At 39.9% G+C, this 215,894-nt stretch overlaps 22 protein-coding genes and 1 long non-coding RNA gene across 39 annotated transcripts; 16 read left to right on the forward strand and 7 right to left on the reverse strand.

The window, feature by feature from the left end:
* Nucleotides 1-22,912: 22,912 nt before the first annotated feature.
* LOC108597945 lies at nt 22,913-23,355 on the forward strand. Its single transcript, XM_017984561.1, has one exon. It carries the CDS (start codon nt 23,032-23,034, stop codon nt 23,353-23,355), a length of 324 nt encoding a protein of 107 aa, XP_017840050.1. The 5' UTR covers nt 22,913-23,031.
* Nucleotides 23,356-32,603: 9,248 nt separating this feature from the next.
* On the reverse strand, nt 32,604-32,843 carry LOC108597944 (the record flags this gene model as incomplete). The annotated part of the gene is made up of 1 exon (XM_017984560.1): nt 32,604-32,843. A coding segment is annotated over exon 1 (240 nt), but the record flags the coding sequence as incomplete, so codon positions are not given.
* Nucleotides 32,844-34,686: 1,843 nt separating this feature from the next.
* LOC108601174 lies at nt 34,687-36,273 on the forward strand. Of its 7 annotated transcripts, none has more exons than XM_017989109.2 (2): nt 34,687-34,861; nt 34,917-36,273. In XM_017989109.2, the coding sequence occupies exon 2, from the start codon at nt 35,014-35,016 to the stop codon at nt 35,377-35,379; it is 366 nt and encodes a 121-aa protein (XP_017844598.1). In that variant the 5' UTR covers nt 34,687-34,861; nt 34,917-35,013; the 3' UTR covers nt 35,380-36,273. The 7 variants fall into 7 exon arrangements, with proteins under 7 accessions (XP_017844598.1, XP_017844596.1, XP_017844597.1 ...); XM_017989107.2 differs by having other exon boundaries at nt 34,931-36,273; XM_017989108.2 differs by having other exon boundaries at nt 34,934-36,273.
* Nucleotides 36,274-38,932: 2,659 nt separating this feature from the next.
* Nucleotides 38,933-39,987, forward strand: LOC108598918 (mitochondrial 2-oxoglutarate/malate carrier protein-like). Its single transcript, XM_033293619.1, has one exon. It carries the CDS (start codon nt 38,991-38,993, stop codon nt 39,918-39,920), a length of 930 nt encoding a protein of 309 aa, XP_033149510.1. The 5' UTR covers nt 38,933-38,990; the 3' UTR covers nt 39,921-39,987.
* Nucleotides 39,988-40,112: 125 nt separating this feature from the next.
* Nucleotides 40,113-56,333, forward strand: LOC117134775. The gene is made up of 6 exons (XM_033293462.1): nt 40,113-40,427; nt 50,492-51,126; nt 51,199-51,502; nt 52,607-52,826; nt 53,937-54,072; nt 56,041-56,333. Exons 2-6 carry the CDS (start codon nt 50,508-50,510, stop codon nt 56,331-56,333), a joined length of 1,572 nt encoding a protein of 523 aa, XP_033149353.1. The 5' UTR covers nt 40,113-40,427; nt 50,492-50,507.
* On the reverse strand, nt 48,539-48,908 carry LOC108597942. Its single transcript, XM_017984558.1, has one exon. It carries the CDS (start codon nt 48,836-48,838, stop codon nt 48,539-48,541), a length of 300 nt encoding a protein of 99 aa, XP_017840047.1. The 5' UTR covers nt 48,839-48,908.
* A 1,759-nt stretch (nt 56,334-58,092) lies between the features above and the next one.
* Nucleotides 58,093-59,596, forward strand: LOC108600088. The gene has a single exon (XM_017987447.2). It carries the CDS (start codon nt 58,366-58,368, stop codon nt 59,536-59,538), a length of 1,173 nt encoding a protein of 390 aa, XP_017842936.1. The 5' UTR covers nt 58,093-58,365; the 3' UTR covers nt 59,539-59,596.
* Nucleotides 59,597-67,692: 8,096 nt separating this feature from the next.
* On the forward strand, nt 67,693-97,929 carry LOC108600233 (CG13716). Its single transcript, XM_033293463.1, has 14 exons — nt 67,693-67,743; nt 68,187-68,284; nt 70,670-70,884; nt 70,935-71,181; nt 72,071-72,223; nt 76,413-76,660; nt 76,724-77,179; nt 80,455-80,661; nt 81,119-81,739; nt 83,178-83,359; nt 83,850-84,161; nt 84,231-84,519; nt 84,574-84,671; nt 97,341-97,929. Exons 1-14 carry the CDS (start codon nt 67,693-67,695, stop codon nt 97,644-97,646), a joined length of 3,483 nt encoding a protein of 1,160 aa, XP_033149354.1. The 3' UTR covers nt 97,647-97,929.
* LOC108600087 (probable tubulin polyglutamylase TTLL1) lies at nt 77,728-79,612 on the reverse strand. The gene has a single exon (XM_017987446.2). It carries the CDS (start codon nt 79,345-79,347, stop codon nt 77,833-77,835), a length of 1,515 nt encoding a protein of 504 aa, XP_017842935.1. The 5' UTR covers nt 79,348-79,612; the 3' UTR covers nt 77,728-77,832.
* LOC108597890 lies at nt 92,913-93,752 on the forward strand. Its single transcript, XM_017984509.1, has one exon. The coding sequence runs from the start codon at nt 93,363-93,365 to the stop codon at nt 93,750-93,752; it is 390 nt and encodes a 129-aa protein (XP_017839998.1). The 5' UTR covers nt 92,913-93,362.
* Nucleotides 97,930-97,971: 42 nt separating the features above from the next.
* On the reverse strand, nt 97,972-100,599 carry LOC108600232 (histone deacetylase HDAC1). The gene is made up of 4 exons (XM_017987660.2): nt 100,412-100,599; nt 99,892-100,004; nt 98,577-99,837; nt 97,972-98,521 (listed from the first exon to the last, which is right to left on the reverse strand). The coding sequence occupies exons 1-4, from the start codon at nt 100,452-100,454 to the stop codon at nt 98,349-98,351; spliced, it is 1,590 nt and encodes a 529-aa protein (XP_017843149.1). The 5' UTR covers nt 100,455-100,599; the 3' UTR covers nt 97,972-98,348.
* A 76-nt stretch (nt 100,600-100,675) lies between these two features.
* On the forward strand, nt 100,676-120,794 carry LOC108600235. Its single transcript, XR_001915183.2, has 3 exons — nt 100,676-101,280; nt 109,164-109,218; nt 120,528-120,794. It is a non-coding gene; the product is annotated as an uncharacterized LOC108600235 (long non-coding RNA).
* A 150-nt stretch (nt 120,795-120,944) lies between these two features.
* On the forward strand, nt 120,945-125,131 carry LOC108598478 (tyrosine-protein kinase Src64B). Its single transcript, XM_017985128.2, has 5 exons — nt 120,945-121,265; nt 123,311-123,530; nt 123,591-123,844; nt 123,905-124,212; nt 124,277-125,131. Exons 1-5 carry the CDS (start codon nt 120,992-120,994, stop codon nt 124,889-124,891), a joined length of 1,671 nt encoding a protein of 556 aa, XP_017840617.1. The 5' UTR covers nt 120,945-120,991; the 3' UTR covers nt 124,892-125,131.
* Nucleotides 125,132-128,531: 3,400 nt separating this feature from the next.
* Nucleotides 128,532-157,334, reverse strand: LOC108600032 (band 7 protein AGAP004871). Of its 7 annotated transcripts, none has more exons than XM_017987360.1 (11): nt 156,001-156,408; nt 150,067-150,172; nt 146,658-146,664; nt 145,797-146,065; nt 137,097-137,206; nt 136,750-136,822; nt 136,419-136,501; nt 131,535-131,738; nt 130,552-130,607; nt 129,174-129,354; nt 128,532-129,104 (listed from the first exon to the last, which is right to left on the reverse strand). In XM_017987360.1, exons 1-11 carry the CDS (start codon nt 156,049-156,051, stop codon nt 128,763-128,765), a joined length of 1,482 nt encoding a protein of 493 aa, XP_017842849.1. In that variant the 5' UTR covers nt 156,052-156,408; the 3' UTR covers nt 128,532-128,762. The 7 variants fall into 7 exon arrangements, with proteins under 7 accessions (XP_017842849.1, XP_017842842.1, XP_017842848.1 ...); XM_017987359.2 differs by lacking the exons at nt 145,797-146,065; nt 146,658-146,664; nt 156,001-156,408 and adding exons at nt 137,553-137,588; nt 149,371-149,382; nt 157,311-157,334 and having other exon boundaries at nt 128,763-129,104; nt 150,073-150,172; XM_017987355.2 differs by lacking the exons at nt 145,797-146,065; nt 146,658-146,664 and adding exons at nt 137,553-137,588; nt 149,371-149,382 and having other exon boundaries at nt 128,763-129,104; nt 150,073-150,172; nt 156,001-156,405.
* Nucleotides 157,335-158,038: 704 nt separating this feature from the next.
* On the reverse strand, nt 158,039-167,393 carry LOC108600752 (beta-1,3-galactosyltransferase 1). Of its 4 annotated transcripts, XM_017988507.2 has the most exons (4): nt 167,306-167,345; nt 166,987-167,218; nt 159,251-160,241; nt 158,039-159,190 (listed from the first exon to the last, which is right to left on the reverse strand). In XM_017988507.2, the coding sequence occupies exons 3-4, from the start codon at nt 160,139-160,141 to the stop codon at nt 158,789-158,791; spliced, it is 1,293 nt and encodes a 430-aa protein (XP_017843996.1). In that variant the 5' UTR covers nt 160,142-160,241; nt 166,987-167,218; nt 167,306-167,345; the 3' UTR covers nt 158,039-158,788. The 4 variants fall into 4 exon arrangements, with proteins under 4 accessions (XP_017843996.1, XP_017843997.1, XP_017843995.1 ...); XM_017988508.1 differs by lacking the exon at nt 166,987-167,218 and having other exon boundaries at nt 167,306-167,393; XM_017988506.2 differs by lacking the exon at nt 167,306-167,345 and having other exon boundaries at nt 166,987-167,279.
* Nucleotides 167,394-173,936: 6,543 nt separating this feature from the next.
* On the forward strand, nt 173,937-175,077 carry LOC108598001 (CG7194). Its single transcript, XM_033293685.1, has 2 exons — nt 173,937-174,099; nt 174,158-175,077. Exons 1-2 carry the CDS (start codon nt 174,057-174,059, stop codon nt 174,718-174,720), a joined length of 606 nt encoding a protein of 201 aa, XP_033149576.1. The 5' UTR covers nt 173,937-174,056; the 3' UTR covers nt 174,721-175,077.
* An 854-nt stretch (nt 175,078-175,931) lies between these two features.
* LOC117134651 lies at nt 175,932-177,126 on the forward strand. Its single transcript, XM_033293654.1, has 2 exons — nt 175,932-176,113; nt 176,167-177,126. Exons 1-2 carry the CDS (start codon nt 175,945-175,947, stop codon nt 177,045-177,047), a joined length of 1,050 nt encoding a protein of 349 aa, XP_033149545.1. The 5' UTR covers nt 175,932-175,944; the 3' UTR covers nt 177,048-177,126.
* Nucleotides 177,127-177,254: 128 nt separating this feature from the next.
* On the forward strand, nt 177,255-178,031 carry LOC108600753. 2 transcript variants are annotated; one of them, XM_017988510.2, is made up of 2 exons: nt 177,255-177,489; nt 177,547-178,031. In XM_017988510.2, the coding sequence occupies exon 2, from the start codon at nt 177,586-177,588 to the stop codon at nt 177,919-177,921; it is 336 nt and encodes a 111-aa protein (XP_017843999.1). In that variant the 5' UTR covers nt 177,255-177,489; nt 177,547-177,585; the 3' UTR covers nt 177,922-178,031. Both variants share the same exon structure in this region, with proteins under 2 accessions (XP_017843999.1, XP_033149554.1).
* Nucleotides 178,032-178,186: 155 nt separating this feature from the next.
* On the reverse strand, nt 178,187-180,751 carry LOC108598000 (nose resistant to fluoxetine protein 6). The gene is made up of 5 exons (XM_017984616.1): nt 180,509-180,751; nt 179,384-180,258; nt 178,964-179,329; nt 178,364-178,907; nt 178,187-178,312 (listed from the first exon to the last, which is right to left on the reverse strand). Exons 1-5 carry the CDS (start codon nt 180,749-180,751, stop codon nt 178,187-178,189), a joined length of 2,154 nt encoding a protein of 717 aa, XP_017840105.1.
* Nucleotides 180,752-189,835: 9,084 nt separating this feature from the next.
* Nucleotides 189,836-200,331, forward strand: LOC108597999 (the record flags this gene model as incomplete). The annotated part of the gene is made up of 6 exons (XM_017984615.1): nt 189,836-189,852; nt 189,884-190,239; nt 196,586-198,739; nt 198,801-198,994; nt 199,049-199,472; nt 199,531-200,331. Coding segments are annotated over 6 exons (3,456 nt in total), but the record flags the coding sequence as incomplete, so codon positions are not given.
* A 4,784-nt stretch (nt 200,332-205,115) lies between these two features.
* Nucleotides 205,116-209,414, forward strand: LOC108598706 (neurotrophin 1). The gene is made up of 5 exons (XM_017985431.1): nt 205,116-205,565; nt 205,620-206,467; nt 206,663-206,794; nt 206,852-206,998; nt 207,761-209,414. The coding sequence occupies exons 1-5, from the start codon at nt 205,116-205,118 to the stop codon at nt 209,208-209,210; spliced, it is 3,027 nt and encodes a 1,008-aa protein (XP_017840920.1). The 3' UTR covers nt 209,211-209,414.
* A 1,066-nt stretch (nt 209,415-210,480) lies between these two features.
* On the forward strand, nt 210,481-211,884 carry LOC108597998. Its single transcript, XM_017984614.1, has one exon. It carries the CDS (start codon nt 210,481-210,483, stop codon nt 211,882-211,884), a length of 1,404 nt encoding a protein of 467 aa, XP_017840103.1.
* Nucleotides 211,885-213,377: 1,493 nt separating this feature from the next.
* Nucleotides 213,378-213,843, forward strand: LOC108597997 (pupal cuticle protein Edg-91). The gene is made up of 2 exons (XM_017984612.1): nt 213,378-213,624; nt 213,691-213,843. The coding sequence occupies exons 1-2, from the start codon at nt 213,378-213,380 to the stop codon at nt 213,756-213,758; spliced, it is 315 nt and encodes a 104-aa protein (XP_017840101.1). The 3' UTR covers nt 213,759-213,843.
* The last annotated feature ends 2,051 nt before the right edge of the window (nt 213,844-215,894 follow it).

Below are 215,894 nucleotides of genomic sequence, written 5' to 3' on the forward strand. Positions count from 1 at the left end.
TTTCGATCTTGGCGCCCACACTTTCGTATTGGCCACAGCATTGACACACTTTAGTCATTGAAAATTTGAAATGTTGTCGTCATGAAAATTCGCTTAATTTCGTTTTTTTTGCATTGTCCGTCGTCGTCAGTGTCATTGTCGCTGTTGCTGTCAGCAACTTTTTTTTTATTGTCATATAGTTTGTTTGCTTTTTTATGAGCATTAGATAAGCGCTTTGTTTGCCCTTCAAAACGCATGAACTTTGGCATGGCAAACTTCATAAAAAACACACACACACACACTCAACTTCACTTGATGTCTGTAGCGTAATAAGCGTAATGTTTGTTAATAAGCAACACAACGTGCAACAGCAGCAGCAGCAACAGCAACAACCTCATTTGCAATTTCCGTGCGATTGTCTCAAGTTGTTTGGCTTGTGATAGCAATCGGCAGCAAAATGTTGCAATGCCAGCCAGCAGCAGCAGCAGCAACAACAACAACTGAATAAAGTTATTAGCGCATTTAACTGAGCCACAGCAGCGACGGCGGCAACATCCTCAGCATTCGTTATGCGCATATTCGTACGTATTGTTCGTTTGGCTCAACTGCGAATGCAATTTCCATTTTAATTACTTCCAATATGGCAACAACGATCCGGCTATATAGTTGGGCAGACGTGCGGCAGACACAACCAACAGCAGCAGCAGCAACAACAATTGCAATTGCTGGCTGCGGCGCATGCGTTGTAATCCACAACAACAACAACAAGAGCAGCAGCATAAAAAACTAAACTAAAGGTGAAAATTAGTCACACAATTCGTGCAACGTTTAAAATACAAATGCAGAGAGTGCACAGCAAAGTTCTAGAGCAAAGTTTGAATCTTTACTGCAACTCTTTGAGCTGCCCTCGCACATACGCGCATTGGCTTTGGCTGCTATTAAAAATGCGAATTAAAATTCGACTTGTTGTAGTTGCGGCGCTGCTTGTTTGGTCTGCATATCTATAGTCCAAGCTTTTTGCTCTGCTCTTGTTATAAAAAAAAACAAAGCGCGTTGTTGTTGTTTTCACTTTGAGGTTGTTGGTGACACTCGCGCTCTTGTAGTTTGTGCATTTTCTGCATAAATATTTCAACACTTTCGCTTTTGTTTTGTGTCACAAAATTCGAAAAAAAAAAAACAAAAATAAAAATAAAAAATTGCTTTTAATTATTCCTCACGTGAGCGTAGACCCCTCTACACCCCCTTTGCGCTCTTCGTTGTGCATTTTAATTGCATTTTTATTTAATTTTCTGCATGTGCTGCATCTAATTTGTTGTCAACGTTGTTATTGTCATTTGTTGTTATTGTTATTGTTGTTGAGGTTGTTGTATTACTTTTATACAATTTTTTATGTGTTATGCGCTTTGCTTGTTGCTTCCCACGCACTTTGACGTTGTCTACACGTATTTGCGGCAATTGTGGGCCATTGTTTCCATATAAATATAAAACTCTGCGGATTTGTTTGCGTAATAATAATAATTTCGTCACTGCGGATGATCAACTGTCTTGTCAGTTGATTAGCACGCTTTGTTTATGTTGCCAGAGAGCTGCGACTTGACCGGGCTAAGTGTAATTCCCGTTGGCGTTGCGTCTGCGCAATTCTTTTGACCCAAATTCGCAAATTGATTTCGGCTATTTGGCTTCATTTATTTGTTTGCGGTTTAAGGTCGCCGTGTTCGCCTTTTTGGCTCGTTATGTGGGCGTTGGTTATTGCATATTTATATACATGTGTCAATGGTTCAATAGACTCATTTATATTGATTTCATTGAGAGCATTTTGTAGTGCAAACATTTGCATAAGTCAATTTAAATTGTTGTCGTATGATAAACGCGGGCACAAAAATGAATTAAGGTTGAGCTCTTGCATAAGAGTAAGAGCCAAGTGGCAAATTAATATGCAAAACATGAAGACGAGGCGTTATTAGTAGAGACATCAAAAGCTAACAAGCAAATCATAAATTAATTAAAATGATATCAAAGCAAGCGCCCAGCCAAGCCAATTGGGGGACTTTTTTTCGTCGTCGTCGTCGTCGTCGTCGAAGGCAACTCAAAGTTCTCGCTCAATGTGGCCGCGAGCATTGAACGCCAAGAGTAACAGTAACAAATAATTAGCTTGTAAACTAAAAGTCATCATTAATAATGATTACCGTTGGTTGTGGCGCGCTGAGCTTGCTCGGCTTGCTTTTCACCCACAAGCTCTCGTCGCTGGCATAAACGTCAACATAATTAAGTGAGCGACTGTGCTGCTGCTGGTGGTGGCTGCTGCTGCTTCTTCTAGTCTTTTATATTCTATACTTTAGCTGCTGAGATTTATTTCGCATTAACGCTCAATATTGCCTGCTAATTAACCACCAAGCCAGCCAAGTTGCCAAAAACTGACACATGCAAACATGAGCGGGGGCTGTGGAGGGGAAGGGGGGGGCGTGGCTGTATACACAACAGTGGCGTTTTAATGACGACCAATATGAAAGACTATATATCTGTATATATTTTAGCCTTGATGAGCAGCAGCATGATGCGCCAATTTTTGGCATTCGCTAATTAGTTGCGGGCAGAAAAGTTTTCTTCTAGCTAAACCGCTTACGCTAACGTTACGTTAACGTTAACAGTTAGTCCAAAAAGTTTGTTGCTCTAGTATTTGGCGGCGGCGGCGGCCTAACTACAATTTGGCGTGATGATGAATTACCGCAGCTCTCGCATCTGACCCAAAATTTCACGCGAATTTCGCATTTAAGCATCGAAAATGTATTTAACTGTGGCCATAGCTGAGCCTAGAGTTGTTACCAATTACACACACACACACACACACACAGAGACACGGCTCATTACAGCTTAAAGGCAGCAGGCGACAATTTTTCACTTTGATGTCAGAGAGACTTTGCGGTGTAATTTGCATGTGCATACAGGCATAAGTTGAATATATATAGCATATAGTCATGGACTGACATAAATATGCGTACAAAGTATTGCCAGTCATAAATATTTAAGCCCACTGGGGGCGACGACAACGTTGAGGATGCCAAAAAGATGCAAGATGCAAGTTGCAAGTTGCAACTGTAGCATACGCTGCTGCTGCTGCTGCTGCTGAGTTCACACAATTCGCAAGGCAGGCAACAATAAAGACTGCAATAATAAAGGCAGCAGCAGCAGCAGCAGCAATGTTGCAAACAAAAAGCAGCAGCAGCAGCAGCAGAAAAAAACAAAAATACAAACAATAAACAAGGCGCGCAATTTCACTGACTACTGAGAACTTTACGTACTGTGACGAAGCACGGGGCGCATATATATTGCAGTCTGAGAATTTGCAGCTAACAGTTTGCGCTTGCACTGCCCAAAAAGGTCATTAAAGTTGAAATTGAATTGAAGTTACCCAACAGACTAGTGCTAGTCAGCAAATGAAGCTTACCTGCAAATAGAAAAGACAGAAAGTATTTATTAATAAAAATTTAAGATACAAATGGTAATTGAATTAGAGAGTCAGAGTTACGCGCAGTGCTGATGACTGCATTATGAGTTGCTAAGTAATCGCCAAGTTGAGTGGGTTGCTAAGCAGTCGCGTTGTAATAAAGTGAAGTCAAATCAAATTTCACATAATTAATATAACATATAACACTTGAAGTATCACTTGTCAGCAAACAATACACATTAGTAATAAATGCATATTATAAACAAGTTCAATTAGTAACTTAAATAGCAATTCAAATTAAAGAAAATTTTGCTCATATATTTATATTTATATTTATATTTATATTTATATTCTATACTAAATTTATATATTAATATTTATATAATATTATATTTATATTTTATATTTTATTTATTTATTTATATGATAAATATATAATATTTATTATATATTTATATTTATATTTATATTTATATTTATATTTTTATTATATTATACTACACACATAAACAGCCAAAGCTACAAATATTTATCTTTTGCTGCCGCCTAAAAAAAATCTTTCGTTCATTACGCATACGCACTGTGCGCTTCATGGCTTTTATGCACGCGCCTTTTCAACGTTTTTCTTACAGTGTTTGTGTGTGCGTTGTTTACAGCCATTGTTGCTGCTGCTGCTGCTCCTGTTGCTTTCATTGGGCCCATCTTAGCGCCCGCGCAACATTTTCATTCATGCGCCTCACGCTGTGCACTCGTTTACCCTTTAACCAAACGTTCAACTGTTTGCTTGCTTGCCCCAACGTCGTCGTCGTCAACGAACAACAGCAGCAACTTTTGCATATCATTTGCGCGCATCTTTTGTGCCCCTCCCCCACCCTTTTGGCTTGGCCTGCTTAAGTGCATTACAATGAACTACGTAGGCAGGCAGGCTGGTGGAGCAAGCCCTGCCGTGACTCGTAAATAAGTTTTATTGTATTTTGTTGCTAGCACCACGCCCACGAGCCGCTGTCCAGCCTTTGCCTCTGCTGCTGCCTCTGCTGCTGCTCCTGCTGCGCTGTTGCAAGTTATCGTTTCCTTTTGTTTTGGTAATTTAGCGAGGCGCACAGCAAACGACATCGTCTAAATTGCTAGCATACATTTGCACTCTGCTCTGGCCCCACTGTGCACAGTGCTGCTGTTGCTCTGGCAAATGACTACAAAGTGGGCTTAACGGGGCAAGCAGGAGAAACTCTTGCAGCGCTTTTCGGCTGCTGCTGCTGCCGTCGCCTGAATTATGGCGCTTCTAATGTGAGCAAGTTGTTGTTGTTGTTGTTGCTGCTGCTGCTGAATATTTTAAGCTGCGAATGGGCGCAATTGTTGCGCGTTTTATTGTTTTGGGAATAAGTGCGGATTTATAGAAATTTTTGTTTTTTTTTACAGGCAACTGCACTGCGCTAAGCTTAACTCCCATTCGTTCGCTCTCTCTCTCCAGAGATTCGTTGCAATATTTTAAGTGCTCAGGCACACACACAATCTTTGCCTGATAATGAACATAAGAGCCATGAACTCAATTATAGCAATGGGCCCACAGCTGTGGGCGTGCCCCAAATGCTGCAACACACATTAGGCAACAAAAGTCTGCACAAATTATAGCAAAAGGGCCAAAGCGCTAGCATGTAAATGTGCAGTTTGCTCTTGGCCAGCAGCAACATCAAATTAATATGCAGCAAACTTACTCAAGAAGCAGCAACCAGAACTTGCAACAGCTTGAAAGCGGCACAATAATAACAATGAAAGCTGCTGTAGAGAGAGAACGACAACAAATTGCCCATTTGGCATAGCAGCTGATGAGACAGTTTAAAAAGGCAACACAGATAAATAAATTTAAAGCAAGAAGACGCGTCGCTGGCAAGGGCAGGGACCTTGACATGAAGCGACATTAATTGGCTGCCATGTCATTTTGTTTATGCGGCGCACTCGCCTCGGCTGTCAACGCCAGACAATTGGGTTGAGAGCAGAAATTTTAGAAATGGACCGACCGACCGACCGACCCACGACGACAATGTCAACGTTATTGTTAATGCAAATAAAATATTGCAAACAAATACAAAATAGAGTGAGATAAAATAAAATGTGATTGCAAGTTAATGACACTTGGCGGGCTACTAAATGTAAAAACGAGCGAGAGCTGCAAAATTGAATATTGATGATGAGCCCAAGCTAAGTAATTATTTCAGAGAGAGCAGTGTGTGGGATGAGATTAACAAAAGCAGCAGCTTAACATAGTCTAGTGAGAATTAAACACGAGAAGTTGCAGCAGAGAAAATATGAATTTGGCATAAAGATTGTTAAAGTTGTAAACAAAACAGTTTGCTTTGATTAAGAAGCTAGAATTGAATTGCTTGGAATTTTCTTTAAATTTATTATAAATTTATTGTTATATAGAAAATAAGAAATATCAATGGTTTTGTATATGAGCAGAAGTTAGCAAAGTAAGCGCTGGGCTAAAATTATTGGAGTCTGCTCTATGGATAAATGAAAATAAACTAATTGTTGATTATAATATAAGTATAGATAGAGCTTATTTTAATATAAGTATAAGTACATCAATCGGAGTCTGTTCTATGGATTTATAACAGCTAAAGTTATTCTTTAAAAAGCTTAAAGTCAATAGAGTTTATTTTAATATAGTAATGAACACATCAATCAAGTATAATAAATAATATTTGTAGTAACCAAACCCAACAATTGTTGACATAGTTTAATGCTGTTAGTTATTAAAGTTAGAGCTGCCTAACTTGAAAGTTAAACTGTTGATTCTAAGTGCAGTTTGAACGTAGCTGACAGTCCTTAAAGTTAGCTGGCCAGGCGGCTTAGCTCAAAAGTTGAGTTACGCATACGCCACATAGGCTGCTGCTGCAGCTGCTGCTAAAGTTGAAAGTCAAGCACATCAGCGCATAACTGACGCTGATTCTGACGCTGACTCTTGTGCTCTGACTGGCTAGACAGGCGTATCATTAACGCAACAGCAGTGGCAGCTACTGCTGCTGCTACCTTTAGTTGGAATTTTATGGCGCGCGCATGTGCCACTTATTTGAGTGCAACTTTGCCAGCTATCATGTTCAAGAGCTTGGCAGCAACCACAACAACAACAACAGCAACAGCAGCAATGTGTGTAGGGCTTCCAGCTAGCCAGCCAAGTTGCAACTGGCATTTACACTTGAGCTAACCTGGTCGGGTGTCGCATTCGCATTCGTCGTCAACTTCATTTGCAGTTGCCATTGCCGTTGCCGCCGCCACTGTTGCAATACTTGTGGCATAAAATTTGCAAATAAAACGAAATGAGCTGCACAACAACAACAAGAACAACATTGCATCCATTTTGGCTGCACAATGCGCAGAAAAAAAAACAGAAAACTCATTCTCGCGTATTGAAAGCCAAACCGCAAACACCTTGAGGTGTTCATTTTCATGCCGAAAGAAGAAAATGCGCGTAATTATGCACAGTTGTTCGTTTGTTCGCTGTTCGTTGTTCTTGTTGGCAAATGTCGTATTGCATTTTGTTTTGGGCTGCTGAATGGTGGCAGGCTGAAGGCCATTTACAAGATGTCTTCAGTAACAGTAACTAGAGCATGCGGCGAGGCCATGTTGCACTTATTGTTGCATTAACGCTGCTTCAAGCTGACAGCAGCAACAGCCAACAACAATAAATTGCTATAAATATACTATATGAATACTTTATTGAATATTTTTGATGCTCCCAAATGGCAGCTGGGCTGGCTGGCTGCTGCTGCCTGGTTAACCATATACCACGAACTGACAGGAAACCATTTAAACTGACCTCAAATGACAGCGAGAACGAGTCGAGAGCGTGCGGGGTGTGTGGTGGGGAACTCCCAGCGCATGCATGCCAAATGTAAAGTTGCACAAACACAAAAAAGTTGCAGGAGGCAGCGAAAAAATTGTATATGCGAGCGCGTACCCTAGATGGACATGGGTTGGAAAAAAGGCAAACAAACAGCAGCAAAGAAAATGCGCTAGCCACAAACAAATTGGCAGCAATTGGAAGCAGTCAAAAGGCGACAAAAGCGCAGCCGACCGACGGACCAAACGCAGCAGCAGCAGCAGCAGCAGCGCATTGAATGGCAGCCCCACAATCCAAATAAATGGACGCTAGGCAGGCAGCAGCTACAGCTTCACATAGCCATGAGACTTCTATGTAAAAATGTGCAAAACGCGAAATCAATAAACAAGAGACGGCCCTTTTAGAGAAAGAGAGAGGGAGAGAGAGAGAGCTGAGTGGATAAACATGAGAGACTAAGGGCTGACTAAAACGACAGACTGTTCAAAAATAAGCAAAGCCCTCAGCATCAGCTAAACTTATTACATATATATGGACTATGTCTGACTATAATGACGAACTGATCAAAAATGTACAGCCCGTTGCAACTCTAATCAAAGGCCTGACTATAACGAAGGACTTATCCAAAATATATAGCCCATGATAGCTCAAACTAAAGGCCTTACCGTAAAGCTAAATTGATTACACTATATGTCTGACTATAATGACGAACTGATCAAAAATATATAGCCCGTTGCAACTCTAATCAAAGGCCTCACTTTAACGACCGACTAGTTGGAAATATATAGCCCATGGTAACTCTAACCATAGGACAAAGTATCAAAAATGTATAGCCCAATCCCTGACTATAAGTACGGACTAATAAACAATATATAGTCTATGGTAAAGTTGTTCATTGCAGCTCAATTGAAGTATTAAGTTCCGTTCTTGGTAATCGAACTAATTAGCTGCATAGTTTAGCTGTCAACTGTTCAGTGCCCATCCCCATTGATCGTTATATTAAAAAAGAAGAAAGAATTAAGCACTAATTTAAATAAAAATCAATTGATATTATATACGCTAACTTATAATGCAACTAAACAATAATCAGTTACATAGTTCGTTGCTTCACTTTGAGCAGTAACTAGTTCAATTGACGATTCCATACGAACTCTAGCCCATCTTAACTCTTATTGTGCTACTTAAGCTTATGTAACAACAAGTTGAACACTCAAAGTAAAGATTTTTTAACAGTCTGCGCTTAGAATGAGTTCGGCTTAACAAATTGCTTGCCTTAGTTAGTTTTGAGCGTAAATGTGGCAAGGGCAAGCAACTAGCAGGCAATGCATCATGTACTATGGGTCAATATGCAACATTTTTGTGCAGTAACTGCAAGTTTGGCCTATTTTCTTAGCAATCAATTTGGCTAGCATAAAGTACATGCATTATATGTAATAGCCATGAATAAAAAAAAGAGTGTAAGCAGCCCAGAGTGCCCAAAGGGGAGCAGCTAAAGTGGCAGCAAAGTTGTTGCTATTGCCATTGCTTTTTGGTCATTTTCGTAGCAGCAGCAGCAGCAGCAGCAGCAGCAGTTGCTGCCACACAATGGCCACGATAACTTTGCATTACATTAGTTTATTTCTCTCGCTCTCACTCACTCTCTCTCGCTCTCTTTCTATGTGGGAAAACTACAGTTCTGTGCAGTCAAGAGTGCAACTGAAAAAAACCAGTTACGGACAACAGTTGCTGCTGCTGCTGCTGTTGGCTATTTTTATTTATTATATTTCATAGCCAAAAGACAATATCAATACATTTAGTTTTTATGTGAGCGCGACTCGCTCGCTCTCTACCAATTTTTTGGTCGCATATGCAACAGCGCACAAACTTTACATTTAGCTGTCAGCTCTGGCTGCAAGCAAACTGCTGCCAATGCAAATCAATGCAGCAAAAGTTTGTGCGCCCCAACCCAACCCAAGCCCACCCACTTCGACTTAGCAGCTGTTGTCGCTTTTATTATCAAATTGTCATGAGCTTGGCCATTTGGGGTCAGCTGTACACGTGGCCGTCTGATTTCAAGTAAATAAATCACTTTTGCCGCAAGTATCAATCTTTAGCTGCTGCCTTGACTTTGGCTAACAAATCCAAATCCGGAGCATTCTATGGGTGACACTGAAATGCGTATACAATAAAAGTTGATTTTTCTTGCTGCGCGCTTGCCAAAGTGCACCCCGTGGAGCAATCACTCGACAGCAGCAGCAGCAACTGAGTGAGCAACAACAATTTTGTATAGAGTGGGCGGCAAAGTCAAGATGCTGGGCAGGGCAGGGCAGGGCATTAATGGCAGCTGCTCTTTGTGTGTGTGCGTGTGTGTGCGCTTTTGTCAACGTTGTCGACCCAACACACACACACACACACGCGCGCAACTATAAAAGTTTATTAAATTTACAAGCAACTTTTATGCAGTTACTTTTTGACATGCTCAGAGCCATAAAATTGACAACGACTATGTAAATATGGCAACACCAAACGAAAGTGCTGCAGCATTTCAATTTAAATGAAGCCCCAGACCCAAACCCAGACTCAGACCCAGACCGAGCGCCAGCAGTTTTATTTTTCTTACGCATTCAATAATTTTCTTTGCCTTTTTTCGCTCAGTCTTTGCCTTTCTGTCTGTCTGGCAATATAACCGCTTGAAAAGGTATGCAAATAAAAGAGGAAGCAAAGCAAAGAAAAAAGCCAACAGCCCATATGACATTGAAATACAATGCGCCACTTGTCACATGTCGCATTTTGCGGCTGAGATTATATTTTTGAGAAATTCTCTGTAGCTGCTTGGGTGAGCGGTAAGCGGCTGTTATCGACGCCAACACACACTGTGCACAGTGAAAGGAAGTTGACCTCTAAAGTTTAATGCATTTAAATAAATCTCCAGCAGTCGCAGCAACCGAAAACTGAAAGCGAAAACAGCTGTTGTTGTTGCTGATTTTTTGCTTTTAGTCAACGGCAATTAAATTGGCAAAGCGTGCCAGCCTAGTCATAAAATATATCAAGACTATAAAACTGACTAAAATTTCAATTGGCAACATCTGCCTTAAACTACGTCCGCTGACCTTGTGTGAAGCTTTTGGCAGCGCAAGCTACAAAAACAAACTTCCTGTCAAAAGTTCTTGCAACTGCAACTGCAGCTATCAGCTTACGGTACACAGCTGTCTTTCGTTCAAAGCCCGCTCAACTGTAATGCCTCAATAGCTGTATCAAAACTTATTAACAATTATGCGCGCAATTAACTTCAATAAAGTCCGAGCTGGCCACAAAAGCAAATGCGCATTTGGTTTGTCAAACTGAATTTCTGAAACTGTCATTTTGTGCTTTAATTGTCGTTAATGGCAAAAATTATTGCCAACTGACCATATAAGTGTGTGTATAATGTTACACACACACTCACACACACACACAAATTTGCTTAATAGAGCAAAAGACCAAAAAATATACAAAAACCACTCGACATGTCAATCAAAAATTTGATCAATGAGCTTCAGCCCAGAGCCAGAGTCGTAAACATACTTTTTGCACGCAGTATTAAAGGCACAGCGGTTTGTTAGTTTGTATTGCTTTTGTATATAAAACATTACAGCGTTCCAGCCTGTCGTTTAAGACTGACTGCTGCTTTTCGAACTTCAAATTTGCTATTGGATTTCACATTTATCTTGCTGTATGTGTGTGTGTGTGTGTGTGTGTGTGTGTGTGTGTGTGTGGTACAAGGTTATTAAGCTTTGCTTGGGCATGATGTAATGCAAATTACTTTCAATTTTCATTTTAAATTATTGCTTCTCTCTCTTTCTGTTTTTTGCACTATATATTAGTTAGTTAAAGCCTTGCAGTTAGTATTTAACATCAAAGCTGCTGCATTTTTATTTTTCGTTTCAAATTGTTTTTAAATTGCAAACATGATTTATGACTGCGGCAGCTATAAAAGTGGCACACATGTCGTATGATTAATATGCACAGGCTTTATGTAAAAGTATTTTATTTATTTGCAGCAAAAGTTTTGCGTAAATGGCTGTCAGCTCTATAAACACAAAATTGTTTTGCATTTATTTTGCATTATATAGAATATAGAATATTTAAAAGCTTTTGAAGCTTCAAATATTTGTCAGTTGCGAACTTTGCTCTCGTTTTGTGTGTGTTAACGACCCAAAAGTAATATAAATATAATTTTTTTGTCGCCGCCGCTTTTATGATTTTCTTGTTTTGCTTTTGTCAGCTACTGCTAATTTTATATTTGCATAAATTAAAATGTAATTATAAAAATTGCTGCACTTTAAACAAAAAGGCACAACAACAAAGATAACAAACGTAAATGATTTATGCATGGAATAAGCCCAAAGATACGGCTACAATAAACAAAATGTCGCCCACTCTCCACTTGTTTTATATAAAAATAATATATATTGTTTGCATTAATAATTGCTGCAAATAATAAAAAATAACATACAAACTGTAACTGGCATAAATTTCAACGTGCAGTTGTTGCCTTTTTAATTTTCAATATTTAACTTTTAATTGTTGGCAATCAATTTTGCGTGCGCACGCCTTTGGTGTAAAATATATCATATATAGCAGCTACGCTTCTTTTTTTTATAGATAACACTAAAGCCAAACGCTAAATCATTTATCACAAAATTAAAGCGAGTGTCAAACAATTTTTATTCGTATGTGTGTGTGTGTGTGTGTTGTTGTTGTCGCTGAACTCATTTTAGAAAGTGAGTTATAGCCAAAGTTGTAGCTGAAGCTACTGTGCAAAATAAAGCTTCAAATTGTGTTTCAAGAACGCTCAATGTTTATGTTTGTTTAAAAACAATGCTTGCTGTTTATTTTTAGCTTAAATATGCGCAATCATGGCCGCAGCATTTTGGCTTTGTCATAGGCCAAAAAACCTACGCATATGAAGTTTTTACTTTCATTTCCAATTATTGCTGCGAAGTGATCTCGAACGCATGGCCGACGCCAGAGCTCGAGGCTAAGTTCGCACAGCTTAAGACAAAAGACACTCTTACCATAACAACTGACTGACTGACTGACTGACTGTGTGTTAAGTCAACAATTTCACACAGCTAAATCGGCAATTAGAAACAATTAAAGTCACAAGAGTCAAGTCATATGTTGTGACAGTTTTTCAAACCTACTAACCTCTTTACTATATTTCGTGCTGACTTGAAAGAGAAAATCTTGTTTAGCATGTGGGCGCAAACGTTAAATGTTTAACACAAATATGCGAATTCGTATAGTCGGCCTACTAGGCGCATGAGTAATGCGTTATATCAGTTATCAGTCACAGTTCAATGACACACAAGTGGCACACACACACACACACACATTAAATGCTAATTTTATTAATGATTTGTAATGGCTTTGCAACACTTTTGCCAACTGTCAACTGGAGTACATTGGCCAACAATTGACGCTTTTAATTGGCTACAAAAGGCATTTCGCAAAAGCATTCTCATCCGGTTCGGGCACCCTGTTGTGTGTGTCTGTATGTGTGTGTGTGTGTGTGTTCATTAACGCTACAGTTACACATACATATTTGTGTTAAAAATAAAATTCAGCTCAGAGCTTAAAGAAAAAGTTGCTGTGCCAGTTTCCAGCTCAGCTTGCAACTAACCACAACGAGTACTCGACTCGTTTACAGCTCATACTCGGCCACTCGAGCAGCCACACACACACACAGATATATAGTTAAGCGTCTGATCACACAGACTCTAGTCGATTTAATTATTTAATGCTGCAGCCATTTGCATCGAAGCTGTGGTCCATGCCATTTTATGTGTGCATTGAGGCATTGCACCCACACCCTAAAAACCAAAAACCAAAAACTCTTAAGCTGCATGCACGAAGCGTTAAGCAAAAGTTGCAGCACGTTGTAACTTGCTTAAAGCTATATCTGAGCCATATCAACTACCATGGATATATCTTATGGCATGACAAGCAATCTTTGATGTGTGTGTGTGTGGGTTAGATAGCTTGCTTTATGCATAAGCTCAAGTCACGTTTAGCTCAAGCATAAATATGAATATAAAGCACAGTGGATAGATATGGCTTAACACTGCTGATAATATGTCAAATATATGCCCAAGTATATGTAATAAATTCAATATTAAAAAACATAATCCAAAGATTGCTGAAGGGTCAAATACAGAAAATATTATCATTTTGAATATATTGAATTTAAATTAATATTTTTTAATTCATCAGATTTAGGGGAAGAGTGCATATAAGACTAATAATTAATTGAACAAAATAAAATAAAAATTATAGAGAATATAAAAAAAGAAATAATCATCTAATGGGTGCTATTTGTGGAATTAAAAAATATTAAAAATTTAATAATTTTAGTTTGACATACATACTAAAATTCACAAATAACTATGTATAAAAATTATATTATTTATTCTTATTGTGCTATGAATTATCATTTTTATTATTTGGTGTTATTCAAACTGATGTTTCAAACTTTACTACTTTAAATTCTATTCATCGATTTAATGTAACCTATATCTGCCTTAAGCTTTACTTTAAGTTTTTGTAACTGCAACTAGCTGGGGCTAAGACCTGTCAAAACATCTTTAAATAATACATGCGTGGGCGGCGCTTACTAAAAGCCGATGACAAAGAGCGTCTCGGTCGAAAAGCTGCTGACGTTGACCACGACACACTGACACACACACACACACACAGCAAAAGCTGCTGAAAAATTAATGAAAATGCTGTACCAAATTGAAAACAATAACGAACAGAGAGCGACAAAGTGGGAGAGAGGGAGAGCGAAGCTGTGCACATCAAAAGAGCTACGAGCAGCAGAAAAAATTGCAGCTGACCAAATATGCGCAAATGTTGTGGTTTGTAGCAGAAGAAGAAGCAGCAGCAGCAGCAGCAGCAGCAGAAACAGGCTCAAGCCGGCAACAAACCAAAAACGTAAAGCAGAGAAAAAAATAAAAGCCAGTTGATGATCATTAGCCAAGATGCTAAAGAAGCGACTCAGACACAGTTTAAGCTTTAGCTAAAAAAGAAACAAAAACAAAATGAAAAGAAATACAAAACAAGCAACTTGAAAACTTGATGTAGGTCAAATATGTTTTTTTTTCTGCTGCTGCCAGTTAGCGTCAATGTTGCTGGGCCGGCTATGCGGCTGAGGCTTGCGTCGTCTTGCTGTGTGTGCGTTTAAGTGTTACTTTTAGAGTTTATAGGCCAATGCAAGACAGCAAAGTTTATAAAAAGAAGCAGCAGCAGCAGCAACTGCACCCCCATTTGGTGGCCAACTTGATGAAGTTGCCTGCTGACGTTGATGAGGCGGCTGTGTGCAGCTGTTGAAGCGTCTCAAGTCTCAAGTTGTTGTGCATTTAATTGCCGCAGCTGAAGCGAAAGCGGCCAAGTTCTTGCAACCTTAAGCCAAACTATTACGCAGCCTGTGGTGCTGGGGTGGGTAGGCAATCAAATTGGACCATGAACGTGATCAATTATATAGCATTGTGCGCTCATTCGCATTTTTTCAAAATCAATAACAACCCAACACAATAAGGCGCATTAAAGCCAAAGAGTCAAGGCTAGCAAAATCAACTTGTGGAGTTCAGTTCAGTTGAAAGACATAAATAATAACTGTGTGGCAACGCAATTACAAATACAAAATGTGCATACAAAATCCCATCAATATCAATGTCGCCTACAGTTTTATGCTTCGGTTTCGGTTTCGGTTGCTGTTTGCTTTTGATCATTCAATTTATTTTTGGTTTGTTGCAAGCAAGCACAGACAATAAAGCCCCACAAACTGTTAAGTAAACCAATTGTTTGACTTTTTTTTTTTGGCTTCCGCTTTTGAAATACTGCTAGACAATGCCAGAGTCATTGATTCGTTTTGGCCAAACAAAGTCTTGGCCTTTGCGAACTCTTTAAGCAAAGCATTGACTATAAATCTCAACTAGCGCATTAAGACTTAATGCACAGTCCGTCTACATTTTTTAATTTTGTTAATGGCAGCGCCGCGCAGTTCTGCCATAAAAATAATCATAATAAAAAGCTTTATATTTGCGCATATTTCCTAATGTTCTGAGCATTACTCTTGAACGATTTAATAGATTGAAAGCAGCGCCAATTGCAAAAGACCAAATTTCCCCGCTCAACTAATTGATGGCTACAAATTGTTTCGGCCCCTGCTATGTAATTAGGCTGCTCTTAAAACAAAAGCAAATTGCCTTAAAAAATAAAAATATACGCGCTGTGGCTGTGGCTGTGTCTGCTTTACAAATGACCCCTCCACAATATGAAAGCAGTGCCACATTATGTTACATACAAATTGCACGCCCAGACAAAACTAATTTCGTAAGCGCGCGCTACAAGTGCCAAAAAAAAAGGGGGAGAGGAGGGGCGAGAAAAAGAAAACATAGTCAAGGGGGGTTGCTTATATGTTATGTATAAGTCTGCATAAGTGCTGCGAACATATGCAGCGTACTCTACAACAAGTTAATAGAGTAAAGTAAGTAATAGACGCAGGTTAGATGCGCTTTGAAATTTGAAAGCGTTAGAAGCAGGCTGCAGAATATTTATCGCTACATTACTAGCAGAAATAGAAAATATTAAACCTTCCTTTTGAAAAGAAAGATTAATTAATGCCCGAGAGCTCGACCAGAGACTAACATAAGATTAAAAATAAATTGAGCTTCTATTGATTAAGTCAAACATCAAAATTATAGCAATAGTTAATAATAGCAATGAGTTTTAAGCTGCTGAATATAAAAGACTCTACTTTTAAATTGAGCCAAGACCTAAAACAATTGTCATACATTTACTAAATAATATTAGTTAAGTAATTAGCTTTAGCTAGTCTTTAAAGTAGCTTGTATATTAGCTTATAAATTTAATTTGATAGCAGCATAATTAAATTTCTATCATTTCAGGTACTTCGCAGTGTTTTATTAAAGAAAAGTTTGACATTTGTTGCTGGCAAGAGTTGAAAGCAGACACAAAAAATTAGAACAAATGATACGACAGCTTAAGCGAAACAGAGACAGCAATATATATAAAAATTAAAACAATGAGCACAGCTACTAAGATTCTGTTTAAAACTATGCTGTACTCAGTAATTGCTATGAAGATAAACTAACATGAACTGCTTAGTAAATAATTTACTCTTTACCTTTTTTATAAGCCACCAATGGTTACAAGTGCATTTAAAATATTGTTATACCCTTCCGCGGCTCGTCAGCCAGTTGCACATTTAGCTTTTAAAAGTTATTAGCGTGTACATTTTTTTCTTTTGTGTATTTTATTACTCACTGATTTTGCTCGTTTTCATGTTTCATTAAAAGACATAAATTGTGCAGCAAAATGTTGGCTTGGCGCATATTGTATATCTATGTAGGATGAGGGGTGATGCGGAGCGTACCCTTTTGAGGCTGCTGTGTGTGGACCGCGTCCTTGCCAACACAAGCCCAAGTCGCATGCAGTGCTCTATGCGCTTTTTATTTACGATTCTTTCTTTTATTTAGCACATATATCAACCCCAGCCCTAAACTGGCTAGCGGCCTGCCCCTGGGGCAGACACACACACATATGCATAGCATTGGGGCGCATGAATGAAAGTTGCACTGAGTGCAACTGAATGAGTGGGTGAATGAATGAATGAGTGCCACCCACACCCCTCCCTCCCCCCTACGCAATAAGAATGTTGCCAATGGCTTAACAAACGTTAAAACATTTGCGTAGTGTGCGGGGTGGGGGCGTGACCGTGGCTGGCAAAACAAGCTAATGCAATGCAAATGAGACAACGTGTCGTATGCTTAACATTTTGCAATTTCAACAAATACAACATTTTCCATTACAGAAAAGCGTAAAAAGAGCGTGGGCGGGGGGGAAGCGTTAAGCGAACAGTCAATCAAAAGCAATTTGTACGTTAAATGCAGCTGCTTGAAGAACGCGAGCGAAAAGGAAAATTGAGAGTTCTTGGGGCTTGAAAAAAATCTAAGAGCCAAAAAGTTTCGCTTTTTAGTTAAAAGATAATAAAAAAAATAACACAAACTTTTGGCTACGTAAAACTTTCATGTGCCGCCTGCAACATTGTCGTTAAGTGTTGTTGTTGTTGTTGTTGTTAGCTGGCAAGTTGTTGCTGTTTTTCGGTCGTGATCTTTCACTCGCTGCTGGGCTGGGCGAACCCACACGAAAACAAAATAACGAACAAACTGAAACTGTCTGTCTGTCTGTCTGGTCTGGTCTGGCATTTAAATTAGCTGTCGTTGTGGGCGCCGTTGTCTACCTGCCACTTGTTGTTGCTGCCACAGCTGCCGCTGCCGCTGCTGTTGCTGTTTTCTAATTGCGTAGGGCCTGCCTAGGCTAGTTGCCACGCATAAATCTCTATGTCAATCGCATCAAAGTCACGTAATCTGTGTGACATTTTCACTGAAACGTTAAAATTGTTCAGAATTTATTGCCACCCCAACTCGACCGACTAGTGCGACATATTTATTTAGTCAACCATTGCACAGTTAGTTGCCAAAAAATGTGTTGTCTGCCACTCACTCACTCACTATATAGCTGTGGCCCCATCATTAACACATTTTCATGGCCATATGCCAACAAAATGTGGCATGATTAATGTCAAAGTCAAAAAGCTGCTGGCGCCCCAAGCTTAGCTTAGCTTTATGCAATTTGTAATTAATTTTGATGTCTAGCTGTCATTATGTGTAAAAGCAAATTAAGAGCTGCATTAAAGCACAGTAGAAGCTCGCTAAGTAAGCCACAAGCATAACAAAAGTTCAAAAATTCAGAACTTGCACACATAACGTTTAATCAATAAACTCTTAAGCTTAGTCTAAGCCAATAGTTATTAACAAACAACAGTTTTGTGTAAAGTTTGGCTTGAGTTTTGCAAAAAGTTTCTTTCACAGTTTCGCATTGTTTAATACACATTTGATACATTATTTATGTGCTTTGTTTATCATAAATATACGCACAAAACTTTTAGCCAGACAAGACGATTGTCAGCAAGTAAGCAAAGAACTTTGCATTCAAGCAAAAAACAAGCGATAATATTCAAAAAATTTAAGTACATTTATTTATAGACTTAAGCCTTAAAGCGCTAAATTATATAGCTGTAGCTTTTGTTATTTCAATATCAATATTAAATAAATGCGCAAATTTGTTAGCTTAAGCTAAAGTAAATTAAATAAACAGCAGCCAACACTTGACGTTGTTGTTGCTTTTTTTTGTTGCTCAAATTGTGCGAAACTGGAAATTAAAAACGCTTAATGCGCACTTCCGTTTGTGTGTGTGTGTGTGTGTGAGAGCAGCGCTGACAATAGCAATGGCGACTGCGTCTGCAAAACTTATCAGCAACAGCATCAGCAGTGGCAGTGGCAACAATAACAAGACTAAGACTAAAGCAACATTTTAAGTTGATATGTTTGTTTAGTTTGTCTTTTGTTAGTTTGTATTTTGGCGACTATTGTTGCTATGCTCTGCGTGTGTGTGTGTGTGTGTGTGTCTAACCCTTTTGCACGTTTTTCTGCTTTTATTTTATATTTTCTTTACGCTAAATGTTGTTGTTGTTTACTCTGCGTCATTGTTGTTGGCGTTTTTCTTTTGTTTTCCCAGCATTGTTGTTGTTGTTGCTGCTTAACATTCACCTACTTTTCACCTCGTTGTTGCTGCTGCCACTTTTGAAAGCAAAATTCAACGCTTTGGCCATGGCATCAAAGCGGACGCAAAAGGCTTCAAAATGAAATTAGAAGTTGACGCGGCGGCAACAACAGCAGCCAAGCAAAGCAAACAATGCAAAATGCACACACACACACACACACACACACACACACACACTCAAGAGATTTCATTTACTGCTGGACGGAACGCTAAGTAGAAAGTTAATTAGGCTTAAATGTGTTGACGGCGGCACAGACTTGAAGCAAAGCCAATTAAAAATTCTGCTGTATTTTATTTGATTTTATACTTATTGCAAATAATTCTTCAAAGTCAGCAACAGCAGCAGCTGTCGCTGCCGCTTAATTAATTTTTATGCAATTCAAGCAAAGCGAAAAAAAAACTTTTGCCTTTTTGCTTGCTGTGCAACGAAGCGCAGCAATCAATTGCCAAAAGTTTTAGTTTGTTTTGGGCAGTTGACATTAATTGTGCCTATTAGAACAGCACGCTAATAAGTTGGACAGTTTGAGTCAAGTTGGCAACATGCTTAGCCAACTGATGTTAAACAAGCTGCCCAGGCTTTGGCTTTGAACCTTGCAGAGTTAAACTAAAATTCTTTGTTCGACCGTGAACTTGTATTATTAATAAATTATAAATAAATTGCTTTAATTAGAACATTTCCTGCTAAACAGCTATGCAGACGTTTTCCGCTTTTAAATCAAATCAACGCCACATGCTAATTAACGAACGAACGTTAGAACAACTACTACAAGCTGATAATAGCTATAGCTTAGCTATAGTACGTTAGACTTCATGACTTTATTATTAAGCCACTCAATATAGCAGCGCCAAGGCCCAAAGGTTGCCCCACAGTCGCTGCAAACAGCAGCGTCAACTAATTTAGGGCTTAACTCTAATCAAAGTCAAGCGCTACACACACACACACATATGAGTATGCATGTGTGTGTGCTTAGTGGACAACGGCATGCGTGCGCCACAATTTAATGGCGCTATGGACGTGTTGGGGCTGTGAAACAGCGTTTTGGGTAACGCTCAAAAAAGCGTAACCACCCAAAAAAAAAAAAACAAAGATAAGCAATATCAACAGTCCAACTTCCAAATACACTTTGTGTATTAAAAATTCTTTAAAATTCAAAGCGCATTGTACAAATCTTTAACCAATTATTAAGCAGCAAAGTCTTAAACCAAAAGCATGATCAGCTCAACTGCTAAATACACTTTGCTATAAATTCAAAGCAAATTTGAATTTGTTTACATAGCTAGCAATTAACTTTATCCAAGTACTAATAACTAAGTGTATAAAATTCTGAAACTAAAACCAGTCCAACTGCTAAATACACTTTGTGTATATATTTCTGGTAAATTTCTTTAAAAATGCTAAACAAATTTTGACAAACCTTTGCCTAAACATTAAACAGCAAAGTGTTAAGCAAAAAGCATGACCAGCTCAACTACTAAATACACTTTTTGTATATACATGTTATAAAATTCTTTACAATTTTAGTGTATCAAATTGAGCTTAACTTTACGCAAAGCAAAGTGTATGAAAAGTCTAAAACCAATAGTAGCTCAACTGCTAAATTCACTTTGTGCTTACACTTGCTATAAATTTCATTCAAGTGTGAACAACTTGAGCTTCACTTTATGCAAAGCAAAGTGTATAAAAAGTCTAAAACCAAAAGCATGACCAGAGCACAGACATGCTGACAATCTAAGTCGCACGTATGTGTGTGTGTGTGTAATCCACAAAACTGAGAACTGTGTGCTCCAAACTCAGAACAACTTTTAGTTGTTGTTGTTGTTGCTATTGTTGAAGCTGCCGCTCAATTTACATGTTGCAAGCACAAGCCACTGTTGCATAATTAAAATTTGAAATTAATTTCATAATTTTGCGCTACGCTTTTATTATTAACAGTTTTCGAGAGTTGTCGCAACAAAAGCTTTTTATGCATAGAATCGCTCGCTCTCTCTCTCTCTCGCTCAGCTATAGTTTGGCCATTTTGTTGGCCATTGCACATTTGGTTTGCAGCATTTTGTTTACATTGTTGTTGTTGTTGCTGCTGCTGTTTCCTGTCGCTCTTGTTGGGCTATTTATTATTTATGTGCATTTTGATGTGGCCAGAGAGCGTTTTTGGGTGTACTGAGAAAAACAATGCGATGCAAAAATTATATGCAGCGCCAAAAGTTTTCAATTTTTTGTGTTGTTTCAACTTTTAAGCTGACTGCAATTACAGCCATAGATGAGTGTATATGTGTATGTGTGTGTGTGTGTTTGTTAATTAGACAAAGATGTGCTTTGAAATCAGTCAGCATGCAAATTAGCAGCTTGCAGTTACATTCGTATCTAAGTAACTTGAACAAAACCCATTAACAGCAACTGAATTTCCGCATAAAGCAGAAAAAAACTATCAGCGCTACGTGTACAGTTCCGATTTGCGTTACAGCTTTGAGACTGTTAATGAGCCAGCAGCAGCTGATGTAATGCACGCACCGCTAGCAGGCCTAAACCCCACCCCTCCCCTACCTCGCGCTAGCCTTTGGCAGAGCCAGCCCTAATGTTAGCCAAGTCTTTGCATTGTGTGTAAATTTGTTACCATTTTCGTTGTGTGTGTTTGTGTGTGTGTGTGTGTATTGCACACATAAAAGGTAATTTCTAATTTGCTGGTGTTTTATTGTTTCTTGTGCACAGTTTTATGGCGGTACATGCGGCTTGCCCGGCTTATGCAACATGTTGGCCTCAGCAGCGACGCATGCGCTCAATTACATGCCAGCTGTGTCTGTGTCTGTGTGTGTGTGTGTGTGTTGAAGAGCGCTGCTCGTAAAAGCATAACGGCGTTCATTAATCATGCCAAGCCAAGCCATGGAACTGCCACTGTTAGAATCAAAGCGCTGCACAGCTTCAGCTCCAGCTCTCCACATGGGCAGCAAAAGAGTAAAAAACTGTTTCATCGACAACTGTTGCCAATTAGCAGCAACATGCAAAGCGCATTTACAAATGCTCTGCCGCCGCTTCCTCACTTAGCCCGCTGCCTAGCTTAACAACGACAACAAAAAAAAACATGCAAGAAAAATCAGGCAGGAAACTATCAAAGCGTTAGTTTTTTCCGCGAGCTATAGATTTGTCTACACACGCTAATGGCTTAGAGTGCGCTTTTTATGCTATTTTGATTGATATATGGCGGTCTATTTAAGAATTTGCGACTTTATGCTGCAATTTATTGTAAAAGTTCAGTGAAGCTGCAGCGCGATCTTTAATCAAAGTATAGTAGAACGCTAATCTCAACATTAAAATATTTATGAAACGACTAAACTTATGTATATTGAAATCTTTATTGTTCAGCTTTTTGCTCGGGTTCTTTTTTGTTTATATCTATGAATTAAAGATCGCCAACTATTCGAATTTGAATTGACAATCATTTTTTCAGTTCAAAAGTTGACAACTAAATTTTTTCTCATTTCTATGTGTGTTTTTGTTCATATGTATTAGTGAATGCCCTGCCGTAAGCAGCGTTTGGGCACCACTGGTCTAAGCTATGAATCTGCTTATTACAAATATTCAAATAGCTGCCAATAGACTACAGATAAAATTAGAGACAAAAATATAGATATATACATAGATATAAATTCTATGCATATTAAAATCCACGAGTCAATTAATCTACTTAACATTCTACTAATAATTCATGAAGCTGTTGAATTGAATGACTGCCAAAAATTTAGTACAAGCGAAGTAGTAAAACTAACTTAAATTCTTATGAATATTTCAAATATTACAGCTTCAGCTGAACTGCAGCAAACGCTGCTCAAAGTACAGTAGAGCTCTTTAAACTCTAATGAGTTATACAAATTTCTTTAGGTAATAAAATCAAAATTGCATAAGGCAAAGCTGCTCATTAAATATTTAAATTCTTTTTTAGGTACAGCATTTTTACCTGTCTGGATACCTAAAACAAGGGCAACTCCTTTTTTGTTGTGCTTTTGCCTGCTGCGCTGATTTATTTTTACCTGTGCGCAATTTAAAACCTCAAGTCAGTCGCTGCAGCAGCAACAGTTGAGCATCGACGACAGACAGACAAGCAGCAACATGTCCAAGCAGAGCAAATGGCACTGGAGCAACGTCAGTGAATCTTTGAGCTATGCATTGTATTTGCATCGCCAGGAGCTGCGGCGTGCGCTGCGCTATCGCCGACTGATGCGCGTGGCCAGCACCAAGTTGCAGCTGACAAATGAGCTCATTGAGCAGGCGCGGCGCCAATGGCTATTCGAAGTGCCCAGCGATCAGCAGGAGCAGGCAATGCAGCGTGAGCGTCAATACCGCGATGCACTGAAGCAGAATATGCAACGGGAGTTGGAGCGACGTGCAAAGCAGCCGCGCAAACGAAAAGTCCAAGACAATAAAGAAGCATAAGTCAACAAAAAAAAAGTGCAGTTTTCATACAGCGAGGGGGGGGGGGGTTAGGGGTTTTGCTTATTTTCAATTTTCCTGCAGTCAACGCATAGTTCGCAGTTAGCCTGGCCAGCTGGCCATTGACTTTCGTTTGCGGCTTCAGTGCGCTGTTCTTTACTTTTCTTGCATTTTGTTTAGTTGTTTTTGCTGTTGCGCTTGATTTGTCACACAGCATAGAGAGCTGTGCTTACCCCAGCGGAAGCGTAAACCTGTACACAAGCATCCCAACTGTCCGTCCGTCCGTCCGTCCATCTGTCTGTCTGATTGTCTAGCTGTCTGCTTGAGAACCGGCTGTAGCAAGCGGCGCTTTCTTTTTGCCACACTGTGCTTTTGTCTCTGGCAATTCCCACTTGGCTTTAAGCCTGGCCAGCTTGTTTACTATTCTAAGTGCTGTACGCGTGTGTGTGTGTGTGTGTGTTGCTTAGTTCCTGCTGCTTGTTATTTATGCGTCTCGCTGTCCCAATTCTTGCCACACTAACTTGCCGCCTGGCGGTTTTTCAATTTCAAAAGTGCCGCACTTACCTTGCAATCGATTGAAGTAACTGCAATGCAAAAGAAAAAATAATTAAAGCTTTAGTTTTAAAATCAATATGCTAAATGATAGCAGCAGCTTAAAAAAATTTACATTTGCTGCAACAGCAGTTAAAACATAAAAGCAAACAATAGTTTTTTATATATTGCTAAATAAATAGCAGCAACAAACAGTGAACAGTTTGACAGCAACTGCAATTTGCATTGTCTGCTATTGTTGCTGTCTGCAGAGTGTTTACTGTAGCTTTCACACCTGTCTCGCGCCCCCTTATGACAGCAGCAACTCTAGCGCTATCTCGCTCTTTTGATAGGCACACATTTATGTATTTTTCGCACTTGAGTTTTTCTGTGAAAAATATTGTTGCAGCCACTAAACAACAACAACTGTAATAATAGCAACAATAACGACCAAACAAAAACAAACAACAAGAACAATACAGCAATTTTATTGCTAGCAAAAACAAGCACTAAACTGTATAAAGAGCAACCCCCACTACACCCCTCCGCAACACATTTGTTGAAACACAAATAAACAATTGCAATTGCCAGAGCTCGAGTTGTAATACATAGAGAACTCGACCAAATCGTCTGTAAATACTTTTGTACAAGTTAACTGTTATAAATGGGCATTTTATGAGTTGTGTGTGTGTGTGTTGTAATATCAAATAAGCGTATTTTGTTTATTTTTTGGTAGTCGCATTGATAACGCGCGGCAGCAGCTCCGCATTTCTCATGTTGCAACAATTGGAATTTTGTAAATGGAAGCTGCTGCTGCTGCTGCTTAGAAAGTCACTTGAGAGAAATGCGCACAGACAGACAAACAAACAGAAAGAGTGAGAGAAGGCAAATAGACAGACAGACAGACAAACCAAGTTAAAGCCAACATACTTTGCTTATGTCGCTTTGTGGTTGCTGCTGCTGTCAAGTGAAATCGCATGTCCAACTGCTGCTGCTGCTGCTGCAATGAACTGTCTGGCCATGTGGCAAGTGGCAGTGGCAGTGGCAAGTTGCTTGTGGCAGTTATTGTTACGATTTATGGCATACGCACATAGATCACCCACCATAGCTAAGCGCTGCGCGTGAATTTTCTATTGATTGGCATGTTTTCTATTGCTGCTTGTTGTTGATTTTCCACATGTCCATATGCCAAGTCAACAGCAACAGCAACAGCTTTGGTTATGACCGGATTCATTAGGAAAATCGTTGATGAGCTTGAAGCATCATTTGTTGGCAGTTGGAAAGATGCCAGCTCCCAGCCCTGTGGGTGGGCCGCACTTTTGTCTATTAAAAACATTTGTAGCCGCTTTAACGAGCAGTGAAAGTCAACAGCAAACAACAAAAACCGTTTGCATGCATAAACAAATGAGCGCAAACTAAAGCCCTAGAAATCAAAACTGCCAACAACGAAAACGTAAAGTAATGCAGAAATTACAAACGGCAAAAACAATTGTACACAAGCATCAACAAATGTCGACAGCCGCAGAGAATGCAACAAGCGTATTTTGCAAAAACAATTGTTAAGAGGGCCAACAAATATTTATTATTACATTTAAATGCGCTGGAGTCTGAGCTGCTGCTCTATGCTCTCTCTCTCTCTCTCTATGCCAAGTTTGGCTTGGAATTCTTCAAAAGTTTTTTAGCCAATTTAAAATTGCTTAACGGCAGCATAAAATACGCGCGGCTAATTAATAGAACCTGTTTTGGCTTAATTAAAATTTGGCAAATAAATTAAAATTCATTCGAAGCAACACCTACACACCCAAAGAAACTTCAAAAAGTAAGCTCAAGCGCAAGGCGAGCAGATTAAGCGAATTCTTGAGAATTTTATAGCCAAAGCAATGCAATTGATTAAGTTAAGTGCTGCTCAAGTGAGCTAAAGACAAACAAAGTGAAAGAGGCAGCAGCTGAGATTGGGCAGCATTAAAATAAATCTTAAGCGCACTAAATTCTGCAAATAAATTGCAAAAATGAAATAAAGTGAATATTACTTAAATCGATACTTTGCATAAATTAAACTTCTTATAAATAAATTATGAACTAAATCGATACTTTGCATAAATTAAACGATTTGTAAACATTTAACGCATTTAACATTTAAGTTCTTTATAGTATTAAGCCATATGTATATCGATACTATCGATAAATAACTAAGCAATAGTTAGAGCATTCAACTATTGACCTGCCTGCACTTTATTTGATTTAAAAAAAAATGTTGTCTGCTTGTTGCCTTTTCAATTTGTTGTTAAATTGCAATAAAAGTGCATTTTGCATTTTGTCTGCTATTTATTGATTGAATACATTCGGGGCGTGGCACATACACAATTCAATCTTTTTATTGCATATATATTTTTTGCTGCTGTTGTGTTGTTTGTTCGCATTGACATGAGCAATTTTAATTATATTTTACGTCAATTGTTGAACTGTAAATTGCATAAAAGCGCGCGCGCAACATGAAAACCCATTTTATATTTAATTAATCGAAAAATGCGTTTGTCTCTCAATCGACTGTGTGTGGCGCCACTTAAACGCCGCATAGTCAATTTTCAAGGCATGGCCAAAAGATAGCGCCGCAACATAAAACATACAAAAGGCAAATCAAAAAGCTTTGGGTTTTTTTTTTCACTGCGCCAAAGTTCATTACGCTCATCACAATTGTCGTCGCAATTTTGAGTCGCAGAGTCAACGCCCATGAAGTAATTTGGCGCTGAGATTTTGCAAGACAAAATGCGGCTACTTGCCATGCAAATGAGCTGAAAAAATCTCATTGCATTGTTGCAATGGCAAATAATCTCAGGCAGCTGTAATTGCAATCTATTGAACTTGCAACACACACACAGACTCAGTTATATATACTTATATGAAGAGTTATAGCTACGCTGACACTTTGGCCACTGGCGCGTTACATTCTTGAGTGCATTTCATTTCGTAAGCTATATCGAGATCTCGAGCAGCAAGCGTTACAAGTTAATAAAACTTTTGAGCAGGGCAGGCAAGCTAACTAACTTGTAGAGTGTAGCCCTTGCCAACTGTCCAAGCAGCTGAGCTGCCTGAGCTGTCCGTCTATGTCCGTGCTCATTGCTCTAGTGGCCAAGGGTCTGTACTGGGGCTTCTCATAAATTCGTACTTGAGCGCCCAAGTGTGACGAACGAGATTACTGAAATCTTCTGAAGCAGATCCATTTTTCATAGCCGACAACTTTGCGCCAAAAGCAGCTAGCATAGAGTTGTTTGTTTCTATGTGTGTGTATCTGTGTGTGCAACAAATTGCTCTTGCTTTAGTTGTTTGCTGTCATAATAATAGTTTGCCTTTGTACCTTTTGCCAGCTGCTGCTGTTTTGCTGCTCTAGTTAATGTCTGCCTTCATCAAAATGCGAAAATGATATTCTTGCTGCCCATTGTTGACCAATAACCACAACAACAACAACAGCAGCAGCAGCAGCAACAATGCTATTAAATTATGCCATCTACTATACAACAATGCGTAGCAACAAAATAAAACAACTAAGAATTATGTAAAAAAAAAATGTGTAAGCTATGCAAGTTTTTTTTTCTAACTCAACCAAGTTGAGTTTACAGTGAACTTCTTATGCTTGAATTCCACAGTAAGTTCTATAAAAGAGTATTAAATTTTATATTGGTTCTATTTGCAATCTATAAATAATAATTATATAAGCACTAGCATGAAAGCTTAAACCTATTTAAATTATATACAGCGCTAATTCTTTTTTTCAATTATAAATCTGCTTCAAGCATCTTTGGCTATTATTATATTTTATATTATAAAAATATATTTTATATTTATATTTTATATATTTTATATTATATACAAAAACTTAATTTTAAATAATTTCTAAATTTAATTTTAAATATTTTTTGTACTCCTTTTCTTTTATTGTCGACTGTTCATAGTTGACATTAAATAAATAAATATCAAATTGTCTTTTTTTAACAATTTCATCATTTGCCAGCAGCTACTGTATTTGATTTTTTTAGTGCTGCCGCAATTAATTAACTACGCGCACTTGTTTGGCTTCTGAGCAGCGTGACTCAGTTCTATGGCCGCCCCTGGGCCGCCACCACATGAGCACGTAAAAAATGCGCTAATAAATGTTTTTGCAAAATTTCTTGCACAATTTAAAGGCATAAATTACAAAAGGCGCGCACAATCGAAAAAATTATAACGACAAGAGCGAAAAGCGAAGCAAAGTAAAGTAAAGTAAAGTGAAGTCAAGTAATATAAATTCAAGACAAACAAAACAAAAACAACAACAAAAAGTCAATTGTCGCATAAACAAAGTCTCACGTAACGGCTATAAATACAGCAGAGAGCGTGTGCAGCAACAACAGCAACAAGAAAGCGAGCGCGAGGTTAACGCTGCGTATGAGTTATATACATATTTATATGTGCGCGAGAGAAAAGCGACAAACAAACAATAAATAAAGTGTAACATATGCAAATGATGATGAGAAGCAGCGGTATGCCCAATGCTCTTCCTCTTGCTCTTCCTCTTGCTGTTGATGACGCGTTCGATGATGTCCTTGGTTATAGTTGATGCATATGCAAAGCGGTTGCAGGTAAACTGTGTGTGTGTGTGTGTGCAGCGATGACAGGCAAACGATAACGATAGGCGATAAACCAACAAGCCGCAAACGTTGTCAATGGCTGGCAACAAGAAGAAGAAGCAGCAAACGTAATTGTTGAAACTGAAACAGAACTTCGAGGAGTGCTAGACACCCGCAATGGCAAAAGTAAAAAGCAGCAACAGTCATTGAAGTAGCAGCAACATACACGTCACCAACATGCGGCGGCGGCGGCAGCAGCAGCAGCAGCAGCATGCCGCAGCAATTCGCTCATGTTGTCAATGCTACAATTCCCAGACTACACACACACACACGTGTGTGTGGTTGCAAAAAGTTTTTTAATAAAATTAAATTTAATGCTGCCAAATGCTCAGCGCTTGCTACGTTCGGTTTCATTTTGCAGCAAATTGCATTACAGACAACAGCAGCAACAGCAACAACAACAACAACAGCAATGTTGCTGCTGCTGCTGCTGACGACGACGACAACAGCCACAAATGCAAATGAGCTACAAATGCAATGCACATGCATAAAAAATGAAAAACGCTTAAATTGCAGGCTGCTTGAATTGCTGCCAGGGCAACAACGAAGACACGCTAGCAACCATAAGTTGCACTTGCTGCTGTCTATGTGTGTGTGTGTGTGGTGCTTTGCCCTGCTCCATGAAATATGATTAAATATTGTAAATGCCAAAGTTATGAACAAGCTGCTGTCGCTCATACTGAAGTTTCACTTTAGAATGTACGGGGCTGCAAACAATGCTGCCTACGCCAAAGCAGCAGCAGCAAGAGTAGGCGTGCCACACCTTTGAAGCCTTTTTGTCGTTTTGACTTTTTGCTGCAACAACAGGTTGGCAACCACAGCAACTGCAACTTTAAATAGCAAAGCAACAACAAGAGCAATTCTTATATTTAATAGTTATATTAACTAGCTGCAGCTTAAATGTAAGAAATTTAGGCATTGTTAAAGTTAAAATTGCATTAATTTAATTTTACTTACTGCATTTTGTTTGCAAGAAATTAGAGACTAGTTTAGATATTTAAATATTAAAAGAATTTCCAATAAAATGTCATTCAACTCTTGTTGCCTTTGCTGCTCTTGCTTAAAGTAAACTTTAGATTTAATTAGCTTTCAATACATATTTAAATTAAAGATATGCTTATAGTTTAATTTTGAACCATTTAATTTTACATTATTATTATATTTAATAGCTTCAATAGTTTCAGTAGCATTTTGATTGCAAGAAATTAGAGACTAGTTTACATATTTAAATATTAAAAGAATTCAACTCTTGTTGATATTCAATATATATTTGAATTAAAGTTATGCTTATAGTTTAATTTGCATCAATTTAATTTTATATTATTATTATATTTAATAGTTTAAGTAGCTGCAAATGCCATTCAACTCTTTTTGCCTTTGCTTAAAGTAAAGCTAATATTTAATTTGCATTCAATATATATTTAAATATAAGGTATGCTTGTACCTTTTTCAAAATGCCAATCAACTGTTTTATGCTTTTCACTCTACTCTTTGCTTACTTCTTTCAATTAACTGCAACTTAGCTATGCCTTCACCTTTGGCAGCAGCAATTTTCATGCCTGTCGCAGTTCGAGTATAAAAATTAATTCTATTTTGCATTTTATGCGTAATTTGCCATTGAATTGCAGCTCTATAGGTATTTCCTGGGAATTAATGACTTTCTAAAAATAGTTTAATTGCCTGCCAACACCTTGAAAATAAAAAAGTGTATTTACTTTACAATATAATTATAACAAGTTTCATTTCAGGCAGCAGCTAACCAAAAGAGCAACAACAACAACGAGTACGAAAGACCACTAAAAAGTAATTGTAGCTAAATGTCAAAGCGACAATTGTCGTTTGTTGTTGTTGCTGTTGTTGCTCTGCTGTTTATAAAGTGAATGGTAAAGCGAGCGTCGACATTTAGCTATGGGTTGGAAGTTGGGTGGGCGGTCTGCGACTGCGACTGCGACTGGTCATTGGTTCAAGTAATATAGTGCTGCACTAAATGAGGCTTAACTCGAAATGACCACGAACGGTGTTGGACTCAGAGTTAGAGACTGTTGCCAATTGTGTGACAAATCGACAAATCGCAGACCAAACCAAACGAGGCGGCAACACAGCTTGTGTGTGTCTATGTGTGTGTGCATGTGACAAGCAATCTTGTGGCCAGACTAAATATGCTAATTATGCGTTAATAAGCATTGCTGCTTTGCGGCCCGTAACCAAAACCAAAGCCAAAAGCTCTGAGCGCACATAATGTAAAATAGCCATGTAACTGGTCTACATACATACAGCTGTAACTGTATATGCCATGTGTGTATGTGTGTGTGTGTACTGTTAGCACTGTACTTGGCAGCATTTTTGCTGCGCTGTCACTTTGTAGTTGAAGGCAGCAGCTTCAGTTCAGCATCTATATCTATATATTCATTTTTTTTTTCTTTTGCTTGTGCCTTGCGCATTTTTAGCTTTAATTATGAACAATCAGCTATTGCTATTACTTTGTCTCTTTTGCTTTGGCTGTCAATCAATGTAGCTCAAGTCGTGATTTGATGATTTTGTTTCAACAACCCAAATAAAGCGAAATTCTCATTTATCATAGACATAAAGCGTCTGTTGTGCTGTTGCTGTGGCTGGCGCTAAGCTTGGCCTGTCCTTCAAAACTGGCCCAGACGGCTTACAAAACAATCGACAATAAATCGTTTAATAATATATCTAAGCTCATTGTTGCAAAAAATCAATCAGCATCAAGCATAAGCATTAATTAAAGCTTTGCGTCTTGTTTACGAGTTCAACAATAAAACTAACAGCTTGTTTCAAAACTCATTATTGTTATATAGTACAGCTCATGCATAAATAATGCCAACAATTAATGTATAGGCTATGATATTTGCAATTATTATAAGCACTGGCGCCCTGAGTTCCCAAAAGACGCAAAGAGTTTTGTAAATTTTGTGGGCCGAAAAGTTTTATTACAACACTTTTGGCCACATAAATTTAACAATGTCACGTTATAAATTTAACAGCGCCAAGTAGGCAAAGAACAAGTAAAACAACTAGAGGAAGTGCAGTTGCTCTTACATGAAAAGTTAGCAACAAATTTTAACTATCTATGCGTTTTAAAAAGATATCAAATTTATTTAAATATTTTTACATATTTTTTAAGCTATGAAGTTTTAAACATAATGCATTTATTTAATATTTTTGAATTAATATTTCCTATAACAAATTCTTTTATTTAACATTTAACAAGCAATATGTTAATTTTTTCACTATTATTATTTTTTATTTATGTGTTACAAATTTCTTTACAAGCAACTTAAAACTTCGATTTAAAGCAGCGCTTTGAAAACATTTTTTATACAACTACAGTATACGAAAAAAGAATTGTTACGCTGTTAGCGTTGACTGCTCTTTATTTATTTCGTGACTGCGCTTTGTTGTTGCTGTTGTTGTTGCAGTTGCTTGTGTATTTGATTTTGGGCTTGAATCAACTTTGATCTTTGCTCTGGCGTTTGTGTTTTGGTTAATTTATGCAGCGAACTTGTTTCGACAACTAAAAATATATTTAAAAAACTTTATGAAAAACACAATATTGCGTCGCGTTTTTATAATTGCAATTTGCAATTTCTAATTAAGATGCTGAGCAACAAAAAATAAATAATATAACCAAAAGTATTTTAAAATAAAATAAAGCTTGGCAACTGGTTTTGCAGCTACTACAGTTTCAGTTTTTTTTTGTCAATGCCTCTGGTTTATTTTTTTATTGAGCTTCGCTTGGGCCGTTAACATGAAACTCATTTTGCTTAGCTCTTTTTTTTAGCCATTTACTTTTGTTCAATGCAAACGACTTTTTTTTTTGTTTTAAACGCTGAGAAGTTTACAGTTTGCTGAATCAGCAGCTAGCTAAGTTTTTTTATAGACCATAAAGTTTAACAAGTTTGCGCATACAATAAACTAAAATAATAAGCATGCAATTGAGTGTGTGTGTTTAAAAATTTAAATATTTATTTACAAAAGACAGTTATGTACAATAATAAAATGCAATGTTCAATTGCTGCTGCTGCTGTTCGCGAGCTTGGCAATTTTTTTAAGCTTGGACACATTGCGGCGCAGCTTGCGCTTGAAGACGAGCTCACGATTAACAGCCTTAAGATCCTCGATGCTGCAGGTTTTAAGATTCCGCACTGTGCTGGAGATGAGCTCATCGGTTATTTCGATCTTGGTGCGCGATAGTCGCAGCTGACGCGCATTGCGTCGCGCCAGCTCCTCGCGATAGAGAAACAAATGATAAGAGACTGTGGGCTTGTGCTCCATTTTGCTTAGAGAGTTGAGAGAGTTGTTGTTTGGCTGGCGTTAGTTGCAACACTGTGTGGCAAGCAGCGGCAGCAGCGCGTATTTAAATCAGAGCAGCGCTACCTGCTGGAGCTGCTACCTGCTGAACTGTAAATATTTGTGCCAAAATATTTCGTAGCTTAATCCAGGCAACGGCTTAATCCATTTAACAGGCTAACCGATTAACCGTTTTTGGCCACAAAATTTTAAATACACAGCTGCGTGGTTTGGGTAGCATAATTCATAAGTGAAAGAGTTGCTCTCTCTCTCTCTCTCTCTCTTTGCTCAGCTGTGCATACGTCAATATGTCAATATATACTTGCAATGCCGGCCTACGCTGCTGCCTCTGCCTCTGCCGTTAGCTCATTAGCATAGTTTGTCAGTTTAACGCGAAGTTTGCGCTTGTGGCTTTGCATATGTAAAAATTCCGCTTTTAGCAATTTCCAGCTAATTCATTAAAGTGCAACATAATTATATATATATATATATATGTATATATATATTGCTAGCCATAATCCTTTTATAATTGCAAGTAGCTAACAAAACAAAAGGCACAGCCAGGCAGCGCGGCTTAAGAACTTTGGGAAAGACCACGCGCCGGATTAAGCAAATGCAACGCATCTCATGAGCGTTTTATGGCCAATGGGAGCGACACTCACACACACACACACACAGGTAACAAGTAGACAAAAGGTCAAAGGCAAACAGCTAAGAGAGCGAGAGCGAGAGCGAAACCTTTGTTGACTGCATTTGACAGCTTGCAGACAGCTTATAATTCCGATTCAACGCGTCGCCACTAAACTCAATGAACAAGACAAGACTTGTGCGTGTCCAAGCATAAGCATAAACAAATATATACACATATATGTATGTATATATGTTGTTCAGTTTGTTGTAACATCATCAACAGCATTTTTCAATTTTTTGTTTGCTCAGCCTGCGGGCTGCGCTGCATTTAGCACCACAAACTTAACCCTAATTTATTATAAATACTTTTATATTTACTTTTGACTCACGTCTATCTATATCTATATGGGCATTATGCACGCAGTCGGCACGCAGTTGAAAATTTATAAAAAAGCGCATTAACATATAACAAAAAAAATACGTATACGACTTCCAACTTTCACTGCATATGCCCATTGGTTGTTATAATTATTATTATTGTTGTTGCGTTTTTTATAAAGAATTTTTGACAAGTCGCTGCGCTTAGCCTCAAGTGCTGACAGACAATAGAGCTTTGGTATTTTCTCTTTAACATAAATAGCTACAAAATTAAATTAAGTGAAATTACAATTTAAGTAATTTAATTTTTACATATTTGTGAACCGTACGCATTGCTAACGTAGCTTTTTTTTCAAGTGTAAGGCAAGTTCAAAGCGAAGCGCATAAATATTTGTTAACTCAAATGTCATTAAGTTTTGAAGGGCATTTGAAATTAAAAACATGAGCATTTTAACTAAGCTAAGTAACTTTTGTTTTAACTTTGTATGTTTAAAAATGAGTTTTAGATTATAAATAAATTTATTGCAGCATAAAAAGCCATTAATGTATTTCTATTAAATTCGCTGTATATTTCTTATTTTAAAAATATGCAGTTTAATTTTAGCTGTGCGCCAAATTAAAACTTACGCATTCATAATTAAAATAGACTGGACCAGACTGAAATTTCAGCTGAATCTTAATTTTAGCATTGCATAAATAATTTCCATACAATTTCGGTAAGTTTTCCAGAATTTTCTAAAGGTTGCAGGCAGCAACACAACAACAAGTAGCATTTGCATATTTATGCAAAGGTTGACTAATAAATTTTTAAAGTGCACAAGCAAATCAAAGGTCAGCCTAAGCTAAAACCCAAGCAAGCGAAGCGGCAGCAGTCAAACATATTTTTGAAGCGAGAGAACGAAACTGAGACGGGATTTTGGTTTTACCCATTGCACTTTCACACCCAGGTAATTACGCCAGCAGCCAGAACAGGTCGCAGGTCAAGAGGTTAGCAGGTAAAGCCTTAGCGCCTCCTACGCCCAGATATAAATAATCCTGGTAAATTACAAGCCTGCATCATTCAGCAGCAGCAGTCGCAACGATCAACGACCAGACGCGCTCCAAAGAACTTTTGCTTTTCAATTTTTGTTGCTCGATCGCATTTGGAATGGAAAGTCAGCGTAGTAACAATCGCCGTGGCGCTCGTCCCAGCGTGGGCTATCTGCTGTTTCAATATCAGTGCGAGCTCACACGCCGCCATGCGGAACCCACACGCCTCTCACGCACCAAGATGCACATAATCGATGGCCTCGTATCTCGCACCATACGCCAGCTGAAGCAATGCAGCGTGGAGGAGCTGCAGGCCTGCAAGCGTGAGCTGGTCTACAAGGAGCAGCTGCGCGATGAGCTGCGCGCTCAGCGGCGACGCAAGCAGACGCCAGCAGCAGCAGCTGCAGCGCCAGTGAAGGCGCCCAGCACGCCGCCCAAGCCAAGCCACAAGGTGCGCATCTTTGGTCCCGAAATTTTTGTTTAACTTTTACTTAAGCTTAGCTTGCAGTTGTATATTATATATTTGTAACTTAATTGTTGACGATTAAAAATCAATACCAAATATTCAGTTTTTCTCAATTACTTGTAGTTGTTGTGGTTGTTGTTGTAGGAGTGGAAATTCCTGTTCTGAGCAGCAAGTTTTCAAAATGCCAGCGCACAAGAGTTAAGAGTCAAGAGTTCCCACGATAACCCGCGCCACTGACATCAAATTGGCCAGGCCAGTTACTAAAGCTGCAACTACAACAAACTGCGCGCAGACTGAACTCAAAACTCAGGCGGTTAGACGCGTTCAAGACGGCCAAGAATGCGGCTTAAAGTTCAATCGTGCAGCAAGTCGCTCTTGCCTGTTTGACTATTTTTTTTTTTTTATTTTTGGGGGGCTGCTGCATTGACGAGTTTATTTTTGTTAAGCCAGTCAATCGACTGTGGCTTAAATTATGAGGCCTGAATGAATGCGATATGCAAATTGAACAGTCAAGAGAAATGTTTAAGTTGGAAAACGAACAATTTGACTCATTAGCAGAGTTCAACAAACAAAAGCTGATGTGACCAAATTAACAGTTAGCCGGCCAACGTGTTCTACATGTTAAATGTTTAAATTTATTTATGCAACTTACACTTAATAGTTTGTTTATATATTCCGTATGTTTGTTGTGTTGCTGTTTGCACATGTATTTAACTCTTTTTTTTTTTGGTATTTGTTAATAACTTGGCAAAACAGAACTTGCGCTGTTATTACATTTTTTTTTGCTTTGCACTTTTTTCTTTCTCTTTGAGCACTTTGCAGTGAAATTTTTATACGTGCAGCTGCTGCACTTTTGCTTGCAACACTTGGGCTGTGTAATTATTTTTAAAGACTTTTTTTCTCTTGCTTTACTTTTAACGTAACAACACAACAAACTGCAAGCTTAAATTGCAGCACACACACACAGACAGACACACACAAATACAAATACACTTTTGGAAAAACACGCGCAAGAAGCAGAGGCTACGCTTCAAATCGAGTTAAAGTCGAGCTCAGGTTCTTTCAACAGTTGAGAGTGAGGCCCCCACACCGACGACGTTTCGCTGACGAATGATCCACAAAAAGTCTTTTGGCACTGCAAGCTCTTGCAGCTTAACAGCGCTATGTTAAGCAGCTGTTAATGTTAGCAGCGCGCGCAGCGACTCAGAGAGTGAGCGCCTCTCTCAGTCGCGTTTGTTGCTTGTGTCTTTCGTTTAAGAATATTTGTTGCTCTCTCTCGCTCGCTCTCTCGCCTCTATTGATTTATTGTCTAACTATAACTGTTAATTACATTGTGCGTTGAACTTGCTTGACAGCTTTAACTGTTTTTGGCAAACTACAAATGAGTTTGACATACTTTGAGAACGCTTTTGTTTAGATCTCAAACTGATATCAATTTAATATATAACTTAATATGCAAATGTTTTCAAATTTATATGCTACTGCTCGAGTTTAACTTTCGCTGCGTTGCGCTCGCTCTGGTGTTGCCAACTTTTACTCTCTTTAGCAGCGTGGGCAATTACGCGCTTCAGCTCTCACTGCTCTTGTTACTCTCTCTCGCTCTGTTTATTGTGTTGTGGCCTAAAGTTTTGTTTCGTCAACACTCATTTCAGGTTTTTTTCTTCTTTTTTTGTTGGCCCAACCAATGACTTCTTAACGGTTCGCCACTTAATGCTGCGTTTTTTTCGTTTGCTGTCGCTCACTGCTGTCTGCGCTGCTCTCTCCCTCTCGCTCTCGCTCTCCCTCTCTCTTTCACTACCTTTTCAATTGCAGCTGTTATTGTCATTTTGCTTTTAGCTACAGCTACACAACACTGAGGCTTTGAAGCTGAGCCCCGGCTTTTGCCAGCGCAGCGCGTCAATTTCTTGCGGTTTCCATTGCGCGATTCTTCTCGCTCCCTTTTTGCCCTTATCAACCCAAATGCTATCTACGCTCGACTAGTTTAGACTGTGGGGAGTGGAGCAACCACAGCAAGTCTGCTGCTGCTGCTGCTGCTGCTGATATGATCTGATTTACATTCGCAAATTCGCTTTGCCGGCTCTTGTTGTCATTTTCTGCAATATTTATTTACAATTTTCACAATTGCCATTTTGCAGTGCAATGTTCGCTTTGTTGTGCGCTGTAATTGATTCAATTGCAGCTCATGCTCTACTTTTACTTTGTGGCAAAGATTTAGAGCGGCCCTCTTATAGATACATACTAAGTATTTATTGCATTTATATAAACATTTAATACCAGAATCAAGTATTAGCTTGCACAAACAAGTTTGCTTTCTAGCCGAGTGCTAAAAATAAATTCAAACAATATAATATTTGCGTGTGGGGGAATTATTATTTGATAATTTGTTCATATTTCACGCATGACCTTTAAGTTTTATTTACCGTTCAATATGCAAAATATATGAGAAAATAAGATAGAAAACTAGCTTGAAATTGATATGCAAAATGCAGTGGTGCGAAATTTTAATGCACAAATTAAAATTTCAAAGTCTAAAACGTTTGAGTTTGAGAGTTACATAAAATTTAGTTGAGTTTAGCTCATAAGTATGGGAATATTAGAGATAAGAATGTTCGTTCTATCGTTTAAAATAAAAATGCAAACTTCAGGCTTGACAATGTATTGGCATCCAAATATTTTGTAGTACATACAAAAAAAGCAAAATAATTGAATAAATTAGTTGAGCTGAGTTATAAGAAAGCAACAAAAAGTATGCAACAGCAAAAGACTTATACTTTAGCCAAGACACAAACCAAGCGCTGAGCGCTACGCAATTGAGCAACGTTCGCTCTCTTCAAATAGCTCAAAAGAGAGTGCGTGTGTGTGTTTGTGTGTGTGAAAAATAATTTTCCTTTTGATCAGATATGCAAGCCAAAGTGAAAAACTGCTTGTTTGCTAACACTGCATGCGATTTTCTCATTAGGCACACGCATAAATCAGACAACAAGCGTTTTTTTTAGTAAAATTCGCGTTGTTGTGCTGTTTGCTTTCTTAATTAGCCCGCAATGAGTTGCCAATAAGCTGCCAGGCTATGAGTACATATTTTATGCGGTGCTGGTATTTTTTCTTTGGAGCTGACATAACAATTTTGGGGCCTGTCTAATTGCACAGCAACCACCCACAACCCACCCACACTGCTACTAATTGCAGTTCGAACTGCGGCCAAACAATTTAGTGCGTGTGTGTGTGTGGACTCAGCTAATGATGACAGGCGTAGAGTTAGTGCAAACTAGGCTCTGAGCCCCATGATAGATAATGAGCCGTTTGGCAGCGCTGCGTTAATTTGTGGGTGGCTGACTGGGCGGGTGGTTGGTACTTGACTTGTACAATTAACCCACATGTGCAGAAAATTATATAGTCATGTTAATTGTAGCCATGTTATGTAGGTGTTAAATGGCACAATTAAAAGCCAATGCCAGCATATGAAAATATTACGTATACGCAGCAGCATAGCCAAAGCTGTCAAACACACACACACACACAGTATTAGTGTAAGACTAAGCATATTTATTGCCAACACACTAAACCTTTTTAATTTTAAATTTATTTTAAACATACAAAAAAAAATTAAAAAGCATTGCTGCTGCCTCAAAATGGTTTTCCTGATTGCAATTGATCGCAAGACGATACCGAATTACATGAAGTACGTCATTGGCGGCACCGCCGGCATGTTGGGCACGTGCATAGTGCAGCCACTGGACTTGGTCAAGACGCGCATGCAGGTGGGCAAGGGCGAATACAAAAGCAGCTTCGATGCCATATCGAAGGTGTTCAAAAATGAAGGCCTGCTGGCCTTCTACAATGGCCTGAGCGCAGGACTGCTGCGTCAGGCGACTTACACGACGGCGCGCATGGGCGTGTATCAGACCGAAATTGAATCGTATCGTAATTACTTCAACAAGGCGCCCAATGTGTTTGCCAGCATGGGCATGGGCATCTTTGCCGGCGCCTGCGGTGCCATGGTCGGCAATCCCGCCGAGGTGGCGCTCATTCGCATGACGGCGGACAACATGCTGCCGGTGGATCAGCGACGTAACTACAAGAACGCTGGTGAGGCGCTGGTGCGCATTGTGCGCGAGGAGGGCGTGCTGGCGCTCTGGCGCGGCAGCATGCCCACTGTGGGACGCGCCATGATTGTCAACATGGTGCAGCTCGCGTCCTATTCGCAGTTCAAAACTCTCTTCAAGCAGAGCTTTGAGATGGCCGATGGCTTGGGGCTGCACATATGCTCCAGCATGATGTCCGGGCTGCTGACGACCATTGCCTCAATGCCGCTGGACATGGCCAAGACGCGCATACAACAGATGAAGGTTATCGATGGCAAGCCAGAGTACAAGGGCACCACAGATGTGCTGCTCAAGGTGGTGCGCAACGAGGGCGTCACTCATCTGTGGAAGGGCTTTGTGCCCTATCTCTGCCGCCTCGGACCGCATACGGTGTTTGCTTTTGTGTTCCTCGAGCAGCTGAACAACGCATACTACAAGTATGTCCTGGGCGAGGATAACAAAGGATCGAGTATCTAAACAGCAGCTTTAGTATAGTTAGAGATTTTTTTCTTGTGCAAAGTAAATATATTCAGAGCAAATCAAACTCGCATGCGATTTCGCAGTCTCTCTCTCTCTCTGTCTCTCTCTCTGTCAGTCGCTAACTCGCTCGCTTATCAATTCGCTTTAGCTGCACTTGGGGATTCAGTTTCAGTTGGCTTTGCGCAGCTCGATCGTGCGGTTCGTTTTCTATCTGATGGCTGCTGCTCTGAGTTGTGTTCTCGTCTCAAGTCTCAAGCCGGCGCTAAATTGAAGCCACTTAACTAGGCGTAAGAAAATATATCAAAGCAACGACGGCGCGGAAGTGTTAATTTAATTTTGTATGCGTATACACAAGTTTTTTTTCGGTACAACGCAAGTGTATTGTAAATTTTGCTGTGTACAGCTCATAAATAAATCAATAATCAAGTGATAATTGCAGCTTGTGCAATCAACGATATAAAGACAACGCTGTAAATTTTTGTTTGACGCTAAAAATCTTGCAAGGTAAGTTACTACTTATCTATGATTTATAGCGAACGCTCCCGATTGCTTTATGTGCTATAAACTTGAATGGAATTGTAAAACTTTCGCTTATATAAAGACAAAGCCTAGAATATTTGTCTATCGCTTGCGCAACACTCTGACACTAAACTGAGAAAATCTCATGCGATGATTAGCGCGCTAGTCTGACCTTTTGCAGCTAATTGAATTGAGTTGTGTGCCCTTCTATTCAAAAAAGGTGCGAGGTGTCTGACAACAATTACACAGTTATTTGTTCATATTTATTTGCTCTGATAACGACAATGACGCCTAATTATGAGCGAGATTAGCTCAGGCAGCAAACAGCAACAAAACGTGAACTTACCTTATTGTTGAGATTCCAGTTTCGAATTCATTAGAATCTGTAAAGCAAGCAAATAATTAAATTAAATTCATTTAATTCAAGCATTCATTTTATATTGCTCTATAGTGTATGCCATAGTCTACTACATTTTGTTTTTACTCTAATTATATTTACTTTGGTTTAAAAAGAAACAAATTTCGGCCAAGTTTAGTATTAAAATTTATTTGCTTATTTTTCGTGTTATCAGCTGACTTGATTAAAAAATGTGTGGGCGAGCGGGAAAATTTGCTTAGCGTGTGTATAAAATTTAATTGCATAAAGTGCCTACAAATATATTTGCATGTGTGTGCGTGTGTGTGTGTGTGGTAGCTCATTTAATTTGGCAAATTCAAATACAATTTTAATTCAATTAAAGCAAACGCACTCACCATGCAAATAATGCTGTAATTGCATTTTGCTGTCAGGCCTATGCAAAATTATTCATTATATCATTTTGCTAATTTACAGCGGCTAAATACTGACACAGTTTACAAACGCTATAGTGTAGTATGTGTGTGTTGTGTGTGTGCTGTCAACTCAAGTGCTGCTAATTTACTTAGCTGTTTAAAAATAAACAATGACAGTGGCTCTGCTTCAATATAATAACAATAACAATAACAATAACATAATAGCCATGCCGCTTTTGAATATTTTAACATGTTTAATTGCAAATCAAGCAAGAAAAAACAAAAACAAATCCAATTAAATTACAATTTCCATAATATGCGCACTCTACTATATAATTCAATACAATAATTGTGTAAATATTTGCTTAGAGTGCCAAATGAAATGTCAACTAACTCAAATTTATGACAAACATGTCAAAACATATTAAATGACAAAACCGAGTGCTAATAAATATAAATATTACTTCACTCAATCGTTTAACTCAATTGTTAGGCAAGTCTTTATGCAAAGTCATAGCTTGAACTACAGTGGAGCACAAAAGTTAGCGCACGAGTAACAAATCGAGGCATAAGCGGCTCACAGTCCCAAGCTTAACCCTTAGCTTATATTTAAAAAATAATTTCAAACTGTAACTGTAACATTTTTAACAAATATATAAAAAGTCTCTGACACACACACACATTCAATTACACGCTCTATCAAACTATTTTCGTTTTTTTTTTTTATGAACCTCTGACAATGCTCAGTTGTCTAGCCAAGCAAACCGCACGTGATTCAAGCTTAGCTGATTGCTGTTATTGTTATTGTTGTTGTTAATATTGTTGTACACCCACACAAATGCAGCCGCAGCTAGCTTAGTTTATAGATGCTGCTGCGCTTGACGCGTCAATTTCAGCTTTCGTTTGTCGATCTGCGGTTCCATTCACATGACAATTCAGCTGCTAAATCGTTTGCCGCACGAGTGTGTGTTTCCATATAAAATGCAATTAACTATTATGCTATGGCAAAGAATTTCAAATTTTAGCTCTAGTTAATTGAAAGGCCAAGGCGGCTGAGAAGCTTGCGCTGAATTATGCAAAAGTGTTTATTAGTCCAACGCACGCAAACTGTGACAGGTTAAAGGTCAAGCCGCAAGCCTCGCTCGCTCGCATGTCATAGAAAAATTTACGAGCTTTGCTTTTTGTCAAACCGCAATGAGCAGAGACAGAGACCGAGACAGAGACAGATAAGCAGCTCCGTTGTCAAAGTCAACGTCGGCGTCGGCGTCAACGTTGCGTCTTATATCGTCGTTATCAATGCTCTCTCATCGCTTGGCTACAATTTGTCTACAGCTGTGCGAATGGCTGCAATTTTCAAATTAAGACAATTGCGACATGAATTACAAAAGTTTGCCACAAAGTAAAATAAAACCCAAGCCGGGTAAAATCAATTCCATTTTTATTTTTTTAATTTTCTTTACATTCGCCGCCGTTATTGTTGTTGCTGTTATGCCTTGCCAAAAATAAATTGAATTTTATATGAGCACGAAAGAGTGCAAGCAACCCGAAAAGCTAGCAAACAGTTCGCAGTTCTCAGTCTCCAACAAATGTCATCAAATATTTACATAAAAAGAAGAACAGCAGCCAGCCGTCAAAAACAAATCGCAAAAGATAAAAATAAAAGCGGGTTAGGCTAGCAGCGACAATGTCATGCTCTATCATAAGTATAGAGTATAGAATTTATTCAGATTTAATGCGTAGCAAAAGCGGCTACTTATCTAAAAAGTGAGCGCTAATCAGTAAGTAAGAGAGCTTGTCTGAACTTGACCTTAAGCTCAGCTCTTCTCTTAAGCTTAAGCATTCGATTTGCTTAGCAACAGCTGGTCCTTATCTTAAAACTGAGAGTACGAGAGAGACTGAACTTGACTTGCAGCTCAGCTCCTATCTTGAGCTAAGCCACTAGATTTGCTGAGTTCCTAATTTATTCAAGTTTTCGCTTCAAACGTGTGCAGTTCATTAAAATTATTCTTAACAGCGCTTGCTTTAAAATGAAGTGGAATCGATACAACTACTATACGCTATTGATCCCACTTGTACTAGGAATAAACACAATCGTTGAGGTGTCTGCCGGCATCGAGATTGAGGTAAGCAGCAATTGAAATCCACTTTGTGATTATGTCAAATTTAATTTCAATTGTGTTAGCAAGGGAATCTGAGCTCTAATGGAAATGAAACTCAAGAGCTTAACAAATCAAGGGCTACAAGTTGTAAAGCCTTTGATAAGCCAGGAGTACATTTAATCGAAGTGCCCGGTATGGAACCCTTTGAAGTACTTTGTTCCGATAACATCATGGGTTCGGGCTGGACAATTATTCAGCAACGAATAAACTTCACAGAGGATTTTAATAGGGACTGGAACAGTTATCGCGATGGTTTCGGATCCTTTGAAGGAGACTTTTGGTTAGGCTTAAACAAGATCCACCAGATCACACAATCACAGCGACATGAACTCTTAATATTAAGATACATGGTATTTTTCATGCCAATTTTATTAGACTCTCGCTATAACAATTTCAAAGTTGGAAGCGAGGACGAAAGATTTGCATTAACGTTGGGTGAATTTAATAGAACTACTTATAAACGCAATGAAATGGAGACGAATGAGCATAAAAAGTTTACAACTTATGACTCGGACAATGATGAATGGGAATCAGGAAATTGTGCAGAAAAGTACAGGAGTGGTTGGTGGTACAGTTCCTGTGGAGTTAGGTATGATACCAAATGCTTCTTATGTTCAAATTATTAATGAATAACCATTTATCTTTAGCAATTTAAATGGAAGGTACCAACCGTTTATAGATAATTCCATCTTTGTAACAATGGACACGGAATCTATTCACTGGGTGAATATTATTTATCAAAAGGTTCAAATGCTGATTCGCCCTATCAACTAAAGAGAAATATGATTAAATTTTAATTGCTTTTCAAAATACATTTTTAAACTGTTTATAACTTTTTATTTCAATAAAGTACATTTTGATTTAACTAAATTTTTAGACTCAATTGACGCTATGAATAAATATTTTATAATATATAAATATCTGTAAATTGTACGATTTGAAAAGAGCAAAACGTTGTACGAAAATAAATTGTTTGGAGACTCGAAGCTTGCACTTGAATAAGCCCATTTAAACAAGTAGCTGGAGGCACTTTAGCCTTGCAGCAAGCACAGCGTTTCACACCAGACAAACAACTGCGAGTGTGTGTGTGTTTCTTAGTGAACGCCTTAGCTTTTGGCGTGGCAATTTTCCAATTGACGCCTATTACGTTTAATCGTAGCAGTGACCCAAAGTCCAGACGAACTTAAACTAATAATGTGCATCGTTTAATGGCTAAGCCGCAACGAAATCGCCTGGCCAATCCCCTTAACATACATGTGTGTGTGTGTGTGTGTGTGTGTGTCACCACGACAAAACCAAACTAAAGACCGCATGACAGTGTTGTCTGCTCAATGACGCAAGTGTGGGCAGCGGGTGGGGGTGCGTGTGTGTTATTGCTAATGCTTGCGGCACGCTAACTAGACGCAGCCGACGCTGGCAGCGCTGCTAGCACACGCAGTGGCTTTAAGTTAAATATTAGCATTAGCTTTAGTCGCGCCGCGTATTTCGAAGCAAGTGGTTTAAGTGCAGGCTGCTCACAAAAACGAAAAACGAAAAACGCAAAAGAAGTGAATGAACACTTGAGTTAAAGCACATATTGCGCATACGGCACGTTGACCAGACTATATGCTGTAATCAAGCAATGCACAGCACAGTTCAATTGTAGCTGCGCATATATAATGCTCAACTTTGTGTCTGTTCGTGGTGGTTGCGGTTACGCTGTGATTTCGTTACGTTTGTGTTTCGTGACTTGAGTAAAGCCAAAAGTTGTTTCATCAGCCGCAGGACATACAGTGCACATACATGTGTGTGTGCGCTGTGTCAGCGAAAAAAACGAAAAAAACCAAATCATATAAAAATCCTTGAAGCTCAACACAAATGTGTGTGTGTGACCTCATTTGGCCAAAGCATTTTTGCCTGCCTACCTCAAGCTTAACACACGCAACAATTTTTGGTGTTTCACCTTTTTTTTCAACATTTACATTTAAAGTGCACAATTAAAGCATTTAACAGTCAAGTTAATAAAACTAATTAAATATTTTATTGAATTATGTGTGTGCAGAGAGTGTCATAAAATAAATTGCAATTTAATGGCAAAAAATATGCAAATACTTTGTATTGTTTAAAAATGCTAATTTTTAGCTAATAACAAAAAAGAGCGACAAATTAAATAAATATTTTATTTAAAAGCCTAGTGCGTGTAAAATAATTTGCTAATATAATTTATGTGCAAAAGTCAAGCTGCTTATGTTGTAAATAAATAAACGTAAATACAAGCGACAGTGTTTAGTGCATAAATCTCTGCTCTAACTATATATAAATATTTAAACAAACAACTCAGCTCAGCTCAGCTCAGCTCAGCTCTTGGCCAAATTATGTTATGACACATGCTGCTAGCCAGGGTAAGATTGCTTACGAGCATTTAATGCCACATAACCATTATAAGGGCTGCAGGCTCAATTAAAATGCCTGGCACGCTAGCAATATTAAAAAGTGCTTCACTTGAATTTGCATAATTTGTGGGTTGCTGTTGCTGCTGCACTCGGCGTCAGCAACTGTCAGCAACAGCAAATGTGCAATAACAAACAACTTCATTACATACTCGCTGCACTGCAAGCAAATTAAACAATAATTATTTAAACAAGAGCACAGACAATTTATAATGCATATACATACACGTATGTGTGTGTGCGCAACTTCTGTTCAGCCAGGCGTGTAAATTTCGTTTAATATTCTAAGCGCCGCATGCTTAGCGTGTATATGAGTTAAACTTGCAACAACTTTTGCCAAATACAAGCACTTATTGTTTAATTTAATGGAATAGCTACTGAATTGCTGCCAAGCAACATTAAATTATTTTTAAAGTGCTTTGCATGTAATTTCATTATAGTACATGCAACATAACTATATATGGAGAGCTAACTATATAAAAGAGTTCTGTTTGCATAATATTAGAGCTCGGCTAGTAGCAAATTGAAGACTGAATAAACTTTAAAATTAGTTAATCTTTAAACTTTATTTTTTAGAGCTCTGCCAATTATAAAATATATTTAATTTAATACTATTCAACTTATTATTTTAGCTTTTTAATATTTATATTTTAGTTTGATACTATTTAACTTATTATTTTTGCTTATTAATATTCAACATTTTTGGCAAACAGGCGCATTGAATATTGTATTTAGATATATATTATATTTAGATAATATTAGAGCTCTGCTAGTATCAAATTAAATATCTATGCGACTGAATAAACTTTAAAATTAGTTAGTCGTCATTGGTGGTAACTTTACTTACATTAGAGCTCTGCCAAGTATCAAATATATTTAATTTAATACTATTCAACCTTATTAATATTTATATTTTAGTTTGATACTTGTTAGCTTATTATTTTTGCTTATTTGTATTAATATTTTATACTTGAATACACATACTTAATTTGATACTATTCAACTTATTATTTTTGCTTGTTAATATTTATATTTTAGCTAACTTAAATACTTTAATTTGTTACTATTCAATTTAATATTTTTGCTTATTAAAATTCATATTTTTAGTCAACATTTTTGGTAAACAGGCTCATTTAGTATTGTATTTACTTATTAGAGCTGCAAGTATTAATATTAAATATGTATTCCATTATATTTTATAGTTTAATAATCGTTTTTTATTGTTAGTTAACATTTTTGGTACAGAGTGCATTTAAATTTATATTTACTATAAGATTCTCTCTCTCTCTCTTCGCTGTCGCACACTCGATTGTTTCAATAAACCAAATTCACTCTCATTCGGTTTACAAATCCACACAACACATTCCAATGCGTTTTAGCAGTTCAACTGAATCGAATCGAACATGGTTAGCAATCTCAATTGATGATCTATTAACGAGCGACCATAAAAATTATGCAACTTTCCAACACACACACACACACACACGCAACACACGTACACACATGCACGTTTGAGTCGCTGCAATTTCCGTTAGCTGCATGCCACACGCAGTGTCAACCAAGCCAAGATGCTGCTGCAACTTTTACCACGCCCTCGCCCTCGCCCTCCCCCTACCCCACTCTATTGCTAGCCACCCACAACAATTCGTTCAATTTCAAGCAATCAAGTTATTTTAATTCATTACGCAGGCAACACTTGAGAGTCATGCCACAGCATCAGCAGCAGCAGCAGCAACAATGTGAGCTGCCACGCCCTTTTTGGGGCTGGCAAGTGCATGTGCATTTCGCCTTTGCGACGCCTCTGACATTTTATACAAACGTTTCTCGCGCGCAAGCTGCATGTGTGTGTGTGTGTGTGTAGTTATTTGCATGTGTTTATATTATACACACACACACACACACACACCCACACATATCAAAACGTCAGACATCTGTCATTTAATTTAATTTGACTTCACTTGCATTCATTTGTTCGCCTGACTTTTACTTTGACTTTTTCTACACTTTCGCTGCCGCCGCGCTTCAACTTATGCTATAGCATATGTGTGTGTGTGTGTGCGTGCGTGTGTGTGTGTGCGTTTTTTCTCTGCAGCCAAGGCGTTGACGTCTGGCACAAAACGTGTAATTTAATGCTGCGGAATGCGGGGCAAAGCATCAGTTGCTGCTGTTGTTGTTGTTGTTATAGCTGTTATTACTAAGAGGGGTGTGCGTGTGTGTGTGTGTGCAGCATACATGCGCATAATTTAAAACGCTTTTCGCTGCCAGCGCTGGGTAAAGTTTTTTACTAAATATTTATGACAACATTTGCATACACTTTGGTCAGAAACTGAGCAACTAATGAAAAAAATAATGCTCAATGCTAATTTTATATTTTATATGTAATTTAAAAAATGTTCACAAGCTCATTCTATATTATATTCTATATTAATATAGTTTTGCATTGTCAAATTCAATTTTGCTTATAGCTGATTTTTCTATATAAAAATTTAAAAAAATATTTTCATAGTCAAATTTGTTTGGTTTGAGTCAAATTTGATTAGAAATTTAAAAAAATTGTTTACTATTGTTTAAGAAAAAGTTATAAGTTTTAATATTAATATAGTTTATTTTGCTTAAAATGATTATTTACATATTTAAAGTACATTTGTGTTATTTTAAGCAGCTTAAAGCTGCATTAAGTCATTAATCTCTTGAAGCAGCTGAAATTTGTTCCATTGCTTTTAAGTCAAACTAAAAATTATTGCAGTCGCTTCAGCTGCTTGGACTTCTTGGCAATTGCTTTGAGCTGCTTCTGTCTATGCCTGAGCTTCTCCTCCAGATTGCGCTTGAACTTTGTCTCTCTGACAAGTATCTGTAGATCCTCGTAGGTGCAGCTTTCCATGCGCTGTCGCAGCTTGTCTATGAGCTGATTAGTCAAACGTATTTTCGTTTGCGATACTTTGGCGTAGTGCGTGCGGCGTCGCTGCAATTCGGCGCGATGCAAGTAGAGCGCATAGGCTGCTGATGCGGAGGCGGAAGAGGAGGTTGTTGCTGCCATGACGTACACTAAGTGAATGTATGCCAAATCCCAGATGTGCGCTGCTTTTTATACGCTGCGTCCGTATGGGTTGTGACCTGGCTCTTATCCAGGTAAAACATTTTTATGCATGCACGCGCAGGTCTGCGCTGTGATTTTTCATGCCCCCAATGCGCTGGGGTGCCGTTAAACGAACGCTACCTAGGCAAAGGGAGAGATTCAGGCAGCGCTCCTGGCTTATCAGCAACTACCTGTTATCTATGTGGGCAGGCAGCATGTTGTGACATTAATGCACGCGTGCCACTTGCCACTGCAGGTTTAAAAACCCACAAAAAAGGCAAACACTTGGGCTTAAAGCAAATGCCATCAGCAAAAGTTGCAGCTCTCTCTCTCTCTCTCTCTCTTGCTACACTTCACTGCATGTTTTATTAATTTGCATACACATCAGCGTCATTTTTCAAGGCTGTAATTAAAAATGGCTTACGACTTTACCAAAAAAAAAAAATAACTAAAGTTAGCAAGCTTATCAACAAAACCAAGACTACCCATGCAAAGTTGGCAAAGTTTTTAGCTAGCAAAACTTAATTTCCTTTTTCCCTTAGCCAGTTTGACATCAATCCCGTTGGCGCTAGTTACGCCCATCTGAGCATTTAGTGTAAACTGTGTGCATCATTATTTTTGAATTTTTGACACTTTTTTCCATGACGCTAAGCTACTTGTAAATCAACTCAAGCTCACGCGTCTTTACACCAAACTTGTGTGCATGTTTGTCTTCGCTCCAACCCCTGCTTTATATGTGTGTGTGTGTGTGTGGGTGTCACATTTCCGGCGGAAGTGTAAGCACAAAAGTTCGTTTTCGTTAAATGCCAGCAAGAAATGCAGCGTCGCTTCATTTTGAGCGAGAGAGACATAGACATTGACTGATGATGATGAGCATGATGATGTAAATGGGATTTTAGTGCGCCCTGACAATAGTAAACTGCTTCAGCTCACACACACACACACACATACGCATTACAAGTAGCTGAAATCATAAGCTGTGTTAGCTGCTGGCTGCGGCTTGTGACGAGCCAGCAAATTGCCTTAGTGAATTTATAGTGCAATTACAACAAATCTAATGAACAAAAGGCATAAACGTCTTGGGCGGCAATAAACCAGCCACAAATAGCTGCATTATTTATTTCGCAAAACGTAGCATACTTTTGTCTGTCTGTCTGTCTTTCTATCCCTGCAGCGCGCTAAAACTTATTAAAGTCATTAAGGCAGTGCAGTCGCTTTTCAAACATTTTGCTTAATCTGCATAATCAAAAATTAAGTTCATTTATTACTTTACTTATTTTTTATTTCTGTTGATTCTAATAATTTTAATGTTTTGGGGCACGTTCAGTATGTCCACAGGCAGTTTGTTAACAAAATAGTTAAGTGGCTATATCAGCTCTTATTTGAATCAAATAAGTGGCCAGTGCCAGATTTCAATATTCAGTTGAGTACTTTACTCCAGTCGTCTCTGTGCTCACTTGGCGCTATAGTGCGGCATGCCCTTCTATATAGCAATCTCTCTCTCTCTCTCTGTTTCTTTCACTTTGGGCAGCGCTTGTCGCTCTTACTTTTGGCCTCATAACTCTTAACTGCTCACAGATCTAAACTCACTGCTTTGCTTTCTTGTTTTTGCAGTAACGCGTGCCACTTGATGCACAACATGAAGCGGCAGCTTCACTGCCAACGCTCGCTATTGTTGCTGCGGCTGCTGCTGTTGTGTTTGCTGCTCTGCACGAGATTGACAGTTTGTCTGCCCAATGGCACGCTGGTGGCAAGTCTCGGTCTCGGTCTCGGTCTCGATGCTGCGGGCAATGTCAATTTGCCGACGTTAGGCGCAGGCATTGGCTCGATGGGTAATAATGGCAGCAGCAGCAGCAGCAGCGCTGCTAGCGGCGGCGCCAACTCGCCAGTGGGCAGCGGCAATCAGCAGCAAACAAACAGCGATGCCAGCAATGGCATTGGCAGCAACTCAACGGGCAGCGGTGCTGGCGGTAGCGGCGGAGGCAGCGGCCTTGGTTCGGCTGGCAACAATAACGCGGCATTGTTGCAGCTGCAGCAGCAGCAGCAGCAGCAGCTGGGGAAAGAGAAACAGTACGATAAGTGCACCGGGCCCGGAGATCCGGGACCATGCAAGCAATATATATACAAGTGGCGCTATGAGCCAACCACTGGCGAGTGCACCACCTTCATTTGGGGCGGCTGCGATGGCAATCCACAAAATCGTTTTAGCACCGAGGCCGAGTGTCTCTTTCACTGCATTGGCGCGCCACGTAAGCGAGTTGTTGATGTTACGTTGCTGTTGTTGTTACGTCACTCAAAAAATTGCACATTGTCCATTGCAGATACGCTGCCGCCATTTCTACAGTCGACCACACGCGAACCGAGCACCACAGAATCCTCGCTGGCAAGCTACACGCAAAGTCCGGCCCAAGCGGCAGCAACGGGCTACAACAACATGGGCAACATGGGCGGCATGGGCGGCGTTGGGCTGGGTGGTGTTGCAAGTGGCACCACGCCCGTGCCCATCGAACAGCGCGGTCCGGAGCTAACGTTCGCCGAGACGGGACAGGGCAAGACCTTCGTGTTTGCCAAAAACAACACGTTCATCCAAATGGACGGCGACATCATACAGACATTTCAATTAAGGTGAGTGGGCGAGTCACATCGGCGGCGACACACTTGCCTCAATTTGCTGCAGCAGTTTTTGAAGTCTTTTGCATATTTCATGCCACGCTGGCCACGGATTGCGCGTCATTTGCCAGATTGTTTGCCTTGCTTAGCTGCAGCTCACAAGCTCAAGTGCACTTTGTAGCCACAGCAAAATAATTACAAAAATTTAGGGACAGCAGCTTTTTAAATTATATTCTTCTATATAAGAATTATTTATATTAGTTTTTTATTTTATTTAAATTTATTACTCCACGTCAAAAACTGCATTCAATTTAAATTACAAATTAAAGTTTGTTGCAATGCAATCAATTAAAAATTTAGTCACAGCAAAATAATTACAAAAATTTAGGGACAGCAGTTTTTTAAATTATATTCTTTTATATAAGAATTATTTATATTAGTTTTTTAGTTTTATTTAAATTTATTTAGAAATCAATTTAAATTAGAAATCAAAGTTTGTTGCAATTCCAAATCAGATGAATGCAATGAATTAAAAATTCAATTGTATTTAAAAACAGCAATTGGCTGAACTGAACTGCATTCTTTTAGTTATATTTAATATTTTAGCGTTATAATTTTATTTAAATACAGCACTTGGCCTCTTCAAATTAATTTTCTGAAGAACTTTTAGCCCAGTGCTGTGACCTGTAAAATTTAAAATTCAATTTGTTCCAACATTTCTTTGGTCATTTGCATATTAAATTAAGATAAAAAATATTATTTAAATGCTAAAGCACACACACAGCGAGCTCGAGCAAGAGAGAGAGAAAGCTGTAGACAGGCTGACATAGTTGAAGACATTTTCGTACATGTGGACAGTCGAATGAAATTAAACATAACTTTGTTGTGCAGCAGAGTTTTGGTCGCTTGTTATCGTTGCTGTTGCTGTTGCTTGGTTCTTGGCCAGGCTGTAGTTTTAATTGTAACTCATGTTGTCGCCAGCGGTGGGCGCCAGCGGTGGAGAAAGTGAAGTCCAAGCCAAGGCAGACAAAACTCGAGCAGAAATAAATTTAAAACTCTGTCAGGCGCACAGCTTGCATATTCTCTTTAACTTTCTCTCTCTCGCTCGCTCGCTCACAGACTTTGCCGTGAGATTTCATTTCAGTTTCGCACTCGACTACCGCACGGCCTGCTCGTCTATCACAACGTTAAGAATCCGGATCGCATTAATTTAGAGCCCTATGCACTCTATGTGATTGTCGAAAAGGGTCAACTAAAGGTGGTACATGTCTTTGGCAAGCATTCAACGAGTGTCACAGTGGGTGAGAGTTTAAACCGAGATGAATGGCACAGTGTTATGGTAAGTGCAATCCACAGCCTCCCAGACCCTTCCAAGTGCCTCTGACTTTGGCTGTGGCTAAAGTTTTTGTGCATCTGCAGTTGAAGTTTCAAGTGCACAATGTTGTTACTATAATTGCTGTTGTTGTTCATTTTGTGGCTGTGTTGCTGCCCAAATTGATGGCAATGAGCTGCTTAAAGTGAAAAGCTTATCGAACTCCCGAGAGCGAGAGCAGGATCGTTTAACTCTTTTGATTTAATTTGCATTTTACTTTATTCACTTTCGTTTCCCACTGTGTTAATATTTTACTAAATCTTATCTGCAGCATGTTTATTTATTAGCACACACATACACAGAAAAAAAAATAATATGCGCTTCAATTTAATTTAAATTTTCATGGCATTTGCATAAATAAATTTTTGCTTGCTGCTAATTTCTTACTTCTTGCACATGCTTTTCGCTCTGTGTACTTGCCTGCAATTAGCAATATTGCATTGCGTATACGTAATATGTGTGCATTGCATGCAAAACGCTTTATCAAAGTTTTATAAGCAGAGAAACGAGAGCAAGTTGATTTATTTGGGCGCTCAACATTGTTAACTCAACTACAAACGCCCCCACCCCACCCCACCCCTTTCAACTACTCATCATCATCATCATCAATAACAGGCAGCCAAGCGTTTAGATTGTTGCGTGTTTTCATATTTAAAGCAAACATATCTACTACTAATCACACACACACACACAGACAGAGACAGAGACACCTACACTCATAAATAACACGCAAATTCCTAATGAATTTCAGCTGATCCCTGCAATGTGCGCACAGCAGTTGCAGCAATACATTCTCATAGATTTTTCATGCAACAACAAACAAGAGAGTTGCAACAACAGCAACAGCAACAATTTATCGTTCAACGTTGGCTCTACTTGCAACTTCAACTCTGTGCCAAAACGCATAAATTCATAAATTTTTATCATTTGTCTCGCTGTGTGAGTGTAGCTCAGCCAGCTGGGTTTATTGGTTTTATGCTCCATATCGCTTTGCTACCAAACCACCCACTCTAACTCATTTACGCTCCATCTCTCTCACTCACTCACTCACGCGCTCTCTCTTTGTCTGCTGCACAGGTGCGCATCGATGTCCATGGCGCAAGATTAATTGCACGCGTCGACAATAGTCAGGAGGAGGTCTATCTAAAAGGTCTGAATCATGAGTACAACTATGGCGTCTCCACGAATCTGCCATCGGTGGTGCTGGTTGGAGGTGAGTGTGCCAAATCAATTGTGTTTGCCTCTAAATTTCACACACACACACACACACACAAATATATATATCTCCATGGCAGCTTTAAAGCCAAATCCTTTTGCGGCCATTGCACCAAAAATTGAAAACATTCACATGCGAAAATAAAAATAAACGAACATTTTGCAATTTTTTGCTGTAGCTGTAGCTGAAAATCGAATTTGACACACACACACACATACACATCAGGCGCTCATTTGTGTGTGTGTGTATGACTTTGAAAGCTGCTTTTGTACGCTATTTGAAAATTTAATTATTCGACTTGCGATAAACGCATAGAAAAGGGGTCTGCGCTCATTGAGAGAATATGAAGAGCTCGCATTAGAATCGCTCACTGATTGCAAACAAACTGCGTTTGCCTTAGCAAAGGCTTTAACTTGGCTTGGAGTGCATTCAATGCAACTTAACCACAATAAAATATTCCATATAATTTGTATACATGTTTGTTGTCTGCTATATAACAGAGTTTTGCACATTAACTTCTTTCATTACAAAACAAACTTGATATAATTTTTCTCCTTAATTGGGGCGAATCAGCATTTGAACCATTTTAAGATTGATAACCCACCAGCGAATATATGGCTCTTGAGTGAGTCCAGCCGAACGGTACCTTCCATTTAAATTGCTAAAGATAAATGGTTATTCATTATTAATTTGAACGTAAGAAGCTTTTGGAATCATACCTATATCCACAGAGTGAATACCACCAACCACCCGTTTTAGATCTTAAACAATGATTGTCCGAGTTATCAGTTACAAATTTTTTATGCTCATGCCTACGCAATCCATAGTGTACAGCAGTACCTTTAAATTCACCCAACGTTTGTATTGCAAATTTATCGCTCTCGCTTCCAACTTTGAAATTGTCATAGCGAGCGTAGAATATAGTTCCATTTAATGCTTGCATGTAAATAAAGAGTTCATGTCGCTGTGATTGTGTGATCTGGTGAATCCTGTTTAGGCCTAACCAAAAGTCTCCTTCGAAGGATCCGAAACCATCGCGATAAGAATTCCAGCCCCTAATAAAATCCTCCGTACCATTTATTCTTTGTTGAATCACGGTCCAACCCGGGCCCGCAATGCTATTATTGGTGCAAAGTACTTCAAAGGGTTCCATACCGGGCACTTCGATTAAATGTACTCCTGGCTTATCAAAGGCTTTACAACTTGTAGCCCTTGATTTGTTAAGCTCTTGAGTTTCATTTCCATTAGAGTTCAGATTCTCTTGCTAACACAATTGAAATTAAATTTGACATAAGCACAAAGTGGATTTCAATTGCTGCTTACCTCAATCTCGATGCCGGCAGACACCTTAACGATTGTGTTTATTCCTAGTACAAGTGGGATCAATAGCGTATAGTAGTTGTATCGATTCCACTTCATTTTAAAGCAAGCGCTGTTAAGAATAATTTTAATGAACTGCACACGTTTGAAGCGAAAACTTGAATAAATTAAGAACTCAGCAAGCCACTAGAGCTTAGTTCAAGATAGGAGCTGAGCTGGAAGTCAAGTTCCGTTGTTTCTGATAAGTCTCTCCCGTACTCTCAGCTGTTGCTAAGCATAGTTTAGGTTACGCATAGCTCGTTGCTACTAGAATAACTTAAGAATTCACTAAATCGAATGCTTCAGCTTAAGATAAGAGCTGAGCTTAAGGTCAAGTTCAGACAAGCTCTCAGCTTTCTTTCTGATTAGTCTCTCTGTCACGCTCACTTTTTAGATAAGGGGCAGCTGTTGCTAATGCAACTTAGCGTATGTTAAGCACTCAAATAATGTATATAAAACTGATAAACATAAAAATATATAAAGCTCGCACAATTAGAGCGCAAAGAGTAGTTTTATTATATTTTAGTCAATACTTGTTTATTGTAAAGTTTTGGCAATTTGTTTGTGATTCTTTTTTCTATATTATAATTACAATTTCGTTCGTAGGTCTCTCATCGGAGGAGAAGCTTCATGGCGTTAAGTACATCACCGAATCGTTTGTGGGCTGCATACGCAATGTGGTGCTGAGTTCGGGCAAGGCGGCTTCTGATTTGCTGCCCATAGCACCGCTGGTGGCCACCAAGCATGAGAACGTTAAAGAGGGCTGCTTCGATATGTGCGATTCGCGACACAATCTCTGCTTTGTGGGCTCGCGTTGCATTAACCATTTTTCCGGGATCTCCTGCGATTGCTTTGGCACTCACTATGAGGGCGAGCACTGCGATATTTACAGTGAGTAAACTAAATATGTGTATCTGTGGCTGTGGCCACCACAGCATCGTAGCTAGCTGGAGGTGCTGGGTGCGCCATTTTGTTTTAATTATAAACTATGTTTGTTTGCTTGCGGTTAGCCACTACCCCCTATGGGCAATGCCCTGCGCAGTTTTTAAAACTCGCACTAATGACCTGACCATAAATTATGCAAAATAGTGTTTGACTTTTTGACTCGTTGCGGCGCTGAAAATTGTGCACTAAATTAGTTTGTTGAGCTCAAAAATATACTAAACTAAACTAAACGTTTAGCCAACACACACACACACACACACACACATACTAATCGCTGTACGCCTATTTGGCAGGCATTTAGTTAATGACATAAAGCCAATTCCGTGCCACCATAATCCCAATTAAGCCAACGCGAGACCATTAAAAATGCCGTGCCATTAAAAATTGAGCAGCTCGTTTACATTTTTTGACATTGTACAATTAGTTTGTGTAGCGGGGCAGCAAAGAAAATGACGAAAATTAGTTACACTTTGTATAATTTTGAAACTTAATTGAAGTTAGCTCAAAACTTATGTCAAATACTTATTAAATTTAAACAAAAACTCAGCAATGCTTCGCTTACAAATTATAGTGTATATAGCTACTATATATTTGACAATGTTGGCTCATGGCAAATCAAATTTGTATGCAAAAAGCAGCAACAACAAATGCAAACTCGCCGTTTGAATTGATGCAATGGACAGCTGCAAATTGTACAATGGCAGCACTAACAGTTGCTTGGCGGCCATTTTGTAAAATGCGCGCACTAAATGGCGTCTGTCAAGGACAAATGGCAACGTGACGTGCGAGTTTGTCGAGCTGTTACCATTCACTGCCGCTGATCACAGTCACAGCGAGACAGAGAGAGCGAGAGAGAGAGTGAGCCCGCCTGGCACTTTTGAACTCTATGCTGGGAGGAATCTTTAGGGGCCGGTTGTCGTTAGTTGCATGTTGCAGTTGTTCATGTTGCAGCGGAAACAGTGTCAGGCCATTAAAAGCGTTGCAAGCGTCAACGTGGCAGCGTAACGACGAGAGCGAGGGGAACCAACTGGCAGACAGCTTGGCACTCTCATAGGTAGAAACATGAATGTGCGACATAATCAAACGCAGACGCTTGTGTAATCCAATAACTAAAATGACAACTGCCTGAACAACGACACACACACACACACACACAGTCCTGTCACAGTCTGTCGTATGCGCTCTCTCGCTCTCACACTTTGCTTGCGACATTTGCGCCAAAATGCCAGTGAAATGCGAACAGCGTGAAAATCATTAGCCCTGGCTATGAAATTTCTGCTGAAAGAGTCTGCCAGATTTTTATTTTTTTTTTTCATTTTTGCTCAGCTCGTAGAGCTACAGTAAGTCCTGTCAAACGCTCAAGCCAACTCATCGTCAGTTCAGACGTCAGACAGTTGACATTCATCGCAGTCGCGCGCTGAGTGAAATTTACAGCAGTGTGGCTTGCATTTTAGACTGACAGACTAACTAGACTAACTATCATTAGTTATTCACACGTTATTTTATAAATAAATTAAATTTAGAAAGGCCTTGGCTTACTTTTCTAGCCCGAACTCGATTTAACGTTTGCCATTTAGTTAACTGCTGATCAACAGCATACCCAGTTATGCTCTCATTACGTATACGCTACGTAAGCACACACAGCTCTTGGCACATGACGTATGTCAACAGAGTTAACTTTAATTTGACTATTAAAACAACAATTACATACAACACTGCGTGTGTGTGTGTGTGTGTGTGTGTGTGTGTGTGGCAGCAGAAAATAAAACTGCGCACACACTGTAATTCATAACGTCAGTTACCCCAAGTGTGTCTGCAGCAGATGTTTCTGTCGCTGTCGCAGTCGCAGTCGCTGTCAGTATGTCCAGATCGGAGTTGGCCTGTCGTGAAATCTCCACATTTACTTAATAAAGTAAATTCATATTGTTGTTACAATTCAATTAAAGGAGCGCTGCAAGTTCTGGAAATTACAAATTCTCGTAGGCAATGGAATATCGCACATTAAATTTCTCCGAGTTCACGCTGCGCGCACTCAAAGAGCTCTCGATACACAAGCAGTCGCATATATTGGCCAGCAAGCTGCTGCGTGGCAATCAGGCAAAGAAACTACTGCCCGCTCAGCGTATGCCCAGCTACAAGGAGTTCCAGCGCTTGGTGCAGGCGGTGCATGGACGCAGCCGTGAGGCGCAGCATAGCAAACGCGTTTGCGTCTACGAGAGTTTGATGGAGCTGCGTCGTGATCAGCTGAACGCATCGAAGCTGAAGCGCGTGCAGTCTGAGCTGCAGACTCGCTGGAGCTGTGCGGCCAAAAAGTCGATGCTGAATGTTAGAAGCTTGTCCAGCGTGCTGGAGCATAAGCAGGAAATTTATCGTAAGAATATTTGGCTATTGAAACGCATGAACTTCATTTATCGCATGCATGGCGCTGTCGACAGTTTCAATCGCAGCTTTAAGGCACCGGCGCCCAATCATCACAAGCTTAAGGCCGACGCCGAGGAGCTGCAGCGACGCAACAATTTCTTGGGCTGCCGCCTAATGCGCGTCAAGTCGAAAGTGGATTCGCGCAATCCCTGGGTGCCCTCGCCGGCGGGCCTAATGTTGGAGGCCACGGCGGATACGTTGCGGAAATATCGCAGCTATATGCCGCGCTCCAGGCAGCCGCGGGCCAAGAAGCTGCTGCGCCCGATCATCTACTTTGATCTGGCGCTGGGCAACGAGCGGCCGCTGGGACGCATTTGCATACAACTCTTTACGGAGGTGAGTCCGGAAGTTGTGCTCGAGTTTGTGCGCCTCGCCAGCAGCAATGAGGTGCAGGCGCACAGATTCACGCACATCTTTCCGGATCTGTGGATGCAGGGTGAGCTGACGCCGCACGACTTGAATGCCCTGGAGCAGCATCATCAGAATGCGCCCTCGCCGCTGAATGCGTCGCGTCTAAAGGGCGTGCTCTCGTATGCGTGGCGCCATCGCCAGCATTTCCCACAGGGCGTGCTAAGCTACAGCATTAGCTTCAAAACGTTGCCGTTGACGGCGCGGCGACGTGTCAACTTTGGGCGTGTGGTGCGTGGCGTGCGACTGTTGGAGGTCTGTCGGGACTATGGCACAAATTGTGGGCACCTTAAGAAACGCATTGCAGTCGTTGAATGCGGTTTGCTCTAAAGCGAACAGCCAACAGTGTGTTGCATGTCAGATAAGCGCACAAAAAAAAAAAAAAAAAGCAGCTGCAACACTTGCAGTGTGTGTGTGACCGCATAAACATGCATGGCTGGCTCAATTTGCAGCAAACATATAATCTTATTTTTGTGGGTGCCCCCACAGCACTCACTTTTCAATTCGCAACATTTTTTTGCTGTTGAGCCACATATAGATGTGACAAAAGAGAGAGAGAGAAAGCAGCCGCACAGACAAACAAAAATTCACTCTAATTTGTCGTCGAATATAGCACACATGTTATGGTCGTTCCACAAACGTCCTGCTAAAAAAAATTTTGCCCAACGGCTAGTTCTTTTTTTTATACTTTAACAAACTGCTAAAGAGTCTAATGAACTAGAGTTATATTAAAATTATAATACCACAAGAGACACTTAGCATAACTTTGAGAGTAATCTATGAACTTCAATTATAACTGTGCAGTTTGTTAATTTAATGTATATATTCTAATTTTCAAATATGTATCTGTTATTATGATAGCTTGACTAAACCCGGTAGAAATATTTAACTTAACGTGCTGTTGTCAGGCCATGAGTCTCCACAACAGTTTATGTGCAGAAATATTATTGCTATCTGAGACTGGAAGAGTAGCGTGCATAAGCCTTTCCACCTATGCCACAGCAATAGTCTAAAATTGTTGTTCAGAGGCAACAACAAATGTTCGGACATAAAGATGAGTCTTGCGTGTGGAAAAAACTAAGATATATATTTTTGCTGGTCCAGGTGCGGCGTGAGGCTGCTATAATTCGCCGTTGAGACGAACCACAGCGCACGATCGCTGGTAAGCACGTCATTTTATTTATTTAGCTGCTAGTTTAGTTACCTCTAATTCAAGTCATGCAACTCGCTACTGTTCGAGAATGGTGATTTTGGCGCTGTCAAAGTAGATATGATCCGACTTGTGCTTTCAAGAAATCGAATCTGAACTGCGCGGCTCAGTTTGTGCTAATATGGTGCAACCCACTCAAACCATTGTCCTTTAAGTGCGATCAGGACTCAGCGACCACCATGTCACAAGAATCAACAGTTCCTTACAGTCCGCCACACAAATATGAACATTCTGTACGACTGGCGCCCGCGTGCGACCAACAGGAGAGCCGAGTGCAATTTTGCTGTCAATTCGGATCTCTCTGCTGATGCTTAGCAGCCGTGCGGCAGCTGGCGCGGGAAATCTACCGTCAATAAGCTGAAGTGGGCGCGCTCGGCCCGGAACAGCTCTTCCAGGCAACAGGGCGCGACAGGATCTCATTATCGAATTAAGACATACAATTTCGCTACGCCGAGCTCTCACAGAGGTATGATTCTCTCTAACGTACATGATGCATGCGGTCCATTAACGTCCTACCCTGCCGCAGCCCTCGAGATTCAGCAAGCGCATCATACTCCGCATATGGTGCATCGCTACTGATGGCTGACGTCCTCGTGCGTGCTGATGGAAGCCGGTGTGGCGAATCTATGATCGTCTCTGACATGCACATATCCACATTCTTAGTGACCACATCCCTCATTGCGCAAAGGTGTGCTCTGACAGCCTAGAACTGCTCGTCCTTTGCGCGGGAGCAACTGCAAGTGAATGTCATACCCGCAACGCAATCACCATTTACCTGATTTGTGCGGAGCCCAGCCTTTACATATCGACCGTTTGGTGGGCCCACCTAATATCGAGGCCCAAATACTACTGTAGTGAGATTTAATAATATTCTCCGCAAATCTCGTTCTGTCCAGCAGCGTTCCGACACCACGTGTGGCGCGCGCTGCCTGACAGAGGTCAGTTAGGACGGAGCGCCCAAGAGCCGGAAATTTCGGCATCTGTGAGGGCGAGGTATATTGAGTGTGTGACCTCCAGACCGCATCTCATTCTTGTTGCGTGTTGTGCGACTCACAGTCCATCCTCAGACGAGCCTATTGAGATAGCTGCTTTGATAGCTTATGGAGATTGGCATCGCGAGACAGCCCTAACGCTCGCGAGTGTGAGTGTCAGAGTTGTTACGGAGACTTTGAGGAGCGTGCATGGCTGAGTCTGGCACTAAGATGGCATGAGTGAGCCAATATCTCTTTACGATATAAATACAACATGCCAATATCGTCTCCTACATGCTGCGCTGCCATTAAGCAGAGCGCAACACTTACGCAACACGACGGTTCTTGGCACATCAGAAACAGTATCTAAAGTACGTCGTGAAGACTGTCCCAAACCTGATAGATAGTTCTAACAAGCATCAGAGCTTGAATGCATCCTGCGTCTATACAATTTCACACCCTATAGCCACAAAGAACAGTTCTATAACCTCTGAATTAAAGTTGAGAACATAGAAACAGACTTTCATTAAAAATACGAACGAACGTAACGTCAGAACTTCAAAGTCAGTAACTCGCATAGCAGAGATCAGCATACAGTCTCAATAGGTTCTTGAAGATTTATTCTTATGCTCTCTGTCAACTTCTGAACCAAAAGCCATAGCCTCGTGATCACTACTTGTCTCTCCTATCTTGAAGTAATGCTCAGATATAAGTGTGTGCCCACGAAACAAAGAATATAAACAACCTTGTTTGTCTTTAAAGATGCATTGCGTAACTATCTGAATCGTTGTGATTCGAGCCTAGCTTTGGCAGGGCCTAAGCTAGCAGTAACGAGCGAAATTTAATGTGCGACTGACATTACCTAAAACGAGAATTGTAATTTCCAGAAACTTGCAGCGCTCCTTTAATTGAATTGTAAAACACATAAAAATACCTCTTGACTAATGCTATAGAACAGTTAAAAATTTATCTGTATATAAATTGCTTACACAGAGGCTGACAATATTTCCCGATTGCCCATGCCCAGCTGCTGAACCGATAATAGAGAAATATTCCAACATCTTGAGATGCAATATTCTGACGTATATTCGGGCTCAACATGCTGATCAGAGCAACAACGACGAGACATGGCTGGAACGATACGGAGCGATTTAATTCATTGGTGCAGACGTAACTGAGCGATATATCTAGCAACAATTGTGTGGATACACAAATGTGTACATATACTGTTGTCATGAGTTGTCCAACAATCACACATATGCAGAATATTAATATCTATGAAATAGCCAACAAAAACATCTACCGCATGCTCAGTTGCACGCCACACGCCGCGACGTGTATTATGTAGATAAAGTGGTGTAATTAGAAAGAGTTAGAAACGGTGTCACTCACGTTGACAATCAACGTCTATGTGCAAGAGTTTGTGTGCCTACGTGCGTATACGTATGGAGCATAAACTGGGTATACTGTTGAACACAACACAGATGACACTCACTATGATTAATTGGCACAACGACTAGAGTTGAGCCATCACAAGTACCACCACACGAGCAATGTCACTATATGTATGTGTTTATTGTGTTAGTACAAACTTAGACTTAGTGTGAAATGTATAATTGTTTAAGTTGTTAATTATTGTCAGCTTAGCGACTCAATATATAATCTCATAGTCCTACAAAACACAGAGCAAAATAAAGCTTCACGCGCGACGAAGCCTCGAACGTTTATTTGGATACTTTGACTATTTTTGGAAAATTTACTAAGGGAATCATAAAACAGCATATCTATATAACATGCATTGTGTGTGTCAGTGGTGTGTGTCGTGTGTGTGTGGCATATTATTTAATTTGCATTTTAAATTGTGACTTTCTTGCTTTGAATTCGCAAATGATGTGTCTCCATTCGGCTGAGAGATGTTGCTCCGAGAACGAATATTTGGCTTGACAGCGTTTAAAGGACTTAGCTGTTAGCCTACGAGCTGAGCAAAAAAATGCAAAAAACATACACCATCTGCAGACTCTTTCAAAGCAAGAAAAATTGTATGCCAGGGAATAAATTTTTCACAGACGCTTGTTCGCATTTCACTGGCATTTTGGCGCAAAAAGCTACGAAAGTGTGAGAGCGAGAGAGCGCATACGACAGACTGAGTATGTGTGTGTGTTGTGTGTGTGTCACGTTGTTCAGAGTTGTATTTTAGTTTTGATTAACACCGTTGGTTTGATTATGTGAACATCAGTTTCTACCTAATAGACTAAGCGTTGAGTTGGTTCCTCGCTCTCGCGTTACGCGCACGTTGCGCTGAAGCTTTTAATGGCCTGACAGTTCCGTGCCAACGACATGCAAAGCAAGGCGACAACCGGACTAAAGATTCTCCCAGCATATAGAAAGATTGTAAGAGAGATCAGGGAGCAACAACGTGTGCAGTGCACTGTGCTGTGTGCTGTGTGCTGGCGGTCTGTGTGTCATGGATAGTCTTCGAGAACAATTCAAACTGTGGCAAGACGAGCACATCTGCGATAAAGTTGTTAGATAAGATATTCCGAACAATCGTACGAGACTTATTATGAGATTGATAAAGCCGTTTATATTTAGCTATTTTGCACACTGCTATGCTTATGCAAAGCTCTGCTCTAATGAAGCGATAATGTCATGTTAGACCCGGAGCCAAATTAGAGACGAAACTGAATTGCGTACGTAAAAGTTGATTGCTAATACTCAATATTGGCAAACACTTCACACAGCAAGGCACGAGATAGTACTATGCCATATACAATTGGTGTGTTGTAAGTCGCTACGACTAGAGACATAAATTAATATAAAATATATCATATGTACAGTATATTCATAATATAAGTACAATCAGAACTAAGCTATACATGTTTAAGAACTATAGACTGGACAACATCACTCACTGATATACACAGGAACAAGATCGGCTTGGACAAAGCTTAGTGTCGAATAAAAAAAATATTATAATAATATTAGTAGTGTTCGACTTAAAAGACCATCTATTTTACAGGCAATATTAGATTTTTTCTATATTCAAACACGTATCATCAACGTTTCTATTACACGTAATTTTTCGAGAGAGCAGACTCTCACTAACTCGTCCCGACTCAATATTTATCATTACTGTGTTAGACTACTCATGCCAACGAAATTCATTTTCTTCGAATATATAACTCTCTACACTTCACCTACCTCTTAGCATATCGTCCAGTATATCAAAAAATTGCGTAAAATATACTGAATTTCTGCGTCCCAATTTTTGTTATACATGGAACCACGCGCTTGAAGCAGTCCTACTTTGAGAGTTTAGATTCGCTCTACAAGAGATCAATGTGGGACGTACATTTCTATGATATATGGTATATTTATTAACTTGATCTTGTACGGTGCAATTGGCCCTATCAAAATATACCCAACCTGACCTCTGGGCATTAGCACGCTAACGCATAAAATATAACTGTTATACACGTCGTACTATGCAGAACTCACTGAAAGTTGAAACGCATCGATGTGTAAAAGTGGCGACTAATCGTTCTACGCATTTTGCTTTGAAGTCAATTTTGCGGTGATGCTGTTTATATCAAAACTTATGTTAGTTGCTTTATAATTTGCTTTGGCATGGTGGGTGCATATAAAACTATACTAAGCGCGCAGAGAGCTCAAAAGTGAGACCACGAGCATTCGCATATTTTAGCTAAAATTTCATCTCAGACAAGATTCGAAGAGAGAGAACACTAGCGAGAATTCTAAAGTGGACGATAAAGCTCAACAGTAAAGCTACAAAACGAAACGGCCGAGAGCTTAAAATTCGAGAGCAAGCCACACAAGGACTGAGCACGCAACATAACAAGACAATTCTGCGCAATAATGATACGATTTCTGTGTGGTTGGGTGCCTAGCTAGCGTGATCATAGTACATAATATTTATTAGTGTCATCAATAGTAACAACGCACACTGTCTCGCAAAGTTCCTATCAATATTGAGTGCGAGGAAATATGACATGACATATAAGAATCTATGGGACGGTATGGTCTTTTACGGAACTTATGAGAGTGTGACATGAGAACTGCCAAAACGCGAAGACAACAACATGAGTAACTAGTGATGAGTCTAAAGTCAACGCGTTAGTAACACTTCGCAGACAGCTAAATCTGTAACTAGATGTTTCTTTATAAACGACTCAATCAAAAATCAGGCTGCGTCGACTACTAAGTCAGTGGTGCAATTGAAGATTCAACTCAAGATCCATAGATAAGCACTTCGAATCTTGATAACTCACTGAGAATCTGATGTCGTTGAGCTATGCACGACAAAAGTCAATTCTGATGTATATGAGAGGACTCACGAAATGAAAAGCGTTCTCATATCACGCCATGAAAGACCACTAAAAATAATTCTAGTTAGTTGAGCATATACATATTCACACATAAAATCACTTTTCCTCAAATTTGTGAGATATTACTTAGCTACAATTTTCAATATTGTAAAAAGTAATAAACTCTTCCTTATTTGCTGACTATAGCTACGAACTTTTGTAGTTAGTTAGTGTTTGTGTTATTTTTGTCAGTTATTTGTGAGTAACAAGCATCTCCTAAGAGTGCTTCGTAGTATGCGTATATCAGTCATAAAGATTAGCTATGTAGAGAGCCTAGCTCAATCTTATCTCGAACAAACAAAGTGGCTCTTTTGATAGAGAACTTTAGATCAGATAGAAAGGAGAGTAACAGGCGTCTGGCTCGTGGTAGTCTTGAACTTTTTGAGCTTTACTCTCTCTAACCTGGCATCATTGCGAATTTTTTGGTGATGCTCGTTAGATGTGTGACATGTTACTAAGCTCAGCCATCGTGAGCTGGAGATCTGTCTCTTAGATATAGGGCTGAGGTTAGTAGCGAGAGTTTTGAGATATTTAATTTGCAGACAACACGCACACACTCACTCACGACATCGCACTCAGCTTGCACATACTGCTAAGAAGCTACTAACTCAGGTTGGCTACGACTCTGTATTTTTTTCTTTAATCTATTTCCAAGTCTTTCGCTTCAACTGTGTCGTCACGCTCTTATATAAATATTTGTGTATGCCAACTAAGCCACGCTTGCATATTCAAAAATAGACAGCTAGCGACACGAGACTTCACAAAACCATACCATGTCCGAGTACATTAGAGTTGCATCTGAGCGTGTGAGCCAGTAGAGCCGTCACACAGCAATGAATAGTGCTTAAGCGGAGAATTTCTGAGACTCTCGCAGAAAAAGCCCTGAGAGATGGACAACTCATTATCGTGAGTCTTCACTGTAGACGTATCGCATCTGTGCTCTAAAGAACGACGTTATTTCTAACGAAATGAAGAATACGCAGGCTACAAATCAAGGGCACAAGCTTCATGGCTCAAGAGCATAGCTCGTAAGTACACGTCTAGGCGATACACTTGTCGAGACGTGCAGCTAGGCTAGGAAACTTAGAGCAAAATGTTCGGACACCTAACAATGCCATTCGGCGGCGCAGCGATTGAACAAATAACAAGATTCGCGGGACCCGCGAGCCTACATTCTTGCTCAATATATGTGGGGCGAGGCTCGGACTTATTAAAGCAAGTTGCTCTGAGAGAGCGACTTGGTCACTTCGTGGAATCCCACATCGAGGCACACGCGATAGGACCTATAATTGTGTTGAGCTTGTGAACAGGTTAAATCTCATTGAGGACTGCACACAGCACTATACTAACCATATGGCACAGAGTCGAGACCTAAATTATTTTCACACAGGACGCCATTGCACCACTAATGACGTTAGTTCTACTCCGGCCGCGCAGCTGATATAACGATGTTACAAAGTTGTGAGAAAGTGAGCACAGACTATATCTAGATTTGGACGATACAAACGCCGCTTCAGGTCGCACATTTGTGTGTAGAAAGAGGAGCTCGTGGTAGGTCGGAGTACGGAAGTGTGGCGCTATGGGCAACAATTCGAGAATATATAAATTTCGTGAGAATCGAGAAGCGTACCGAGATACACTATCGCAGTAGTCATTGCGGTCACAAGTGTTTTACGAGAGTATGCGCAGGAGGATCGTGATGGCCGCGTCACATCTCTAGGTCTGAGTGGAGAGGGCAAGATCATACACACTGTGCACAAAGCATCTCTTGGCACTTAGAATTGCGAAACTTACTTATATATTGTAAACGTGAGAACTATTATTTACTCTGGGTGTGACGACATTACACTGCAGTGAGAGAGGGTAGCCAGTTGAGGGGCTGCACTGGGAGCTCTATTCTTAAACCATAAATCTCAGGATGTTTTCGACGCGCTGTGATGTGTGTGAACAATTCGTATTAGAGCAAATGGTGAGAGTATTATTGCTCCGACTCCTACGAGCCCCAATGATATCGAGTTAGACAAGATTAATTCACTAGATGCAATCAGAGTTGATGTTATGTAGATCGCATAAAGCAGTCTCACACTCGCTCACACCTCATCGTATTATAATAGACCAATTCGAAGGGCCTATTAGTATATACCATAAGTTCACCCTAATGGCCAGGACACTATGTTGTGATTGCGTTGGCTCATTCGGGGGTCGCGTAGCACTCGAGAATGCAAGTCTTTCAAAAACAATAGCCTTTACAAGAGAATGTCCTCCTCCGTGGCTCAGAGCGGCATATGAACACGGCACAGAAGGTTATCTATATGCTCTCTCGCTCTTAATCACACTCGCATTGTAGCGGTGTCACTCTCCACACAACTATACATTCTACATACTATACGATTATGGCAAACTCGCGCTCAGCTTTATCCGACGCGAAGTGAGCCTTTCCGGCTCGTTCTCACCTGGTTTACCTCCTCGGACAAGAATCAGACTGTGGACTTTTTGGGCAATGTGAAGAGGTAAGTGTTTGGATAAGCATTTGACACAGACGTTTATGATTTATGTGTGTGTACAGCACAGTGGTGCAAAATAAAACATACAGTGGCTAAAATATAAAACTTACAGTCAAAGTTTCAATTTTTGAACTTTTAGTTCAACTCTTGCCACTGTTACCTGCCACACAAATAAAGTTGCAGTCTATTTGCTTAACTTGTTGGTCTGACACTGTGTCTGTGTATGTGTGTGTGTGTAAGTTTGTTTAGTGCCCTAGTGGCATATTACGCTTCAGTGGGCTGGTTGCTGGCACCAGCAGCACGCACGTTGGCGTAGTTGCGTTAAGCCAACAACATAAATCCTTCATTTCAAACTTCAGTTGCCGTGGGTCTTTCAATTGTAAACGAAACTTAAATTAATTGCTTCAACATGGCCTACACTGAATGCTAACTGACATATTTACCCACATTGCCCGCCGCACCACACTGCCGCATCACATCGATTTGTGTGTGTGTGTGGGCAGTGGGTTACTCTTTAGCTATGTCTACAATTGTCAGCTGTCTGCTTGCCTTTATGGCATTGCACTTGCATCACTCTCTTGCTATATATGTATGTGTGCCTGTGTGTGTGTGTGTGTGTGTGTGTTGCATAATTTGTCATGCTGATCGGCCTGCTGCTTGACTGGACCCGACATCAAGTGACCGCCTGCTGTTGGCTTAGCTCTTCAAATTTGATTTTTCATACATACACAAGTGTGTGTGTGTGCGCAAAACTGTTGCCTACTTCAAGGCAAGCACAAGTTGCCCACTTCCTGTATTTTGCTTTTGGGCAGAAAAGTTATGTGTGTGGCAGCATTTGTTTCTATTCATTGGAGCATCAAATTTTATGGCGCTGAAAACCCAAAAGAGCGTATGCTGCAAAACGTTATAACAGCAAATAATACGTAGGCTACAAATATGCGAAGCGAAGCTACACTTTACTAGTGAACGACTTTATAGCTAAATATTGGTCTATCGATAATATCGATAACTACTGCTACTATGCATAATATTGCTTTATTACTACTAATTTCACTAAGTATCTGCATTAAAATTAGTTTAATATCTGAACTGCTCTTTTATCGTTAGTTAACTAACACATGTAAGCAGTTTATAGCAACTTATAGTCAAGCAAACTTGTTTAAATATTCATGTAGCTTCATTCATAGTAGTTAACGTATTGAAAACGTTTGCATTTAAAAAGTAGTATACTAAATTGCAAAAATGCAGGACTTTTGTTGGTCTGACTTGTATTTATGTCGAGCAAATATGTTTCCGGCTCAACGCTAATAAGGTTTATGAGTGTTAGTGTTTGTGTGTGTGTGCGCCACATTGCTTTGCTTTTATTTTTAAACTTTTGCGTCATTTTTCTTACGGCTGCCTTTTTCAAAATGAATGGCACGAAAATTTAGTCCTTACGCCTAATTTCTTGCAAAACGCAGACAGCTGAAAGCCAAAAGGGTTTGTTGCTAAGCGCCGCGCCGCGGCTGACAATACATCATGCGCAACAAAGTAGGCAACAGCTGCTGATGCTGCCGCCGCCGCTGCTGCTGGTAGCAATTTTTTGAAGTTGCTTTGTTTTTATTTTTGAACTGCGTCACTAATTTCCGCTTTCACTAAATCAATTCGAGTGGAGCCTAAACAGTCTGCGCTTCAGCTCACATTTCTTTTCGCCTGCGTTTTTGTTCCCAAAGCTTCTGCTTTGAATGAATGGCGTTCTGCTTGGCTACAGTTGAAGCATATCAAACTGCGTTTTAGCACAATTTCAAAACGAAATTTGAGAGAGAGCAAGAGAGTGTGTGTTTATATAGCGCCGCAAAAGGCACAAGGCACAAACAAGCAAATAAAAAAAAATATATTCGTTTGTTGTTGTTGTTGGTTTTGCTTTTGGCTCTGGTCGACGTGTGTTTTGTGGGCGTCTAACCCATTGAGCCATCCATCATTGGATCGTAGTTTTGGTCTTTACTCATTCAAAATTTGACAGCATCGTTTGTTTGTTTGTTTGCTTGTTGCAGCTGTTGGTGGTGCTGCTTTTTTTCTCTGCTGTCTGGGGTTAGCCAATGGTCGAGCGTTGGCTTCAGCATTTGGCTTTGGCCGAAACGGAAACGGATGTGGCACATGCATAGCAAAACCGCACACACACACACACACACGTACGGATGCGAAATAAACTGCTGGAAATGCACAAAAAAACGATATGAAGCTGCTAGATTTTGTTAGGTTTACTAATATAGCGCGCACTTTGAAGCAATTTTCACTTGAACTTTAACAATTAATGCAGCGCTTGGGGGTTTGAAATTCAGTGCATAATATTAATTCATTCCAATTGTATTTCATTTAGCTTTATATTTTTTACATTTTCTACACTGACAGAGGCGCTTGTCCCTGTTCGGTGAACAAAACGTGCGTGGACCCAAATCAATCATGCAACTGCGATGTTAAGGAGAACAAATGGAATTCGGACGAAGGTTACTACCAGGAACCGCACAGCTTGGGCATCACAAACATGTACTTTTTGCAGCAAAAGGATCTGGACGATGAGGCGCAAGGACGCATCACCCTAGGGCCGCTGGAATGCGTCGAGACAAGTGAGTGCAAAAGAGAGTTAAAGATAGAAAACTAACGCACACCCATACAGATACACAAAAGTATGTGGTTACGTTCACCACATCGCAGTCGTATATCGAGGTGCCTGGCTGGCGCAAGGGCGATATTGCCTTCTCTTTTCGCACCACGGGCGAGAAGGCCATATTACTATTCCAGCCACCGATACGTGCGCATTATCCTTCATTTATGGTCGCACTAACTGGCGACTATCAGCTAACATTTAATTTTACACTGAGCACGGGCACTACGCGGGAGCTGGTAATTAACTCTCACCGCAGGTAAGTTCGCTTATAATTCAATACGAACAATTAGCGCAGTTTTTGCATGCTAACTACGAGTACACTGAGAAAAACGTACAAGTATGCATAATAAACTTACCCCACATTCTTCTAAATTAACGCATCCGAACAGACAGCAGCCTAAAATAAATAAATAAACATATTTAAAATATTTACGTATACTTAATTTTAATCATTTGTCAAATTTTTGCCAAATTATTTAGTAATTTAATTCTATTTAGTTATAAATAATTGAATCTGAGCAATGCTTGCCATATATAACTTTTTGGTTTGGATTTTTTAAATACGTAATTAAAATATGACGTATGACTTAATTTAATCATTTGCAAAAATTTTTGCATATAATTTTGCTAATTTTTTCTACTTGAGCCTGCAATATACTAAATTTTTTTTAATCTTTTTTAATACACTAATTTAAAAATTTTACGTAACTTAATTTTAATCATTTGCAAATTTACCATATATTTAGTATTTAATTCTATTAGTTATAAATAATGAATCTGAGCAATGCTTTGCCCTAATAACTTGGTGTTCTTTTATAAACTTATTTTAAAATTGACGTATACTAATTTAATATTTGGCAAAATTTGCAATTAATTCGCTTTTTTCCTTTTTACTGAGCTGCCATAGTAACTTTTTTTATCTTTAATACTTAATTTAAAATATTTACGTATACTTAATTTTAAATGTGTCGTCTTTTTCTTGTCTTCCTGACTATCTATAGTCCACATTAAACAAATAATGAAATGACGTAGCGCTTAGAGCATTGAGTTTTAACATTTAATCATTTAATTTTATATTGCTTATAAACGATTTATATTTAATCTAATGCTTTTCTTGCTGTGTAACATACTTTAATTGTTTGCAGATTGAATGGCGGTGAATGGCATAAAATATGGATAGACTATAACCAATATCATGTGCGCTTCATGATAAACACCGATTACCAGATGCTCGATTTGCTGCCCGAGGAGGAGTTTGGACCATTCGAGGGCAGCATGTATATTGGTGGCGCCACATTGTGAGTATTGAAAATGATATAGTGCTGTGGCAGGCAGCATAGAAATTCGTAGCAAACGTTTTTATTGCTGCTTGCAACGCAGCAGCAGCAGCAACTGTAATAATAGCCAACTGTTAAAAACGCTGGCGTTAAGCCCATGCTATGCGACTGACCATTGGCCATTGGCCATTGCGGTTAGCTGCAATTTATTGCGGCAATTACGTTTTAATTATAAACGCGCGACTAACTGCCACATCAGGCAGACAGACAGACAGACAGACAGACGGACAGACAGTTAGACAACAACAAAGACATCGAAATGTGCAAGCAAAGTGTTACCCAAGGGCAAATACTAATGCTATTGAGAGAGCAGCGAGCGCAAATACTCCTAAGGGTAATTTCTGTGCTCGTCATTAGAGCAAATTGCAGTGCAATGCACTTGACCAGCTTAAAGCAATGATTAGTCTACTAACATATAATCAAACTCGAGTGCCAAACAAACTGGCACAATTAATGATTTGATTTTGGCACACGCAACTCAAATATTTCAAAAATGTACAATTTATTTTCATTTACATTTTTCTTTGCGCCCGCACATCAATGTAAAGCGCTCTGTGCTGTGTATCAAAAGAATTGCCATAATTAAATTAAGTTCATGCTGGAAATTCATTTCAAAGTCATTATCAATAATCAAGCCATGGCAACTGCCACCTCTCACCCCAACCCCACCCCACACACACACACACGCACGCAACGCGAGAACAAATCTTAGCGTGCCAGTTGCCCCTTTGGCAGTTTGGCGCACTTATAACGCGCTTATGCTTGATTGGCATAATTTATAAACTTTTTTCTCACACCAACAAGACAAGAAGAAATGTGCAACGCCATAGATATGCCCACAGCTTTGCATACTGATGGTGGCAAAGGGTGAGAAGAGGACTAACCTTTTTGTTGCTTGTGCAAAGCGCACTTAACAAACCGTAAGCATTTTTAAGTGTGTGTGTGTGTGTGTATGTATGTGTGTGTTGCGGCACTTGCTTAATTATTAAAAATGCGCAAAATCAAATTGAAAAAAAAAACACACACACCGCAAGGCATTTCAGTAAGATAAAGCTTAAATTTCAAATTTTAGCTACAAAAAAGATTAAATAATTAAATAATTAAGTAAGCAAGACTTGCATGTGGGCATTAACTTTATCTTGTTTTATATATCATTAATAAATAATTAAGTACAATTGATTGAGGCTCCATTAATAGCAACTACAAAGTTGCTTGTTGAATTGTTGTTAACTGCTTGTCCCTATTCAAGTGCCTGCGAGTGTATTGTACACTCTCCAAAAATGATAAGCAGAATGTGTACACATTTGCACTTAACCTCAAACCCAGAGCGCGTAAGCCTCCTTGAATGGCCAAACCATTCATAAAATTTCGATGAGCGGTAAACACGCAGAGTAATTAACGGTAAAGTGCTGTGCTTTATATAATAAAAAATAAAAAACGCAAAGCATGCGCCATATTGGCCATGGCTGTTGCCGCCGCCGCCGCTGCAGCTGCTTGAACGTCGGCGGCCAATTAATGAGTTCAATTTATTTATACAAAAAAGAGAAAATATTTTAAAATGTGTAAAAATTACAAGCAAAGGAAACGCGTGAGGCAAAAATATGGCGCTGCACTTGCTGCTGTTGCACTGTCAGCTTGCAGCCAGCAACAACAACAAGAAGAAGAGGAAGAACAAGGCCAACAAGGTTGTAAGCCATTAAGCGGAATCAGTGCCAGCTCATAAATAAATGAGTTAATCAACATATTGACGCACGAGACGCCATGAGACGCCAGAGACTGTGCCTTAAGCCTCAACGGGAGGGGCGCCGACTACTATTTAAAGCTCTTGTCTACAAGCCACAGCAATTGATGGGCTTTCAATTAATCCCGCGAGTCAGATTGCGGCATGCCATAATGGTTATGCATATACAGATACTTATGATGTGCAGCAGCAGCTTTAAAATAGATTAAAGTGTAAATTTAAACTAAATTAATGGCTAATAATAAATCATAGGTGGCGAGCCAGCTGATCGTGTTAGCAGAAGATTAAAAGTGAATGTATAAAGAAGCAAGAAATTTGCTTTAACTAGCCAACAATAACATTATAATATAATATAAAGCTGAATGTCAATTAAAGTCTTTATACACACAAAGTTCATTTTACAATTTGGTAGCAAGAAAAACGCTGCGTCTAATTTGCTTTAATTTAATTTAATTAGTACTGAATCTCAATTTAAGTCCTTCACACAATGTTCAATTTACAATTGGCCCACTAATTGTCTAAATACTTAAATGCAACAAATTGCGCCAAAACAAAAGCCGCTAATGTTTGTTGTAATTTGAGGTTTTTGTTGTTGGCCACAACACAGCTGCAGGCAGCTGCTGAGGCGTTGCGCCTGGCTATAGTCTAATGTCCTGTTGATCATTTGCACGGTCATCGATTACACACACACACACACACATGGATAAAAAGGCGTGCCAAATATGTGAATTATTTGCAACGACGCTGCAGGCAACAGGACAACATGTGGCAGCAGTGGCGGTCGCGCTCGTTGGCTCGCTTGGGGAATGCGAATGCGAGTGAATTGCAATGAATGAATGAAAAGTGCTTAATTGCTTGTGACGGTGTTAAATAAATTCTTAATTGCTTCGCACTTTGCGCGTTTGCAACGTTAATAGGATTTTCGTCTGCGCAACACTGCAGTCGAGGCTAAGGCCAATATACAGCGCCAGCCACCCAACCACCCACCCACCCACTTGCAACGCATAGCGCTGTAGGCTGTCAAACTTCTTTCATTTCATTGCTGTTAATTTGATGTGCATGTGTGCGTGTGTGTGTGTGTGTTGCATTTTTTTTTTTTTTGCATTTCGGGCAGTCAGCGTGCAAATCCTTTTAGCCAAGTGTCAGGCCAGACGACGTGGCACATCATTTGCAAGGCAAAGCGCTAAATTTCATTTTACACGTTACACGCGGCGTATGCGCAACGTGCAGTTGCTTTGCCTGTCGTTGACGTTGTACGTCAACGTAAATGAAATTTTGTTTTATGCAACACAAACAACCAAAAAGCCACGCCCACGCCCACGCCCCTTTGCCACATAACAACTAGCGTTAGTTGCTGTTTATTTGTCCTCAATAAGTTTAGCGCTTAAGCAACAATTACACAACTTAGCAAACAATTACGACAATTGCACAGAAAATAAAAACAGTAAAAGGAAAAAAATTGAAAAGTAAAAGCGTTTAAACGACACAAGCACAACACAAAAGTTGTGCAATTCTTTTTATTTGTAACAAGAATTTTAATTTTGCTTAGAGCACTGCAGAGCAGTGGGCGTGGCAGGAGGAGCGGCAGCGACTTGTAATGAAATTTACATAATTTAAAAAGACATTCGAGCAACTTTGCTTTTGGCGCTAAAGTTGACGCTCAGCACGCGCGTATAAACAAGACATTTCCGCCACTTTAATTTTCAAAAGCTTACACTTGAGATTTTATTGGCCAATTCATTGTTGGGCGCTGCTACAGCAGCAGCAAAAGCTACAGCTACAGCTAAAGCGAAAGCTGTAGCTGAAGGGTTTGTGCAGCAGCAAAAAAATAAAGTTGAAAGTGTAGGGAAACTTGCAAATTGGAGGGGCAAAGTTAGTTGCCAAGCAAACTAAACTAAAGACTAAAAGTGAATTCAAAATACACTAAGAAAGTTTGACATATAAATTTGGAATATTACTTAATAATAAAAATGCATGTGCATGTTTATAAAATTTATAAAAAATTCTTATAAAAATTTAAACTAAAGCAACTGAAGCTCCATTGAACTGCAGCAACTTTGTATTAGCTTCAAGTGTATAAAACGCAGTTCAGCAAAGGTTTACAAACAAATTGCAATAAGAAGAGCAAAAAAAAAAGTGACAGCAGGGGTAACTTTTACTTTAGCGCCCAGCGCTCAAAGCAATTCTTGATACCCAAAGGCATTGCAGTCGCGTCAGCATTGAGCTGAAAGTAACAAAAGTCGCATAAATTTATTTGCATAAAGTCAGCGTCGGAGTTGGAGTCGGAGTTGGGAGTTTGCAGCTTAAGCATATAATAATTTATGTTTGTCTGCTTTCAAAGTTATTGAATAGTTATGACATAATCCCAACTGAATTTTGCATTTTTTTTTTCTTGCTTTTTATTTGCAGCGATTTGTTGAAGAAGCTGTCGGTTAAGGCGGGCCTTATTGGCTGCTTTAGGGGGCTGGTGGTCAATGGCGAAATACTCGATATCTATAGCTATATGTCGGTGCATCTGTCGGAGATTATTAAAGACTGCAAGCCGTCCTGTGTGCCGTCGCCTTGTCGCAATGGCGCGCAGTGCAAAGAGCTCTGGAGCAGCTTCAAGTGTGTGTGCAATAATCCCTGGGCGCATATTGGCGAATTTTGCGAGACAAGTAAGCGAATCAGCGACAAAAGCAGCACAAAGTGTTTGCAACTCATTTTACATTTGTTTGCAGACATCAACGAAAAGGCATTGACCTTTATCAATCGCGAATCCTTCTTAATGCGCAACTATTTTAGCGTAAGCACCACGCCCGCCATTTTATTGCCCGGCATCGAGGGCGAACGTGAAATGCTCAAAGGCATTCTCAGTCAGAATATTCTGATCAATCTGCGCACCTACGACACCAACTCGCTGATACTCTATGCCAACGATCATTACAACAATTTCGTGCATTTGTACATCAGTCCGAGCAGAGAAATTGTCTTTCTCTACAACTATGGCGATGAGATAGTGAATCTAACGCTGCTGGACGAAACGCTCATGGGCACGCTCAAGAGCATTCAGGTGGCCATAGTGCGGGGCGAGCAGGAGACGCGCATGCATGTGAATCAGCGCAGCGTGAGCATTGAACGCGGCACGCTGCTGCTGGACGAGTACGCCAATAGGCCCTGGAGCAATCCCGAAAAGGGTGAGTAACCAAAATCCATGCGCAACTAAAAGCGCATTAAAATGTGTCGCAGCACAAACTATTATATACACTTTGACTAGAAAAAACATACAAAAGAACGCTTCAGAAAGAGAAGAACCTATACACCGAATTTGGTTGCTCTAGCTTTAATAGTCTTTGAGTTCTTGTTGCTCATACAGACGCACAGACTGTGTTTAGGCCACATTTGATAACTCTAGCTCTTTGTGAAATTACATACATTTGCATAAACTTTTATATACACTTTGAAAGTGACTTAATCAGATTTTTCAATTCGAATAGGTTTTTTTCGATTTGCGAGATAGGCAGAAATGTTTAACATAATAAATGTACTGCTGCGGTAAGAGCAGAAGCTACACACCGAATTTGGTTGCTCTAGCTCTTATAGTCGTTGAGTTCTTGTTGCTCATACAGACGAACAGACTGACAGACTCTTTGTAGGATTACACAACTTTATGCCAGCCTTTTCCCTTTTTAAACAAACTATCAAAGTGTATAAAACAATGTGAGGAATTTCAATTTAAAGCACATTCTTTTCAACGCTGCGAATCGTTGCTATTTTATTTTGAGTGCACACAGGTTTACATTTATTTATTTTGAAAACTGCTGGACGGCTTAGTCGCCGTCTACCTGCGTCACTTCCAGCGGCTGCCCAGTTTGCTGGTCTTGCTATGCGCATTGCTGTTGCTGTTGCTATTTTGCGCTTCATCCTGCGCCGCCAGCTCCTCATCGATGAGCAGCTCAAAGTTGCCCAAAGCATCAGCGCTTGGCACTTTTTGCCAGCGTACATCTGGCACGCCATCTGGCGGCAGCACCACCGACAAGATATTGTCAATTAATTTGTATTTGAGTATGCGATCGTTGACTGTAGTGGAGGTGAGCGAAGGTGAAGCATTCACTTCGACTAGCCAAGGCTTGAGCGTATTGTCTATGATAATATCGTAGCCATAGCATTCGAAGCAATGTCGATCGCTGGCCATGACTGGAGCGACGGCGCGCAGCGAGTGCACAATGAGCCAAGAGATGGCGCCGAACAGACGATCGGTGACCTCCTTGCCGCGCGTGCCTTCCAAATAAAGCGCCAGATTCTGCACCGACCATTTGCCGCCATGCAGCGTATTGTACTCGCCGCCATGTTTCTGCACACTGACATTGGTCAGATGCACATACATGTTGTCCAGCTCGGTGACGCTTGTGTCGTACTTAACCGTGCAGAAGCGACAGAATCCTTGCTTGAACAGATAAGCCTTGAGTGGGCGAAAGGATGCGACCAACACGTACAAACGCAGATCGAACTTCTTGCCGCCTATGAGCAAAGGATTGTCGATGTAGCGTGAGATGACATACGACTCCTTGGCTATTTGCGGATGAAAGGGACCCTTCGCTTCTCGCGACCACTTTTTCAGCTTCGACAGCTTGTTTATCAGAAAGATGCCAGCGCCTTGCGACTTGCCGCAGGGCTTCATAATCCAAGTGCTCAGCGGAAACTTGCGATACTCTTCGACAAACATATTGTAATCCGCCGGCAGCACAAAAGTCGTGGGCACAAAGTCCAAATAAAGATAACGCGTGCCGCTGGAATTATTCGATTCCGTTTTCTCCGCCAGCGGATTGCCGTCGCGCTCCAGATCCTTGCGATAGCGCTTGATGTTCTTCACCAGCAAATCCTTGCGCGACAGCTCGTAGTGATTGGGAAAATGATTAATCATTTGATTGTCGTGCATGCGATAGCCGCTGTCGACGCTGAAAATGTTGCGACACGTCTGCACGCCCGCCCAGTAGAAGTGCCAATCATCGTCGCCGTTCACCTGATGCCAGCCACGCTTTTCAAAATTATTCACCAGCACCGACTTGTCCAGATCCGTGCAGTAGCCAATTTTGAGCTTGTCATGCGCCTGATTAGCGCAAGTCGCTGCGTTGGCATTGGAGCTGCTGCCGTTGCCGTTGCCGCCGCCGCCGCCCAGAGCAGCGTTGCCTGCATCTCTCGCTTGAGGCAGACGACCGTACATGGTGTATGCGCTTTGGTCGAGTGTCGGCTGCAGACTGGCAATGCGCCAGGCTTGCGTCCAAGTGCTTACCGGCGGCTCCAACAATGTGTCGCCGCCGCCGCCCCTGCCACATGCCGCATTAGACTTGCCATGCTTGCGCATTGGTTGGTTGCCTAGCGTCGTCGTCGTCGTCGTCGCCGCCGCGTCGCAACTTGTTTGATTTTTAGTAGCGCCACAAAATTATTGAACCAACAATGCCCCAAAAAAAAAAAAAGTATAAGCATAAAATAAAGCGTTAGTACGCTTTTGTTAGGGGTTGCTTTTGTTAAATAGTTTAGCTTCAAATCTGCGCCAAATTATTTGCACTTGAAATGCAGCAGTTCTATATTTTTATATGCATGTGTGCGTGCTTGTGCGTGTGTGTGTGTATAAAAACGAAAAGCAATTGAAACGAATGAAAAGTTTGAACTAAAAAACATTGAAGCTTTTGCTTTTTGCTTTATAGTTGTTTGAAATTTAACTCAAATGCGCATATGTTAATAAAAATTGAATTGTTCAAGCGTAAAACGTTTGTTTGTCCATTGAATTAACTTTTTGGGTTTGCAACAAAAAAAATATAAAGTCAAACAATAGACAAAGTGCACTTTACATTTTGTTATTTAATTAAATTACAGTTTGCCTGCAGCTTTAAGTTTTGACATAGCCAAGCAATTGAATTAGTGCCGAGTGTTAATTAACTGACTAGTTACATATCTTAAGCATGTTAATAGACTGCTGGCAATTTATGGATTCGCATCAATTACTGTCAGTAATCGCCGGCTTAGGCTAACATACAAGTTGAGCACTTTAATGTGCGTTTACTGTACTCGAATTTCAATTGTAATTAAGCAAGACAAAGCCTAAGACACTCATAAATACATTTCTATTTAACTAAATTGCCTACGTAATGTGCACGTCTATGCTTGTGTGAGTGTATGCCACACAATGTAGCACATGTTGACTTTCGTATCAATCAAAGCACAGAGCAGAGCAGCAAACTCTCATTGCTGCTACCTGCAATTGGAAACTCAATCATACTAACAACATTTGCTCAGCTCTGCTTTGGCAGCTCAAACTCAATTGATCAAGCGGTAGCCTCTCAAGCTTAAGCACTTATGTAATTAAATGCGTTCACTTCGGGCAGTGGCAACATTTCAATTATCACTAAACTAAGGCCAGGCGCATTTCCGCTTACAGACAGCTCACCATTTGTTTGGTTTATTTTTGCAGAGGTGCTCTCACCCCATCGCCCGCCCGCACCGCCCACCGAGTACTTTCAGTTCCATGTGGGCGGCTATGATCCGGCGAATTTGCTGCGGCCAAATGTCGATGCCACGGCCATTGCTTTGGAGGGCTACATTGGCTGCATACGCGGCCTCAAAATCGGCGCCCAGTTGATCGACTTGGCGGAAATCAATGAAAGGAATATAGCGCCCAGTAAGTACCAATACCATAAATCAATTTTACACACAGAGTCACAGCGTGCCACACAGACTGTGCCACAGCCACAGAGCGAGAGAGAGCGAGCGAGTCAAGCCTAATGCAATTTTCGTTTACCAAGGCGAGCGGCCAGGCAGCCAAGCCGCCACTCGTGCTACGTTTTGTGGCAACATAATATGCATGCAATTTCCGTTAAGTGCAACAGCGCACAGTGGGCAAGAATTTGAAGCAATTTGAAATCAAATTTTGAAAGCTATTTGAGCTATTTGAGCCACTGTGCCGCTGCTGCTGCTGGCCAAGATTAATGCCAAAACGATAAACGTGTGTGTGTGTGTGTGCTACATGGCGTATGATTTATGCCAACTGCCAACGGAAATTGGCTTAGGCTGACTGCAAGTCTGCGCCGCCGCCGCCTTTTAATGCGATTAACTCCAGAGTCTATAAACAATTTCAGCTCAGGAGGGTGTGCTGCCCAATTGCCAGATCAAGTGCGACGCCGAGCCTTGCAAGAATGGCGGCATCTGCAAGGAGCACTTTGCCGAGCAGCTCTCCACCTGCGACTGCGAGCACACGAGTTTCCTCGGCGAGTTCTGTTCGGTTGAGAAGGGCGCCGACTTTAGCGGCGAGTCCACACTACAGCGCAAATTCGAGCTGCCCAGCTCCGGCAGCGTGGACTACGTGCGTCTGCAGTTGGCCTTCAGCTCGTTTGATCTGCGACGCGCCAATCGCATTATGCTGCTGCTGCAGACGGCGGCAGAGCGCAGCTATTATCTGCTGCTGGCCATAACCGTCGACGGCTACCTGCAGTTCGAGGAGGATCGCGAAAAGGGCCAAACGGTGGGCGCACGCATCGACAGGAATTTCTTAAACAGCGCCCGACACTCGATTTATTATGTGCGCAATGGCACGCAGGCGCAACTGTTCATCGATCGCGAGCAGGTGCCGCTCACAGACTTTGCCGCACGTGTGATCACCACAACGCTGGACGAGGGCGCCAATCGTGCCCAGATCGGTGGCATCAACACCACAGACTCGCGCTTTGCGGTCTTCAAGAGCTACAGCGGCTGCCTGTCGAGTGAGTAGCTCATAAATTTGCTTGTCTTTGCCATTAATTTAATCCCATGCCATGCCCAGCTGCCCTCACTGAGTTTATAAACTGTCAGCTGACCAAAAATTAAATTTATTTGCCTCGCTTATAAAAACTCATTTCCGCGGCCATTGCCATAAATTTTGTCTCAGTTTTTTGCGTTGTTGTTTGTACTCCAACCAAGATTTACAGTGGCCTCTCATATTTAAATTGTTGTTGCTGGTGGCACGCCACAAGCAGTCGCCGCTCGCTATAGTTTGATTAAAATTTCCAGCTCCCACTAACGGCAGCTGTTGCTTGCTGCTGCCACGCCCACAATCGCCATATGTGTGTGTGGCATGTGTGGCAGCTGTAAAACGTGCTCGCCATTAAAGCGCCATTGCAGCAACGCGTTAGTTTGCCAATAGCCATAAACTGAAGACGTCGACTGCACATTGGTGCCAAAGTAACAAAACAACAAAACTGTAGCCAAAGTGCTTACAAAAATTCAAAATAAAAGTTAGAGTGACTATGAGAGAGATATGAAAATTATTCAGTGCCTGAGCGCATTTGGGATTTTAGATTTTAACTTTAAACGACAAATTGCTTTATATTAATAGCAACTTTAATCAAATAGTCTTAATAAAAAAGAACACTTCTATAAATTTTACTTACATATTGTACGAATATTATCGATAAATCAAATTCGAGTTTGTAGCTAAGGCTAAGTGGCTTCGGCTTCAGATTTTCAGTTCGAGCTTTATTCTAAAATAAAAATGGCTTTCTATTAGTACAAACTTTAATCAAATAGTCAACTAATTTTAATATATTAATAAATATAATACTTCCATAAGTTTTAGTTGAACTATGGAATAGCACCAATGATAAAATATTCGAGTTTGTAGCTAAGATTTTCAGTTCAAGCTTTATGCTTAAATAAAAATTGCATTCCATTAATAGAAACTTTAATCAAATAGTCAACAAATTTTAATATATTAATAAATATAATACTTCTATAAGTAAGCAAATAGTTGAAATTGCTGCATTTCTTTATGCACAATACTCTGCTGTACGTTTTACTTAAATATTTCTAATTCATGCCATAAATCTTAAGTTCCGCTAACATTCAATCGAATGTTAGTTCCGACTGTTACTGAGCTAAATTGGTAATTATATTGGCTGATTCGCAAGTCAACACACACACACACCCCAAACGTTAAAGATATTAAAAAATTTATTGCTAATTTCGGCAGCGCATAAAATACGCACGACCGACAACAATAGCCAAGCGCCAAGCTTGAGTTGAAGTTGAAGGCAAGTGAAACTTGGGGGCGCTGGAGCATTTGCATTTCCATTTGCATTAATGACCAATACTAATGAAATTTTCGGGTACAAAACCGCAACGCAACGCAATACGCAACGCGATGTGGCACACACACACACACAGATATCTATATACAGGTGAATGGACACATTATGAAACCACTGGAGGAGTATATGCTGTTTACCAAATCCGGTGCGGACAATATAACGGTCATCAATCCGCAGGGTGTGCGCAGCGCTCAATGTAATGCCAAATTTGATGTTAGCGAGCAGCCAACACAGGAGCCGATGGTCAATGTGAGCATGGTGAGTATTATCCTTGTTATCGCAGTACTATGGAACATTTGTGCATATTTTGTGGGGCATTTAAATTTAAATTGAAACTAATAATAATAGCAAAATGGATTTTAAGTGCATTCAAAATATAGTCGCTGTACTATGGAACATTTGTGCACATTTTGTGGTACATTTAAAATTCAATTGCACTCATAATAATAGCAAAATGAATTTTAAGTGCATACAAAATATAATCACAGCACTGTGGAATATTTGTGCAACATTTAAACTTAAATTGAACTTATAATAATAGCAATATGAATTTGCAACACTTAGCTGCACTATGGGACACATTTTGTTAAGCATCTGATTTAAATTTAAACTTAATTTGCTTTGTTCTCCCAAAAAATGCGTCTAATTTGCCCATTGTACCCATTGTTGCTGCTCAGCGAGCTGATTTCACTAATGAATATGCGGCCTGGCCTGGCCTGTGCTGTGCTGTGTTGTGTGTCCTTTGCAGATACCCGAGCCTTGGGTCGAGGAGCCGCCACAGCGTGTGCCCTACATATCGAAATTCGTTTATGATGTGGACAAAAAGGAGGACTCGACACAGATGTTGTTCATAACGCTGACAAGCATATTTGTCATTATTGTCATTTGCTGCCTGCTCGAGGTGTATCGCAGTCATTTGGCGTACAAGAAGCGCATTGAGCGCGAAACGGATGAGGATATTATTTGGTCCAAGGAGCAGGCAACCAAAATGCACGAGTCGCCAGCTGTGAAGGGTGCGGGTGCAGCAGCAGGCAGTGGCACAGCCTATGGCTACAAGGCGGTGCGTTTAACAACATGCAACATGTTGCAAGCGGACCCTTTTAATGAGAGATTTACATTCACATTACAGCTGCCACAGGAGGATCGAAAACCAGGCAATGGTGCAGCAACTGCAGCAACCCTGGTAAGCATACTCAAGAATGGTGGCAACAACACAACGACGCTGCCCAATGCTGTTGCTGCTGCCACAAAGAATGGCGACATTGCTAGCCATAGCAGCATAGCAGAGGAAGAGCATGAAGTGGAGCCGCCAGCAAAGCCAGCAGAGACGCCAGCGCCTGTAGAGCAAGCTGAGCAGCAGCTGCTTAACCTCAGCAAGGAGGAAGTGGCTGCAACGGAAGCAGTGCCTGCCACAAATGGTGCGTCATGTTTTTACATGCTTAAAATATTTAACAAAAGCGCTTGCATTACAGCAAATGAAGTGACAGTCACAACTATAGTTAATGGTCAGCCAGAAGCAGCGCCCATTGAGGCAGCAGCAGCTACAACAACAACAACAACAGCGTTACCGGTAAGCTCGGCTCAAACTTTATACAAATTGGCGCCGCTCGTTACAATTAGTGAGACCAACTTGCTTGACTTGTTGTGAGCGCCGCAGCATGCTACACACACACACACACACACACACATCAAGCCCCTACCACCTACAACAGTCAACAATCAACAATCAACAATCAATGTAAATAACATAACGCAGCGACAACAACAACCAGCATGTCATTACATAATATATAAACATAGCTAAGCATGTGGCATACATAAGTGCATGACATGCCGTTACAAACACGCATACACTCAAATAAATATATATAATTAATTTATTTATGTGCTTAATGTTTAGCATTTAACATTTTATTAGAATTAAGCATAAGCAAACGCATCTGAAATTAAATATACGTAATCAACTTCATTTATATGTAATGTTAGCATTATTTCTGCCAGTGTATGCACACACAGCTGTGCGACAGTTAGACAGGTAGCCAGTTGCTCGTACCTGACGCAGGCTCTTGACAGTTTTGCTCTGCTGTATGCATCATAATGAAATTGAAAATAAGTCGTTGCCTTAATTATCTGCCAAAATACAAATCGACGCGCATAATTTATGCATGTGGCAAACTCAATGAACACACACATGTGTGTGTGTGTAACACTTGTAACTACAATTGTGAATTGCCATTGAATGCATTAAGCAATAATTTTGCAAGTACTTTAAGTCAACTAAGCAAATAATAAAAGTAATCAACTTGTAACTTTTCTGTTTAATATCAACTAATTTAACAAGTTAGTTAAAAGTATTCAGTCCATAACTTAATAAAACATTTAACATACTTTTATTGTTTATAAATTATATAAATTTTGCAAGTACTTTACGTCAACTATTTGTCGCTTGCTTGAGCCAATATTGCAAATAGTGAAAGTAATTGAAAAATAGTGGCGCAAAATAAATATTTAAACTAATTTAAAGTTAGACTTTTGTATTAAAACTTAGCAGCATTCAATCAATAACCTAATAGAACATTTAACAGACTTTTAATTTTTCAAGTTAGACTTTTGTATTAAAACTTAGCAGCATTCAGTCCATAACTTAATAGAACATTTAACCGACTTTTATTGTTTATTTTAAGCTGCAAGTGCATTTGCTACTTCGTATTGTTATACAACAATTTGTATACATTTAATACATTAAAACAATTATTTGCACATGCAGCTCAGGTAATCAATTCTGAGTAAATCATTTCGACCAATGAAATTAATATGCTAAAAGCTTAAATGCCAAACTATCAACAGCAACTTTTGTTTGTCTGTGTGTGTGTGTGTGTGATTAAAAATCAAACGTAATGAATGTTAATGCAATATGTATGTACAATGTGTGCGTTAAAATCCGATTTCTCACTTAATTAAACTGACTTGTGTATATTTATTTAATAGAGCAGAGCAGCGCATACTATGTATATATATGGCTGATCCGATTAACGCTACGAGCTTAACTATATAACTATAAAATGCTGACCACAGCAAACTTATCGCTTTTAGCCTAACGGCATGCAAATTGTTTACGCTTTCGTCTGTGTGTGTGTGTGTGTTTAATGTTTAGCAATTCTTGCTTGCGTTTAATTAAATTTCCATTTAATTAAATTTAACTAAATAAACAGTTGCAAAAAAAGTATTTTCTCAACATTTAACAATTGTTAGCTTTGGGCGGCCCAAAGGCAACATCAACATCAACAAAAATAAATTAAATATAGCAACAACATTTTGATTTTGTTTGTCATAGAGTTAATTTAATGCCAACACACACACATATACTCACTTGTGTGTGTGTATTTGCTTTAATTGTTGATATCAAATATATACTGACTGCTTAATTAAAATAAGCTTAAATGCAGCCTTAGGTGGCAATTTTACTACAACTATAATTTATTGCGCTCTTTTGTTAACAAACAAAAAAAGCATGCACATTAACTCGCAGCATTAAATATTAATTGTTTAATTAGCAAAAATATTTAAAGCATTAAAACGTGCAGCGCACACACACAAAAAAAATTTAATTTATGCACAATTAATTGTGCATTTATTTATAAGCATTATGTAAGGTAAACTGAGCGTGCAGATTACACAATAAATTACAACAAAAATATATATAAAATTTAATGGAATTTCGATTTAAGCTTGTTGTCTATAATTTTGTTAGATATATAACCCCACACTTTTCAAAACTGTAAGCCGAACCCTTTGCTTCAATTTCAAACTGCCTGGCATCAATCAATACATCAATTATGTTTTAGCTGCAACCCTTTTTAATTGTTTGGCTGCTAATTAGTTATTAATGTTAACCTTTTGCACAAAAAAATACATTAAAATTGTATAAAGCTTGCAACTTGCTATAATTAGATGAATTCGCTGCGTTTCGTTTAACAAAAAAATTCAATTTGCTGTAGTAACAAAGCAGCAAGTTGTGCTGCAAGCTATAAATGCTATTTCGATTGTTTGTCTGTGTGTGTGTGTGTGTGTGTGCAATTGTCTAAAATGTTATTTAATAGCAAAAGTGCGCGCACAAAAGTTCAAATGCCATTTATAGGGGAAAGCTGCAGGAAAAGTAAATTGAACTGCATTGCTTAGCGCAAAGTTCGTTCGTTCTTTTGTTGCAAAAGACATTTGCAAAATTAATATGCATTTGAAGCAAAAGAAATAGAAATTTTCTTGGCCACAATTGTTGGCCAGCAGTCGCATAAATTTATGCGCTATGGTCTGCTCAATAAGCTGTGGCTAGCTGGCTAGGTGACCCTTTTTTGTTTATACTTTGTTGACCATGATTTATATATAGCATATAGCAAAAGTGCTGCTTGAGACAAGAAACTTAAAGATGCCTGCACTGCCAACTTGGCAACTTTGGCTTCTTTTTTTGGCTCGACAATATCTATGGCAAAGTTTTACTCGCTGTGAAAATTGTAAAAGCAAAATATTGAACTTATTGGCTTTTATGTAGTTTTGGCGGTAGTTGGTGGGGGGGAGGGGGGTTACTTTTGAGCTTACTTAGCATGTACTTTGCTGCAAGTTCAACTTAAGCTGCAGCCAAAATTGAATTTCCCCTTTTGGCGCTGGCAAAATTCAAATCTTTGGCTTGTCAAGGCATTTGATAGCTTTCGAGTCTAAAAAACAGCGGCAACAAATGCGTGACAAGAGTCTGAGACTGAGACTGAGACTGAGACTGAGACTATATAGTGGCAGGCTCTGTGTAGCAAGTTGCGTGCGGCAAGCGGCATTGTGTCTTGCCGCTTGACTTGCGGCGTTTGCCCGACTGCGTTGGCTGATTGCAAAAGCAACCGAAATTGTAGCGCCAGCCAGAGAAGTTTTCACTACTTTTCTTTGGCTTTGCGTGGCTGCATTTTTCTTTTATTTTTTTGCTTCAAATCAAAAAGTTTCGCTTACAGCCGTGGGCTGCTGCTCAGGCTGGGCAAAGAACCAAAAAGCTTTTGTTTCAGCGCCGCAGAGCGAGCCAGAGAATACGAAAAAGTGCAAGTGCTTCAGTTGCCAAGTTTGCCATTTTTTTATATATATATAGTATACTCTACCAAAAATGCTTGTGGTTCGTTTGCTCGCTTTTCCATTTTCTTTGCCGAGTTGTTGCTCTGACTGCTGCTGCTGTTGCTGTTGCTGCTTTTGCCGCTGTTCATTTGCTTTTGGCCACAAAACGCAGCACAGCACGCACTTAACTTTGTCAGCCACCGCAATGCTGCGGTGAAACTCATTACGAGCTTAGAATGCAAAAACTAAAAACCTACGAAAAACCCACTCAACAGCACACAAATGAACACACACACACCCAGACACACACACATGTATGAAATGAGCAACAGAAAAAAAGCTAAAGATGTTGGCTATACACTCAGCTACACAAGTTTAGAACCGCTTACAAAACAAAAGTTTATAGCATATTAAATAAAATAAAATAAAATAAATAAATCAATGTACTATTTGTTAAGCTGCGAAGCCATAAATAATTGATTATTGAACAAGTTATTATAAAAAATAAGCAGAATCTTAAATTTTATTTATTTATTTATTTTAATTGTAGCCTAGAATTAAATTCCATGGTACAATTGTAATAGCCAGAGCAACAAAGGCCTTCAGGCTAAGAGGAATCTTAAATATTTTCATATTTACAATCTCAAATAATCTTGAATTATTCTTTGTCTATTCGCAATCGTAATCAATTAATAATTGAACATATTTTACCTGTGGGAATAATTCTTTTCTATAAATAAATGATTATCAAAGATTTTAGAAAAAAATCTATAATAAATTTATTTTAAATATACTCAAATATTTTGAGCAATTTCTAATGGTTGTGAAGTATTTGTGGATTATTTAATTAAATATATCAACTGAGTAAAGCATGAGGATTGTTTTTTATAAATAATTCTTTTAATTACTATTCTACTAATTACTTTCACATGTTGTTGCTATAATTTAAATAATTTGAGCTTAGTCTTTAGCTTGATTTTGTACTTGAAAGTGAGAATAGTTTAGAAATTTAGGTTTGGGGTTTGACTCTAGTCTAGTGAACAATATTGCTTATAGGCAATGAATGTTTGTATGTGTGTGTGTTTGTGTGTGTGTGTGTGGGTGTTACTATGTGCTATGTTTGCACAACTTTTCTATAAATCTTAATGAAGGCAAAGCAGTCTGAGCTAATGATGTGTAAATTAAAACGCCCAGGCTGCTGCTTTGCTGCTCCTGCAGCTGTTTGCTCAACAGCAACAACAACAACAACAACAAAAATCAACATGAACTAACACACACACAACACGGCGTATGCGCAATATGTATCGTTTTCTTTGGCAGCAAAGCCAAAAGCTATCAATAGCTGTATAAAGTTGAAAGCTTATGCTTAAAGGCAAACAAATTGAAATTGAAATTTGTAAATATTATACACAGAGTGTAGCAGCAATTAGGACTTTATTAAAATGTTGGTAAACTCTTTTTACGACAATAAACAAATATATAGAGAGCATGTTAATTAAGCAGAACATGCATGACTTGCAAAAATGCCAACTAACTGCTAAAGCAATGAAACTAATTAAAGAATGTGAGAATGCAATGCATGTTAGTTAAAAAACCAAATATGCTAAAAAAAATGTTAATAAAATGTCATGACAAAAACTACGACAGCAACAGCAGCAGCCACAGCAGCAGCAGCAGCAGCAGCAACCTCAGCTGGCGCCGCGACAACCGCTACAAAGAGCAGCAACAAGCACAAAGCGTAGACGAGCGGGCGTTGCAGCAACAGCTGCGCCCACTGTGCGACGTCAAGTATCCTGGGGACCGCCCATTGTAGCGGAAACGGATGTCGATTTGCCCAGCAATAACAACAACAGCAGCAGTCAGAGTGGAGCACGCAAGTCAAGCAAACAAAATGGCTACCATGGAGTCAGCAGACGCGCAACAACAACAAAATGAAATGAAATGAAATGAAATGAACAAAATATGCTAACAACACATAAATATTTTAGGCAGTCAGCGCAATAAACAAGCGCATTTCATATGCGAATTTCGCGACAACTGAGCAGAACGAAAGATAGAATAGAATACGTGAAGATTCCTTTAGCTTGTAGTAAATAATCTTATTATCAAAGCCAAAGCGTTTATAAATTTATTATAACGCCGCTGCTAACTAAGAATTTAATTTTCCTTAGTTTAATAGCAAATAAATTTGTAAATGTAGTTAAATTTTCGTATAAACAAGCGCAAGTCGACTAAAGTATTGACTAACATTTAATATTAGAATTTTACATTTATGCTAGATGTTGAAAATTTAAACAAACGCGTGATTTTTGAGCATATTTTTTTAGTTTTTTTAAGCGTTTATAATTTTTGTAGTCAATTTAAGTATTTTTTGCAGTGTAGTATTCTTTACTTTTTAGCAAATTTATTATGCATGCATGAGCAAAGAGCAGAGCTGACAGCATTTAGCTGTCAGTCAGTTATAGATATATAGGTTAAACATAAATATGAGCAGTCATTGACTCAATATTGGCTGGCGGCATTTTTGAAGCAACTAAAGTATTCTATAGCAGTAGCTATAAATAAATGCTCTACAATAAATACGAAAAAAAAAAATTGCTGCTGTACATTACATAATTTTTACTGCTTCAAATAGAATTTATAGCAATTACTGCACCAGGCAATGCAGAAAACTTCAATAACTGAAAATGAAATTCAAAGAAATTACAAATTGTTGCGTTTGACTTAACGTAAACCTACCGATTGTGAATATTAAAAGTCCTGTACCAGTTAAAAGCAAAAAACAGACTCCAATGCAAGACAAAATGAAGCCCGCTAGAATTAGCTTTAGTTTAATTTTCAATTCAAACAGTTCAATCATAACTTACGGCATATTGTCCGTATAGCTGCAAAGCTGCACCCACAACGGCAGGTATCGAAAATATAAGCCACCCTACAAAAACGGCTCCGAAAATCCATGTTAAATTATAAACTTTCCTAATTTTAATGTCGATTATAAGACCGCGTACTCCAAGTGCAAACATAAAAACGGCCTGTATAAAATTCCAGACGATTGCGAACAAGGACTTCATGTGCAGATCGCAGCAGCATTCGTTGAAATCTTCGCAATTCCGTTTACGGGGCACATCTTTCAATTTTATATACATATAAAATAATAAAAGTGTTGCACTTAAATGATGACATATGTATATGCCGTTAAACCGCACACTATATTTAATTTAAAGTAGCTTCAATTTTTGTTGGGCTTGGCTTGCTTTGCGCTAGATTAAGTTTATAATAATTCTTGCGCCATATTATGCAGCAGATTTCAATAACTGCAATAGAAAAATATATTTTTTTATTAATTTTTTTATATAAAATTTTCACAAGTGCGCGCTACTTTTTTCCAGTGTAGTGCTAAAAACATAGCTCAGTGCTTAGCTTAGTTTATCAAATGAACAACTTAAGCTACATATAAAAATATAGTATTTTTTAAAAAATAAAATGTCGCTGACAAGCAAATTTTTAATGTAACTGTAAATTGTATTTCGTTTTTTATGCATATGCATGTTTTAAGTTTTTTTTTCTTTTTTTGAAGACATGTCAGCGGCAACTTTGTTGCTGTTAATAAAAGTTACGCTTGTAACTTGTTGAATTACGCTGGCAAAATATGCGTATATCAATTTATTTAAATGCTTTTATTAAAAAACTTTCAAAAGCAAAAATGTTGACGACAGCAGCAGTTGAAAAAAAGAAAGAAAAAGAAAACTTGAGCAAACTCAATTGACAATAAAGCAGAGTAGAGAGCATAAGAGAAGCTTTGAACACACACACAGACATAAAAGCAGCTGTATGAGTGAGCTTACATATGTATTTGTATGTGTGTGTGTGTGTGTTAGTAACCAACAGCTTGTTAGTGGCTTTGTTGGTCAGTACTTTCAACTAATGTGTTTTGGTGCGACCAAACGAAATCTCAAGCACACACACACACACACACACAGCCATAGAGACACACCAATACACTTGCACAATTTGATGTACTTAACTTTGGTCGCTTGATGTTCGTTGCTGCTGCTTCTGAAGTAGTTGGCAGCTGTTGCTGTTGCCATTCTCCATTCTCTGGGTGCTAACAAACCGCAGGCGCTGTCTATGTATGTGTGTGTGCCTTAGCCTGCATAAAATAACCGCATAAAATGTCGTTAAGCATAACGAAATTGAGTCTGCTCATAAATTCAGATTATGAGATTAAAATGTTGTGATTTTCGCACATTGCACATAAAAGCAACAGAGAGCACCCTTTTCTTTTGAGCCCATTATAAGCAGCAAGAGAGTGAAAGAGACAGAGCTAGAGTGAGATAGCACGCTCTTTAAGCTTATATATTATGCAGCTGGCGTTGAGCGCGTGAGCTTATTAAGCATGCAGTGACGCCTTTTGATAACTTTACTTAATGTTTTTAATCGAAAATGAAAACTGTCAGGTACAGACACGTGTGTAGAAATATACAAAACTCTATAAAAACTGCTTATGTATTAGATTTAGAATTTAGTTGAACACTAGTGTCGCTTTAGCTAAACAAGTTTACTTTTTATAATTGCGAAATATTTTGCTTTGTGGGTCAGCTTGCAATTAGGCTTCGATACCAAAAAAAAAAACCCAAAAACTAAAAAGCTATCAGCTGTCGCTTCATTATGATGCTAATTGCAAGAGATAGAGACAGAGAGCGCAAAAACAACAACAACACGCTTGCGAAAAAGGATTAGCTAACAAGCGCAAATGACATGCAACGTGTGGCAAGAGCGGCATGAACGTCGCTGCAGTCGTGTCAGCACTTGACTGTGACCCCATAAACACAACGTTTGGCTTAATCCGGTTATGTATCCGGATTAGCGTGTGAATGCAACGACAGCAATGAGAGCAGCATAGAGCAACAGCTAGAGCAACTGCAACTACTACTGCTAGTTGTTGCTACTTTACGACACTTTTTAGGTAATGCATGTGGATTACGTTTTTTTAATCCACACAACAGGCGAGAGCGTGTGCAGTAAAAAAAAAAGTGCACAGTGGCTGCAACAATGAATCATAAAAAGTGTCCCATAGACAGGTCAATCCCGAGCCAAGTTGACCTGCCTGCGATTTCTCATGAATGGCCGCCAGGCAGGTCAGCATATCCTTAATTTTTGCATATAAAGCGGGCTCATGACACAGTCACAACAGCAAACGCAGTTAAGCAGTACAACAGTCAAGATGTGCAAACAATTGAGTTCCACACAAGCTGAGCAGCCGAGTCAGTCCAAGAGCAACTCGAGCTCAGCCACAACAGCCGCCTATGCGCTCTACTTGCATCGTGAGGAGCTGCGACGCCGCAAGGCGCATTCGGCGCGTGCTTCGGTTACCAAAATTCACTTGACCAGCGAGTTGATAGCAAAGACCAAGCAAAATATACTAAACTGCAGCAGCGAGGATCTGCAGATACTTGCAAGAGAAACAATATTCAAGAAGAGCTTGCAACGTCATTTGCACTACAGACGCATGCAGCTGCAGCATTGGTTGCAAGCCAAGAAGCAGCGCAAGTTGCTCAAGAATTGAACAAGCCCTTAATTATATATATATAAACAACAGTCTTGTGTGATAGTGTAATTTGTTAAATTTAAGTTGAGCGCAGAATTTGCAGCCTTGTGTGATTTTTTTCAAATTTTATAAACTAAACTAAGTATGGAATAAACAAACATTAAGTAAAATTGGCAAACACTTATTATATTAATTAAATGTTAGCTTGCAAAAAAATATTAAAACCCCATTAGCTACATTAAGTTAAAGGCAACACTGGTTGCAAACCCCAAAGTCATGCCACAAGCCGCAGCAGCTGCATTGTTGCTAATCTAAAATTATGCTTAGTGCCTGCCACAAGATGTTGCTTACACTCTCACCTATAATTATGCAGCTGCACATTTGTTATCACACACACACGCACACACACACACACACGCAACATGAGTGCAAAGTGCAATTATGCCCTAAGCATACAAGTTTCCCCATTTAAATATTAGAATATTTTCACAAGCACTGACAATGCATTTTATCTGCTCTAGACAGGTAAACGGTAAATTTCTGTGTGTGTGTGTCTGTGTCCCGTTAGCTTTTGTGGTCTCTGACGTCAGTGCACTGTGTGTAATAGTGTAAAAACAAATTTACACATGATTACCAGTCGAGTTACAACTACAGAGCTGAGCACTGAACGTTTAATAAAACTCAAACAAAATGGCGCGTTGCATAAATTTCGATCAAGAAGCAGCAGCAGCAGCGGCGCAGACACTAGACAGCAGACGCACAGTATAGAAATTATATATATATAGAATTCAACCTTTTTTTTGTCTTTTTTAGAGACTACATAAATTTTAATTAAATGTCACTCATACGCCATGTACGCCAAGCCAATGTGTGAATGTGTGCGCATGCAATTGAGTGTGAGTGTTTTGATTATGTGTGTGTGTGTGTGTGTGAATGCGACAAATGAATGCACACACGCACAAGTGGCACGAATTACAGTTTATTGAACAGAGAAGCGACAGGCCAAAGCAAAAGGCATAGAGTACAACAACAAGCAGTGCAACTTAAGCTTGTGAGTTAAACTACCAAAATATTTGTTTAAATATTAAATTTAAATACAATTTATTTTAATATATTAGTTTATTTCAAAATGCTTGTCTTAGCTAACAAGCTTCTAATTTCGTGTAGAGTGTTGCCACAAAATGTGGCACATAGCAATTGGCCTGGTTTGCTGCTGCTGCTGCTTCTTCTTATTTGTTGCAGCCAATTTTTGGCATTTTCTTATTTTTCACAGTGGCTTTGTGAAAATTTTAATAAAACTTTCTTCATGCATTATTCATGTTTTGACAACAACAATTACAAGGCAAGTGACCAAACCAAAACAGCGACTTAATGAAAAGCTATTAAGCTTGAGCTAGAAGCAAAACTTTTTCAATAATTTGCCTCAGCATATGTAAGCGCGAACGAAAATTTACGCTGCTACCAAAGTGTTTATTAAGCTGGGGACAAAGTTTTACTTTTTATATACATTTTGTTGTGGAAGTTTAATGTGCCACACTTAACGCATTGGGCTGGCTTTAAGCTATTCGAAACAGTGCGCCAGACTAAACAAAAATTGTAAAAATATAAGCAAAGAGTAAATCTTTAGGCTTTTGGCTTTAGCTGTAATTATGTAAAGTTATTGTTGTAATGCTGTTTGTTTGTTTAAAACATGGCCCATAATGGTTAACAAGGCTTGTTGACCAACAACAACAACAACAAAAACGACAGCCAAGCCAATAAGCAACAAACTTGTGTGCGTACAATGTAAAACATGTGTAATAAATATATTCAAGTGTCATATATATGTATGTGTGTGTGTGTGCGTGTGTGGGCATGCTGTTGTCAGGTGGGTAATAAATTGCAATATGAAGCTTACAGTCGAAACAAATGATGACTGAGCACAAAGTATAAATGCTCTCTTTATTCTCGCTCTCTCGCTTTCTCTTCTTGGGCTTGCATGGCTGCCCCTTGCAGCATGCAATGAAAAATTTTCAGTGCTGTGCGCACAATGTTAATATGAATACCCAAAGCGCACACCCACGCACACACACACACACACACACACAGCTAAAGATTTTGTTTGGCATTGTATGTTGCATGAAAGTGCAAGTTTTGTTTGCCTTTTGTTATTGTTATTGCTGCTGCTGCTACTATAACCTTCAACTGGCGCGCAACAATAAAAAATCTGAAAATGAGTTTGCTATGAAAATGGCGTTTCAAGCTGCATGTGAATAATAACATTTTTAAATGTGCATGCCAGCCAGGCTAAAGTACTTTTATTTTTATATATTTTTTAGCGCAAGTGCAATTCGAGCTAAAGTACAAGCAGCAGAGTTTAAAGAATTTAAGACAACGAGCTGATTTTATGCAATGGCAAATGCTGCATTAACTAGAATTGCAGCAACAAGTTTCTCATTAACAAATAACTTAACGCTGAAAAGCAAAAGATACAAGAATCAGAATTACTTACTTTGCCATAAATGTCAAATATCAGCATTTGTTTTATTTCATTTTAATTTTCATTTTACACTTCATTATGATATTATAACGGCTTTTTTTCATTTTCACTTGCACTTTATTTTCGCACTGCTTCATTGCCTTAGCCTGGCGCACCAGGTGCGATAGAGACAACAAATGCATCGCGCACTTATTTTTTTCACATGCACTTAACTTTACTTGGCAGGCACATGAAAAAATTTGTAGAAAATGCGCAAAACTCCAAAAGGGCGATCAAACAACGCAAAATATTTAATTTTCTACTAAAAAAATAACACTTAATGCACTTAAGCGATCTGCGCAACAACAAACACTAACTTTTGTGTCGCTTTTTGCACATTCAACAAGATGGCCGCCAACTTTTTTTTAATTGCGCGTCACTTTTTTATAATTCCACTACACTTGATGCCAAATTAAAAAACACTTTAACTAACACTCGCACACGACGCGTATACCGATTCAAGCTTTATCTTTAATTATATTTCATTTTTTAATGCAAAATACGAATCTAATAAGAAACTGCACGCGGGCCGCCACGAAATATAAAGCACGATTAATTTAGCTATCGATATGCTTCAAGATCGCGTGCGTGATCGGCACGGTGCTGCCAGATAGTTTGCTAGCTAAAAGTAGCTAAGAATGGTGTTAAACGCCTAAATGAAGTTCAAATTCAAATTCAAATGTGCAAACTTCAGCTTAGCTTAGCATATAATAATTAATTAATACTGCACACACACATGCATACTTGTAACGTAACACACATTGCATTGTGCATTAAAAATGTGCTGCATCACAACAGCTGTTGTGGCAACAATATTCTCGTTTATCATGCGCAACATGGATCATTTACATAGACAGCTTAGCTAGCAACAAAGAAAACTTATAAAAAATACTTTTAATATTCTCTTTTTGGGTTTACTCACACACACACACACGCATATGAAAACCTGATCCATTTGCCTGACTAACACTTTTGCATACAGCCAAATAGAATTAAACCCTAAATTATTTAAACTAAAAAAATGCCGAAACCCCACAACAACTCGAACACCATCCCCACCGCTTCCTATGCCAATATCTATATCGCAGCTAGCAGCACCACAACGACGCAAATCCCGCCACAAAGCACACGATGACAGCGAGAGGCAGCAGAAGCAGCAGCAGCTCTTTGATGTCAACGCTGGAAATGCCAATGCGCCAACAAAGTTACCACCAGCCCAACCCCACACTGCAATTGGTAAAGCCAAGGCTTTGCGCCCTATGCCCGCGCCCATGTATCTGGAGAGCGCATTGCTGCAGCGACAATTCGCGAATCCAATTAGTTACTTGGGCGGACCACGACTGGCGCCGCGCAGCCAACGCAATAGCATCGACTCGATATTATCACTAGATTAACAACAAGCATCCGCGCCAACGAGGCTAGTCACAATCCCACCCACCCAGCTCGTCGTCTGTGCTTGCAACAGGCTGCAACTTAAAGTATGTAAACAACGTGGCACAAATTTAAGAACGTTGATATTATATTAAAATATTGTTGGCTATGTACAGCAGCAAAGCTTAGCAAATCAATTACTTAATTAACGCTGACAATATTTTAAAATATATCAACGCCAGCACAAATTACAAATGAATTAACCTTAGTTAGTTAACCAGTATTCAAATTCTAGTTACAACAAATTGTTAAATAAATACAAACTATTGATTACATTTACATGTTTTAAATATTTATTGTAGTTGCTGACAAAAGGTTTACCCAAAAACAAATTTAAGTGTATGGTATAGAGTAAAATGACTTTCAATTGTGGCTGCTGCTGCTTAACTTAAAACTTTAGTTTAAACAATGATATTTTTCGTGGTAGTTTTGGGTTACGGACTTACAATAAATTGTATTATGATTTGAGTTATGCCTGCTGGCTATCTATATGCTATGAACTATGAACTGCCGAAGACTTGTTTGCCAGCAGTGGGAAACGCAGTTGCTGTTGCTGTTGATGAAGTTGATGATGGATTATGTTGATGAGAGTACTAGGTAAAGTCCGGCGGTTTATATTTGGGCGGTCGCTTAATTGGCTTCTATAACCAATTACGGCCGCCACGTCATATATTGTTCTCCTTGGCGCCCTTGCTGGCAGTTGTGGAGGAGCTGCCACCAGCTGGAGTGCTGGCATCGCTATCGCTTTTATTGTTGCTATTTGCGTTGCTATTGTTGCTGCTGCTGTTGTTGTTGGCAGCTGTAGTTGAAGACGTATCCTCGCCATCTGCAGGCTCAGCTATAAAATAAAAAGATAATTTTTGCATATGATAGAAGAAAAGTCGACGACTTACGCTTTTCCTTTTCATCCTTAATATCGCTGGAAGTTTCAGAGGAAGTCTTGTTGCTGGAATTGTTTATGCTGGAATTATCTTTATCCAGACGCGGACGCTTGCGTTGTCCCTTGTAAGCGCGATTATCGCGCCGACCACCCTCGCCTTCATCCTCCGAGTCAGAATATTCGTTCTCGGGCACAATGCGCTTGTCCTTGTCGCTCTGCGGCAGGCGCTCATCCTTATCGACCTTGTCCTCATCGTCGGACTCATCGTTGATGGCGTCCTCAGGTATGGCCTGGATTTGCACACCTGGCGCATGCGGCAGCATGCGCAAGTTCTCAAACAGACGATTCTTAATCTTCTCCAGGTACTCGGAGGTATTCTGATTGGTCATATTACTGGGACTGATGTGCAGCTTAAAGTCAGGGCCAAAATACTCAAAGTAATCGTTATACGGCAGCTCATTGGCAATCTCGACAGCAAGTGCCACTGAAGTTTCATAAGTCCAGCAGCGGGAAACATTGCGTATGGTGTAGCCACCACCGCCGACCATCAGGAAGGGCAGATTGTACTTCTTGACAAACTCCACGCACTTGCCATGACCCTTGACCGTCAGATTGAAGCAGCCCAGGCGATCGCCTGTTAGCGAATCAGCGCCACATTGCAGCACCACAGCCGCCGGCTGGAAAGTTTCCATTACTTTGGATATAATGGGCACAAAGATGCTCTCGTAGGCCTCATCGTCCATGCCATCGCGTAGCGGTATATTAACTGCATAGTATTTGCCCTTGCCAGCGCCAATGTCGCGCAGATCACCTGTGCCCGGAAAATATTCGCCGTATTTGTGGAAGCTTACGGTCATCACACGATCTGTCGTATAGAATGCCTCCTCTACGCCATCGCCGTGATGCACATCGATGTCTATGTAGAGCACACGCTGGTGATACTTCAGCAGCTCCAGAATGCCCAGCACAATGTCGTTGACATAGCAGAAGCCAGAGGCTTCGGATTTCTTCGCATGATGCAGTCCACCGCCCCAGTTAATGCAAATCTCTGATGCCTGCTTGTTCAGTTTAACAGCTGCGGCCACAGAGCCACCTGCTGAGAGCTGACAGAACTCATAGAGACCATCAAAAACTGGACAATCTTCGCCCACATTGAAGCGCTGCATCTGTTTGTTATACTCCGTCATATTGTCCGGGCGTATGGAGCGTAAGAATCTAACATACTCATCGGAGTGGAATTTAGTCATCTCATCAGCCGTAGCTTTGTGCGGACGCTGCATTAATTGCACTATTAGTTATTGTTTATTAAATTTTGATTTATAACTTACATAAATTTCCATTTTGCGATAGAGCCCATAATTGAGCAACAGATTGTGCGTCATGCGTATGCGATGCGGCTTCATGGGATGTCCCTGGCCATAGTAATAGTTGCCTATATCACCTGTAAATCAAATCAATAAAAACTTGTTAGATTTGCTGCCACGCTTCGCAGAATTATAATTTTACAGCCAGTGTCGCCATTGCGCGTCCGCACTGCACACTTCTGCCGCTAACAACCGTCGGCGCGCTTTCGCTATACGAAAACAAAGGTCTACACAGTATACACACACACCACCACCACTAAAGCAAACGTGTGTAATCATGCGCTGCGGTCGTTGCGGACAAAGTGTGCTCTGCGGCAAAATGCTAGTACAGTCGACTTAAAAATTGAAATTTATAAAATTGTTTTCAGCGGTGCCGCTAAATTATTAGAATTTACACATTTGACCACCTCCATGTTTCAATTGTTATAAATGGCAATGTGTAGGCTGCTTATAATGCTTTTTAATATATTTCTGTCATACTTACTGTCGTAATAATAGCAAACGCGCTTTTTGCTATGTGACTGCATCTTTGCTTAATTTGCCGAGCCCTCAAGCTTTACTCTAATTCGGCCTATTCCAACACAACCACACACTTTTTTCAACTTAAATGTTGCTTTTCTGTGTGTTTTTTATTTTATTTTGGCAGCACTTTAAACTACACACGGCATTTTTGCTAAGAATACAGTAAATTATGCAAATCGAATGTAATCGAGCACTTGCTTGTGCTATCGAACACATGTAAGCATCGAGCGGCCGCCACAATTTCTAAAAATTATCAGCAGCAGATTTTACCCCTTTAGATTTGGATTTTCTGCAAAGCCACGTTGTTATTGCAATAAAGAATTCAAGTACCAACAGGTTTGCTCTTCTTTGCTTTTTAATCAGTTCTTTTAACTAATATGATCAATTTAGCTATTTTCCGCCACCAACTGCTGGCAACACAGACATAATTATCAACAGCCCGCCACAATTTGTGTTTATTGTCAGCAACAGTGTGAGCGATTTTTCGTTTTTCTTGTTCTTTGCGGTTCTGTCATTCTCTGCTCATTCCGAAAATCGCCGTCGAGTTGTAAGCACGAGCACGTCGCACGGTTTTTGAAAATCTCGTTTGTTGGTCAGTAAAAATATAACATAAACACATAAAAAAAACAATTGGTTTAGAAGTAATGTGCAAAACAAATAAAAGTGTGCGTACGGCTATAAATTAAACGCGGCTTTGTTTCAGTGCTTGCAAAATAAACAGCAAAAACTGTTGAAGTTAATGCTAACAAAAGAAGTGAAGCGAGAAATTTATGAAATATAAATGTGCAAACTTAAATTCTAATTAAGCAGCAGCAGTGCGAGCGAGCAAGTGTAAGTTTTAATTTGTGTAAGTTGTGTGCGTGTGAGTGAGAATGCGAATGGAGTTGCAGTTGAAACACAAACAAGAAAACGCACACACACAGCCATGCATGTGTGTGTGTGCGTATATGAATTTATATACTTACAAGCAGTAGTGAAGCGACAGCATAAAAGAAGTGTAAGATAGACGAAGTGTCAAGGCAAAGTAACAGAAAGAAATGAACGCGCCCGCTTTTCTCGTTGATGATGAAAATTCAATTAAAATAAATATAAATTAAAGATAGAGCCAGAGCCAGCCGCCTTTTTCAACATTTTTATCCTGTGCGCGCACAGCGCATCAAAACTCTCTCTCTCCCTCGCTATTTTACTCGCTCGCTCTCTCTGTGGCTCTCTTTTTGGAAATTTTAACGTCTGCCGCAGACGAAGTCTGTGCGCTGCTGTTTTGTCGCCGCCCGCAACGCCTACTCTTCTTTTATTGTTACTTCCTGCACTCCCACAAGCTTATGTAGGATATTTTTATTTCTTATTATATACCGTTGCGGCTGTGCGTGTTTTTCATAGTTTTGCATACTTCATTCTTTACTTTTTGCCAATTAGCGCAGTTTCGGCAAAAAAAAAGAGTTAAAAAGTTTCTAACTTGTTTGTTATTGTTTATATTTGAAAGCATAGAGCGCAGTTAAAAACAAATAGCAAAAGTTAAGCAATTGTATAGGTAAGTTAAGTGATACCCTGTAAATTTGCTTTCTCCTTTTTTGCTTGTGTGTGTGTGTGCTAAAAGTAGCACACAAGCAGAGCCAACAACTAAATGCATAATTTCTTTTTGACTTCGCATTACAAAGTACCGTTAAAAAAGCCAATGAACGCATCTGGCAAATAAGCAAACATGAATAAACAAGCAGAACAACACAAATCTAGCAACAACAACAACAAAGCAACAAAACTTTGCTTTAAGTTCATGCAGAGATCGCTCTCTCAGTCGCTGCTGCTGCGCTGTAGCTGATAAAAAGCAAATCCATTTTTATTGCTCTGCTGCTGCTGCGGCTGCTGCTGCATTGCGTTGTTGTTAAAGTCAAAGAGCATGGGCTGATGTTGTTGTTGTGGCTGCTTTTGTAATTGTCTGTAATTTAGTTGAGGACTCTCGTAGTTTGAAACCAGTTGAACAACCAGCTGTCGTTGACTTTGCAGCTGCTGTAGCTCTCGCTCTCGCTGCTTCTCTTTTTCGCTCACATACTTTAGTCGTTCCACGCTCTTTACGCTTTGCTCATTTGTTGATCTATTTTTGTTTAATTTTTTTGGGGCCCTATTTACCTTTTTGCCAGTGTGTGTGTGGTGTGTGTGTGTGTTTATTATACCCAGAGCATCGTTTGAAGTTCAAGCCACAAATTTATTTTTTCTATGCTATTTTTGTAGCTTATCTGCAACAAACATACAACACACACACATACGCATGCATGGCTTATGCTTGCGTCTGTACTTTATTTACTGTTCACTTTATTAACACATTTTTTCTTTAGTTGCCTGTTTACCGCTTAGATTTTTATCGCTGCTGATAAAGCAGTTCAACTACTACGCGTATGCAAGCAGTGCAAAAAAGACAAGAGAGGGTTGCGGGTGCTGCAATTATGGGCCTGCAAATCAAAGAGCCAACGGTAAAATCAGCTTAACTCAAGCAACGGCAAACTTGCTAAAAAGATCTCTTTCTCTTTTGTGTGTGTGTGTGTGTGTTTGCTTTTGCTTTTTACGATTATAATTCTTTACATAAAGCGCTGACGCTTCGACAATTCACAAAAGCCAAAGAATTTAATGCGAAGGCGTAGAGTCTGATAGAGTAGGAGAGGCGGAGAGGGGGAAGTAGAAATTTCAATTGCTGTGTGTGCTCTTTTGTCTGCTGCTGCTGCTTACAACACACAATTGAGCATTTTATTGATAAGAGCATAATTGAAAGTGCGTACAGAAAGAGAGGCAAACAAAGCGTATGGCTAGTTGGGGTAAGCAGCTTAGTGGCGACTGCTTGCAGCAATAAATAATTGGAGTAATGCATTTAATTGGCAAGCCAAGATAAACTCGAGCTATATAACTCAAAAATTTAGTGCTGCCCGACACTAAAAATTTGAGGTTAAACTCAAAAAGTGTAATAAAATTCAATGAAGCTTAAGCAGCTGCTGTAACAAGATACTCAAGCTACTGCTTGAAACTATTCCCTTTAGTTTGCTGCATTACTTGACTTTCCATCTATCAAGCAAACCCTTTCAACGAAAAATAGGACTTCTCAGCTATTTAGTGTCCTTTGTCAACTTAGCCACCCACTGAACCCCTGCGCCCGTTTTGCCCGCATTGACACACTTCAGTTGTCGCTCTGCAGGCGTCACATACAATGGCGTCATCAATTCAGTTAATGGATGGCCAATGCCGTTGGATGCGATGCTCGCTGTTGTTGCTGTTGATGTTGCTGCTGCTGCTGCAGTCAACTGTTTGACTCAAAGTTTTTTATGGCAATTTAAAGTTTTTGCATTGACTTTGGCCAGGTAGCCCGAGCCAAGAGTAAAAGCCATTGTTGAGCTGTTGCTCAATTGTTTTTAATTCAAGCGGGGGCAGCAACTTGTCTTTTACCGTTGGGCAGCAGCAGCATCAAAGTTCTAATTTATGTGTGTGCAGAAAGTTTTGTTGTCGCTTGGTCAGTGGGCAGGGGTCAACAACTGTGACCGCCTAACCCAAAAGCCCAGGTAAAGGTTCAGGCTCTGCTACATTCTGCTGTTCAATTAGATTTATGGGATTAGCGCAGGTCGCAACGCATTGCAATGCACACGTGTAAAAATCAACGAGCTACGGCTTTAGGTTTGGGGCTTTTGTTATCCTTACCCAACCCGCACGCCCACTTTAGTGCACATCCTGCTTTGGGGCAAGAACAAAAACAATGCCATAAAGCGTTGCCAACCGGCGGTGGTTGAAAGCTGTGTGTGTGTCCAATTCATGTTGCTTGCCCCTGCAACTTTTGCTACTTGCAACGCGCACACATTTCCGTTGGCAACTTCAAATTCATATATATACATTTTTATATTTTCGAAGCCCACTGTGCATATGCATGCTCGCCTATGTGTATGTGTGTGTGTGGCAACGGTGGTTGTTGCCTTGCCTGGCTAGTTTTTCGATTTTATCGATTTTCATAAAGCAGCTTTTACGGTTAACTTTCAGCCACTACTTCAATTAGGCTCTAGAATTATATATATAGAAAAGTGTTGCCTATTTGAGCTTGGCCAATCTATTGGCTGCGTGTTGCATGCATCAGTTGCAGTTGCAGTGTGGCCTCAATAAAAGGTACAAAGTTTCGGCGTTGCCTTTGACTTAAAGCGCATTCAGCTTCAACGCAAATTTAAGAGTCAGCTAAGCTATTGAAGAATTAAAGGAAATAATTGTTTATAAAATTGTTTGCTTAACTTTTTTGCTAATGCAATTAAATCTTCCAACTCTAATTAAGCAGCATATGACACACTTGAGCTCTAAGAACTTGCACTATATAAAGAAAAGCTGCCTTGACTTGATGAAAACTTTTTAATTACAAGCATCGAGAACAATCAAAAGTTTTACTATGCAGAGCTAGAGCGAGCAAGCAAACTAATAAACTGTAGTCCACACGCTTTCATAACTAACATAAAAAAAGTTAAATACTCACAGCTAAAGTTTGGGCTAATCCCAGCTCAGCATTAAAAAAAAATATACAGCGCCAACAATAAACTGTGTGAAGATTGTTGCGCTTATAACTTTTTGTATATATTTAAGAGGTCACCAACAACAATAACTGTAATAAAGGATGTGTGTGCAGCTGTAAAAAAAAGGCACAAAATGGCAAATCGATTTTAAATGCAATTGATGCGCTTCGCTCGCTCTCTTGGCTTATATGCAAATTGCAATTTGAGTGCATTGAACTCACATGTAGAGCAAACATCAGCCAGACCAAGAGGTGTGAATTCTGCCAGGAAGCAGCCCAAGCCCGCAGATAAACATAAACATGAAAAACTAGAACAAGCTGCGGAGAGAGCAACATTTTTGTGGAGCTAGGCAGAGAGCAGATTTAGCCACAGATAGTTCAGAAATACGCTAGAGAGTTGTAGCAAGAAATCCAAGTCCCTTTTGGAAAATGAAATTAAAAAGTTTCCAAGCATCTTTGTTTACAGCAGCTAGAGCTTAAAAATTTAAACTCAGCATTTTCCAAGAAAAACAAAACTATTTTCAATAATTTTTCTTTAAAGCATATTTATTTTATTTTTCTTGTAACTTCTTCCAACTCCAGCAAACAAATGACAGCAGTCAGAGGGTCATGAATTATATGTAGACGCTTTGGGGACATTTAGAAAATTCTTGCAGCATATTTTATGTGCGCAAACTTTTCGCTGCGACTGTCTGTGTCTGTGTGTGTGGGTGGCACTTGCAATTTGTAGCCAGAGCGCGCCTCTTGTTAGTTATTGTTATATAGCCCAGGCTCAATTGAATGACTGTCTTGACTGACTGAATGACTGAAAGTACAACTTGAATGTCACGCTGTGATTGCGTCGAGAGCGAATCGTACAAATATATACAATTGTATATATATATCTCTCTCTCAAGTGCATTGCATTTAGCTGGAAATTGCGTTGCTCCTCCCCGCTCCGCCCCTCAGAACAATTGCTGCTGACCCAAAACTGGCGCATTGCACTTTGTCTGATTATTTTATATGCGCTGCTTGCTGCTGCTGCAACTTGACACGTTAAATGCAATCAATGCTAGCTCAGATTTTTATACACTTTGTCGATAAATAAAAGCCCAAAAGGGTGTGCCTAGATATGTGCCAATCAAAGTATACATAAAAGTTGGCTGCTGTTTTATTAACACGTTAAATGCAATCAGTGCCAGTTCAGATTTTTATACACTTTGTGGATAAACAATCATGAAAATAGGGTATACGAAAGTTGTGCATTAAAATGTCCAATTAAGTGATAACTTTATAATTTTTTTAAAAATCGAAGTGTATCTAATTATTGGCTGCTGCTTTAATTTAACATTTTTGTTGTTTTTAATACACTTTGACATTTAAAAGAATGTTGAAGTAGCTAAAGCTAATGCAAAAGTATTGCAGTTATGCTAGCTATGAAATCAAAGTGTATGCAATAGTTGGCTGCTGCTGTATTTTGACATTTTTTTGGCAACAGTTTGTACACTTCAGTGCAATTAAGCAGAGACACCTGCAAACTGTTTACATACATATAAATTAGTTTTAATATTTACAAGGCAAACTGTAATTAGTTCTCAGAGCTTAAGAGAGCGAGAGAGAGAGAGTGCGAGAGCGAGAGCGCAACTTACTGTGTAAACTTCCCGTTTCAATTTGCAAACATGAGCGCACCAACATTTGCATATTTCTAGGGTCATTTGAGCTTTGTGCGTAGTCAATGCTTCAAATTTATATATTTCCCACAATTTGCATACTGCAAATGCAACGGAAACCATAAAATACCAAAAAAAAAAAAAAAATACAACTAGCAGAAGAAAATATTATCACATTTTCAAACTGTGTTGCTGCTGCGTGTTGTATGTTGCTGTTGCATGTTGCTGCTGTAGTTCTATTTCAATTGGCTGGCATGTTGGCCAGCAGCTCGTTTAACGGCTTCTGAATAGCTGCGTAAATATTATTATGCTGTTGCCACTTGAAACGCGCTGCTGCTGCTGCTCTGCTTTGATTTTGATTATGCACACATGCAACACTCACTTGAGACTATTTCATTTGTGATTTGTTTAAAGTTGTAAACAATTTTACATCTATAAAAAGCAGACATTGCAGTCAGTAACCTTTTGGCAGAAGCTAATCAAAGTGTTTGAGCTAAAGTGTAAACATAAAAGATTTTAAAACATTTTTTTATATGTTGTAGAAGAGTGTAGTGTGTCTAGATTAATTCTAGTGCGTCTCATAAATACTTAAAATATACTTTAGTACTAAAATTGGAATTTTATAAAATGACACGCATAATTTTAAATTAAAATTGTGTTAAGCCAAGTGACCACAAAAGATTTTTAAAACACAGTATTGCAGGCTAATGTTGTAATATTTTATTCTTCAATATTTGTGCAATAATTCTTTTGAATTATAATATGTATAATTTTCAATTGAGTTTGAATTTCTTTTTAAATGTGCGCGCCCTTTACTTTTAACGCTTGAGTTGCGCCATTATCTGCAACGCCCCGATCTGAAAGTCAACAACATTGTTGCTTGTTGTTGCTGTTGTAAATTGACCGACACATGGTGATTAGAGTAAAATGAAGGCAAGACTGATAAACAGCTGGCAAGGCATGGAAATAAAAAAAAAGAAAAACGAAAGTGATGCCGAAAGGCTAAACACACCTTAATGCATGGCTTGCTATAAATACGAAATGTGTAGGGAGAGGGAGCGGGGGCTGCGGCGCTGCGCAATGCTCTAAGCAGCACACACACTTCCTTTTTCGCCTTTCGACCGAGAGACTCTCGGTAAGCAGGTCACGTGAGCATTTCAGCTTGGCTAAATTGCTCAAGACCCTCGACCAAGAGGGTGCCTCAGCCCTAGCACCGCCACTCCAACCCGCCCCGCGCTTGTCAGTAATAAATGTGATTGCAAGCAGGCGACACTTGCTCCCTCTCGCTTTTGTGTATAAAATATATTAAAGCATACAATAAAACACGCAAAAATTTGCTTGATTTTAACGCGTTGTCATCGTCGCCGTCGCCGTCTCTGTCTCTTGTCGTTGCTGCTTGCAATTGTTACAACGTGCTTGAAATATTTTAAAACCGTCTCTCTCTACCCTATAAATATGCTCGAGCGGGTATAATAAAATGCGCTTAATTTATGTATGAATCAAGATTCAAGCTTCAACGCCAAGCCAATAGACTAGACTCAAGTCTAGGCAGCGTTGGCTCTGGGGCTGATTACAGCTTGTAACACGTTGTTTGCTTCAATTGCAATGTCGCATGCACTGGGCGAAAATTTGTAACTTTAACTATGCTGCGATTAAATAAATTGTGGAATTTATAAATATTTTTATATGTCGAAAACTTACTGCTCTATAAATTCTTTCTATGCGTCAACTTCATCATAATTTGTAGAATTTTCATTTATACTAAAAGTATGTTTTGAACTTTTAGAAATTTATAAATATTTTTATACTTTAAACCTTTTTAATCATCACACTCTGTGTTTAATTTCTTTATGCTGTAAACTCTTTTATAAATTCTTTTATATATATCGTAGGCTTTATTTATTGATTATGCTGGAATTTATAAATATTTTGAAAATTTAAATTGTAGGATTATCTGCCTTACTTTATTGCCTTAGCTCTCTCTCTCTGCCCCTTTTATTTTTTCAAGTGTCTAAGTTTATAAGCACACTTGTTATTAAGAAGTAGCCTTCATAATTGATACAATGTTTGTGTTGGGCACAGATAAATAGAAAGAGAGAGAGAGGGGGAAGTTGGTGGCAACCCCCCAACTCCAACGAGTCTCGATTACACAGTCAACGGGCCACCTTTTTGCCTTTTGTTTATTTATTTGTTTTGCTTGCGTTTTTCTGTTTTATGCGCATTCCGGCAGCTACGGCTCAGTTCAGTTCATATGTAATAAAAATGAAGTTGCTGCCGCCTTATAAATACATAAAATAAAATATATACTATAGTATACACACACATAGAATAAAAATCAATATTTACGCCATGTCGCCGTCGCTTGGCTTGACTGAGCTGCTGCTGCTGCTGCTTTTTGTTTTGTTTTATTAGCAAGTGTATATTATTTTAGAAGGGCAGACAGCTGATAAGAGCTGCTGATGTTTGACTAAAGCTTTAACATAAAATTGCATGTAATAAACTAATTAACTAACTCGTCGTTTGTTTATTTGCATTTGCAGTTTACGGATACGGACACCAAGCATAAATTTTCGTCAGCCCCAGCAGCACTGTAAGGTGAGTTAACAGAGAGAGGACTGCGGCCAAGCGAGCGTTTTGGCCAACTCTTTGCCGCTAGCGCTTTTGAACTTGTTCCACTTTGAGCCAACTGCCAGCTGCTGCTGCTGCTGCTGCTGCTGTTGAACATTCTTAGCCAGTCTATCTGCCAGTCGCATCTGTGAGTGGGATTTGCTATTGGTACGTTGCTCTTTCGACTGCCACACGCTCCGTAAAAAGAAAGAAGCAGCAAAAAACTTTTTCGTTTGTTTGTTTTTTTCGTTTTTCTTTGCTTTCTTTCTTTCTCTCTATTGCATGCCCGGCAGTATTTTCCTTTTCTTTAGCACGCTTGTGCCCAATTTTCGAGCTCTGGACCACTTAAGCGCTAGCGCTCACTACGTCTGCTCCAGTTCCAGCTTCAAGTAGCGTATTTATTTCTGAAACGAGTTTTTTCGGCACTTTGGCCGTCAGTCCGGCTTGGCAAGTTGCCCCCTCTCAGTGTGCTTAGCTTTTCAAAATTGAGTGTTAGGCCTAGTTTTCTAATAGTTGTTGCATACTAAATTTAAAGCTTAGTCGAAACGCCCATTTGCAAAAAAAAAAAACATAAATGTTCAACAACTATAAAATATTAGTTTATGACTGCAGAAAAGTCTAAATAATTGCAGCATTTTTATGTGTCTTTTTTATTATGCAACAATTGAGGTTAAGATGCAATAAAAAAGAGGCAAGCGTGACTTGCAGTTGCGCTGAAAAATATAAATAAAATATTTAAACATGTATTAAAATGTTTTATAGCTGCTGCTTTAATTGCTTTAAGCCTCTGCATTTAAAAATGCATTTAAGTAGCAATTGCTGTTTTAAATTCGTTTATTTTAATTGTAATTTGCTGTAAAGCGCTTTAAATGTCAATTTTAATGTGTGTGAGGCTCATTAGCAAACATGAAATGCATATTCAAATGAGATTTACAGTTGGCCCCAGTCATTAATTGATTTATTGTGTTTGGTCTTTTAAATATTTTATAAGAAAGTCAGGCCTAAAAACGTGGCGCATGCCAAATCACAAACAGTGGGTGGCATTTTGTATTAGCAGCACGCCCGTTTGTTTATTTGTTGTTGTTGTTGTGGCAACCCTTGAATGTCGCCTAGACAAGCACTCGGCATGTCTTGCTCTTGACTTGGGTTTCATGACTAATTACCAGAGGCCGTCAGCACATTGGTAAGGCGAGAAGGTTAAGCGTATATTGGAATTATATGCGGCTTATATTTTAAAGGCATAAACTTTGCTTCAATTTGCTGTTGCTGTGACCCTAATGAAGTTATGTGCAGCACATTGGGGAGTCTGTTGCAAGCGGAAGCCCCAAAATGGCTGCCGCCCTTATTTGGTTTCCATGCATAAAATAACGGCACATAAGTGCAAAGCTGCAACTTGCAACTTGCAAATTTAATGAAAATCTGTTGCAAGCGTGTGTGGCGTGCACAATTTTGCGCTGCTAGTTTTTTGAGTGCCATAGCATTTTAATAGGTGTAAAAGCCTCGAAGTTTTTTATGAAATTATGCGCCTGGGCCCAGGCCCGCCCGCCCCGTGTGGCAAGTATGGCGTCGTCGTCGTTGCCGCCGCCTGTTGCATAAATGCAAACTTTGTAGCATCTGCCATGTGGAAACTATGTCAAGCTGCGCTCTATAAACTATTTGCTGCGTTGATAAGCGCACTTTGCCACCTTGCCACACAGCACTTGAGGCAGTTGCTGCAACATGTAATCACAAAAACGAAATGAGTTGATTTAATGCTGTTCAAGTGGCCACGAGCGCCGCCTGCCAAAGCTTTCTGCCAAGTTAGCCAGGCGCTTTATTACCTCAGAGTGTGTTCTTTGCTTCTTTTTTGTTAAATTGCTGGCATGTTGCTGCTGTTGCTGTTGCTGTTGCTGATGTAGCTCGTCAACAAGCTGACAATTTGTTGTCTGCCTCAAAGTGTTGCCTGTCAGGCAGAGGCAGCAACAACAACTAGTTTATGCCTGTGTACAATTTTTAATCTCTTAAAACTGTACCAACTGCTGTTGCTGTTGCTGTTGTGTTCCATGTTGTCAGCACAAAAAAAAAAACAGACGCAGCCAACACACCCGCAATCCGGGCCAATGTGGCATTGTTCTTGCTACAATATCTGACTGTCTAATGAGCGAGCATTATAACTTTGCCAAACAACTTGGCAGCAACTAAATTTAGTTACTCAGGAGTAAAGTTAGCGAGTGGCAATAATCGTTGGTAGAAACTAAATTTAGTTACTCAAAACTAAAGTTAGTGAGCGGCAATATTTATTATATTTATATTTATAATTGAACTGCATTTGATTTTTATATATTAACCAACTTTATTTGATTGTGCTGCAGTAGCAACAGAATTAGTTTTAGCATTTAATGTAAAATATAGTAAAGAAGACTTTGCTCTAATTTGTTTATACTGAAATCTTATTTTGTGTGCTCTTTTTAATGTATTTAATATTTTATTTGAATTTAATATTCATTTTTTTTGGTATGTATTGTCAAAATTTCGTTGTGATAAACTTTTGCTTTAAATTTTATAGAATTTTTTAGTTTTTTTTATTAGCTCTATAAGTATGCATAACTTTTAGTTAAGTTTAAGTATATAGAGTAACTGCAGTTCGTTGTTGGCAACAAAAATAATTTCTCACTCGTTTTTTTGTCACTTATTTTTTTTTTTTGCTGCACTGCTTCGCTTATCTTTGGCTTCATTCATAATTTTGTCGCATACGCGTGAGGGTTGCTCTTGGGGCTTTGCTTTTTGCACCTGAGTGTGCACATGTATGTGTATGCCTGTGTGTGTGTGTGTGCTGCAGTTATCCTGGCATGCGGGCGCTGCCAAGTGAAGTCGCGTTGTTGTTTGTTTTTTGTTGTTGTTGTCAAGCTTTTGTGGCTGTTTCTATTTTTGTTATGTCGACGCTGTCGTTGTCTGCATTTCCCAACCCAAGGCACACCCACTGACATATGCATATGCAACGTCACGTAGCAGCAGCGCAAAGTCCTTTGCAGACTATATACATATCTATGTGGATGGAATGACATCAGTCAGAACTCAGCGCTCAACTGAGTTGTGTGTCTGCCTTGAGGAAATTAAATACTCCAGCTTGGGATGTTGATGAAATTTCCGGTGCCGCTCGCTGCTAAAATTTGTCAGGCATTTTCAATCGAAGCGCATGTCCTTTTGCTATGTCCTTATGCTATTTATTGCATATTTAGCAACTTTTGCTGCGCGCAATTAAAACCAATTTGCAACAACATGCCCCAAGTGACCAAAACTGTAACTGTTGCAAGTTGCAAGCTGCCAGCGTGGCAAGTTGATATTTGGGGCGTGTCCATTGTGCATTGGCGCTGCTGGCTGCGTGTAACACTTTTGCCTTGGCAGTAGTCACAATATTGTCACACACGAATATGGAGCATGACATGTTTTTGCATGTGGCATGCAACACATCTTGCAGCACATGTGGACCACATGCCGAGTTCAGAGATTTAGCCAGACCTCTCTGCACTAAACTTTGTATTGAACACACACAAATGGGTGCATGTGTATTTGTTTCTGATAAGATTCACCTTCGTTAGCAGCGCCTATGCCACAATTTGTGTTGCAACGGGCCAGGCAGAGACTCTGTACAGCAGAGTACACAATGGTCTTTTAGTTTGAATTGATTAACTAAGCATGAATAACGTATTTTATTGGATATTGGATTGGATATAAATTGATTTAATTTAATTCGATTAGATTGGATATAAATTGAAAAAAACGTTTGAGTTAATGATGTAAAAATATTCATTATGTTATTAGCTATGTTTTATTAAAATTCCATCATTATATCATTTATACAAAGATAATTCCTGCATGATAAACTTGAAAACTTTAAGTGCGTTTAATGCTAAATATTTCTTTATATAAATATATAATTTTTCGAGTAAATGATCGATATGCACTCAGAGTCTTTCCACTGTCTGCTATGCTCAACTTTGTAGCTCGACTGATTTTTCCTGAGAAGTTCGCACGATTTTTTGGAGGATAGACTTGAAAACTTCAAATGCGTTTATCTCTAAATATTTCTTTATACAAATATATCACTCTGCCAATAAATAAGCAAAATGCACTCAGAGTCTTGCACTGTCTGCTATGCTCAACTTTGTGCTTCGACTGATTTTTGACTCGTTTTGGGTTTTGGGGTCAGCTAATGACGCTGCAGCATTTATTTTTTTACAAAAGTGTTCTGTTGTTTTCTTTTTTTGTTCTGTTGTTAGCGATAAGAACAGTGCGTGCGTCTCCCCAGTGGCCGCTACAGTTACAGTTTGGGCTTATCAGACCGACTACGGCGTAGGCTTGACCCAATTGGCTTTGGCCACAAGACAAATGAGCTGCCGATGCAGCCAAAGGTGCGTTCTGTTCAAATGAAAGAAACGAAACCTTTGACTAATTGCTGCACTCTCTCTCTCTCTCTCTCTGCCAAGCGAGCAGCAGCAGTGAGTGGAGCTGCTTTTAAAAATAGCTCAACAGCTTGTCTCTTAAAAATAGATTTGGCTGCCAACGCAACGCAGCTTTGTGCTTTTGGTTAACGCCCCTTGAATTACAAAAGCAAAAGGATTTAATTTTATGCCACAGCAGAGCAGAGCAGCGAACAAAGAGTGAGAGAGATAGTGAGTAAGTCTGCTTAAGCATAAACTTAAACTCAAACTCAAAAGCATTAAATTCCAAGCAAATGCAATGGCTACAGTTTAATCTTGCTGCGGTTTTTCGCACTAAGAGACTGGAAATAATCTCTAAAGTTGACGACAAAACTTTAAAACGACAATATTTATCTTATGCTAAATTTAACATGCGAAACTTACACAGCAACAAACAAAAGTAGCGCGTATATTAAGTATTTTAAATTTGATTTAGGTTTGAGTATTATATTTAATAGTTCGTTATGTTGCTTGTCTTACTTTATAAACAAAAGTCTAATGAATCAAAGTGATAAGTAATTGTTGGTAAGACTCTTGACCAGAGTCATGATACCAGATAACCACATACAGATATTAAAGTAAGTGTTCTGCTAATCTAAAAGTTTGTATTACATTTATTAGTTATTGCATTTACTTCAAAGCTGCATTGAATTAAAGTATTGAACTTACAAAATTTAACTCTCAGCCCAACTGGCATTGAATTTAAGAATATTCGGCATTAATAAAAGCCAACTCTGCTCTACTTGGCTTAAGAAAATTTGAATTTATGCATAAGCTTACATTGTTTCATATTAAGTTCAAGCTACTTATGCCTTTTTTTTTCTTATCTGTGTATTTTCGTACAACAATTTAATTCAAATTAAAATCACAAGACTAACTTGTCGCTTGCCAACTGCCTCGCAACTTGAGGAACTCAAGTGTTGGCAGTTATATTCTTAGCCAAGTTTGTTTGCCAGTTTCGCAGGCAAATATTTAATTGTTGATTAGTGAACGCGAACTGCCTAAAACAGACAACTTAGTGCGCATTTGCTGTCACTTCTAAAGTCTGCTCTGCCACTCTCTCGCTCTCGCTCTCTCTTTCTCTTGCTCTTGCCTGTCGTGTGACATTGAAATGAAAGCGTCATTTGGTATTGGAGTATAAAAGGCAAATGCCGCATTTTATTGCAACATTTGTTGTTGCTCTTGCTGTGTTGACGTCAAGGCAACTGGAGCGCTTGTCAAACAATGCGTGCGGCAAAGTGTGGCAAATGCCACAGTCGCCCTTATCGTATTATGTCCTTGTCGTCCTGTTGGCGCCGCCATTGCTATTGTCATCAACCAGTGGCTGTTTAAGCGCTTGCTAAATATTATTTTTAATAATTCAGCAATTTCTTGCTGCTCTAGCTGCTTGTTATACAAGCAATTAAGCTGCTTGCCACATGCCACATCCTCGCTATGGCTGCTGCTGAGCTCAAAATTACAGTTGTTTGTTGCGCTTAACAATTGCAACTGCGACAACAACGACGACGACAAGCGTTGCACGTTGACCACACTTTGCTGCATGCCACACACGCCCACAGCGAACTCGAGTTACACGCAATAGATGACGTTACTTTTCATTGCTTTCTCTCTCTCTCTCTCTCTCTCTCTCTCTCTCGCTCTACACACACAATATCGTCGTCATCGTTGCTACAAATCAACGCCCCTCATTTTATTTTTCATTGTTTTTAGCACTCGGTCGTGGCTCTACGGGATTTTCGCTAATTAATTTTCTGGGTTAATTTTTTAAATTGTTTGCTCTGCTCGCTGCTCGTTGCTTGTTGATTGTTGTTTATATTGCCAGCTAATTACATTGCGCAGATCCTTTGACCTCAACTGCAAACAGCAAATAAATTGTATAACATGCAAATATTTAATAAGCATATAATAAACAAATAGTCTATAGACAGTCAGTCAGACGTACCAGCGCCAGGCAGAGCAAAAACCCATTAAAGTAATGAGCTCATCTCCTCGTCGTCGTCGTCGTCGTCGTTCGTCATGTCGTTGAGGTTGACAAACTCAACCACAAATGCCACCCAGTTTGGGCTCAAACCAGACGCCAGAGCAGCAACCAGCACCAGCAGCAGCAGCAGCATTTCCTGCCTGGGTCACGTCTCTCGCACCAGAGTTGCCTCCCTCTTTACATCACTCTGACTCGCCGTGTCCTCCTTTTGCCTGTTTTATAACTTTACACGTTTGTCTCGCATAGCGACAAAGCAAAAAAATGAAATGCGTCAAATTGTGCGTTACAAGCGACACGCCCACAGTTCCAGCCGCCCACTTAGCCTTAGTCACGTTCCTCGGAGCAGTTGGTCTGCATTCCACTGTGCAGTAGTAGTCCGCATTAGTCTTGTTGTCCAGCTGTGTGTGTTAAATTTTTATGCAAAAGGCGCCAGACTGGTCAACAACTCCGGGAGAGCGAGAGGGAGAGCTGGCATGCCCAACTAGCAGCTGCGCTTGAAAGTCAAAGTTTGAAAATAAAAATAAATACAATTAACTTCAAATGCTAAAATTAAATACAATATTTTTTATAGTATAACTCTTTTGTTGTGAAAGAGAGAGAGAGAGAGTGAGCAGACATGTCCAACTAGCAGATACGCTTGAAATTTAAAGCTTGAAATAAATCTTATTAGATTAATTTACAATACAAAAATAATATATAGAATATAACTTGTTTTAAAAATGTCTTAAGTGTATAATTATCTGTAGGGAGAGAGAGAGAGAGAAAAAGAGAGATAGAGAGAGAGAGAGAGAGATAGAGAAATTGAGAGATAAAGAGATTGAGAGAATGAGAGATAGAGAGATAAAGAGAGAGATAGAGATAGAGAGCAGCCATGACCAACTACTAGTTACACTTGAAAGTAAAAGTCTGATATAAAAATTATTAAATGCTGTTTTGCACTACAAAAATTAAATAGTAACATTTATCATAAGATAGCTCTGGCTTTAAATATGTTTTTAATATATAAATGATATATAAAGAGATAGATACACTTGAAAGTGAAAGTTTGTGTTAGTAAATTAAATCAAATAGCAACAAATAACATAACAAAGCTTCTGTTTCAAATATATTTTAGTATATAAATGCTCTATAGAGTAATAGCCGCTAGCTCAACTAGCAAATATACTTGAAAATAAAAGTTTATAGTACAATAATAAATTTAAATAGCAATATTTATCATCAGCTAGCTTCTGTTTTAAAATTTGTTTCAAGTGCATAAATTCTCGGTGGGGCTTTCACAGCAAAGTAGATTTCGCTATTGTCTTTTATCGCCAGCTGTTTTCAGTTTGTTTTTTCACTTTTGTGTGCTTATCACATGCAGTTTTTTTTATTTTTTATTATTTATTGCTGGACTACTACACTAGTGAACGTGACTATATTTTAATTGCATACAGAAAAAAAAGCGCTTTATTGTTATTTTTATCGCGCACAGCTTCCTTGGGGCGCTTAAATAATTTATGTAATTTCCATTAGGGCTGATTGATCTTGTCACATGACAAAATGTTGGCCAATCATATGCATATATCTATAGTTCCATTTGTTTAATGGCATTTACTTTAATGTAATGTCAAGTGTAGTAGTTGGCTTTATATATTTTAATTATTAAATGGCCGCAATGGCCCAAGGCACGCGCTTGAACTTTGACATTGCTGACTACTTGAATTTATTTGTGGCCTGCGTTTACCAAATTAGAATTTAAAGTTTATGATAATTGAAATTGCACTTGTTGTAATTGAGACATAACATGTTGTTAGCCAGACACTCAGCTGTATAAATAAATAGTTATGCATAAATTATTATATGGCATGCCATTGATATGTTTGTAATAAACAAATGTGGGCGATTTTCATTTATTTATGTGCGCGTTGAACAAATTGAATTTCAATACGAGAACGAGAGAGTTGCAAACTTTGTCGCGTTCGCTTGTCAATGCAATGCCAAACAACTGGGGAATAGATTTTATTTATTTACGCTGCTGCTGCTATTGCTATTGCTATAGCTATTGTTGTTGTTAGTGTTAGTGTCTCGTATGCAAAGGCAAGTTTGTACTTCGTTTGCCTGGGGATAAATAAATCTAAATATATTTGTGCTGTTGCTACAAATGTGGCAACAAGCAGCGCCAGCTGCAGCCATTGACACACATAGCTATAGACATAGTGTGTGTGTGTTATCTGTGTGTGTATTTGTATTCGTAAGCAGCTTAATCGATAGCACGTGACGCTTTAAGGTGAACGACTGACAAGCCAAGCAGCCGCGGCTCAAAGACAGGTGGATGCGGCCTAAACCGACTTGACAAACGTCACACAAATTGACTTTTTAAGTAGGCAACAATGTGGCAGGCACACATACAGCTCAGACTACTTTGTGTGTGTGTATGTGTGTGAGGGCGGCAATAAAATAGCAATGGCCACCACCCCTAAGTCTTAACATCTTTGCGTTCGTTTCTCTCTTTATATTTTATATGCATACTTATTTATATTTCTCTTTCTCTGCCTCTCTCTCTCTCTCTCTTTCTCCTGCTCGCCTGTCAGCAGGAAATGACGGCATTACAGACATTTACAGTTAATGCCTTTATGTGCGTCGAGGATTGTCGCTCTAACCAAAACCACATGCCACATAAATTCGTTGGCTTGCCTCGACTGTTTTTACATTTTATTTGATTTTATTAGAATTTTCTTTGTTGCGCGCAGCTGAAAAAACTATAAAGCGACCTTTGCCCTGCAATTGAATTGCCAGTATATGTGTCAAATATGTTAAGCAGGCTCATTGAGCAAATTTACCAAAGCGCGAAAAATAACGTAAAGTTTAGTGAGCGCTGAAAATAGGCAACATGGGCGTAGTCAGGAATACTTAACTAGTGACTACTTGAACTTAAAATATAGAATACTTGCACTTAAAATAGTCGAAAGAAGATCGTTTTATTGCTTTTGCATAGCAGCCACACAATTTAAATTTCCAACTAGCCCATTAAGTTGCATTATTAAGTCATTTCAGCAATCATTTATTATAATTCAAAGCCTTGCTGCCCACACACACACACACAAAATCAATTAGTTTAAGCTGCTTGACATTTGCATTTGATTTATGTAGTAGCTCAATTCGCTCTGTCTCACTCTGTGGCAAGAGCTGTCTCTCTTTTATTTCTCGTTTTCAGTTGCCAACTTTCAGGCGCAGTCAAAGCCGCAATATGCAATTAAGTATTCATATCGTTTCGTTATGTCAACTAGTGCGATATGTTAGTGCTAACTACAAAAACTGCAAACACACACACATATATAGCATGCATGTGTGTGTGTGTGTGGCAGCTACTGCTGCCTGCCCATCAACTATGAAATATTCATTTTTATTTTCGTTGCCAGTCAAAAAAAATTGAATTTCTTATATTGTTGCTGCTGCTATGCGTAACGCCAACAATGTTGCAACGGTGTGGCATGCAACACACAAAAAACAAGCATAAAAATGCATTTGATGTGCAAATGTGCCAAAATATTGTTGCTTAATGTGCAGCAATAAAAAGCAGCAAAAACATTAAATAAATATATGCACAAATCAAAAATGCAAATTGTAATAGCTTTATAATTAATTGGCATAGCTTTATACTATTTTAACAGCTGATTTTTTAAACAAGTTAACAGCAAATCTTTATTTCAATAAGTGGTTTATCAAACTTTTGTGGAAATGCGTTGATATATGCGTATATAGGTTTGTCTGATAAACACTTTTTAAATATTCAACTATATTTATATTTAGCTGAGCATCATTGACAATCACACTAAATTAAAACTGTTGCCTAACATTAAGTTAGTTGGCAGCAACTTTTAATAAAACTGCAACTAAACAACAAATTTTTAGCAACTGAGTTTGCCATATAAATTAAAGTTGTCGCTGCTTTCTGTGTGTGTGTGTGTCTCGCGTGTGCAAGAGATTTTTTTATGGGCTGGCTGCTGTTGACCTCTGCGGTTGCCTTTGTTGCACTGACAGTTCATGAACTCTCGCTAGACGAAATGAAAAGTTTGGACTTTTATGCTGCTGCGCAGCCAAATATGCACACAAGAGTTTATAGCCCCCTGTAGCTGTTTTTTATTGTCCTCGTAAGCGCAGCAGTCAGCGCGTTGTCCTTGCTGCAACAAAGCGTAGCCCAAAATATAAACAGTGTCTGTCTGTCTCTTGAGCAAATGTTATTGACTTGGCTATGCTAATAAAGTTCGATTTCATTGCGCTCAGCTAAGCAAATTTAATTAAATTTGCAGCGCCAGGCAGTTTAAGCTTAAGCTGAAGACAATGGACAATGGGAATATTAGTTGAAGCCACAATGCAATTTCATGGCAGCTGAGCTATCTAACAAATGCGCAACAATAACAATTAAATTGCAAAGGGGCGTGTGTGTGTGCAGATAATTAACCAATTGAACAATAAACAGCTGCCCAGGACGAGCTGCGGCTTGTGTGTCCCATGGACAATGAGCCAAGCCAGCTGCCAGTCAGACAGACGGACAGACGTACTGACTGCTGACTGCAACTGTCGCCTGTGTCCAAAACCTGACTCTAGTCACTGCCAAGTCAAGTGCACTGATGTGCCAAAAACGTTTAGCAGCAGTACAATGGGCATTTTGTACCATAAAGCAAAAAGTTTGCACTTAGACTTAATTTATTTTTAGGCCATAAATCTAGCAATTGTATTTTTCTTTTTTGTGACCCATAGTACATTGCCTGTTGTAACTGCAGCACATTGGGTCAACGACTTACTTGACACTTGAAATGTGCTTTTAATGAAAATTTATAACAGCACTAACTAATTTTTGGTTTTTTTGTTTACAGGTTAGACGAAGCTTAAACAATGTGCAGACTGTGGCTGAGCCGGCAACAACAACAATTGCTGCTGCATATGTAAATAAACGACAACACTAAGCCGAGTCAACGTCAACAACAACACTTAACAATTTTTATACCAGCAGTAGCAAAAAAAATGCATTTTTGAAAGGCTTTTTTAAGTTTATAAAAGGCAATGCCCTCCAGCTTAAAAGGCAAACTCACACACACATACATAACACACACATCTATACATACATACATACACAACTTGACTGATAGCTTAAATTTATAAACAAAAGTGCAGCGCGCATACTTTGCAAACAATTAAAATTAAGTTTAACAACTCGTAAAATGCCAAAACTGCGCTGCAGCTGCTAAAAGCAAAACATAAACAGCAACAGCAACAGCAACAAAAAGCAGCAGCAACAACAACAACAAACAATTAGAAGTGTTGGAATAAACTAACAACAATGGGCAACAAATGCTGCAGCAAGCGACAGGATCAGGAGCTAGCCTTGGCCTATCCCACTGGTGGCTATAAAAAGTCAGACTACACCTTTGGCCAAACGCACATCAACAGCAACAGCGTTGCCGGAGCCGGTGGCATCGTTGCCAGCGCACTTGGCCACAAGCACAACAATGGCGGCTCACTGGATACGCGCTATACACCAGATCCGAATCGTGGCCCACTCAAAATTGGCGCCAAGGGCGGTGTCGACATCATACGAACGCGCACCACACCGAGTAAGTGTTAGCCCCACCACCACCACCACCACCGCATATTTAATTAGTTTTGCCCAAGGACCGAGCGACAGGCCAAGCTTTAACCTTTATGCCAGGCCAGGCCAACTACATAGCAACTGCTATATAAATAAAACGCATGTGTCGTCTATTGTGGCATAATTAAAGTTGTTGCCTCAATGTCTCTAGTGACTCTATTCCATACCCTTTGCCATTTGACAACTTGCAATTTGTTTGTTTGCCTTGCAAGGCTAAACCGTAGTTAGGGCCAAGCGATGTCAAAACTTATATTTGCAGTGTTAATGTGTGGTGCCCTTTAACCTTGAATGAAGCTACTCGAGCAAGCAGCCAAGGTGCGTGTGCGGCTAGCAGAGGAAATGAGAAAATAATATGCTTTGTTATGTAATTTTATAGAAGAGCTTGGTATTTAGCTGCTCTGTGTGTGACTAATTAATAGAGCTATAAATAATATTTAGTGTAGGCTTGAGTTATTTTTTGCTTAGACATTGTAATTAGCGCTCAATGCTTAATAACTTTATGCTTAGCGAGCTGTAAGTCAAGATTTGAATCAAATTACAGCTGAGGAGGTTGCCTGACTTGATATACGCTTTGTCAAGAATTTTTATTCAATATGTGGCCTATTATAAGCTCTAATCTTTCAGGTAATCCATATCAAAATACAGCTAACGAGCCTATCTAACTTTATATACGCTTTTCCCGAACTTGACTTCAAAGCTGTCTGCCTCTAAATATTCCACACTTTGCCTCTACTTCTAATCCGAAAGGGTTTTCAATATTAAAAAATTGTACGAAATGTTATAGGCTCTAGTCAATTCATTATAAAATTTGGGACCAGGCTACCTAACTTAATATACGCTTTGTCTGTACTTTAGTACAAACTTTCAAAGTAGAAAGAGCTTCAAATATTCTTTAGAATATTTAGAGTCTAGTCTTCCATATATTTCACACTTTGTCTTTACTTCCAATACAAATTATGCTTAGTTCTTTAGGAAATCGATTTGTAAGACAAGAATTGAATAAAAGTTCAGGCTACCTGACTTGTTAAGAGCTGAGCTGTCAGATTCTAACTAATTCTAATTCCTCTACACAGTTTCAAATCCCCCAAGGGCTTTAAATATTAAAGAATTGCATGGCCTGTCAATTCATTATGAAATATACAACGAATCTACCTGACTTGATATACACTTTGTCTCTGCTTCAATACAAACTTGCATAATGGAAAGGGTTTCAAATATTCTTTAGGTCTAGACTCTAGTCTTCCATATATGCTTTGTCTGAAATTCAATATTTTCAAAGCGTAAAGTGTTTTTACTATTCAAGAACTATTATTTCTTTTATGAAATATACTCAAGTGTATTTAATCTGTCACACTCTATGGTTTTTTTTCTCTTTACACTCTAGTCAAGGGTAACTACGTGTCAATTGTTGTTGCAGTAGGGTCAGGTCAGCTAGTTAAGCAGTGGCTGCGCCTAATCAGCGCTTGATTAGCTATGCCATTTAGCATTGCACGTCATTAAATACTGAAAGGGGCATGAGAAAAGCCGCTTAGTTCTTGTAAATCGCAACAAATGCGTTGACAAAGGCTGCGATTTGTGCGTTGACTTTGTCAGCACGTTACGGCCATAAACAGGGCAAGGCAACAACAAAAAAAAAACAGCCAACAAGGCAAGCCAAGATTTTTTTTTTCTGTTATTTTTTGTTGTTACGGGCTAAATCAATTAGCCAAATGCAAGTCAGTGCCAGCCAAAAAGCGTTTGCAAATGAAAATTGTTTCGTTTTATCCTTGATCGATGACATTTTTGGTTGCTGTGTGGCGCCTCGACTCTTGGGCTGGCTGCAACTCATTAAGCTGCAATTAGATTTGTAACTCGATTTGCCAAATTTGCCAATTTGCCGCCCTGTGCTGTAGGGTTGGCATATAAATTGCAATTTGAGCTACGCCTCGCTGCCTATAAATCAAATTTAAAACCAACAGACGGCAGAAAATTGTCAACTAACTTTCGCTCTCGCTCCTGCTCCTTCTCTAGCTGGCGTGCCTGGCGGTCTGCCGAAGCGACGCGTTGTGGTTGCGTTGTATGATTACAAATCGCGCGATGAGTCTGACTTGAGCTTTATGAAGGGCGACCGCATGGAGGTCATCGATGATACCGAATCCGATTGGTGGCGCGTTGTCAATCTAAGCACACGCCAGGAGGGACTCATACCCTTGAATTTTGTTGCCGAGGAGCGCAGCGTCAACAGCGAAGAGTAAGTCAGCACAAAAAATTTCTGTGCACTCATGATTCTCACTCCCTCTCTTCTTTGCAGCTGGTTCTTTGAGAACGTGCTACGCAAGGAGGCGGACAAGCTGCTGCTGGCGGAGGAAAATCCACGCGGCACTTTTCTGGTGCGTCCCTCGGAGCACAATCCAAATGGCTATTCGCTGTCGGTTAAGGACTGGGAGGACGAGCGCGGCTATCATGTGAAACACTATCGCATTAAGCCGCTGGACAATGGTGGCTACTACATAGCCACAAATCAAACTTTCCCCTCGCTACAAGCGCTGGTCATGGCCTACAGCAGTAAGAGAGCCCATCAAAAATAAACTACCAATTGCTTTTGCTCACATTTCTTTCTTATAGAAAACGCGCTTGGCCTGTGCCATATACTATCGCGTCCCTGCCCCAAGCCACAACCACAGATGTGGGATCTGGGCCCCGAGCTGCGTGACAAGTACGAAATTCCACGCTCCGAGATTCAGCTGCTGCGTAAATTGGGTCGCGGCAACTTTGGCGAAGTCTTCTATGGCAAGTGGCGCAACAGCATCGATGTGGCAGTCAAGACGCTGCGCGAGGGCACCATGTCCACGGCTGCGTTTCTGCAGGAGGCGGCTATAATGAAAAAGTTTCGACACAATCGACTGGTGGCACTCTATGCCGTTTGCTCACAGGTTAAACTAATGCCCAACACTTTAATGCGAATACTTTATTAAAGACCTTGCTTTGATTTTGCAGGAGGAGCCCATTTATATAGTGCAGGAGTACATGTCCAAGGGCAGTCTGCTGGACTTTTTGCGCGAGGGCGATGGGCGCTATTTGCATTTCGAGGATCTCATCTATATTGCCACACAGGTCGCCAGCGGCATGGAGTATCTGGAGTCGAAGCAGCTTATACATCGCGATCTGGCTGCACGCAACGTGCTCATTGGCGAGAACAATGTGGCAAAGATTTGTGATTTCGGTCTGGCGCGCGTCATTGCCGACGATGAGTACTGCCCCAAGCAGGGCTCACGCTTCCCAGTCAAGTGGACTGCGCCCGAGGCCATCATCTATGGCAAGTTTAGCATCAAGTCGGACGTTTGGTCCTACGGCATTTTGCTAATGGAGCTGTTTACGTACGGACAAGTGCCCTATCCGGGCATGCACAGTCGCGAGGTGATTGAGAACATTGAGCGCGGTTTCCGCATGCCAAAGCCGACAAATCATTACTTCCCCGACAATATCTATCACTTGCTATTGCAATGCTGGGACGCTGTGCCCGAGAAGCGGCCAACGTTTGAGTTCTTGAATCATTATTTTGAATCGTTCTCAGTAACGTCTGAGGTGCCGTATCGAGAGGTGCAGGATTAAATCACACAACACATCACACACACACACACACACATACATTTATACATACATATTTACTATAATTCTTAAGACTTTTAAATGGCAAAAACAAAAAAGAAGTAAACAAAAATCCAAGGCTAGGCGTATTAGTTGTCAGTCACATTTACATTGACATAACTCTATATATGTATGTGTATGTGTTATACATAATTAATTGAAAAATGCGACATTTTATATTTTACACGCAAAAAAAAAACACAAAAACAAAAAACTATTTTATAATTTATACATATATATACCTACTTGTATGTACTATTGATATAGCAAGTATTTAACTAGTTTTATAAGCTTAAAGTATAACAAATTGAAACATACACACACCCACTAACACACACACAGACACACAAAATGGCAAAGAATTTCTTCAATCGAATTGCAGCAGCTTGCAACAAATATTTAAATGCTTAAGTATTCAAAACTAAAAACAATCTTTAACTTAAACTCTCTTGAACTCTGCTGAATTTTTGTCGCAAGAATCATTTTATTTATACTATCCCAACAAGTATTATTATTGCTGCTGTTACTAAAAGAAAAAACTCCCAATGATGGCATTTAACTGTTAAAACTAAAAACTCCATTTACTTCCATGTCACTTTATATAATTTGTAACACATAATAAAGTAGTAGTTGAGGCTAACAAATAAATTATACAAATTTTGCCTAGGCAGTCTTTAAACTGTTGCTGGCTTATTGAGTCGCTTTATTATAGAAATTTGTATAACATTTTGTACAAAAGAAAAGCAAACTCACATACATTGCAAAAAAAAACTTCTTAGTTGTGTACACACTAACAAATAAATGTTTATAGTAATATTTAAGTTTATGCCAAAATTTATAATTTACATCTAAGCACAAAAAATGAAACATAAATATTGAAATTTATATGCCTTTGTTACAAAATGCTAAAATAGTTGAAATTTTATTACGAGTTCCTCTCTATCTCTTTATCTCTCTCTCTCTCTAACCCAGCCATATACACAATTGCAGTCTCAAGGGTTTCAAATGCTATATCACATTTCTAAACCAATCTTATGATAAACAAATACACACAGCATTAGCTTAAATTGAACAACCATTTAGCACAAACACACATGTTTTTTTTTTCTGTGTAGGTATATATACTTTAATTTATTTGATTATATATTTTGTTGTAGCCTTAAGTTTTCGTTTAGTTATTGTGTTGGCCATTGTGTGCACATTTGTAGCATAAAACCAAAGCTTAGCATTTCGTATTCAATTTATATGTATTTGTAATGCATTTCACACACACACACACACACTTACACTTTGAAATTTAAGGCAGCTTAAACAAATCATTGCAATCATTGTATGTAATTGCATTCAACGTAAATTTAAACGCATAAATAAATCACATAAATAATAATATTGTTATAATTAATATGTAAAAGGCAAACTGAAATTGTTTAGCGTAGTTGATGAATTTTTGTATATATACTTGACATAATATGTAGCAATAAATAATAATTGAATTCAATAAAAACAAACAAACCAATCATACGACAACAGCAAATAATAATAATAATAAATTATATATGCATAAAATGCAGCAGCGCTGGTGGCACGTCGTAACCAAGTGGCAGCAACAAAAGCAAACAAACAAAGTAAAAAAAACCAATTTATATACAATATGAACAACAAATGACATTTTTATACAATACGGCAATCAAATGGATAGATTTATAAAATTTATCAGCCTCAGCCTTTGAATTTTTGGTGGCGCGTGTTGCCAGCGCTGGCTGCAGCGTAAACACTGTCATATAATTAATAATAGACTATAAACTATAATAATAAACTATGCTAACACTCACAACAGTTTAATATTAACAGTAAATCTAAAAATAAAACTGAATTTAGCTGATGTATAACAAAAACGAACGAAAAACAAAAAACTAAAAAAAACAATGTGTCGGTTAGGCGTGTATGCATTAAAATAAATCAATAAAATAAAAACTAAATATGTCATAAATGTTGAAAAGATTTTTAATTCAATACCTTTCATTGTAACTTCATACTTTTAATATTCTCCAAAAGGGTACTGCAACTTAGCATATAATTGTTTATAATCATATAAGGTATTATATATAATTATATAGCAAGGTTTTGACTGAATTAACGTCAAATGCCTGCCAGGCAGCCCCCAACAGTATGCAATGCTTTTGCGCTTAGCATTTGCTACAAGTTCGTTGCCTAAGTCATTGATTAGAAACACTTTGTTTTTGTTGTTTTCGCTTTTTTGGATACCAAAAAAGTTGATTTTTATTATTGTACGATTCGTTTTTTTTTTTATTATTATGTATATATATATATTTAATCATAATAATGAAATCGTTTCGTTTTTAAAAATTGTTCAAAGGCAATAATGTTTTACATAATTTATTATGCATTTGATTTAATGAAGTGCGCTAAGAAAGTAAAGTGAGAAATACGTAATACTTATATATGTAGCTTTCGTTGATGAAGAAGACTAAGCACAAATGTATTTTGATATCTATGCAAACTTGCAAATTGAACTTTGATTTTTTGGGTTGTAATTTTGGCTAATACTACAAGCTAAGAGATTCCAACGTTTGATAATGTTTGCGTGTGTGTGTGTGTGTGATTGAACTTTAATATGCTACAGTAATTTGTAGTTTATGGTTAATTGTTATATACAATAAATTCGTATTACATTTATTTATTGTATGTATGTTTGTATTGTATGCGCATGTGAGTTGAATTCAAATTTGGATTCAACTATAAGTCATACGCATGACTCTAAGGCTGAGTGTGCAGTACAATTTGTTATGCTCATTACAATTTGTTGGGCTGGCCAACTGCATACTAAATATAATAAATGTATATAAATGTTAGATATTAACTGCTGTGTGTGTGTGTGTGTGTGTGTGCAATAAAACAAATACTTATAGCATTCATTAACTTTGGGGCAATGCTATAAGCAAATGTTTTAGCACTTTTGTTGCCAATTTTACATGCTACTACATGTAAAATTGGTTTGAAGTTATACAAGTTATATATTAACCCATATAGAATATATAGTGTTAGTGAAATTTACACAACAGTTAGTGGGACTATGCAATAGTTGCCTGTATTAGTACAAAGTTAACTTTTAAATTACATTTATATGCGATTAACTGAAACGCAATGCCCCATAGTACGCCATAACTCTATTACATTTTGTTATAAGACTTAAAATAGCCACCGAGTAATTATATTTTGTTAAGACTTAAATTAGCCACCGATTATATACTTGATTATTTGAATGCAATGCAACAAAAGCAAATACATATACCATATATGTAGATATATATGATATAGGCAAGTGTTCTATCACATTTTGTATTCGAGTGCAAATGGTAAGCAGCAAAAATTTAAGCTTATTGCTCAATTTACATGCGTGCCTAATGTTTAGTTGTGTAGTTATAATACCCAATAGAAAATATCTGGATTTGATGATTTGATTATATTTCAATTGAAAATACAAAACCAAACCAACCATTTTTAATTAAATCAAAATTGCTGTCATAAGGCAATTTTAAAGTTTTCAAAACTGGTTGGTTTTAGAATTTTCAATTTGTTTGCGCTTGTATTATAGATTATATATATATATATTGAATTCCAATAACAAACTATACACTAAGTCTGCTGCTATTAACGTACAAAATGCACTTGTGTGTGTCTAGAACTAATTGTATAGAATTTTCTATAGTTGTTGAAACGCTGCACATTGCTGCTGCTAATGCACTGTTAAGGCTATGTTAATTAACATGGCAGTGTGTGCCAGCAGTGCAATGCCGCAATTTCTCAAGCCTTCTTACATAGCTGAAGATATTTGTTGTGGCTGTGCATAATTTGGTTGCTGTTGCTGTTGCTGCTGCGGCTGTTGTTGTTGCTGCTGCTGTTGTTGCTGCTGCTGCTGCTGTTGTTGTTGTTGTGGTGGATGCTGTTGTATGGCTTGTATGGCTGGGGGCAATTGTATTGGTTCTTGTTGTTGATATTGTTGCATTTGCATTTGATGTTGCTGCTGTGCTGCTGCTGCTGCTGCAGCATTCTGCTGGGATGTGGCTTCCGATGTCTTCAGGAAATATGTTATCAAGTCGATGGGCAGCGGAAATACGATTGTTGAATTCTTCTCCGCCGATATGGTATTGAGTGTCTGTGCGAGAGTTATGTGTATATCAATTTATTTATGTTAAGTGCATTGACCTCGAGCTCCTGCACTTACCTGCAAATAGCGCAACTGCAGTGCGGCCGGTGAACCGCCAATCACCTCGGATGCTTCGCGCAATGCTCGGGACGCCTTCTGCTCGCCCTCGGCGGCAATGACTTTGGCGCGTGCCTCACGTGCCGCCTCTGCCTCGGCAGCCATGGCGCGTTGCAATTGCACGGGCAGGCGCACATCCTTGCTGTTGGTTGGCCGACAGATAAAAGAAGCTAAATTAGCTCTGTGTTTATTTCTTTTTGCTTTTCTTCTTGCAAACTCATTTAGCAAATGGCAAATGCAATTTAAGCTGCTCTTAAATTGTCTTTACTTTAAGTAAATACTTTAATTTAATTCTGTTGCCTTTTTTTAACAACACTAACTTCTTTTTGGAACAAAGCGCCACAAACTGCGCATATATATTGTATTGATTTCAGCTATATATCAGCTCAAACGCAATGGAAATTTATTGCACGAATTTTTTTGCATTTTAAATGTGACAGCAAAAAATGCATTTTCATAAATTTTCAGCTAGACTGACAGCGGCAGAAATAACATGAAATTGACGTCATTGAATTAAAGTGCAAAATATAATGCAATCAAATTAATTTTAAGCGTATTTGCATAAAATTAAATTTAAATGCCATGGCATAAAGTTCGAAAGTTCGACTAATGCACAATTTAATTATTTTATGTTGCAAAAAGTATCATAAAATTATTTTAACAGAACTATCAAAATTATAAATAGTGACAAATTTTCATTAAATAAATGTTTAAATTCTTTGGCCAAGCTTTGGTCAATTTAAAGAGCTTTTTGTATTCCATAGATACAAATTTATCAATATCGACAGCCTTAAAAGCTACGAGAGCAAGCAAAAATAATAATAATTTAGCAAAGGACATCAACCGCAGAACATTTAGCCTGCCCAAATGTCCATTTTGGGAGGCACGCACATTAAATCCCAAAACATATTTTATTAGCCATAACAGCAACAACAACAATTTACTGGCTGATTAATTTCATAAAAAGCATTGGCAATAGCAAAAAAGAAATAGCCCCAAAGCGCTGTCATAACAAAATATGAAAATAATTTTCATAGATACGCACAAAAGGCCAAAGGCCATGGCTAGAGCCAGAGCAGCTGCCATCAAGTTGTTGCAGCTGCGCCGACATGGCTACTAATGTTTAACTATTGTTGTTGTTGTTGTTGTTTAGACGTTTGACAGGCTGTCAGTGCGGCAGCTTTAAACACTTGGCTAATAATAAATTATGGCAAAACTGTATGACAGCAGCAACAAAGGCCAGTAACACATAAAAGGCAACACGCCTACACGCCCCCAACAGCACTTTATAGCTGACATAGAAACCTTTGTGAAAAAAAATGAAACTTGTGCTACTTACATTTCAACACGCTCAACTTTGATGCCCCAGGCATCGGTGGCTTCGTCTAGCTGTACCTGTATTTATGATTTGGCACACAGCACAGGTGTGTATGTATAAGTATAAGTATGTATATGTGTAAGAAATATAGCAGTAAAAACACATTAGTTTTTGTTTACACATATTGCGCTTGTAGTTAACTGTGATGATTTCAACTTTTTGCAGTTGCAGTTTTTTGTATTGTGGGTCGGCGCTGCAGCATCCTTGAAACATTAAACTGTACCAGAGAAAAAAAAAAGGAGAACACTCGCTGCTGCTGCAGCTGCAGCACTCGCGTCTAACGGAGTAGAAGAGCCAAAATGGCGGCCAAGCATGTTGCTGTGTAACTTTGGCATGCGAAACGTGTTTGATGGCGCGCACATTGGTCACAAAAAGGAAAAGGCCTAAGGCCGACTACTATATACATGGCTAACTAACTAAAAGGGGTAAGTACTACTATACAAAACGCTTTAATTTATTGAAAGCAAATTGATTTATCGCTTGCTACTTATATACAGTTCTATATTTTATATATAGTATGGCACCACTGTGCAGCTGACAAGCCGTAGCCTGTGCTGATTTTGAACTATTTTTCATATGCGAGAGCGCACAGAAAATAAATAAATAAAAACAGTGAGAGACGGCGCTGGCCGTAGCTTTAGAATTTGGGTTAAGTTTGCCAACAGCAGCAGCAGCAGCAGCAGCTGGCAGCGCTGACTGCGGCTTAAAATATTGTTTAGCTGCGCAGAAACGTGCAATAAATATTTAAAGCTTGTTTATTAAAGTTGAGTTTGGCATAATTAGGCGACTCGGGCGCTCGGGCGCTCGGGCGCTCGGGCGCTCGGGCTTGTCTGTCTGACTGGCTGGCTAAGTCAATTAGGCGCGTCAGGACACTTGTATACTATTTATGAGTGCAGGGAGTGGTACGACTGGGGGGTTGGGTTGCTAGTTGTTTTAAGACTCACCTGCATGGTGCCGGAAATCGTCATACGCTCGCTGAGTATCTCATGCAAATGCCGAGTTCCCATTGTGTTTCGTAGAGTAGTCTGTGCCAGTAGTCTGGTCGAATGGTGTGCATTCTCCACGTTCGCTATAGAGACGGTCGCATTTGATACGCGATAGTAAACCACTGCATCCACCGAAACCGTAACGCTATCCTTTGTCAGAACCTACAAGATGCAGTGGTTGCAGTTTTCTCATTTCTTTTCTAACATCTACTGCTCTAAGCAATTGTTGTATATAAATTGTTGTTAGCCACACACAGACAGACATACAGACACATATACATAAGCAGAAGCGAGTGATAAGCTTTGGACACAATTGCATAAGTTGCCGTTAGCAGCAGCTTTGTTTGTGTGTGTGTGTGTGTGTATCTGTATCTGCAAGTTTTTGCATATCTTAGCTGCTGTGCACTTTTCGCTGAGCGTCTGCACTTGACTTGAGCGACTTGTATATTTCTTTATTAGAACTAAGTGCAGAGTGCAAAAGTTCGAGAGAGAGATAGAGAGAGAGAGAGCGAGAGGCGCTTCCATTTTGATTATTGCTCTCTATGCATGTGTGTGTGTGTGTGTGTGCGTTTCTGTGTATGCAAAGCCATTTTGCATTGTTTGCTGCATTAAGTCGAAGCGCTTTATGCATACATAAAGAGCTACAAGCGGTATTACTTTTGAGCAGCGCATCAGACTCAAGAGCATCGCAGTTACAGTGTATAATATTTGCCTTGAACAAATATTGCTCTATGCTCTCCATAACAGTTGGTTAAATCAAGAAGAAAATACAGACATATTACACAAAATGAACTTAAACTAAATTGCATTTGGAAAATTGTTTGTTAGAGAAAAGATAGAGCGCACAGTTGGCGGCGGGGTGGGTGGTTGCTTGGTTGGTTGGTTGCTTGCTTGCTTGGTTGGTTGGTTGGTTGCTTGTTGGGGCTTTGGTGGGTTAAAGTTTTTCTTTGTACGCTTTACTTACACGCGGTCGGTCACTTGCCTGCCCCGAAAAATCGAAAACTTTTTTTCTAGCACAGGCATAAAAAGTTTTACGAGCAGCACAATGGCTGTCAGGCCGACAGGCAGTCAGGCAGGCAGGCAGTCTAGACCGCTTTTTATAGCTTGTGGTGGTGGTGGTGCAGTTGGTGTTGGTGTCAATGTTGTTTGGTGTCAAATGGTGCTGAGTGTTTGCCTATTAGCATCAAAATGTTCAACTGCATAACGAGCGAGCAGCAGCCAATGGCTTAAAGTTTTAACTGCAAGCAAACAGTGCGTATGCTTGATTTAATTTAAGCCACAATTAGGTTAGTGGCAATTGTAGTAGCTACACTACTACTGCTGACAATGGCAGTATGCGCATTGCCAACTGAATTTGCCTTTGTTTGCGCTATGCTAAACTGCTCTAAATCAATTTCCAAAGAACAATGGCTTATATAAACTTGCACAATGGCTGCAGCTTACAGTTTCTGTATGTGTGTGTGTGTGTGTATAAATTGGCTGTAAATTGCTGTAGGAATTGCATAAAAGGTGTATGTGTGTATTAGTATATGCGTGTGTGTGTGTGTGCTATAGCATTAGAGCGCTTTAGAGAACAATAGTTAGCAAAGTTTTTTTTTTTTTTTTGTTGTAAAAACCAAACAATTGAAATTGAAATGATTGACAATAAATGAAATCAATATTGTAACGCAAAAAAGAATATTTCTTTGTTTAATTATTCAACAAATTTATACACTGTAACAGCTAAACTAATGAGCTTTCAAATTATAATTATTCATTACTTATTACAATTTGCACAGTATTTGAATTTTAACGTTTGTATTTTGAACTATGCACTGAGCGCAAGAGTGGGAAAGACTTTCAAAGAGCGAGACAGAGTGATAGCTGCTAATTTGCTTTGCTTTATATTTAGGTCTAAGCTAGGCACAGGTACTACAAAATGCTTTTTAGGGGGATTTCATTTATTTGCGCTAGACTCTAAACTTGGCTATGCTAGTTGCACTTTGTGGGCGGGCGGTCGGTCGTCTATATAATATATATGTACACATATCTAGGCAGCTTATGGTCAGTCTTTCATGCGAGTTGTGCCAGTTGTTATTTGATAGATAGTTTGCTATGTTTTTGGTTTTTGGACGTGTGGAACCCACTTGAACCCGACAGCCTAAACCACGCAAAACACACATAGATGAACTCGACATGGATTTGCTTGCTTAGCATACATACGCAATATATAGAGCGTGCTGGCTGCTATATATTGTTCAGTTCAGTGGTATATATGTATGCTATGCTTTAATTGTTGTAGAGTGCGTATGCGCTCCATCGCTAGTGCTCAAACAGATCAAATGTTATAACGATTAGTGATACAGTTTACAAATACAAGTATGAATTTGGTTTGGTGTGTGTATTTTGGTGTGTGAATTTTGTCGCATAATGGAAACCAACATTAAATGTTTTTATGCATGTGTGTGTTGTATGTATGTGTGTTTTGTTTAGATTTGATTTTTATATAGTTTGTTGTCTTATAATTTATTTTTATTGTTTTTTTTTTTTGTTGACAGTTAGAAAGCTTTAGACATTTATGGAAATATATATTTAGCATGCTCTCAAAAATTATTCGAACGCTTAATCGAAGGAGGAAGAGAGTGGGGGGTATCAAAAAATTAAGTGCATTTCTTGGTATAAACTTGTATCTTCTGGGCGGGGGGTTTTGGGGGGTAACGGTAACGGTTTGAGGTTTTTGTCTTTTGTATATATTTGTTTGGTTTGCTTAATAAAACTAACTTAGCTCAAAAATAAAATCAATATATGTTGTATATAGAGATATATTATATAGAGGTATTATATAGTGAAAACAGTTATAGAGCGTAGGTTATATAGACAGTTAGAGAGAGATAGAGATAGAGTTAGATAGAGATAGAGACAGTTGAAAAGTAAAAGATACATTTAGTTTAGACAGACTGCTTAGCGAGCTGAAAGTTTACACATAGCTAGTGTGTGAAAGAGATAGCTATAGACTGGTGCTAAAAAGCTGTTTAAAGGTATTTTTATATCAATAAGTTTTCACTGTATGTGTGTGTGTGTGTGTGTGTGTGTATATGTGTTTAGTGTTGCATACTTTACAGCTACACAAGACCTAAGCTGCATGTCTATAAACATTTATAAGTGACTGTGTTTGTGTGTGTGTGTGTGTGTGTGTGTGAGTGGGAACGTGTGCGTGTGTGTGTGGGGCTGGCATACCCTGTGTTCAGTGAACAAACATTTTCATATTTATTACTTGCAAGCGAGCCAATTCGTTATTTTTATTTTGATTTTTTTTATTTTTAGTCTACAGAGTGCTATAAGTAAAATTTTGTTATCACCACCACCCACCCACCAATTTGAGTAATGTCTAAAGTGCATTTAATGCTCTGCTGAACACAGAGAATCTTTCGCAGTTTTAATATGCTTGGCATTTGCTTATCATATAAATATTTTCGTTTTTTTTTTTTGGGTTCAGTTCTAATTGCAAAATACAATCAGATGTTTCAACTATGCAAATTGTAATAACTTGAAGTTAAAGTCTTTAAAAAACACACACACCAACTAACAACTAAATGTGTACATTTATATAGTTTGCACACATATGAATATTTAAGTAAAGAAATACAAACTGAAAAGTATAAACATATAGAAAGAAATGTATGCGACACGTAGTATGCACTTTTCACACAACAACAAATACAACAACAACAATAATAACAACAACAGCAATATGACAACTCGACAAAAGTGTATTTTGCTCTTAAAACATTTTTGTGTATGTATTGGGGTAGCAAGAGCTTTACTCTGTTGCAGTTGGCAGCGTGTGTGTGTGTGTGTGTGTATGGAGTGGCCTTCATGCGTTATAAAACTAACAAAAAAAGAAAACACACAAAAAGTGTAAAGGGTTTGGTCGTTGGCAAAAACAAATATAAAAAGCCACAACACAAAGTTTTTAAAAAACTTTTAAAGTTGCGTTTACTTTGTAAAATTGAATTATAACAGTAAAAAATGCAACATAGCACATACTTAGCTAGCAAACAACAAACAGAACAGAGCAGTGTGTATTTATTAAGTATACGCTACGTAAGCAAATGAGCAAATGCAACCAAAAAAAAAAAAAAATTGAACACACGCCAGCAACGCAGCTTTTGTTGTTGTGTGTGTATGTGTTTGCTTTGGTATTTGTATATGTCTTTTGTGTGTTTTTTGGTCATTGAAAGTTGAAGACAGAGAGAGTAAGAGAGAGAGAGAGATAGAGAGCGCGCGCGTAAGCGAAAGGAAACGCTACGCAGGAAAACGCAAGTCGCAAATAGAAATGAAAACCAAAGTAAACAGCATGACATGCGATGACAACAACAACAACACACATATATAGAGAGCAAGGAAACATAAAGTAGAGGGCAAAAAGAAAAACGTTGCGTATGCGTAATTCACGCTCCAATTGCGTATGTGTGTGCACATGTGTGTGTGTGTCTGTGTGTGCTTTTGTCGGCAAAATCAACACAACAACAACTGTAGTATGTCTGTCGGTGCTTACAATTGCCATATGAGCAATTTTGTGGGTGAACAACAAAAAGAAAGCAGAACACAAAAAAAAATGTATAAAAGGCTAGAGTTCAAAATTTGTGTGGCTTGTGGCAAAAGCTAAAAGTTTGTTTGTGTTACGCGTATTTTTCACATTTTTTAAGTTGACAGCATTTAAATTGTTCATGAGTTATTATTATTATTAAAATTGCATGAACGGTTTAGTTGCATGTGATGTTTTGTTTGCGTGTGAGTGTGTGTGTGTGTGTGTGTGTGTGATTGTATGTGCGTGTGTGTGTGTGTTTGTGTGGCACTTACCTCCTGCGGTGGCACGTCATAGGTGCGCGTACGTAGATCGACACGTGCATACGAGTCGATGCAGGGCAAGATGAAGAAGATGCCTGTGCGAATGAGAAAAGTTTAGAACTTGAAGTTGGCCAACTTATGCGCCATAGTTTTTGGCACACAGCTAATCCTTAACCCCTGAACGCCCCACGCACTTCAAAAAACCCCCCGCTTATACCCCCCAATGACAGCTTTGCGCGCTAATTTGGAGCAAGTGCAGCAATTAACACAAATTCTGCTCACTGGCGTCGTCGCACAGCTGACACTCGAATTTGCATAGCAACTTGCCGACTGTGTCACTTACCTGGGCCTTTGGCGCCGCCCTGCATGAGCCGGCCCAGGCGAAAGATAACCGCACGCTCGTACTCCTGCACCACCTGCAAAAATATGTATATAGTTATAAATGTAGCGACAGTTGAGAGCGAGAGAGTGTGAAAGGAAAGAGAAATGTGCAAAAATGAAATTGAAACTAGTGCTTAGAGTTTTGCCAGCCACGAATTGCGGTTGCGCTTGAAATGAAAAAAATGTTAAGCGACTGAAAATGATGCAATGAATTCAACAAAGATTTAAACTTAAATGCATATCACTAACTCTTGATTTATAGCCAACGCTTGGGCAGCAATTTGTGTTTTTTATAGCTTGTGGACTTACCTTGAAGCAAACGAAGAGACTGAACGGCAGCGTTAGTATCACAAGTGCCACGGATAGAAATATTAGCAATTTTCCACAAGTAGATGCCTTGTCGCTGATTTCCTCGTCCGCTGTGCAAAAGAATGTGCCAAAAGCAAATGTTTAAAACGTTTATAAAAAGTAGCAAAAATAACGGTATACTGCTGCTGCAAATATTGAGTACAAGTTAAATAGTTTAGACTTGCCAGAGCGGCTCGCTCTCGCGCTCTATTAAAAAGTCGAAAAAAGTCTATGCGCTGCACAAAATTTGATTGTAGCATACTTAGCAGCGCGCGCTTTCAAGCGCAGCTTAAGCAAAAAAGTTAAGAGTATGAATTGCTATTGGAAAAACATACACGTAGCTTATTTAAACTTTTGTTGGCTTTCATTTTTTACTTTAGTTTATAATATTTGCTATGCCAAATTAGTGCGACTTACAATAGAGAAATCCATGTGAATGTTTTGCTTGTGTATCTGCAAGAATACGTAGAAATCAATTGAATGTCAAGAAAAATAATTAATTGGGTCTGCAAGTTGTGTGTGAGCTGCAGTTTCTTTACACACACTTTGTTTCGATTGTTTGAGCGTTGCATGCAGCCGACTAAACTAACTAGCTAGTTGACTTGATTAACTACAGCCTGCTGTTCAAATCATAATTCATGCAAGCCCATGCCCATTCAAATGCTATTTACAATGGCACTTTTTGTTGTTGTTTTTCTACTACAAGTTGGCAGCTGCTGGCAATTAGCGTCAGTTTCAATTTACCACTACATTGAGAACTTGCAACAATGCACAGCGACGTTAGCAAAGTGTTTTTAACGAGCTCACAGCGCACACACACACAGTGAGAGAGTGAGAGAGAGAGAGACAAACAAAGTGGTTACGCAAAATAAAATGAAAAGCATAAAAAATACACAAAAATTAAAATGAAAATGTTGCAACTTTGGCTTGGCTAGCGGCAAGCTAAGCCACAAGCCCAAAGCTGTTAAACATTTGCGCTGTATCCTCAGTAAAGTTTTATTGAAATTGATTTCGAAATAATTGCAAATGGCGTTGACGTCGGATGCGCAGGCGGATGTGGCAGTTGTAGGTGTATCTATGTGTGTGTGTGTGCGTTTGACAAATGTAGGTCTATAGCTATGTCTATGCTGCGTTTGTTAAGCGTGCGTGTATTTGTTCTAACTAATATTTCTTCTATAACTTTACTTTACTTGATTTCTCGCACAAACATTTCAATTTCGTTCAGTCGAATTACTTACAAATATATAAAATAATTTATAGCAAATGGCATAAATTTTGATTTATTACAATCAAATTCACACGAGAGCTCATGATATAGCTGTCAGCATATAAAAAAAATATTAGATATTATTACTAAGGCAAGGGCTGACGTACAAAATCAAATTTAACGTGACAGTTAAATATAATTTAGTCGTTGCATTAGCTTATATATAAAACATGGTGTGGTCATCATTATTTAATGACACAACTCCCGCATAGTCAACTTAACCCCAACAATGTGGCCGTACCCCCTTTGCCCACAGCTGCTGATGAGCGTCGCACGCATACGTCATAGCCAGGCATAGCCCCAGGCACAAAAAGCTTTGCGCTGAAAATGGGTCACAACGTTCAAAATGTTGTTGTCGTTGTTGCTGTTGTTATGTTGTATATGCTTTTGCTGTATATTTTGGCTTGCTGGTTTGGTATTTTTCTGATTGAATTTTGCATGCAAAATGCGTATACGCAATTTGTTGTGTTTTGTTTGGGAGCGTGGCAAAGCCGTTAAGCTGCCACTCGAAGCGTAAACCCTTTTTCGTACATCTAATGAAGCATTTAATGTGCATATGGACTATGGACTGCAACGGCGCAAAAAATTAAGCAATAAACATAATTTACATATTAAGCAAGCAACAATAGCAACAACAGCAACAACAATGAGAACGATGAGCCACAACAAAATTACATGTATAAATTATGAGCCTGTTGACTGATGCATGTGCTGTAAGCGCTGAATGGCCATAAAACACAAAATGGCGGCGCAAGAAAAAACTAAAAATGGTAAGCTAAAAAAAACGTAGCATACTTTTGAGCGCAAGCCAAGCAACAAGTTCAACTGCCGCTGCGACTGCTGAGCACAGTGTTCGAAAAAAAAAAAATTAAAATTTTTATACGCTATATACAATTATACAGTATACAATACTGACGCAGTTAGTGGGGGGTGGGGGTGGGCGTGACACTCACCACGTCGCTGCTCAGCACGATGTATGGCCTGCTGCTGTTGCGATTGCTGCATTAATGCGTGATGACTGTGCGGCAGCATCAGTTGCTGCTGCTGCTGCTGCTGATGCTGATGGAGCTGCTGCTGCTGCTGTTGCTGCTGATGATTTAGCTGCTGCTGTTGATTATGATGCTGCTGCTGTTGTTGTTGCTGCGCTTGTTGCTGATGGTTTTCACGCTCTCTTAACTGCGGTGGTGGTGGCGGTGCTGGTGATGACGCTGCAGCTGGCAACTGATTCGCTTCGCGTTCGCCAAGTGTTGCTGTTGGCGCTGGCGCTGGTGTGGCAAAGCTGCTGGTGCTGCTGCTAATGGTCGCTGGCACGCGTGTGGGTTGTGCATGATGACGATGTAGCTGATGATCTCGATGCTCCATGTCCATCATGGAGTCGGGCATTAAGCCGCGCTCACAAAACGACGCCAGCTTGAAGCTTTCTAATCAAAACTCACACACGCACAGTTAGAGACGCTTCAAGTTGCTGTTCCAAGTGCTGACTTTAGTGTTACCGCTTAGCCATGATGAACTGCAAACTGTTTTTTCTTCAGCGCTCACTAACACACACGCGCGTTCAACAAACACACACACATACAACACATAGCTGGTGTGTATGCTGAGCTAGTTTCCCACTAGCACTTTTCCCACTTGGAACTCAGTGTTAATGTCCAGGCACCTCAACTTTTCCTTTTTCCTTTTTTTTTTTTTCTCCTCAGTTGAGACTTACTGTAGCTGCTGCTGCTGTCCTACACGCTCAGAATCCAACTGCAAAAGCGCCAGCCTACGCGCATCCCTTTTATAGAAGCAGCAGCCGAAGCTTTTGCGTGAGAGCAGCAGCAACTTTGTTATCAGCAGCAGCAGCAGCAGTCGGTAGTCGGCAGTCGGCAGCAATTGGTTGCTTGGGGGCTCTTGCAGCTGCTAAATGTCAAATGATCAAAGAGCTTTTGCTGCATTTTGCAGTCGCATACATTTTGCAGTCGCATACGCAGCTGCAATTGCCAGGATGCTGTAGCTTACCCCAACGCAGCTTGCACTGACCTTGCGCATTATGCCAGACATTGGGCTGTGTATCCTGAAAACTTCTGGAATAGAGCTTCGAAAGCTTGGCTGGGGAAATGTGCAGCAAAGCGAAAGAGAGCGCAAAGAGAGCGTAAGCGAGCGAGTGAGTTTTTAGCACAGCGAACTAAAAATGAGAGCTCTGGGGTAGCCACTTGTATCGCGCATCGTGTGTTCAGGTGACAGCACGAAATTGATGACACCAAAAGTTGCAGCAACAAGCCGCGAAACTCGGAGTGTGTGTTGCCTTTTGTGTTTGCTTAGCGGCCTATGTTTTGCCTCCAAAGCCTTTTCGGCATCATAACGCAACACGCTTGTCGAACTGTCGCACATTTGGGTCACAAATAAGACTTACGCTTTGGCTGCCGTCAATTACCATTTACGCTTCATTAAATGTTGCCCCTTGCCAGGACAGCACAGGCATTGAGGCCTGAACGTCAGAGCGACAGTCAGTCAGCCAGTCAGTCTGCTGTAGCCAAGTGGCGTGTTAAATGTCACAACATACAGTGCGTATGAGTGTCGCTATGTTTGACAGTTATGCATACACAACATGCAGCACTTGAGCTCGCGCTCTCCCTCTCTCTCTCTTACGCTCTTCAATTGTCACTGCTTTAATTAATCGCTAGCATTTGATTAATGCGCAAATCGAGCCTCGAGTCTTTGTCTGCTTTGGCACAGACAAATTGCTAGCTATAATCACATGTGGCTTGCAGCAGCTGAAACCCTTTAAGCAGCTTAGAGATGCTGCAGCGCGTATACGCCCCATTGCCATCAAATTTTTATTGACAAACATAACGAAAAAAGGCAGCTACGAAGGCCGCAACCAAAACAAAAGCACAGCAAATAACATAAACAGCACAGCATTGCGGTTAAGTACAAATCCGGCAAAGCAAAATGATGTCAGCGAATGTGTGGGCGTTTAAGAAAAATATTCAAGGCACAGCAAGCGACAAAAGAAAATTGTTTGTCAGCCTTCGTGCTATCTAAGGCGGCATAAAAAGCAGCAGGCGATGCTTAACAGACAGCGCTAGACGCTGTACGCAATCTAAGCTTAAATCTAAGTGCTTAAAGGACGCTTATGCTGCTCGCTTAAAGCGTCGCAGGCGCGCTGGCCCGAAGCAAATGCCGGACACATGGCAGCGGCATTTGAGCCGCAAGTCCTGCGCATAGCAGCGCCCAAAAATTAGCCAGGCAAATATGTCGCACTTAACTGCAAACGGAAATGTAGGCGGCTAACACGTACACACACACACACACGCACACAGCGCAATTGTCGAGCCTCTGTCGCTGCGTTATTGTTGATGTTTGCGCTTTTTTTTTTGCTGCTGCTTTTGTTGTAGGCCCTACAGCTCACTGTGGGTTTCCGTAGCTTGAGCTTGGTGTGACACAAATGCGTCGCATTATTGTCATATGAGGTCACTGTCCCAGTGAAAGTTAGACACACACACACACACACAGACAGTTAGAGAGTCTATGCTTGTTATTTTTTTTTTTGCTTGTTTGTGCACTCGTGTCTATTATGCTAGTTGGAAGTCAAGCAAACTTTTTCTTGTACATTGCCACAAGCAGCAGCAGCAGCAGCAACAACAACTGTGTCTGTCCGTTGTGCCTTTGCCTTTTGCATAAATGCAACAGCTAGCAGATAATTGCGCATACGCCTTGTGTTAAGTGCGGCACTTGGCAAAAATATTTTTAAACACTTAAGTGTGTGCATGTTGAGTCTACAGTTCCTATGCAAGCAGACAAATTTAATACTCTTTTTACTTTAATAATAATATGCGCTTAATTCGTAGCTTTTGCATTTTATTTGCGCTGCTTAGTTAATGAAATCGCAACTGCTATGCATAATACGCTTAGTTCATGAGCGCGCACATGCATTATATATAGCTTACTCTATATATGTATATAAAGAGCAAAAAGTAACTGTCTGACTTGACTGACTGACTTGCCCACACTTGTAACTGTCTGTGTGTTTCTTTTATGCTCATGAAATATGAAAGCGCAGTGAAATTTATTCAACGCCAAAAGCGACATGAAATATGCGCGTTCAGTTTATGTTACTGATTGGCCCCCAAAGTCCAGCACCACCCAACCACCCACACAAACACTCTGCATAGTTCTTGAGTTCTGTGTGCAAAACTTACTGCAGATAAGACCGCACATATGTAGCTTGTGCCTTTAGCTTAAGTCGTAGCTTACTAATTGCACTTGCAATTAAAAGGCAAAACTCTAAAGTTGCTCAGCTCGCTCAATGGCCAATCAATAATTCATAACAAGCAACGCACATAAAATGAAAATGAAAAGAAAAAAGCAAATGTTGCCACTGCTGGGCTTGGCAATAATTTAAGTTGCCTGCCGCAACATCAACTGGACTCGGCCAACTTTATCAATGGTGACTCGCCCACACACACACACACACACACAAATACACAGACACAGAGATAAGAGTCTGAATGCCAGGCGCCGGCATTGGCAGCAATTGCTACAGACAAAAAAAAAAGATTTTATATATTTTTTTTTTCGCTTTTTTCTTTTCAATTTTATTTTTGTTCGGCTTGGCTCTTTTACTGCCACTCGCTAATGTTGCCTCTCTGGCTGAGTGTCCTTACAGACACTAAAAATATTTTATGTGCCTGATTTTTATATCTAAAAAAATATGCACCAAATTGTTGCTGGCTGAACTTTGAATTGAAATGCAAAACTAAAATATAGATGCAGGAATTTAAATTAAATTTAAGCAAAATTATGCTGTCAAAGTTAACAATAAATGTTGAGGAAATTTGTGAAATGTATAAAGCTGTCAAATTAAATCAAAAGCTCGCAGCTTTGTTGTGTTTTTCCAGTGAAGCGGCAGCCATAATGTCATAAATGAATATTACGTTAGGTGCGAGCCAAAATTGATTACAATTTAACTTGAATTAAAGCAAACACATACATGTATTTGTAGTATGCATGTTAAGTTGCATTTAATAGCGCCTTGCTGATCAGCATATAATGAGTCAGCGCTCACTCCCAGGGCAGCAATAATTAAACTCGTAGCTGAGCTGAGCTGCGCGACTTTAACTGGCGCTGAGTTGCAAGCTCAGCTAAAAGTCAGGCAAGCCGCTGACCTAAATGGAAATTAATTAATGTGCCCTACACACAATTTATAGCCAACACATAGTAAATCATAAAAAAAAAAGGAAAACCAGCGCGCTGGCGGGTTGGCCTGCGAATAAACAACAACAAGAGGATTGGATTGATTGTGTGTGCGCAAAAGAGCAAACGACAGATGACAGCTGCAAACAGCCAAAGCGACTGATAACGTGGCCAACTGGAAAATCAATTAAAGTGCAGGCCAACAAGCAATGGCTGGCAACAGGGTGTGCCTCTTTGGTGGGTGGGTGGTTGGCTGGCTGGCTGGCTGGGTTGACTTTATGTGCGCATCACTGCCCGCCCTGCTGGCTTGCGATGCTGTTTGCCAACCGCCCATTGAGCTTTGACTACGCAAACTTAATTATGAACGACGTATGTGTGTGTGTCTGTGTTTGTGGCGCTGCATGCGGCGGAAATGTGCATTGCCACACACGCCCAAGCATTTTGCTACGACGACGACGACGACACACACACGCCTCGACAATTTTAAAACATATTTCACTTGAGTGCATTCACTTTGCTTTGGCTTCTTTGGCTTCGCACTAAGCTCTGGCCCCCAACTGCAAATAAAATGCCGAAATCATTTCATTAAATTAATGTATATAAGAGCGAGCTTAAGTATGCCGAGTGTCTTGGCGCTCCAGCCCCAGTCCGTGTCCGTCTGTTTGTCTTGCAGTTGAACTTCATTTGCAAAATGCGGGCCCAAGTGGCCCGGACTTGTAATTAAATATTTTAAGTTACTTGGTTTGGCTTTTAGGCTAATATTAATTGCTTATACTAAAAGACACTAATAGTTTTAATTGCTGCCCAGCCCACTCCATTAACTCGAGCACAAATAAATTTATTCTTTATTTAATTTTGTTATATGTACGTGACTTTAGCAACAGCAGTGAGCCAGCGAACAAACGACTGCAGCAGCAGATGTGCGCAGTAAGCAGCGCTGCTTATAGCGCCAAAAATTTCCACTACAACACACGTGGTCTCTAAGTTAGAAGAACGAGCCGCCAAGCGAAGACAGCGCTGCGCTCAAGCCTGCGAGAGAAAAACGTAGCCAAAGCAGCGCTCCTAACGGTAACAGCAATGCGCGCTCTAAGCTACAAGAGCGGCGCCTCCTCTAGGCGACAAGAACGAAACGCTCTCCGAGCAAAGGCAGCGACGCAGTCTCCAATCAAAGGCTGCGGCGCGCTCTCTAAACAGCAAGAACGAAGAGCTCTCCAAGAAACGGCTGCGACGCAGGCTCTATGTAGAGGTAGCGCGCTCTCCAAGCAAAGGCAGCGACGCGCTCTCTAAGCAAGAATAATGAAACGCTCTCCAAGCTAAGCGGCGACGCAGTCTCTAAGCGACCACACGCTCTCTAAGCAAGAAGAACGAAATGCTCTCCAGGCAAAGGCAGCAACGCGCTCTCTTAGCAATAAGAACGAAACTCTCCAAGCAATGGCGGCGACGCAGTCTCTAAGCGCAGACAGCGCTCTTTAAGCAAAGGCAGTGCTGCGCTCTCCAAGCAATGATCGTATGCGATGCTGCAATTGAGAGTTACGAACAGCGCTGCCCTTGGCCCTTAGGCTTGCTGACTGCAAATCTGCGTGCGCTCGTTTAGTTGTTCTCGGGTCTTTAAAGTGAAAACAAGTGGGGTAGCGAAGTAAAAAGCGCGCGTTAAAAAAGCGCGCGGGGTAAAAAGCGCGCGTTGTGAATTATTAAAATGAAGCAAACAGCTAATTAAATAGTATTATAATGTAAATAATGTGACAGTAAACCACGATCAGCATAGACAATCAATACGCAGCAACAAAATGATAAACAAACAACCCAACAATAATAAGGATCAGCGGAAAATACACAATAGAGAGAGACAGCGAATAAACATTGAAGGAGTCAAAACAGCGAGAAAGGGAAAAGTGAACAGGGGGTAAGTGCGGCAATTGCTTTATGATTTTAGCTTTCTATATATATAAAGCCCCTTATGTTATTTTCTGTTAAAGTTGTAAGCAATGCAGAAATATTTGATAGAATTTTTCAATTACTATTGAAGCTTAGCCAATATCAATTTTTATAAATATCAATAAGCAGTTGTAATGCTCTGGGGCCTGTGGCCTGGGGCATGCAACGTCTTGAAATATGCACATAGTAAGTGCACTTGAGCGCAATGAAAGTATTTCAAATAGCATTTTGAGCTCACAGGAGACTTGTTGTTGTTTGTGTTGTGTTGTGTGTGTTTGGCTTACCTCGACTAAAGCCAAAGCCACTAGTTGAACCAGATACCGTTGTATCGAGTGCTACGCGTCTGGGTGAGGCGCTAATCTCGCGCGGGCTGCTGTGGCTGCTGCTCAGCATTTTGTTGTAGCGTTGTTGTTGTTGTTGTTGCTGATTGTTGAAGCGTTGCTGTGGCAAGTTGCTGCGTGCGGGTGCATGTCGTTGCTGCTGAGCAGCAGCCTGGTGCATGCTGGCGGCAGTTGACTGCCAAAGACTATCCGTGCGATCAGATATTGTGAGGCTGTTGCAAGTATGTGCTGCTCTAAATTTGAATGTAAGTTGCTTGTTGTGTGTGTTGTGCACTTGTTAATTGCCAGCCAAAAGTTTGGGCACAAAAAGTTTTATAACGTTTATTTAATTTTATGCTTTTAAAGTAACGCTAGCCAAAAGAACTCTATTAAAAAGTTTTGCGCCGCAAAAGTTCAGCACACCGCGCTGCTCCAAAAAAAGAGAGAAAAGCCTGTTGGGCACTTGTGTTTATTCAAATTAGCACACAACACAACAGAATAGCAATAACAACGACAACAATAATAATAAAAATGAAAATAAAAATAAAATATATATATAAACTCTTTCGTACGCAAAATGGCGTTGCTGCTGCTTTGGCTGCTCATGTTGTAGAAGAAGAAGAAGAGTTTACAATTTTACACTGCTAATGTTTGTTATGCACACACATATATTTTTATTATTATTATTTTTATAGTATACTTGTTCACTTTTGCGTTTTGTGCGCGCCGCTTTGACCACCAACTTAGTTTATAGACCAACAGCAACTGAACTAAGCAGCAAGCCCGCAAGCATTTTTTAATTTATTTATATGCCATGTCCTGCACCTATGCACTGCACACACTAGACTTTGCTTTTGTGTCCTGCATGTCCTGCTGCTGCTGCTGTCCGTTCTTGAGGCCATTGCATTTAATTTTGCGTAATAGCTGCCGCGCACTTTGTTTATGCAACAACAATTCACAATGTATGATTGACAGTCCAATTTTTTATACAAATTGCCATTGACATGTCAATGGCAGCGCACTACCTGAGCCGCCGAACCGACTATAGAAATGAGAATGAAAATGAAAATGACTTTCCAGCTCAAGGCTGCAGCTCAACTAAATGTAAATGTAAACGGAAGACCAAAATGCAAAATGCCAAAATGTCAAAATGACATCAAAAGCATTTGATGTGCAGCATCTTTTGTCAGTCGACTGAATCGCTCTCTCTCTCTCTCTCTCACTCACTAGTTCGCTTTCTAGGCCATGTTCTTGTAAGACAACGTTGCTGGCTGCTGTTGTTGACGGCTCAACTCCCGTGGGCAGCAAGTGAAAGTTTCCATCAACTCAACTCGAGTCACTTCTTTCTCATCTCATCTCATGGTGTTGGCATTTACATGCTGCATATTTTATGCCACAGCGCGTTGCCTCAAGTTAAAGCTTAAGTATTTCTGTAGCATGCCTCGTTATCATTGTGCTCGCTTAAATTGCAAGCTTAATGTTTAAGTAGCTGCTGCATTTTTAAGCAGGCAAAACTACGCGCTAAGTGGAAGCGTCAAAGTTGCAATGACTTTTTCTAGAGACAGTTTATTATGAAGAAATGTTTAATGTTTGAATGCCTCAAGCTTAAAAAACGTAGCCAGCTATTTGCTTGGCTTGCTGCTTAGTTAATGCATTCAACTCTCTTTAAACTAAAGTCCTTTCGTTTAGTTTCGAAAACTTTAAACTAAAGTTTAGCACTCATAGCTAATTTGCTTAATGTTGTTTATTTGAATGAAAACTTTTTATAGCTTGTTTAGTTAAATTTAATGCATGCAGCACACGCTATGAATTTAGTTCAGCTATACAAACTGCATAGTTAATTATCTCTCTTTAAATTCAGTTTAAACTAACACAGCTGTGCTTAGTATTCAATAATTAATCAGTTTAAGCGCTTTAGACTTCATTCAAATTAGTTAAATTGCTTGCTTTTGTGTTGTGGCCACACAACGTGGCGTATGCTTAATGCATTGGCCAATAAATTGCGCAGTTTGGCTGCGCGCTGTAAAGTCCTGTGAGTCATGCCAAGTGTCGTATTTCGTGCTGCTGCTGCTGCTGCAACAAGTTGCATGTGTGTGTCTGTGTCACTTTTAATAGTCCGTTAGTATACGGTCTTGGTAATTACGGCGGCAATACGTATACGCGACGTTGCACAGCGCGCAAGCGAGCGAGCACTTGTGCTCGTTTTTAGAAACGCCTTTTGTGCGTCAAATTAACAACTTCCGCATGAGGCCACATGCCACTTGCACCCAAATGCGTCATTTTCTATGCGCCGGCCTTTTGTCTGCCCCGCGCCAAAGCGACAAAGTTAGACAGAGACAGACACAGCGACTAAGACACTGACTCGTGCCCACTTTGGAGCATATTGTAAGCTTGGCCAGCTGCCAGCTGCTTGGCTCTCGACTCTTAATGGCAGCTAAAATGACAGCAGTTTAGCCAGCCAGAGCGCAAAGCCTCAAAACTTAAATGTGGCACATTAATTAAACGTGCTTTCAACTTGGCTAAAAGCATATATTTAATTATTATTAGTAGTGCAAGCTACAAGCAATTGCCATATATGTTAGCTAACACTTGAAACAACTTGCAACAGCAACTTTGAAGCAGCCGCTGCCAAAAGTTTTCACTCAAGCATGCTACAATAAAAAAGTCTCACATCAAATAGTTGCACTGGGCGTATCAAATAAAATAAAATACGTATACGTATGCGACGAAAAATTTCATAAAAAATGAAGCCAGCAAATCCTTTAGCTAAGTGCAAAAGCCATTGAAAACTTTTGCTGCCCGCTCGCTCGAGCTTTGCAATATTTTTAATGTTTATTCTTGGCAAAGGCTCTAAGACGATTCGCTATCGAAGTGGAAGTGCATTGAACTGTCTTTTGGCCAGCAAAGTCGGTCTTAGCCCACTTGCCACTCGATTGGTTGCTTGGCAGCGCCGCAGGACTCTTTGCTGTGCCACACAGCAGGCGCAAGAGACAACACACAGAAGAAAAAGTCAAATCAGTGTGCTCAGCAGCAGCTCAAGCTTAGCTCATTCTGCATTCTATTCTTTTCTAATTTATTTGCTGCTTGTTTGCCTTTTGTTTTGTTGCCTGCAAGTGATTTGCTGTACTTTTGTTTTCAGCGCTATTAATGCCAAGTTTATGCTAAATTAGCTGTGAGGCGAGCACAAAGGGACTGCAAATTAACTGAGACGCGCAGCTACAAACTAGGCCAAGATATAATTTCTTACATTATTATTTACTTGTTAAGACTTTATCAGTAAATTATATTGTTGCAAATGAAGTAGTTGAGCAATAAGCACATGCTATATGCACTTGCGGTTGTAGCAAATATCAAGTATACGTTCCCAATGTCTGTGTTTGCTTTCATCCAAAGGCCGCAGCATTGTGGCCAGGCACACACACACAGACATTTAATTTATGCTTTTGATAACTTAATTTGGTATGAAAATTTTATACTTACGCATCTTTTATTTACATTGCAAATAGTTAAATTGTATTCAAGTTTGTTGAGCACTCACCAAGTCTACGTACTACAGATGATTGTTAAGATGGTGATGGAAGCATTTGGTTCGGGTTGAATTTGGTTTTTGTATGTTGTTTTATTATTTGAATGCAAATTTGTACAGAGAGCGAATTGCGTTTCCAAATTCGTCGAATTTGATTTTGTTTTGTAGCGCAAGCAACATGAAATTGTAGTTAGTTAGTTGTTGTTGTTAGATTGCAAAAATGTTTAGTTAGTAAAATATAAATATATATATGGTATATGGTAAATATGCTAAGCTAGGCTTAAAAACAAACATGCACTAGACTAACATGCGCTGCTAGCTGGGTAGGCGTGCTTAGTGGGTGTGGGCGTTAAGCGAAAATGTGGAAATGCTATTTATTTGCCACGGCTTGTGGCTTGTGGCTGCGGCAACGGCTGCTGCTTGGACGCTATGCGAGCGGCACAAACTATGTCAACTGCAAAAGCGAGTAGGTCAGGGATATATGCAGCACTTGCAACAACTACAAATAAATGCCAAACAGGCAGCAGCAGCAGCAGCTCGCAGCCAGAGCCAAAGCCACAACAGCAGGTTACCTTCTCGTCTATATAGCAAACAAACATATATATGTTGGCATGTTGGTTCTTTTACAGCTTGCTTGGGTTTGGGCTTGGTTTAGGTGCTACACATACACGAATAACACACACTTAGGGGGGGGTTGGGAGTTGACACACTTACTTTTCATGATGCGATTGCGGTATTCATCATCGCGTTGCATAGTAACGCTGCCGCCGCCATTGGATACCATTGAGCTCACTTGTTCCATGGGCACAATATCCTGAAAAACAATCGAGTTAAAACTTAATTAGCAAAAGCAATTGCCACAGCAAAAGAATTTCATATGTAGACTGCAGTTTATTTATGCGCAGCCAAAAACTAAAGCAAATAAATTGCCCTGGCTCTGGCTCTTGCTCTTGCTCTTGCTCTTGCTCTGTCCCTTTTTATACGTTCTGGCTGCCAACAAAAGCATTTTGAAACGTATTGTGGTTTTTAAATGCCGCCTGGACTCAACTGCAGCTGCCTCATGCTGCTGATGCCAGCAGCCAACGAGCTGTGATATGCGCTGCCTGCCAATGTTTATTGTTTACATTCAACATCCTTCTCGCTTTCGCTTTGAGTAAAATGGATTATGTGCTGTGCGCTCGTCGACATTTATTAATGAAATTTAACACTGCTGCCAAGCTGCTTATTGTCTGGCAGGGCTTAGCAGCAGCAGCAGCAGCAGCTTCCCGTCCCAAAAGCATTTGTAACTGAGCAAAATTAGCCATTATAAAGCAGCATTAAATTTAAGCAGTTGGTATTAGGCAAAGCAGCAAATTAAACTCCAAGCGAAACGTGAACTAACAAGACTAACAAAAATTGACAAAGCTATTTTTAGTTAACTCAGCAGTGTGATTTTATATACTTAGTAGCAGCTGCTGCTTAGCGCATTTAAGTTTTATTACTTTAATTATTTAGTTTAAATAGAAAGATCCAAGCTTAATATGGATTATTTTGTTAGTATGCGGCACTGATTTTATTAGAATTACATATATATACTATATATCTATCCATCTCCAATATATTTAATCTAAGTAGAAGCTGCTGCCGCTTCGATTTTCTTACTTAACATATTTAGTTTAAATAGTTAGCGTTTATCTTCGCGTATACGCAATTTATTGCAAACTATTATTATATATTTGCTGCCCTTTTACTTTTCTTACTACACATATTTATTTTCAAATAGATAGCGCCTTCTTTTATATTTATACTAACGCTGCGTATACGCAATATATTTATATTGTTCTGCGGTTATAAACTATGATTACTTTTGCATAACCCAAAAGCAAATAAAATTTTATGAGCTTTTGACTGAAATTATTGAAATTGACACCAAGCAGCAGTCGACGGCAGACGAAGCGAAGCGATATGATAGATGAACATATAAATATATAATAAAATGGGTTTTTATTTTCGCTGCGCAGTCGAATGACAAAACAAATATACAGTAAAAAAAACCATTGCTTTATTTATTTGTATGTGTATGTGTGTGTGTTTTTTAGCAGGCTATAAATCAACAGACAACAACAACAACTAATACAATTTTTTATGATTTATTTGTTGTTGTTGTTGTTGTTGTTGTTGTTGTTGTTGTTGGCAGGACTAGCGCCTTTAGCTTTTAGCTCAACACCAAAAAACTGACAATAACTTTGAATTTAATCTGTCGCAGAGCAGACGTGCCCAGTCACACACACACACACATAGACAGCAGTCATTTGTGTAATGCAGCAAAAGCTGTGCGCTACAGTTAGGGTACATATCACGTATACGCCATGGCTGGCAAATGCGCAATTCAATTTAAAGCTAAACACACGCATTATGCAGCATAATATAACACGTGCGCTTAGCATATATACTATATATATATATCCATAGCGCCTACATATAAAAACAGCAGCAGCAATTTAAGTGCCCCAGCCACACACACACACACACACTCTCAGCGGTATTAACGACTTTTGCATATTGAAAATGTTGATGAGGTTTCTTGTTTTTTTTTTTTTGTGTGACAAACTTTCAGCAGCCAACGAGTGTTTCAATTCCATTTTGCTGGCAGTCTGCCAAACTGACATACTAGAGTAGCTGTCACTCTCTCCCACTCCCACTCCCACTCTCCCTCTCCTTAAGTACGTGTGTGTCTGTTTGTCTGTTTGTCAGGTAGGCAACAATTATAATGTTGCCGCAAATTGCTTTTGCTACACAAAAACTTCTCCTACTATAGCTGACAGCTAAATGTGTATAATTTAGCCACAAATCTGAGTCTGAGTCTGAGTCCTGAGCCTGAGCCTGAGCCTTAGTCCTGAGCACTTGGTAAACAAAAAACTTTGAGCTGAGCTAAGCAACTTAAGTGCTTAGAGCAAAACTAATGTAGCAATAGAAATATAATTCATTTTAATTGATTTGCATTGCCGTTGTCTACTGGGAATATATTTCATAGAATATCCAATGCTAATGCATAGAATATCTAATATCTGTACTTGCTGCTCAGCGTATATCTCATCTACATCCCATAGAATATCTAATGCTACAATATAAAAATTGATTTCATTTTGATTGATTTGCGTTACTTTCTTGTGAGTCTGTACTTTGATTTTATATAAATAAGTATGAGTAGAGAATATCTAATGCTATAATATAAAAATACATTATCATTGATTTGCAGCTTTCTACTGAGTTTATCTATGAATATATCTATCACTCGAAATATTTAATTTCATCATTTCATTTACTTTCTGTACTTTGACTTTATATAAATAAATATAAGTAGAGCTATAGATAAAGAATTATTTATATTCATTTCGCTTTCTACTTAATCTATATTTACAATATAAATATAAATCATTTTAATTGGCTTGCGTTACTTTCTTGTGAGACTGTACTTTGATTTTATATAAATAAGTATGAGTAGAGAATATCTAATGCCATAATGCTATTCCGCTTTCTACTCGGAATATATCACTTAGAATATTAAATGCTATATCAGAAATATATTTCAATTTAATTGACTTCTTATAATTAATTATATTGCTTTTTTAATTAATTTCTATTACTTTTCGCTTTCTTATCTATAGTTCAGATATATTTAATCTATAACTACAAATATAAATCATTTTAATTGATTGCTAATACTTTCCTACGAAATTTTATATAAATAAGTATAAGTATAGAATTAATCTAATTGATTTGCATCATTCTGCGCTGCTACTCGACATATATCTTGTCTATAACTCACATATCCAAGCTATATCTACAATATATATATAAATCATTTTAATTGTTTTGCTTTACTTGCAGGCGAGACTGTACTTTGACTTCTTATAAATAAGTAAACCGCTAGCAGTTCAGCTAACTTGTCCAACACGCTGCCCTGCTGACCTTTTGGCTTTCGATACATGCATGTGTGTGTGTCTGTCTGTGTGTGTGTGTTTGTCTTGCTGTTGGTTTTGCTTTAACGTCTTGTTGTGGCTGCCTACTTTGTCATGTAAATTAACGTTTAAATTGTAGCGACAACGCGACCGCAAACGAGCACAACTGACAAGCCGCAGTGAATTCACACACACACACACACACAGGCGCAGAGCCAGCTGCCAGTTAAACAAAAGCTCACACGATACACACACATACACATATATACGCACAGATTGTTACATACATACATATAAATAAGCCATTGGGCTTGGTGCTTAGTGCAAGCGAAAGTTTATTGCATGTTGTATTGAATAATTAACTTTTATTGATCGCACGCATACATGCACACAATAGAGCGCCTGATATATGTTTATTAGTTTGCCAAGCTTTGTTTAGGCGCGGGTTGGACTGGGCTCGGCTCGGAAGTGTGGAAAGGCTTGTGCGCCATTGTTAAAAAATATACAACGCATAATTGTCGTCCTTGCGGCTTTGAGTATGCTTAACAATGTAACAATGTGTGTGTGTGTGCGTGTGTGTGTGTGCGTTTATTTATATAGCTGTTATGCGCTAATAAAGTTAATGCGCTCGCTAAGTTGCTGGCCGTGACTTGTTTTCTTTTGCCGTCCCAAACCAAAGTGCGCTAATTGCCTTTTAAGTTGTTTGCTCTGCACTCAACACAAGACTTGGACACAAGGCTTAGTTAGGAGCGAGCGCATGTGTGTGTTAAAGTCACTTTGTTAAATGTCAGCAGCTAAGCAAGTAACAGTTATAAGTAGTTAAAGGCAATAGCAATAGCAATTGCCAACTTTGATGAAGGCACAAAGCAATGGCAACAAGTTTGCTCGCAACTTAAAACTAATACAAAGTTTTGAAAGCTGAGAACTAAAGTTTTAGCTGCGTAAATGTTGCTTAAACTTGAAGCTAAGGAAGTAACAATATTTCTAGTTAGCCCTGGAAACTTAAGCTGCAATTAATTGTAAGCTAGTTAGACTGCTTCTTTAACTTTAACTAAGCACTAAACAGCATTTCCGCAACTACAGATTGCATATTTAGAGAGATGCCAATGATAGGTTTTTTTAATAATTATATTAATAAGAATGCAATATATACTGAAATTCAAGACAAAGCTAAATGCTGACAGTGTTCTAATAATATTCCAATCGGCCTAAAACAGTCATTAATAAATTCTTTGTTTGTTATTCTGCTAAGTTTTTTAAACTTAAACCTAACCTAAGCATTTCTAGCCTGACTGCCAGTTAGTCCAAGGAGCTTAAGCTGCAATTAATCATAAACTAGTGAGCCTTCTGCTTTATCTTTGAATAATTATATGAATAAAAAGCAAAAGCTATTTACTGAAACTTATATTTTCCAACAAACCTTAAGTCAAGGCTAAGTGCTGCCCCTATGCTAATTAGATTGCACTTTGAATGCCTAATAATACCTAAATTCTTGTCTGTTATGCTCTTAAGTTCAATAAACTTAAAGCTAAAGCAGCTACAACATTTCTAGTCTGACTGACTGTTAGTCCTGGAAACTAAAGCTGCAATTAATCGTAAACTAATGAGCCTAGCCGCAACTACAAATTGAATATATAGACAGGTATCAATGAAAATATCTTTTAATGATTATATTAATAAGAAAGAAATATCTATTTACTGAAATTCAAGACAAAGCTAAATGCTTAACGTATTCTAATTAGAATCATATTGGTATATACCTAAAGCAGCAGCATTGGCCTTAATAAATGTTTGCTTGCTATGCTCTTAAGTTCTTTAAAAGCAGTTACTGCTCTTCTAGCCTGACTGCCTGTTAGTCCTGGAAACTTTAGCTGTCTCTTCTGCTTTACCTAATGTTAATATTAATATATGCTTGTTTGTTATGCTCTCAAGATCGGCGATAGCTAAAATTGCTTGCTGACACACAAAGTTAAGCCTAAGAGGACACTTTTCGGCGAGCTTAGCGCTAAGCCCAGGGACACAAATATAAATGCACACAAATCTAAAGCTAAGCTCAGGCACTTCTGTGTCTTACTTTAGTGCGCAGCTGAGCGTAGTTAAATATTTGTATAAAACTAGAAATTATATTTGTAGGCAGCTGAGCACAAAGCGACGACGCAAAACAAAAGCGCCCCGCAAGGCAAATGCAAATGCAAATGCCTTTGTAAATGATTTAATATCCGGCACATACACATGGCAGTTAACAGGAGCAGCAGCAGCAACTGCTTGTAGGCAAATATATATAATTTGTATAAGCGCACAAGACAAAGGCGGCGTTGTCTGCTGCACTTGTTGTTGCCGCTTGTTGCATTGTTGCAACCGAAACTTACCTCTAAAGCTAAGCTCAGGCACTTCTGTGTCTTACTTTAGTGCGCAGCTGAGCGTAGTTAAATATTTGTATAAAACTAGAAATTATATTTGTAGGCAGCTGAGCACAAAGCGACGACGCAAAACAAAAGCGCCCCGCAAGGCAAATGCAAATGCAAATGCCTTTGTAAATGATTTTAATATCCGGCACATACACATGGCAGTTAACAGGAAGCAGCAGCAGCAACTGCTTGTAGGCAAATATATATAATTTGTATAAGCGCACAAGACAAAGGCGGCGTTGTCTGCTGCACTTGTTGTTGCCGCTTGTTGCATTGTTGCAACCGAAACTTACCTCGTAGCGTGTGTCGATCTCGGGCAATTTCTGTAGAAACTCTTCAACCATCTTCTGTTTTGCTTAGACGCTGCCAACTGTTAACACACATATATGCACACGCACACGCACACAGACACACACAGACACGCAGACACTATGTACACATGTATAGCAAAAATTTAAAGTTAATTAGCTGCTGTTCTTTAGCATAGCCAGCACACCTGTTGTTCTTTTTTTTGATTGGCTTTGCACTTTTCGACGAAATTCGTTAGTTGCTGTCACTAAGTTTAAATATATGTATAAATTTTTGCTGTAGATCTATGGCCAGTTTGTTTAAATTTGCACTCTATTTTGGCTTTGTGATTGTCTTTGGCTCTACACTTGGCACTTGAATTTTTGATATTTGGGCGCTATTTTCAACACTTGATTTGTTGTTGTTGTTGTATACAGTCTACAGTTATTGATATAGTTGTTGTATATATATATATATATATAGTTGTATGTGTATGTGTGTGTATATTTGTATATAAAAATACGAATGCGTGCCACTTTGTTTTTGATAGGGGGTTGTCGTCGTTGTTTGCGAGTCGAGTGTTGTGTGTGTTTTAATGAGAGTCAGCAGCAGCATCAACAGCGTCAGCTTCTGTTGCCAACCAAACGCTGCCCGTTCACCGTTCAGCACTAACAACAATTTGCTGAAAAACAAAACATTTATAGGCAGACTCTGTCGCTGGTGCTGGCTCTGGCCGAAACGAAGTACTAGTTGCAGATACGAGACTAAGCAACCAATACAGCAGCTGCCCCAGGCAGCCCAAAAGCCGAAGCTGTGTGCGAGAGCCGCAGAGCCGCCACTGAGATGTGCTAAAAACTAGCCAAACGCCTACGTCATGCGACAGCAGCCGAGTGCAGCAAGCAGCAAGCAGCACACAGAAAGAGGCAACAGACAAGCAGCAACATACAATAATGTGTAGCATACATTTGAGCGCCGGCGCGCGCTTTCGCAGGGGCAACTCCTGTTTCATTACTGAGCATTGTATGTATCTGCTCCCTTAGAGCTTGACATACTTTAGGGCAAGCTTTTGTGGCTGTGGCAACAGCATCCACTTTATATCATGTGGAATGCAACTTCCAGGGAAGAAGTGAAGTTGTTTTGCCAGCACTTGTTAATAATTTGCAACTAACGAAGGCGCAGCACTCAAAACTGCAGTCTCTTGTAAGCGGCAGCACTTGAGCAATTCCTAGTCATTGTTGCTGCCTAAACAAATAGACACATACACACACACACACACACACACTTAAAGCTATGACTGACTGTCTGTTGAACTTACCGAAGCCATCTATAAAAGTAACGTTAGTTCACACTACAGTTAGTCCGCACACGCTGACCAACCAACGCATACTAAACTAGTTAGCATGCAACAATTTTGTGCTGTGGCAGACAGACAGACGTCATCAGCAACTAACTGTTGACGTTCTGGCTAATGGCAAAGTCAAAGTCAATTCAGCCACGTCAAGCGTTAATTTGTTTTTGTGCAAATTCTGCAATTATAGCCTTAGCATGTCCTTCTGGCCAGCTGTGCACTCTCACATAATGCATAAATCAGTCCTTGAGTTATATAATTAGTCTATAATTTAGCAAATCGATAGTATAGAATAAATTATGCGCAAAAACCTTTTTCAGTGTAAAGTAGCAAGGGAAATTTCCTATGCACAAGTCTTTTTAGCAAAGACACAAATTCTAGCCAAGTCACAAACTATTGCGCTGGCTGACAAAAGCTAGCTGCTGCGTCAGTTTCATTGCAATTGCTAAATGGCATGCACAAAATTTAAATAATATGCAGCTAAATATGAATTTACTTCATTTTTCTATCAATATGTTTGGCATTGTTTTTTTATAATTTTCTTTTGAATTAATTAAGACACAAACCATTTGTTGCCAACCCTTGCTTAGTAGAAAGCTATGCTTATCAATTTAAAACGCATTTTTGCTGCTTTAAGTTTTACAACTTTTTATTATTTTTGGAAATTTCATTTGTTTTTAAATAGTTTGTGTATGTATATAATTTCTGACAAACTTGAACATTTAATTAATTCACATTCACATTAATAAATTTCATTTGTTACAAGTTTTTCGTTACATTCCCCAATTAACTTTTCCATTTGAATATTCATTTATTTTTTGTTACCGTTTCCTGGCATTTATGTTCCCACTTTAATACTTGTATTTTTTGTTTATACATTTTATGCTAACGATATGAAAATTTGTTAGTGCTAAAGAATATGGAATTTTGTTGTTTGTTGTTGGCGCTATGCAGTTTAAATAAATATTAAATAGTTATTTAAACTAGCGATAAATGAATACACATACATTAAGCCTAAGAATTGAAATGTGTGTGTGGTTGTGTGCGCAATTGTATTAACAACAATGCTTAGCTTAAGTACATTAATAGTTTTTTTTTTAAATCAAACAATTCAGACTAAATAATTTCCCTATGTCATGCTTGCTAAAAATTTGATAATGATTTGCTTTGATATTCGCCAATTTGTTAGGGGTTCAGTACGTACAATTATATAGACTATATATAGAATTTGTTAAAGCAATGTAAGCTTAATTAAATTACTTAATTAATTAATTAAGTATTTTGTTTTTATAGATGTAGACTACGAATGATTGTAGACAGTTGGTTGGTGGTACACTTGACTTGCTCTCTTGCAACTTGTTCTAGCTAAAATTTAATTACATGCTAAAGTCAAACCAGTCGAAAACGAAGAAATATAACTAAAGCCAAATGCTTGTTTATTGCAGCTAGCTAAAGCCCGTATCCGTAATGCTGTCCGGCTCCACGCTGCGCTGCGTAAGCGTGTAGTTCTGACTAATGTAGAGCTGCCAGAGCGCGCTGATCTGCTCCAGTCCAATGCTGTGCCAGGTGAACAGAAACTGCTGCTGCTCCAGCTCGCGCTCGCCGCTCAACAGACGCTCGCAGTCCGCTTCGTATAGCACAAAGGGCTGCAGATCGGTGATGCTGGTGTTTGTCTTCTCAGCCAGCACGCCCGTGATATGCACATCGTCCACCCAGAAGTAGTTGGACAGCTGTGCGGCCTGATAAAGTCGCTGCACTACATCCGCTGAGTAGACTATGGCAAAGCCAGGACAATAAGTGGGATAATAGCTGGCAGCATATTCGCTGAAGCTCACACGCCATTTGGACTGCAAGAAGAGAGAGAGAGAGAGTTAGTTATAGTTTAAATTTGATTGTGTTGTACCTACGCGATAGCTGCGCTTGACTCTTGACCCGGAGACAGGACGACAGAACATTAGATCGCGTCGCTGTTGCAGCAGCATACGCAACGCTGTGCCACTTGTTGCAGTTGTTTGATTGCTGTTGGGTTCGCGCAGCAATTTGATCAACTGCGGCGTATTCACAAACACATCGTCGTCCACTTTGATGAGCAGCTGCGCCTGCGCACAATTCTGGGTGAACCACTTGAGCGCCATCACATGTTTGTACGTCATGTTGCGATACGCGTCCTGAAAGTTGCCCTGCACCATATCCTTGTGACGCGCATTCTCATGCTTGAGAGCATGTTGCAGCTGCTGCTGCGCTTGGGGCACGGCGCCCAGCAGAAAGATGACGCGCAGCGGTGAGCCATGCGAGCTCATGCGTTGACTGCCCCACGTCTGACGTATGAGCGCACGTTTCTCTGCATTACGCGGCGCCGTATGCACCAGCACCAGCGCTTGGATGTGCGTTGCGCAAGGCTCTTGCGTCATTAGATACGCAAAGTTGTGCAAATCTATCAGCTGAGTATCTGCATTTGTTGCTGTTGCTGTTGCTATTGTTGGTTGCGAGGCGGGCGAGGGTGTGGGCGTGGGCGTGGATGCGACTGTGGCCGCTTTGTCTAGACTAACTAGGCTACGATTATAATAAGTACTAAGCGTGCGACTAGGGCTACTTAAGTCGTTTATTTGGTTTGGTTTACTGCCATTGGCACTCGTTTGAGTTGTGATTGCTGCCGCTGCTGCTGCTGATTCCTCTGCCGTCGGCTGCGGCTCCACGCTCACCAGCCAGAAGCAGAGCACAAATATATTAAAGCATATGATGAGGTAGCAGAGCGAACGTTTATCCATTCTATTGGCTCGATTAGCTGCTGCGCCCATTGGTTAACTGTTGTTGTTGCTGCTGCTCCGCCTTTGCTTTAACTGGAAACGGAAGCGTTTTCTGCGTGGCTTTGCCATTTAGTTGAGCATCAACGTCTGACTGCAAAATGACACAAGAACAATGCAGAGAGAAATGAATAAATTGCGTTGCATTAGCAAATTACTTAAGCGCAGTGTTTATTGCTGCTGTATTCATTTAATTAAGCAGCAGGCCAGGACAGGACAGCTGAGCTGAATTGTTAATGAAAATTGTGTTCAAGCCAAGGTAACCAGATGTCAGTGCAATACCAACTAGCTAATACACTTAGATAATTAGATTATATAAATTATAAATAGTTATAAATTAAATGCAAATTTGGTATGCTAAAAATATTTGCAAGCTATGTAAGCAAATGGAAATAAGTAATGTTAAACATAAGCCAACTTGTTGATACACAAAGAGTATAAAATAATTATAAATCAAAATTATAAACTATTTAATCAAATGGAAATTTGTTATGCTAAAGATATGCCAATTTATATAATAATAAATAACTATAAATCAAAATTATAAACTATATAATCAAATGGAGACTTGTAGTTTATTTAAATGTCAAAAATATTTGCTTTGATTTATATTTCTTTTATAGCTAGCTTGACAAATTGAATCTTTCATAATTATAGTTGAATTATAAACTTTAATCACAAAAACACACAAAAAGAATAAGAGTGTTGATAAACTTTCTGACATCAAATAGTAATTAACTAATTAGTTTATACAACAGATTTACATTTGTTTTAACATTTCATAGGCCTGACAAATTATTTCAAATGTTTACTTTATAATCTTGAACTTTGATTTTAATTAATGTCAAAAACACACACAAAATGTTTTTATATTATAAATGCTGTCTTGTTTAATTAAACTATATCACTATCAATATTTTATATTAAAAATTTCCATTTGCTTTATAGAAATTCTATGAAATCTTTAGTTTATAGTATATATATATAAAATTACTTTGTAACAGCGAAAAGACATTTAGATTATATTACAAATTTACATTTAATTTATTTCGTTTATACTTGACTTGTCAAATTGTAGCAAATTATTATCTTATTATGAACTTTAAGCACAATTAATGTCAAAAAAACGCACACAAAATGTTTTAATGCTTTAAATACTGTCTAAGACGTAAATTTAAGGCCATACTTAGTACTTTAGAGCGCTAAAGTTTACACAAATTTTGTCTGTTGGCGCGACCGCTTTGGCTTTAGTTTTAGTCAGAAAGGTCAATGTCTTGACGTCAGACAAGTGTATGGTACTATTTTTCTTTTAGTTGTGGCAATTAATAACAACGTGCCACATGCTTGAGCTTGAGCTTGATGGATTCTAACGCGCTGCTTGCCACTGTAGGCGCTATCAGTAACACTTAGCTAGACATCTATGATTGGGGCAGAGGGGCTAATCATATCGCATTTCATGACAAACTCGTGTTTGATGAATTGGCGTTCGGACTGACGCTATAGCTTTGGTGATAAGAAATTTTTGGATTGCTGATAGCAATAGAAAGCTGACGCTCTTGAATAAAAATAAAAACGACAGACGCTGCAATTGTTTGAGGCCACCAATAGAATTTGCAGCCTTTTTGCTTGCCCCTAGACTAAAAGTTCATTCAACTGTGGCAACATAATTCACAAGCTCCTTATGTGGCAAGGCCTCGTCGTCGTCGTCGTCGTCGTGGTTGTTGTGGCAGCTGCGTATACATTTTTTATTTTTTATTTCTTTTGCCTGTCGGTCACGTACACTCGCACTCTGGAGAACTCGAACTGGCACTCACACTTCCATTCCTCAGTGCAAATCGATGGTAAAGTAATTGAAAATTTAACTATATATATAGTAAGCTGCTTAATCGATTATGAATGTTCATTGCGGCGATAAGATTATACCGAAAAAATCTGCTGACATTGAATTCAAATGTTTCGCCTACAGCTTAAAGCGTTTCAAAACTATGCGAAACATTGTTGCCTGTCATAAAATGAAAAGAACTATAGCAACAACTAGCATTCAATTAAAATGCTAGGGGTTGTTACACACACAAGGGTTGTACAAGTTTATAGCGCGCTCAGACACGCAATTCTGGACACGCAGCAACAAGCTGCTGTAATTGTTGTTGGCCATATATTTCAAAGCCTGGCCCAAGATATGCAAAAACTAATTACGAGCCTTTGACCTTAGCGCAGAGGCGCGTCTCAAGGCAACGCTTTAGTGCTTATCAATTGTTAATTTTGTTTTTTTAATTCAGTAAATATTATATGAATGATTCATATCCGTCGGACTATATGCGGGCTGATTTACAGCCTCTGGTGCCTGCCACAAAATAAAGCTGAAGCACTAGGCGACGCCCAGACAAACCGTCGAGCGACCCCAAACTCAAGCCTGGGCGCATTGCCAATTGCCAAGCGGCTCAGACATATACCCTGTGCATATTGAAAGTAAAGGCTAGTTTGATTTTTAGACAAAGCGTAGGTCTAGCTACGAAATTTGCTTGTTATATTTTCGTTATAGCCGCGTTTGTTAGCCAATTTTTGCTGCTACTTTTTGGACATTAGAGTACGCCCACCATTTTGTATTATTTTTGCATTGGCAGTTTCTGTGTTTTTTGTACATTCAAGTCGAAGGTTAGATTATATCGTTGCTATTTCGGTGGCACCACCAGCCAGCAGTCTATTGTTTATCGAGGCTTTGAATTTGTTGCAAGCAGCAACTGCAGGCAGCCTGCTGCTAAAATAACTTGGCTGCCAGCCAAAACGCTTTGAATGCCGCTCTCTCTCTTTCTCTCTTGCTCTCTCTCTTTCTAGAGAAATACTAGCGCACATATGTTAGCATTTTGCACGTTGTTTTGGCTGATTGAGTTGAGTGGCAACAAATATTTTGATATTTTGATATATTTTCATGTGTGTGTGTGTGTGTTGGTGTGTGAAAACTAATTGTTATAAATTTTAGCGTCTAACGCGCGTGTGTGTGCATATATATCCACATATATATGTATATATGTTTATTGCTATTTCCAGCCAAAGAGCGCACACGCAATTAGCGAAAGCGAAATTTACAGCAGCAATATAAAAACAACAACAACAAAAACCACAAGCGTTCGCATACTGCATTAACAAATGAATTTTGTAGTTGCGCTGCAAATAGTAAATAAATAAGTAGAAAAAAGTCAAATGTGTCTATTATCGCTTCGCATATCAGACTAAACAAGCAATAAATACTATAACAAAAAGTTATAGTCATTAAGTGAATTAAACACAAAAACAACAAGCGCAATATAATGAGCCATGTGCTTAAAGCAAGCAAACTAATTAATTTTATAATAAAGTTAAATAAATAACAAATGTGCAAAGCATAACAAATGTGCTGAAATTTCTTTTATTTATTACAGACCAAAAATTTTGTTATTGGGTGTATTAAACACATTAAAACAAGCGCAATATTTTATATTTAGCAGCAAACTAATTAATGTTAAATATATAAAAAATGTGCTTAAATTTTCTTTTATTTATAACAGACCAAAAATGTTGTCATTAGGTGAATTAAACAGATTAAAGCAAAATTTTATATTTAGCTATTTGCTTAAATGCAATAACTGCAGCAAAGTAATTAATGTTAAATAAATAACAAATGTGCAAAGCTCAGAACAGCTTGTTAAATGTCTTTAATTTATTATATAAAACAAAAATATGGCTGCTCATAATTTACTGCACTTCATAAGTTAAAAGTGTCATTCAACCTGCTTAAAACATTTTCATTTTATTTTTTAATTAAAAATTCAGCTCCAGTCGTGGCTTAAATGCTCATAGCCGCATTCAAAGCCGCTTGGCTTGCAGTAAGTAATACAAAGAATCAAGTTAAATGACTTTTAAACATATATGTATATATATTATATAAAATGGCAGAGTTCAGCGACGCTGTTTCAATAAGAGAAAATGTTGTTTATTTCTTTTTAAGATTTTAAGTGAGTGAAAACAACTGCTGCCCCTCCCCCTACAGCCCCTCTTGCCTACAGCCTTGGCTAAATCAATTGCATTGGAAATTTTCTGTAAACATTTGTACGTCATGCTTGTAATTAAAAAATAATTGTTTTGCTTGCTGCCGCCGCAGTCAGCAGCAACAGCAGCAGCAGCAGCAATTGTAAAGAAGTTCTTTTGAAAAATCTCAACTGCATGTGTTTGTCACATGTGTGTGTGCCACACACACACAGCTGAGTTGGGACAAATGTCTGTCACATGTTTAAGCCCAAAACAGCAAACCAGTTTGTGACGCTGACTCAGCTCTAAGCCAAAAAAAAAAAAGAAATTAAATGAAAAATGTATAAAAAGCGTTTTTTTGTTTTGTTGTTAACATGCCACAATTACAACATGCAGCGTAACGTTGCAAATGCCACACATTACCGCCCATCCCCACCCCCACCCCCAGCTGTGTGCTGAGCTGTTGTCGTGCTCAGGCAACATTTTGTAGTTTCGGCGGCGTTTAAATGCTTTGACTTAAATGCTGCAGCAACAGACAACATCAAATTATAAAGTAAATGCATGTAGATTTATGTGTGGGCGCAATAAGATGCAACGACAAGCCGCAAACTTGTTGGGCAACTAGTCCGGAAGCAATCTGCCAACGGATACACACACACACATGGAAACACACACACAGATACACGCAATTAACTTGCGCTCAGTCGCATTCTAATTGCTTGGTTGCCAGCTTGACTCCCTTGCCGCCTTGCCACAAGTCAAAAAGACAGTTCAGGCTTAACTACAGCTATCTGCCTCTCTTTCTCTCTCTCACTCCCTCTCTCTTTCTCTTCATTTCATTGCATTGACAGCAGCGCGACGTCAACACACACACAAATTGTCAATTAAAAATATAAACCTAGCGCTAGCTTAACTAAAATATACGCCAAGTCATATTGCTTTACATATTATACCTATACATATATATCTATATAAATTGCAGCTTGACGTGTCTAGTGAAAGTCAGCGCCAGTATAGAGAGCGAACACACCTTAGCCCGCATGGGCGTGCGGTCCTTTAGCATTCGTCGTCCCTGCGTTCTTAATAAATTATGAATAAATTTCCTTGTCCTTTAGCGACAAATGAAAATTTAATTAAGCGCATATTGTTTACATTTACCAACTGCTGTTGCCGCTCACAGGCCAAGAGCTGGAGCTGTGCTAGAGCAATGAACCATGAACAATGAAAAAAAGTCCAAAGCTTTTTTGCTTAATTTTTTAATAAAAAGTCTAAGGCTCTTGTGAAATTTTTGGTAGATGAGTCAAGTTAGCGCTTTGAGCTTTAGTAGCTATTATTAACTTTGCTTAATAATGCATTTTATTGGGCGCATTGGGCATTACTTTATATTATATGTTATGCTTATATGTTAAATATTGTATTGCTTAATAAATTATAAATTTGTTTTGATCAAAACGTGCAATGCATGAATCATTCGAGTTTCTTTTTTCATTTTCTTTGTGCACAAGATTTTGCAAAGCTAAGAGCTTACTGTACTCCTTACTCTTCTTACATTTATTATTATTATTTATTTATCTTTTAATGTGGCCACTGCGCATTTAGCGATCAGCGTTCTCATGGGTATCAAGTTGATTAAATAAATCAACGCTTTTGGAAATATATATGTTCATGTTTTATGTTGCAAACTTATGATAAAGTAATGCGGGCACGTGGCCTATCGCATATGAAATATAATTACTGATAAGACTGCTTAAGCTATTTATCAATATTCAACTTGATGTTCAATTGCTCAATTAAGCAAAATATTTCACTAATACGAAGTAATATCAAAGCAAACAAATTCAGTTTGTGGTTTATCAGTTACAGTTGCACAATTTTAAGTAAATACATTTAAAAATTACGCAAAGATTAAGCGCTAAACAGGTATCAGCTGTGTGTAGAGTGGGCGAGAGAGAGAGCGAGAGAGCGCTTGAACTATATATGTATGTATGTATTGTTGGCTTAAAAAACGAAAAGCAAAGCGCTGAGCACGTGATATTTGGCGAAAGCGAGCAGCCTGAGCAGCGTTTTTAATAACATTAATTGAATACAAATATTTGTTTATTGTATAAAAAGCTATAAAAGCACACACACACACATACATATATGTATGTATAACACAAGGCTATGCTTTGTATTTTGATTGAGTGCAAGATGTTCCTAGAGGCGCCACAGTGCTTGTCTAGCGTGTGGTGTTAAGTAAACACTTTAGTTTGCCATTTGGCAAGCAATGTCGCTGTCGCTGTGCAGGGCGCAGGGGCGTGGTGGCGTTAGGGGCGTATGGGCAGAGCTGCAGCGAAGGCCAAGGCTGTTGCGGCAATTGCAAAAAAGAAAACTGCGCGCGCCGCCGCTGAGCAGCGCAGCCTGAACTTATTCAAGGTCAAAATAACTCCACAAGAAATAAGTTGAGACTCTTAAGCAGCGACGGCGACGGCGGCAGCGGCAGACAAACAACAGCTAGAAACGTAAGCAGCGCGGCGGCTGCACTTGGCTGTGCGTAGGAGAGAGCGAGCGCGTGAGTGCGAGAGCGTTTGCTTAAGATTAAATTAACACGCTTAGCTTTCATTTTAGCTGTTTAAACAATTCAAATTAAATGCAATATTTAAACTGCTACAGTGCCAGTTTTTGAATTAACACTTGAGCGCAAATATGCAAACACAAGAAATTGTTGTTTAATTAAATTGTATTTATATTTAAAACATAAAAAAAAGAACAGTTCAATTGCCGCTTTGAGGGTGCAGCACGCACACTCATACACACACACACATACAGACGCACAAACAGAGAGCGCCACTTACAAGGATGCTCTGGCTGAGATGTTGCTGCCGATGCTGCGCGTGAAAATTTTCTTCACATTGCTTATTTTGCATTTCATTCACATTGCACTAATTTAATTTGCGTTTCACACAGCTTATGAATATATAAATATATATTTTCTTTATCCTTCTCAATCGCCCGCCTTTTTTTCTTCAAGCAACCAAACTAACCGTAAATATATTTTTATCTCATAACGCGCGTTTCTCTTCACGACTTTATCAGCGCGTACACAAAAAAAGGAAATTATTTAAAAAACATTAATTTTATCTACATTGTTTCAGTGATTATTTAATTTAATACCGTTTCTTTTTTGCCGCTTTATGCCGAAATTCGTCCGTCCGGTGTCGCGACCAACATGAAAAACATGCAGAAACAAGTTCGAAACAAGTACGAGCTCTGTTAATCGCTTAATCGTTAAATACTCGTAATCGTTATTGCTATTGCAATCGTTTGAGTCGAACCTAAGCGCTATCGTTGTATGGCTAGCAAAGAAATTTAGCGGTAAATGGCTAGACTTTTACGACGCGCTAAAAAAAGAGCTAATATGCTGGCGAGAATTAGCCACAAGCCAAGCCAGTGCTGCGAAACTGACAAAATTTGGATGTTGTGGCAGCTCTGGCTTTTCAATTAGTATAATTTTAAATTGTATGTTAAACTGTGTTGAGGAACGCCCAACGTAATTTGTTTGAATTTAACGACCGGGTGCAAATTTGAACATCAACGGTCGTTTCGTATGAATTTCAAATGTAACGAATTTTAGTTTAAGCAGTATTGAATTCGCCGTGGAACCGGTTTTAAGGCGCCACAAGTCTTCAGCAAATTTCTGACGAAATTATATTTTTGTGCATGTGTACATGTGTATGCATTTTTTAGTTTTAGTTGCCGATTCACAACAGAGTAAATTAGACGTGCCAGTGGCAGTCCATGAAATAAAGAATTCTTGTGTTGTGTTGTTAACAAACATATATGTAACTACTATATGCTTTTAAAACCTGGTGAAATCTGATCGCTAAGAGTAAACTTAATGTGTGTCAGGCGTGTAATCTGTCAAAGTATTAGTAGAGTGTTATAAATAGTTGAAGAGTAAGGGTGCATGCATAACGACCAGTGTCATAGCGCCCGCGGGCGTTGTGTCACTTTTCAAAGTGTCATATCGCCCGCGGGCTTTATGTCATTTTTTTTAGTGGGCCTTGACACTATGAGAAGTGCATTAACGCCCGAGCCTAATAATAATGAAATACCTGGAATAAGTAGCCGCCCAGCATAATTTTTTGTGAGAATAGACTGCTCTATAAGGTAAGAAGCGCCGTAGGCTAATATTTTTTTACGAAAAAAATCGCGAATAAATAGCCGCCCAGCATAATTTTTTGTGAGAAAAGACTGCGCAGAAACGTAAGAAGCGCCGCAGGCAATCGCGCGATTTTTATGTAAAAAAATTTTTGCCTGCGCTTTTAATAAATTCTAAATCCAGGTACAATTTTATATTCATAAACGCATTCCATTTCACGTGCACTTAGTTTCAAAATAAATCACAAACTAAAGAGAAGAGGATTGTGCCAAAAACATGTAAGACATTAAACGGTACTTTTAGTAACGGTACTTTCATTGATTCTTGATAAGCTTTGCAAGTTTTAAGAAATTTAGGGCGTTATGACACAGGTCGAAAATGTCATAAGGCCCACGGGCGCTGTGACATTTTCGGTGCGGGCGATATGACACTTTTCAATGTGACAACGCCCGCGGGCGCTACGACACAATTTTTTGAGTCATAGCGCCCACTGGGCGTTATGACATGCACCCGAAGAGTAAGCCTTCGTCCAAGGTGTAATCTTAGCTAAGCAACAATCCTACGCAATCCTGCAGCATCTTGCCCAAAGCCCAACAGAGAGTTAGAGAGTGCGACTAACCACGAGTAACGAGTAAACCTTATTTATAAGGCGTAATTCCAGTTAGTCAATAATCCTACAAATCCTGTCGAGCCGCCAACGCCAGTAAACAAGCATAGGTCATTTTCATTTATGCTTATTTGGTTCAAAATAACTGACTTATTGTTAAGTATGCATATATTACTCCTCTCCTAGCGCGGCCATACTGAGCAGCGAGCTCCAAGGACATGATGAAGCTTGCGGATTTGCTTGCGCAGCTGCGCACAGCTAATGCTGAAGCGTTCGCAGACTAAGCAGGAGGAGATAGATGCCCTTAAAGGAGAAGCTTGAACGGGAGAAGTTCGAGAAAGCTGCCCGGGATAGGCACTAGTTCATGAAGATGGCCGGAGAGTTGGCGTGCCTGCGGGCAGAACTGTCCAGGCAGAAGACGCAGTGGGAGGTGGCAGCCCCACCTGCGCAGCATCGTGCGGCAAGGTTCGTGGAACAGACTGTGGCCAAGGAGCAGTTGGAGGTGGCAGCCCCACCTGCTTGGAAGCGCCCAGCTGTAGACGTGGGAGTTATAGCGAACGAGGAGCAGTGGGAGGTGGCAGCCCCACCTGCTAAGGTTCGTGGAACGACTGTGGCCAAGGAGCAGTGGGAGGTGGCAAGCCCCACCTGCAATGATGATGCGGCGGCTGGAAACTATCAGGAAAAATTACTTGACCATATTGCGAATATGGATAGGGCCATTGAGGTATTAAGTCTTCAATGGAAGATCGTTGTTCCAAGTCACATGATGAGTGGCGTTGTGCATCTTGTTTCCGCATATAAGGAACAAATAACTCAATATAAGCACAGTAGTTTTATTTCTATTTAATATCATTTTGCTTTTTCTTTTTTTTCATTACAGATGCAGCAAGTGCGGGGCGCTTTTCAAAACTGAGGGAAGCTGCAAGACACATTTGCAGTCGTGTACTGACGAAGCAAGTGTGGAGCTATTGGAGGAACGGCGACAAGGAGCTCCAGGGGTAGTTGTCGTGCAGCAAGCACAATTGCCCCAAAAAAAACCAATCTTTGATTGGTATTGTAGCACCTGCTGCAGAGGTTACAAAGGTGCCAAGGAGGAAGAAGTGCACATAAGAATTTGTACAGTAGCACTATACAAAGTCATGTAAGTTTTTTCTATATATATATATATATGCATTAATTAATCAAATTTCTTTTACAGGTGTAGCAAGTGTGGTGGCTTGTTTAAGCACCAAGGCAATGCCGCAGTGAAAAGTGTCACAACGCCCGCGGAGCGAGCCACTCGCCAAGTGTTTGACTTGATGTCGCAGGAGACGACGGCAAGTGAAGTAAGTAAATAGAAATTAATCGAATTTTTTTTAAATTCTTATTGTTTATTTTGTTCTTTTTCAGCTGATGGAATTTGACATAACATAACTAATATCAACAAGATTGCTATACATTTATCTTTCAACGTTTTGTGCTTCACTTGATATGCCCAGCAGCAGCAGCAGCAGCTCACAACAAGTAAAGTACAAAATGCACGAACAGGCACGCACCCTGTCGCACACAGCGTTTATTTTTAATTGCCGCGTGTGCTATATTCCATTTGAATTTCTTTACAATTTGCTATTTACAAGATGCTCGTCACATCACTTTTCAGAAACAAATTTTTCGCAGCTCTCGAGCAGCCTATAATACATACAAAATTAATTAAATCAATCGTTCGCTTTAATAATAACTAAGTTGATTTTTTAAAAATGTGCCCGCCTGCAATGCGCTTCGGATCCATGAGAAATGCTTCCTCTTACATTTTTCGCCTGTTTTTGGCGCTCGTCTCCAGAATACTAACTTCTGCAAAAGCATAATTGGTAGCTTAATTTCAGGAAGCTCCTGCGGCGCCAATGTGCTCGCTCGCCTCCAGAAAAGTAATAATATTAAAGCTGCTGAGAATTTGGGCCTGAATATTAGAGCAATTGTTTTCGACCAAGGCTCAAATAACCGGGGAGCCTTTAAGAGCTTTTGGATGACTAAGGAAGCCCCATACTTTACGGACGATGACAAACAGATTTTTGGAATCTATGATGTCCCGCATTTAATAAAATCACTGCGCAATATTTTGCTTAAAAATTGCATAAAGACTCCTGATGGCATCGTGTCTTGGAAAATAGTTGAAAAATTATTTGAAATTGATACTAACAACACATCAACCAGACTGTGTCCAGTTTGGTTCATTTCTCTATTTCTATCCATGTGTTGTTAAGGTACATTTTATGCTGTACGGTTTCCTCACTTAATAAATAATAGAAAAAAAAAAAAAAAAAAAAAAAAAAAAAAAAAAAAATAACAACACATCAACCAGACTATGTCCAAAATTAATACGTAAGCAAATACACCCCAATTCATTTGAAAAAATGAAGGTGAAGTATGCTACACAAGTGTTTAGCCACACAGTCTCTTCTGCAATAAAAACATTAATTGACAGTGGTAATTTTGTTGAATGTAGAGATGTAGCATTCTCAACAGCTGTTTTCTTTGAAAAAGTTAATAAGCTGTTTGATTGCTTAAACAGCTATAACTTGACAGATAGAAACCCAATGAAGTCAGCATTGCCGAAATCGAGCCAGTGTTGCACACATCATTGCCAGATTTGGCTCTTTTGAGCCAGAACTGGCTCATTTTTTTCACGTTGGCTCTTTGGCCCATTTTTATTGAATTTCGGCTCTTTTTTTTGCTAATAGCGGTACAAAAAATTTTACACATTTGAAAAAACAACGAATTCATTTTTTTGTTAATGCATTTTTTTTTTTGCAATTCTAAAAGTGATTAATTGTGCAAAATGGACAAGTAAGTAAAGAAATCATGTACATTTACTCTACCAAAGATTTAAAAAAAAAAACTGAATATGATTGGTCTCAGAATGACTTAAATTGCCATTCTGCTGGCTTTTTTGTTTTGTTTATGTTTTTATGGCTTATACGATAGGAGATAAAAAAAATTTAAATAAATAATAAATAAAAATTTGGCTCTTTTTTATTCAAATTGGCTCATTTTTAATATTTTTTTGGCCCATTAAAAATTTTTGAAGTGGCAACCGTGGACATACTTCCTAGAGCACTAAACATACATAAGTACTGACATATGCAAATGGGACCTGATGCAACCGGCCACTCGCACTCACGAATGTTCGCAAAACCAAGTGCGCTGATATTCTTTGTGTGTATGCGTGCATGTCTAAGAACATGTGTGTGAACAACAGCGGATTTGCGAACATTCGTGAGTGCGAGTGGCCGGTTGCATCAGGTCCCAGCGTGCATATGTGAATGCTTATGAGTGCGAGTGGACAGTTGCATCAGGCCCCATTTGCATGTGTGCGTGCATATGTGAGTGCTTCTGTTCGCATTCTTATATTTTCAGACGCCGAGCGTTTGTTTGCCTATTTTGTGTTTCCCGCCGGCAAATTGAATTTGAATTTGGCGCGCACTTGCACTGTTAGACATTCATGCGTGCTGGCCGCTTGTAGGGTATATTGGGTATATTGAACTTTTCCAAATGCAGCAGGTCAAAACAATTATATTGAAAAATATTTTACTGTTCAAACAGAATGCTGCCAATACTTTATTATTTAATTTTATTACCCACCAAAGAAATATTTAAATATTAATAATTAATTATTTATCATAAAATAATGTTTGCAACGAGTATACATTAACATGCACATGCGTTTTTTTTTATTAAAAAGTGTCATTGTAATTTGACCTGCTCAAGTAATAAAATATTGTGCTGACCTGTTGCTGAACTTGAAAAATTCAATATACCCTACATACCCTAGAAGCGGTCAGCGGCAGAAAATATAAAAATTGAATTTTTGAAGTGCTTGGGCTTGCAAGCAGAATAAGAAAATAAGTTTAAATTGTAAAATTATATTTTATTATTATTGCAACTGGCCACTCGCACTCACGATCGGTTATGAGTGCGCTGGCCGCTGTTGCTTCACACACATGCTCTAAGGCATGCACGCATACATAGAAAGAATATCAGCGCGCTGCGCAGCGCACCCACCCTCATGCGTTGAAAGCCTCTTAGGCAATGAACTGTGCAACACTGCCTTGATTTCGGCAAAGAGTGTTCGGGTCGCGAACTCAGCACGAAAGTTCACGAAGTTTGCCTGGGGCTCAATCGTCGAGAAATTTTATGCAGCCACTTTTTAGTCGATTTGACGCCTCTATGTGTTGTATGCAGTGTTGTTGCCAGATTTGAGAGAACAAGATAGGCTAGATTGAGGAAAAAAAGCTAAGAATAAGCTAGACACTAAATTTGTGTCAAAACTCATGTATTTTCCCAAAAGGCAAAAGATTCAAAAAAAAAAAAAAAAAGGTCGCTGACTTCACATTTTGAAGTTGAAATTCATGAAATTACGAAGTAAAAGTAAAAACAAAGGTCAGCGCCTGCAAATTTCATACAATTATGAAGAAAATTTACCAAAATTAAAATAAGCTAAGAGAAAATTAAAATATGCTAGATTTCAGGCTATAAGCTATTTGCTACATTTATAAGCTTTTCTATTTTGAAATATGCTAGAACTAGCCTGAAATATGCTAAACTGGCTGACATATGCATGCTTAGTGGTATTAGCCACAAGCCAAACCAGTGCTGCAAAACTAGCTTTTTCTTGTCAAATCTGAGCGCCACTGACAAAATTTGGCTGTAGTGGTAACTCTGGCTTTTCAATTAGTATACTGCCGCCACAATTTTTAAATGTATGCTAAAATAATTAAGCCTTATTTTAATAAAATATTGTATTTGCTGAGTTATTAAATAAGTAGACAACAATTTTTATTTGCTTGCACATTTAAATAATACTGCGCCTAGTATTAAATGTATTGCGATAAGAATTTGTTAGCAACAACAGATCTTGCTTACTCAGTTAGCAACATGCTGCGCAACATTTGTACCCGCGAGCTTTATAATAAGTGGATTGTAACTTTTCATTCGAAAAAAGTGATTCCCACGAACAAGTTGGTTTTTCAAACTGCTCGTGGGCCGTAAAACATGTCGTTTGCTAGTTATATGCCTGTAGGTTATCCAGGAGGTCCAAATTAAGGACAAAGATCGCGCTGGGTATACAAACGATGCTGAGCTGATCGGTAATAAGATTATGAAGGAAATGAAGGCAGCCGATGCGCATTTTCGTAAAGGCGTTTAAGGGCCTGAGTCTAACGGGTAAGATTTTGACTAACAACTGTGCAATCCAACAATATTTAAATGATTTTGCATATAGGCAGCTATTTGGATCGTGTAAAGCTGACGAAGCCGGACGAGTTCGATAAGCATATTCTGCTCAAGTTCCCTTTCGTTGTGAATGCAGTAAAGGACGAGATACGCCCAGGCTTCGTACAATTGGCGGTGCAAGCTGCTGTCAGTCATCCGGCCGTAGTGGATGGTTACGTCAACCGTCGAGTCCTGCAGGATTGGCTACGTAATGCTTTTCAAGCGGCACTAAAAAATAATACCATTACATTTTTTTCCTTGTATAATATGGAGTATAAATCGTATAAATTGGAGTATGTACAGCAAGGATATGACTGTGCTCACACTATAATCGCCAAGAGTGAGCTTCGAACCATAGCTTTTGATTTTGTGCCCGCCTTTGCGTACCAGTACAAGGATTGGCCCTTGGAAGAGCCGCCAGTTGACATTGGAGTGCGTGAGAAGTGGCCTTGGTTTGCTGTACCCAAAGGTAGAGCTCCCAGAGATGATCGTACTTTCATGGTATGTGCACCTCATTGGGAGCGCAGAATGATGTTCCACAAGTACAACCTGAGAAAATGTGCCTGCGCCTAATGAAAACTCTACGAGAATATCATCCAGAGGATATGCCACGCCTACAGAGCTATATGCTCAAAACTGTGCTGTTGCTACAATTGGACAACTATAACTGGCAGCAGGATATGGGTGACCTTCTAATTGAATTGTGGTCTAAGCTAAAGCAGCACTTACAAGAGCGTTCACTGCCGCATTTCTTGGCGCCCGATTGCAATCAGTTTGAGACATTCTGTGACAAGGACTATGAGAAATGCAAGGAGACAGTCGAGCGCATTGCTGCCCAATTGGCGGAGTTGAAGTTGCAGAAGCCTACGAAGAAAACCAAAGCTCAATATCGTGCTGATGTTCTTCAAGTATTTTTTGGTGTTAACTATGTAAACAAAAACTGAAATAAAAATGAAAATAAACTATTCCATTGCTGAGAATTAAGAACAAGAAAGCTCAGCGCCTAATACGAAAATATTGATCCTTTTTTTTGCAAGCTGTGCAATTTTAAATGTAAATAAACATTTTGCATTGTGTATTGTTTGTTTGTGCATTGATATATGAACACACACACACACACACACGCATGTGTGTGTAGATAGTTTGCTACTTGAATGTTCTTTTAGAAGCCCAAAAGCGCAAGAAAAAAGAATTCCAAGAAAAAGATTGATAATTTACTTATATGTGTATTTCTTGATGGATTGAGATTACGTTTAATACTTACATTTAATTTTTTTAAACGCCAATGCGCAAACTGCAGAAATGGCATTATCAGAAAAAAAGAATTCAAATAAAAATTTTGTGCTAATAAAAAGATTGTTAACACATGATTAGATGATTAATATTACATTTAATGCTACTAGAATGTTCTTTTAAAAGCCAAATGGCAAAACTGTGCAAGTTCGAGAAAGAATTCCAAGAAAAAATGAATACAACTAAAACGATTGAAAACATATATATGTACATATGTTTCATATACATACGTATGTATATATGTATTTATTAGTGAAGATTAGATATATATTATATTACATTTAACACTATTTATATAAAATTGTATTTCTTCGTGGATTGAGATTATATTTAATGCTACTAGAATGTTCTTTGCGCCAAAGCGCAAAACAGCGGAAGTCCTGTTCTTAGTAAAAATAATGTTGCCAGTGCAACAAATGTTGCCGCGCAACATTTCAGGCACTATAAAAAGCGTGCGCCTAGGCACAATTGCAACAGAAAGAAAAAGTTATTCAAGCATTTATCATGTCGCTATCGTCGCATTTGCCAGACATTTTGAACCACATAAGCATAAAGGAAAATGAACGCGCCACTTATTTAAATCATGCACAGCTTTTGGTCAATGAGCTGATGGAGGATTTACAGAAGAAAGATGAATTATTTCGGCAAGCTTTCAATGGAATGAGCCTAACTGGTAGGCGGCAGCTTTTAAATAGTTTGTTATAAAGTAACGTGGTTTGATTACAGGCAGTTATTTGGATCGTGTGAAGCTAATCTCGCCAGATGAATTTGATATGCATATTAAGCTGAAGTTTCCGTTCCAAGTGACTCCGGAAAGAGATTATCAACGCTCCGGCTTTGTGTTCCTAAAAGTGAATGGCTACTCAAGCCATCCGGCTGTAGTTAATGGATATGTTAATCGCAAGGCGCTGCAGCAGTGGCTACGTCAAGCTTTCCAAGCGGTGTTTAGCTGGTATACTCAATTGCGGATCGCTGGGGAAATCTATAAGCTGAAGTATGAGCTACAAGGCTATGGCTGTGCTCATACCATTGTTGCTACAAGCGAAAGGCGAACAATTTCTTTTGATTTCGTGCCGGCATTCGAGTATACTTACAATGATTGGCCACTATCCGCACCACCTGTGTCCGGTCAGGTGCGTGGAAGCTGGCCCTGGTTTGCTGTACCGCAGGGCAAGGCACCCAATGACGAACGTACTTTTATGGTTTGTGCACCGCAGTGGGAGCGTGAGATGATGAAGGACAATTACAATCTGAAAAATGTGCTACGCTTGATGAAAGCGCTGCGGGACAACTATAAGGATGAAATGCAGCATTTGAGCAGTTATATGCTCAAAACTGTTCTACTGCTGGAATTGGATAAAAGGACTACTCAATTTTGGCAACAGGACATGGCCACAATTTTGATCTGTATGTGGTCTAAGTTATTGGCTTATCTGGATGGCAGAAATTTGCCATTTTTCTTGGCACCTGGCTGCAATCATTTCGATCGTTTGAAAGCGGATGAAATGGCCAAGATCAGGAGCGCTGTCAAACATGTGGACACTCAACTGAAGCAGTGTCAAAATAATTGCCCAAGGAACCGGGCAATTGACTTGTTTTTGCATTAAGCACACAAGCAATGTAAGCATTTTGAATAAAGTAAATACACGATTAAAACTATAAATAAAATAAAAGCTAGACATTCAATTACGGGGCAGTCCCTTTATATATTTGCAAAAGCGATGATGTTAACTCACATTGGCGCTTTTATGACGCTGTTAAGTAAACAGCTCGCCAAAATGCAATTGCAGATCAGTCTTCAATTGCCAGCGATGCGAACAACATACGCGACGCTATAAAAAGATTGCCTGACTCATCGATAAAGCAAAACTACAATGAACTTGACTTCGCGACTGCATGAGATTGTAAAGTCAACCAATGATGCGTATTTTGTGCGCGCCCAGAGATTAAAGGAAGTTGTGCCAGAGTGCAATGCACTGTTGACTCATCGCAGTATAGGCACAGCGGATAAATTCTTTCGCATGGCTCAGCCACGCCTAAGCCTGACACGTAAGTTAAACTAATAAATTGAATGCTCAGCTCAACGCTTTGTTTTACATCCTGCAGCTTTGTAGACTATGAGTGCGCAGGATTATTAAACTTAACATGACGACAATGCTGCGCTTGCTGCAAATCTGGCTCAAACGTTATCCCGCCATCTTGAGCCCCTTAATGCTCAAGAACTTTCTGCTCTTGCTGGCCGAGACAAATCCACGCAAGTATAGCTACACATTTACGCTCATGTGGCAAAAGCTCTTGGAACACTTGAAGGCGCGTAAGCTGCCACACTACTTGGCGCCTGGTAGCAACTACCTGGAGCGTTACTCCGAGCAGCAGTTGGAAAATTGTTCGAAAACTGTGCAACGCTTCTATGACGAACTTATAAAACTCGAATCGTTGGCTTACGTCACTCCAGCCAAAGTTAACGCTTTGTTTTTTTAAACTAACTAACGATCAAATGATAACTCACTGATAAGACTCACTGATAAGCTCACGATATTCACTGATAATCTATCAAATAAAAACAATAGCTATTTCATATAACAACATGGTTATTATTATAAACATTTTGAGCAAACGTAAACTATAAAGCTTAGTGTATAAACTAGTTTAGATAATTACAATGAGAGTTGTACATAGAAGCGATCACAATTGCAATAATAATAAAATATAATTTTACAATTTAAACTTATTTTCTAGCATCTTTTTAGGCGTTTTTCGTCTTGCGCCTGAGCAGCAAGCTGGACAAATTGCTATAGGGCAGCTCAAATGCCAGCGAGTAGACTATGGCGGCCAAATAGACAATGACAGCAAAGCCGCAGGTAACAACGCACTGCAATTTATTGATTATATAAATGTTAATTTAATGACTAAATTTACTTACCAGCATGAAAGGATCGGCGTGCGTGCTGGAGCTGGTGAGGCCGTAGAACAGTGCTATGATCAAAGGATTGAGCAGATAAATGGCGTAGGAGAGTCGACTAAGATGCTGAAAGCCCTTGGCTTCGAGCAGGCGTGACCACCAGACGCCACGCCCCAAGGCGCTGCCAGCAATCATCCAGCAAACGCTTAGCGAAAAGAACAAGCGGCCCAGCACGAACAGTGATATGGCCAGCAAGGAGCTCAAGTCGCGCCATATTGTGGAGTAAATGCAGGCGAAGAAGACGAGCAGCGCAAAGTGCCAGCAGAGACGTTCACGCAGCTCGCTCAGCTGCAGCTGCAGCCGCCGCTCCAGCAGAGACCAGGCAGTAATGGCGCCCAGTATATAAGGCAAGATGCGCACAAAGGGCGAAGTGTAAATCTCAGTGCCTGTGGCAAAAGCAGCATCGAAGGATAATTGAAATTTGATGGTCAAACCAATGCCATAGGACCAAGCAATGGTGCTGGCCAAGCTGCAGGCAACCAAGCACTTGGTAAGTTTGGGATGTCTGTGAAAAAGAAAATTTAAATTTTATGCAAATAATTATAACAGCAGTTAACTTACTTGGCGTACAAAAAGAGCAGCAGATGCGCTAGTATGAAGAACTGCATTTCACAGGCCAAGGACCAGGACCAGTTGGCGCACATGTCACGATGATCGAACAGATTCTGTATGAAGAGCAGATTGCGCCACCAGTGGCGACTGCACATTTCATCGAAGCGCTCATTGATGTGATACACCGAAGTGTCGCCTATGTAGGCATAGGCCAAATCCACTGAAGCCATAACAATCAGGTAGAGCGGACCCAGGCGCAAATAGCGATGGAACAGCTGCTTGCCAAACAGACGCAGATTTTGTGGCCAGCTCTGGCGACGCACTGCCTCCAGTTGCGCGACATTGCGCAGAAAGTTGTAAGTTTGCAAAAAGCCACTGGAAGAGTTAAATAAATAAACTTGTTTTAAATTTGTTATATAGCAGACTCACCTGATGGTAAAGAACACATCGACCAGCAGCGGCGCTGAGGAAACATATTGAAAGAATGCCTGCTCCGCATAGGATATGAGCACAGTTTTGTTGTGCACTGTAAAGTACATGAACCAAACCACATGGAATATCATAATCCAAATGGCGCAAACGGAACGCAGACCATTCATTACTGGAATCTCATTCGAGCTGTGCGCGCGCATGGCAAAGATCTTGGACCAGTTGCTGGGCACATCGTAGCAGCTAACAAATGAGCGCAGTCGCTGCCACTGCAGCAGCGAATGCAGCACACGCCAAAGCTCCGACTCAGCAGGCGCCAGCCCAGCAGGCTGCTCCGTTGGCTGCTTGGCGCTCAGCAATTGCCCCGCGCAGAGCATCAGCGCGCCAGTGGCCAGCAGCGCGCTCACCAGCAGTCGAAAGCTGGTGCGTTGATAGAAAGCATCGCGCAGCTGCAAATCCTTCAGATAAAGCAGCTCCGGCCGTATGTCGTAGATGTCGTTCTCCACAAACATGCCACGTGCCACATACTCGCGCGCCAGCTGCTTCACCTCGCCGCTGCTGCAGGCGCTGGGCAGGCACAGTCCTATGTGTATAATCTGCTCGGACATCAGCTTAATCTCCACCTGCCAGGGCGAGTTGTGACGCAAATAGATCACCTTGTAGTCCATATCGAACGGCGCCTGCTGTGTTATTAGCCCATGATGCATTACACGCTCAAAGTTCTTCGATAGCGTTATGCCCACCGGACGCTGCACGCCCTGGCAAGCCTCCTGGCTGCCCAGCCAATAGTTTTGGCCATAAACAAAGCCTGAGGGTTTGGTACCCGATGCATCCAGCACTGAAATTTGAAAGGTAAGTTTGCTGTTAATTGACAACTATAAATAGTTTAAGCAGTTTGCACTAGCAATGCGGATGCTTAGCTAGAACATTTAGCAGCATTAACTTGGCAACGAATAAAACAATTTAACAGGCATTGCAATTCAAACTATTGACTTTGATTTGATTTGAACTCATAACTAACTAACATTATTTTTGTTAGCTGAACTTACCTTTCATTGCCCATGGCTGCTTGCTGAGTATGCCACGTTCGATGTGCTGCAATTGCGTTTGGCAAATGTCACTCACATTGCTCTTGTTAGCCACTTTGGTTAGTCCAAAGATAACGGAGCTGCGTGTTAAATGCGGCTCATGCTCAAATTGCTGCAGCTCCGACAATTGGGCAAGATCAGGCTGCTGCTGCTGGTTCAGCGGCTCTGTTTGATTTAAATGTTTATAGCTGTAGTCATGCCAATGGGCAGCGCTTTGATTAGTAGCGCCCTTGGCTGCACCCAGCCAAGTTAAGAGCAGCCATGAGATCTGCAGCTTCATGCTTATAACCTTGCTTTGCATGTGTGCGTGTGTGTGCGTTTGCTATTACTCTAATGTGTGTGCGTTTGGGGCTTTTCAATTTGCTTTGCACTGAAGGTCAAGCTCTGTGGCTATTTATATGTAACTATGCGCTAATTTGTTATCTAAGCTGAAATTAAACATAAAGCATATATAAATATAAATATAAATGTTTATGCACAAACACGGCTGTTAGAATATTGCGCATACGCCGCTTGCGCTTTATTATTGTTTATGCAACGCACTGTCAATTTAATTTGATTTAGTAATTATTTTATGTGTTTATGGTCACTCTTTGGGCTGAACGTGCTGGCTTTGCTTAAATGATTCAATATACAGCACAACACGCAGTAAAAGTTTTTTTTTTCTCTCTCGTAGTCAACAAATATAAATAAACAAAAACAAAACTCAACCCAATTCCGTTGGCAACGGCAACGGCTAAGGTTCAATTGATTTGAGTTTGAGTCGAAATTTCGGCGTTTTGAGCGCCAAAGCGACAACTGACTGAACTGAGCTGAGCGACACGTAATAGTTGTATTGCAATTATTTGTACATTTTTTTTTATATTAAACTTGAAATGCTATTCTGGCTGAGGTCGCGTCTGTAGCGTAGAGAGCTTGCCCCAAACTGAAACATTTGCATAGCTAACGCTTTTGCAGTTTCGCTTTCCTCAGCGTGTTTTCTGTTTGATTTAAAGCTTTGCATAATATTTTTTGTTAAAAAGCGGCGCCCAGTTTGGCGTCTTCTTGCTCTCGAAGATGTTGTAACAATCGCTCGCTGCTTGTAGCGCTTGCTAAGCGGGGGCAGCCTATAAGCCCATAAGCTGCATATATTAATTTATATAAGCGGGCGCGAGTTTCTCATTTGCAGAGTTTACTGTTTGCAATTAACATGTTTATTTCATTTCTTTGGCTTTTTGTTTACACAGAACACGCTTAAGAGCGAGTTTGTGATTTTTATTTTCAGCTACTGCGCTAAGCTTTTTGGCATGTAGCTAATTTTCACTTTGCAAACAGTTGCCGGGTAAATTTTTATTTCTATCTAGTTAAATGTCATTTTTTTTATTGAGTCACACACATTTACACTACACTTACACTTTATATAAATTAATGAAGTCTTCTCTATATCCGCGTCTCTCTCGCTCTCCCGCTCGCTCTGCTTTGGACCGACTTTCGTTTTCGTTTCTGTGCTGATGATGTTAAATGTTGATAAAACGCACTGCACAACAACAAAGCAACAACAATTCGAGCGCTTGTAGCTCTGCTCTCTGGCCCTGGGCCCTGCAACTTGTTTAACACTAAATTTCGTTTTATTTTCGCTTCAATTTTTGTTTTTATTTTCTTTTTGATTTTGAGGGCCGCCACAGCCACAGCGCGTGCAACGTTGTCTCGAAGCAACTGTGCGACGCTTGCATTTTGGCCCAAAGTTTTATAAACTTGGTCAGTAAGTCGCTGCGTCGCTGCCAGCGTCGCTGTCAGCGTTGTCGCCGCAGCAGCAGCAGCAGCGGCAAGCGAGAGATAAATCAACAATTGGTCTTCCCTCTCAAGATCAACAGAAGACGAGGAGCTGCTGCCAACGCAATAGTCGCCCTGCTCCACCCCACTCTCCCCCCCTTGCTGACCATTGGCCAAGCTTAGTTTTTTGTATGTTGCCTTTTGGGCCGCATATTCGTCGTCACTTCAACGTGATTGAGTTGAGCTCAATTGGCGATCGTTATTATTCGGCAACATGGGCACACGCAAATCGATTAGGTTTTTTATTTTTATTTAGCTGTCCCGATTTTACAATTACATATGTGCGCCCTTACACAAAAGACTTAATGAGTAACCAGCAAACGATTGCGTTTCTCTCTTCAGATGAGATAACACTTGATATGTGCCCAATGAAGAGAAATTAAGTACAAAGACTTAAGAGTGGAGACTCAAATGGGTTGAGAGACAGACAGATTATGACCATACCTTAATACCTAAAATATTTTATAAATTTATAAATGCGAAAATACATTTCTTAAGATATTATCTATTTATTTATATTATCATATTTATTATATTTTATTGATAAAAATAATTATTATAATTATTTTGTAGTGCCTAATAATAAACAGATATTTCTTTTATTTTCTATATATTTTATGAATATACATAATTATATAATCTGCTAATGCTTAACATTTAACATTTATTTATTTTAATTTCTCTTGGCATTTTTAAATAAAGTAACGGTAATAATGTAGCTCAGGCCATCTACTGCATAAACTGTAAACTTAGTTAAGCTTTTGTAGCCAAATAAAGCAGCCAGATGTCGCTTTTGAGCAAACACAACTTAAAGCTTACCGCACGCTGTGCTTTGGGCCCGCAGTCACGATCAAGCCAAGTTACTCTTGGGCACTTTGTAACGCGCTGCTTTGAGAAACGGTTGAAAACGCGGAAGCCGCGCATGTCAAATTTCTGTTGCCCCCACAATAAGTGCATAGCGTGGTGAGAGAGGCGGGGGAGAGTAAGAGAGAGAGAGTGCGAGTGCGAGTGCGAGTGCGTTTCTTGCCAGTTAACGAGAGCAACAATTCGTGGGTGCTAACTAAACTAAACGCGAAAAATTTCGAGAAAATTTTTAAGCCAACAGCTGTGCATGTGTCTGTGCGTATGTGTGTGTCTGTGTTTGTTTTAAACAAAACAACAAGTGCAAAAGCAAAAGAAAAATCAAAACAGCTAACAAGTTTTAGCTGCGTAGAATATACAACGAAATTCCAACTTAAGTATATATAAATGACAACAAAAGCGTGTTTATATTGAAATTGTTGTTGGCTTGGCTTGAATTGAATTGAATTGTGTGTGTTTTGTTTTTGTTGCCAAAGCGGGTCAAATGCATGCATGGACGTGCATAAATATAAAGCGTGAATGAAACGAAAACCGCAACGCATATTGATATTGAATTTGATAAATTCAAAGCAGTGTAATCAATGCAAATTTATGAGCAGTGAAATTTAAACACTCGCACGTACTACAACTAGCTACTAGTACGCTATTGCCATCTCGCTCTGGCGAGAGACTAGCAAAGCTTTACAACGACTCATCCACCGAAAAAAACGAAAAATTTAAAGCTCGAGCGCTTGGCTAATTAAAGCCGCAATGCGACTGCTGCGGCTACTGCACTTGACGGAACTGTTATGAACACAAATGGCCGCTAAAGTAAGTTGTATATAGACATCATAAATTAAGCAACTAATTGACATACATGCAAACCAAACTTATTTATAATAAATTACCAAAACGTAGCTGCTAAACTGCAAACCGCTTTTCGGTTCTCACGCCAATGGGCAATGGAGAGACACCTTTGAACTTTAACTAAAAAACAGGAGTGCAACCAAAAAAGCAACAGCAACAGCAACACCAGCAAAAGCAAACAATCATCAATGAGCCAGCAGTTGCCTAGGAAAAAATAAAACAAGCAAAGCCACAAGCAACACAAATACAAGAAATCGAGCTCAAAAAAAAGTTTTGCAAAACCAACAGTAAAAAATATTTAGCTATTGCACAGTGTGCTGCAATTGGCGTCAAAGACTCATAGAGCAAAAATGGTAACTTGCAGAATTATGTGGAATCTTTAAGCCTCAGAATTTGTTTATCACTTTACTGCATTTAAATGAAATTTCATTAGCATCTTAAATTGTATAAAGTATATGAAACAAATTGTGTTGCATTTATCCAATTCAAAAAATCATAGAGCACTAAAAGATATTTCCAGAATTTTGAATCTTTTTTACTTTCAAACTGCCTAATTTGTTCATTACTTTATTGCATTTAAATGAAATTTAATCAGAATATTCAACACTGTGTGCTGCAGTTAACGTTAAAAAATTAATAGAGCACTAATTGATATTTCAAGAATTATTTGGAATTTTCTTTACTTGCAAACTGCATAATTGGTTCAATTGAAATGAGATTTAATCAGAATATTAAATTGTATTTTATGTATGGAACAAAGTGTGCTGCAGTTAGCGAATAAATGTATTCAAAAAGTCATAGAGCCTTTAATTTGCTCATCGTTCTATTGCTTTTAAGTGAAATTTAATCAGAATATCAAATTTTATTTTATATATGGAGCAAAGCCAATTCATAGAGCACTAATAGATATTTCAAGAATTATTTGGAATTGTCTTATCAAGCTTCATAACTTACTCAGCATATTTGATTGCATTTTCTATATGAAGCAAAAGTTAACAAATTTTGGCAGTTCTAATGTTAATTTAGTTCACATTTTTGCTTATAGCTCTTTGTTAGCCTGTCTAAAACTAATAATACAATGGGCTTTTCAATTCAACAGCTTTGCATATTATTCACTGCAAAGCTTATTAAAACCCCAAGATTGTTTCAACTTAATTTCATAATTTAGTATAATGCAGCTTAGCTTATGATTTATTTAAAGCCCAGTGTGCAGTGGATTGCACTCCACACTGTCCATGTCTCCAAGCAATGGGCATGAACTAAGTAAGTCGCACTTGTTGTCGCTTAAACAGGTTTTTGTTGCTGTTGTTTTGCATTTGTTGTTGGCAGTTATTATGATTATTGCTGTTATGTTGTTTTGTAGTTTTTATTATTGTTGATATTGCTGTCTATGTGTGTGTGGCCAACATTTTAATGGCTGTTGCATTTTTCATGTGTTTTCCGGCTGACCTCCAATCGGTTTTTCGTTTGGGCTTTAAGCAAATTGAAACAAGTTGTTGGCCATTCTAAAGCGGCACAATTGCCACTGCTGAGGACCACAATTGGAGCGCGGCTAATATATGTATAAAGGGCAAGGGTCGAGCGCATTAGCTGGGCGCCATGCCACGCCCACAGGCGCTAAGCCACTGCAGCTGTAGTGGGCGCTGGGGAGGGGAAGTAGCGATTGCGTCTGCATTGTTGGCAGCTTGTTTAACATTTAAAAATAAATTTATCATAAGTCGTGTAAACAAGACAAACAGCAACAACAACAACAGCAGCAGCTGCAATTGAAAACTGTGTGAACAGTTATTGAAATTGAAAAGTTGTTTGGTCTGGGGGCAACAAGTTGACCATAACCATAACACAGTGGCAATTGGATACGGCACTGAAGACAGTTAACAGGCAATTGGAGCCCGCAGCAGCAGCCAGAGCAGCGTTAAACTGTAAAAACTGTTAACTATAAGCGGTAAACGGATCAGTCGGCAACCGGACACCCCAACGCTCCATCAGTGAGATGCTTAATTGCATTGCAAGTGGCTGACAGTGGCTGCTGCTGCTGCAGCTAATGTGCCGTTCAATGATGCATTAAGTTACATTTACTTTTATGCGCCTCTTTCGTTATGCAACAGCAAACACATCAGCAGCAGCAGCAACATCCACAGCAACAACTGTAACTGTAATTATAACAAAAAGTAAACTTTCATAAGTGCAACGCAAAAGTTGTAAATACTTTTTTATTTTAGTGCCGCGACACGTGCAATCTGCACTAATTAGGCAAATGACGCTCGTACTAGAACGTCATTTTAGTTGCTGTTTTAAAAATAATTGTTTATGAGTTTTGTTTTTTAACGACTGCACCTCTTTTGAGTCATGGGCGTGTTTTAATAGAAATTCCTCTGGCATATAGGCAGGCAAAAAGTCTAATGCTCACCCACGTTCGTTCGCCTTAAATGTGCAAAAGCCGCAGTCACAGTGTGTGAGAAGCCTTGAGCTTGTGGACTGTACTATATGTGAAGTAATAAATCAAATGCGGCAAGACAAAAGCTGAAGCAGAGGATGCCAAACAATAAGCCAACTTTTATATAGAAGATTATTTAAAAGTTGAACAGCAGTATATGAAAGGAAAAATGCTGAGATAGACTTAGATTTGGATCTATTGATCAAAGTTGAGCAGCAGCATATAAAAGGAAGAACGCTTACATAGACTTACCTTAGATCGTACAGTCGCATAGATGCTAGAACAGCAAGATAAACTGACTTAATCTATATTTGCTTACTCATTGCTTTGCCAAGTGTATATCAAGTATACGCTTCTTAGTCAGCTGCTTAGTCACGTTAAGCTTAAAGTCCAAATTTGCAGATAACAACATACAAATTCTTTATTTTATTCAGCCCAAATATTTGCGCTTATTAAATCAACTTAGATAATAGTTTAACTACACAATAGGCTGCGCTGTAATCGCTGCCGCTTTGGCCTATAAATGTTTTATATATATAAATATTATAAGCCAGTCTATGCTTAACAATTGTTGACCGCAAAGCTGCGAATTTGTGGCTTAATAACGCGCTCGCACGTTAACTGTCAATTTGTGATGTAAATTGTAAATTGGCAACAGGCAACAGTTTTAAAATGCCATAAAATCAATTTGCAACGCAACGTGACAGCTCAACACACAAAGTGTGGCATGCCGCATGGCTTATAGAGACTTCAAATATTTAAAAATAATAAGCTGACATGTGTGTGGTGCTTAGAAACAAACGACGTGTAAAAATTCAACAACAAAAGCTGCCAACGGGGCGTATGACAATAGAGAGAACATTCTTGCGTGTGTGACTTGTGGGAGTTCAGGGTCGTTGCTGCTATTGTTGTAGTCTATGCATTATTTGTTTTATTAAGTCTTTGCTGCTTGCCTAATATTTACACTGCATACACAAACATAATTAGTATATTACGTATACGCAGCAAGTCGACGACATCTGTCGCTGCTACTCTGCTGCTGCTGCTGCTGCTGTCGATTGTTGATTTTGTCATGCGTGCCAAGCAACAAACTCACCTTCATGCCTGACAAATTGTCTGTGTTTATGTCTAGGCTATGTTCAGTTTTTGCTTTCAAGCAAATATCATCTAATTGCTATTGTGCTTAAAGCTTAATAACTATATTCTTATATATACTATGCTAGCTAATTGTAGTACATAGCTAAGCTAAGCTTTGTCGGTGCGAAGACGAGTTTAGCTCTACATATGTGTGTAGCCACATTCTTGGCTGAAATTAGAATTGAAGACGTGTCTAGTTTGCTACAGCAATTACTTTAAATACTTCCTCGCCGCATTGAGCGCATATTAAATAGCTGCTGCATAAAAATAATAACTTTAACTATAGCTAGCTGAATATATTAAAAATACATTTAAATAAAAAATTACCACCCACTAGCATTTAATTATGTACAGCTGTTAACAATTGCAACGAATTTTGCAGCTTAGATGTTTAATTTAAACTATTCAGTGTTATTTATTAGCGTAGCTTTGGTTTTTTGGACTTTGCTTGATTACAACAGCAACAGTCAGCGCCGCTGGCTTGTTTACATTGAATGCGCCGCCGCGATCTTCAGCTGATAAAATGTTATTGATATTAAATAAACATTTTTAGTGATCGTGTCGTGTTCCACGATTTCCCCACAGCGTTTAAGCAGCTGCGTCGCAGCCATTGTTGAGCACAAAGGAGCAGCAAGCGCTACATACATATAAATTTATGGAAAACGCTTCTCTATATTTAATTAAAAATCGTTGCTTATAAACTGACAATGTTGTTGTGGGCGTTCTGCGATGAGTTGCTTGAGATTCTTTCGCACGCTTTGCACTCAACTGTAGCCAAAATGTCTCTGCGCACTTTATCAAGCGAACAATCAAGCAAGCGCAAACAAGCAGAGCTTGAGATCTTAACACACACATACAGACATAAGCTTCAAACACAAGCACTACAAACTCATCCAATTGTAAGGCACTTTGAAGTGTTCTGCTTAAGGCTTGACGTTGATTGAATTGTACTCCGCTCCGTCCCGTTCCCAAAAATACAAAAGTTGCCGCGTCAAAACCCAAATTGTCTAAGCCTCAGCAGCAGCAACTTGAGCTGCTTGTTGTTGTAAACTTATTGCGCGTTGTTAAGTTTAGAACGCTGATGTTATGCCAAATTACGTTGAAAACAACAACAAACATGAAATGATTGCGTTCGTGTAAAAAAAAGTCAATGGCTTTCTTATAATTAAACTGTTGTGAGTTTTTGGTTTTTTTGTTTTTATTAATGAGCAAAAAATTCAGAAATTATATACTAGTAGTTAAAGCAGCTGGGCGCAGATCTAAACAAATTATAAAGCTAACTTATAATTAGAAATTGCTACGCTTGCTGTCATGCAAATTCAAATTGTTGTTCTTCTTCTTCGCACGCATCCTGCTTATGTCATTAATCATGGGAACTGCCAAACTGTTGCTTGCTGGCTAAAAGAAAGTGCATTGAACTTCTTCGCTTGGCTTTTGTAGCTTGTTAAAGAACTGTTGGCCAAAATGAAGAAATGCTAGACACAAAGCTTGGCTTAGGCTTTGTGTGTTTGCTTTTGGTCAAAGCTCATCAGCATGACAAACGCTTGAGCAACAGAACCAAGCTTAATATTTAAATTAATTATACATTTTTTGGTGTTGCTGTTGTAACTGGGCGCAGCTGCAATTTGTTAAATATTTCGGCTTATGCCGCGAGTGAAATTTCGCCAACGTAACTTTACGCAAGCGCAATAATTTTGTTGTTGTTAATTGATAGGCAATGACATACATTGCCATTGGCAGCTAACGATCGGTTTGCTATATGCTATAAATGCATATGTAGCCGCTTTATTGCTGTCAAGCGGGGCGTATGCGTGTTTTGCGTATTGTTTATTGTTTATTGTAGCGACCTCAGTTATCACTCTTACTTAATGTTGTGACACGCTACGAAACGATGGCCAATGGTGCGTAGACATAGCAACAAAGTCATTGAGCTACAGCTTAGGCTTAGCATTGATTTGTCTTTGGGCTTAAGCTGAGCTTTTCACTGCTGTTTGATTTCCGCTAACATTTTGTTTGTTTTTCTTTTCGCAGCAACAACAGCCAGGCGTACGATTTCCCAAAGCAGCCGCACAGATAAGTCGCCAGCAAGACTTGAATTATTGCACGCAACAGCAACAGCAGCAGGAGAAGGAAGACACAACAGCAACAGTTGCAACCGCAAGACGCACACATTGCAACGCAGCAGCAGCAGCAACAAACAATTGTGGAAAAGTGTGCAAACGAACAATAGCCAGATAATCAGCAAAAAGAGAGCAATAACAAAATACGAGCAAAATACGGCGCAACAAAAAGTTTATTTATTTAACTATATATAGTTTGGCTTTATTTTTTTTTGTTTTTTTGTTTTGATTTGGTATATGCTTCGGTAACGATGTCGTTGATGAAAATTCAACCAAGCAATGAATCATTTTGGCGTTGCTGCTGGCTGCTGGCATTGTTGCTATGTGTGGCAGCAACAGCAACAGCGACATCAACAGCGACGACAACAACGACGACAACAGTCAGCGAAACGCAAACGAGTGCAACTAATGGTGCAATTAGACAACAACAGCAGCAGCAGCAGCAGCAGCCAGGGGCAGCCGCTGTGGATCACATGCAGGCAACAAATGCAACTGCTGCCAGCGAAAGCCAAGCGCCAATCAAATCAGCTGAAATTTTGAGCGCCAGCGATGTGGGTAAGTCTCTTACTTATACACTTTTATACACTAGTAAATAAAGAAGGGAATAAGCTAGACTAAGCAAGTCTCAAACTTACTTTAAAGCATCAAACTCATTGAAATAATAGATGAAGAAATGAATATTGAAGACTAAGCAAGTCTAGAAATACCCCTTGAGCTTTAAAGCATCAAAAGTTGAAGACTATAAAAGTGTAGAAAAAATTATCTATTGATATATGTTAACTTCGAAAGGTTCAAACTCATTAAAATATTGGGTTAAAATGAAGGAACATTGAAGAAGCGTAAGGAAAAATGCCAGCAATACTTTTTCAATACAACAATACAAACAATTGTAGCTTAGATTCAAACTTATTAAAATGTTGATCAAAGTAAAAGTTTTATATCATTTTGTATTTGTTAGATAAACATTAAGTGGAACCTGTTCATATTTATATAGAGCTAAATTTTGAGTGGCAGCTGTTGCCAACAATTATTGATTGTTCGTTTAAGTTCTGCCTACAATCTCAGCCAATTTTTAGCTTTTATTATATAAAATATAATATAATAACTAAAGGCTGTTGACTGTTAGCTGCTAAGGCCATCGCTGCAGTCTTTAGCTTTCAGCTTAAACGCTCATTAGCTAATTCCTAACCAAAGCGTATTTCGTAGTCGAGGTTAGTCTCTTCTCGTATTTTCTTTGCATATATGTATGTAAGTGCTGGGCTTACACAACACATCTCTAACAACATAAGTATTAAGGTGCTGTCAGCGCTTATAGCAAATTATTTGCTTTTATGGCTGTGTGTGTTGTTGGCTGCAAGAAAAATTGGCCTAGTGCGGCAGAAATTGCAAACGAGCCGCAAAATAAATCTATGCCAATTATTGACCAACAGAGCAGCCGCAGCAGCAGCAGCAGACGAAACAACAATCACCGAAAAAAAACAGGCCAAGCTAAAACAAAAAGCAAGCGAACAACAAAAACAATTGTTTGTCGGTACGAAAGTGCGAGCGAAGAGGCAACATTGGTTAATATACAGTTTTAGTAGTTGCTTTGCATATTCTTTTGGCATTTTGAACATATGCTACACTTGCTTCATAGCCCACAAAGATCTACTGACGCTCTTCAGCGCTTTAAACCCAGACATGCAGCAAATAGTAAATAGCAAATAGCCTTACTTTCAATTCAGCGTTTTGTCCATGGCAACGACGACGACACGTTCACATAATTGTTATTATTGCTATTAAGTATTTTCATAAGCAATTAAAGCTTGCCCGCTGCGTGGGCGTCAATTGTCTTGAGTTAGGCCTAGAGAGTGCCCAAAGCAAGGCTAACAGCTGAACTGAAGCCTGAACTGCATATGAGCAGCAAAATATTTGAAATGTTTATGCATGAGACAACAGCTATATATATTTGATTTGCATATGTATGTGCGGCTGGCTGATTATATAAAAAACTGTTTTAATGCATTTCAGTTTATATTTTAATGTATGCGCATTAAACACAAAAATCTTCGCCACAGACACAAAAGTTGCTTAACGCTTACGCAATGTGCAGTTCTTCACAGCTGAAGCTACAGCTGAAGCTGAAGCTGAAGCTGAAGTTAAAGTTCGCTGGTCAGCTGTAGGTGTCTGAGAGAGTACGAACTGGCACTTGGCCAAGAGAGTGCTACAACATAAATATCAATATTGGTGTGTCTGCTTGTTAACTGTTTGCTTGCTCATTACGAATCGAGTTGAGTTGAGTTGAGTTGTGCTGTGCGTTGTGCGTTGCGTAAGCAGACGCTACGCTTGCTTCAGGCAGAAGACACAGCAATAAGCCAAGTTACAAACGAGGCAACAGGTCTGGCCAAGTGCATTGCTTGCAGCTTCGCAGCAAAAACTGTTGCTCTTTTGTCTGCATGGCGTATGCGCAATGTGGGCGTGCTGCAAACCAGTTGCAGCTGGCATTGTTGTGTTGAGTGGCAATTGAATATGCAAACACACACACACACACACACACACATATGCTTATGAATCATCGCAACAGTTGCAAGTACAAAGTCTTTTTGCCTAGGGCTCGCTCTAAAATCAAAGTGCTTGCTTTTGGTTTTGTTATTGCAGCTGCTGCTGCCGAGTTACGTGTGTTTATGGCCAACAAACAATTGCAAGTAATTATAAAAATATTTGTAGTTAAGCTATAAGTGCACTTGAGTTATGACATAACTTAAATTTCCTTTTAGTTTTGTGTTCGCCCTTTGCAAAGATTTTCATTTAAAGCCAAAATACAAAATAATTGCCGCATAAAAAGGAAAAGGAAATGAAACGCGTAATTTGTTGTTACGGCTATTAAAATACAAAAAATAAAACGCTTTGGCGAATTTTTTGTTTTTTGTTTTTGTTTTGCGCTTTTTGTTTACATAAAATGTTTATAATTTCTTTTTCATTAGCCGCACATTGTTGCCCAACGGAGCTCTGGGCCAATCAAACGAACAAAACGCGCAGTTTATTGAACCTTTTTTGTCTCTTGGCTCGTTGTCAACCACTTTGCACAATTTTCTTTTGGTCGCTGGCTTTGTTTTTACGCTACGCTCTTTGCTTATATTTTCTATGATTAATTAAGCGCCAGCTTCGGCGTCGGCGTCGGCGCCGGCGCTGACCCAAAGCTGCGCGCTCGGATTACGCAAGCTGTGAACGTGAATGCGAGCTAGACAAAAAGAAAGCGTTCAGCTAATGATGCCAAAGCAGCAAACGGGTCGCGGCCTAAAGGGCTGCCAAGCAACCAAAATCAGTTGGCATTGCGTAAAGCGCGAAGCTGCAACAAGCCGCTGATGTTCGCTGTTGCTGCTGCCGCTGACGAGCATGTGACACGCCTCTTTTGGCCATTTGCAACGCCTCAATGCACAACAACAAAAACGTATTGAAAAAGCAGCGCGCACTGAATTCGTAAAGCCAAAGCCAAACAAATAAACGGAAGCTACCCAAAGCTAAAAAGCAAAAACAATAGTTTGCAATTATCTAGCTGCAGTTGTTGTTGTTGCTGTTGTCGGTTATAAGTTGATTGCGCAATTGAATTCTAGTGCTCAAGGCACGGCCAAGGGTTAGCTGCTGTGGCAGCTTGTGGCAAGCGGCAAGCAGGAAGCGCCACATTTAGTGGCATTTCACGACAAATCCTTGATTTCCGCATTGACAACCGCAAGCACATTACAAGTACTTACCTTTGCCATTTCTTTCTCACGTTGCAACAACGTTGTTTGTTGCATGCTGCACATTTCCTGCACCCTGGCAGCAGGCCCAAGCTAAATGCCACGCACATGAACTGCCAACTTTGGTCAAGCTGCAGTTGCAACAACATTTGGCGTGCTACTTTTGGCATTTCAGTTGCTGCATGCAATTCGATTTCACATTAGAAATGCTTTCGTTAGCCTACAAGCAAAACGTGTCTGCCTGACTGCCTGCCGCCTGCCTGGCCTGGCCTGCCTTGCATGTTGCTTGGCGAAACAAGTTTGAGCCATGAACAGCCGTAGGGTGCCGCCAAAACATGCAGCACGAGAAATTGCAAACGTCGCTGCTAAAACTGCAGCGAACGAAAGCGTGGAGAAAGTTTCGTTGTCAGTCTGTCTGTCTGCCTGCCAAGGCGGCATTTAAAAATTGTATTTATGAACGGGCGAGCAAGAAAGCAAAAGCGAAGCTGCGCGCGCGCCACTTGAATTAGTGCGATGTGTTGTATTAATGAAAGTTTGTGTATTGCTTGTATTGATATATTTGGATTTCTTTTAATTGTTGCCACAGCGGAAATGAATCACAATTAGTCGCATTGTTTGAGTGTGTGCGTGGGGCTGTTAAATCTAAATTGACATGCTCAAGGTTAAGATTCTGTTTAATAGTCATAATTTAAAGCAAATGTTTAAACAAGCACAAGTGTTTAACATCGACGGCAAAAGATCTAAGCGCACATAGGCATATATACTATATATACTATAAGCTAAGCAGCAAACTTGTTTTTCGTTTCGTACAATTCGCATGGCAAGAGATTAACAAACAATACTGTGAACTTTTTGCTTGATTTATTTATGCAAAATTTTCCTTAGATAAGCGTTGAAAATTTTCAATGAAAACTTTTCAACACATTGCAAATTTTCAGCAGCCTATAATACTTTTGTCTCTGCAAATTAAATAAAATTTTTTATATGTATTTGTTTTGGGTGGCATGTGCAACGTTGCGTATGATTAACATTAGTGTCATAGCCACAGTTTTTCGGTGACTTTCCGTTGTTGCCTAACTTATAATATGGCAGCAATGAATTCATTTAGACAGCAAATAAACAATTGTCGCTTTTGCTTGCGTGTATGTCGCTGTCAATTAGCCAATTGTCAACTGACATTACGTATACGTAGTGTATATATAAATTTAATGAAAGGTTCTATAGCAAAGACATGCAATTCATTGAAGCGTTAACAATATATATGCTATGTATTTCATGCAGTTTACAATTAATCGTTAGCCTTGCTAAGCGCTGTGCTCATTGCTGGTCGTAAAAAAACACAAAATTTAAAACTTAGAACAAGCTGAATTTATGCCCATGTACGTTAAACTGAATGCGCATCCATTGTTTGGCTCACCAAAAAAATAAAAATTGCCAGCAATTAAATTTCTCAGAAACTTTAGCCAAATATTGACATTAGTCACGCCGCAGCATCCAACATTGAGTTTGCCTTATGTAAGCTCAAAACACTTGGCAGCTTAGAATTTAAATTTGAGCCATGAGCGTTGAGAATTCTGCAGGCAAGACAGTAGCACTAGCAATGCCCATTTGGACTTGTGTATTTCGTTTTCGGTTCGCTTCGTGCGGCAGCCCAAAACAAAATCGTGTCTATGACCAAAATCAAATTAAAATTCCACAACGCATGCCAAGCAGCAGCAGCAGCAGCAGCAGCAGCGACAACGGCGATGGCCACAGCAGCATAACTAATGCCAAGAAGTTGTTTTACCAGCAAGCCAATGCAATAAGCCAAGTCAAAGAGTAAACAACAGAATTATAAATGCTCTAGTTACGTTTTATTTAAATTGAGCTGTTTATTATGAACTAAATACTTTACTTAAGCACTTAAAATTATATTTATGCATTCAATTTGAAATACTTAACTTAACTTTTTGTTTGTTATACTTTTTGTTACTAATTGAATGCCATAATTAAATGACCCTCGCTTTGCAGAGTATTGCAAAAAGTAGGCGCAGCTACGCCCGCGTCGCGCAACACACTTCCAAAATGGCAGTCGAAGTTGTTGTTAGTTGTAGCAATTGTTGCTGTTGCCGCCGCCGCTGTCTGTTCCGTTGAAGGCAGCGACGTGACGAGACGCCCAAATGGGGCGCATTGTACAATGAAAGAGGCAGCGCAGCCAACGAAGCTCGAAGCCCCTAAAACAAAATAAAATTTAATTTAAATTTACAAAAAAAAAACCCCAACGCCTGCAGTGGCCAAAATAAAACTGAAAGCGACATCTCAGTTTCGTGTGTTTGTCGTTGGTTCTAGTCGCCAGCGCCGCGCTTGAGATGCCAGGCCTAACCTTGGCCTAAACTGCAAGCCAATGAACTAAATGCTTGTGAAAAGTAGCAACAACAACAACAGCAACTGGCAAATTGATTGTTTGCTAAGTTTGTTGCTGTTGCCGCTGCTTGCGTCGTCGTCGTTTTGGCAATTTTAATGACAAAAGCGCAAATTAAACAATTGTGCAAGCAGCTTCAATGATTCATGGCTCAGCTAAGCTGTGGCCAGCTGCCCGGCTAAAATTTTGATGATTATATCAGCCAAGCAGCAGCAGCAACCAGGTGTCATTGCGAGATAAGCTAAGCAGCTAAGCTTGACTAGCTGCTGCAATTGCATAAAGAGCGTTAATAATTTATTAAAATATTATGAAGTTAAGCTTTAGCTTTATATATTTAAAAAATTATTAACATATTTTGAAGTTAGCTCAAGCTTGCGCTTCATATATTTTATATATTTAAGCAACTATTTTACATGAACTGTCACCTTTAGAACTTGGCCTCAGTTAATTAAGTGTCTCCAATTTGTGCTGACCGTGGCTAACTAATTAGCCACAGCGCTTGGCAACGCAGTCAGCTTGAAGCATGTGGAGCGCAGCAAAGCGCGTATTACGCGTGTTTCTAGGCTAAGCCAGACGCACTTAAGCACCACTGATTAATGGCCCAAAGCGACGCGCCAAGCTGAACTTTGAAACTAGTTTGAAGGCAGAGCCACTCAACTGAACTGAACTCAACTCAGCGTTTTGTTTATTTAGCCATTTGTAAATTTGTTTCTAAGCCGCAAACACGTCACGACTTTGCTCTTGTTATTCACTAAATTCAAATCTCTGCTATTCTTTGCAGCTGGCGATGCGGTGGCTGAGAAGCCAACCACTTATCGACCCACTGGCGCCAATCGTCCATCGATATCGCCGCAGCAGTCGGCGCAGCAGCGTGAGCAGAAGCTGATGAATGTGTTGGCAGCGCGACGCTCAGCACTGCAACGCGGTGGCTTTCGCACACGCATAGGCACCACTGGACGTAGCGCCACATCACCCGCCGCCGCCGCTGCAGCTGCAGTGGAGAGCACCTCGAAGCCGCCCAGCGATCCGCGCTCGGTTTGCATACGCAACTGCACCAAGAACTTTACACGTCGCACCACTGCGAGTTGCATGCGGCAATGCGCCAACTTTACACGCATGGGTATGCCCAGCAGCAGCAACAACTCAGCGGTGCGCGCCAGTGTGCTGAACGGTGAGCGTGATACCAACGAGATACTGTTCAGCGATGAATCCTCGCATGGGCTGTTTGTTGTGGCCAAAGAGCAAAACGATACGCTCAATCACATAGCAGATGGCGCCAAGACTGCAACAGCGAGCAAGCAGCGTGGGCGTGGCAAGCCGCTGGCTACAGTAACGCTAGCCACCACCTCAGTGGAGCAGGCAGACGATGAGGACGAGCTGCAGCCGTATCTTTACTTTGGCGCCAAGCTGCCGCCGCTTAAGCCAAACGCCTTGACCATAACGCCAGCTGAGGGTGATGATGAGCACACGCGTGTGCTGGAGGTGTCGGTGGTGCAGCCAGCGCCAAGCAGCACCACAGCGCAGCCAACAGTGCGACCCACTGTGTCCACGCGTCGTCCCTTGAGCGAAGTGGAGCGCAGTCGCAGTCGCTACAAGTATCATATGCGTGAGCGTGGCTTAACACCAACGCCAGCACCGCCAGTGGTGCAGCCCATAAGCCGAACGCGTTATTTGGGCTCAGGACGACCCACAGCTGGACTGGGCGAGGAGCGACGCAGGCAGCCAAGCTCGTCTTCAACGCCGCTGATTATAACAGTGCTCAGTGCTGAGGAGGAGACAACTATGCCGCAAGTGGAGAGCAGCACCACAACAACAACAACCAGTACAACAACAACCACAAGCACAACAACTGTAGCGCCTACAACAACCACAACAACAACTACAACAACAACAGCAGCGCCTACAACTACAACCAGCACAACCAGCAGCAGCACCACAACAACAACAACAGCTAAACCCACAACAACAACAAGCAGGACCAGCAAACCCACAGCAAAAACTATAATACAAGAAGACACTGAGCGACTGCGCGCTCTGGGACCGTCGCTAACGCAAGAGATCAACATTGAAGATCAAAACAATTTGATAATCTTTTGCAACAGCACTGCTAACTGCGAAAGCGCGCAGAACAAACAGCAATTGCCACAGTACACCACCGACGCCAGCGCCAGCTCCAAAATACTACGCACCACTGTGCTGACTTCAGTGCGCAGCACTGTAAATCCACGCACCACCAGCACAGCACCCACTACTACAAGCAGCAGCAGCCCAAAGCAATTCATAGGCATTGTTGAAACTTCGAGCAGCAGCAGCAGCAGCAGCTCGGTGGTGCCGCTTGACATTAGCTCCACTGCCATTGCAGATGAGCGTGATGTTAATCTGGAGCTGCGTCGCATGAATTTGGTAGCGCTAGTGCTTGTGGCTGTGGGTATTGTGCCACTAGCTGCCATTATACTCTATCTGGTGCGCAACTATGTGGTGCGTCGTCAGGCCAAGCAGGATGAAGTGTTTGATGTTTGCATTGCCGATCAGCAGCCCATAAGTCCGGTAAAGAAAGCCGACTCCAAGTATCAGCTGGAAGAGGATGAGGATGAGGTGGATCATCAGCAGGCCATGCCCATGAGCCAGCAGCAGCAAACACGCGATGTTAATCACAATCGCTACGACGACAAGTGCTCGTTGTCCAGCGAATTTCACGAGTTTGAACGCAGCAATATACGACTGAAGAGTTTGCTGGGCGAGGGCAACTTTGGTCAGGTGTGGAAAGCTGAGGCGGATGACTTGCGTGGACACTTTGGCGCCACGCGCATTGTTGCAGTCAAGACTATCAGAGCCTGCAGTGCGCAGGTTAGCCTCAAGGATGAGGCCAACATTATGCGCAAGCTGGGCTCGCATCAAAATGTGGTCACGCTGCTGGGCGCCTGCGTCGAAAGCGGTGAGTACACAACTAACTAAATATATATTAAATAAATTAATTAATTTAATTTCTATTTTAGAGCCACACATGCTTATTATGGAGTACGCCATGCGCGGACGTTTGCTATCGCTGCTGCGTGCTGCTCGCAGCGCCAACAACATTCTGCCCGCCTCAGTGCCAGGTGGACGCAGCTTGGCGCCATTATCGCCACGCACTTTAGCTGGCTTTGCCCTGGACATAGCCTGCGGCATGGAGTACATAGCAGGCCGCAGAGTAAGTTGCTCCACCTTAACTAGCTGCCCTTTGCTCACTCTCTTACTTCTCCAGGTTGTGCATCGTGATCTTGCCGCACGCAATGTGCTGCTCGATCACAATGGCATGTGCAAGATCTGCGACTTTGGCATGTCCATTGATTTGGATGCGGAGCGCTTGCGCAAGGCACAGGAAAAGAATGCAGCCAATGATATTTTACGCAGCCACAGCGGCCACAATAGCCACAAGTTCAAGTTTGACTTTGGTGGTCGCTACATATTGCAGCATTGGCAGCATACCTTTGGCCAGAGCACGACGGGGCAGGGCGGCTGCTCCAAGGAGCAGAACGAGAAGAAGTCGCATTCACATGACACCATTGGCAAGCGACATGCGCTGCCCATACGCTGGATGGCGCCAGAGAGTCTGCAGTATCACATGTTCACCACCGAAACGGACATTTGGGCCTTTGGCATTGTGCTCTGGGAGATTGCGACGCTGGGTAGGCACAGCCAGACTCTATATAAAGCCGACTTATCAACTTTTCTGTTTGCTTGCAGGCTCCACGCCCTATTCGCATCTGACTGGCCGTGAGGTTATACGCCGCGTGCCGCAGGGCTTGCGTCCAGAGCTGCCCAAGGAGAGTCGCCATGAGTTCTATAATCTCATGTCGCGCTGCTGGCATAAGGAGCCGCATATGCGTCCCTCGTTTGCGCAGTCGCGCCTGGAGATAACACGCTCGCTGCACAAGTGGGTGGACGATGACTCGGCCGCGTCGGATTATATGGATGTGAGCGGCTTCAGCGAGGATCTCGAGCATGGCGTTGTCTACTTCAATCACCGCATTTCGGAGTTTGAGTGTGAAATATGACGTTGACTGAAATCTCACCCACTCACCACATTCACCACTCACTCACTCATTTCTCACTTGTGTACCTTTCATCTCATGCCATTGCCCACCTAAGCTAGCCTCACCTCATTAGTAGCAGCTGTAGACCCAATTCTAATTTAAAGCAATTTGCTTCGCGAGCTCCATTCGTGCAGTATTATGTGTGTTTGTCCCATTGTCGTTGGCCGCCAGCGCTCTGTAAATATTTAAATGTTGTTTATGTTTTATCTTATATTTAAACGATATATATTGGCGCTACTTGTGCTTAGTTGGATATTCGTCACTTAGTTCTTCTAGTCTGTATGTATCTAAAATGCAACTACAAGTTGAGCTGTTTTTCGTTATCGTAGCCAAGTTGACTGCACCGCTACAATGGCACACAATTTTTAGTTATTGCGTTCAATGACGTTCGAAATACAATACATTATTATTAAACGTATAATTTGGTATTTAAATACGCATAGAATTTAATTGATACTTGATATAGTTATATATGTAATTGTACAAATAAATTAACTAAACACTTGATGTAAATCGAAGCTTGCATATTTATTTATACATAAATAGGTGTAACTTTTCAGAATAAAATCGGAACTGTTTGTTTTATACCACGTATTACTCGTGTAGAAAACACAATTCAATTGAGCATAAATAGCTTAAAGCTAACAATATATTTAGCAAAATTATAAACAAAATAGTAAACAAACAACCCAATTTTGGGTGAAATATTAATCTTTGATAAGCTGTAATTCAGCGAAAAGTCGTCCGATTTCAGAGTTATATGCCTTGTTAGACTCGTGAGATACATGAGAACAAAACTGCATTCAAAATTGGAAGTTATAAAATTTTCAACATTTTGGCAACAAATGTGATGTACCCCCTTGCAATAATTTTAAAAATGCGAAAAATTTTAAAAGTTGTTAAATGCAAAATGTAATGATGCAACTTTGTTTTTATCATCAACGCGAGCTTAAAAGCGTAAGACATTTAAAAATCGATTGATTTTTGGCCAAGTTATGGCTTAAAGTCTAATGCTGCAGACTTGAGTTTTGCTTAGTTTTTAAAACAAGTAAAGTCTATACATAGCATCAAGTTTAGCTCGAAGCTTTTTTCAACGATCTGGCAGCTCGAATTAATAGCCAGTGCTGCTAGCTGTTAAGCTTACGATCATTTATTATACAGCTGGTAGCGCTTTTCGAATGGTTCAGTTCAAATGAGCTTGCATTTAAATTTGGCTTTAAACAATAAATGAATTTAGTTAATTGAACAAAAATGTATAAAATGTTTTTATTAATCCACTATTTTTTAGTTATATTTGAGGAATTCTGTCTGATGACACGTGCGAAAGGTTTTAAGTAGTCTGAATTTCTGTACTACAAGAAATCCAGAAATATATTTTAGTTGATTTTATGCTCAAAGTATATCAATAAATTTAAGCGGCAGTTGGCTCAGCAGACTAGAGAGCCATAGCATTGCAGGCCAGAAAGCTTGCTAATATTTTGAATTTGCTTTCCATTTCAAAATTTAAATAAAATATTAAAGCTATTAATATAAATTAGCTTATAGTAATTAAACTATTTTTGTTAGAGTCCATTTAGCAGCTTGGTAAGGCGGAAAACATTTGAAAAAATTTGCGTAACACTTCCTAAGCTTAAAGAAGAACTAAAAAGAAACGTTGGGCCTGCACTTAAATTAGGAAGTAGCGCTAGAAAAATAATTAAGTTGTTGCCTGTAGAGTTCAAGTTTTTTGATATATTATGACAGCAATTGTTGTTATATAAGTAAACTCATCAATCAAAGCAACTGTTGACAATTTGGCTGACGGGGCGTTTAACAGCTTAAGCGCTGCTGAGTTTACAACAGCTAAACGTCTGTAATTTGCAAATTAGCCAAACTCATTGTGGCTTTTATTTTCTTGTTGCTGCTGCTGTTGTTGCTACTGCTGCTGCTGAGCAGTCAAGTGGCAGATGAGCACGATGGGGCATTGGTTGGCGGAAAACTTTTGCATACACACATTTCGCCAAACTGCAGTGAAATGGCGCTGATTGATGACGCTGCAATAAAATAAAACGCCAGCCAGCGATGCGGTAATAAATGTCTAATGGCCATAAATAAATATATAATGCTGTGCGTAATGTGCTTAAGAGTTGAACGCAGTGCGTGAAAATGAAAATCGCTGGCGTCTTGGCGCGCTGATTGCCCACGAAAGTGTGAAGTGTAAAATTTTGCGTTGTGGCAATTAAAAGGCGAGCAAAGCCTTAAGCCTTGATTGATGCCCCCCCACAATGATAAAGAAGAAATAATAATAAAGTGCACAACAGCGCAACGACAATGGCCATTAATAGAGCAATAGCCAGCGAGCAGTTAGGGACGAAGAAAAGCAGCAAAGCCAAGCTGTAGATGTTAACAATGTTGTTTATGGTCATTGCCGAGGGCAAGAAACAAAACGAAAGTGAAGCTCAAGCTCAAAATTGATTTATGCAGTCAAACTACGTTGGGCGGTGTTAGAGTCATCAATTGGGCGTGCCGACAAAGCTGCGCTATACAGTAGCTAAGCGGACGGACAGCGCATAACTCAAATGTAAATCGATGCTTCCTGACCCAGTCGAGACTGGCATAGTGCCAAACAAGTGTATACAAATGACTTAAGGCACGAACTTTTGACTTTAATGAGGCGCGAACTAAGTAGCTTCCGTCTGAAATTGAATTCGCAGCCAACTAACGGTTCACTGAACTGTACCGCACACAAACACAAAAGAAAAGCTATTAAACAATTGGCAATTTTTAATGCAGACACGTCGCAGCGCTAAATTGCAAGCAACCAACAGTACAAGAATCAACGGCAGCAACCACAACAGCAGCAGCAGCAACAGAGGCAGCAGTGGCAGCGGCAGCGGCATCACGACCAGCTATAGACAGTTGTGCTTGCCGCCTCAGCAATCAGTTTGCGGCGAGTATTGAAAGCGTTAAGACGTGCAGCAAGCACTCATCGCATGTCTGAGTGTGTGTGCTCTACTCTTTAAATAGATTGCACTTGGTAGCTGCAATTTAAGGCGCGCGTGAAATCTGTGAAAATTTCAATAAAAGCACAAAAAAGAAGAAGAATTCTGTGCGTGTGTGTGGCGCAGACGTAAAAAGTGAAAATTGGCGTGGAGACAGGAAATAAGCGGGACAGTAAAAGAAAAAGAAGCATAGCTAAGCAGCTATTAAGCGAGGTGATTTCTTGATTTAATCCGTAAGCAACCTCTTTCAATAAATTAATCAGACGCTCCAAAAAAAGCAGTAACAAAAACAAAAACCGAAAATCGAAAATGCCAAATATGTGAAATGGAAACAACTTTCTAAAAGCAATAATAAACACAACAACAACACAAAGAGAGACGAACGCACGTTAAAAAATTTGAATTCTTTTTATTCTTTACGCCTGAGGAAATTGTGTCAGCTTGTTAAGCTGTCGTTGTCGTTGTCGCTATCGCTGTGTGCGTGCGACGACTGATTGTTGTTATTGATTGTGCTTACAAGTTCGTTGTCTAAGTCTTTTGTTTAGGGCCGGCATCGTTTAACACGCTTTGGCACCCAATGATTAATCAATGCCTCATAGCTTACATTGACAGTCGAGAACTAGTCAAGCTCGACTGCTGCTCAGCCAACAGCTTCAATGCGCTTACTAGGTTAGTCGGTTAACACTTGTTGTAGCTGTTGTTGTTGTTGTTGTGGTTGCAGCGGCTGACTGCTTATAGGATTCTCGGCGACTTTCTTGCTCGCCTGCTGTTTCTCTTATTGCAGCGCATTTAAAAATTACTCATTTTACTTTGCTGTTGGTGCTTGTGCTTTTTTTCGACTGGCCTTGTTTCGTTGCGGCCAAACGCACGCAAATTATAAACTAATTAACGTTGCCAAAGAATTTGCAGTGAAAACTGCATGCAACTAATTTACTTCAAAATATGCACACAGGGCGCACAAATTGTCATGTGGGAATCAAGCGAAGCGCCGCTTTATTAGCATTTGCATTTGATTAATGCCAAACTGCGCGCTTTCCCAGGCGCCCACAAAACCAGAAGCGGCAGCCCGCAGCAGCAGCAGCAGCCTCTAGGTCTCACACACTGCACACAGGTGTGCAAAATAAATTAAAGACATTAGACAGGCAAAATGGCAATAGCCTGGCTGCGCATCATTTTCGTTCAATTACTCGTTTGAATCTCAGCTCGCAAATCTGCGCTTATGGGCTGAAGCTGCAGCTGCAACTGCAACAGCAGCCAACCCACACTTGAAGATGTGCCAAAAGTTTATATATATATTTACTTTTCTTATTGTTGCCGTTGCCTTGCGACTTGTTTGGCAAACTCCTGCGCCAGCCTTTGCAAACTGCAAAACTGTCAAGCAGCATCGTTTTCACTTTTCAATGGCGCAAAGGTCAGCGCGTCTGCAATCGCAAAGGAGTTGCATGGTGGGGTGTGTAGTTAGCATTTGAATTTGTCAGCATTGCCAGTGACAAAGGCACTTTCTCAATGCCAATGCCAATGCCAATGCCCATTGTATTTGCATAGTGTGGGAGAAAAGCAAAGACCTGGCAGACAAGGGCAGGAAATCGAGCAGGCCACAGTAGCTCGGCGAGTTCAACGAAATTTCCTTATGGCTTAAAGTGAATGTCTGTGTTACAATTGACTTATTGTGGTTTATGGTTTTTCTTGTTTTTACTACAAACTTTAATGCGCCGCTGCGCAATGTTATCAATCAGCTTTACACACTTTGCCAGTTTTATGATGGCCAGTCAAACATGCAAAGACAGCGACACTTGTGTGCGGTTTGATGCTTCACGCCTTGTTGGGCAGGCAGTCAGTCCGTCCGTCCATCAGTCAGTCCGTTTGGTTACCTAAAAGCTGCTGTAATAGCCACTGGCTGTGTGGACTTGATCATGTTTATGTTTATGACTTTGGCACTGACACCACACACAGAGCAACTTGAAATTATTTGTATTTCGTGTTTTTGTTTTATTTTTATAACAATTGCTAATGCGCATGTTAATTACTTTTACTTTCCAACGTAAATTGCAGTTGAATGAAAGCAAAAGTTTGTGGCCTAAGTCTTTCGTTTTAGAATACAGCGCGAGCGAGCGCGCGCGTCGTTGAAAGCGTGTGAGACTAAATTATGCTGTTGTCTTTCATTTCTGGATTTATAATTTCGTTTTTTATTTCTTTTAATAACTGCAATCTAAACGCCCAACTTTCGTTTGCTTCACCATTAGCAGCAACGAAAATGAAAGCTGGCAGCGCTTTTGGCTGCCTTTTCTGGGCGTTGCTCTATTGTGTGCTGTATTTGGATTTGGTCAATGCCAGCGAGGATGAGCTAATGGACTTTGACTTTATGGCCGCCAAGGCTAACGAGGCGCCAGCGCAGAGAGACGACTGGGCGCTGGACAGCGACGAGCAGCAGCAGTCAGAGCAGAAGCTGCAGCACAACATGCTGGACTTTAGTGTGGACTTGGATGAGCCTGAGCCGGCAAAGCAGCTGCCGCCATTTGATTGGCGTGAGCGTATCCTACGCTCAGCTCTGGCCAAGGCGTTCAGAGATAGCGACGTGCGTCAGAAATTTGTGGAAGTCATGCCCATACTGCGTGTGCTGTCCTCGCAGCAGCGTCTGGCGCTGTCTGCGCTGATCTCAGCACAAATGAATGCGCGTCAGGGACAGGAGCTGAAGCTGCAGCAGGTGAGTTGCCTTGCTGACATATAAACAGAGCTTACTTTACTTTGTTGGCAACAGGTGCGCATGATGTTTGGCGATGACAAGAAGCTGCTGCTGCCCATTGTCTATGATCTGGCCAATTTGGTTAAGAACTCGGCGCGCAAGTATATACGCCTGGAAGACTTGACTGTGGCTGCGCTGCAAAAGCGCCAAGATGACTTGACGGCAGAGGAGAGCGTGCAGGACGACAGCGTGGGCACCATTGATGTCAGCGGCAAGTCGCCGGTGCAGCAGCCAGCGGAGCTGGAAGATTTCTTCGATGAAATGCAGGCAGAGCTGCTAGATCCACAAATGATTAATGAGGCGCTGCAGCTGGCCACGCCCACTGCTACAAGCAGCAAGCGCAAGCGTCGTGCTGCCAACGAATTTGTGCACAAGCTGCCGCGCTCAGTGCCGCTGTCGGTAACAGAACAGCAGCTCCTTGGGGGCGTGGCTGGTCGCACCATCAAGCTGAACACCACTGCCTTTCAGCAGCCCAACGACACGCCCATGACTACAGTGGGGCCCGGCGCAACACAAAGCTATGAGCAGATTGAAGATTTGGCCTTTGCTGGTCTTAATGGCACTGAGCTGCCCCTCGCGAACGCAGACGAACGTGTAGCCGAGTCTGGCAGCGGTGAGGAGCCATTGCCAAGCCCTGAGGAACTCATTGCTGGTCCACGTTATCGCCTCAACAACAATCAGAATCATCATCAGCGCTTGAGTGCCAAGATGCCGCCCATTAAGCGCAAGCGCACGCAGAGTGGCGGCTATGGGCGTGGCAGGCCCAAGCCTGCAGCCAGCTCGCACAATCCTGTGGTGACCACACACAAGAAGTGTGAACGCTTCACCAACAACATGTGCATACGCACCGATGACTATCCGCTGTAAGCTACAAGTTCTTACCCATTCCAACCCAGCACCCGCCTTACTTAGTTTTTAGTTGAATGCGTAGTGTAAGCAAAGCTTAAATAAAAATGTAATTTAATATAATACACCTGCCTAGTCCTATATTGCACCTGGTGATTGCAACTAACACAGAGACACACTCACACTACTACACTACACACTTTTTTACACAGCGAACAGATCATGGGCAGCATACGTCGCCATAAGAACGCCATGAGCGCTTTGCTGGCCGAATTCTACGACAGGCCCAACAACAACTTGGAGTTTGGCGAAGACTTTGATGACTATGCGCTCAACAAGAAGCGGTAAGCATAGGTCTAACAGCCAACAACTGCTTTGTAACTTTCTTTATTGTTTTGCAGTCGCGAGGACGAGGGCAGCGCCGGCGGCATGTGCCAAAGCGTTGTGCGCTATGCACGCCCACAAAAAGCCAAGGCCGCCTCTGGTGAATGGAAGTTTATAGTCAACACTGGGCAGCACACACAGACATTGCGTCTCGAGAAATGCAGGTGAGCTCCCAAGAGTTGTTTGCTTAACTAGCAATCAATTGGAGTTGTTGACTTTTGACCAAGCAACGTTTAAATTGTTTGCCATTGCTAGTTAACTCAGTTTGCAAGTAGCGCTGCCAATAGTTTTATGTTTGAGTAAATAACACAAAAGAAATTTGTGAATTAGCTAGCGAAATTATTAGAAATTTAAAGTTTTAAATTGGAGTAGAAATTGCATGCTAAATTTAAAATATTTGCATATTGAAACAAAAGCAAATTAAATAAATCAACAGTGTTGCTAACTCTCTCGCTGTGATTTATAAATAAACTACTTTAGAGATTAGTGTCAAGTGCAAATTTAACATATTTAAATTTAATTGTTAATTTAAATTTAAGTGTTAATTTAAATTGGCTAAACAAAGCAACAAAAGTGTTGCTCATTTTCTTAGCTCTTCAATTGATTTGGGCTGCGTGGGTGTCAGCAGCTCTCACTCTCGGCAGCGCTTGCTGTGCTAAGCATCGTTGGAAGCGAAGCTGTGAAGTGAGTAAGAGCGCGTTGCTTAGAGAGCGCGTCAGCTTTATATAGGCGACTACTTAGTGGGAGGCGAGCTCAGTAGCCAAACAGCGCCCAAGTTGTAAGCATGCCAGCATTATTAATTTAAAGCAGCGGTAGAGCTGCCAGTGCTCAGTGATTGCTTCCAGTGTTTGTTGTAATGGTTTATGTGGATTTAAATTGTTAGCAGCCTGTCTGACATTTATTAACTTTATTAATTTGTTTTCCAGCAATGCCGGCGAGAGTTGCTCGTACTTGGCGCAGTCGTATCGCTCGCACTGCTCGCAGGTCTACAACTATCATCGCCTGCTCAGCTGGGACAAGATACGCGGCTTGCATGTGGACATATTCAAGGTGCCCACCTGCTGCTCTTGCCAGGTGGATGGCTATCGCCAGCAGTTTCCGCCGCTCTCGTCCATACAGTCCAAGGACTACACGCCCGCCAATTACAAGCTGCCCGACAATGGCAATGCCAATGGCTATAGCACCATCAATGATGAGGATTTGGACTACAACGATGAGAGCGACGAGGATGACTTGGGGCTGAGCTATGCGCCCTACAGCAATCGCGATACCAACGAGCTCAGCTATCTGGGCAGCAAGAAAGTGCGCGCCAAGCTGCCAGCGCCATCCAGCGTGGGACCCTATCTCAGTCCACCCGATGATGAGGATGCCTTTGGCAGCAGCAGCAGCTACAAGCCGCACAAGAGCAGCGTAGGCAGCGGCGCCAATAAGAAGTACTACAATCAGCTTAGCCGCCGGCGGCCGCAGCACAATGAGCCACGCGTCGACTTGGACATGGATTTGTCACCGAGCGAAACGCAGGCGGAACAAGAGGTAAACGTATTTGGACAGCCGCTTGCTGGGGAACAGCAGCGCGTGCCTCTCAAGCGCAAGCGTATTTATACATCCACCCACACCCAAACAGCCGCCAATTCACCAGCAGCAGCAGCAACATTATCTGGAGCAGCAGCGCCAGGTCGACTACGCATACCCATTGCAATATCACAACCACAGACCACAGCAGCAACCAGCAGCAGCAGCAGCAGCAGTAGCTTACCAGCAAGAACAGGAGCCGCTGCTGCAGTCGGCGTCGGTCTCAGTGTTGCCACCAATGCCCACGAAGCGTCTGTTGCATCCGCAGCAGCTGCAGCACCTAACGCTGCAATCGGTCAGCGCTACTACGCCGGCGGCGGCGGCGGCAGCAAATCGCGTCCACGCTTCTATGCACCAGCTGCGACGTCGACCGCTGCCAGCCATGCCGCAGGCAGCGCAGCGACGCCACTACCGACCGCATATTACAAGCAGCAGCAGCAGCAGCAACAGCAGAGTCCACAGTCTCAGTCGACATCACTACCACAACCGTCATATGTAAATTCCATTTACGACAGCAACAGCAACAACAACAGCTCGGGCAACAGACGCATCAACTATAGCTATCATCCCATTATAGACTTCTTTGAGCAAAAGCCCAGCAAGCAGTCCAACTATGATGCAGCGCAGTCTGAATCGCGCTTGGTGGAAAAACGCATCATAGCGCCCACTGTGGCTGCTGCTGCTTCGGCTGCTGCTCATCCTACGCCGCATGAGCGTCGCATTGGCTTTGGTGCTGGTGCTGGCCGTTATGGTTATGGCTTTGCCAGTGATAATGCTTGGCAGCCGCTGGTTGTGGACTCCTAGTATATAAGGCGCATGTAATCCTACCCATCTCACTCACACACACAGACACTCACACACTCTCTGCTGTATTAACAGCGACAGTTGCTGTCGTTCTACTCATGCTTTAGTTTGTAGTCTTGCCGCCCCGTTATTGCCGTACAGAATACTCTCAAGCTATAATCCTATAATTGTCTAGTTGAACTAAAACCCAATATTAATGTTTAACAGCCCCTTAAATTTAATAACTTATTTATTTATTTATTTGTAGTGTGTAGCAAAAAGTGAAGCGAACTGATTTATGGTTTGTTTTGTTGGTCGAAACGTTTTGTAGTAATAAATATAATTTATTAAAAAGAAAAATTACTATATATACACATATACATACATATATATTTGGTTTATCTTTGCTTTGCAGCTTTTAGGCGTCAGTTGAATTCAACGCACATGAGTATGCAGCAAATTTGAAACTAGTTTTTACTTTTTTTTTGCAACAAAACAAAAAAATTAATTGTATAACTTTTTTTGCTTGCTTTTTTTTTCTTGTTTTAGTTCTTTGGCTACGTCAATGGCGCACCTTTTGAATGTTTCGCAACATTCTAAATTTTAGCATTTAATTGCAAAAAGCTTTTTAAATCAATCTGCATTTATTAATATTTATTTGTCTTATTTTATGTTTGGCTTGCGGGCTTTCTCTTACATTTTTTAAGTTCAAGTTGAGGGTCAAGCGTAGACCTACTAATGAGATGCAAAAAGCAAAACAAAAACAACAGCACAGACTATTGAAATTATTTTAATTTCAAACTAGTTTCGGCGCCGTACAGCGCTGAAAGTTGAAATGTGCCAAACGCGAGCTGCAGCAATATGCAAAGTGGGTTTCTAAAGCGAAACGGGCAACATCAGCTGCAGCACGCACACACACACACACACACACACAGATAGACATAGACACAGAGATTGCTTGCAACACGCAAGTGGCAAGCAGCAAGCAACAGTCTTTGACCGGTTATAACATTGAGTGGCTGCAACGTCACTGGGGTAAATGCAACGCCAGTTTCGCTTTCATTGCAGCGAACGCACGAACAAACTGCAAGACGATGACGAGGCAGGCAGCAGGCACAAACTGGAAAATTGGAAAAACGCCGAGGAAATTTTATAAAGCCAATAGCAATGCCACGGCCACAAAGCAGTTGCAGTCCAGCCGTTGATGTCGTCAGAGTTGAAAGCCCCAAACAGCGCGCGAAAGTGAAAAGCAATCGTTGGCCTTGAAAGTGAGAGTGAAAAGCGTTTACCAATGGCCACTTACAAGCTGCTGCTAAGTCTAGCACTGCTGCAGCTCACTCTGGGCATCAGAGTTGAGAACGAACCGACGACTGCCGCCAACAGCAGCAACAGCTACAGAATCTCCAGGCCTGAGCCCAAGCAGCCAATTAAACGTGTGCCGCCGCATCTGCAGGATGTGCGTCCTGGCTATGTGGATGACGATGCAGGCGATGTCATACGCATTATAGAGCCACCGCCGCACTTTCAGCAGCTCAAGCGTCAGCGCCAACGACAACAAAGCGGCGCACCTCAAATGGCTGTGGTCTGGGAGCAGCCGCGCAAGCTGAGCATCAATCGCCCATCGCAGTCGCAGCCCACGCCCACTGCAGCAGCAGCACAACGCGTTAAGCGTCCTGCAACTGGAGCTGGCGACTTGCTAACACAAGAAGCGCAGCTTAATCCACACATCACCAACAGTTTGCAGCTGCCTGTGGAAATTCTCGCCTCGGTGCGCAAGACTGAACGCCTGCTGCAGCGTCAACGTCAGCAACTGCCGCTGGTGCGTCAGCGGCACATACAGCGTCAAACGCATACGCTGATAGCTCAAAAGTCCTTGGAGCAGCAGCGCTACCAGCGCATGCAGCAGCAGCGACTGCGCGCCTTGTTGAGTCAGGAGCACAAACGCAGCAAGCGCGTCAAGCGTGAGTTACGTTCGGACTACGGCGTGGCAGAGGGACTGAAGCTAGTGGCGCACCTGGGTGAGCTGCTGCAGAATGCAACGCGCCTGCTGCCCGATGAGCAGGCACCAACAACAACTGAGACAACAACAACAACAACTCAGGCAACAAAGTGCGACAGGCGCAGACGCTGTGCGTCGCAAAAGACAACGCCAAAGAGGCGGGGACGTTACTTCCGGCATGAAGCAACCACAGCAGCAGCAGCAACAAATTTGTCTACGACAACAACTTCCGCAACACCATTGGCCAGTCGTCTGGTAAATTCACGTAAATCACCAAATTCAAATACAAATAACCGCAATCAGCTGACGCTGGCTCAGCTGCCCTCCTACCGCAGCGATGACGCTATACTCTATGCGGATGTTATGTCGAATATACGTAATTTGTGGCAGGAGCATGTCTCGAGTGCATCACAGTTCAATGGCCAGCAGCAGCCGGTGCAGCACAACGATACAACAGACTATCGAGCTTTGCATGTTTATTTGCATGAGCTGGATGAAATTTCCAAAAAGTTGCCCACTGTAGCGCCCATCATTAAACTGAATCAAGAGGAATTTATGCGTGCCACGCCCACATCTAGCTGGTATTTGATTAACAATGAAGGCGAAATCTACGAAACACAGAACACGCCCAAGACGCAGTTGTTCCATCGCTTTCCTGACATTAACGCCTCTGCTTCGACGCAAGACTTGAACTGAAGCGCTTGCTGTGCATTATTTATTTTTAGTTTTAAGTCTCTGACTCAAAAGTTGTTGTTGAAAATAAAAGCAAAACTAGCAGCTAATTAAATTTGTAGCGCTGCCTTTGCCTTTTCGGGCAGCCAAGCGTTTAATGTGGCTAATTACAGCGCCCAAGAGAGCCAAAGGTTCTTGGTTAAAGGCAGCAATTTAGATAAGCAAACTGGCAATTAGCCGCAGACAAGCGGACAGACAGACAGACGCCCATTCGCTGACTAAACGTGCGAAACGCATTGTCTTGAACCCTGACCCCGCACAACATCAAAAGCTGCTGCTGTTGCTGCTGGGAAAACTATTCGCTCTTGAACATGGCCGTTAAGCTGTCAACAATTAGCAGCAGCGAGAACACCAGCTGACCTCATTACCCACTGTATTAAGCATCATAAAATAGTGTAGCTAATTTCAATTTCACTTGTAGCGTAATTTTCCTTATAACTGCCAGCTCGCTATTACTCTTTTTATAGTCAAATAGTAGTCACTCAGTCTGGAATTTCTGCTGCTGCCCAAAGTAGAATCTAATATGTTTGCTTTCTATTTTGCTCTTTAGCCAAATGCAAATCATTTTTTAATTAAAATTCTGGCATTTGACTGAGATTATATATATAACTTGGCTCATTTCGTTTTGTTTCTTCTTTTATGTGCACAAGTTCCTCTTGCGCTTGTTGGGGACTGTTACATTTTGGTCGCCAGAGCTCTCAATTCCACATTCGTTTTAAGCTATTTCTTTAAGTATAGTTTTATGTTTATTGTTTTAGAATGTTGTTTAGCCACTTTGACTTAAGAATCTCCACACACACATAGAGAGCTAAAAATAAAGGAAAAAACTTGTTAATTTATGGCAAACTTGTTGTTACCATAAATTCGTTTAGTTTGCGCGTCGAACGCACCAAATCTGGTTATGTAATCCCGAAAAAGTCCCGCAGGGTGCTTGAACTCTAAGCGCAGCCGGAGCAGCAACAGCTTACACATGTAATTTGATTTTTAAAACAAATAGTTAAGCGTGTGTATTGAAGCCATTGCGACATTGACCCCACTGTGCGAGTGAGCGAGTGTGCGATTGTGCGAGCGAGAGAGCAATTGCTGCAAAGCATTGTAATTAGTAATCGGTCATGCAAGAAATAGAAGCTACAAGGCATTGAGCAGCAGCAGCAAATGCTTGGAGCAACGCTTCATTGACAAACTGTCGAGTGGGTGGATGGATGGCTGGCTAGCTGGCTGGGTTGATGGTGCAGTGGGTTAGCATTGTTAAAGTTAACTACACGCAGTCGTCCAATTGGGCTGGGACGGGGGGGAGCTGCAAACTTTTAGTTGTAGGCAAATTTTAGACAATTGCTTTGTTGCAAGAATCGCGCTGGCGATTATATAAGCGTGCCACAGAGCTTGCAGCGTCATTCAGTTGTAAGCACTTCAACTACAAACAAATTAAACAAAGTTGCAAACGTTAAACAAACAAAATGCTGAGCCTACGTATCGTTTGTTTGCTTCTGAGCTGCGCTCTGCTGTGCGCTGAAGCGGCGCCACGTCCACAAGAGGAGCCCAGCGCTGATCTGGAGGCAGGAGTTGAAGCTGAAGAGAAGGATCTGCAAGGCGCTGCATCCCTTGGCTATGGCTACTATACTTCTCCCTACTACAGCTACTACGGACACGGACATGGTCATGGCGGCTACTGGCCGCACTACAGCGGCAGTTACTACGGACTGGGTGAGTTTGGTTAGTAGCAGTTCAGCCTTTGCGCCAGCTGCAGACTTATAGCTAAATCAATTGCAGGCTATCCCTATTATGGTGGCTACTACGGTCTGCACTCGCATCATGGACACTATGGGCATTATTTCTAAGACTCCTAACCGCACGCTAGCTACAATTCACTCATCACGTATACTTGCATCCAAAATGGCAACAAAAACTACAAAAAAAAAAGTGTATGACAATTTACAGCATTTAGTCTTTTCAAGGCTGCGCGTATTATATAATTAGTTTTACCCTCTAGTAAAAAGCGTGTTCAAATCAAATATAAATACAAATACAGTTAAACCAAAAGATAATCGATAAACTCGCTTTGATGCTGCATTAATTAGATCTCTGCTAGCCAGAAAATATGCGACGTGACAGGCTTTCAAAACACTTTTTTCTATTTCTATTTCTATTTTCTGGTTTCATCGCCGCCGCCGCCGCCGCCGCAACATAAGAAATTTGTGCAATAAAATTTATGGCAAACCAGTTGAGAGCAGTTGATTCTTAAGCTGCGCGTAATTTATGCGTTTTATAAACAAATGAGCGTGGCCGAGCATAACCTCTCGGCCACGGGCATTTGTTGCAACAGCAAAGGTTACGGAAGCTCGTCGCCCCAAGATTAACGGGGCCACTTGGCTTATGTGGCGACAATAACCGTTTCATATGTTACGTTAAACTTTTGCCACAACAATCAGCGTTGACAGGTTTGCATATCATTTGCATATAATTTGAGTGTGTTTATCTTTGGCTGCTGCTGCACCAAATGAACTTCAAATAATTACAATCCACTGCCTCAACTCGAACTTGAACTTGCTTTGTTATTCATTATTGGCTTATGGCTTACAATGTGTCTAAATCAAGAACGTTTATAAATAGATTTGAGAAGCAAAAAAAATATAAACGTTTTGTGCAGACAATGGCCGCGTTAAATTGGCTATTAAATTATCATTTGATATATGGCGCTCACGTTTCGTTTCGCAATACAGTAGCCACTCGCAAAATAGAAATTCAAATTCACACGCAATGCTAATTTATGAGCGTTCAATTATATCGCATTGTTGTGGCCTAATATCTTCAAAAATCGGAATCTTTTGCGTTGACTCAGTTGCATAAATTCCCAGACGAGAATCGTGGTCATTTAATTAATGCCATACACTCAATAATTAGGATCTTTAGTTCTTATTTATGAGCTGCCACTGTATATTGTATTTTTATTGTTTGCTTTTTATTTTATAGCCAAATTATTAGTCACATGTGCAAATGACTAAGCAAAGAAGTCTTTTTGCAGTTGCCGCCTTGGTATAATTAAAAGCGCTACTTAATAGGCAAACAACAAGCAGCTAAGCAGGCAATACACTTTCTCACAGTTAAAACGCTGGCGGGGATAACCCCTTGCTCTAAATGACAGACAAGCTTAAATATGTTTCATAAATAACTTGAGCAGCGCAGGCAAACAAATACAATAAGTTTCAGTCAAGCTGTAGCTTGCCTGTGGGCAGTTTGACAAGCACTGGCGAGAGTACGGCACACAAGTGTATTAATAACGCAACTGTCGATTGCAACTCGAGAGTTAAGCTTAAGTTATACACTTTTCTTCATCTTTTCAACCTTTTCGTTTTCATTTTCAATACGCCCTGAAGCGCCGCAGTCCGCACGCAAGCTGAAAAGCATATCAAATGTGTGTTAAATGCTCATTACCATGGCAAAACAGCGCTATAAAGCAGACAAGCAAATTGTTAAAGGCGTTATAAAGCCAACAAAAAAAGGGCAACAACAACAATAGGCAAACAAACTGTTAAGTCATAATTGTCAGCTATTGTGTGTCTGTGTGTAACTCAGTGAACTTGAGTTCAAGTGCATGACCCAAACGACTTAGCGCAGTTTAATTGAAAGTAAAGCAACAAGTTGTTTTCTTTAGTTATTGTTTTTTGATATGATCTGTGTGCGTAGGCTGCTTCATTTGTTAATCAACATTTGCTGTTAGCGTTAAAATGCAATCAGTCTGGCTGTTAATTGTTAATTATAAGAAAAATAATCAATCAATCTATATGCAAAGCCGCCTTAACGGATTTGCTGTCGTAACGCTGATAGGTTCCTGTTGCGCCCGCTTGGTGTCTTAAGTCTTTTGTCAAGTTTGTGTCTTAAGTCTTTTGAATTTTTTTTTAGCTGAACAGTTGCACGTAGCCGCCTGCTTGCCACCAAGGTCGCTGCCACAGACGCACTTGAACCCCAAGCTCGTG

This window comes from Drosophila busckii, chromosome 3L (assembly GCF_011750605.1).
Source record: "Drosophila busckii strain San Diego stock center, stock number 13000-0081.31 chromosome 3L, ASM1175060v1, whole genome shotgun sequence".
Taxonomy (NCBI): Eukaryota; Metazoa; Arthropoda; class Insecta; order Diptera; family Drosophilidae; genus Drosophila; species Drosophila busckii.

Excerpts from the sequence above, each read along its gene's own strand:
- LOC108600753 (XM_017988510.2), top strand. The coding sequence starts at position 177,586 with ATGACGACAATGCTGCGCTTGCTGCAAATCTGGCTCAAACGTTATCCC.
- LOC108600087 (XM_017987446.2), bottom strand. The coding sequence starts at position 79,347 with ATGCGCAAGCATGGCAAGTCTAATGCGGCATGTGGCAGGGGCGGCGGC.
- LOC108598001 (XM_033293685.1), top strand. The coding sequence starts at position 174,057 with ATGCGCATTTTCGTAAAGGCGTTTAAGGGCCTGAGTCTAACGG. Across the intron at positions 174,100-174,157 it reads TAAGGGCCTGAGTCTAACGG|GCAGCTATTTGGATCGTGTA; the intron begins GTAAGATTTTGA and ends TTTTGCATATAG.
- LOC108600232 (XM_017987660.2), bottom strand. The coding sequence starts at position 100,454 with ATGCAGTCACATAGCAAAAAGCGCGTTTGCTATTATTACGACA. Across the intron at positions 99,838-99,891 it reads ATCGCAAAATGGAAATTTAT|CGTCCGCACAAAGCTACGGC; the intron begins GTAAGTTATAAA and ends CAATTAATGCAG. Across the intron at positions 98,522-98,576 it reads TAAGGATGAAAAGGAAAAGC|CTGAGCCTGCAGATGGCGAG; the intron begins GTAAGTCGTCGA and ends TTTATTTTATAG.
- LOC108598478 (XM_017985128.2), top strand. The coding sequence starts at position 120,992 with ATGGGCAACAAATGCTGCAGCAAGCGACAGGATCAGGAGCTAGCCTTG. Across the intron at positions 121,266-123,310 it reads ACGAACGCGCACCACACCGA|CTGGCGTGCCTGGCGGTCTG; the intron begins GTAAGTGTTAGC and ends CTCCTTCTCTAG. Across the intron at positions 123,531-123,590 it reads CGCAGCGTCAACAGCGAAGA|CTGGTTCTTTGAGAACGTGC; the intron begins GTAAGTCAGCAC and ends TCTTCTTTGCAG.
- LOC108597945 (XM_017984561.1), top strand. The coding sequence starts at position 23,032 with ATGTCCAAGCAGAGCAAATGGCACTGGAGCAACGTCAGTGAATCTTTG.
- LOC108598706 (XM_017985431.1), top strand. The coding sequence starts at position 205,116 with ATGAAAGCTGGCAGCGCTTTTGGCTGCCTTTTCTGGGCGTTGCTCTAT. Across the intron at positions 206,468-206,662 it reads CGCACCGATGACTATCCGCT|CGAACAGATCATGGGCAGCA; the intron begins GTAAGCTACAAG and ends TTTTTTACACAG. Across the intron at positions 206,795-206,851 it reads TATGCGCTCAACAAGAAGCG|TCGCGAGGACGAGGGCAGCG; the intron begins GTAAGCATAGGT and ends ATTGTTTTGCAG.
- LOC117134775 (XM_033293462.1), top strand. The coding sequence starts at position 50,508 with ATGCACAACATGAAGCGGCAGCTTCACTGCCAACGCTCGCTATTGTTG. Across the intron at positions 51,503-52,606 it reads ATACAGACATTTCAATTAAG|ACTTTGCCGTGAGATTTCAT; the intron begins GTGAGTGGGCGA and ends GCTCGCTCACAG. Across the intron at positions 54,073-56,040 it reads ATCGGTGGTGCTGGTTGGAG|GTCTCTCATCGGAGGAGAAG; the intron begins GTGAGTGTGCCA and ends TTTCGTTCGTAG.
- LOC108598918 (XM_033293619.1), top strand. The coding sequence starts at position 38,991 with ATGGTTTTCCTGATTGCAATTGATCGCAAGACGATACCGAATTACATG.
- LOC117134651 (XM_033293654.1), top strand. The coding sequence starts at position 175,945 with ATGTCGCTATCGTCGCATTTGCCAGACATTTTGAACCACATAAGCATA. Across the intron at positions 176,114-176,166 it reads CAATGGAATGAGCCTAACTG|GCAGTTATTTGGATCGTGTG; the intron begins GTAGGCGGCAGC and ends GTTTGATTACAG.
- LOC108597942 (XM_017984558.1), bottom strand. The coding sequence starts at position 48,838 with ATGGCAGCAACAACCTCCTCTTCCGCCTCCGCATCAGCAGCCTATGCG.
- LOC108597998 (XM_017984614.1), top strand. The coding sequence starts at position 210,481 with ATGGCCACTTACAAGCTGCTGCTAAGTCTAGCACTGCTGCAGCTCACT.
- LOC108597997 (XM_017984612.1), top strand. The coding sequence starts at position 213,378 with ATGCTGAGCCTACGTATCGTTTGTTTGCTTCTGAGCTGCGCTCTGCTG. Across the intron at positions 213,625-213,690 it reads CGGCAGTTACTACGGACTGG|GCTATCCCTATTATGGTGGC; the intron begins GTGAGTTTGGTT and ends AATCAATTGCAG.
- LOC108600752 (XM_017988508.1), bottom strand. The coding sequence starts at position 160,141 with ATGGGCGCAGCAGCTAATCGAGCCAATAGAATGGATAAACGTTCGCTC. Across the intron at positions 159,191-159,250 it reads GAGTCAAGCGCAGCTATCGC|TCCAAATGGCGTGTGAGCTT; the intron begins GTAGGTACAACA and ends CTCTTCTTGCAG.
- LOC108598000 (XM_017984616.1), bottom strand. The coding sequence starts at position 180,751 with ATGAAGCTGCAGATCTCATGGCTGCTCTTAACTTGGCTGGGTGCAGCC. Across the intron at positions 179,330-179,383 it reads GATGTGTTCTTTACCATCAG|TGGCTTTTTGCAAACTTACA; the intron begins GTGAGTCTGCTA and ends TAACTCTTCCAG. Across the intron at positions 178,908-178,963 it reads CTGCTCTTTTTGTACGCCAA|ACATCCCAAACTTACCAAGT; the intron begins GTAAGTTAACTG and ends TCTTTTTCACAG.
- LOC108601174 (XM_017989109.2), top strand. The coding sequence starts at position 35,014 with ATGGAAAGTCAGCGTAGTAACAATCGCCGTGGCGCTCGTCCCAGCGTG.
- LOC108600088 (XM_017987447.2), top strand. The coding sequence starts at position 58,366 with ATGGAATATCGCACATTAAATTTCTCCGAGTTCACGCTGCGCGCACTC.
- LOC108600233 (XM_033293463.1), top strand. The coding sequence starts at position 67,693 with ATGTTTTCGACGCGCTGTGATGTGTGTGAACAATTCGTATTAGAGCAA. Across the intron at positions 67,744-68,186 it reads AATTCGTATTAGAGCAAATG|CTTTATCCGACGCGAAGTGA; the intron begins GTGAGAGTATTA and ends ACTCGCGCTCAG. Across the intron at positions 84,672-97,340 it reads CAACAACAACAGCGTTACCG|CTAGCAGCACCACAACGACG; the intron begins GTAAGCTCGGCT and ends TCTATATCGCAG.
- LOC108597890 (XM_017984509.1), top strand. The coding sequence starts at position 93,363 with ATGACACAGTCACAACAGCAAACGCAGTTAAGCAGTACAACAGTCAAG.
- LOC108600032 (XM_017987353.2), bottom strand. The coding sequence starts at position 139,785 with ATGCCCGACTCCATGATGGACATGGAGCATCGAGATCATCAGCTACAT. Across the intron at positions 130,608-131,534 it reads CGATTTCCGGCACCATGCAG|GTACAGCTAGACGAAGCCAC; the intron begins GTGAGTCTTAAA and ends TCATAAATACAG. Across the intron at positions 129,105-129,173 it reads TGCAGTTGCGCTATTTGCAG|ACACTCAATACCATATCGGC; the intron begins GTAAGTGCAGGA and ends ACTCTCGCACAG.